General features: G+C 47.5%; 1 protein-coding gene across 1 annotated transcript; it reads left to right on the top strand.

Moving 5' to 3' along the window:
* The first annotated feature begins 76115 nt into the window (after window positions 1-76115).
* On the top strand, window positions 76116-229806 carry ADORA2A (adenosine A2a receptor). The gene is made up of 3 exons (XM_078666241.1): window positions 76116-76241; window positions 174290-175185; window positions 227716-229806. The coding sequence occupies exons 2-3, from the start codon at window positions 174836-174838 to the stop codon at window positions 228629-228631; spliced, it is 1266 nt and encodes a 421-aa protein (XP_078522367.1). The 5' UTR covers window positions 76116-76241; window positions 174290-174835; the 3' UTR covers window positions 228632-229806.
* The last annotated feature ends 58552 nt before the right edge of the window (window positions 229807-288358 follow it).

Consider the following 288358-nt stretch of genomic DNA (forward strand, 5'->3'; position numbering starts at 1 on the left):
AAAACACACTCTTTAAAGGATTGCCCTTCCTCCTACAACGTGGCTCACCTAGCAGTTCTCAGTAGTGAGCAAAATGAGCATGCACATATCGATGTGTATGCTCTCACTGCAGTCCAATAAAAAAAAAGAAGAAAACTGACTACCTTTGCGAGGGCCGAAAAGAGCGCCCGTTAGAGACCCGTTTCGAGGCCCCTCAAAATAACTGCCGGTGCTGAGACCCGGCTCCCTTAAAGTCCTGGATCCATCCATCCTAAGTACTGCACCATACAAGCATCTTTCAAGTCATGTATACATTCCTACCTATATACATACATACATACATCTGCCCCTGCACTTATCCTAAGCATCTATCAGCGCACTCACCTATGGTAAGCACCGTGCCATCCATCCAGCCATATATTCATACATACATCTGTCCCAGAACCAATTCTAAGCATCTCTCAGTCCATCCGTCTATCCTAAGTACTGGTCCATGCATCCATTCATCCTTCCATCCATCCATCCATCCATCCATCCATCTATATAGCTATCCATTCATCCATCTGGCCATCTATCCACTCGCCCTTTATTTAACTATCCGTCTTTTTGTCATGCATCCTGCGCCCCGATCCTAAATACCGCGTATTATACTCATCCACCCAGCCTCTTAAGGGGCTGAAATGGCTGTCAATAAGCATTGACAGGCAGATGTTTCTGATAAAGAACAAGAAAGCTTTGAATTGCTCTTTGTGGACCATAGTACACCACCCTTCTTTGGTGGTGTTTTATACAAAGGTTGATCGAGCAAAAGAAATGTAAAGCAGCTTTTCAGTGTAAGATGTTAATTTAGAAACATAACGTTTTGTCCATTTCTATATAGGAACACTGATTTAAACTGGTCATGACTGACAGATAGTGAATAGTTGTAGTTCTTACATTTGAGAGAGTATACCAGACAGCTAATTTGGGGTGGTGAGAACATGCACTTCTATATTTCCATGTGTAGCACAGTAGAGGGATATAAATTTAATTCCAAAGCTACTATCTTCATATTAAAGAGGGGGTGTGAGAACTAAGTGAGCCAGGCAAAGCTTGTGTTTTCGTAGCCCTAAAACAACAGTGTGAAAGGTCAGAGCAGGGTCGTGCTGGAGTTGGCTGCCTGTGGTCGTCTCTAGAGGCACAATCAGAGCGAAATTTCGGGGAGGCTAATTCTTTCAGCAATAGGCAGAGTGTGGATGTAGGGGCTCTAAAAAGGGGTGAAAAAGAACAGAGCCTCATTTACAAGGAAATGGTCTTTTGAAGACCTGTGAAGTACTCTGGTGCGGTTCTGTGTGTGTGCCCGGGAAGCTGTGTCAGGGAGTCCGGGGCAATGGGCTTTGCGCGCCTGGTTGTCTCTCTGCTAATCACCCCATGATGATGTTGCTCCTGCGCTGCAAAAAGAGAAGGGATATCCTGAGAGAAAATGGTTCTCTTTTAAGGATATACCTTCTTCTACAATGCGACTCGCCTGGCATGATGTCTTCACTTCTCAGTAGTGAGCAATGTGCGTACTATCACAATCTCAGTGCCGTCCAATAAAAAAAAAATGAATGGACTACCTTTGCGAGGCCCGAAAATAGAGCCCCATAGAGAACCGTTTTGAGGACCCAAAAAATAAACTGCCGGTGCTCAGACCCCCACAGGAACCCCGCCCCCAAGTTAAAGCTTTGGGTGGAGTGTTATGTTTGCAAAGTTGTAGATAAAATTGTTAGGCTAATAATGGTAATTTTTGTGTGTGCCGTTTAGTTGATAATATCATCCTAAGTACATAGATTATAATTTTTAAAAATACTATCTATACAGTTGTCTGCGGTGGTTTGCAGAGTGAGTGCTGTGGGGTGGTGGGGTGTGGCGGAGAGGTGAAAAGTATGAGGTAGTGCAGTTACATATAATGTGTAAAGGTGAATGTAAATAATTAAATAAATACTAGCTGTAGGTTCTATGGTACTACTTGTCACGCTACTGCTCCTCTGCCGTGCTCCATCACGTTGCAGCAGTGGCTCTGGAAGCCATCAGTAGAATTTATGTAATTGTATGTTATTATTTTAACATATTGAACCAATGTAAAAAATAATTTAATCTATTTTTTGTCTTTCAGGAAATTATTTCGTTGGATTAAAATTTGAAAATGCCTAGAAGAACTGAAAAAAAAGGAAAGAGAAGAAAATATATATTTGACCACAAGGAAAGACTTTCAATTAGAAAAAAATGAGAGTAGTACACAAACAGTTTATTGTAACAAAAACAATAGACAATTTCTGAAAACAATATTACGAACATTTAATGAAAAAAACATCACACAAAGCAAAAAGAAGAATTTTTCAAGTAAGGAGAAGCAGAGTTCAGTTTCAAATACAAGGAAAAGGAAACATGATAAAGAAACAGTATCTGTTACTCGGAGACAAAAGCAATTTCAAGAAATTCGTCAGAGACTTTTTGTTAAAACCTGAGTCGGGTCGGGGACAATCGATATTTGCCCGGCGGTATTGCCTCTGTGACCCTCTAGTTATTTAATCAATGAAGAGGCAGGCGCTGGAGACTGGAAAGCAGGAAACAAGGTTTTTATTTTCTCCGGAGGAGAACACAACGAAACGGACAGAAGGTATCGTTCTGAGGTGCTCTAGATACATTTCTGAGGCCTGGCCTCTTATACACTGTTTTATGACTTTATTGTAGATTACACATTCATGTTAAAGCTTTGATGTATGGAAAAGACATTCCCGGAACTCCCCTTTGAGCCCGTTCCCACACACATTTACAGTTGAAGTCCCCACCCTAGTCACAACAGGTGATGAGTATCACGCAGCTGGATATTCCGCCGATTCACGGAATGTGGGGGGGTTTGATCGGATCTCATGGAGTGGGGGCTTTGATCAACCCGGGGATCCTTTGATGGGGGAAGCTTTCTATTGTACGGGGAGGGGCAAGGAATGGTATCGGCAGAGCTGGGTGTCGGCCTGGGAACGGGGAAGACAAAACGGGCACACGGGGAAAAAGGGGGTTTGCATCTAAGGGCCGGAGATCATGAAAGGGAAGCAGGGAGGTGTCGCGCTGGGAACAGGATGAGGGCCTGGGGCAGAGCAGCGCCGAAGAGGGGTTTATGACTCAAGGCAGGTGCAAGCAGGGGGTGGTCAGCGTGCAGGCTTAGTGAAGGCGAAGGGCTACGTCAGGGGCCAGCAGCATGCAAAAGGGTTCGTTCTGATCGGGGCATCTAAAAAAATGGCGGGCGCGCACGACAAAAGTGTGGCATCAGGGGAAGAGGCAAGATGGCGCAGATAATGTTCACCAAAACGTACTAATTTTCAACAGTCCTCCCTTTAACATATTCAAGACATCTTGCTGGTTCATTTTCTACTCGGTTCTATTGAGGTGGGCATGAGGAAGAAAACGGTAGGAACCCTAGATGAAAAGAGTCGTAAACAATACATTTTAACATTTCTAGTTTTTAGGAGGTGGGCCTATTTGATAAACTTTGATCAATTTGTTTAGCAGGAAAGTCATAGGAATGTAATACAAAAATGATTCTGTAGCGAGAGCAGCAAGTATATTCCATACTGGCAGGTTATTACATATATATCATGTTCGGATTGGAGCATGATCAATACAATGGCGGCTGGGAGAGAAATGAGGTCGAGCAGAAACGGCGATTGGGGATGTCAAATGTTCGAAGTTTAACGAGTTCTCATCATTCTTTGTTGCCTTTCGTTGGCGCTGTTGAGCACCGGCGGTGGAGCTACAAGTCCAGCTCTGTTCTAAGTTCTGCGTTGCAGGGCACGACCCTTTCCTCGCGTTTCTGGTCGGAAAGGTCCTTTTCGCCCTGTGTCCTTTGAGGTGTTTGTCAGAAAGTTCAGATGGAAGAAGAGCGTACAAAACAGTCCATAGGGTAGGTCAGAGGAAAAAGGGGGATGGAGCAAGGCCAAATTAGGAACAAACTAGGGGAACGAGAGACTTCAAATAGGCGGGCGTGTGACCGAATTCAGAGAGCGGGGACTTGTCGACAGACACTGGACATCGAGCAGGGGCATCAGGTCGACCCTTTCTTCTCATGTTGTCGAAAACAGTGCCTCGTCCTGCAGCTCTTTTCTGTCGTGGTCTCGCCTTGGCTAATGTCGCAGGTGTTCCTTAGTCTGCAGTCAGGCCTCGTGCTCCCACATCCGGTCCTTCTCTCCTCCAACAGCAGTACCCTTAAACAAGTTTGAAAAGACAGTCTTTAGAGAATTTGCAGATGAAGATAATCAAAAAGTCTATTTCTCTCCCAGCTCCAGGCAAAGAATGAAAAATGCCCGTTATATTAGTGTTCACAACTGGCATATGAATGACCGGTGACGGGCCTGTTGGATTTACTATGACTTTCCTTTACAATTATTTATTACAGTCACGACAGTTCATCTGATGGTGACCCACCTTCGTGAGACGAACCTGGCAAAGATATGCCGTTCTCTAGAGTTTTACATTTACAAAGGGTACTGTGAGTCGTCAACATGGTACTACACAGGTATTTTGCTGAGAGACGAACATGGCTAAACATTTCCTTTCTATCGATGCATCCTGCCTTTCAACTACTACGGGGTTCATTTCGATGATTTCTTTACCTTGGACTAGTCTGTTAACCTTGTAAAACATCACTCTGGATCCTACGTAACCTTTTACAGCCCGATTACTTAATTAGGAAGGACAGGGGTTTTATGGGGAACAACCAGGGACATAGGAAACTTGTGGTAAGGGCATAAATCGACCCATCTCTCACAACCGGAAATGAGGGGTAGTTTCATAATTCCAGTTTTTGGGCGGCTGATACAGGGGAGGTAACAGGGGTGATCATTTTTCCGGTTTGGGTATTGCGACAATTCGGGGAGGGGAGGGTCGCGTATCCTGAGGCCCTTGTTTTATACCATAGGAGCCGTCGACATGTAGTTCCCTTATTTCGGGCCAGATTAGGGAACCTCTGTCGTCTTACCTGTCCTTTCCCTTACGGCCCAACCTCGGTTCATTGACTTCTAGCGGAAAAGGAGAGGTAATGACGCGGCCTCAGGGTGATTGTATTAAAGACACGTTTTTGTGCAAATACTGACGGTATTTGAAGCCAATTAGGTGGTGTGCTAGGGGTGGCAGTCTGCCAATTTCGGGGCTAATCACTCGGAAGAGTGGGAGTGCAAAAATAGAGGGAGAGAGAGAGAGAGAGAGAGAGAGAGAGAGAGAGAGAGAGAGAGAGAGAGAGAGAGAGAGAGAGAGAGAGAGAGAGAGTGCAACGGCAGGCTAAATAGTACACGTGCAACAGAGAGGGTGGCAGTGTATTCAAGAAAGGCTATTTAGTGCATTACACAGTAAAGGGCATTCACGGGTCTGCGTTAGAATCTTGTAATCATGCAGTTTGAGCATTAGACAGGGTAGAGGGGACGTGCCTTGAGAAAAAGGAAAGAAGAAAGGAGGTACCATTTTGTCGCACTTCTCGCATTCTCGGTCCTTCGACCAGTTGGGTCGACGCCTCAGTCACACACACACATTCCCTCATAGTTTCGCATCATACGTGACATGGGTTCATTCGTCCGGTCTGGTTTAAGGGTGATCACTTTTTATCAGGTTGTGCTAATTTTCCGGGTTTGTTCGATACGTGAGTAGTTTGCAGGCGTGCGTAGACACCACCTTGCGGCGCTAGTCCGCTTCGTGTATTAGACATGGCAAGGCTTCAGATCTTCGCCACACCTCGGCTGTAATCTCTGATGTAACCTGCAGAGGGAGGAAAAAAGGGGGTGGGGGAGACAGCATTCGCGCATATTCAAACACATGGGTTCATAAGTCCTTTACTTACCTCTTACTCGTCTTTCCTCCTCGGGGCAGGGTCCCCGGGGATATGGTTTCTGGAGTCGAGGGGGGTAGTGTGTCCATATAGGTCGTGTGCGGGGAAACGTAAAAAGGAAACCAGAGGTGCTTAGTGCGAGGTATCTAGTCAAAGGATGTATCTCACTATCGGGATCCTTAAACCTCTTTCAACGCTGTGGCGTTCTAAGGTTCTTCGGTTCTTGGGTCAGCTCCGTTCCCTGATACTTTGGAACGTTGTACTTTATCACATTTACATTATTTCATTTCACCCTCCTTTTACATTCCCTCATTTACACCGTTCGTTTTACCCATCCTTGGAAGTCAAGGTCTTCCTCTACGCGAGAGTTCATGAGTCAGTCGCGTACTTTGAAGGCGGAGTGTCGTGTTGTCGATCCGATCCGTCCTCCAGGGCTGGGCAACCATCTTCTTTTAACCTTAAAGAGAGAGCAGAGTAGGGTGCACAGAAAAGAACTTTCCCACCGATCCCACATTTTTAAAATAAAGCATGCAATACCCGTCCATAGTTTCAAAAACTTTATTTTGCAAAATCATTTCAGCATGAGGATTATGAGGGTGCGGTCGTATTTGGCCGGTCGTGGCAATGGCTAAAGTGCGTACAGTGGGGGGTGTCGTTTGCAGCAATAAAAACATCGGAAAGTTTTACTCATTCATTTGTAAGAGACTAAAACGTCTATTAATTGGCTGGGGGTTCGGGGGCATTTATTTTCATAATTTAGAAGCATAATCATAATAGTGGTAATCAGATTTCCTATATGCATACCGTACGTGTGCGTCGTAAATGAGGTTTACATCAGTTATAAAAATATAATACATTGTACATTTGTAATCAACATTTGTAACGGGGATCCTTTCATACTGTTCGTCGAGTGAGTTCTCCTTGTCTTTTCTAGCCAAGTGTACAAAGGATCATATAAAATCTCAGAACATCAAGTTTATATTAGTGCGAAGGAACACCACGAGGTGTTCGTAAGTTCCGATTGATACCAGCGCCATTTTGGGCGGGGCCGGCTCAGTCCGGAAGCAGCATCAGGGGGAAATGTTTCCCATTACTGGCAGTTTGGACCAGAGTCCTTTTCGGCAGTTCTAGAATTCATGCTAACAGAAGGAGTGGCAATGTCATGTTTGTTTCGTTGGCGACCAAGGCAGCCGTCCCTTACCGGAAGCCTGCAAAGGCCGAAGGTTCCGCCGGGGACCTTTGTAGGATCTTCAAGGCTGCGGAGATGCTGTCGGAGATGGGGGCTCGTGCTCCAGGGGGCAAATGTTCGAGTTATATTGCTGGTCAAAGTTACTCTAGTGGCCGGGGCCCGCCTTCCAGCGGACCCAGACGCCATTTTGAGGCCCTACAGGGGCCACTCTCGTCGAGTTTGCAAGAGTGGGAGAGATCCTTCGGAGTGAAAGGAAGAGGTCCCTGTTGTGTGAAAGCGGGACGTTCAGCTGGGGTGCAGCTGTGATGCCCCCACCTGGGGGGGGGGCGAGGGAGACTCGTTCGCATCGTCTCCTTCTCCCGGTGCACTCCATGCCGCTCCTTTTCATCGCCCCGCATGAAGGTCTCTCCACATCCGGTGTTTCCCAAGTCCTGTGCTCAGTGCTGTGGGAGTATGGTCACCTGTGGCGCGCATTCGGCGCGGCACGAGTATCAGTGCAGTCATTGCAGGTTCGGTGTTCCAAAAATATGGCCACCATTGCACGTTCGGTGCTGCGCAAGTACTGGGGTGCCACCATGGTGTGTTCGGTGCTGTGGAAGTATTGGCACCATCGCCTGACTGGGGGTGTTCGGCGTCGGGCCGGGGGCTGGGAGACCTCCTATCGGTGGAGGTGGGAGAGGCTCGTCCGCGTCGCCTCTCCCTCCCAGCCCAACTTGGACAAATTGTTGTGGAGGTACGTGCAGGACATCCCGCCGTCCAGAGCTGCTGCGGCTGTTACGGAAGAGAAAAGGAAGAGGTGCCTCGTTCTTCTCTGGACATGTGGCGGGACTACTTAAGTCTATCCAGGCCCGTTGCGGCTGGCTGAGGAGACATGTGGCGGGACTACCTACAACTGCCCCGGCTGCTGGCTCCTGCCTCTCCTCCGGCTCCCCCATACGTTAAGATTTCCTGACCAAGAGTTGGCGGTCGGGCCCGCCTTATATGGGTATGCCGTTGGTTGGGCGTAGCCGTAACCCTGCCCTACTTTGGAAGGTTCCAGAATGGGGGGGGCGAATGTTCTGTTTGACTTTCATTTTCTACAGTTTACCGTTATCATTCCTTGTTTGTTGTGCTAAATTAAAAGTTCAAGTTCATTAATGGTCTACGGATTTTGTTTTACCATTTCTTTCTTTCCAGGTTGCTTTTATGCTAAGTTTCTGCTAACAGAGGTTGAGTAATACGGAAACATGTGTAGAGGGATGACGCAGATTTGTACATTACATACACACAAACTCAGACGGGGGACAGTACAAGTACGACATACAAAGACCCAAGACGAATATAAAACAGTTATTGGTCATAATTATCTCTTTCCGTCTGTGAATTTGAAACGAGACTGGGTTCCCGTCTTGACGTTGCCCGACCTAGGAGAACTTGAGCATGCCGCTGAAATTGTCCTGGCGAAATCTGTGCCATCGGGCATAATCAAACGTGGTGGTTCTGTCTAGTCTGTCTATGTAAGTCGGGTTCTTCTTTGTCTCGCGCTTTTTCTCGTACTGCCGGTCTGTCGTTCCTGTCGGCCCTTTGCCTTTACTCACGCTCAGTAGAGTCGGGCATTGGGCTTTCCAGTGTCCGACATACCTACAAAAAGCGCATTGGTCTGGCCCTAAGTCTGGTCGTCTTTTGCATAGTGTCGGGGGATAAGTTGTGGGTAGCGGTGTCCTGGGGTTGTCCTGTCGGTATATTTCTCTACTTGGTTTGTCCTCGTCTTTTCTCTGTCGTTGCATAGCCTCTCTGCGCCACATACCGAGACTGTCGAGCATAATTGGCGTTGTCTTATTATTTTGAAGGGCTATTTCTAACGTTTCTATTTTATCAAGGTCAAAGGATCCTGCCAGTGGCCACTGTTTGTCTTGACTCTCTTCGGTATACCTGTGCCACAATTTATTATAGGCTATGGTGACTAATCCATAGTTTATGAACATGTCCTTATTAGGGGTGCCTTCTAGTGGAGCTATATGGTCCACCTCTAATACACGGTCCGGGCTAAACAGGCTATTAATCAGTGGGGAGAAGACAGACATGACGGCTCGTAACGAGGGACTAAAAAGTCAGCACTGCCTATCTTATCACTAGGTGCAAAGACTGGACAGAATATTTCTATTCAACGTTGTTTGCAGGCAGTGAATACCTCATGGATCAAAAATAACAAAAAGACCAATAAATAACAATGGGGAGAATGAGTAGGTCCGCAAAGATCTGCGTTACCTACCCTTTTCACTATCTGCAAAAAGGGTGGTCTCTTCCCTGTTTGCAGACAGGGAATCTCCAGGAAACAATAGTTTTGCGAACAACAGTTCAGTTTCAAGTAATTATTGAGTGGGGGAGAAAAAATAAGCACGGCTGCTGCCCTACCTATCCTCCACTGCTTGCAAAGAGAGAGCCCGTTGTTTCTCCGTTTGTAGACAGTGAATCTCCAAATAAATAAAGAGCAATACTAGTATTTTTAAACAATCAAACAATCAAGCACTCATTTCGCAACTTGTCGTGATTACACGACCTTACCCGGACCATGTGGACAGTTTCTTGTCTTCCGAATCCAGCGCCCGATCGTCCTCTTTTTCTCGTATTTCTCACGGCACTCCTGATGGTCCCCAGTCAGGACCGTAGATCACTCGAGAGAGGTCTGTTCGGAACTAGTGAAGTTCGGATGATCGGCTGCCAGACGAGGGTCTATTGGGCAAGAGCTCTCCCGATCGTTGCAGTCGTTCACTCTGTCGTCGGGACCTCTCCCACTGGATCCACGAGTCGCTGATGGGCCCCACGCTTGGGACGCCAATTGTTAAAACCTGAGTCGGGTCGGGGACAATCGATATTTGCCCGGCGGTATTGCCTCTGTGACCCTCTAGTTATTTAATCAATGAAGAGGCAGGCGCTGGAGACTGGAAAGCAGGAAACAAGGTTTTTATTTTCTCCGGAGGAGAACACAACGAAACGGACAGAAGGTATCGTTCTGAGGTGCTCTAGATACATTTCTGAGGCCTGGCCTCTTATACACTGTTTTATGACTTTATTGTAGATTACACATTCATGTTAAAGCTTTGATGTATGGAAAAGACATTCCCGGAACTCCCCTTTGAGCCCGTTCCCACACACATTTACAGTTGAAGTCCCCACCCTAGTCACAACAGGTGATGAGTATCACGCAGCTGGATATTCCGCCGATTCACGGAATGTGGGGGGGTTTGATCGGATCTCATGGAGTGGGGGCTTTGATCAACCCGGGGATCCTTTGATGGGGGAAGCTTTCTATTGTACGGGGAGGGGCAAGGAATGGTATCGGCAGAGCTGGGTGTCGGCCTGGGAACGGGGAAGACAAAACGGGCACACGGGGAAAAAGGGGGTTTGCATCTAAGGGCCGGAGATCATGAAAGGGAAGCAGGGAGGTGTCGCGCTGGGAACAGGATGAGGGCCTGGGGCAGAGCAGCGCCGAAGAGGGGTTTATGACTCAAGGCAGGTGCAAGCAGGGGGTGGTCAGCGTGCAGGCTTAGTGAAGGCGAAGGGCTACGTCAGGGGCCAGCAGCATGCAAAAGGGTTCGTTCTGATCGGGGCATCTAAAAAAATGGCGGGCGCGCACGACAAAAGTGTGGCATCAGGGGAAGAGGCAAGATGGCGCAGATAATGTTCACCAAAACGTACTAATTTTCAACATTTTTCGATCTAGAGTGATTCAGAATTTAATGAAATCATGCTGCAAATATAAAAAGAAAGTGCTGCAATTCAAAGAGAAGCAGCGTATTGAAAGTATAGTGGATACTGCTTTCAATTTAAAACAGAAGTTATTCATTCTGATTTTGAAGAGAATCAAAGTGTTGGATAAAATAGTGAAAGTGTAGAAAGACAAAAGTAGAAGAAAAAGACTTGTGAACAAAACCAACTTTTGCAAAATCTTTAGTGGACATTGGAAACATACTTCTACAAGTGAGCCTTTTTTTTAATGAGGAAAGTTACTTCCAGGAAAATAGTTTACCATTTACAGTTGATACTGGAGGTCGTTGCTATGAAGTTCAGGATGGTTGTCCTCTTCCAAAAGAGGAAATGGTTGGTAAAAGTGCAGAAGAGTTACTAGCTGAAGAAGTGCAAGAGAAACATACACAAGCTCCTGTGTATAAGTGGGGTTGTAGCAGTATTTGTAGTATTCAACAGGAATCTATTGATATAATGTGAAATTTGCTACGAGAATATACACAGAAAAGTATTAAACAGAATATTAAGTTGTTACAAGGACTAGATCCATGTAATGTAAGAAAATATACTGAGAAGTATGGGCATTCTCTGGCTTGTCTTTCAAGAAAAGTGTGTAAAAGTGTTTTTTATCACTTGAGGATGTTAGCAGTATACCATTCAGAAATGCGGAAGTTTGTAAGGAAAATGTACTATGTAAAAAGTCCTGCATTATGTTTAAGTGAACTGATTACATGTCTTTTACATGGTTCTTTATCAGTTGTTCAAAAAAAGTGTGATGATATTGAAATGCGATATTTTGGTTCAGAAGCGCAGTCTTACATGGTTCTTTATCAGATGTTCAAAAAAAGTGTGATGATATTGAAATGCAATATTTTGGTTCAGAAGGGCAGTCCATAGAAAGTGAAAGTTTGACAATTACAGATGTTGGAGGAGATGGGAAAGTGATTACCACTGATCAGTTTGAAGAATAAATTGGAAAGTTTAATGTAGTGTGCTCTGAAATACCAAACTTAGGGGCCGATTATGATGGAGGATTTTCCGCATCCTCCGGGCTGGCGGAAGCCACCGCCGGCCCGGAGGATGCGGAAAATCCTCTGCGGACCCACCAAAGACCCACCGCCACATTAGGATGACTGGTGCGTCCTGGTTTCCGTCCGCAGCTTTTCCGCCACGGTTGGCTTACAAGCGGAAAAGCACTAATATGGTGACGGTGTCTCTTAGACACCGTCAGCCAAATTAGGATGCCCGAAAAGAACTGCTTTTCCACGGCGGGTTTTCCGCCAAGGAAAAGCATACGGAGCTTCACTGCGGCGGCCCGTTGTGGGCCCCCTGGGTGAAGGGGGGGTGGGGGGTGCACATGGGGGGTACCTATGGTACCCCCCTGCATTTGTATGCAGTAATCGGCAGGCACCGCGCGGTGCCTGCCGTTTGCTGCATACAAATGCAATGTATGCATTTTTAACATTGCGGCGGGTGCAGCTTGAAGCTGCACCCGCCGCAATGTTAAAGATTGAGGATGTGACCGCCACCCTGGCGGTCACATCCTAATCTGCACGGAGGGACCGCCGCAGCCCCTGCGGACGGTCCCTCCTACTCTATGGTGGCGGACGGACTCAGGTCCGTCCGCCATCATAATCGGCCCCTATGTTTGTGTTTGTGGAGAAGTGTGGCTCACTGGTTAGAGTGGCGGACTCTGAAGCAGAGATCAGGCCCTGGACCAGGGTTCAAATCCCGACGCGACAGGGTCTTGGGCTCAATGTCCGCGGACTGGATAATTCTCGCATCAGCGCCTACTCTAATCATGGGTTCCACGCTGCATCTCAGGGCAATAGCTTGCTTAATCTCCACAACGGCCCCTACAACACTGGGATGCCTGGCTGGGTGCCCAGGAGAGTGATCTCACAGGGAGAGCCAGGAAGGGTTCCACAGCGTTATACAGCACCGGGACGCCCCGTTGGGGCAGCTGTGCGCTTTACAAAATACACTACATTTACATTTACATTTGTTGTTGACATACTCATTCTAAAAGTCAAACTAGGAATCTTGATTTGTATTTGAAAAGTGAAAAGGAGAACAATGGTAAGTGGGAAGAGTTTGCAACTTACTTGTTGGTGGAGGGTCGATTTGAGTTAGGTAGTGATCAACATATATGTAAATATTGTTACAACAAATTAGAAGAGAACAAAATGCCTGCTAGAGCAGTACATAATAACTTAGACCTAGTAGCTATTCCGGAGGAACTGGCAGAATTGAATACATATGAGTCGGTTCTAATTCAATCTGTTCCTCATTTTCAAACTATAATTCGGATGGAGCCTAAAACAGGTAAACTGCACCAACAGACTTGCAAAAAGGGCTGAAAGGAAGAGTGGTGTACTTACCTTTGGATTTTAAGAAAAATATTGAAACTATTGCTGGAGAGAAAGAGGAAAATGAGGCAGTAGTCATTCTAGTAAATGTTGTACCAACAAAGAGTCGGAAAATTTGGCAAGAATTTGTGGATGTTAATAAAGTTGAAAAGGCTTCCTTATATCTTATAGAGAGCAATAATTATTATAAAACTGTAAATGTAGATGAACAGGTAATAGGTTTAGAAGATGAATCTGAAATTTCAAGTGGTCAAATAGAGAAAGTGGACAAGTCAAGGACTGAAGAGATTTATGAACATTACACAATATGTACTTTGCATTCAAAAGAAGTAATAGGAAGCAGTATTGAGTTATTTCAAATGAAAAAAAGCACAGGGAACTCCTATGAGTGTATGGGAGAAAAGTTTGGAAGGTCGTTGTTTTCCACTGCTGTTTCCTACTAGAGAAGGTGGACGATATGATGACCAACCAGTACGGGTTCCAGCTTCAGAATATCAGTCAACAAGATTATATTCTGAAGATCCTAGATTTCGACAGTGCATTCATACATATTTCACCTTTTGTTTGAAAGTGATCTGTCTTCTCTGTCGTATGCAGTGAACCACATATTTAAAACTGGAGTTCATCAGTCTCTTCTTTCTGCGAAAGAATTTGTGGAGAAAGTTCAAGAAACAGATGAAAATTTAGAAGCACAGTTAATCAATTTGATGGCATGTCAACATGGAACAAATGAGTATTGGTATCGTCGTCATGGAAACCTCAACTGTATGTAACGGAACTTAGGTACACCAACATGATTTGTCACACTTAGCTGTGCAGAGTATGCATGGGAAGATTTGCTTGAATTTCTAAGAGAAGCAAAATCCAATATAAAAAATGTTGAAATAGAGACCCCTGGTAAACTGTGTTCATTGGATCCTGTAAATGTGTGCAGATATTTTAATCATAGGTTTCAAGCTATGATGTGTTTTATCTGTAATAAAAAGAAACCACCTCTTTGAGAAGTTGCTGATTTCTTTTGGAGAAAGGTGTATCAAGCAAGAGGTCCACCTCATATACATATGCTACTATGGATCAAGGATGCACCTACATTTGGAAATGATTCTGATGAAACAGTATTGTCTTTCATCAAACAGTATGTGACATGTGAGATTCCAACAGAAGAAGGAGATAGAAGCTTGAGACAGCAAGTTTTACGTTTCCAAAGTCACCGTTGTGGAAAGTATTGCAGAAGAAAATACAAGTCTAAAGGAAAATTTTGCACCAAATGTCGGTTTGGTTTTCCCCGTCCAGTCATTTGTAAAGGTAGAGTAAATTCTTTTTTTTCTTCTGTAAGGCACACAATAACTCGGAAATCTCCAACGAATACCTACAATTTAAAAAGAACAGAAGTGTCAAAGTATATCAATGATTACAATCCAGTCATTTTAAAAATGTGGAATGCGAACATGTACATTCAGTATGTTGCAGATAACTCAATTGCTGTTGCACATTACTTTACATCGTACATAGCAAAATCAGAGAAAACAGAGATGAAACAAATGTGGGAAGAAATTGCATAAGAGAAAAGCCTTGGCAAAAAATTGTACAGTTTTACTTTGAAAATGCTTTCCCACCGAGAAATTGGATCCTATGAATGTTCAGACCGCTTGTGCTCTTCAAGTTTATATTCAAAGTTATGAGGAATAATTTGGGTAAGTTTAGGTCTTGCCTGTAAACGAAATAGAGTGTTGAAATCATTTAAAGAAATTTAAGAATTAGCGGCAAATGAACCAGACAGTACAGACATTCTTCAAACTAATATGTTGGACACATATTATCCAAAAAGGAGTCGATATCTGGAACAGCTATGTTTGTATGAAGGGTATACAACCGTTTCAACGCAACTTTTACAACGAACTACTTTTACAACGCAACTTTTACAACGCAGGATCCATTACAATGAATGTCTTTACAACGCATGTTTTTACATCGCAGGTGCCTTTACAACGCATGCCATTACAACGTAAGTATTGGTAAGTATATAATTATATTAAAAAATGTATTTACATATTTTTATAAAAAATAAATAAATATTAATTAATTATTATATTTAAAAATAAAATATTATTTATTTTTTTTAAAAATTTATGTAATTCTTTTATTAATTAATATTTTTACCTCTACACTATCCAGCACTTACCCTACTATTACACCCCCCCTGGAGTTAGAATAGTAATTTTTACCCCTACACTATCCAACACTTACCCTACTATTACACCCCCCTGGAGTTAGAATAGTAATTGTTACCCCTGCACTATCCAGCACTTACCCTATTATTTCACCCCCCGGTGTTAGAATAGTAATTTTTACCCCTACACTATCCAGCACTTACCCTTCTATTTCACCCCCCTGGAGTTAGAATAGTAATTTTTACCCCTACACTATCCAGCACTTACCCTACTATTTCACCCCCCTGGAGTTAGAATAGTAATGTTTACCCCTACACTATCCAGCACTTACCCTACTATTACACCCCCCTGGAGTTAGAATAGTAATTTTTACCACTACACTACCCAGCACTTACCCTACTATTACACCCATTATTTTAAAACACATAAATTATTTAACAAATATATATATATTTATTAAAAAAAATTTTTTTAAGTAAAATTAAAATTAAATTACATTAAATTATAATAATTTAAATTCATTACATTAAAAAAATTATATACTTACCAATACTTACGTTGTAATGGCATGCGTTGTAAAGGCACCTGCGATGTAAAAACATGCGTTGTAAAGACATTCGTTGTAATGGATCCTGCGTTGTAAAAATTGCGTTGTAAAGGTAGGCGTTGTAAAAGTATGCGTCGTAACGTCATACATCCGTATGAAGTACTTAAACATTACAGCTTCAAAAGAAATGTTAAACAGAATTTAAAAGAAGGAAAATATGCAGTAGTTGGATGTCATGGTTGTTTAGTAAAACAGGCAAAATGTAATCTTATAAACCACAAGAAACTTAGTTGTGAAACTCCAGGTAAGCGAGAATTTTACTATTTAGTACTTCTGCAACTGTTTAAACCATGGCATAGCGAGAGTGAATTACTTGGAGACTTAGGCTGCTACAAAGATTCTTTTGATGCATGTAAAGATAGCATTGCATGTACAAATTTCCCTACATATTTAAACATGTTGAATGATGAGGTTGAACAGGAAAAAACTATTACAGCTGAAATAGCTAAAGAATGTTCTCAAGATAGTCAAAGTAGTGGTCCATTTTAGTCAAGATCCTCTTGTACAACCAATGTTGGAAAATGAAGCAGCGATTGCTATGCATTAAGTTGAAATTGAGATGCAACAAGCACACAAGGAGAATATTACATTGGAAAAGTTAGAAGAACAAGTAAATGTTGAACAAAAAGAAATATATGTACAAGTGACAGAATGGATAGAACATGGTTTGTTGCATGAAAAAAATGAATGTGTGTGTTCATCTTTTAAACCTCATCTGCTGTACATCCGTGGTCAAGCTGGGACAGGTAAACATTTTTTAATTAAAGTTTTGACCAGTTATCTTAAAAAAACTCCTGGTTCACATTTATGTTGTGTGGTAACAGCTCCAACTGGATTAGCTGCACACAATGTTAAGGGAGTTACTTTGCATAGATTATTGATGTTACCAGTTGAGCATGATAATAAATTAGAATATCAGAAGTTGTCTGGAGAAGATTCTTATGAAGAGTTAAGAGTGCTGAAGAAAATGAAACTTTTAATTATTGATGAGGTGAGCATGGTCTCAAACTTAATGCTTGCTTTTGTACACTTAAGAATGCAACAGCTATTAAAAACAGATTACGATGTTCTCTTTGGAGGAAAACATTTAATTGCATTTGGAGATCTGCTACAACTAACCCCTGTAAAAGGAGAACCAGTGTTTAAAACTCTTCTACATGCTGACACTAAGAAATCTTTGGGAAGTATTGGAAATGTGAATCTCTGGTTACATTTTGAATATAAAGAACTCACTCAGAATATGCGAGAAGCAAGAGATGAAGATTATGCAAATATTCTAAAAGATGTAAGAATTGGTGTTCTAAGCAAACATGGTAAAGAAGCTTTTCAAAGTCGTCTATTGAAGAACTTGTTTACAAATGAAAACACACCAGCAGAAGTAACGTACAAGAAAATAAAAGAAAAAAAAGGCTATCATTTTTTTAATGCCTACAGTGGAAGAGTGTTATACATTTAATAGATAGAGAGCTTATGAAATTGGAAAATCAAGAAATAGTGCACATAGAAGCTATTGATAAAATCGAGCATCAAGGAATAACAATTGTTCTTTCAGAAAAACTACAGACTAAATTGGATTCTTTAGAAAAGTCTGTAACAAAAACTGCTGGCTTAGAATTTTTTTTAGCTTGTATGCTTAAACTGTCGGGTAATTTTGAAGAGTAATCTGAATGTAGAAGAAGGTTTAGTGAATGGAGCAATGGGAATAGTTGTTAATTTTGTGAAATATCAAAATAGAAATGGAATTGAATTCTTGAAAGTTAAATTTTAATCAGATTACAGAGGTAAGACAGATTGCCCGTTCTGCTGCACGTTTTATGCTTGTAAAAGACTTGTATGTTCGTAGAAAACAGTTTCCCTTCTGTTTAGCATATGCAATAACTCTTCATAAATCTCAAGGTTTAAGTGTAGATAATGCTTTGGTAAATGTAGGAAGAAGTGTGTTTAAAGAAGGAATGGTATATGTTGCTTATCTCGTGTTAGAACGTTATCTGGTTTGTATTTAATTGATTTTGATGAGAACAAGTTTAGTGCTGATGTTAATTGTGTAAGGGAATATAATCATTTGAGAAAGCTTTTTTGCTCCAAGTTTAGGTGAATATCCTATTTATGAGAAACGTGTCGTGTGTTCAAAATGCAAACATGATGAAGAATCAACTATGGGTGAAAAGCAGAAAGAAAATCAAGAGAAAAGAAAAATGTAAAGAAGCAGAAAATACAAACAAGTGATGATGTTGTTGGATACCAATTAGAAAATGCTTCTGGTGTCAACTGCTATGGTAATGTTATTCTAAACGTTATATTTTATCTTGAAGATGCTTATGGTGAAATTATGGAAAGTCAAGAAAAAAGATTATGTTCGGCACTTTATACTTTATTTCAAGAATTGAGAACAGATAGAAGTAAGATCCATTCTGCTTCTGGTTTTCGACAACTGTTGGATACATGTAATGGATCTTTACCTTTCATTGCTAATATACAACAAGAATTTCTGATGGTTATGCAAGGAGTACTAGAAGATGAAGAAATTCAGATTGAGAATTTATTTGGACTTAGTTACAAATGGGAACATAAATGTAAACAGTGTTCATTAACTTCAAGCACTATAGTTGACAGAGAACGATTTCTAAATTTAACAATACCTGACTGCAAATCTGTTCCATTTTCCAAATTAGTAAAAGAAGCTGATCACGAGACGATTTGTTCTCATTGTAAATCAACAATGCTATCTACATTATGCCTACAAAGAGATGGAAAATATTGAATTATAATGCTGCAACACTGTAGACCAAATGGAAGAAAAGTGGAAACCAAAATTAAAAATGTTGTTGCTAGTCAAGTTTCTATTTCTGGAAGAACTTTGCAACAGTTGCTATTGTTTTTCATGCTGGAAGTACTACTACAAGTGGACATTAGACAGTTTATTTAAAGTGTAATAATGGTTGGAGTCACTGCAATGATACACACTTAGAAATGAAACCGATTTGCCTTATGAATTACCCAATTAATACTTGATATTTCTGAAATAAAGATTTTAGATACACCATTCGGCTTTGTGGGAAGGTGTAAAGATACTTAAAGGAATTCATACTGGATGCTTTCAAAGCGAAATTTGTGATACATTATTTGGCGTATTGGGAACATGTGCACAGAAACTATGAAGTAAAGGTAAGATTTGAAGATTGAAAAAAGTATTGGATGTGTTATTCGTGTTGATTTTGTATTTTATCTGTGAGAATTAGGGGATTTGTTTTTTTGACAATCTAGTTGATTTATTTTTCCCCCTGCTGTTTATGATGAAACTACTCTGACATCACTGTGAATAGTGAAGTTAAGTAGTAGCTGATAACAGAAAAAAAGGAGAACATTTTTTATGAGTGTTAAATAATTTTGTATTCTTTAAAAAGTCATTGTAATTTGTGAAATGTATTACATTACATAGCACTTTTACAGTTTATTTTATGTAGTTGAAAGGTTACAAAAAACAGTACTAATGACCAATACACAGTAGTAGTTTGATATTTAAAAACCCTTAGAAATTCACTGAAAAACATTGAGGGGTCGATTAGGATCGCGGACGGACTTGAGTCCGTCCGCGACCCCTGAGGAGGAGGGAACGTCCGCATGGGCTGCGGCGTTCCCTCCGATCTGATTAGGATGTGACCGCCAGGGTGGCGGTCACATCCTCTATCTCTAACATTGCGGCGGGTGCAGCTTCAAGCTGCACCCGCCCCAACGTAAAAAATGCATGCACAGCATTTGCGTGCACAATGCGGCAGGCACCGCGCGGTGCCTGCTGCATTGTGCACGCAAATGCAGGGGGGTACCATAGGTACCCCCCATGTGCACCCCCCACCACCCCTTCACCCAGGGGGCCCGCAACGGGCCCCCGAAGTGAAGGTCCGTATGCTTTTTCACGGCGGCTTTTCCACCGTGGAAAAGCATAGAATTGCAGACATCCTAATATGCCTGGCGGTGTCTGCTAGACACCGCCAGCCATGTTAGTGCTTTTCCGCCGTGGTCGCCTTCCGACCGCGGCGGAAAAGCGGCGGACAGATTGTGAGACCCACCAGCCATCCTGATTTGGCGGTGGGTCTTTCAGGCCTCCTCGGCGGATTTCCCGCATACTCCGGGCCGGCGGTGGCTTCCGCCGGCCCGGAGTATGCGGAAAATCCGCCATCATAATGACCCCCTAAATATTTTCCATCTCTTGGTAGGCATAATGTAGATAGCATTGTTAATTACAATGACAACAAATCGTCTCGTGATCAGCTTCTTTTACTAATTTGGGAAATGGTACAGATTTGCAGTCAGGTATTGTTAAATTTAGAAATCGTTCTCTGTCAACTATAGTGCTTGAAGTTAATGAACACCGTTACAAATGGGAACATAAATGTAAACAAAGTCCAAATAAATTCTCAATCTGAATTCCTTCATCTTCTAGTACTCCTTGCATAGGTTTCAGAGACGTTATAGTTAGAAATTAGTATTTAAAAAACCTTTGAAATTCACTGAAAAAAACATAGGTTTCAGGGACATTATAGTTAGAAATTAGCATTTGAAAAACCTTAGAAATTCACTGAAAAAAACCATAGGTTTCAGAGACGTTATAGTTAGTTGGACATTTGACTCATATAAAACCAAAGAAATTTGCCTGTTATAGTTAGTTGAGCTAACTATAACTCACGCGCCCGCAATGCACTGTTGATGATGTCACATATTACATCACTCATGACATGGTCAGTGACATCACTCATGACATCTCTCATGACATCTCAAATGACATCACTGATGACATCATCCACGTGATAGTCTGACACGCCTCTTCACACTGTAATATAACCTTTGATAAATACCCTCTAAAATACAGACTACCGTTTTGAAAAGAATAGACATACCAATACCAGATACTATATAACCATCCACTGATTCCTATCTATATATTGTGAGCAAGATATACACTGATACAGTCACTCATACATGCTGTCACTCATCATTACATCAGTCTAATATCCACTCATACACCTATATATACATTTACACAGTGCTACTGATCCATAGAGTTACTCACACATCTACTCAGTCATGCCAAAAATCAATCATACATCCATGTTCTCACCTATGCAGATATTTACACAACACATGCCTTATTTATTCACACACCACTTTCCTTATTTATATAGATAGTATGACATACTTACTCTCTTATACAACCACTAATATAAGTACACATTTGTGTATGTAGACACTCTTGCAATCACTGTCTCTCACGTATAGTCAATTATACACCCCAACACTCACATATACTGTGTAAAAACATATATAGTTACTCACATATATACAACTGAGACATCATTTCACTAATCAACACACCTGTACACACAGTCAGCTACCCATACAGCCCTTCCTTCAGAGATACACTTTTGAATCTATAGAACCAGTGAATCAGCTATTCAGACATGTATGCACAGAGACAAACACCCACCACCCACATATACACTCAGACCCCAATACAGATACTCATACAATCAATGAAAAACACATATAGACACTGATGTAGCTACTCACCAACCCATGTTATGTTATGTTATGTTATGTTAAGTGGAATTTGTAGAGCGGTTTCCTGGCGCTGTAGGACAGGGGTGAGGCTGAGGACGGGAGAAACGGGGGATTTAGCTAGGTGGGGGAAACAGGAAAGTTTTGAGTACTTTTCTGAATTGAAAAAGGGAGCTGCTGGATTTGATGGTTGGCGTAAGGGGATTCCAGAATTTAGGGGCCAGGAGGGCGAAGCGACGGCCACCGAATTTGTTGGTTTTGGTTTTGGGAACAGCAAGCAGGTGGAGGTGAGCTGAGCGGAGGTTGCGAGTGGGGCGGTGTTGGTTGATGAGAGAGGTCAGGAAAGCGGGGCTGGTGCAGTGGAGGGTTTTGAACGTGAGGCAGCCTAGCTTGAAGGCCGCCCTTTGTTCAATGGGCAGCCAATGCAGTTTATGCAGTAGGGGTTTAGCCGACTGCCATTTGGGGGTTTTATAGATGAGACGGGCTGCTTGGTTCTGCACAACCTGGAGGCGGTGTAGTAGTGATTTTGGAAGTCCGTGATACAAGGAGTTGGAAAAGTCCAGGCGAGATAGCACCAGGGAGATGATAACCTGGATCAGCGCGGCTGGTGGGAGTAGATGACTAATTTTGCGAATTTTTCGAAGCTGTAACGTGCAAGCTGAGATGACAGTGCCGACTTGGGGTCAGAGGGAGAGTTCGGCATCAATGGTCACACCGAGACTCTTTACCGATTTCGCAGGAGTTGGGGGAGGGCCTAGATTGCTAGGCCAGAACTGCGGGCCCCAGTAAGAGGGGCTAGATCCGGGAAGAAGGAGCTCGGTTTTTCCCGGATTTAGTTTTAGTTGGTTGCAGTTTATCCACTCCTGAATGTGTATCATGGTGGAATGAAAGTTGGCCACAGCATTCGGAGAGTGGAGTGGGAAGATGATCTGCAGATCATCAGCGTAGTTGTACATTGTAATGTCCCATTTTTGAAGTGAGTGGATCAGGGGTCGAAGATAAAGGTTAAACGGTAGGGGTGACAGGGAGGAGCCCTGAGGGACTCCACAGGTAGTGGAAGTTTTGGAAGCTGTGTAAGGGCCCAAGCGGACGGCTTGCGTTCTGCCGGTCAAGAAGGATTGAATCCATTTGAGGGCAGAACCCTGGATGCCGGCCTGCCCGACACGGTGAAGAAGGATGTTGTGATCAACCGCGTTGAACGCGGCCGACAAATCCAGGAGTACGAGGGCCTGGAGGATTCCAGTGTCAGCGTTCCTCCTAAGCGTGTCAAGGACTGCCAGGATGACGGCCTCGGTGGAATGGGCTGGCCTGAAACCGGCCTGGTTAGGTTCAAAGTGGCAGGAGGACTCAATAAAGTTGGAGAGACACCGGGTGACATGAGCCTCCATTAGTTTAGAGAAGTATGGCAGGAGAGAAATGGGGCGGTAGTTGGCGAGTTCCGCCGGGTCGGCGCCAGGTTTCTTCAGGAGGGGCACTAGGATGGCCTCCTTAAAGGAGTTGGGGACAGTACTCGTGCTAAGGGAGCCGTTCAGCAGAGGTAGGATGCAGTCGGGCAGGTTGAGGCAGACGGACCGTAGGACCGAGGTAGGACCGCAGTCATTTGGAGAGCCTGATTTTACCTGGTTCGCGAGTTCAGCTAGTGAGTTGGGGTTGAGGTGGGGAAATGGGTAACGATCAGTGAATTAGGCAAAGGAGAGTCTAGGGGGGGGTCTGAGGGAGGTGGGGGATGGAGTCCTTGATTTTATTGATTTTCTCGACAAAGAAAAGGTTGAGAGCATCGCAAGTCTCTTGAGTGGGGGTCTGACCTGGGAGAGTTCTATCGTCTGAGGTGAGTTCATTCATAATTTTGAAGACCTCTTTTGATTTGTTGTCCGCAGACGAGATTCTTTTAGAGAAGTGTTCTGATTTAGCTAAAGAGATTGCTTTTTTGTATTCCCTGCGAGCTATGATATATTGTAGTCTGTTAGATACGGAATAGTTGTGTCTCCATGTCCATTCCAACTGGCGTACCTTCAGTTTGTGTTGCTTAAGGTCGTCAGAAAACCATCTGTGGGAGTTGGGGTGTCGGGTGTGGGGAAATTTGGTGAGGGGAGCGAATTGGTCGCTGGCAGATTTTAGCCAGGTGCCGATGTCGCTTTCCAGCCTATCGATGTTAGTTGGCGGGTTGATGGTTGGCCGGGTATCTGATAAGGTCGAGAGGAAGCCTTGGGAGTCATGGGAACTCCATTTGCATGAGAGGCCGCCGGCCATTAAAGGGCCAGGGGTTCTGCCGATGACGGTAAGGGTGGTATCGACTAGATGATGGTGTGACCAAACGCAAGGGGTGACAGATGGCTGGGAGAGTGTTAGATTCTGGGTCCAGATCTGGTCCAGGATATGGCCCTTGATGTGGGTGGGCAAGGAGATTTGTTGAGTCATATTGAGACTATTGGGGGCTTCAAAAAGTTCTGTGGCGTAGGGCCCAGCGTTAGCGTCGTTGTACCAGTAGTTGAGATCACCAAAGAGAGCTAGTCTGGGATGTGATGTAAGTAGGTCAGACAGCTGTTCGATCAGGGTGACGGTGAAGGATGGCATAGAGTGAGGGGGCCGATATAGGAGAAGGAGGGTTAGGGCTCCTACATCCATTTTTAGGCTGAAGATGAGATTGTCTACTTCCGGGAGGACAAGGGAAGAAGAGGAGGTAAAGTTGAGATGTTTTGATATTATGGTGGCCATCCCACCCCCAGGGCGATCTCCGGGGCAATCTGTGTGGAGGATGTAATAGTCTGGAGGGAGGGCCGCCAGGATGTCAGGGAGAGAATCTGTGGTCAGCCAGGTTTCTGTAAGCAGTAGGACGTCAGGCTTCTCGGTAGACAGGAGGACATGGATGTCGGCTTGGTGTTTTACTAGGGAACGGGTGTTCAGATACAGCACCCGGATGAGAGTGTTACTTCTATCCGGTATGCCGGGGGGGGGGTGCTCTATATATATATCACTATAGCGACTGGATATGATGCATCATTATTCACTATGGCCCTGAGATGCTGCAAAATTCTGACGTGCACCTGTAGCTTGGTACTACCCACGTAGCGTAATCCACAGGTGCACGTCAGAAGATAAACAGCATACTCAGTGTGGCACGCGTAACTCCCTTTTATGGCCACACTCCTATTAGAACAAGCATTTGCAATGCAATAGGTCTCGCATTATTTAAGTTTGAGCTACTAGTACTGTAAATGGCAATGTTTTTATTTTTATTTATGCGCTATTTTAATTTTCTTTGCATAAAAAGGTACATATAAAATATGTGTTGTAGAAAAGTCATTTATGCAGTATTTACATTTTCTTTGCATAAAAAAGTACATATACAATATTTCTTGTAGAAAAGTTAAACATTTTAATGATGTGCCCAAATAATTTTTATATGTACATTCTATTTGCAAACGGATGGGGTGGGGGGGGGGGGTCTGAAAACTGAAGGAGGTTCAAGTCTGGCAACCACGCTCAACACCCAGTGATTCCCAAAGTTATACCTTACTGATAATTCAAGTAAACAAAGACAGAAAGGTCAAGTTAAAAATCAATACAGACTTTTTCTGCTATAAATTCAATTTAATCGTAATGTCTTTGTAGACTCTTTAAAATATGAACAGAGGGCCGGTATTTTTTATTTGAGAATAGTAGCAACAACTCTGCCAGCTAGCGAGAGCAGGGGAGACAGGTTGCAAACAGAGAAAACAAACACACTTGGGTTCTCGATTCACTGTTATCTTTGCATACTAGCGGGGGGGGGGGGCGTCTACGTTGGGGGCGAGAGTTCCAGGCCCTGACTTCTGGGGGCGCTGCAAGTCTGTCACTGGGGCGAGCTTGGGGGTAGAGAGGACAGTGCAAGTAGCATAGGTCCTACACTGTGAGTTGGGGGGGGGGGCACAAATGAGTGACTGGTGACCCACTCTCCAGGCTGCAGGGGTGGGTGCTACAAACTCGTCACTGTGTTCATCCAGGGCACAGGGAATGGAAATGCAAGCCTGGAAAGTGGTTCCCTAAAGCAGCTGAAGAGAGGGACCTCGAAAAACTGGTACTGGGTATATCCTTTGGGCCGAAAGAGGGACATCCCATTCATACAAAGAGTAATCTCTGTGGCTCTGGGGGCTACTGGCACTGGGTCAACCCTGGGGGGAGGGGGGGGGGGGGCTGGAACGACACTGCACGCATGGCACTGGGCCAACCCTGGGTCTGGAGACGGGGAGAGCGCAAGAGTGACACATTCTTTTTTTGTTAAAATCTGCAAAGCATGCAGCAGATGTTGGATTATGTGGCAAATGCGGCACACCCGTTACTTTGCAAAAACAGACATCTCTGTCAGTCCATTTCCGAATGCGCAGCATAAGAATATTCATTCTATGTTAAGCCAAGTGATGGAACACACATGGCTATAACACGATCTATGCAAACCGAGACCTCGATGCTCATAGATTAGACATTCAGGATTCTAGGCGCAATGTTTTACTTGCGGCTACTTTCACTTTAAACCCTTGATTTGTTTCTTGGATATTTGATTGATATTACATAATTCTAGCGACATTCCAAAGTCCACCAATAAAAGCAGTTGTCGACTAATAGATAAACATTACAAAGAGCAGCTTTTTAAAATTCCCAATCTTGCAGATGAGCGCATTTTTAAAAAGGCTATTTGAAGACAAAAAAACGTTGGCACAAAATAATGCGCACCTACCCACAGAGATTCGTCACTCGTTTCCATTCAATTTACTGAAGGCGACATTCTACCGAACACTTTACTGCACCGTTCTGCATAATCTTTTCAACAACCATATCCAACTAAGTACATTTTCATTGATTGATGAGGTGTGCATAGAGGGCGTAGCTACAGCCGGGTATATGGGTTAGCGTGTGCCCTGTGCAAAAACTCACCGTCGCAGCCCGGCTCGAACAGGAAGCCAGGCAACCTGTGTTGGGACGGGGGCGGGGCCGCAAAAAGACAGGAAGCAGACGGGAGCCTACCCCGCGCTCCTGTGCCCGTCAGCCGGAAGATTGCCGGAAGATTTGCGTGTCAGCTAGCGGGGCTCCTGTGCTCGTGGAGAGCCCCGCCTGCTGCTGAGGATGACCCGCTGCCTGCCGCTGCCTGCCGAAGGAGAGAGGGAAGGAGAGAGGGACACACGAAAAGAACTCGGTGAGTGGGGTGTGAGGGGGGGGAGGGGACATGTGCGCGCGCGCGCGTGTGTGTCTGTGTGTGTGCCTGTGTGTGCGTGTGTGCCTGTGCGTGCGCGTGTGTCTGTGTGTGTGTATGCATGCATGCATGCGTGCGTGTGTAAAAAAATCCGATGACTGGTGGGGGGGTTGCAAAGTGAAAGTAAGCAGCGCGTGTGTATGTGCGCATGCGTGAGTGCTGTGTATGCGTGTGCCTGTGATGTGCGCATGCGTGAATGTTGGTGCGCGTGCAAGCAGCTGAATCCAGCCGGGGAGAAGCGCGTGACAGTTTTTTGTCCGTCATTCCCCCGTGTCAGCTCGCTATAAGTCTCCGACCCTGGACGCGAATTCCAGGGCGAGACCTAAAAAGGAGTAGTATAGTGATATATATATATATATATATACACCAAAAACCATCCCTCCGTTCACAGGAGCGGCTTTAGCAAGCGGAAACAAAGCATCCTATAGAAACATAATATAAGCACAGAAAATGCTGAAGCCAGATTCCAAGAGTTTACATCATGATTTATTCCAAAGTATATGTGGCAGCACAGACAATTTTCTGAGGCATTTAGGCTTGCTTAACGCCTTGTTCAGAGGTGCAAATAATTTCAAATGTGCCATGTGCTTTTAAAGGCATACCAGCCATGTTGCGTCGGTCCAGATCATACAAGTACCATCATAATGCACCTTCCTGGAATGTAACATGTTGATTCAAACTGCAGTCATTTATGAAATACTGGCATCATTGGCATCACATTACTGCAGTTGAAATACTTATAAAAACAGTCTGTGCATTTATAATATCAATTGGAAAACGACTTCTGCTTTAAAAGTCACAATGTTCAATTCATAAAGTGCTGTCATGTTCGAAGTCTCCCAATCATAGGGCTCTGGAATTCACAAGAGGGGAGACAATACCCACCTCGACTCCCTTGCTCAAGGCCCACATGTCGGTAATGGTTGGATAAGTCCTTTCCTTATGTGCAGGTGAGTGGGTCATGCTCCCCAAATAGCATCAAGCCCTACCTCTTCGTTGACAGGAGCCTCTGGCCCTGCAGGGCGGCTTCTGCAAGCGACAACAAAGCATCCTGTAGAAACATAATGTAAGCATTTGGCAAGCATGACCCGCGCTACTGCACACAAAGAACTTATCCTAACATTACTAACATGTGGGGCTATATATATATATATAAAAAATAAAATAAATATATATATATATATATATATATATATATATATATATATATATATATACATGTGTTTGTTTTTATATGGGTAATTGCTATATATTTATATTCAGTATTAAATGTTAGAGGAGTTTTTTTAATATCCATTATACTAATGTTATATTTTATAATATTTAGGATTTGCAACCTTGAATTGTATATATATTGAAAAATCTATGTTTTGTATGTTTTTGGATGATATTAGCTTCAACAATATATATTTTTGCAATATTTTTGTACCTACCATTATAAATATAGGAAGTACATAGGAAGTAAGGGGTGGGGTGAACTCACAGAGTTTCACTCAACAGAATTCCACGGAGTTACATGAAAACTCTGTGAGGTTCTGCAGATTTTCGTAAATGAGCAGAATTAGGCAAGTAGCACTGCTCGTGCTGATTTTTAGTGCCAGGAGCTCGTTACACGCTGAAAAATCAGCATGGATGGCACCACACAGCATGCCAGAGGATGCTGCTTCTCAAGTTGATTTTGCTGCCACTCGCAGCAGTTTTCTGACTGCGAATGGTTGTAATTGCCTGCGACCATCCATGTTGGGGATATTATTATTTATTTATCCAATTTATTAAGCGCACTACCACCTAACAGGCATCTTGGCGCTAGTAATTCTGAAACCATGACAGCACAGGAGGGAGTTGAAGCGCAGGCTAGCTCATAGGGAACAGCCAGGTTTTAAGGTTCTTTCTGAACGCAAGCAACTCCCCATGTTGCCGCAGTGCAAGAGGTAGAGTGTTCCACAGCCTAGCTGCCGCCACCCCAAATCTTCTACCCCCTGCCCTGACTTTGTTGAAGCGTGGTACTTTTACTAACATTCCTGTCGAAGAGCGAAGCTCTCTGCCCGGAACGTACCACTCAAACATTTGCTGAAGAGGGATTGGACCTTTTCCGTGAAGGACATTAAAGACTAGGCACAGAGACTTAAATTTAACTCTCTGTGCCACTGGCAACCAATGCAGCTCCGACAGTGCTCCAGAGGAAGAGGTCCGCCTTGACCAGCCCAGTACCAACTTAGCCGCAGCCGATTGAACCCGCTGGAGCCTGTCCAGCAGGAATTTGGGGGATCCCAGGAGTAGAGCATTACAATAGTCTACTCGACTGAGTATGGTACTGCGTGCAATTAGGGCACGGGCTTGATGCGGTAGGAGGGGAAAGATCTTCCTCAGAGAGCGCAGAATCCCCAGACAGCAGCTCACCACTTTCCCCACATGCACCTCCAGAGAGAGGTCACAATCAAATGTGACCCCTAGGTAGCGAACTGTTTTTACCGGCAGGCCGGGGTTGGGGAACTCTGGTGGCCACAGATTCATGGGCGGCCCTTCCCTGTTCTTATACGTTGTAACGTGCAGCAGTTCAGTCTTAACAATATTAAATTGAAGGGAATTCTCCTTCAGCCATTGTGTCATGTCTCCTAAACATCTGTGAAACTCTTCTGCTGAGATGGACTGCTCTCCCTCCAGGGAGAGAATGAGTTGAGTGTCATCAGCGTAATTGATGACTTTGATGTTATAACGCTTGATGACCTTCAGCAGGGGTCTCAAATAAACATTAAAGAGAATGGGGCTGATGGCCGAGCCCTGAGGTACCCCATGAGGATATCTTGCTGGGTGCGGTCTTAGTGACCAAATGTTGCATGAGGGGAAGTTAAATCTCGCTCGCCAACTTACCGTTAAGGAGCCACGCATGAGAAAAAGCTCCAGTACGCAACAGTTGGTGGAATTTGTCTGGAACTCTGCTTTACAAGCGTAGGACGGAGTTGCCAAAACTGCGCCAACTCTGCCGGCCGAGCGGAATTTATCGCCCACCCCTAATAGGAACTTGATCTTGTGGTAAACAATAATATATATATATATTTTTTTTTTGAAAACCTTTATTTGTACAAAAAGGATATACAGGTCAAGGCCTACAACCAAACTGGCCGGCCACAATACGAAAATCAGGCAAAAAATCCAAAGAGAGCAATACAGAATCAATCAGAAAGGAGCATGAGCAATACAATCTTAAAAAGGGGGAGAAGGAGAAAGGAAGTACGACATGGCCTGCAAACAGGAGCAAAGAAGGTTAATTTTATAATATAGGGATAAGGGGCATGACAGGCTCAGTGACAACATAGAAGGATCCGGAGTCCCCAAATAAACCATTGGCAAGAAAGAGGGGAAGGGGCCATAGTACAGGAGTGACAATACTGTATACATCGATATGAAAAACAGATGCAATAAATACAATCAATATGCAATGACTAACAACTTCGTCAGCCCACCACCCAAAAGTACAGCGGAACCAGAACAGAGGGGCCGGAGGAGCGACTTCACCAAACCTAGCCCATCATACGAACCTAAAAAGAGAAAGAGGGGGGTGGGGGGGAGGGGGGGAAGGGAAGGGAAAGGAAGAAAGAAGAAAGGAAATGAAAAACACAAACGAAAGAAGGAGTGCCGCGCAGAAAAGCATCTCGTAGCAAGGGATACAGAAGAGAGCAGGAATATTAACAACGAGGGGGTTACGGGAGTCGTGACAGGAAGCAGCAATTATAAGAAAAAGAACAGCGACAGGACAGACGCCACCTCAAACACGCCCCGGAAGGCAGAACAGACGCAGCACTCCAAGAAAGAAATACAAAAGGGCCATAGAACTGAGGAAAAAGAAACATCATAGAAAACCCATCCCACCCAACCCACCCTGCACCCCTGCAGAAGGCTACGGCCTACCCTCCAAACAGCGTGCCTGTCGCCCTAAACCTGAACCCGAAATACAGTAGAGAGAAGAGAGAAAAGGAATAAGGAGACAAAAAAGGGGAGAAAAAACAAAGAAATGAATGTGGGGGAGGAGCAAAAGGGCAGAAACAAATACGGTCGGCCACAGCCCTCCGCCCAACCATAAACATATTACGTGAAAACCAGAACGTCACGATCTCGAGCGCCATAAAGACGAACAGGGGGTCTCCCACAACGCCATGAATGTAAACAACTGCGCCATGAATCCGTACACCAATAATCCACCGGGAGCCACGCGTCTCACCCCAATCCTTTCTTAACACCAATTCCCACCCGCCACATGTCAAATTGAAATGAGCAACACAGTGCGAGGCAAGCACACAATTGGAAGAAAGTACGAGCAAAACGTAGACCAGTGAGGGCAGTTGATCTGCAAATAGACAAAAGTGCAGACAGGCAGTTCGAATGTCTCAGCAATAATAACACAAACAGCAAGAAATAGGAGGCCAGTCTCGTAGATCGGAAAAGCAGTGGTGTACTTGCAAAGGAAAAAAACAACTCCGTCAAGGCAGCAACAGGAAGCAGTCCACCATAGTTCTCCGGCATCCGGGGAGGAACGGGCCTCCGCTCCACATCCAGGTCCCCCAACTCCAACCACTGAAGAGCAGGAATTTCCAAAGCCACCGGCCCACAATCCCGTTGACAAACAGCGGCAGCAAGCTTCGCGGCGTCCGAGGGGGGCGAGGCAGCGGCATCACCGGGACAAGAAGAGGTCATGAAGAAGCGTCCACCCAAAATGGCGGCGGATCGCAACGAGTCTCCGGGGGCACCGGGGGCCAAGGACGCGCGCCAGGATCGCAAGGCACAAAGAACGTCTCCAATAGTAAAGTTTCGTGCACACGTCCCAGCCCCCGTGCAACACAATGACCCAAGTCCGCCATCACGAGGAGATCGACAGCTCAAATCTGCGGCAGCCATTTTATAAATTAAGACTCCTCACCACCCTCTGTAACTCTCGGGACAGTGCACAAATGCAGGGCTTTACAGATGTCCCGGGGGTCCCGGCAATAGCGGCCCTGGCACAAAGAGGAGCACCGCCCAACACGGGGGCCGTCTGTAGCACCACCGGCGCTCCCCGCGATTAGAGTCGGAGCGCGCAGGGCCAGGGCCCCGGATGGAGCAGCGGCGGGGGGCCCCCTGCACGCGATCAGTCCCCGGAGCACCGCGCCCCGCACAGCCTCATCGCCACCAGGGCAGGCCCGGATCAGGGCAACCGGGATGCTCGCACAATGGCTCTCACCAGCGGGTCTCTCTCTCGGCCGGGGCCAGTGGTCTCAACATCACCTGGCCGGATCTCATAGGCGAGGCCCCAGCCTCATCCCCACGGAGGCCACGGTCCCTTCGGAGGGGCACAACTTCGGATTCTCAGCTCGCCGGAGCTTCCAGATCAGATGGTAAGTGAGAGCGAAATGTCACAACCATAGTTCCTCGAAAACGTGTCGTCGTTGGACAGGATATGAATCAGGATCTACGGGTCAGGCCGGAGGGCTGACGGAGCCGAGCTAAAAGGCGACCATCACGCTCGCGAGCTTGGCTCCTCCCTTCCCGAACAATAATATTTTTGACACAATATTTTTATAAGCAATATTTTCTACCATGGTATTGTGTCAGTGATACCCTCATTTCTAGGTTCTGGGTTTTTTAACTTTGGGATGTGACAGACCCAGTTTAAGGGGCCACGGGGCAAGCAGGGGCTTCTGGGACTCAACATTGGGATCTGGTGTCATTTGCCTCCATTGCCCCACATCCACCCTAGTATGGCTTTACAAAACTGGGACAGGTCCAACTGCTTGGGAACACTTCTCTGGTACAGTGGCTTGGTCTGTTTGGGCACACTTCTCTGGCGTAGTGGCACTGTCCATTTAGCACACGTCTTGGCATGGTTCTCACCTGGAACTGTCCAGGTGGACATGCAGATTGCTGACCTCAGTCTTCCTTCAGCTGGCAGAATCTCTCCACTTAGGGTCAAATTGCTGTAATGCTACAATTCTGTCACACCTCTTCAGAAACTATAACTCGTGCCCTAAGGTAACTATAACTTACGCCCTCACCATGCAAAGTTTTCTCATCTATAATGTTATTGCAAATGTTGCAGTTATAAAATAAATTATGTAATTGAAGAAGTTACTACGGATGTAATATATTACTAAATTAAAGGGAGGGGGCGAATGGCTCCCCTCCCAGATTTTGGCCTCGGAGACCTCACCCCCAGGGCGTGCCCTTTGCTTTTTTCTTTTTAATGTAAAAGCTAATAAGAGGAGGGGGGCCGCGTAGCCCCCCTCCCGGGTTCATTTCAGCCCAGGAACCCCATCCCCCGGGGCCCATCCTCTACTGTGGGTGTACTGGTCCCAGCCAGTTTACCCACTTTCTAGTGTTGGGGACCGTGGGTGGAGCCTCAAGCCCCCGCGGTCCCTGCCGGCACCCCACTTCCTGAGGGAGCGGCATTGCTTTGACGAGAGGGAGCTGCTAAAATGAAGCTCCCTCTGTGTCAAAGCAATTGTGCTTGCTTTCAGCAAGTAACATTGCTCTGGATTTATTGTGAACAGCGCCAAGGACAAATGTTGGAATAATGGGCTCGCATATTGCCTCCAAATTTTGGTCCCTGAAGAAGTCCCTATGTTAAGGGACGAAACGCGTTGGCTGTGTCCATGTTTGTTTTTTCTATGGAAACAAGAGAAATAAAGAATGATTACTAAGAACACACACAGCCCATAACACATATTGTTAATTTGACTTCTGACTTATTGTGGGTATTGAACCTAATGTGACTGAATTCAATGTGACTGATTTCTCTTTGGGAATATGTTCTAATTAAGTGCTCCCCTAACCCCCATTTGTTCTAATGTTTCTTGTTTTTGGGGCTTTCTGTTCAGTGTGCCCTAGGAGTGAGCTTTGTTCTTCAGGAACTATACAGTGTGCTGCAATAATATACTATAACCGTTCGTTTTGTGCCTCTATTACATGATATTTAGTATTCGATTATGCACATTCTTTCTTCTCCCTAAACGTCCTTTTTGAAGAGTGATGCTCCTTCTAGCTGGGTAGTCTCTAATCTGAAGTACCCACAACAGAGGCACAAAGAGGGGGGAGGTTTCTGTGCCTGGCTATCAACAACCCCACTAAAGACTGATCTGAAAAGACCCGAAAGGCTGGCAGCACCTATATAGCCCTTCACACTGAACCACAGAGAAGGCACCCTTCACCCCCACCATCTACTAAACTGTAGTGCTTCGGAAGTCTAATCAACAGATCCTCTCAGCCAAAGTACAGAATTACATTTTGCAAGGAGTCTTGTTTCTTCTTTCCCTTTTCTTCTAAGGACCAGATGCACTAAGGCTTACTGCAATCGCAAAGGGTCTGATTTGCAAAATCGAGCCATTTGCAACTGCAAAAAAAGCATTTTTGTATGTACCAAACCCAAATTGTTACTGAATCGCAATTTGATTTTGCCACAGCGTGCTGAGCTGGTATTTGGAAAGGGTGTGCTTAAAGGTCCCTTCCACATGGCAATTCAGAATGGGATGTGTTAATGTTTTGTGACTGAAATCTGGTTGCAAAACATTAATATTTTACTGACTACTGAAAGATTGTGGTAAACTATTTGCAAACAGGAAGGGGTCCCAAAGGGACCACCTCCCCTTTGCGAATGTTGACACAAAATGTTTTTAATCTTTTAGCCTACCCCTAAAAAATTCTTGTTAAACTTTTCATTTTTTTAAAATGCATCCCATTTTTGTTTAAGAAAAGCAAGCTGCATTTAAAAAAAAAAATGACTTGTTTATTTAAAAGCAATCACAGATGGTGGTCTGCTGACCACAGCAGGCCAACAACCCTTTGATGGCAGCGATTCTGAGAGGGTCACAATTTGCACCCTACTTCATTAATATTTATGAGTTAGGTCAAATTGCGACACACTACGATTCGATATTTTGTAAACCAACCTACTAGTAGATAGATCCGTTCAGAAAATACCACACTGGTTGCAAAAATATTGATTGTAAATTGTGACCAATATTTTGCGACCAGTGTTTAATACATCTGGCCCTAAGTCTCCTCCATTCGGCTTTCCTCCAGTTTCAGAAATGTCAGCAATACACTTCCACTATCTAGTAAACTGTCTCGCCTCCTTCTCGGGCATAGGAACAGGCCAGGGGCTTCCAAAACGGAATCCACACTCTGCCATTACTCTGGTTTACTCATACATGTGTAGCATGTGCATTTACTGCACACGCTACAAACACGGACACACACACACACCATGCTTTCTGGATGTCAGCCCTGGGATACGGGTTAGTGCATAGCAGCAGAGCTTCACACGAGTGAGCCATTATGCCTCCACTCCATTGACACAGATAGAAGGTCTGGTCACAACTACGTATTCACAAACACGCTACTCTGCCACCACCACTCTACATGCTGAAACCATGACAGACAGTAGTCAACAGCCAGATACTAAGTGGCATGATAATGCCCTATGTGGTATTGGCGCTCACTAGTGACGGTTTGTGTATTTACACTGCGCGACTTTTTTGGTTATGGGGCTCAGGGTGGGGATAATCACCCAGTACCCCGCAGTCTAGATCCCTAACAGATCCTTTTCAAAATGCTAACAGGCCCTAGCACACATATATGACCTCTTTGTACACATTAATGGTGCAAGACAAATTTTAACACAAATGCATAGTAATATTGCTGTTGATTTAATATTCATTCCAGGTGCTCCAGCCAACACGTGTTTCGTTGCTACGGGGATATGGCCCGCGACTTCCTCAGGGCTTCCTGACGGTTGTACTTCCGTCCCGGCCATATTTGGGCTGGGATAATATTCACCATAGTCGTTTCTTGTAGAAACTTCATCTGACACACACATAATTCAGTGTTGTGTCAGTAATTCCATGGGTGCGGTGCTGTGATTAGCAACTTGTGGAAACGTGCTTATTTGCGCCCCCTACTCCATGTGGTATGTCCTCTGTTCCTTGCAAGACCGCAGTGTCTTGCACCATTAATGTGTACAAAGAGGTCATATATGTGTGCTAGGACCTGTTAGCAGTAGTCAACAGCCAGACAAGTGAGGGCGTGCTTGGTGTGCCGCTCCAGTTCAGAAGTGAGGTCCATGTCTAGGGAAGGCCTAGACCTCTGAGCTCACATTAAATTAGTGTGAGTCTAGGGCCGACGTAAAAAAACATGCTACAAGGCAAGGGAACTCAACTGTACACCATGCATGGGATATTTCTGTCCAAACATGTGGGATTTGTATTTCTCAGATACTTGGGCACAAACCTAATAAGTTGACCACACTCACACTCAGAGTAGTTGAGAATTGGAAGTCAACCAAGCACACCTCAAGGCTACTGCGGCAGTGCTGCATTCTCACCACCAGTGCCATCTTAACGCATGGGCATGCTGGGCTGTTGCCCAGGAGCCACCCAGGCATAGGGGTCCCATGCAGACCAGAATTTAGCACTAATTTTCCGTTAAACATTTTTATTGCTGTGAGTGGTTGTGCAGGCAGGGCCTAGTGCACTGCTTTGCCCGGGGGGCAATGCTGTTAAGTTGGCCCTGCTCACCACAGCCACCATTAGTTGATGATGACAATCAGCCTAATAGTCCCATCTCGGGGCCAGTTGGGAGGCCATGACAGCAGCGTGTTCCAGTGCATGCTGCAGTCTGCACCATGAGGCCAAACATGCCAAGCAACCATTGCTGCTGGCTGATCCTGAATCAAATGGGCAGATATTAGGAGGCCTTGAGGCATCCATGCTCCAAATTCAGTGCCTGAAACACAAGCAGATGAAACTAATGAATACATAAATACAGAATATGCAGAAATGCATGCCATTTGGATCCGCAATATTGGTACTCAGTTGACTGAAAATCAGGCTAGCATGAACACTAATGTGGGTAGCCTCACTACTGCAATAGAAGAAAATATGCAAAAAAATGACTTTGAGACAAAATCACTGCAATGGAGGGATTAACTTGTTCTATTGGTGGAAAATTAACTGTAGCTGGGGGCAACAATCATCACGTAATGTCTGCAAGTGTCCATAGAGCTAAAGCTGTAATCACTTGTAAACAGATACTCATAAGCCAAAGTCTATTTTTGGCACAAATAATTTGTTTTTCAAGTTTTCCAATTTTGGACAGACCCAGCCAATGCGTTTCATCAGGGTCTAAAAAATACATATCTACAATAATCAACCTATAAACAAATATTTAAAAATATTTTGCTTGTAGTTCCGAATTTTTTTTGTTTTTTAGTTTTTATATAAAATTAAGTGTCTACCTTCAGTACACACATACACCAAATCCAAATGCTTGTGCATTGCATCAAGTGAAAAATGTGTGAAAGATTATGTACAAAGAAGAACAACAAGCATTTACATTGCAATAGGTTTCGCATTTAGGCGTATTTGAGCTATTGGCATTGGAAATGAAAATGCCTTTTATTTATGTGTTGGTTTTTAAAACATAAATAAAAGACATTGTCATTTACAATGCCAGTAGGTTAAACTCGTGTAAATGCTAGACCTCTTGCATTGCAAATGATTGGTTTTTTTTTTTTACGTCGAAGGTTGCCTGGGGCCCTTTGTCGAGATCAACTTATAATTGCCCCGGAGGAGAGGAGGGCAATTCAAAGCCCTGTGTATCGCCCACTAGGCCTTCTGGGACATAGGCCCCATTATCACCCACGACCTAATCTCTCACTACCATCCTAGCAGAAACCTACGGTCAACCCAGACCTTCACCGCCACCGTACCCAGAATAAAAAGAGCCAGATCAGGTGGTAGGACCTTCGCCCATAACGCCTCCAAGTTGTGGAACGCCCTTCCCCTTCATCTGAGAGCTAACTCCAATCTTACCTCATTCCGGAAACAGCTCAAGACTCTTCTTTTCAACTCCCCACAGTAACTTCCTGCTACTATCCCCGCCTCTGCCTAACCATCTGTTGGTCCCTTAGCGCTTGGACGCCCCCGGGCATCAATCGCGCTCTATAAATCCACTTACAATTACAATTACAATTACAAGGGCGGAGTTATTGTGTGGAGGTGGTTTGCTCTGGGATCTTAGTTATAAAAATAATCAAACGGGCACCATCAGTCATAAACTCTGTATACATAGATACTTGCATCAATAACCTCTAATAAAATGATACTTGTTGCAAATGATCCCCAGAATCCATTCAAGGCAGTACATATTTCAGAGAGGTGCATGTATTTGCCTCATTTCCTTAAATTCTGATGAAATTTGCACTCACATTGGACGTCCCAGATGGGCCCTTAACGTTTTACCTGGGAGGCCGCCATGTTCTCTTTCAGAGACCCTGCAGAATCATCGACATCAATGTAGTTTTATGGCAAAATCAGCATAACCTGTCAAAACTGTGTTCACCCTGATCATTAAAATCAATGCCATCTAAATCAAGGTGATGCCTGAAGCTGTCATTGGAGGTGGGCGCATAACACTGATTTGAAAAACCATCAACTGTCAATAGTGACAGCCAAAATCAAGGAAGACCTGTTATTTGAACCTCTGTGTATGCATGACATTTTTATAACATGTCCACTGTACCAACATAGCTCAAATGAGATCAAACACCATTCCTCCATATTGTTAACAACAGATTTAGTATTGTCACGGAAAACACGTCACTGAAATGGCCTTTTACCTGAATGCCTCCTATTTCAACTCGGCCGTCGCAATTGAATTTATGAGCAGCGCCCTTCCAAATGTCGTAGGACATTGCTGCTTCCAGGACCCGCCAAGGACTTCAATATACAACTTCCCTCGAAATGCAGGTCGGGCTGAAGCAGCAGTTTTTTGTTTTAAATAAAGTATTTGCTTGGTCTCATGCCATACGAAGCAATTAAAGGACACTGGATAACGCCGTGAGTCAAAGATCCAGTCTGGGTGGGCTGGGCCAAAAGGAGACATGGCTGTAACAAGAAGGGACTAAAAAGCCTCCTTTTCAAAGGGAAGCCAGCGTTTAGCATAAACGCTGACACAACCCAATCAGAATGATGGGCGGGCTTAAACTCAACTTCCCAAAAATCCTGATGACAAGATGCCTTGCAGAGCGTACAGCGCATGCGTGCTGCAATGCTAGACGAGACCTAAAATTTTGACTTCAAAGAGTCAGTTAGCCTGTACATACGAATCAAGTTTGCAAGTCTTGGTTGTCAAGGGCAGTGGGCTACAACTTCTCTGTTGTGTGTCAGACCTTGTATTAGGTACAGGCAATCTAATTTGATCCTCAATGGTCCAACCTCAAATGTTGTGGTTCATATTTTGGAGCAAGGTATCTATAAATCTCCTGTAAAAACGTGAGAGCGCTCTTTGGGACTCCTCACCAGCAACAACAATCACATCCTGGTAACTGCCAGAGGCCAAAGGTGTAAAGAACACACCTCCTGCACATGGAGAGGGGAGATGAAACTTCTGTGCAGAGTGCTCCTTTCTAGTTGTGGTTACAGAAATTGAATTAAATCTATGCTACTTAGCCTGAATTTGTCATATTCCCTCCTCTGTTGAAAAATGGGGAGCCTGGTTCTAAAGATCCTCTCCTGTCTCCTCCTCTGTTGAGCAGCCTGTAGTCACATTCTCCTCACAATCACATACAGAGCAGCCACTCTGGAAACTCCTGATGCATTCTGAGCCAGCTTTTATAGTTTGCACTCAGTTATCACCGGAAGCGAATTGGTGTTATTTATATGTGCAAACGGACGTTTTTGGGACTAGTCGCTAGTTGCAACAGGCTGGAACATGAGGTTTTTGAGTTGAAAATATAGACTTGGTAATTGCGACTTGCAAATTTGGGTCGCAAAAAGTATTGAGTTGCAAAACGCTGGCATCGCTAAAAATACGATGGGCCCGATTCACAGAACTAAGTTAAGACAAAATCCTAAACTTAATACTTTTGGTATTCACAGAAGTTAGGATTTGACAAACTTAAGACAGATTTAAGTTGGGATTTTGTCTTAAGTCAAAATCCTAACTTCTGTGAATACCAAAAGTAGTAAGTTTAGGATTTTGTCTTAAGTTAGTTCTGTGAATCGGGCCCATTGTGAATGCCTTCTGTTCATCTCAAAACACCCCTTTTACTGTTGCAAGCCAATTTGCGACTGATTTGAGAGTCATAAATGCTTAGCACAACTTGCCCTAAATGTCTTCTTTTCCTGTATGAAACTTCAGTGACTAAAGTTAGTGTGTTTTCTATGTCAAGCGGGAGAAGTCTGTCAGGAGGAGCTGGGCCCATGCACCACGGGTGGAACTGTTAATATGAAGAATGTTTTGGAGAATGAATGGCTTGGGGTTACTGGAAACTAGATAAGAATCCTTGCTGCTCCCACCTCTGACATGATGGAAGGGTGTGGTAATAGGTGGCTGGTGGAGAAGTCAGAGAGGGGATGTGCTAGAGAGACAAGGGCATCAGTACATATGGGAGATGGCGGGTGAGGGCAGGAGCCAACATAGTTGGGGCTGGACCGTCATTTATGTGAAGAGGCAGTTCTGAAGCAATGGGATAGGACAGGATAGGGGGAGGGGCATGTAAATGGGTAAATGGGCGAAACACTGCTTAATTTGAGCCTGTGGTTTCCGGTGCTCGGCTCCCACACTTAATTGGCACTTAATTGTCTACAGGGACACTTGTGATAGTTTGCCACAAGGTGGTGCTGTCTGGCTAATTTAGGGATGACCACAACAACAGTTAATTATTAAATCAATATACATTAGAAACGACTATTACCTGCCCCCCAGGACATTCTTACAGCTTTGGAGGCCTAAAATAGTCTGAATTGTTACACTTGTCTGAGTGTGTTGGTTAGTAGTTGTGTTGTTACTATCATTGGCAGCTTGGTGGGGGCAATGGGTGTTGTAAGCTGAAGTGGCTTCCTGACCAGAGCCCTGACACTTAATTTTTTTTTTTTTTTACAAATTAAGCACTGGCAGGAAATGGAGGAAGGTGGGAAGGGCAGTGTGCACCCAGAGTGGAGAAAGAGTGGGAAGTACTGGAGACAGGACGAGGGGAAGGCAGGCAAGCTAGTAGAGAAGGACGGGAGGAGAGCAAGGGATGGTGAGGGTGTTATGGAGAAGGGCTGTGAGGGTAGGGAGCTCAGATGTGAGGGAGAGAGAGGGAGATTAGAAGAATAAAGGAAGATCAGGGGATACATTGTCAAGAGGCAGGGGGCGTGCAACATTTTTGGTGCCCATGGCAAAGCCATGTTTGGCGCCTATCTCGACATATGGTAGAAACATTTTAATATGCAAAAAGTGACATACCGGCGGGAAGCGCAAGGGGCTTGTAAATAAGGCCCTACATTTCATGCTTCTGTGTGCTTGTGGACGCCCTCTGGTGGAGCCGCCCTGGGCGGCTGGCAAGCATTGCCCCTCCATAGAACCGAAGCTGTTGGAAAGTAGGAAGGGAAAGAGGGTGGGGGCTAGAAGTTTAGGTGGAAGAGAGCAAGGCAGGTCGAAGGGGGGAGAACTGAAGTGGAGGGGAGAGCAGAGGCGTTGGGATATTTGTTAAGTGGGAGCAAGGGGAAACTGAAGCAGCTGCGGAAGAGGGAAGGCATATATATCACCAGATTGGAGTCAAGTGAGGGGAGGAAAATGGAAAAAATATGGAGAAAGGGAAAGGATGAGGAAGAAAAGGATAGGAGGGGAAGAGGGGAAGAGAACGAGGGTAGATGAACGTGAGATGGAAAGGGGGAAATAAATAAAACATGGGAGACTGGGAGCGAAGGGAAGGATTGAAATGTGTAGGAGAGAAGGAGCATAGATGAGAGAGAGATGGAGAAGGAGAGGGGGCGTGAGGGGTGGGAGTGAAAGGGAACGGGGTGTGAAGGGATCGATCCGTCCAAGGGAACTCAGCACATGAGCCGGCGTCTGGTGAAGACATGAAACAAATCCTAGGTGCAGCCCTGAGTAGTCTTGCATTGTATGCTAATGGCGCGAGGAGTGGGTGTGAGAGGGGAGGGGCGTGGGCGGGGGAGAGCGCGTGGGGCGGGAGTGGGCGGGGGAGGTGTGCGCGAGATTCGAGGCAAGAGGCAGACAGGCACTGCCACAACAGCGGCCGCGAGGGGCTGAGAATACAGACCGGACCTGGGAGAGTACAGACCCGGGAGAATACAGACCTGGAAGAATACAGACCCGGGAGATACAGACCGGACCCAGGAAAGTACATACCGGACCCGGGAGAATACAGACCGGACCTGGGAGAATACAGACCCGGGAGAATACAGACCCGCGAGATACAGACCGGACCCGGGAGAATACAGACCCGGGAGATACAGACCAGACTCAGCAGAATACAGGCCTGGAAGAATACAGACCTAGGAGATACATACCGGACCCAGGAAAGTATAGACCGGACCCGGGAGAATACAGACCGGACCTGGGAGAATACAGACCCGGGAGAATACATAATTGGGATAATATAGACCCGGGAGATACAGACCGGACCCGGGAGAATACAAACCTGGGAGAATACAGACCAGACCTGGGAGAATACAGACCTGGGAGAATATAGACCCGGGAGATACAGACCGGACCCGGGAGAATACAGACCAGGAATAATATTCGTCCTTGATAATACGGATCAGAGTACAGACTAGACCCAGGAGAATACAGGCTACTAGACCAGACCAGTGAGAATACAGACCAGGGAGAATACAAACCGGGGAGAAAACAGACCGGACCAGGGACAATACAGACCATCCTACGGAAAAACAGACCTGAACACAGACCCGGGAGACTACAGATCAGAATAAAGGCAATACAGACCAGACCCGGAGAATACAAACCAGACTGGGAAGAATAGGAGCAGGTGTAATACAGACTAATACAGACCAAACCCGGGAGAAAGAACCCTGACCAGAACCGGGAGAATACTACACACCTGCCATACCCGGGAGAAAGCAGATCAGACCCGGGAGAAAAAAGACCAAATAACGGAGAAATCCAGACCAGAAGTGGTAGGACCCGAACCAAACCCAGGAGATCACTGAACCCTGACCAGACACGCGAAAATCCAAGGCCAGGATCGAGTCGGTTCGGTGAGATTCACGGGAGATCGCAGATAGGTCTCAAGAGATCACAGGCTGGCCTGGGGCAAGACCCGGGAGAAAACAAGTCACACCCCGGAGATACCAGCCCCGGGAGGGTCCGCGCTAACCCCGGGAGATCCCTGACAAGATTCCAGGGAATCTACACTGGTGACGTGGAAAGTCACCCTGACCCGAGCGTTTCACATGAAAGATCCTGCAGAGCCGAGGCCGGGCCGGGTGGAGCCTGAGAGGGGGGCTGGGATCCACTGGATCCTTGATCGAGCTGGGACTTCTTGAATAATTTCATTGATCTTTCCACCGTTTCCAGCCTTCGACACGGGACCCCTCCACCGACCCCTGCCCCAGGACAGCCCTCCCGGGGCCCGCACCTGGACGGGGAGGTGTGCGGGATCCCGCTAGGAGGCAGTGCCTAAAGGATCCGCCTTTGGGTCGCCTCCGGAGTGGATTCCTCACCGTGATCCCTCCGTCTGACTTGTAACAGGACAACTTTCCAGGCCGCCCCCCAGCGATCTTTACTCCGAAAGAATTCCTTGATTTGATCCGTACCTGGAGGGGATCGACCCAGGACAACAGCAGTGGGATCCACCCACTAAATCACCACAACAGGTCGACACTCCAGGAGATCCCTGCATGAGATCCCACCGGCTCAGAAACATCTGTCGGCTGTGTGAACATTCCAGGAGATCCCGACACAAGATCAACCAAGGAGATCACGGAGCACGATCTACCCAGAGGGATCCCTTCGCTACACTCTACCTATGAAAGATCCCGGCATCATCTGAGGAGATTACCGTACGGGGCGAATTCACAGGATCCCGTCTCTAATGCGCACCCGGGGACGGGCCCTTCAAATGGTCATCGCCTAGGTAGGATCTGGATTCTGTGGTGCGATCGACTTAAGAAGAGCCTCTTTCAGAGACCGGATCAGTAGGAAGGATCCATCGGGGGCGACCCACGCCGGATCCACGCCCTCCAGGGAGGAGGCATCAGAGAGCGGTAAGGAGGGAGAGGTGGAGGGGGAGAGGAGAGAGAAGGTGCCCAGGAGGAGTACGAATGTGTCCAGGGGGAGGAGAATGTGTACAGGGAAAGGAGAAGGTGCCCAGGGGGGTGAGAGGGTGCCCAGGGGGTGAGAAGGTGCCCAGGAGAGTGATAAGGTGCCCAGGGGGTGAGAAGATGCCCAGGGGGTGAGGAGGTGCCCAGGGGGACGAGAAGGGGCCCAGGGGGGTGAGAAGGTGCCCAGGAGGGTGATAAGGTGCTCAGGGGGACGAGAAGGTGCCCAGGGGATGAGAAGGTGCCCAGGGGGTGAGGAGGTGCCCGGGGGGGGGGGGGTAAGAAGGTGCCCAGGAGGGTGAGAAGGTGCCCAGGGGGTGAGAAGGTGCCCAGGGGGACGAGAAGGTGCCCAGGAGGGCGAGAAGGTGCCCAGAGGGTGAGAAGGTGCCCAGGGGGTGAGAAGGTACCCAAGAGGACGAGAAGGTGTCCAGGGGGACGAGAAGGTGCCCTGGAGGGTGAGAAGGTGCCCAGGAGGGTGAGAAGGTGCCCAGGGGGAGTAAGAAGGTGCACAGGAGGGTGATAAGGTGCCCAGGGGGTAAGAAGATGCCCAGGGGGGTGAGAAGGTGCCCAGGAGAGTGATAAGGTGCCCAGGGGGGGTGAGAGGGTGCCCAGGGGGTGAGAAGGTGCCCAGGAGAGTGATAAGGTGCCCAGGGGGTGAGAAGATGCCCAGGGGGTGAGGAGGTGCCCAGGGGGACGAGAAGGGGCCCAGGGGGGTGAGAAGGTGCCCAGGAGGGTGATAAGGTGCCCAGGGGGACGAGAAGGTGCCCAGGGGATGAGAAGGTGCCCAGGGGGATGAGAAGGTGCCGGGGGGGGGGGGGGGGGTAAGAAGGTGCCCAGGAGGGTGAGAAGGTGCCCAGGGGGTGAGAAGGTGCCCAGGGGGACGAGAAGGTGCCCAGGGGGGCGAGAAGGTGCCCAGAGGGTGAGAAGGTGCCCAGGGGGTGAGAAGGTACCCAAGAGGACGAGAAGGTGTCCAGGGGGACGAGAAGGTGCCCTGGAGGGTGAGAAGGTGCCCAGGAGGGTGAGAAGGTGCCCAGGGGGAGTAAGAAGGTGCACAGGAGGGTGATAAGGTGCCCAGGGGGTAAGAAGATGCCCAGGGGGGTGAGAAGGTGCCCAGGAGAGTGATAAGGTGCCCAGGGGGGGTGAGAGGGTGCCCAGGGGGTGAGAAGGTGCCCAGGAGAGTGATAAGGTGCCCAGGGGGTGAGAAGGTGCCCAGGGGGGTGAGAAGGTACCCAGGGGGACGAGAAGGTGCCCGGGGGATGAGAAGGTGCCCGGGGGGGGGGTAAGAAGGTGCCCAGGAGGGTGAGAAGGTGCCCAGGAGGGTGAGAAGGTGCCCAGGGGGAGTAAGAAGGTGGCATCAGAGAGCGGTAAGGAGGGAGAGGTGGAGGGGGAGAGGAGAGAGAAGGTGCCCAGGAGGAGTACGAATGTGTCCAGGGGGAGGAGAATGTGTACAGGGAAAGGAGAAGGTGCCCAGGGGGGGTGAGAGGGTGCCCAGGGGGTGAGAAGGTGCCCAGGAGAGTGAGAAGGTGCCCAGGGGGTGAGAAGATGCCCAGGGGGTGAGGAGGTGCACAGGGGGACGAGAAGGGGCCCAGGGCAGTAAGAAGGTGCCCAGGAGGGTGAGAAGGTGCCCAGGGGGAGTAAGAAGGTGCCCAGGGGGTGAGAAGGTACCCAAGAGGACGAGAAGGTGCCCGGGGGGGGTAAGAAGGTGCCCAGGAGGGTGAGAAGGTGCCCAGGAGGGTGAGAAGGTGCCCAGGAGGGTGAGAAGGTGCCCAGGGGGAGTAAGAAGGTGCCCAGGGGGACGAGAAGGTGCCCAGGGGGAGTAAGAAGGTGCCCAGGAGGGTGAGAAGGTGCCCAGGGGGACGAGAAGGTGCCCAGGGGGAGTAAGAATGTGCCCAGGGGGACGAGAAGGTGCCCAGGGGGACGAGAAGGTGCCCAGGGGGACAAGAAGGTGCCCAGGGGGACGAGAAGGTGCCCAGGGGGACAAGAAGGTTCTCGCGGGTAGGGGAAATGCGCCTGGGGGGGAGGGGGGGGCACAAGTAGGTGGTCAGGGGTCGAAGAAGGTACCTAGGGGTCGGAGAAGGTGGCCAGGGTTATGGGAAGGTGTTCGGGGGCACACAAATGTGCCTATGTGTAGAAGAAGGTGCTAGGGGGCGCAAGAAGGTGCCTCGGTGGGAGAAGGTGCTGGGAGGTGTAGGAAGGGGTATAGGGGTAGGAGAAGGCGCTAGAGGGCTTAAGTAGGTGCCCAGAGTTAGAGGAAGGTGCTACGGGCACAAGAACGTGCCCAGGGGAAGGTTAAGGTTCTAAGGGGGGTAAGAAGGTGCCTAGGGGTAAGAGAAGGTGACGGTGCTGATTTTGAGCCGGTGGTTGCAGGTGGGCTCCACCTGCACTCATTTGTTTGGACCGGCCCTCATTTTACGTCATCAGACTTTGACCCAGAATAAGAGAGAGAAAAACACCGACGGGGGATAAAGAGGAATAGAAAGAAAGAAAACTGTGACTAAGTGCGAAAGCAGCAGGAGCCTGCAAGAGTGAGACGCAGGGGCAGCGAGTGCCTGGTGCAAGTGAAAGGGGCAGGAGGTGGGGTCACGAGGAGGCAGCCTGGGGTTCGGCAATCCTGACTTTGGATGGCACCCGGTTTAGTCTCCTGAGCCAACATTTGTGCCCAGAACATATGTTTCATTACACATCAGGATTTTGAAGGGTGTAAGAATGTGCCCGGGAAGGAGGAGGTGCTGAGGGGGGTAAGAACTGGTGCCCTAGAGGAGAAGGTGCTGAGACGCTGGAGGCAGAGGAAGAGGAGAAGGTAGTGAGGGGTGCAGGATCGTGCCCAGAGGAAGGAGAAGGCAGTGAGAGGCCTAACAAAGTACCCAGGATGAGGAGAAGGTAGTGAGGGGCCTAAGAAAGTACCCAGGAGCAGGAAAAGGTAGTGAGGGGCCTAAGAAAGTACCCAGGAGGAGGAGAAGGTAGTGAGGGACCTAAGAAAGTACCCAGGAGGAGGAGAAGGTAGTGAGGGGCCTAAGAAAGTACCCAGGAGAAGGAGAAGGTAGTGAGGGGCCTAAGAAAGTACCCAGGAGGAGGAGAAGGTAGCGAGGGGCCTAAGAAAGTACCCAGGAGGAGGAGAGGGTAGCGAGGGGCCTAAGAAAGTACCCAGGAGGAGGAGAAGGTAGCGAGGAGCCTAAGAAAGTACCCAGGAGGAGGAGAAGGTAGTGAGGGACCTAAGAAAGTACCCAGGAGGAGGAGAGGGTAGCGAGGGGCCTAAGAAAGTACCCAAGAGGAGGAGAAGGTAGCGAGGGGCCTAAAAAAGTACCCAAGAGGAGGAGAAGGTAGTGAGGGGCCTAAGAAAGTACCCAGGAGGAGGAGAAGGTAGTGAGGGACCTAAGAAAGTACCCAGGAGGAGGAGAAGGTAGGGAGGGGCCTAAGAAAGTACCCAGGAGGAGGAGAAGGTAGCGAGGGGCCTAAGAAAGTACCCAGGAGGAGGAGAAGGTAGGGAGGGGCCTAAGAAAGTACCCAGGAGGAGGAGAAGGTAGCGAGGGGCCTAAGAAAGTACCAAGGAGGAGGAGAAGGTAGGGAGGGGCCTAAGAAAGTACCCAGGAGGAGGAGAAGGTAGCGAGGGGCCTAAGAAAGTACCCAGGAGGAGGAGAAGGTAGTGAGAAGCCTAAGAAAGTACCCAGGAGGAGGAGAAGGTAGTGAGAAGCCTAAGAAAGTACCCAGGAGGAGGATAAGGTAATGAGGGGCCTAAGAAAGTACCCAGGAGAAGGAGAAGGTAGTGAGGGGCCTAAGAAAGTACCCAGGAGGAGGAGAATGCAGTGAGGGGCCTAAGAAAGTACCCAGGAGGAGGAGAAGGTAGTGAGAAGCCTAAGAAAGTACCCATGAGGAGAAGAAGGTAGCGAGGGGCCTAAGAAAGTACCCAGGAGGACGGAGGAGAAGGTAGTGAGACGCCTAAGAAAGTATCCAGGAGAAGGTAGTGAGGGGCCTAATAAAGTACACAGGAGAAGGAGAAGGTAGTGAGAAGCCTAAGAAAATACCTAGGAGAAGGAGAAGGTAGTGAGAAGCCTAAGAAAGTACCCAGGAGGAGGAGAGGGTAGTGAGGGGCCTAAAAAAGTACCCAGGAGAAGGAGAAGGAGTGAGAGGCCTAAGAAAGTACCCAGGAGGAGGAGAAGGTAGTGAGGGGCCTAAAAAAGTACCCAGGAGAAGGTAGTGAGAGGCCTAAGAAAGTACCCAGGAGGAGGAGAAGAAGGTAGTGAGAGGCCTAAGAAAGTACCCAGGAGGAGGAGGAGAAGGTAGTGAGAATTCTAAGAAAGTACCCAGGAGGAGGAGAAGGTAGTGAGAAGCCTAAGAAAGTACCCAGGAGAAGGAGAAGGTAGTGAGAATTCTAAGAAAGTACCCAGGAGGAGGAGAGGGTAGTGAGGGGCCTAAGAAAGTACCCAGGAGAAGTATCCAGGAGGAGGAGAAGGTAGCGAGGGGCCTAAGAAAGTACCCTGGAGGAGGAGAAGGTAGTGAGAAGCCTAAGAAAGTACCCTGGAGGAGGAGAAGGTAGCGAGAGGCCTAAGAAAGTGTCCAGGGGGAGGAGAAGGTAGTGAGGGGCCTAAGAAAGTACCCAGGAGTGGAGAAGGTAGTGAGGGGCCTAAGAAAGTACCCATGAGGTGGAGAAGGTAGCGAGGGGCCTAAGAAAGTGTCCAGGGGGAGGAGAAGGTAGTGAGGGGCCTAAGAAAGTACCCATGAGGTGGAGAAGGTAGCGAGGGGCCTAAGAAAGTGTCCAGGGGGAGGAGAAGGTAGTGAGGGGCCTAAGAAAGTACCCAGGAGGAGGAGAAGGTAGTGAGAAGCCTAAGAAAGTACCCAGGAGAAGGAGAAGATGCTGAGGGGCATACGAAAATGCCCAGTGTGATGTGAAGGTAGTGAGGGGCGTAAGCAGGTGCCTGGTGAAGGTAAGGGGTGGACGTGTGGGGGGAGGTGTCTAGGCGGAGGGAGGTGTTGAGGGGCGTAATAAGGAGGCCAGGAGGAGACGTAGGTAGGGCAACAGAGAAGTACATGAAAGGAAGTGGAGTGTACTGGGAGGAACAAGAGGGTACTGAGCGTGATGGGGATGATTTTTTAGAAGGAACAAGAGGTTGCTGGACGTGAGGAGGGGAAGGGGAGTGTACTGGGAGGAAGAGGGTACTGAGTGTGGAGGGAGAAGGGGTAAGTACTAGGAGGAACAAGATGGTTCTGAGTATGGAGGGGGAAGGAGAGTGTACTGGGAGGAACAAGAGGGCGCTGAGCGTGGCGGGGTGTAAGAAGAACTGCATGAAAGGAAGGGAAGTGTACTGGGAGGAACAAGAGAGTAGGGGGGGTTGAGGATATAAGAACTAGATGAGAGGAGGGGGTACACTGGGAGGACCCAAAAGGTACTAAGAGGAAGGAGAACACGTTGAGAGCAATACAGGGTACGGGGGAAAGCAAAGGGTACAGAGGTGAGTGAAAGCAAGCAGAATGTACTGGGTCAAATGAGAAGGTGGCGAGGGGTGGGAGAGGTAAAGGGGTGGGGGTAGTGGGAGGGCCGAGATGTTACAGAGTGGAAAAGGTAATGAGCGGGAGAGATGCTAAGAGGAGTAAGAAGGTACCGAGACTGGAGGGGAGTAAGCAGAGCTCAAGGAGTGAAAGGGGCGGAACTGTGACGAATCAAATGGTGCCAAGAGGAAGGAAGATGCCCTCGGGCACGCGAAGGGTACTGGCACTAAACTTAAAGTACAGATGGAAGAAAAAGTAAAGTATGGTATGGGGAAGGTGTCACGGATGGGGGCGGAGCAGTTAGCAGGAAGAAGGTACTGGGGGGAAGGGTACGGTGCTAGATATAGAGAGAAGGTACTGAGAGGAAGGGTACACTGCAGGGTACAGAGAGAAGGTAATGGGAGGAAGGGTACAGAGAGAAGGTACTTGGAGGAAGTGTACAGAGAGAAGGTACTTGGAGGAAGGGTACTGTAGGAAGGGGGAGTCTCTAGTTGGCGCAGTGCAGCACTGGCGACAAGCAGGGACTCTCTCTTCCCCGTCAGGGCTGAGGGTTACCTTCAAGACAACCTCTGCTTACCCTCTAGGTAGTGTGGCTTAAGCAGTCTTAGGCTAATCTCTGGGGCAGCTAGGGTTAAACATTTGCAACATTACACCATCACCACCAACCCACCACACAATGACACCAAACTGTATTTGTAAAAATATAGTTCTTTATATAAATCTCAAGCAGGCTTGTAAATACAGTTGTCAAACTTTCAATAGCGGTTCCAGTTTACTTAGTTTCAAGTTGCCACAGTTCTTTCTTAGCAATAAGCAATCTTTAGGGCCTTCTGCCCAGGTTCCAGCAAGGTTCAGTGTCTTGTAGCGCCTCAATGCGCGTTCCGCTGTCTCCGCTCGCTTCAGAGAGGAGAACGGGCCCGGCCGGCTAAAGCTAACGCTTCCCGCGTGGGCCTCGCGGACCCGGCACAGTGCGAGCCTCGGTTTCAGGGGCGGCTCACGCTGGGAAGCAGGTAGCGCGGTGCGAGCTCAGGACGTAGGACGCTCGCACCGCAAGGACAAAGAACACAGTACCTTGGTTTTCTTGTAGGTCTTGGAGCGGACGGCTGTCCGTGGATCTGTCCCACGTCGCGTTGTCTTCCTGGAGGGTGCGGCGGCCTGCGAGTCTCAGCGCAGGTCACAGGGCACCCGGGCTGACGGTGCAGATGCGGGGCAGGATTCTCCGGAGTCCGGTTCACTCGTACTGAAGGGGGAAGCTGCAGGCAGGCGGGGCTGAGGGGGGTGCACTCCACGGAGCGCGGGGCACAATTCAGGCACGGCTCAGCAGCGAGTCACTTCCAGCTGCGGGGGCCAGGGGGTCTCAGCGCCCAAGTCACGAGGGGCACAATCTTGGCAGTGCCGGTCTTTGCGGAGCAGCCTGTACCTCGGGGGTCACACAGGCGGCGATGCTTGGACCGGGCAGGTCCTCCCTTTCCGTTGCAAGGGCGGCTCAGCGCGGACAGTCACGGTGCTCGAACCAGCGCGAGGCTGATCCTTACTTTGCGGCTGGCACACGAGCAGGCCACAGTCACGGTGGTCGGGGCAGGGGCACAGCTGCACAAATTGTCAGAGAGCGTGGCGGCAGGCACAGCGCTCTCAACTCTCCTTTCCTTGGCGCGGTAGAGACACACAGCACACGCCAGCAGCAGCTTTTCTTCAGAAGGGTAGCGCCCACTGTTCCTGGGGCGCTGGTCAGGGGGCAAGTTCACAGGCAAGCCCTTGGAGATCTTTCAGCAGAGTTTGGCACAAAGTTCAAATAAGCAAAAGTCTTTGGTAGTCTTTTCTTTCCTCTCCTTTGGCAGCAAGGCACCAGACACAGGCCAGAGACAGCACTCCTCCTTGTCCTTCCAGGTCCTTCTCTTCGGGCAGAGTTTCTTCTGTAGCACAAACAGGATCTGATTTACAAGGAGCAGGGCTCCTACTTTTATACCCAGTTTCTTTTGTTCTAGCAAGCCAGGGGGGGCCTCTGCATAACTGCTCCAGTCTCTGAGCACTTGTTGTGGGTACTTCTGGCTTCTGCAGTCAGTGTGAGGGCAGGCACATCAGCCGCTCCCCAGGGGGGCGGAGCCGGCATTGTGAGGACAGGAGTGGCCTGAGCACTTTGTTGACAAGCTTCGGTCCTTCCTGGGCCAGGTGCAGGCTGAGTCATCAGTCGCTCCCCAGGAGGGCGGAGCCAGTATTGTGGTGGCAGAGCACAGCCTGATGCATCATTCAGGGGAAACTCCCACCACCCACTAAGGTGTCATCTGGCTATTCACTACCTGTCAACTCCCAGCCCTGTCACTCACACACACCAGACAGTCAGATCCACATCCAAGCAGAGGCGGGCTGAAATGGTTAGGCAAGCAAATGCTAACTTTCTAAAAGTAGCATTTGCAAACACAGGATATTAAAATAAACTTTACTAAAAGAAGTATTTTATTATTCTGAGTTCAGGCATACTAAACATGAATTTCTACCAGGTTCCCTGAGCCTGCTGGGATTATAGAGTGTAATAATTCCAGCAGCCCATCTGGCCTAGAAGGGAACAGGTAGCCTTACAATAGTGAAAAACGAATTTGGTAGTAATTCACTATTAGAACATGCCACACACATCAGGGCATGTTCTACCTTACACTTACAATGCACCCTGCCCTCAGGCCTACCATAGGGGTGACTAATATGAAGTTTAAGGGAAGGTTTAGGGGCTGGCAAGTGTGTGCACTTGCCCAGCCAGGGTGACAGTACCAGACTGTACGTAGGTTCTGCAATGGCAGACCCTAGACACATTTTAAGGCTGCTTCTGTGGGTGGCGCAACCAGCGCTGCAGGCCCACTAGCAGTGTTGGCATTCACAAGCCCTGGCACTCCTGGTGCACTTTACTAGGGACTAACAGTAAATCCAATGAACCAATCATGGACATCAATCACATGTACACTTTACAGTAGGGAGCACTTGCACTGCGGCACGGGTTGGCCGTGGCGCAGTGCCCTGAGTAGCAGACACCAGCAAAACATTTGAGGCACACCAGCAAAAAGTGGAAGGGAAACTCACGCCAAGGTGCCAGGTCTAACACGTGTCCCCTCCAGCTGAAATGTGGGGAGAACTACCCTTCCCCAGGGAGTTCCTCATCACTAAGGCAGAAAAATCTGGACAGACCATCAGCGTTGGCGTGATCTGTGCCAGGGCGGTGTTCCACCGTGAAGTCCATACCCTGTAGGGAGATGGACCACCTCAACAGTTTTGGGTTTTCACCCCTCATTTGCATCAACCATCTGAGGGGCCTGTGGTCCGTCTGAACCCGGAAGTGAGACCCAAACAAGTAGGGTCTTAGCTTCTTCAGCGCCCAGACCACAGCAAATGCTTCTCGCTCTATTGCACTCCACCTACTTTCCCGTGGAAGTAACCTCCTACTGATGAAGGCTACGGGTTGGTCCCAGCCCTCCTCAGTCATCTGTGAGAGAACAGCCCCTACACCATGCTCTGAAGCGTCTGTTTGCACTATGAATTCCTTGGAGAAATCAGGAGCCAGGAGCACGGGCGCCGTGCACATGGCAGTCTTCAGGGTGTCAAAAGCCTTCTGACAGGTGTCAGTCCAAATCACATTCCTGGGCTGCTTCTTAGAAGTCAGTTCTGTCAAGGGGGTCACAATAGTGCCATAGCCCTTGACAAACCTCCTGTAATACCCAGTGAGCCCCAGGAAGGCTCTCACTGCAGTCTGGGTCTTGGGGGGTTCCCAAGCCAGGATGGTCTCAATTTTGGGTTGCAAGGGTGCCACCTTGCCACTCCCCACTTGGTGTCCCAAGTACACCACTGAACCCTGCCCAATCTGGCACTTGCTTGCCTTGATTGTGAGGCCTGCCTTGCGCAGCGCCATCAACACTTCCCAGAGGTGTCGCAGGTGTTCTGGCCAGGTGCCACTGAACACTGCGATGTCATCCAGGTAGGCGGCACTGAACTCATCCAGCCCAACCAACACCTGGTTGACCAACCTCTGAAAGGTGGCAGGGGCATTCTTCATCCCAAATGGCATAACCCGGAACTGGAAATGCCCATCTGGTGTGGAGAATGCTGACCTCTCCTTTGCCCCATCGGTCAAGGCGATCTGCCAGTACCCAGACGTTAAATCAAACGTGCTGAGGAACCGGGCAGCCCCTAGCCGATCAATGAGCTCATCAGCTCTGGGGATAGGGTGCGCGTCAGTCTTGGTGACTGAATTGAGTCCTCTGTAGTCCACACAGAACCGGAGTTCAGGTGCGGCTCCCGGCGCAGCAGCCTTTGGGACCAAGACCACGGGGCTGGACCAAGGACTGCTGGAAGACTCAACCACCCTAAGAGCAAGCATCTTGGAGACCTCCTCCTTGATGCAGGCCCTGACCCTGTCAGTTACCCTGTAAGCCTTATGCTTCACAGGTAAGCTGTCTCCGGTGTCCACATCATGGACGCACCAATCTGTGACACTAGGAACCAGGGAGAACAGGTCTGGAAACTGCCCCAGCAATTGGCGGCAGTCTTCCTGTTGCTCAGGGGTCAGGGTGGGTGAGAGGTTAACTCCATCCACTGACCCATCTTTCTCACAGGCCACTAAGAGGTCAGGAAGAGGTTCAGACTCCTCTTCCATTCCATCATCAGTGGCCAACAGCATGCCCACTTCGGACCTTTTCAAGTGGGGCTTGAGGCGGTTGACATGTAAGACCCTTAACGGATTCCTGGGCGTCTTCATGTCCACCAAGTATGTCACTGAGCTCTTGCGCTCCACAACCTCAAATGGGCCTGTCCACTTATCCTGAAGTGCACAGGGTTCCACTGGGGCCAAGACATACACCTCTTGTCCAGGCTGAAGCTCTACCAGAGTGGCATTCTGGTCGTACCACCGCTTCATCTCCTCCTGGCTAGCTTCCAGATTTGCCTCAGCAAGTTGTCTGAAGCGCCTGGTTTGGTTTCTGAAGGCCAGCATGTAGCTATATACATTCTGGGGAGGTTTCCTGGGAGATTGCTCCCAGCCTTCCTTTACCAAACTCAGTGGTCCTCTCACGGGGTGACCATACAGCAGCTCAAAGGGGCTGAACCCTAGAGACTTCTGTGGCACCTCGCGGTATGCAAAGAGCAGGCATGGTAAGAGGACGTCCCACTTACGCCTCATTGGACCTTCCAGGCCCATGATCATGCCCTTCAGGGTTCGGTTAAATCTTTCAACCAACCCATTTCCTTGGGGATGGTAAGGTGTGGTGAACTTGTAGGTTACACCACACTCTTGCCAAAGGGACTTCATATACTTGGAGATGAAGTTGGTCCCCCTGTCGCTCACCACCTCTAGAGGGAATCCCACTCTGGAGAAAATTCCCATCAGGGCACGCCCCACCACGGGGGCCGTCACTGTCCTCAGAGGGATGGCTTCAGGGTACCGGGTGGCATGATCCACCAAGACCAGGATGAACCTGTTGCCCATGGCTGTCTTGGGGTCCAGAGGCCCAACAATGTCAATACCCACTCGTTGGAATGGCGTACTGACCACAGGGAAGGGTTGGAGGGGAGCCTTGTTCTTCCCTCCGCTCTTCCCACTTGCCTGGCAAGTTGGACAGGTCCTACAATGAGCATCTGAGCTCTTGTGCATTTGGGGCCAGTAGAAGTGGGTGACAAGCCTGTCATAGGTCTTGTCCATCCCCAAATGTCCTGCTAAAGGCACATCATGAGCCAGTCCCAGTAGGAAGGCTCTGAACTTCTGGGGTACCACCAGCACACGGGCTGACCCAGGTTCAGCAGCCTTAGGCTCTGAGTACAGGAGGTCATTCTCCCAGTACACATAATGTGTTTTGGCCGGAACACCATTGGCCTGGTCTGCAGCCTGCTGCCGCATACCCACGAGAGAAGGGCATTCTTTCTGCTCCCTGCAGAATTCCTCCCTGGAGGGGCCTCCTTCTTGCTGCCAATGGGTCAGCTCAGGCAGGTCCCCCAGTTCGGCAATCTGTTCCCCAGTAGGCTCCAGGGCATCCCCCTCAAGGTCTGCTTCCTCCTGGACCGTGGGAACTTCAGGGGCCGGTTTCCCGCGCACCCTGCGCCTTCTCCCTAAGGCCGGTTCCTGGGCCTCTCCATCAGGCCCCAGGACCTCTTGATCACCCCTACTGGCTGCCATTGACCGGGTGGTCACGCACGCCCAGTCAGGTAGACCCACCATCTTCAGGTGAGTCGTTTTCTCCACCTTTTCCCAAGGGGAGTCCTCCAAGTCATTCCCTAGCAAACAGTCAACAGGCATGGCTTTCCTCACACAGACCTGCAGAGTACCAGAGACCCCCCCCACTCGAAGGGAACTTGAGCCATCGGACACTGACTCTCTGAATTGTCAGCGTTGACAACCCTACAGTAGGCATGGGGTACAACCTGCTCTTGAGACACCAGGTGATGCCTCACTGCAGTCACGCTGGCTCCTGTGTCTCTAAGAGCCTCAGCTTTCTTACCATTGATGGTAACCACCTGCCCATATTTTTTAGTGTTAGAGGGCAGGTAGCTTGTAGGGACCATCTCACTGTCTCCTAGTGAGACTAGGGTCATCTGAACAGGATCTCCACCCCCCGGGACCATCACTTCTTCTCCTAAGTGAACACTGGTCACTTGTCGGGGCGGAGCACCAGTGGGTGCTGGTTTTCCAAACAGGCGACACTTGGGGTCACTGGCTATGTGCCCCGGGTCACCACATTTGTAACAATTGAAGGGCCCCTTTGGAACAGGTCTACCTGTCGGGGCCCCATTCTGCTTTGGGGGTGGGGGAGGCTGAGAACCTTTCTGCGGGTCCCCTTGGGGATTACTTTGGGGGCCTTTTTGGAACCCTTTCTGTTTTCCCTTGTTCCCCCCACTCTTCTGCTGGGGACCCTGCCCACCCTTGGCGGAGTCTCCCACTGGACCCTTGTGGACCCTGGTGCTGAGCCAGCGGTCCGCCTCCTCGGCAAGTTTCCTCGGGTTGGACAACTTGCTATCAATCAGGTGCTGGCGTAACTCAGGAAAACATTGATCAGACAAGTGCTCCCATGCAATTAAATCAAAGAGACCTTGAAAATCATTCACTTTGTTACCCTTCACCCAACCATCCAGTGCTCTGCAAAAAAAAGTCACAAACTCCACATACGTATTCCCAGGCCGCTTATTACACCCCCTAAACTTCTGTCTATACATTTCAGGGGTAAGCCCATACCTGGTCATTAAAGCTTCTTTCATATGGGGATAGGATCTCTGGTCTTCAGTGGGCAAATCTAGCAGGGTGTCCCGCCCTTCGCTAAGGAACCTTCCCCATAACCCCGCTCCCCAATCCCTCTCAGGGACCCGGTGGGAAAGCATGGCTACCTCATATGCCCTAAACCACTGTCCTATGTCATCCCCCTTAAAGAACTCTTTAACTACATCTTTGGGGATGTGCACTCTTGACTCTACCTGCACCGGCATTGCGCTGCCACCAGAGGGAGGATGATCCAAGGTTTTCTCTTTTAGACTCATCTCCCTCATCTTCACATCATACTCCAACTGGAGTTTTCGCTCTTCCAGAGCCATCCTTTTGCTTTCAAGCTCCATTTGGCCCTTTAAATTCAATTCTGCCAGCTTTATCTCATGCTCCCTGGTTGCCTGTCTGTCTGCCAGCTCCTCTGGCGACAGGCCTCTGCCAAAGCTAATGACGCTGTCTGGTTTTTCCAGACCCACAGGATCCACAGGTGCACCCTGATCCTCAGGTGCCTTCCTAGATTCAATCCAGGCTCTCATGGCCTTGTAGAACTCGGGTTTGTTCTTGCATCCTGCGTGTGGAACCTTGAGTTTCCTGCAAAAATAACTCAACTGCTTCTTTGTGTAGTCATCCAGCTTTGATGCATCCCATTCTAGCTCCTGTGCACCAGAGGCTATGGACTCTCCTCCATCAATGCTGTTTGTGCCAGGCATGCTTGCAACACTAGGGATCTTCTTCTTTAGCAAAATTAAAAATCAAAAAAGTCTGTGGCTAAGATACTGGACTGTAATCACTATGCAATGGTCAGTAGCTAAGGTAAAACACTGCAAATGTAAATTCGCGAATCCTCACCGCTGCGTCCAATGTAGGAAGGGGGAGTCTCTAGTTGGCGCAGTGCAGCACTGGCGACAAGCAGGGACTCTCTCTTCCCCGTCAGGGCTGAGGGTTACCTTCAAGACAACCTCTGCTTACCCTCTAGGTAGTGTGGCTTAAGCAGTCTTAGGCTAATCTCTGGGGCATCTAGGGTTAAACATTTGCAACATTACACCATCACCACCAACCCACCACACAATGACACCAAACTGTATTTGTAAAAATATAGTTCTTTATATAAATCTCAAGCAGGCTTGTAAATACAGTTGTCAAACTTTCAATAGCGGTTCCAGTTTACTTAGTTTCAAGTTGCCACAGTTCTTTCTTAGCAATAAGCAATCTTTAGGGCCTTCTGCCCAGGTTCCAGCAAGGTTCAGTGTCTTGTAGCGCCTCAATGCGCGTTCCGCTGTCTCCGCTCGCTTCAGAGAGGAGAACGGGCCCGGCCGGCTAAAGCTCACGCTTCCCGCGTGGGCCTCGCGGACCCGGCACAGTGCGAGCCTCGGTTTCAGGGGCGGCTCACGCTGGGAAGCAGGTAGCGCGGTGCGAGCTCAGGACGTAGGACGCTCGCACCGCAAGGACAAAGAACACAGTACCTTGGTTTTCTTGTAGGTCTTGGAGCGGACGGCTGTCCGTGGATCTGTCCCACGTCGCGTTGTCTTCCTGGAGGGTGCGGCGGCCTGCGAGTCTCAGCGCAGGTCACAGGGCACCCGGGCTGACGGTGCAGATGCGGGGCAGGATTCTCCGGAGTCCGGTTCACTCGTACTGAAGGGGGAAGCTGCAGGCAGGCGGGGCTGAGGGGGGTGCACTCCACGGAGCGCGGGGCACAATTCAGGCACGGCTCAGCAGCGAGTCACTTCCAGCTGCGGGGGCCAGGGGGTCTCAGCGCCCAAGTCACGAGGGGCACAATCTTGGCAGTGCCGGTCTTTGCGGAGCAGCCTGTACCTCGGGGGTCACACAGGCGGCGATGCTTGGACCGGGCAGGTCCTCCCTTTCCGTTGCAAGGGCGGCTCAGCGCGGACAGTCACGGTGCTCGAACCAGCGCGAGGCTGATCCTTACTTTGCGGCTGGCACACGAGCAGGCCACAGTCACGGTGGTCGGGGCAGGGGCACAGCTGCACAAATTGTCAGAGAGCGTGGCGGCAGGCACAGCGCTCTCAACTCTCCTTTCCTTGGCGCGGTAGAGACACACAGCACACGCCAGCAGCAGCTTTTCTTCAGAAGGGTAGCGCCCACTGTTCCTGGGGCGCTGGTCAGGGGGCAAGTTCACAGGCAAGCCCTTGGAGATCTTTCAGCAGAGTTTGGCACAAAGTTCAAATAAGCAAAAGTCTTTGGTAGTCTTTTCTTTCCTCTCCTTTGGCAGCAAGGCACCAGACACAGGCCAGAGACAGCACTCCTCCTTGTCCTTCCAGGTCCTTCTCTTCGGGCAGAGTTTCTTCTGTAGCACAAACAGGATCTGATTTACAAGGAGCAGGGCTCCTACTTTTATACCCAGTTTCTTTTGTTCTAGCAAGCCAGGGGGGGCCTCTGCATAACTGCTCCAGTCTCTGAGCACTTGTTGTGGGTACTTCTGGCTTCTGCAGTCAGTGTGAGGGCAGGCACATCAGCCGCTCCCCAGGGGGGCGGAGCCGGCATTGTGAGGACAGGAGTGGCCTGAGCACTTTGTTGACAAGCTTCGGTCCTTCCTGGGCCAGGTGCAGGCTGAGTCATCAGTCGCTCCCCAGGAGGGCGGAGCCAGTATTGTGGTGGCAGAGCACAGCCTGATGCATCATTCAGGGGAAACTCCCACCACCCACTAAGGTGTCATCTGGCTATTCACTACCTGTCAACTCCCAGCCCTGTCACTCACACACACCAGACAGTCAGATCCACATCCAAGCAGAGGCGGGCTGAAATGGTTAGGCAAGCAAATGCTAACTTTCTAAAAGTAGCATTTACAAACACAGGATATTAAAATAAACTTTACTAAAAGAAGTATTTTATTATTCTGAGTTCAGGCATACTAAACATGAATTTCTACCAGGTTCCCTGAGCCTGCTGGGATTATAGAGTGTAATAATTCCAGCAGCCCATCTGGCCTAGAAGGGAACAGGTAGCCTTACAATAGTGAAAAACGAATTTGGTAGTAATTCACTATTAGAACATGCCACACACATCAGGGCATGTTCTACCTTACACTTACAATGCACCCTGCCCTCAGGCCTACCATAGGGGTGACTAATATGAAGTTTAAGGGAAGGTTTAGGGGCTGGCAAGTGTGTGCACTTGCCCAGCCAGGGTGACAGTACCAGACTGTACGTAGGTTCTGCAATGGCAGACCCTAGACACATTTTAAGGCTGCTTCTGTGGGTGGCGCAACCAGCGCTGCAGGCCCACTAGCAGTGTTGGCATTCACAAGCCCTGGCACTCCTGGTGCACTTTACTAGGGACTAACAGTAAATCCAATGAACCAATCATGGACATCAATCACATGTACACTTTACAGTAGGGAGCACTTGCACTGCGGCACGGGTTGGCCGTGGCGCAGTGCCCTGAGTAGCAGACACCAGCAAAACATTTGAGGCACACCAGCAAAAAGTGGAAGGGAAACTCACGCCAAGGTGCCAGGTCTAACAGGTACGGAGAGAAGGTACTTGGAGGAAGTGTACAGAGAGAAGGTACTTGGAGGAAGGGTACAGAGAGAAGGTAATGGGAGGAAGGGTACAGAGAGAAGGTAATGGGAGGAAGGGTACAGAGAGAAGGTACTTGGAGGAAGTGTACAGAGAGAAGGTACTTGGAGGAAGGGTACGGAGAGAAGGTAATGGGAGGAAGGGTACAGAGAGAAGGTACTTGGAGGAAGTGTACAGAGAGAAGGTAATGGGAGGAAGGGTACAGAGAGAAGGTACTTGGAGGAAGTGTACAGAGAGAAGGTACTTGGAGGAAGGGTACGGAGAGAAGGTACTGGGAGGAAGGGTACAGAGAGAAGGTACAGGGAGGAAGGGTACAGAGAGAAGGTACTGGGAGGAAGGGTACGGAGAGAAGGTCCTGAGAGGAAGGGTACGGAGAGAAGGTACTTGGAGGAAGGGTACAGAGAGAAGGTACTTGGAGGAAGGGTACAGAGAGAAGGTACTTGGAGGAAGGGTACATTGGTGGGTATGGAGAGAAGGTACTGAGAGAAAGGGTACAGTGCGGGTACTGAGAGAAGGTACAGGGAGGAAGGGTACTGAGAGAAGGTACAGGGAGGAAGGGTACGGAGAGAAGGTACAGGGAGGAAGGATACAGAGAGAAGGTCCTGAGAGGAAGGGTACAGAGAGAAGGTACTGGGAGGAAGGGTACAGAGAGAAGGTACTGGGAGGAAGGGTACAGAGAGAAGGTACTGGGAGGAAGGGTACAGAGAGAAGGTACTGGGAGGAAGGGTACAGAGAGAAGGTACAGGGAGGAAGGATACAGAGAGAAGGTACTGGGAGGAAGGGTACTGAGAGAAAGGGTACAGTGCGGGTACTGAGAGAAGGTACAGGGAGGAAGGGTACGGAGAGAAGGTACAGGGAGGAAGGATACAGAGAGAAGGTCCTGAGAGGAAGGGTTTCAGAGAGAAGGTACTGGGAGGAAGGGTACAGAGAGAAGGTACTGGGAGGAAGGGTACAGAGAGAAGGTACTGGGAGGAAGGATACAGAGAGAAGGTACTGGGAGGAAGGATACAGAGAGAAGGTACTGGGAGGAAGGATACAGAGAGAAGGTACTGGCAGGAAGGGTACAGAGAGAAGGTACTGGGAGGAAGGGTACAGAGAGAAGGTACTGGGAGGAAGGGTACAGAGAGAAGGTACAGGGAGGAAGGGTACGGAGAGAAGGTACAGGGAGGAAGGATACAGAGAGAAGGTCCTGAGAGGAAGGGTACAGAGAGAAGGTACTGGGAGGAAGGGTACAGAGAGAAGGTACTGGGAGGAAGGGTACAGAGAGAAGGTACAGGGAGGAAGGATACAGAGAGAAGGTACTGGGAGGAAGGGTACTGAGAGAAGGTACTGGGAGGAAGGCTATGAAAGAACAGGCGATACAGGGGAAAACAGGGTACGAGGATGATAAGAATATGCCCAGAGCAAGAAACAGTGTCCGAGGGAGAAAGGCACAGTACTGATGGCAAGGAGTCGATCCAGAGGGGAGTACACTGCCCGCAGGAAGCGAGAGTCATGGGGGCGCGAGGGTGTCTGCCACAAATAGAAGAATGCCTAAGGATTGGATGAAAAGATGCAGAGTGCAAGGAAAGGTACTGAGGAAGGGCAAGCTGCTGGTTAAAAGGGAAGGGGAAAGGAGGGTGTGAAGGAGAAGGTACTGAGTGCAAAGATGAGACACTGAGAGGAAAGGGAAGGTGCTCATTAGAAGGTGAAGGTACTGGCAGGAAGGACATGTAGGCGCTTATTGTAGGGGGAAGTCTGTAAGAGGAAGGGTACGGTGCTGTTTATGGGGAGAAAGTATTGGGAGCTATCAGAAGGTGCTGATTATTAAGAGAAAGAAATGGGATGAAAGATTACGTGCTGATTATAGGGAGAAGATCCAGAGTGCAAAGATAATACACTGGGAGAAAAGATAAGATGCTGATTGTTAAAAGAAGGTACTGGGATAAAAGATACAGTGCTTTCAATAAGAAGCACACAGTGAGTACTAAGATTAGCTACTAGGAGGAAACATAAAGTGTTGATTATTGTAATTTGCATTTATATATAGCGCTTACTACTCCTGAAGAGGCGTTGAAGCGGTTTCCCGGCGAGTAGCACGCTACTCCGGAACCCAAAAAAGATTAGTGGTGTATTAGTTTAGGGAGATATGAAATCAATTTGAACGTGAGTTTGTTATTTGGATTGAAAAAGGATAGTGGAGGGATAGAAGAGGGAATATTTTGCATTTATGTAGCTCTTGCTACCTATGATGAGGTGTCGAGGCACTTTGTGATAGTTTGGTAGCCTAGAGGAACGGCTTCGTAGAACACTGGAGCCATGTCATCTCCCAACCATGATTCAGTTATGAAGAGTAAGTCAGGTTGTGTGCCAGTGAGTATGTGGTAGATGAGATGCTTGTTTTTAGAGAGTGATCGAGCATTTAATAGTAGGCAGTTTACAGAATGCACTTTGGTGATGGTGTGACTGTTTTATAGAAGAGTGAGCAGTATTTTTTATGGGCTTGTAGAAGGTGTGTCCTTAGTGTGGGTATTAGCTATATGGCAATAGACAATGGTGTAGCTGTTCTGTATTGTGGTCCTCGTCCAGCAGGCTGAGAAGGCATTATGATGGGTCTGCGTGCGTAGGTGGTGGAGATGGTGGTTGAGAGTGAGTTGGTGAGTTGTGTTGTTTTTGTAGAGTAGCCTTGTGCAGTAGACATAGATAAGCAACGTTGTGGAGAGCGGCATGTTGCTTATTTTGTTTCCTTCTGTTTAGGGTGGAAGGTGTATGAGTAAGGGGTGGTGGTGCAGCATGTGGGTCATCTTGTAAGGTTATACATTGTCTAATAGATGAGAGGTGGTTAAAACGGAATTGCTGTATATGTGTTAGGTGTGGGAGAAGAGAAAAAGCTTGTCAGTGGAGTTTGTATATTATTTGTGTAGTCAGGGAGGTGGAAGTGGGTTTATGTTTCTAGTTTATGACAGAAAGTATGAGTTGTTGTGTGTGAGAGATTTTGTTGTGCTGGCCTGTGTGTAATGTATTGTTTTTGAGGAGTAGTGAGAGGAGGTGATGATGTATTTTGTTTTCTGAGAATTATTTGTATGTAACGTATTGTTGGTGAGTGGAAGCTGAAAGGTAAAGGGGGAACTGTAAGCTTTACGAAGGTGCTGATGGTTAAGAGAAGGTACTGGGATAACATATAAGGTAAGAATGATAAGAAGGTACTGGATAAAAGATAAGATGCTAATTAGAAGGAAATATACAGATTATGAGGCGATGGTGCTAAGTGCAAAGATGAGACTATCAGAGGGGAGATAAGATGCTGAGTACGAGGCGAAGGCTCTGGGGTATAAGAAAATGTGCTGATTACAGGCAGAAGGGACTGAGTGCGAAGATGAGGTACTGGGAAAGATACACTGCTGATCATAAGGAGAAAGTACTGGGACCAGCGAGAAGGTGCTGATTATTAAGAGAAGGTACTACGGCAAAGGATAATGTGCTCTTTATAAGGAGAAGATACTGGGAGTAAATGAGTCACAGTGAGGAAGGATACACTGCTGATTAAAGGAAGAAGTTCAGAGGTTAAGGCTATGTTGCTGATTATAGAGAGCAGATATTGGGAGAAGCAAATGTGTTCAATGCAGGGAGCTGGTACTTTGAGGTAGAGAAGATGGTGATTATAATAGGAAGGTACTGAACCGAAGTGCTGATTATAAGGAGAAGGTACCGGCAGGAATTGATATATGCTGGTTACAAGGGAAGGATATTGAGTGCAAAGTTGAGGCATGGGAAGGGAGGATACGGTGCTGATTATATGGATAAGGTACTGGGGAGGAAAAGGTGCTGATTTTAAAGGCGAAGCTTTTGAGTACAAAGATAAGGCCCTGGGCGGGAGAATATGGAGCTAATTATAAGGCAAGGGTACTGAACAGAAAACCAAGGTACTGGGAGGAAGAATCTAGAACTAATTATATAGAGAGGGTACTGAAAGGAGGAACACTGGTTGATAAAAGTACTGAGAAGAATGATAAGGGGCTGATTATACAGGATGGTACTGGGAGGGAGGATACAGTGCTGATTATAAGGCAAAGGTACTGAGTACAAGGAAGAGGCACGAGGAGGAGGATAATGTGTTGATTATAGGGATAAGGTACTGGCGAAGAAAAGGTGCTACTTATAGGTAGAAGCTCGTGGGAGGAAAGAGAAGTGAAGCTTGATCTTGCTAGTTTGTCCACTTGGGCATTCATTTATTTTTATTTATTTTTTATTTCATTTATTCATTGATGGCTTGGAGTCCATGGTCATTCTGAGGTTTCTTACTTACTTGGATACTTTAGTCGGTGTTTCCAGATCGTCAGGCCAGGCTGAATCTAAGAAAGTACTGGGAGGAAGGGCGCGGTGCTGATTATAAGACCAGTGTACTGGGAGGAAAGATGCGAGTCACTGATTGTAAGAGGGTACTGGGAAAAAGAATACTGTGCTGATTATGAGAAGAGGGTACTGGGAGGAAAGACATGGTGTTGATCACAAGTAGGTACTGGGAGGAAGGATATGAGGTGCTGGTAATAAGAAGGTACTGGGTGAAAGGGCATGGTGCTGATTATGAGAAGAGGATACTGGTAGGAAGGGTACCGCGCTGATCCTCAGAGGGTCCCGGGAGGAAGGGTGTGGTGCTATCCTGAGAGTGAACTAGGAGGGAAGGTACGGTGCTGACTAAAAGAAGGTACTGGGAGGAAGCGTGAAGTGCTGATTATAAGAGTGTACTGGCAGGAAGGGAACAATGCTGATGATAAGAGAGTCCTGGTGGAGACTGTACTGAGAGGAAACCTCTATTCTTAAAGTGTGGTGGAGGGGGGGGGTGAAGGCAGGTTGTGGTGGAGGGGGGGGGGGCAGGGTTCCCAGTGAGATGAAGCTGCTCTCGAGGGGGAGGGGCGCAGGGTGTTGAGGGAGAAGGAACAGTCGGTGGCATGAACTGATAAGGGAGAGGGGCAGAGAGTGAGACGGGCACGGAGGAGGGCGGTGGATGGACAGAGACGGGCGGGGGCACCTGAACACATTTCTGCCAAGAGCTTAGTATGCGGCAGCTTTGTGCCAAGGCGCCATGCCAGCAGAGGGTAGAGTGAAGCTGAGTCTGGGCGCTGGTAGACAGGGGTACATACTGGCCCCAGGACTGTGTTGCTGCTCCCGGGGGCAGTTGGGCTGGGGAGATAGCTTCCACAGTGGTGTTTGTGGCGTGTGGGAGTGTGGAGGCGGTGGTGGGTGGTTAGGGGGTGTTGCTGTCAATAAAGATGTAGGTGGGGGCTACCTTCTCCCCGCGTTCGCAGCTTAAGTGAGGGAGGGGCGAGTGTCACGGACTGTCCTTTGCCTCACAGCGCCTTCACATTAATAATTCACGTGACACTTGTCTCCAAAGAGCAGCTCATAAACAGCTCTGCGCGAGAGCAGCGCGAGGGAGCTGTGCTGTAAAGTGACGCAAGAGATGCTGCAGGAACAAGGGAGAGAGGGATGGACAGAAGGATGGACGGAGGGGGACAAGGGTGGAGGAAAGGAGGGATGGCGAGGAGGATTGGTGGGTGATAGAAAGATGGGTGGGTGGGTGGAAGGAGAGGTGGATGGGTGGAGGAATGAAAGAGATAAGGAACGTACTGAAATAATGACACAGAGAAGGAATGAAGGAACAACAACAAAAAGACAGAAACAAAGATGGAGAGAAGCAAAGAAACATGAAAGAAAGTTAGGAATAAGAAAAGAAAGCAGAAGCGAGACGATGAGAAGGGCAGAAAAGGGATGAAGAGATGGAAAACAAAGACGAAATTAAGTGAAGGCAAACAGTGAGGTTTAAACAGAGGGAAAGAAGTAATAAATGGCACACAAAAAAGGAAGATGCAAAGAAAGAATAGACTGGGTGGGGGGGGGGGCAGGGGCGCCTCGAAGGCCCCCCCTCACACCTGCCTGTAAAACCGATACATTTTTTAGCAAAGTTACTTAAAAATGTTCTGCAAAATGGCCACCTGGGATCCATTTTTCAAAGTTTTCTTTGTAAGGAGTGGTCTTTTCAAGTTCCCCGAGGCAGGTCAGCCAACGCTTGATGAATCTAAATATTTGATGACTGTCCATAGAGAATTTCCTAGAAACCTTCTACCTTTTGGTTAAATTGAGAATTGTAGTGTAAAATGTATCGTTCAGACACCTTGGTTTCAGAATCCCCTTGGAGGAGGGGGCTCTGCGTCTCTGAACACGGGCCAGGCTCGGTCGCCGCTCCAACTAGCCCAGTGCCACCTGGTATGTGGTTCAAAGTGGGGAGCATTTTATTTTTCTGGCTATCTGCTCGGGATGCAAGTGCCCCGAGGCGTACGTGCGGCTGAGGTTGTTGCTGGACAGAGTTGTTGGTACGGAAGGGGAAGTTTATACACCAGGGACAGATGTACAAGTTCTGGCGCATCTCTGCAAATCAGCAGGGATGCGCCAGAACACTTGCGACACGCAAAACCACCTATGCGCCACCACTGATGCGCCGCATTTACAATGCGGCGTGCCGTGGCACACGGATGGGCAGATGCGTGTCGCATCCCCTGGTGGAAATGTGGCGCATTGCTGTAGTCGCGTCTCAAGCGTGACGCGGCTCCAGCAAGGCTCCGGGGTGCCCTATGCCTAACATGCTGCGTCACTCCTTACGCCTGCTTCAAGCAGGCGCAGGGTTTTGACGCAACATGGCCGTAAAAGCGACTCAGTGAAATCTTGTAGATTTCACTGCGTCACTTTTACGAGGCGTACCTGCGAGGGAACGCCCACCCTGCGTCGGAATGACCACATGAAACCTGACGCAGGTTCCATGTGGCGCAGGGGTGTACAACGTGACTCATCTCCCTAGATGCGTCACATTGTAAATACGGCATAACATGGTGCATGGTTTACGCCACTGCTGCGTCACAGAAGTGATGCAACCGCGGGCATAAATGTGTCGCAAGGGGCTTGTAAATCTGCCCCCAGGTGTGTAGGTGGGGCTGTGGATATTGGTGCCCCATCGTGCATAGTTCATGTATTGCACTATGCTGCCCTGGGTTGGTAGATGTGCCTGCCAGCGCTACTTTCCTTCCAGTGTAGGCGATGCAAGGAATGTGCAGGTCACAGAGGGGTGCAGGTGGGTGTGGCGATGTTGGGTCCCCAGAGGTGCAGGCGCAACTTGTGATGTTTCTGCCACAGAAGGAGTAGTTGGAGGCTGGGCATGTTGCCACCAATGTATTTTGTAGAGACAGAGGATGTTGCGGTTCTGGTGGTGGTTGTGGGCATGGGTTTGTTTATACCCCGGGCTTTGCCATCAGGGTCGGCTTTGGCCCTGTGGCGCCTGGTGTGACAATCTTTTTTGGTACACCAGCCCGAATGACCTCCTCCTCAGATTCCCTCACTACCACCCGGCAAAAGTGTCCCTCATCTCTCCTTAGCCCGTCTTCTAACATACATTCCATTTGTTTTGAAGCGCTGTAAAGGCTGGTCTAACCAATCCACTCAGCTATCCACATAAGATACAGATCTGTTCCTTTGCAGCAGGTATATTAACCCTCTGCGCTACTTTATGACGAGCCAAAACTGCCACTAGAGCATTAATCACAAGAGTTATCTTGAAATTTTTATTGCTGCCTGAAAGCTGGAAGCAAAAGGAGCTCTCATTTTAAATCATAAGTTATTGCTAAATGCATCAACCCTCTGACTTCAGTGCCCCCCTCCCCAAGGCAGCGCCCTGTGCGGCCACACCGGTCGCCCAGCCCTAAAGCCGGCCCTGATTGCCATCACATAAGGAGGAGGTGAGGCTGATGCCACTGCAGTCCCAGGGATGTTGCTATCATATAAGGTGTAGAGGAGGCTGGAAAAGTTGTTGTCACATAAGGTGTAGGTGGGGCTGGCATTGTTGCTGTCCCGGTGGTGTTTGTGGTCCGGGTGTGATACTCATGCCCCCAGGGTGTCGGTGGGAATGTGGAGTTGTCATCACATAAGGTGTAGGTGAGGCTAGTGGCATTGCAGTCCCGGGGATGTTGCTGTCACATAAAGAGTAGGCTTGGCTGTCAAATAATGAGTAGGTGATGTTTGAGATGTTGCTCTCACAGAGGGTGTAGGAAGGGCTGGGATGTTCCTGTCCCAGGCTTGAGGGTTGTCCCAGTGGTGGCCACAGAACTGGTATGTTTGTACGTCAGTAGTGTAGGTTATGATGTTGATGTTGCTGCCACATACGGTGTAGTGTAGGTGTAGTGGTGTAGCCTGGGTTGCCAGCACCCGGGGCAAGGCAAGTATTGCGCCCCCTAACCCGTGGACCGTAAGCACTTCCTGGCGCAAAATTTTAAAAGAAGAAAAATTAGTAGTATGATTTATTTTTACATTTTACACCCCCTAAAAACTTTGTGCGCCGGGAAGCACCCCTGTCTCCGCCCACGCTACGCCACTGTGAAGGTGTACGTGGGAGTGTTTCTTTTCCAGTATAGTAGGTGGGGCAGGTTATTAGTAGGTGGGGCAGGTTATGTTGCCTCGCAAGAGATGGAAGTGGGAGCTTGCCACCACATAGGGTTTGCGTGGTCTTGGGTGTGATGCTGCCTCAGGTGTGCAAATGGGGCTGGATAAGTTGTTGCCCCGCGTGTGGGTGTGGGTGGCAGGGATTGTACTGCCCAAGGGTGTAGGTGGGACTGAGGGGCTCAAGTAGATTCTCTGCTAACCACTAGCAGGTGGGAGTCCAAGCCACACTTTCAGTGCATGACTAACTGGCTAGTTATAGGGTGAGATGAGTCCCTACTGGCAGTGCTTTAAATTTTCAGGTACTATCAGGGGCTCAGTGCTTGCTCATCTGGAAGGGATAGTATCGGCACATCTCAGCACTGCTCCAGTGCTCTTAATGGAAGAGAACCAGCACTTCTCAGCAGCACATAGGTACTCTAGGACCAGGAGTACCCTGCACTCCAGCCTCCCCAGCACCCTCCTAGAACATTTCAGAGATGAGAGACACCTACAGAAACTTTGCAGGGACTTAAAGACATGTCTCTTCTGTCCATTTATCAGATGGGGCTGCTGCTTTCCCACACATAATTCAGTGTCAGTGACTCTGATTGTCCCACAGACAGTGCTTGAAATGGGAAAATGGAAGGGACAGTGAGGACTAAGGCGGCTTACACATGGAGCTGGACTTTGTCAATGTTGCCTATGTGTTGGAATGCACTCTTGGGGGTTGCATTTATCTTATTGTTATTGCTTGATGGGTCTTCCTTGGTTAGCACACACAGTGCCATTAATATGCCATCACAGTGCTTTCGGTAGTCTGGGGATGACATTTGCACACTCTTGGTAGGTTTGGAATGTCCACCGGCATCTTACTCGATTTTGTAGAGCTGTGCGGTCACTAGAGTGAATGGGGGTGTCTCCCTGTTGGGTGACTGTATTAAGCCTAAGCAGAGTTCGAGTGCAAAAAAAACTCCACTGCTCTACACTGAGCTCTGCAGTTGGCGGAGTGTGTTTGATAAATGCTGTTCGCTTTGATTTTCAGTGCCAGGTGCTTGTCCGCACTGTGCAGTCATTGCGAACTGCACCATGCCCAGCACAAGCAGGCGCTGCTTCCTTTCTGCCGCTCGAGTAGATTTTTTACTCAAGTGGCAGCTTTCTCAACGCGAACAGAGGGTTTCACAACTAGAGCGGTCACGAGCATACGGGACCACTCGCAATGAGAAATCTGAACGACTGCATTGAGAAATCTTGCCGTGAGCTTGATTTTCCAAGCTCGTGCTCACCAACTTGATGTTGTCGATCGCGAACAAGGAAAAATCTCATCGGGAGGTGGATTTTCCTCGGTCATCAACTTGATTTTGACGAACACAAGTGAGGGAAAAAACTCTGCAAGCTCCACGTAACGCGGAATGCAGAAAAAATCCACAAACTCCACAAACGGAGCACAGTTCACCGCCCAGACTTAGACTGTATGAACTTTTCATGAGTTTTCATTTTCTGGCAGATGGGGCTTGAGGCATCTATCAGTCACTATTGAGTGTTTGAAGTTAGAAGTAGATTGGCTTCCCTAGTTGAAAGCAAGGTGTCAAATGGGCTAGAAGTTTTGGTGGCTAGCGGGGAGAGACACTCAGTCCCAAACTCTGCATCGAGATGGCTGTGAGAGGGCACTTATATTTTAAAGATGATTTTTGTAATGGCAGTGTCCTGAGGTTCAACCATTGTCTTCCCAAGGATGGTTGCTTATGCCATCTGCTCTGTAGGACGGGTGCCGATGAATGGTGTAGCCACTGGCAAGATGTTGCCCCAATACTGATTTTTGTTTTGGGACAATTACATGAGATTGTTGCAGAGATCTTCTGAGCTGGTAGGAGTCCTGGAAGTGAGATTGCCATTTCCATTTTCATAAGGATTCCATCTTTGATGGAGTTTGATTCTTCAATCGTTGTAAGGTGAAATAGAACCTTTTTGCCTTCATGCTTGAAGACTTGTCGTTGATTAGGAAGTCACGCCCCACCTTTCATGCATGGTGCCTCTTTCTTCCAGTAGGGAGGGCTGTGGTGAGCCAGCTGTTGCCCTTGACGTTGCAACGTTTCGTCTGTGACAGCCTGAGGAAGGCCTGGTGTTCAAGGGTTGTCATGAACTTACTCAACACAAGTTGGGCTTTGACTTCAGTGGGGCGAGGACCTTAGGTTCTCTATAACCCAGAGACGTATAGCCAGAGACCTCACAGTGATCTTTCCATCAATTCTTGGGCGAGCCATTCCCTGTTAGGAAGTTGATTGTGTGTGGGTCACATCACCTCCTTGTTGAGGAAGCTGAGCATGGAGTGGTCAGAACTGGAAAGAACCTAAAAGTCTGTCAACTGGAAAGATGTGCAATCCCAGCTGTGGTCCACAGAGTTTGTAATTTCAGTGACAAGTTGATGGCATTCCAGGCTAACCTTGGCCTTTGTGTTACTTTAGATGGGACAGTTTTCATCTTAGATTTTGATGTTTACTAATAATGAAATCCCTATTCATGTGTGTGGGTGAGAGTTGTTAAAGATGTTTGATAAATGCCAAGACACATTTCAGGGATATATATGGCCAAGCTCCATGTTATATTAGCATGTGTTTAACTCAGGCGTGCAGGGACACATGCATTTTCTTACAGACAGACGAATCCTGGTAGATCAAGCCCGGGTCTGCGTCGCTGCCATTTTGTTACTTAATGAACTGGATGCACGAGCTGGCTGGTGGGGTAGCATGCTCTGTAGGCCAAGGCCTCTCAGAGGACACCGAGGAGGCTTTAGGGATGTAGCTGTTCCTATTTTCTTGCCGTCATGAATGCTGCTGGATTTTGGGGGCTGACCTGGACTTTGAACTTACCTGTCCACTCTATTAGTATAAACCCTTGTAGCTGGTCAGACCATTTTAGTATAGTCTTCTCTTTTCATATGGAGAAAGTCACTCAATTCAGGCTACAAACAAGCAGGACCATTCGGAAATGGAAAACAGCAGACATGCCTGCATTCCTAAACTCACTGAGAACATCTCTCCCTTCGCAGAGCACTGATGTGGAGGTTGCAGATTCTAGGCTTAAACAATGGCTGAACAAAGCTGCTGATGATTATGCTCCCTCTATCAGCTTTGGCAATTCGAGAAGCATTGATGCCTATAAGTGGTTTACACCAGATCTAAAAAAATTAAAATTGGAAGTACGACAGAAAGAGAGAGCATGGAGATCCAATTATCACCCACAAGACAGGGTAGCTTATTGCTCGGCTAAGAAAGTTTATCAAGAAATTCTTCTTCACCACAAGGCCGAATATTTCTCGACAAAAATTTTAAACTCTACAAACAGGTCGAAGGAGATATTTAGCATTGTGAACGAGCTGTGCAACGATGACAGAACTTCCCCCCCCCCCGGTAGTCCCCACACAAACACTCTGTGACTCCTTGAATAACTTCTTCAGTGAAAAAATAGCCGCCATAAAACAAAATATATCTCAATCCCCTGTCTGTGCCATCCTGGACGACTGTTTTTACAACCCCTCTACATTACACTCCTTCCCCCTTATTGACCTAAAAACTTTCTCAGCCTTGTTGACACGAGTAAAATCAGGATCCCCTGAGGATATATGCCCACCTCACATTATGAGGGAAATTGGACGTGCCATCCCTCATGGCATGATACCACTGCTTAACGAATCCCTTATTTCTGGCACGGTCCCTCGCAGTTTTATACAGGCTTTACTAATTCCACTCACAAAAAAGCCCGGTATAGACCCTCTCGACCTCACAAATTATCGGCCTATTTCTCTCCTGCCCTACCTCTCAAAAATTTGGGAGGCTCATGTTACCAACTGCCTCTCGAAATTTATTGAAAACACTAAGTACCTGCAACCTAATCAGGCAGGCTTTCGGCCTTGTCACTCCACCGAGGCAGTGATACTTGCCGTCCAGAACACCCTAAGGTCCAATGCCGCCAAAAATCTCCATCAGGCTTTGGTGCTTCTCGATTTGTCTGCAGCGTTCGACACGGTTGACTATTCCATTCTGGTCAACCGTGTCGAACAGGGCGGCCTTAGAGATTCTGCTTTGAGCTGGCTGCAATCTTTCATATCGGAGCGCACCCAGTCTGTCCGGCTAGGGTCTTTTACAGCCCCCAAAATTAATTCTTTCTGCGGAGTCCCTCAAGGCTCCTCTTTGTCCCCATTATTATTTAATTTGTATATGCGGCCCCTATTGTTTTCCTTGAGAGATTATAAAGTCACCGCATATAATTATGCTGATGACACACAGCTCGTTTTCACCCTGAACTCCTCCGATGCTGTTGGTGACTTCCAGGCTACTATGACCCATATCCAGAGGTGGATGACCTTGAACCATCTCAAGCTGAACCCGGGCAAGACCGAGTTGATCTTGCCCGGGAAGAGTGAGATCAGCTGGGGCCCCCATTTCTGGCCCCTGGATATGGGCCTTCCTCCTAAAAAATCTCACTCAGTAAAAAGCTTGGGAGTGACCATCAGCGAGGATCTCTCTCTGAAAACACAGATTGGAACAGTAGTCTCCTCGGGGTTCTTCCAACTGAGAAAAATTAAGAAAATTGCTCACCTTCTTACCCATTCTGCCCTGATCCAAGCAGTTATCGCCTTAGTTCTGTCCCGCATTGATTTCTCCAACAGTCTATACTTGGGCCTGCCTGCAGGTCAACTTAAAAGACAGCAATATCTTCAAAATCAAGCAGCCAGGCTGATTTGCAAGTTACCCAAGTGGGAATCCATCAAATTAGGACTAGAGAGACTACACTGGCTACCTGTGGCCCAGAGAGCCGCATTTAAAGCCGGTTGCATTATTTTTAAGGCCTCACAAGGCAAGGGCCCCCTGTTTATAAGACAGCTGATAGGGAGATACACCCCCTCGCGTAGTCTGCGCTCAGCCCATAAAGATCTATTGGTGGTGCCCCGGTTTAAGAAGAAGCGACAAGGAGGCAGCTGTTTCCACTTTTTGGCAGCCTCCTTATGGAACTCCTTGCCTCTGACTCTTAGACAGAGTAAGGATCTCCTTACCTTCAGACGGGCATTTAAAACCTTGCTCTTCACACAGGCTTTCGCTGTATAGATTGTTGTTAACACTTTTTCCTTGTTATGTTGTTTATCTGATCTTTCCAATAGCGCCATGAAGCCCATGGGCGTACGTGCGCTGTACAAATAATAATTAACATAACATAACCTGTCATTGAGTTGGGCATACATAGGGGTTCTTGTGGACACATGATGAACTGACCTGGGATTGATGCTGGGTGAGGCAAGGGGAAGGCTTGCTGGTTTGTTGGGAAGTTTGGTCTCGGTAGACTGGAGGAGGACAGGACAGGCCGAGCTGAGAAATGCTCAGAACTGGGATGTCTGGGAAGACACCTGATTCTGACTCGGAAGACTGATATGTTTTGAGAGTGTTTCTTTTGGTATTGGTGCTGTCCCCTCAGAAAGTGAAATCAGTGGTTGAAAGCTGTCAGCGTAGCCTCCTTTGCTTTTACCATCATCTTCCTTATCAATATTTTTGGTGGTGAAAACTTGGTCATGTCTTGTGCTGGTAGCCATCTTGTGACCTCCAGGGATCATTGGACAAAAGGGTCTGATGGTTTGGGTCCACGTGGAGGTGTACAGCGCATAGCACAGAAAGTCAACATTTGCTGTGCCTCATACAATAGTAGAATGCAATAGTAGGATTGCACTGTACAAGCCTTGGGTTTCTATTAGTCATGCTTGCACTTGAACTTCTGTTTTCCAATTTTCAAGGTTTCTAATAGAGGATTGTAGATTTTTGCAGCCAACAGGACTTGCTCCGAGGAGGCACATGACTTGTATGTTTTGCAAAGCTGTATGCTGGGTGGCAAACAAGAAAGCTGGTAAAGTAGCTGTTGATGGCAGAGGTGAGGGTAGAGCAGTGGAAGGTACAGTGGGGGTTGACAGAGGTTAATTTGTTAGGCATAGTGACCTGGGAAGAAGGAAGACCAGCTCTGAAGAATGCTTATACATTTAAGTCAGTAGTTATCCCAGGGTCCCATCTTATGGCACAATGGGATGGGATATGTATGGGGGTATGCAGAGTGAGGGTGGGGTATGGACAATAGTAGGGATGTTACTACCCAGGTGTAAGTACAGCTGGGGAAGTTGCTGCCCCAGTTGTGTAGGTGGAACTTGGTTCCTTGCTGCTTTCTAGATGTGAATATTACTTTGGTTGATGCTCCCATAGAGGTGTATGTGTGGCTGGAGATATTGTTGCCTAATTGGTGAAGGTAGGACTAGGCATTTTACGGCCCCCAATGACCGTGGTCGGTCAAGGGGTGTTGCTGCTCAAGAGCTGCAGGAGTACCTGTGGATGTTGCTTTGTACACTACACAGGCGAGGGTGGAGATGTTGATGCCTTTGGGTGTAGGTTGATGGCTGTAGATTTTGATGACGTATGGGTATAGGTGGAATGGCTGGGGATTTCAATGCCATAAGGGTCTACATAGAACAGCAGGAGATGATGATGCTCTAGGGATATAGGTGGAGTGGCTAGATGTGTTGCTGCCCTCGATGTAGGTGGAATGATTAGTGATTGTCATGGGGATGAGGATGGAATGTCTGGAGATGATGATGTCCTAAGGGTGTAGGTAGAATGGCTAGGGATGTTGATGCCATAGGGGTGTGAATGGAATGGGTGGAGGTGATGATAACCTAAAGATGTAGATGTAATGGCTGGTGATGTTGATGCCCTAAGGGTGTAAGTGGGATGGGTGGTGATGTTGATATCTTCGGGGTGCAGATGGAATTGCTTGAGATCTTGATGCCATGGGGTGTAAATGGAATGGCTGGAGATGCTGATGCAGCAGAGTTGTAGATGGAATGGTTGGAGATGCTGATGCTATGTGGGTGCGGGTGGAATAGCTGAGGTCATGATGACCTGAGATGTAGGATAAATATAGCTAAAGGGTGTGTTTGGAATGTCTGGAGATGTTGATGCTACTGGCGTGTGTTTAGACTGCCTCGAGATGTTGATGCCCTAAGGGTGTAAGTGGAATGGGTGGTGATGTTGATGTCTTAGGGGTGTGGGTGGAATGGCTAGAGATGCTGGTGCCCTGGGATTTAGGTGGAAAGGCTAGAGATAGCTATAGGGGTGTGCATGGAATGGCTGGAAATGTTGATGCTATTGGTGAATGTGTGGAATGTCTGGATATGTTGATGCTATTGGTGAATGTGTGGAATGTCTGGATATGTTGATGCTATTGGTGAATGTGTGGAATGTCTGGATATGTTGATGCTATTGGTGAATGTGTGGAGTGTCTGGAGAAGTTGATGCTATTGGTGAATGTGTGGAATGTCTGGATATGTTGATGCTATTGGTGAATGTGTGGAATGTTCGGCGATGTTGATGCCCAAAAGACGTAGATGGAATGGTGGAGATGCCGAAGCCAAAGTACCTAGGGATACTGGAAATGTTACTCTCCCAGGAAAATACTTGATCTGGAAGTGCTGGTGTTACTGTCCCAGGCATGTAGGTGGGCTGGGTATGTTACTGTTTCAGGGCTGGAAGTGGTTTATCTGGTGACCTTGTATCTCACAGCCTGAGACGCATCATCTTCAGTATTATCTTCTGCTGGTTTCTCCTTTCCTTGAGAATTAATTGATCGTGTTTAATCCCAGGTGGTGCTAAAAAGAGAAAGGCTCACACCTGACCAAAACAGTGGATGATATTCTGAGGGTGACATCCGGAAACCCACAAAAAAACCAGAAAATCCACCACATTCCATGAGGACGGCTGAGATCCACAGCGAGGAGGTAAGGTGGAGGAAAGATCAGATCTGAGAGAAGTGGGTGGTGTAAGTGGTCTGGAAATTGGGCAAGCGTGTGGGGGCGGGTAGGAAGTCTGATAAAGGGCAAGGGTAGGGCTTAAAGAAGGTAAACACCAAGTACACCTGAGGTCCACGGGGAGAAGGCGGGGTGGCCAAAGCAAAGCTCTGCGGTGGTGGCAGTGGTAGGGGCAATGCAGAAGGAATTTTGAAATGGGGCATGCAAATGGCATTGAACTGGGCATCAGAAGGGCTCCTAGGGCAAGGTCCACGTTGAAGGCCATCTGTAAGGTCTTTTCGTAAAGTGACAATAAGGGATGCTGATAGGGAACCGTTAACACGGCTTTTAGTACGCGAAAGATGTTCTGAACCCCAGATCAGGTTTGATCTCAACTCCGCGGACAGAAGTGGTGCACGAAGAGGAAAAACATTGACTACAAAAGTTTACGATTTGTATAAGTTGGAGATAGTCACTGCTGAGGATGACAAAAACAGCACAACTGGACAAAGGGAGGGAGCCATGGATGAAGCCAAGACTTCAAAAGGCAAGGTAAAAATATTATATATGTATAAACAAATAAGCACTGGCAAAGCCAATAGGTCAGAATTTTTGTTAGGAGAAACTTTTAGTAAGATATGGGTGACGTGTCACTGCCAGATGTCCTAGAAAAAAAGTCTCATAATGAAGCAATATTCTGTGCTACAACAACATGAAAGCTGGCAGGAGCGCCCTTTCCTTAACAGACTGCATTAGCAGAGATAGGCTGTGCCATCAAAGAACAGTGTTATGAAAATGAGTCAGAAAGTGCAGTTTGAGTTCTGGAGAGCTCAAAGGCATACACAGCAAACTACCACACAGGAGATGCTTTTGATTGAGGATATGTACATCTAACAACATGTTATCATGAGTGCAAAGTAGAACATGAACACCTAAGTATACTTAGTGAGTCTCACTATCTCTTTATGACAATCTAGGCCATCCCCATCGCATTTACTTCCTAAACAAAAATACATAAATCTGTGATAAGAATCTCATCTCTTCACTCCCTCCTGCTCACCTTCACTCCCTTCTCCTTCCTCCTCCTCTCCTTCCTTCCTTCCCTTCATTCTCCTCCTCTCTTCTCCTCCTATCCCTCACTCCTTCTCCTCTCCCTCACTCCTTCTCCTCTCCCGCCTTCCTCCCTCCATTCTCCTCCTCTCCTCCCTTCCCTCCCTCGGCGTCCTCTGCGGTGTCAGGGCAGCGGTGGGCCCTGCGGTGTTTCTCTGAGCTCCCTCCCCAGTGGGAGACACTACAGCCCGCGAGAGCCGTCCGTGAACTCTCTTTAGAGCGGACAGAAAAATAACTTCTTCCCTTGAAAACAATATCCATGCCTGCACCCGCCCTTCCGGCGAAGGGGCTTTGGGAAAGGCGGAAACAGACTAAAGACGCAGGGAAGTAAGTGTTTGACCGCCTCCTGTTAGCGCCCAGAAAGTATGGAATTTTTATCAGCGCTCTACAGAAGCGATAACTTATAAATAGATGAACAAAGAAGGACAGCGCTGCTGACGGATTTCCTCATCAGAAGTTGCCTGGTGCTGGTGGGGGGCACACTTCGCATGGGTACCACGCAGAAATACAGCACCTGGGTTACTGGTGGTAAAACCATACAGACATTGGCGCTAGAAATAAGAGTGTGTAGGTGCTGCAGCACCCCGGAAATAACAATGCCGGGGTTCAGAAGGTGAATAAGCAATAAAGATGTAGGTACATTGGGGCAGATTTACAATAACTGGCGCATCCCTGCATATTAGCAGGGATGCGCCAGTTATTTTGCGTGATGTTAGAAACCCCTTGCGCCACCACGGATGCTCCGCATTTACAATGCAGCGCACCGTGGTGCAAGGATAGACAGATGCGTGACGCATCTGTCAGCGTAAAGGTGACGCAGTGCTGGAGTCGTGTCACAAGCGTGACCCAACTCCAGCTCTGCTCAGGGGCGGCCTATACTTGCTGTGCTACAAGCAGGCATAAGGTTTTGACGCAGCGGGGTTGTAAAAATGACTCAGTGAAATCTTGTAGATTTCACTGCGTCACTTTTACGAGGCTTCCTTGCGACGGAACGCCCACCCTGCATACATTATACCTGACGCAGTTTTAATGTAGCGCAGGGCTTTACAACGTGACGCATCTCACTAGATGCGTCACGTTGTAAATATGTCACATGGTGGCGCATTGTTTACGGAGCCGCTGCTTCACAGAAGTGACGCAACGGTGTCGTAAAGATGTCGCAAGGGGCTTTTAAATCTGCCCCCTGTGTTTATCTTGTCACATAAGTGGTGTCTCAAAGACAGAGGTCAAATGTCAAGTATGTTTGACAGGCTTCTGCTTATTCTTTTAGCATGGAGATTGGGGTTCACTTTTCATGGGCTGTAAAGTGAGGGGATTTTTTAAAGCAATGTTGCTGCGGTACAGGGAGTATGAAAGGAAAGGCTGCAGGATGTCGTTTTTTCCTAACACAACAAAATTGGACTGTACAAATATTTCAAAATAGATCAACAGTTAGGAAAGTACAAACGAAACACATTTTTAATTCCGAACTGTGATGGAAACAAAGATTTTAATAGGATCAAATTAAACCAAGAAAATTAGTTGGTGATGCTCATAATTGATAAACGTGGTACAAAAGGGGGTGGTGGCGATAGACGCAGCATCTGAACCAATCAAACACTCACCCCCAGTCAACAGATCTGGGTATAATGCATCACCGTTCTTTAGCCCACTCTGCCACCCCAGTTCAGACATGGCCATGTGCAAATCAGTCTGACCCTGTGCCTCATGGGAACAGTCCAGCCCGAACTGCCAAGCCATGCCTTCCCTGGACCGGAAACAAGCTTCCTTGGACCGGTTTCTGGCATTACAGCCGTCTTCAGCCCGGCTTGCTTGAATCCAGTGGCAAAGGGAGCAAGGGACTCACGTCTGAGCATACCCTGACACACTTATGGCGGCCAAAGCGGTACAAAAGGGGGTGGTGATGGACAGAGCATCTGACCCAATCAAACACTCACACCCATGATTTGCACGCTGTCATTTCATAAACGCAGGGATGCGCCATATTGACAACAATACAACACATCCATGTGTTTTCTCTTGCACCGGCGGTAAAAAAGCTGTCTAGCACCAGCGCAGGCACCTGCGTTGCAGGGATGATAGTGTTTGTGCAGGAAGGGAGACCTTCCTGCACAAACACAATCATTAATGGCATTTTTCTCCTGCAACACACATAGAAAAAGCAAAAAACAGGGAGAAATAAAAGTTTTTCTCCTCGTTGTGCCACTCTAATGCCTCCTTTTAAAAGGTGCTAGTTTTTTGGCGCTGCCTCAGATTTACAGATCCTAGTGAATCTGGGGCAGTGCCAAAAAGCAATGGGTGTTGCCTGGGTACACCCACAGCAACGCCCATTGCACGCCCTTTTGCTGCAGAAAACTGTGTTGAGGACCATATTTACAAGGCGCTGTTAGGCCGTGCAAAGTGGCTTAGTGCCACCTTGTAAGCATGGAGCAGGGCACAGTGCCACCGGAGTGTCGGAAAAGTGACGCTTCCATGGTGCAATGCCCTTGTAAATATGCCCCACAGAATGGGAAATATTCTGGTGCAAACAGCAGGTGCCACGGTCCACTGAGCTACAGAACGCAGGTGGTGCTTGGTATGACTTACCCTGGAAATGGACACGGCGCAGCGTCAGAGCGCTGCTCTGTAAGGTGCAGAGTTTTGGGGCTCATCGAATCTGGAAGAGTGCTCCACTTCCTTTGTGCTTAGAGATGGGAAGTATATGGTTTCCCGCACTAAACTCAGAGCTGTTGTGCATTGGTGAACATTCTGGGGCACAAAGGAGCTTTGCAACCACTGCGCTGCTCTCAGCGATGTTCTGGGTTAAACAGACAGCTCAGCTATGGGGTGGTTTTAGTATGTCAAGAATACATTGGGGGAAGTAGGTATTTCACAACTTTGGGACCATCCTAACACAATCATGCGTGACTGTGCCTTATATGCATAATTAACATATAATCGGTGGGCCCGGGAAGACATTGGTCAAACACACATCATGGTAGCTTGACCAAGGCTTCTCACTGCCCAAACAAGTGTCCAGTTACAGCCTTATTTAGATGATGTAAACTTGGGTTTTAGCTAAAACTCTTTTTTTTAAAATTCAGGACTGGATCTTGCCACCAAACTATTTATCTCAAAATGGGTCACTTCCCGTTCTCAATCCCCTTGTTGTCCATTTTGTACATGTGTTATTGAAAACAAGGCCCATTGTAATTCTTTGTGCAGCATATACTGCCCCAAGATGTAAATGGCTGCTGCCCCAATGAAGGGGCACAGGAGTCCGAATGATAAAAATTGCCCTGGAGTCACTAAAATTCTCTGCACATGGTGAGATGGTGACCGCTGTGGCCTGTTCTCTTCTCACTGCTTGGCTAACCAGGAGAGAGGTCACTGCCTTGTGATGATCATTACTGTTTATTTTTCTAAACTTTGTGATTTTTAGGTCTCGCCTGTCAATGCGCTTGCGCATTGAGCTTGCGAGAATATAGGGGCTTAACGAGAGCTTAACCATTGGGCGATTTGATGCCGTGCCCGTGAAAAGCAAGCTCAATGCGCAAGCGCATTGACCGCAAAGCACGTGCACATCAAAGCCATCTGCCTCCCTCCCACAGGCATCCCCCAGCGTGCGCTCTGCCTCAGGCATTTCTCCTCCCCTAATTATTCACGGCCGGCCGGCCGTACTTTCACTTTCACGGCCGCCAGGCCTTGTCTCTCGTTTCTCCTCCCCCTTCCCCCCTCCCCACAGCAATGCCAAGAGCTTGTTTGCTGAGCGGTTGTGCTTTCTTTTAGTTATCCAGCTGATTGAGGGTTCCGCTAAATTGTTAGGGTTTTACTAGGGAGTGAGCATATGCCGGCTTTGTCTAATAATGGGGCGCGTGGGATACTTTGATGTACTGGTTGGCGTGAGCTGGATTCTTGCCTGCTATGCACTGCCCATGTGTTCGTGTCAACTCACATTCCAGCCCCTGCACCGCTCCCTTCCCACCAAAATTTTTCAGGTACACTGTGCCCCATCGACCATTCCCAGCACTCCCTAAGCCTTTAATACTCCACTTTCAGCCATAGGGTAGCGAATAACCAACAAAACACACTGCCATTCTCAGGCATTGAAGCTATTTCATTGCTGTTTAACCGGGTGATATCATTAACATAAGGTATGTCGGATCAAATTGAAGCTATTTCATTGCTGTTTAACTGGGTGATATCATTAACATAAGGTATGTCGGATCAAATGTACTTGTAAAGAAATAGGATACTTTGTTTTAGCTTCAGATTAATCATCAGACATACTTTTTCTAATTATTTAATACAAAGTAAGCGCCCACTACAGACATTACTTTGTTTTTACACTAACGCGTATGCTTAATAACACTGCATGCCAACCTTTAGATTAATAGCAGCGCGCCTTTCCCAATGTTTTTAAATTTTATAAACACAGCCACCACATTTATATAGCATAGACAAAGCATATCGTGTACAATGTTTATATTACATTCTTTCTTACAAGCAGCACATATGAGGGCCATGCTTCTTTATTTTATGCGTAACACTAAAATGCGTTTGTTTTCAAGTGTATCAGCTTTCAAAAAATGCTGAGCTCAAAGCTTCATAGTCATGGCGGCATCATACTAATTTGCCTCATCTTTTTAGGTCGAGCTTGCTCGACATTTTGTACAGGGGCTTTTGAAATTGCTACCCCTGTTTTCCCTGGCTGCAAGCTTGAACGCGCGCAGTGCCAGCTTGCTCCATGTCACCATGTTGTGCCCCTTTCCCCCACGCATCTCCAGCCCTTTGATGCTTTCGCCACACTCCAATTGCTCCCCTCTCCCGTGGCGTTTGTAATCCTGCCCCCTGCTTTGCCCCCTCACCCTCACACTGTGCTTGCATCTTTGTTTGACTAATAAACCCCAATGCTTGTTTTTTGTGGATTTACTTTAAGCTAGTGCCTTTATAAATTACAATAACTTTCATTTAAGAATTAATTACTCGAAAAAAAATTAAAAGCCATTGTTATTTGTAAAATCAATTAATATTTCACCTCTGTTCTTGCATTTTCGTCACAATAAAATACACTGAACATATTCTTCACAAAAGTTATTTACAATAGTTTAAGCTATTGCTAATATAAATTACAAGAACTTTTATTTAAGTATTAATTATTTAAAAAAATTAAAAGCCATTTTTATTTGTTATATGAATACATGTAAGTCACGTACATACAAAACATGTTGCATTACAAATGCTATAGGTGTCACATTTGAAAAAGTCAAAAGTATTGGCATTGTAAATGACAAAGTTATTAATTTTGCCATTTTCAAGACCAACACATTAAAAAAAATTGTCATTTGCAAAACCAATAGCTCCAACTTTTCTAATGCGAGACCTATTGCATTTCCAATGCTTGTTATTATTGTATTGCTGTTTTAATGTCTTATGGGTTGTACGTGAAATACACTTTTGGCTGGTTGGTTGGATATCAATTTGCCCCCACATGCTAGAGCATTCAAAGACCTGAAGTTGCCCAGGAGAAATCTGGGTAGCCTATCCAGTTCTGTTGCAGAACCACATGCTGCAAAATGCAATGAAAATACATGGAAGCATGGGAACTGACTGGGCTGGCCACACCTGGCATGGGACATCTTGAGACCTCTCTTTGTGTCTCTAGTTCCCAACAGGATGCACCTCTGGAGAGGTTAATAGGACTCCACTTGCCATGTGACTGACTCTCAATCAATCATCAGTAATTATGCGCGGCAAGTCACCCGTGAGGGTCTCAAGGCTCTGGAGTTGCTGACTGCTATGTGGTGCTCTGTTCATTTGAACAGCCAGATCTTGAGTCATTTCCTGAATTCCCAGAAGGATGACATGGTCCTGAGGTACTGGGGAAGGTCGTTCCACGCTTCGGCGACCTTGGTGTTAGGAGCATCCTCCGCTGTGACTTCAGCAGATCTGGGGTGTCTGTGTGGAAGAGCTCTAACAACACCTGAGTCATCAGCCTTTCAAAACCTTGACAAATGTCTCCGTAGCATTGCTCACCTCTGACCCCATACCGTACCACTGCTAAAATCCAATTAGTTTGAATTGTCAGGTGTTTGTTTAGTGACCTCAATGCTCTGCCTGCCGCTCACCTGACCCTATTCAAAGCTCCTCTCAAAGGCACCTGTCTTCTTGAAAGGTGCATAGAGTTCATGTGGAAGTTCCAGGCAATCGTGTCACACCTCGGCTAGTGTCCTGCCAATGTCATCACCCGAACCCTGTCATTATTTCAATACACTTCCAGAAACTGACTCGGCCACAGGGAAAGAGAGGTGGTGGTGAGCAGAGGAGGTCACCTCTCAGCTGAGACTTGTCAGTATTCTCAGCAGAGAAACAAAGGACTGAATGGGTATGGAGTCTTAACTCCAACCCCACTAACCTCATGGCTCTGTTGCAGAATGGCTAGTGCTGGGCAAGGTCACGAGACAGCCATGTTACTCCAGCCCCCAGCGATGTTGCATTCTGTAAATATCATGTGCTCATTTTATATAGTATAGCATTTGCCAACTCCTTTGCCTCTTGGTTCCCCTGGGCAGATATTTGTCTGCAGCTGTTTGTTCCCCAATGGGTGGTCTCTGTGAGACTTGGTAGGTAGCATTCAGCCGAGAGCTGTGGTACGGGGTCAGCAGGACCCTCTTGAGGTGGACAATTTACGTGCCGGGCAGTGTGCCGAACCCTCATGCATGGCCTTATGGACATCACAGGCCATCTTGAACAAACCTCTGACCACCTTAGGAAGCCAGTTTACACTGATCAGGATTGGGATGTATGTGATCTGATCTTCTGGAGCGTGAAACAAGAAAAGGTGCAGCAGTCTCACATTTTGGAACAAGGATCAGTGGAGGCGGTCACATGTCCCTTAGTCACACAGCTTTCAAGAGCAAAACATTTTGTCTATGATGCTCATTTGATGTAGCGGCATAGTCCCTTGACCTCCCACCTTTCAAGAGATAGACAGTGCATCTTTGATTGCTGTGATCCTTGCACAGTGAGGAGTCCCCCCCCCCCACCCCATTCAGCCCACTCCAGTGTCTGCATGATGGTGGTCACTCAGCAAGATGTTCTATGTGCTGGCCAGCTGGCAGGATGGATGCCCAAAGGGTGTCAAAAATGTTTTCTTTTTCCTTCTCCTGACTTTTCCTCGAAATGCTAGTCTCCTCTAGGGGTAGGTGCAACCAGCCTTATATCTCTGCCTATCCAAGATGGTCGCATCTCCAGTGCTTGTTTCCAGAAATGCCCAATCCAAGAGGGTGGTAATAGTTTTCCACTGATGTCATTTTCTGCTTAGAGCACATATAAGGATGCTTTTGTCAGCGAAGGGTGCATCGCAAAGCCTTACATCCCCCTAATTTTGACACGTTCATTGCCCATTCTAATAAACGTGTTGCCCCCTCAATGCTTTCTCTCCTTTTCTTCAGCAGGGTTCTTTTTGGTTCTTTCTTCTGGAAGACCTTACCCTGGGCTGTTTCTCAAGTCTGATTCAGGGTGCTTTTGGCACCTTGCTTTTGGACCAGTGCATTAACTACCAACTATAATAAAGAATTACCAATAATGCCCAGGAGTTTTTTTCTGCTCTTTGAAGCCTACCCCTCCTGAAAGGTTATCCTCCTAAAGAGACACTTGACAGCTTTGACATGTATACCTTTGACATGTATATTAAATGCAGCGCAGCCACATGGCTACTTGGAGGACTTTCCAATTGGATGAGTTTCCAGGCAATAACAAAGGACATTTGAGAGACCTTCACTGGGTCTAGTCCTTGACAAACATTGAGAGATGCATTTAAAGGGCACAGTTATTTAGAGGTTGCTAGTTAGTAAGGGTTATGAAACTCAAGTTTTGAGAGGATGAGCAATTGAGCCAAAGTTCTGAAGCCATCCACTGGGGAAAGGGACTTTATTCCTCGGAGTAGCACGAGTGGGGATCCAGCTCCTTTTGCTTGGGTGTTAACGTAGGAGTCTAGATTCGTGCTTTTGTTAGCGATGGGTCCCAAAAATGTGGCGACTTCAACATTGGGTAGTTTGCGGTTGACCAGATTTGTAGCATGAAACCAGGAGTGCATTGGAGTGGAGCAATGCGAGGGAAGCACTGGTGGAACACGGGGGCATATTATCAAGGACCGGTGTTAAAATTATCGCCGTTTTATCAGCAGGAAACTGCAGATAAAACGGCGATAATGGGCTTGATAATACGCCCTTGTTAATTCCCATAGAAGCTCATGTTCTTGTGTTAACATGGGCTTCTATGGGAATTAACAAGGGCGTATTATCAAGCCCATTATCGTCGTTTTATTGGCAGTTTACTGCTGATAAAACAGCGATAATTTTAACACCGGTCCTTGATAATATGCCCCACAGTGTTTAGTGGGTTCAGCTGGAGATGGTGTAGTGGCATCGAGTACTGTAGTACAGCTCAGGGCCATCAACGTAGAGATGAGAATAGAATTCCCGTCCATGCCCCATCAGTAACCTGCAGGACCACGCTGTCTTTCGAAAAGCCCTGAAGACCTGGATTTTCACCCTTTTATTGTTCTTCAGTTCTTCTCCCTTTCTCTAATTCTAGAATATTTCTTTCTCGCTACCCTACTCGCTTTCGGAGCTCTCCCTCTTTAGCACCTTGACGCCTTGTAGGTATTTGTTGCGCTCTTATAAATATAAAAATAAATGAAAATCGATATATTGTCTGAGAAGGCAATTGAGGGCGCCTTATAAAGTCTACAAGCATATGGGACAGTATCCATCCTGGAGGAACCTGTTTGTGAAGAGAGGAGGTGCTAAAGGGGCGGGGGGTTTGAATATTTTGTGTGCTGGGCGCAACTTATCAAATCATGCTCAAGCCACCTGAATCACTTATTCCCATTCGTTCTTGCAGGATTTTTTATAAAGAAGGAGCAAGCGTGTTAACCTTTGCTGATATCCAGACGCACTTTCTTACTACCACAAAATACCCATAACTAATAATGTGTGTAATTATTGGATAGGAAGCAAATGGTTAGATAGTGGCAAAAATAGCAAATGCATTTTATTTGCCTTTGATTATTCAAACCACACAGCAAAATACATAGTACAGGTTTAAAAGCTATCCACCAGGCCTCCCTTACAGAAACTATGAAAATAATTCCTGAACACACATGGAACAACTTATATCTAAGTAGCACAATAATTCATGTATCCTAAAAATAGTTTTCTAGCCATGAAACCTGTTTCCATTTAAAAGACAGAGGAAAGCACAACAAACCCAAAACAATTACAGTCAAAATGGTATTTCATACCTGAAAACATTAGTAACATTGGAAATCGGATTGTTTGCCTCGCTTATGTGGGTTTAATACACATGGAGAATTCGTTATCACAAAAAGCTGCCACGAGGTCTTCACGTGAATTGCGTCAAGCTTTTGTCTGCCAGGGAGGTGGCATTTTTGAATCTCCATCAGATGCCATCAGCACGAGCCTCCGGGCACATATGTACGTCCTTGGATGCCCCATGCTCCATAAACCAACTGCTTTCAACATATCTCGTGATATTGTGCAAATGTGGGAAATTACTAACACATTTGAGTTTCTTCGCAAGGTTACAGGGTTCGCCACATGCAGCTTTATGGAGAATATTAAACCACAGCTTTATTATCTCAAGAATTTAAATTTGATGAGACCCAATCTTCGAGAAGCAATTTCTCAATATGCTACTCAATGAGGCTTAAGGGACCAGGTGGTCTCAGTTCTGTGCAACACTCTTGACCATATGGTGTAGATTTATTTTCAATTAGAGTTTGGTGGAAATCCTACATTTTCTGGAGGAAATGATGAATTAAGAGGAATGGTGAGGGGCTGAATTTTCTCCCCAATAGGTTAGAAAGGCCGGGTCAGATTCACAGAACTAACTTAAGACAAAATCCGAAACTTACTACCATTTTGGTATTCACAGAAGGCACTTACTCAATTTGGTATTCACAGAAGGCACTTACTCATTTTGGTATTCACAGAAGTTAGGAGTCCTAACTTTAGGACTCCTAAATGCCTTCTGTGAATACCGAAAGTATTAAAGTTTGGATTTTCTCAGTTTAGGAGTAGTAAAGTTAGGACTCCTAACTTTAGGACTCCTAAATGCCTTCTGTGAATACCGAAAGTCTTAAAGTTAGGATTTTTCTCAGTTTAGGAGTAGTAAAGTTAGGACTCCTAACTTCTGTGAATACCGAAATGAGAAAGTGCCTTCTGTGAATACCAAAATGAGTAAGTGCCTTCTGTGAATACCAAAATGGTAGTAAGTTTAAGATTTTGTCTTAAGTTAGTTCTGTGAATCGGGCCCGCCTTTTCAGCAACACCTATTGATTGATGAAGTCTAGTGACTTCAGACCACCACCAATCTTTTTATTTTATTCTTGCCTATAATTTTAAGATTTTTATCACAGTGGTGTTTCTTTGAGCTATGTCTGACCGTCTGAGCACCTCTCTAGAGGTGAGTGTTAGCTGTTTGACCAAGCAACCCTTGAACGTTAGGAGGTTTTCAAGGCCTCTTAAAATGAAGACAGAGGATTCACCTTCAGATTGTTTTGCTCCAGAAACTGATATAATTTCCATTTCCACCCAACTGTAAATCAGAACAATAACTTATAACCGTGGCTCATCCATTTTATTGATCTTTAAGTATAAGCATTCACAGCTGTTTGTGTTAATCAGTATTGATTCAAAGGGTATTCAACCTATAAAAATTATATAATGTGTTTACTGTTGGGCTCCTGCGGTAATGAATGAATGAGTTCTTTTATTTGTGTGGTTACTTAAAACAATTACACTATAGAACATTAAAAACATATAGCAAAAAAGTGCAGGATGTGGTAAAATCTTTTTATTTTTTTTTAAATAGACTTCGTAATGTTAGAGACTGAACCGTCAAAGTGATGTATGCACGGATGATGTAATCATAATGTTTATTTTTTTTTTATTTAAAACATAGAGCGTCGGGACAGGCTTAAGGCTCGAAAAGCCCCGTGATGTGTCACTTGTTTAGTAGTGGCCGGACCTCTGGGGTGGTGACCCTGATGATGAAGGGCACCTGGCCTGTTCGTCACACTCTACCTGTGAAAACTTGTCCTTCAATAGTGTGCGAGTGTGGTATACAAATTTCCCAAAGTTGGCCATGTACTTCACGATGTCCAAAGAATAGAGCTGTTGGACGGCCTCCTTTGCTGTACGCGTGCCCAGTTGAAGAAGAATAGGTCTAAGGTGTATTCTGGGAACTTGCCGCATGGTAGGACAGCAAAATAAAATGTGTGCCAGGGACTCTCTTTTGTAATTGCAAAGATGACACTCCGTAATGCCCAGCCGTGCTTTCCAGGATGGATATAATTCTAGTAACGGGAGCGGGTGTAGTCTTACTGCTAAAATCCGATGTAATGCTGGTCTTCCCACGGGCTGCGTGAGGTGGGGCTTGTGACTAAGCAGACTATGAGGGAGACATTGGGTTTCATGAAAGTCTCTTGCTGCCAGGGATTCCATGTCCAGACTGCGAGAGCGTAATTGTAGTTGCCTTGTTATTGGTATTTTAATGATAGCGTAGTTGATTGTGCTGGGGGTCCCAGTTCTCTGTCGCTAATTGCGGAAGATCTTTGGCTGTGGCAAGGCTGGCACACCAAAGGTTACTCGGTTCTAGAAAGATGGATTTTATGGCGGCCTTCATGGTGTTATCCGGAGCCACAGTTGTTAGATAGAAATATTTTGTCATGGCGGCCAGCTCTTCTAATTTTTGTTGGTTGAGGTCAAATTCAAGGTGAATCAAGGTGTTTGTAGTGCAGGCTGGTAAGCGAAATTTATTTTTATATGCTGTTCAATGTATTTTTTCCAAGTCCTGTGAAAACCTCCCTGGAAATGTCTGTTGTGTGTAATTGGGAGACGGTAGTAGTTTAGCCCTCAATAATCTTTGAATAGCCGTGGTTGTTGGGCTATCTAAGGTGGCATATAGTTTGCAGAGGGCATGTGTGACCATTTTTCCTTTCTGCCGCAATTTTTGGAGATGAACCCGAGGGCGGCCCGTCTCGCTAAGCCAGGCCCCAAGATAGTTATAGGTTTGTACGCAGTCCAAAATCAGGGGACCCAGCTTCCACTTAGCAAGTTTTTTCTTCTGTTTTTGGCAAAAAATCACTATTTTGGACTTACTTGGGTTGGCGACCAGCTTGTTTTCGGCATTGTATTCAGACAAGGAGGTTAGTGCTTTCTGGAGGCCTATTTTGGTATGGTCCAGAAGAACAAGGGCTCCTGGGAGTATGCTTCCACTCTCATGCATTAGATGATAAAAGAGAAGCGAAGATATCCTGGTCAGCAAACTGTATATGGAGTAAATATAATAAGGCCCACCCTTCCTGCACAGCTCTGGTAATTCTTCCCAACCGGACTCGTAATACCATGTTTGCACTAGTATTCCATAGAGTTGTATGACGTTACAACGCATACTTTTACAGCGCATACCTTTACAATGCATTTTTTACAACGCAACATCCATTACAACGCATTCCATTACAACGCATGCCATTACAACGAATTTTTAAATCTACCTTTACAACGCATTCCATTACAACGCATACTACCTTTACAACGCATACCATTACAACGCATACCATTACATTGCATGTATGGTAAGTATTGGATAGTGTAGGGGTAAAAATTACTATTCTAACTTCAGGGGGTGCAACAATAGGGTAAGTGTTGGATAGTGTAGGGGTAAAATTTACTATTCTAACTCCAGGGGTGCAACAATAGGGTAAGTGTTGGATAGTGTAGGGGTAAAATGTACTATTCTAACTCCAGGGAGTGCAACCGTAGGGTAAGTGTTGGATAGTGTAAGGGTACTCTGCGTTGTAATGGTATTCATTGTAATGGTATGCGTTGTAAAGACTGCGTTGTAATGACATGAGTTGTAATTGTATGCGTTGTAGTGTCATGCATGGTAATGGTTGCGTTGTAATAGCGTGCGTTGTAAGGGATGTTGCGTTGTAATGACTGCATTGTAATGGTAGTGTGTTGTAAAAGTTGCGTTGTAAAGGTTGTTTTCCATTCCAAAGCTTTGGTAATTTCTGAAGTTGAGTGCAATTGAGTCTAAGAAAGTATTGGATTCATTATCTAAGGCTACCACTGAACATAACAAGATTGAAAAAACCTTACTGTAGTAGGCTTCCATTAGTTCTTCGTAGGAAAAGTACACAGACAGAATATAAAAACAGAATATAAAAGTGTCTTAGTCCTAAAATAGCCTTCCCAGTCTCTTCATCAATGGCTTTCTTTTAAATCGTCCAGTTAAGACTCGAATGGAGCTGCATTCCTAGCTGGTGGAACAAACTCAATGTTCCAAGTGAACAGGGTTTTCCTTCATCCAAGAAATCAGGATCTCTGTTTACTAATAATTTTTCTGTAATTCATTTCTGTGCCTGATCTAACAGAGCCAAATTGGTAGCATACATTAGCAGTGACATTGGCTGAACTCTTAGTAAAAAGAACTAACAATTTATCTTTGAAAGATTTGAAACAAAATCCACAAAGTGAAGGTTGAATGGAATCGGACCAGGACACTATCCTGATTTAATTATTTCTCAGTCTTAATGTTTTTGTAATCCCTCGTCGCCCTGCCCTATGGCAATCCTAACTCAGAAACCTATTTCTTCAGGAATTTGTAACTATTTTTGTAAAAAACATTTTCCAGTTTTGTGAAATTATTGAAGTTGGTGAAGCTTAATAAAAATGTTTTCAAGAAACTGGGTGGGTGGGGCCAGACAGTCCTCTGTTGACAGAGCAGGTACTAGGAGGAGTAGTGGTGGGCACTTGTAAATGCGCATGTCTGTTTGGCAAGGCATCTTAGGCCAGCCAAAGAGGCATGAGCATGTACGTTTCTCCATCCCAGCTGTCTTCCACAGCCGGGTGGAGAAACGGCACAGACTCCCTGTGCCTGAGCAAGCATCAAACCAGCACGCTCAGGCCAATCCCCATGCTGCTCTCATAGTATGAGAGCAGCTTCTGGGTTGGATGGGGAGTCCGTGATGGGACTGCTGGGAGCAGGTAGAGCAGAAGAGCGACAAGGAGCGAGGTGGCTGGCCAGTCGGCATAAAATAAGGTTTTTAGGTTTCGCCTAGGCAGCCCTTGCGCGGTCCCTTCGAGACATGCAGTATCTAGTTTTTGTATTGTTAATTCCTCCTCCCCCCACCCCCCCCCGCTGCTGCAGCCTCACCGCCCTGCCACTGTAGCACATTTATCAATAACCAGCAGCAGTCCTGCAACAGTCCTGTTTTTCTACCCCAGACCCACTCGACAGCATCCTCAGCTAGGGACCTGAGGATAACGTTTGTGGTCCCAGCTGGAGCAGAAGCAATGAGTATTACACCCACGAATACATAATAACTTATAAAGCACATACGGTCAGGAGGGTGTCCTGGCGCTAGGTAAACGTAACCTCTACGGCACACAGTGTCAGACAGCAGAGAAAACTTTTCTCATTTCCATAGGAAAGCCTAGCTCAGAAGAGGCACTATTAAGTTGTGTTTTAGCCATGGCTGCTATGTACTGCCCTTAGAGAGAGAGATCATTGTTTGGCACCATCATTTCTCCTCAATAGCCGAGGATTCTGTCCCAATGGATGTCCAGGACTTTCTTAGTTTCCTTGATTCTCCAGCGGGAGCTGTGGTCCTACAGTAGAGGATTACTCCAGGTGATGGTTTGGGTTCAGATACAAAATAACCAGGACCACGGGAGGATGTATGTCAGACTATCGCAGAAATATATCTAGAAAAAAATATTGTGCAACCAAAATATCATAGCCAAACTATCAACTACTGAAATATCGTATAATTAAAAACATATAGGTGATTATAGATTAACTCTTCTTATCTCCACCTCCATATCAAGGTACATAGCTTTGGAGTTAAGTATAGTAAATGCATACTTACCTATATGTACTTACCTTTATGATTCTTTGGTTGTCCATAGTCTGGCTCTGATATTTTAGTATATTTAATACTGGACATTCAGCAAGTATACCCCACGAAATACACAACTGCACCGCTGTATATTCTGCTTAAATATGAATTTGCCACCCTTGCCACATCATACATCATTTGTTGCACAAATTCAGCTCCTCACCAAACAGCTCACACTCTCTTCTCAGCTGTCGATTGCTATGTCCAGTTTTTTTTTAAAAAGGCCATACATTTGCTGGAACAGAATGAACATTTCAGGCTGACAAATTAGAATAGCAAAAACATCCTCCCCTTAATTGACTGGGAAAGGAAGAGGAAACAAAAACTATAAACATTTCCAGGTAATCCAAACAGGGTGTAAAGAGGGACACCTTCTTTGTCCTCAACATGTTTGGATTCCCTTCGCTTAGACTCCGGGGGCCTCATTTATGAGAAATGACACATCGCTGCGTGAAAGCAGCGATGCGTCACTTCTCAGTGCGCACTCCTTGCTACATGATTGATGCGTCATATTTACAGTATGACGCATCATGTCGCAAGGCGTTACAGATACGTCAGTATTTCTGACGTATCTGTAAGCGCAAAAGTCATGCATTGCTGAGGTGTGTCACAAAAGTGACGCAACTCCAGCAATGCGTCCTTTCACATGGGGCAAGCCCCATGTGAAAGGGCTTGCGTCAGTCTTACGCCTGCTGTGAGGCAGGCGCAAGATTTTGACGCAACGGCGTCCTAAAAGTGACGCAGTGAAATCTCATAGATTTCACTGCATCACTATTACGAGGATTTTTGCGGGGGAACGCCCCCTCTGCATACATTATACCTGACGCAGGTATAATGTAGCGCAGGGGTTTACAAAGTGACGTATCTGCTTAGATGCGTCACTTTGTAAATAGTGCGCAACAGGAGGCATGTTTTACGCCACCGATGCGTCACAAAAAGTGACGCATCGGAAGCGCAAAACTGACGCAAGGCCTCATAAATGAGGCCCCGGTTTGCTACAAAGATAATCTACTCAAGCAGGAGCCGGGTGGTCAAGAGGGCTCTCGGGGTTTAAAAGAATCCCAAACACAGCGCATCTCTTTTGTAAAGTACCTCTCTGTGAGTAACATACATAACAAATATGGATGTACAATACTGTCCTGCAGGGCTGCTTCTTCATGGAGGCCAGAAGGTGTGCACACAGGGCAAACCTGTCAGTCAAAATAAGGTTTAGAATTTAATACATTGAGTGACTGTCGCTCATTTGTTTTTTTAATTTTATATAGCACGAACTTGACCCGAAGGTATCAGAGCGCTTTACATGAGCACCGGTAGCGTTCCTGACGAACACATTCATTTTGTTGGGCACGGGGAGATAAAGTGATTTGCCCAGAATCACAGGATGTTGAGCATCCCTGCCGAGATTCGAGCCCGGTTCCCCAGCTTCAAGGTCGACCGCTCTATCCATTAGGCTACATCCTCTCATGCAAGAATCCAAAAGAGGAACCAATTCCAGTTCAGCATCCTCTCTTATTCTCCATTATCCTTGCATAAAGTGACAGCAAACTCCAACGTGAGAAAGCAAAAAAAGATGATAATTCATTTCCTTTTTACAATTGTATACCATATAGAATCAGGGTGGTGCAATTTTATCGGCCGGTGATATGGTGGGGGGCAACCTCTGCCCTTGCTTTGAAGACATAGCATAGAGTCTTAGATTGGATGCGTTTCTCCACCCTTAGCCAGTGAAGCCCACGGAGGAGAGATGTAACCGATGCATGTTTTGGCAGTCTGTAAATGAACCTGGTGGCCGCGTTCTGCACCACCTGCGTATGTCTCATGAAGGCTTTATCAACCTCTAGGTAAAGGATGCTGCCACAATCCAGTTCGGCCAAAATAAGTGCCTGGATGACTATTCTTTGGGCAGATACGGATAGAATCTAGATACATTTCCATTGCCATTTCAGAGTTGCAAAGCAGGTCGCAGATACCTTTGCCACCTGAGGCTTCATAGTCTCCACTAAAAATGCAAGATTCTTGACTTTGTGGGCAGGGACAGGAATATTGCCCAGAGCTTCTATGCACTGCTGTGGTGCCCAAAGGGACGGGTGCTTTCCAAGCATCAGCACCTCTGTTTTCTCTCCACTCAATTTCAACAAGTTGCTGTTCATCTACGAGGCAACATGAGCCAGGCAGGAGTTCAGCGACACAGATTTGTGATCCTGCGTGGATGAGAGAGAGAAGACGATTTGAGTATCATCCTCGTAGGAGAATGAGGTGAGACCACAGCATTCCACCAGGTCGACCAGAGGACAGACATAGATGGTAAAAAGTGCTGGGCTTAGAGCAGATCCTTGCGGGATCCTGGAGGTCAATGCTTGACAAGTGGCGGAGGCGCTGCCTGAGGAGGCTTGGAAGGATTGTCCCTTTAAGAGGACAGCCAAGCAAATGCCGTTCCCTGGACCCCCAGTTGTGCCAGCCTCAAGGTGAGCGTATCATGGGACACAGTATTGAAGGCAGCGCTTAGATCAAGTAAAATCAGTGCTGCTGTAGCACATTCATCCAGGGGCCATCGAAGATGTTTTGAGACCCAGCGGAGGGCGGACTCGGTGCTGCACCATGCTCTAAACCCTGTCTGGGAGTCAAGTAGAAAGCTTTGTTACTCCACAAAAGCGGAAAGTTGTTTACAGACATGTTATTCTATGATTCTGGACAGGATAGGGAGCAGGGAAATAGGTCTGTATTTAGACCAAATGGAAGGATCCATATTGGTTTTCTTCATAAGAGCAAGGACCTTGGCATGCTCCCAGGGCTAAGGAATAAACCCCTACTGTAATGAATGGTTAACATGTCTAACCAAGGGAAGCATCACGTCAGGATCCAGGAGGCAGTGTTTGGCTTGGGGGAGAGGGTCTTTGGGATGAAATCTAGCCGACAAATGTATAATATATGGAATAAAGCACCCCCTGCTATACATTATAAGGATATTGGAAGCCACTGAGGATTTACATAACCATATAATGGAATGAGGCTGAAGGCCGACTTCCTTGATATGGTCATGGAACTCTGAGGTGACCTGTAATATCCTTATCATGTACGGTAGGGGGTACTTTATCCCTTACAATACATTGTCACACCATCACCTTTGCCACAAATCACTTAAATCCTTGGTATGTTGGTCTTTCATATAAAAGAGAGAGCATGTTTGCAAACATGAAGAATAAAAATCGAATCTCTAGTGCCAAAATTAACACATCAAAAATGCTGTGAGATATTTGCTGTGAGAAAATATCAAAATCAGTTTAATTCAAGTCAGTTTAAAAAAAATAGGTGCAGTAGCTTAGTATGTGTAGAAACATGCAGAAAGATTCTAATTTTTTTATAATTACCCATGGCGTGCAAGAATAAACATTGCCTTAAGCATCCCCTTTCTGGTTGTCTCTGTGCAACTAGAAAAACTGCGATGAAGCAAGAAAATACATTTTCGTTCTATAAACAACTTCTTTGATTATGCTGACCTGACTTGCCTTTCCCCTTGGCTCTGGCAGCAGGCATTGTGACATCAGAACTAAACTGTAATAAGTTATTACAGTTAATTGGCAATGTCATTCCTTTATAATTGGCGACTGGGTGCATCACAAGTCACCAATTATAAAGAAATGAGAGAGAGGCTTTTATAAAGGAATTGCAAAATCCCATGTATAATAATATTCAGCTCTGATTTTAATTTTTTCTCATTCATAACTCTATTTCCATGTCGACAGTGTTCTGAGATATGCTTGCAAATTTCAACAAGGGTGGATCACTGTTGTGTTAATCTCGAAAATTTATTGTGATTGGATACCAGAATATGCTTTTTGTTCCTCCCCTACGATCAGAGAAAATACCTTCACAAATCAGATCATACCGCTAATTTACATCATATTACATAAACATTGCAAGATATTGATTACTTATTTCGTCTTACAATTCATCAATTACCTAATTTCAAAGATCTTTCTGTTGCAACCCTAAAACCAATTTGTCCTATTCAATACATAAATACACATTCGACTGATGCTACATTTATAAAATCCGGCGAGCTACGACTATATTTTCGATACAGACTCGAGCTCAGTTTATCTTTCAGACTTGGTGCTATCCTGTGTGTTACATTTACCTTTTCAGACAACTTTTCGGACAGCCAAGGGTCACCCTTCAACAAAGGGCAATAATTGTTAATAACTAGATTTAATTTATGAGTTTTATTGTTACATTCTGTGAGTCGTCTAAGTTAATCAGTATTTTCTTTTTTGTGGATCTTTTTTATGGATATCTAGTGAAAGTTGATTTTGAAACTTATGATCTCATTTGTATTGCACTAACTCCAAAGTAGAATATTTGCACACCCTACCCATAAATCTTGAGATACCTGTATGCACTCTTTCTGGTGTGTACAATTATATTTCCCTCTCAAAAAAATCTCTATGTGAAGTACTAAGCAGAGGGTGGCATTTTCAGGAGAATACAATCAAATGTAATTTTTATGTTTTTCAAAAGAATAAAGTTTGAAGTTCTCCTTTCTCTGTCGAGACTTTTACATCCAAATATTCAACTTCCAAAATAATATATGTAGACAATAGCTCAACTGAATGGTGTTCTGATTAAGATAATCCATACATTTTAAGAGCTCTGAATAAGCAGAGCTCCTAATTAAAAATGATCCATTGATATATTTTAATTAAGGCTGATCATGCATCACAAATATCTCTGCTTCTAGACCCGAGAAATTGTGTTTCTCTTAATACCCTACGATAAGATTTGCATACGATGGTGCAAAAGCAGAGCCCATTGTAGATCTCATTGTTGAAAAATAAAATAGGTATTTTCCAATGTGCGTTTGGCCATTGCTATAAATATTATAATGTGCTCAGAATATGATTCAGACCTGTCTAAAAGAAAATACTGTAAACCCCCAGACTGCCCTGATGATTTACTGAGGTTAAGTCCAATAACATCTAAACAAGCAACTAACCTTTATAACCTAAATATAATAATTTTTCAGAAAATTACTCTCCGCTCATAATAAATGAGTCACACTTTTTATAAAAAGAAATATGCACTTTAAGGCATCTTTTCTGCAAAATACAATGCAGGTTGTTTTGGACAATATAATTTACTGTTAGTAATAGAAAGGCCAACATTAATGCAACATTCCTTTGTTATATGTTTGATATAAAATGTTTAATTTGTTAGCGATCAAAATATTTTTCCATTGTATTTGCTTAGAGTGTCGTTTTCTCTATTATGAAACATATGCTATATAGAACTAAGATTCCTTTTGCATTAGGGTACTAAAATATGAAAATAGTTACATACTATTGCCACAGGATATGTTACATAATTTAAGTCAAATTGCATAATATGCCACATAATTTGCCTTCTCTTGCTGTTTAGTTAACTTTGCAGATTATTTGGTCCTCTATTGCTACAAAATTGTTGTGGCCCTGAATATGTCACAGAAGTTATTACAGCTAATAAAGGTCCATGTCCAGGCATGGATATTTTTATTAGTTAAAACATTTTTAAAACAACAGCAGGAAAATAGTGCAGTAAAAGCAGAACAATGGCAAAAACCTAATGTACACAATTAAAGTTTCCAGCCTTATCTTACTTTATGTGGCTAACAATACATAGCAATGTCTGGTTTTGCAGTTGCTTGCATCTTCTACTTCATGACAAATGTCAGCTTTCAGCATACAGTCAACAGAGGGCTTCACAATAGAATGAGGCGCATGAGTAGTGTAGACCAACAATCTTCCTTTCTTTTGTTGAAGCAAGCTCGGGAGGTTCGGCTGCTACTGCTGAACATACAGACCACCTAAATACAGCAGCCTGGAAAGCCAAAGTTGGTAAAGTACTGGGGCTTGTACAAAGATCTGTGCCAATCTGCTTTTTTCGGGGATTCGCCTGTGTCTTGGAACGTGCGGTGAACCACTGGTCAGGGCAAATGGTTCATCTTCTGGAGGTAGTAGGTGGAAACCTTCCAGTCATGGTTGGCCTTTCTCTTCCTGAGCCTCCAGGGTACTGGGGTCTTTGCAAGGCATTGTGGTAGTATTTTGGATCAATGGCTCTACCAGGGAAACTTCAAACTGCGATATCTTGGGAATCGCCGGTGGTTGTTAAAAATTATTTTGTCAGAGGACCCTTTTGGGGCTGGGGTGCAGGCCAGCATAGGTATGGAGCTTCCGGGACAAGGGAACCTGGGATATTCAGTGGCCAAGAGAAGCCTTTAGCCTAGGGTCCAGTGGGGGGGGGGGACCTACACCTCTTAGAGGTCTTTGTGAAGCCCTCTTCTATATACATCGTCACAGCCCACCATCAAGATGATCTTGACCCTGGTACCCAAAGATATTGGTGGAGAATGTGAGAAGTAATGGGGAAGTGGCAAGAGACAAATGACCTGACCCCTACACCAGCCCCTGAGACTTTGATCAGTTTAATATTTCTGGTAGTAGCCAGCCATGGACAAAGCTGGGTATGCCAGATTTTCCCCGAGCGGAAATGCCGTAACCCCATTCCTGCTTAGAAGGGGGTTGAGTCTAGTTCTGAGCCAGACAGTGGCACCACGGGCTCTTTTTGAAGTAGAATACGTAAGAAGGGCTCAAATAGAGTCCTTACTGTGGTGTGAGGAAGGCCACAGGCTCCAGTGAGTTCTCTGCGGGGAACCGTAGTGACTGAGTCACAGAACATATAAACACACACACACACAGAGGGCAAGAATTGAGAGAATATGGTTAGTTACAGACATTCATCCTTGCCAGGCAGGCACGTGTATTTGTGACACATTTCCCCAATATTCAAGTACAGAGGCTACGGGGGGGGGGGGGGTGGAATTATTCCAAGAGGAGAACTTTCAAGGAGGAACAAGCCAAATGCCACAGGATTGTAAATCAAGGTTGCTCAGGTTTACTAGAGGGATCCATGTCGCCAAGGAAACAGTGTTCCAGACCTGGACATTCCTTCTATAAACCATATCCTGAGGATGTGATCCTTGGACCGGATCAACTAAAGCGAATCTGGACTTCAACTCCCAGAATGTATTATGTTGTTAACTAAATCCCCAGAGCAGGACTGCTACTTCCTTCTTGACATGGAGAGAACCTTGGGGGAGATTTACAAGCCCCTTACGCCTCTTTTACGCTGCTGTTGCGTCACTTTTGTGATGCAGCGGCGGCGCAAATCCAGCGCCATGTTGCGGGGTATTTACAACGTGACGCATCTGGGAAATGCGTCATGTTGTAAAGCCCTGCGCCACAAGAAGGCGTTCCTGCGCAGGGTGGGGCGTTCCGGTGTAGGAACGCCTCCTAAAAGTGGCTGAGTGAAATGATTTCACTCAGTCACTCTTAGGGCCATGCTGCGTCAAAACCCTGCGCCTGCTTGAAGCAGGCGTAAGGATTGACGCAGCATGTTAGGCTTAGGGGCACTCCGAGCCTTGCTGGAGCTGCGTCACGCTTGCGACGCAACTCCAGCAATGTGCCGCATTTCTGCCGGGGATGTGTCACGCATCTGCCCATCCGAGCGCCACGGTGCACCGCATTGTAAATGTGGCGCATCAGTGGTGGTGCGCGAGTGGGCAGATGTGTCGCAACTCTTCTTGCGCTTCTCTGCTAATCTGCCCCCTTATTTTTAGTTCACCAATTCTGCTCCCTGTGATCAAGATTTACCAGATACATCTGTCATTCAGTGAAGCTTAGGGGAAGAAACCAAAGGTGCATTATTTTTTATATAAAATGTAAAGGGCCTTGGAGCCAGCTGCCAGCTTTCGGTGAACATGGTCACTTTTGCCAGGCATGCCCCCCTGCGCTTGCTTTTATCTTCTTTGTGCACTTAGGGACTATGAAGCCCGCACTTACGAAGGGCAAAGTGTAATTAGTTTACAAGTTCCAGAATGCAGAGTGCTGTTGGCTGAAGGTACCAGACACGAGCCGCTGTGCAGGAAAGTACAAACATTTTCAAAGTAACCTGCCCGCAGCCCTAAGAAGCACTTGCTCCAAACAGGAAATCATCCACCTATGCAATTATGTCAGCCCGAAAGAAGGTGCGTCCGTCAGCAGTCCATCCACGTGTCAGCGCACAGGGCCGTTCATTCAGGGCTGTAAAAGCCCGCACGCACCTTTGCCACGCTCCAGCTCAGGCTCAAACCGCCCTCAGCTGCTGACAGGGTAACAGCAGGCCCGCTGGAATTATGCGGCAGGGGAGGGCCAAATTATGTGTTAGGGTTCAGGAAAATATGCGGCAAGACAAGGCAAATTATGCAGCGTAATGCGGCATATTTTGTGAAAGTATTTACTTCATTGTTTGGTCATTTCTTCACTTGTGAGAACTGTCTGGCCATTAGTTGCAACTCATTAGTCTAAGTTTAATACCCAAATATAGTAATAAACAGCAGAAAGGTGGCTAGCCAAACTTTGCAAAGGTCCTTTCACTGCGTGGCAACACGTGTTACCTGCGTTTTTATTTCGTTTTTTAAATTTTTTTTATTGCAGTAATTTTTTATTGAAAAAAGTGGTTTATATATACAAGGTATATACAGGGGGTGCAGTCAAAGATCGCCGGGGGGGGGGGGGGGGGTTGGGGGGTGGAGAGCAAAAGATATAGTAGTTTCTACAACGTTTTAGGCCGGTGGGGTTACATACGGCCCTCAGCCCCTGTCCGTATCCCCGGCGGCGAGAAAAGAAAAGTGGGAAAGGAGAAAAGAACGGTTCTGGTGTTGGGTGGAAACACAATGTGTATGGGTTCGATTGGGTTGGTCAGGTCTAACCACCTACGGCCTGGGTGGTTGTGGAGGCCTCATGGTCAGCGACCTAGGGTGGCTTGTGTGAGGACAGGTAGTTGTCTAGGGAGAGCCACATTTCGCTCTTTGTGTGGGTTTTTGGTGTATGGTTGGAGGTTATGGTGTCAGCTCCCCGTAGGAAGGTGATCCAGTTAAACCAGACCTTGAATGACGCTTTCCCTGTGTCCTTCCAGTTGTTTAGGACCGTCTTGACCTCCGCTGTGAGTAGGAGGTCTATCAGGTCTCTGTCTTCTTTAGGTTGGATTGTCGGTGCCGTGAAGGCCAAGCTATGGAAATCTAGCTGTAGGGAGATGCCTAGTATGTTGTTTATGAATTCGCTTATTCTGTTGCAGAATCTTTTTACTTTGGGGCAGTGGAATATTAGGTGGGCCAGGTCCCCTTTTTGTTTGTTACAGTTCCAACATACGTCGCTGTCTTGAACCTTTGAACTAGACTCAATTTTTTTGTTAAAATCTCCAAATTGGATTATGTGGCAAATCTATGTGTATGCGTAAAACGCAGCGGCCGCACAATCGCATAATTCCAGTGGCCCTGGGTAGCAGTGAACGCCTCCAGCATGTACTTAGCTGCCAAGTTTCCCAGGTCCATGCGTGCTGTGCTGATCTAGTCCAGGTTTTAATTCTGGGACTTGTAGTCCTGCTTTATAATGAAATAAAGAAGGCTACAAGTTTCACCATTGAAAGAAAAAACCCTGCACTGGAGCATAACATCATGCATGGACATCAGTGGCGCAACACAAAAAGTAACCTTCCCTCCACCCCCCAGCAGAATGTGATGAGGGGCCTCCGAGTCTCCATATCTCACAGATATTCATTGAACTTGGGCTGGATGGGCACCCATGAAGGGTTGGGGACCCCCTGGAGAGTTGTCCCCACCCCAGGGTCTTCAGGGGCCTGTATTATGCCTCTGATAGACCTGGGAACCTCGACAGGGCTGCATGTCTACTAATATCTCTGGCCCATAGAATGTTCTGTTAAGTGGTTATTCATGTACAGTACATACTGAGTATGGATGACTTCTAAGTACTTGAGTACATTTATTGTTTAATGATTTCAAAGATGCCAGCTGGCTCCTTCTCATAAGTGTCCCATTTAGACAGAATTGAAGCACTGTGCATTCTGGGATTTGTAGTTTCGGTGTTCCCACTGTAAGGATTGTCAAACATGTCTCAAATTGCAAAGTGCTGTTTGATAAAACAAGAAAAGCAAGCTTTGAGCAAGCCAATTGGTATGTCATTGAAAAGCTGGTATTTGTTTCTATTTTTTTTTAAACATATGCAATAGAATTTGGAATCTGGAAAGTAAAATAAAATCAAACTCATGCAGGGAGTTGCTAAACCCTTGTCTTAAAGCATGGGCAAAGGTAAAAACAGTAAATAAAACTAAAGAAATGAGGGGATAGATTACCGAACCAGCCGTAGCACTACGATGACCTTTTATGGGGAAGTGTATATGTGATTAGAAAATACACAATGACATTCATACTTACAGGGGCCTTGGATTTATTTATTTATTTATTTATTTTACCATTTGTAAAGCGCGACACGAAGGCCCATGGGCATCTCGGCGCTAAGTAACTGCAATGTTTGACCATCGAGGGGGCCAGAAGATCACTGATTAAAAAGCCAAGTTTTGAGGTTTTTTCGGAAAGACCATAATGAAGTGCTGGACTTGATCGAGTGGGGCAGAGAGTTCCACAGTTTTGGAGCAGCAACGAGGAATCTTCTGTCACCCCAGTTGACAGACTTAGTTCGGGGGATCACCAAGTCCAGGGAGCTGGAAGAACGCAGTGCTCTAGATGGACAGTAGAGGGTGAGGTTCTGAGTGAAGAACGATGGAGCAGCGTTATGTAGAGCCTTATATACCAGGCATAAGGTTTTAAACTTAATCCTCTTCCTCACCGGAAGCCAGTGAAGTTGTTTTATGTGGGGTGACACCGGGTGGAATTTAGGGATTCGTCCTAAGAGCCTGGCGGCCGCGTTCTGTATAGACTGCATTTTTGTTAACACTCTCTCCTGGGCCCCTAGAAACAAAGCGTTACAATAATCTAGGGTGGAGAGCACCAGGGAGCTTACCAGCGTTTTCGCCATGTTTTCAGGTATGAAGGGCAACATTTTTTTGATGAGCCTAAGTTTATGAAAGGCTGAGGAGGATATCTGGTTGGCGTGTGGAAGGAAGTTCAGGCGGTTGTCAAGCATGACTCCCAGGTTCCTCACTTTGTCGACCGGGACTGGAGCCTGGCCCATGGATGATGGCCACCAAAAGGGGGACCACTCCGGAGAGAGATTACCAAAAAGTACCACCTCCGATTTATCGCAATTTAACTTCAGACAATTGTGTGACATCCAGTTCCCGATAGCCGACATACCCTGGTTGAACATATTGGCTTTCTGAAGCCCATCATTTTTGACGGCTAGGACCAATTGAGTGTCATCGGCGTATGAAGTGAGGCTCATCCCGTGTGCCCTGATGACATTGGCAAGGTCCGACACATAAATGTTAAATAGTGTCGGACTGAGGGATGAGCCTTGGGGCACTCCACACGGTAGTGACAGGGGAGAAGATTCAAAAGGTCCCACAGTAACGACCTGGGTCCTATTGGCCAAAAAAGAGGCCAAAAGATTTTTGGCGTTACCTTGAATGCCTATGCTCTCGACACGGTCGACCAAGGTGGTGTGGTCGACCGTGTCAAAGGCAGCCGACAAGTCTAATAATATCAGGACGGCAGTGCCTCCTGCATCCCGGATGGATCTGATGTCGTCCGCCGCTTTGACCAAGGCCGTCTCGGTTCCGTGGAAGCGACGGAAGCCAAACTGAGATTCATCTAGGCATTTATTATCCTCAATGAAGGAGGAAAGTTGAGCATTCATAATTTTTTCCACTATTTTAGCTAGTAGTGGGAGACTGGCGATTGGGCGGTAGCTTTTGATTTCATCTCTATCGAGGGTGGGTTTTTTGAGCAGCGGTTTTATTAGGGTTTTCTTTAGTGACTCAGGGTAGATGCCGGTGTTGAACATGGAGTTGCAGATGTTGGTTATGGAGGGTAAGACTGCATCCATGATAGGTCTCAAGACCTTCAAGGGACATGGGTCGAGAGCCGATCCCGATTTGATGGTGGAGATTGTTTTTAGCACCTCCGGACACGTGACCTCGCAAAACTGCGAGAGAATGGGTCCTTCAGGTTGAATGGATGGCCTGTGGGGGAGAGTGACATTATTGGCGAAAACCCTGTAAATATCATCAACTTTGCTGAAGAAGAATTCCGATAAAGCGTCGCAAAGGGTTTGAGACGAGGGAGGTGTGAGATCCACAGAGAAACCCGCTAGTTGTTTGGTGGTCTCATATAGGCATTTATTGGAATTTTGGGCGGTCTCAATTTTATTGCAGTAGTACTTTTTTTTTGCGTCCAGGATAAGCTGTTTGTATATAGCTACCGACCCTTTATATAAGAGTTTGGCTTCGGGTGCGTAGTCCTTCCGCCAGTGTCTCTCTCTATTTCGGCACTGTTGCTTTTGGGTACGCAGTGCCTCTGAGTACCATGGGGCCGAGGGGGTAGATCTATTGCGTGACCGTTGTTTAACTGGGACCAGATCTTTGGCTGCTGAGCTCACCCAGTTGTAAAATTGGGACGTGGCATTGTTAGGGTTCGGAGATAGCGTTGGGAGGGTGTCATTAAGCAAGGTTTCCAGCCTGCAAACATCTAGATCATCCCATGCCAAGTAGGGGAGACAGGGGTTAGAGTGGGGTTTGTCGACCAGAGGGTCGATTACTGGAAGTGAGGCCAGGATGAGATGGTGATCCGACCAAATTAATGGGAGTATTGCTGTGAGTTTAAGGCCCGGGGCATTAGAAAAGATGCCGTCCAATGTGTGACCTCCTTCATGCGTAGGGGAATGAACCAAAGGGGATAAACCAAAAGTAGACATGTCAGCTAAAAACGTAGCAGTGTCGGGATTGTCGGGCACATCAAAATGAATATTAAAATCACCTAAAATGGTGAAGGAGTTCTCCAGCGCTGATGTTTCCAGCAGGGATCTGTGAGCCCCCAGGAAATCACCCCTGGGTCCTGGTGGTCGGTAAAGAAGGATCCCTTTAAAGGTGTAGGAGGGGGTCAATTTTATTGCGAATTCTAGTGCTTCGCAGGAGGTCAGGGGAATTAACATATGCCTTACGATATAGGTGTCACGGGCAATGATTGCAATGCCGCCGCCTTTTTTCTTGGTTTGCCTGTCCAATCTGTAGGTGGTGAACCCCGCTGGGACGGCTATGACAAGATCCGGGTCAGATGCTTGTCCCATCCACGTTTCCGTCATGAACAGGATATCTATTTTATGGTCCTGTATTAAATCATGGATGTCCTGGCTGTGTTTGCCAAGCGAGCGGACATTTGTAAGCGCAATTGTGTAGGATTCCGTGGGATGGTGCTTACCAGTCTGAATAGATTTACGAATGGATGGTAACATTACGTGACAGCCAGTGCAGTGGGCTGCAGGCTTTATGGGCAGCGACATAGGGTGGTATATGCAACATGACTGGCTGGTCGTGGGGCGTAGGGACCGTAGCTGAGCTGCTGTATAACCAATACGGGGGATAGGGTGGGATGGACCAGGGGGGCTGGCCCTAGGCCCGGGCCAGGCGCGGACGGGCGCAGACGGGCTTGCCTTTGGCGCACCTTCGGCGCGCCGCCGGCGCGCCCGCTGCGCCCGCCCGCTGCGCGGTCGGGCGGCTCTGTTATTAATATACATAGTGCGGTGGGGCCGGAGGAGGGCGGGAGGGGCGCCGAGCAAACCGGGCAGCCTTCCCAACACAAGATGGCGCCCAAAGTCGACCTGATTGCTTCCCAGCACGTAATGAAGAACCCTAGCCTCGGCAAAGTAGTCTTGCCTGGGTGGGGGGGCGTCTTATATAAAACTGGAGCAATTTAAAATATTTACAGAGGTTAAAACGAGATGAAAAACGAATATAATATCAGTCGTTTTTTAAATTTCTAAAGTACACAGAACAGACCTCCGGCTTCCGCCTCAGAGGGAAAACATTGTCAATTACTTTGCAGTGCAAGTAAAACGCCTTTTAAATACCCTGGGAGGGCGGGAGGGGCGCCGAGCAAACCGGGCAGCCTTCCCAACACAAGATGGCGCCCAAAGTCGACCTGATTGCTTCCCAGCACGTAATGAAGAACCCTAGCCTCGGCAAAGTAGTCTTGCCTGGGTGGGGGGGCGTCTTATATAAAACTGGAGCAATTTAAAATATTTACAGAGGTTAAAACGAGATGAAAAACGAATATAATATCAGTCGTTTTTTAAATTTCTAAAGTACACAGAACAGACCTCCGGCTTCCGCCTCAGAGGGAAAACATTGTCAATTACTTTGCAGTGCAAGTAAAACGCCTTTTAAATACCCTGGGAGGGCGGGAGGGGCGCCGAGCAAACCGGGCAGCCTTCCCAACACAAGATGGCGCCCAAAGTCGACCTGATTGCTTCCCAGCACGTAATGAAGAACCCTAGCCTCGGCAAAGTAGTCTTGCCTGGGTGGGGGGGCGTCTTATATAAAACTGGAGCAATTTAAAATATTTACAGAGGTTAAAACGAGATGAAAAACTAATATAATATCAGTTGTTTTTTAAATTTCTAAAGTACACAGAACAGACCTCCGGCTTCCGCCTCAGAGGGAAAACATTGTCAATTATCAACCCTCTGCATCCATTGGTCCGTTAAATTATCATTCACATTTTACTTCCAATCACCACAGTGTGGGTCAATGGGTCAGCACCCTTCCACATTCAATGACATTTTTCCTTCTGAATTTTTTGACTATATGAGGTTGGTAATCCAGAAAATGCTATCACTAGGACCTAAAAACAGGACTGCCTCATTAAATGGACCTTTTAGCAACTATGGCCCTAATTACGATGTAAGCCAGACACCGTTGCGGAATAGGAACCAACCAACAGCGTCAGCTATTCCGACCGCATCATTTGGATGCAACTGCACAGATCCTCCATTTTTCTATGGGAGCTTGTGCTGTGGCCATAAAATGCCTGCAGCATAAACAGATGTTTTCAAACATCCCTGCACCGTGTGGCAGGCACAGATGTTGAGGGCGGAGCACCATGGATGCCCCCCAATACAGTATACCAAAGCCGTGGAGGGATGGGGGGCAAGCTTGGGGCCGTAAAAGACACTTTCTGACAGCAGTTCCATGTCAGAAAGGCTGACATTGAACTGCTGTCGGAAAGTGCCATCATAATGCCGACGGCGGAAACGCCATCCATAAGGGATTATGAGGCCTTTCCGACTGGCCAATGGGCCTGTCAGAACCGCGTTGGAGTCCCTGGACGGTTTAAACTCTAATCGCCATCATTGTAATATGGCGGTCAGACTTTAAACCTACAATGTCGGTCGAAGTCTTACCGACCGACATTGTAATTAGGCCCTATGTGCTTTTGAAAGTCGTCATTTCGCTAAAACTGATTTCCAGCACAACAAGGCCGGCCGTTTGCCTTTCTGAATAATTACCTGTGAAGATTAATGCCAGCTAAGACGATGTTGCAGTTTCAGTACTCTTAATCTGAATGCACAGTTATTACACAGCGCTCAACTCTCCCATTTAGCCAAGTTCGAAGCTCTCCTACTTATTGGCAGATGAGGAAGTTGAAGTGACTTGTGCAGGATCACACAGCTTGGTAAATTGATGGGAAGACATGGTTCAGGGTCAGTTTTCTTCATTCAACTGTGAACAGCTTAGTGGGGAATAGTGTGGGGTGGTCGTGCACATACAAAGTGCTGCGTGGGATACGGTGTGTTCAGTCATGTTCTGGGTGAACTGACAAGGGAAGGCAGGCTTGGTCATATAATCAGGAATTCTCAAATATCCTGCTTGCTTTGTAGTATTCAGGCTGTAATACTTATAACAAAGAAAATGCAATGATAAGTTTCAAAATGTAATGTGCTGTTGCTGAAAAAAGCGTGGACTAGGTGTAGGTGTCATACATGGTAAGGAGACTGTTGGAAGGTGCACACAGGGTGATGCACCATTTAAGTGGGGGGAGGGGCAGTGAATGCTAGTCTATAGAAGGGGAATGCCCTGTGCTTAATTTGAGCCAGTGGTTACAGGTGGGGCCCACTAGCACTCATTTATGGGGATCAACACTCACCTTTCCTCGTTAGAGTTTGACCCAGGGCAAGAGAAAGAAAAAAAACACAAAAGAAGGAAAGGAGGAGGAAGCTAAAGATGGTAAAGCAGCGAAAAAGAGAGAAAGCAGGTATGACAGATCTTGCGACAGTGATATAAAGGGGCCTTTAGTATCTGGTGCTGGAAGAAAGAGGCATGAGGTCGAATCAAGACTTCGCAGCCTTGGTACGTAACATGAAGGGCTACTTCAGTTCATTTGCTTTTCTTTGAATTCTGGAACTTGTTGTCCTGCTTTATAATGGAATAAACAAGACTTCAAGTCCCAGAATTCAAAGAACATAAAACTGGATTGAATAACACATCAGGCATGGAGTTGGGAAACTTGGCAGGGCTGTAGGTGTTTCGGAAATCCTGACATTCGCGACAGCCGCAGGCTTCTGATAAATCTTGGGGCACTGGAACTCACCATTTTGAAAATTAGGCAAGGGGAATGCCACACTTTAAGATGCTTTTAAGAGTGTCAGGTTTCCCAGTTCTATGCATGAGTATCTTGTCCAGTTCAGGGTGTTGCTTTGCAATCTAGGAACTGTAGTCTATTTATGATGAGATATGCGGGGCAAAACAAAATGCCAGAATACAAAAACAAAAAAACAAAAAAAACCTGGCCAGGGTGAGCTCTTCCTACATGGCTATGGAACACTTAGAGCACTGTAAGAGCATTTTTTGTATACATGGGTTTGTCATGCAGAACCTTGGCAAAGAATTGTCCTGTCCTGAAATGATCCCAATTTCCTCTAAGCTGTTGTTTAATATTTATCCAAAGCTCGTCCAAGATGTTCTGCATCGCGAGGCACAATATTTCGCACCTAAGGAGACGAGCTCCAGATGGCCCCTGGTTTGGTGGTCCATGGCCAAGCACCGGCCCAGTCGGGTTTACAGTTACTCATGGGTAGTAGCCAAGGAGGAGATCCGGATCATTTTTCAGCCCGAAAGGGCAGTCTGCAGCTCCCTGAGATATTCTGATTCTGTTCATGTTCAGAGCATCCAGTTCAGGCTTTTCTTTGCATTCTGGGGCTTGTAGTTTTTTGTATTTTTAATGGGTTAAACATGACTACATGAAAAGATAACAAAACAAATACAAATAAAAGCCCACTTTGGATATATATTCTCTTGATTTCACCATCTATTAATCTGCATTAATTTAGCGTTCTCTTGTCTGTCTCTAAAAGGAAACACACATCATCCAGCGAATGAGACAGTTGACAAAGCGCCGACCAATGAGCTAAACTTTGCTTGGTCCTGGGATTGCCCCTCCAACATTCAAATTACTCTAAAATAATTACCACTCATGACGTCGTTTCAGCAGGGCTCGGGCAGCACTCTTCACTGTCTTTTTTTTTTTTTTTTTCTTTTTTTTTTTCCTCTTGAACTTTTATTTGTACTTTCCAAACATTGAAACAGCACTTTGAATCATTAGGCTATTAACAACACCATGTTCCCCATTTTTTTTCATTAACGGTTGTTTTAATATTGTACAAGTAAGTCTTTTCCGATACATTTTAAAACAATGTTGCATTCTATTTTGTAACGGTTTTCATTAACTACACTTTTTTTTTTTTTAATTGAAAGTTCATAGCAATACAATGTACACTAGACAAGATAATATATATAAAGATAGGAAAAATACGCATGATATATAGTCAAGAACAATTAATGTAGCAAAAAATATTATAAAAAACTGTACAAAGGGGAGGAGCTTGGCGGGCATCCGAGATGGCCGCGTGAGCACAGCGCTCCCCGGACCCCCGCCGCTCCCGGCTTAATATCCTGATTTAATCCTGATTTTTGCGAGGATTCATATAGAGGACGTTGGGCTGATCTACCTGGACTTTTCATAAACGAATTTGGACATTGGGTGTCTGAATTATGTTCACTTGAACTTTTGGGCTCCGCCCTCGAAGTGCGCCCGGGACTGGGTGAGGTTTGGTGGCCGTCTTGGAGTTGAACAACAACGGCAGGGGGATTGGCCGTGTGAGACCCCCTCTTAAGTTTCGGTTTCGTTTCTGCCTCGGACTGGGACATTGGTGAGAGGGCTGGGCCAGAGCTGCGGCCGCTCTCCACGTAGGTTGTTTGGCCCTTGGCTGCACTGTTGCTGGAGTGGGCTGCATCTATCCTGGTGCTACATCTCTTGTAGTCCTTTGGTCCAGGGGCCTCCGTTTCTGGTGCTCGGCCTGTCGACCCTGGTGACACTGCTTGTGACGCATCTTCAAAATGGCGGGCAGAGGGGACCGAGAGACACGCAAGACGAAGGCACCTCTGCGCGGGGGTCCGGTTCAATCTAATGTCATGGATCGTTATACCCACTCTAAGGGGTCCCCCGGAGCTGCCCTGCCCGGTCCCACTGCGTCGGACCAAGTACTAGATGCGTCGCCGGAGCCCTCCTTGCAAGACATCATGGGCGCCATTTCTGGCATGAGGGAATCCATCGGCCACCAGTATGAAACTTTGGCACACAAACTGGACACTGTGGCGATTGAGGTCAATTTGATTCGAGCCGATCTCTCCAAGACGAACGAAAAGGTGAAATCGTTGGATATCAAATCTTCCAGCCTCACGACGGACGTCTCTGATATTCAGACGGAGATTGGCAATCTCCGCAGGGTGAACGATTTCATGACCCGGCGCTTGGAGGATTTTGAGAACAGGGCGCGTCGCTGTAATGTTCGCGTGGTTGGTGTGCCGGAGAATCCAGAACCTCACTCGGTTGATCTCCTGGTTGAAGATCTTATCCAGAATCACCTTTCACCGTCTGGCCTTAGTAAATTTTTCGCAGTGGAGCACGCACATCGTGTTCCGGGGGGCCAGGGCAAGCCTGGCGCCCCGCCGAGACCTATTGTTGCCAAGCTTTTCCACTACAGAGATCGGGACGCTATCCTGCAGGCCTCGCGGGCGAAGGGCCCAGTAGCCTTTGAAAATGCCACGGTGAACTTTTATCCGGACTTTTCCCAACAGGTCCAGAAGCAGCGGATGGGATTTCGTGGTGCCAAGAAACGTCTTAGGGACTTGGGGATGCGTTACGCAATGCTCTTTCCGACCAGGCTGCAGGTGGAGCATAATGATCGAACTTTCTTTTTTGATCGGCCAGAGGCTGTGAATGACTGGCTGGACTCCCTGCCTAATCGACCTCCTGAGACTGAGTCCGAAGCCCACCCGGGCGGTGCTGAAGGTGGTGTTGAGAGCTAAACGTTTCGTTTTTGACGGATGCCTTGTTTTGTACGACTTTTCCAGGGATGTAAGCCTATGTTCCTCTACCTCATATGTGTTTTGATGTATGGTCTTATTCTCGTTATTTCTTGATCGGGGGGCGGGTGGGCCGGAGCCTTTCCTCCTCCGGGGTCTTCGTGTAGAATAGGGGTTCTTGGGCGACAGGCACACTGCAGGTTGGGGTGGCTTTTTAGCTTTTTGCAGGGGTGCAGGGTGGGGGGTGTTTTCCTGTTATTTGGGGGGTGGGTGGTTGGGAAGTTCATTGTTTGTATGTTCTGTGTTCAAGGCGACTTTATTCTGTATTTGAATTGCTTTTTGTGGTCGTGCTCATTGATGGGGGGTTTGGGCTTTGTCGGGTGGGATGGGGGGTAGTGGGTTGAGATTTGTTTCGTGGAACGTTAATGGTCTGGGTGATCGTATCAAACGCAGTGTGGTGTTGAAATGTATACGACGTTTATCTCCTGACGTTGTTTTCCTGCAGGAGACTCATTTGATAGGCAATGTCTGTCATGCAATGAACAGGTGGGGCTATCGCCTCGTAGCACATTCGGGGTTCACCTCGGGTTCCAGGGGTGTGGGTATCCTTATTCGGGCTTCCCTCCCCCTGGCTATTGATGATGTTATACAGGATGACCGGGGGCGGTATGCTGTCCTTGTAGGTCGGTATGAAGGCCGTACCCTTTCCTTATTAACTGTTTATGTGCCCCCCGGCTTGCAGACTTCCACCTTTTCAGATTTGGGCCGTGTCTTGTTGGACCTTCCTGATAGTACTCTCTTTCTGGCTGGTGACTTCAATTCGGTAGTCTCTGGCATTCATGATCGCCACCCTCCTAGGGATACCCCGGTGGCTCAGCAGTGGTTGGGTGGCTTTTTGGATACCTTCGGCCTAGTGGACTGCTGGAGGCTTTTGCATCCTACGCAGCTGCAGTACACCTTTCACTCCGGGGCCCATGGGAGTTTGTCTCGGCTGGATTATTTCCTGATGCCTGCGGCTCAGTCCCCGGCTGTGCGTGAGATTGTGCACTTGCCCAGGGGTATCTCTGACCACTCTCCGCTCTGGCTTCGTTTTGAGGTTGGGGTGGAAGCAGCGGGCAGGGTGGCTCCCATTAATCCGTGGTATCTTACCTCCCCTGAGACCCGCACCCTTTTACTTAAGTCCCTCGACTCGTATTTTCTGGATAACGAGGGGTCGGTTTCATCTGCTGTGTCCCTGTGGGAGGCCTTTAAGACTGTGATTTGTGGGCAGGCCCTCTCCCTTATTGCTGAGGCTAAGAGAGCGAAGAATAGAGAAGTGGTTGATCTTGAGGGGTAAATTTCTGTACTGGAGGAGGGCTTGGAATCTGGTGTCACGCCTGAGAAGCTCCATGCCCTGGGTCTGAAACAATTTGATTATAAGTCCTTGGTCATGGATGCCGCCAAAGTGATGTTTCGGGAGCAACAGGGACGTTTGTATGATGTGGGTGATAAAGCGGGTAAATTGCTGGCGTGGCTGGATAAGAAGGAGAGAGCTAATCGTGTGGTACCCGTGATTCAGTCTGCCTGTGGTGTGAGTGTAACGGACCCGATTGGGGTAGTTGACCGGTTTGCCGAGTACTTCCGTGTGGTGTATACCCCTGTGTCTGTGAGAGATGTGGTTGACTCTCGCCTTCTGTTGCGTGATATAGCCTTGCCCATTGTTTCTGATTCGGACCGTGTGGCGTTGGACTCCCCCTTTACGGTTGATGAGATAGCTACCGCCATCCGTTCCCTCCGTTCTGGCAAAGCATTGGGCCCGAACGGGTTGCCAATCGAATTGTACAAATTGCATCCGGATAGGCTTGCTCCGTATCTCCGCGCCATGTTTCTGGAGTCCCGGGAACGGGGTATTCTCCCTTATGATCAGAGACTAGCCATGATAGTCGTCATCCCCAAGGAGGGCAAACCACGTGATCTTTGTTCCTCCTATAGACCCATATCCCTACTAAATGTTGAACCCAAGGTGTTGGCGAAACTCCTGGCCACCCGTCTCTTGACGGTCATTAGTGACTTGGTCCATCCGGATCAATCTGGATTTATCCCACATCGCAACACGGCTCTGAACCTACGTCGTCTTCATGGCGCGATCGCGAGGGCGGGGCTTCTGACGGAGCCGGCCATTTTGGCATCGTTGGATGCATCCATGGCCTTCGACACGGTGGAGTGGCCCTATCTTTGGGCGGCTCTCGAGAAATTTGGTTTTGGGCCTGATTTTATTGGTTGGGTCAAGTTGCTGTACGCGGCACCTCTGGCGCAAGTGGTGGTGAATGGTAGGGTCTCGGCTCCTTTCACCCTCGGCAGGGGTACCCGTCAGGGATGCCCCTTGTCTCCATTACTGTTTGCTCTCGCCTTGGAACCGTTGGCTGCCTGGCTCCGGTGGGAACCGTCTCTCAAGGGGATTCGCTGGTCTCCGGACTTTGAGGACCGCGTTTCGCTTTACGCGGACGATATCCTTTTATACCTTACCTCCCCGCGTAAATCTCTGTCTGTTCTGTTTGATGTTCTTGCTTCTTTTGGGGCCAACTCGAGCCTCGTTATTAATTGGGCCAAGTCCTGTGTATATGTTCTTTCGGGGGTTTTGCCCCCCTTGCCGAGTAGACTTCCCATTCAAGTGGTCCATTCGGGCTTCAAGTACTTAGGGATTTTTATTACGTTGGACCCGACGCTCCGCTTTGAGCATAATCTCCTCCCACCGTTGCTTAGACTGCGACTGGATGTGGCCCGTTGGCGCAAGCTTCCTTTATCACCGCTGGGCAGGGCGGCCCTGTTTAAAATGATGTCCTTGCCGCGATTCCTTTACGCGCTTCACAACTCTTATGACGCTATCCCTAAGACCTATTTCCAAGAGATTGAGAGTCTTCAACGGCAGTTGATATGGGATGGGCGACCCCGTATCGCACTCGCAAAGCTCACCATCCCCTGGTATGACGGGGGCATGGCGCTCCCCGATATCAAGCGATATTATTGGGCTTCCCAGTTGTCTGCCATTAATCATGTGATGTTTTCCCCGGGTCGTAATCCTGCATTCGAGATGGACAGACTCCAGCTTCCAGGTGGGGACTTTACTAGAGCGCTTTATTCCCGATCGGCTGGGCGCCATCTTGTGGGCCCATCCAGGATTGCAGTAACGGTGTGGCGGGCTGCGAGTGTGAGTTTGGGGTGGGAGGATCGATTGACGTTAGCGACACCGCTTTATGCATCCGAACGTTTGGGCGGACTCTGGTCTACCAAGGGTTTCGACCGCTGGGATGTGATTGGGATCTGTAAGGTGGGTGACGTGTACTCGAATGGTTGTGTGAAGTCGTTCCAGGCCCTCCAGGCGGAATATGGTTTGAGTGGTAGGGAATTTTTTCGCTACCTGCAGGTCCGACATGCCCTCGTCTCAGTCCTGGTTCCTGATGAGGCCTTGCCTGACTCTTCCCCCCTCGAGGACCGTATCCTTGATGGGCATCTTCCCGATAGCACTATTTCTCTGATTTACAAGAAGTTGATTAATAATCGGGTGGACTTACTGATCCGACTTCGGGAGGCTTGGGTTCGCGATGGGTTGGAACTGGATGACGAGGATTGGCAATCGGCGCTCTCTTCTCCCAAGGAGGTGGCCATTCCTGCCCGTCTCCGTTTGATTCAGCTTAAGATTCTTCATCGAGTCTATGTCACTGGTCCGCGTCTGGTTACGATGGGCTTTTCCTAGGATGGGCTATGCAAGCGTGGATGTGGCTTGAGTGCGACTTTTTTGCATATCCTTTGGGAGTGCCCGGTTATAGCTGCTTATTGGACTGCTGTGCTTGAGGTGATGACTGCTGTTACGGAGGTGGCCCTGCGACCGGAGCCTCGCAGATGTCTGTTGAATGTATGGGAACCCACTGACTACTCTGTGGCCCAGACCAGATGGGCTACCCTTGGTTACATGATTGCGAAGCGAGATGTCGCGCAACTCTGGGGCGCTTCCAGGCCCCCTGAGGTCTCGAGGTGGGAGGACAATATGGACTGGTCCATGTTTCGTGAAAAGACGGTTTATGTGGCCAGGGGCAGACCCAGGGCGTGGACGAAGGTTTGGGCCCAGTGGAATGATTATCGTGGGGGTATTTGCACCCCTCCCCTTGAAAACGCTGCTGAGATTGTCCTTTCTCCCTAGACTAGAGTTCCCGGAACCTTTCCGTAAGGGTTTTTTTTATACTTCCGGTTCTCCCTGCTGCTCCCCTCCCCCCCCTCCCCGACTTGATTGGAGCCTCCGGGCTCTGGGTGTGTTCTCCTGATCGTGGAACCGTCCCCTCCGCTCTTTGGGCTGACCTTAATTATCGTACATTCGCCTTTAGTGTTTATGTTTTCTTTTTGTAAAAAATAAAAATACAAATTGTTCTGTGATGTCTATAGAGTAACGCTCTGTACTTGAGCTGTACCTATCCATGGGTGTATATTTTCTTACATGCATTTTGTCTTGTTATTAGCGGCCAGCCCGTGTGGTTGTAGGCCCATTCTTGTACTTTTCTATGCTTACTCCAATAAAGGTTTTGGAAAAAAAAAAAAAACTGTACAAAGATTAAGAGAATGGCAATCATATCGGAATCTGGCTCCTGAAAACATTATGAGACCCCACTCCTCGACAACCTCCATGTAGCCACTGGTGCCCAAATCCGTAGCCCCATTTCTCTAGATTTAACACCCTTTAATGCATACAGTTCTGACTCGATATTGTGGATCCCTAGAATCCTACAGATCCACATTTGGAAGGTTGGGGCCTCGACATCCTTCCAGGCAGCAGCAATTAATATTCTAAAAACAGCAACTGATATAACAAGCATTTGCAATGCAATAGGTCTCGCATTATTTAAGTTTAAGCTACTAGTACTGTAAATGGCAATGTTTTTATTTTTATTTATGCGCTATTTTAATTTTCTTTGCATAAAAAAGTACATATAAAATATGTGTTGTAGAAAAGTCATTTATGCAGTATTTACATTTTCTTTGCATAAAAAAGTACATATACAATATTTCTTGTAGAAAAGTTAAACATTTTAATGATGTGCCCAAATAATTTTTATATGTACATTCTATTTGCAAACGGATGGGGTGGGGGGGGGGGGGGGGTCTGAAAACTGAAGGAGGTTCAAGTCTGGCAACCACGCTCAACACCCAGTGATTCCCAAAGTTATACCTTACTGATAATTCAAGTAAACAAAGACAGAAAGGTCAAGTTAAAAATCAATACAGACTTTTTCTGCTATAAATTCAATTTAATCGTAATGTCTTTGTAGACTCTTTAAAATATGAACAGAGGGCCGGTATTTTTTATTTGAGAATAGTAGCAACAACTCTGCCAGCTAGCGAGAGCAGGGGAGACAGGTTGCAAACAGAGAAAACAAACACACTTGGGTTCTCGATTCACTGTTATCTTTGCATACTAGCGGGGGGGGGCGTCTACGTTGGGGGCGAGAGTGCCAGGCCCTGACTTCTGGGGGCGCTGCAAGTCTGTCACTGGGGCGAGCTTGGGGGTAGAGAGGACAGTGCAAGTAGCATAGGTCCTACACTGTGAGTTGGGGGGGGGGGGCACAAATGAGTGACTGGTGACCCACTCTCCAGGCTGCAGGGGTGGGTGCTACAAACTCGTCACTGTGTTCATCCAGGACACAGGGAATGGAAATGCAAGCCTGGAAAGTGGTTCCCTAAAGCAGCTGAAGAGAGGGACCTCGAAAAACTGGTACTGGGTATATCCTTTGGGCCGAAAGAGGGACATCCCATTCATACAAAGAGTAATCTCTGTGGCTCTGGGGGCTACTGGCACTGGGTCAACCCTGGGGGGAGGGGGGGCTGGAACGACACTGCACGCATGGCACTGGGCCAACCCTGGGTCTGGAGACGGGGAGAGCGCAAGAGTGACACATTCTTTTTTTGTTAAAATCTGCAAAGCATGCAGCAGATGTTGGATTATGTGGCAAATGCGGCACACCCGTTACTTTGCAAAAACAGACATCTCTGTCAGTCCATTTCCGAATGCGCAGCATAAGAATATTCATTCTATGTTAAGCCAAGTGATGGAACACACATGGCTATAACACGATCTATGCAAACCGAGACCTCGATGCTCATAGATTAGACATTCAGGATTCTAGGCGCAATGTTTTACTTGCGGTTACTTTCACTTTAAACCCTTGATTTGTTTCTTGGATATTTGATTGATATTACATAATTCTAGCGACATTCCAAAGTCCACAAATAAAAGCAGTTGTCGACTAATAGATAAACATTACAAAGAGCAGCTTTTTAAAATTCCCAATCTTGCAGATGAGCGCATTTTTAAAAAGGCTATTTGAAGACAAAAAAACGTTGGCACAAAATAATGCGCACTTACCCACAGAGATTCGTCACTCGTTTCCATTCAATTTACTGAAGGCGACATTCTACCGAACACTTTACTGCACCGTTCTGCATAATCTTTTCAACAACCATATCCAACTAAGTACATTTTCATTGATTGATGAGGTGTGCAAAGAGGGCGTAGCTACAGCCGGGTATATGGGTTAGCGTGTGCCCTGTGCAAAAACTCACCGCCGCAGCCCGGCTCGAACAGGAAGCCAGGCAACCTGTGTTGGGACGGGGGCGGGGCCGCAAAAAGACAGGAAGCAGACGGGAGCCTACCCCGCGCTCCTGTGCCCGTCAGCCGGAAGATTGCCGGAAGATTTGCGTGTCAGCTAGCGGGGCTCCTGTGCTCGTGGAGAGCCCCGCCTGCTGCTGAGGATGACCTGCTGCCTGCCGCTGCCTGCCGAAGGAGAGAGGGAAGGAGAGAGGGACACACGAAAAGAACTCGGTGAGTGGGGTGTGAGGGGGGGGAGGGGACATGTGCGCGCGCGCGCGTGTGTGTCTGTGTGTGTGCCTGTGTGTGCGTGTGTGCCTGTGCGTGCGCGTGTGTCTGTGTGTGTGTATGCATGCATGCGTGCGTGTGTAAAAAAATCCGATGACTGGTGGGGGGGTTGCAAAGTGAAAGTAAGCAGCGCGTGTGTATGTGCGCATGCGTGAGTGCTGTGTATGCGTGTGCCTGTGATGTGCGCATGCGTGAATGTTGGTGCGCGTGCAAGCAGCTGAATCCAGCCGGGGAGAAGCGCGTGACAGTTTTTTGTCCGTCATTCCCCCGTGTCAGCTCGCTATAAGTCTCCGACCCTGGACGCATCCTTCGGATGCGAATTCCAGGGCGAGACCTAAAAACGAGCGCCTCCATCTCTGTACTTAGACCCAGTTTGGCATCACAACCTATTATTAAAATTGTCGGGGATAGATCTATTCTGGCATCTAGCAGCCCCTCTAAAAACGCTTCAATCTCCTTTTTAATGGGCCCTAGTTTTTCACAACTACAAAACATGTGCATAACATCGGCTGGCCCATTCCCACACCTAGGGCAGTTGTTATCAGCCCTCTTACCCCAATCGAATAATTTCGCCGGTGTGTAATATAAATTAAATAGGGTCTTAAAGTGCTGCGCTCTTAGGTTTGAAGATCGCAGGAACCGTTTATCCATTAAAATGGCTCTATCCAAGTAAATATCTGGATCCCCCAGTTTTGAGGCCCAAGCTGACTCTGTCTTAACCATATCGTCGGGGAGCACTTCCAAAAATAGCCTGTATATTTCCCTGATTCTACAGCCACCCCCCTTCATGTAATCCAGTAATGCACATCCTTTGGACACATTTATGCAGGGCCTTTTTGATTTAATTGTATTTACCAGCTGTATATACTTGAGCTCTTGACTCCCTTGTAGTGAATACCGTGACCTCAAAAGTTCCAGGGGCCTGCATACATCCTTTACCATTACTTGACCCAGTGTAGTAATCCCCTGTCTTTCCCAGTGTCTCCAAGGGCCATCGCTACTTAAATACGGGAATAGCCCTGAATTCCAGAGTAAAGTATGTTGATTGTACCTTGGAATATCCAGATTTTTCTGAACAGATGACCATAACCCCCAGATGTCTTCCAATATTTTGTACCCTGATGCCTTAAAGTATCGTTTGTCGAATTTCCTCAGTAGTACCCCATGTACTTCACTCCCAAGGGCCAACTGGAAAATAGAAGGGATGTCTCCCTGGCTGTACGTGGAGTCCTCTGGAAAAAAGAGTATAGCCATTTCTGTGAGAAGACAAGACCAGTTATAAAACCTAAGGTTTGGTATTCCCAACCCACCCCTTTCCTGGGGAAGAGACATGAATTTTCTTGATCTCCTCACCTTGCCGTACTGCCAGACAAAATTCATGAAAATAGCTTCCATTTCCTTAATCAATATATCGTCTATTTTAAAGGGGATAGACCTAAATGTATATAAAATCTTCGGAAACATCGTCATTTTAATAACATTGGGTTGTTGGATCAGAGACTCTGCATTGCTTTGTGACAATGCTCACCTTGTCCTTTGGCACTATACCTCTACTTGAGGGAGACACTACTACGCTACTTTCTTACTTCCAACCAATATATGATACACGTTGGGTCACTGTTTCACCCTCCCGGTGCCCCCACTCAGTGCTCTCTCTATACTAAAAACACGGCTATAAGCCTTCCACACACCCAAAGTGTACCTAAACACCTCTGTAGTGGGATCAATGACTTGTACCGTCTTATATTACTTGTTTACCTGACTGTATTTTGATATGTTTTATATATGTTATTATTATCCTTTCATGTTAGTGACTACTACATTGCTCCCATTACCTCTGTTCATTCCTACTGCCCCTACCCCTTTCATTGTGAAGCGCTCTGATATCTGTAAGGATCTTGTTCGCGCTATATAAAACTTTGGTTAAATAAATAAATAAATTGGCCCTGCCTATGATTGACAAGTGGAGTGTATCTATTCTTTTTAGATCCTGTTCCATCGTTTTCAATAGCGGTGCAAAGTTATCTTTAATAATATCCCTTGGCTGAGCATTGATTGTTATCCCTAAGTACACAACTGAATCCACATATCTGTCATCCTGTTTAGCTATATTTCTAGAACATAGTACCTGCGTCTTCGCCACATTTAAACGGTATCCAGATAGCCTCCCAAAGTCAGTAGTGATACTAACTATTCCCCTCATAGCACTGTCGGGATCCGTGGTGGTTATGGCTAGGTCATCCGCGTATGCGAGGACCTTGGTATGGAATCCATTAGTGACAGCTGGCTTGATACTGGTGCTATTCATTATGAGAGTTATTAGGGGATCTATATATAGCGCGAAAAGGATGGGTGAACACGGGCACCCCTGTCTCGTGCCCCTCGTTATATGAATCTGCCCAGAACTCTCACCCATAAGCTGAATACTCGCAGAAGGATTGAGATACATGGCCTGAATTGCCTGCCGGAATCTGGGACCAAATCCTCTATCTTCCATCACTCTCCACAGAAAGCTCCACCTTACGCGGTCAAAAGCTTTTTCCGCATCGAGGAGGACCATTGCGACCCCCCCCCCCGGCAGCATGGATGTGGAACGGTGTAATAGCTCTTCTTATATGGTCAGTCGTACCTCTGCCCGGGACAAAACCATGCTGCCAGGGAGAAACCAGAGTCCCACTGATCCTCCCCAACCACGTCGCCATGATCTTTGCATATAGTTTATTATAGCTGTTTATTAACGATATTGGCCTGTAAGAGCCTGGGCTTTCCTTAGGTTTGCCTTTTTTGTGGAATACCACAATATTGGTTTTAGTCCAAGATTCCGGAATAACTCCTGTATTCATGACCCCATTAAATAGATCCAAGAGTAGAGGTGACGTTTCTTCCCTCAAGCATTTATAAACCTCCAGGGGTATGGCATCGGGCCCTGCTGCCTTGCCAGCTGCTAAATCCTGTAGTGCCTCGAATAATTCATCCATAGTAATACCCTGTTCCAAGACTTCCCTCTCACTGGAGGCGAGTTTAATACCCATTTCTGGGAAATTTATACTCAGATCGTCAATACCCGACTCTTCCTTATATAGATCTTGATAGAATCTCCTGAAGACATCGAGGATTTCCGTTGGTTTGTTAAAGGTTCGGCCCCCTTCTTTAATTTCAGTAATGATATTCTTGGATGTGGCCTGCCTTATCCGTAAAGCCAATGCCCTGCCTGCCTGTTCCCCTGTTTCGTATAGCCTGGTTCTCTGGGTTTGGTATTCTGCCGCAGCTTTTTTAGCCAATTGCCTCTGAATTTCAGCCTTCATAATATTCAGCCGTTCTAAACTCGAAATACCCTGCCTCCCTTGGTATACATCCCTCCTATGTTGTTCCTCTGCCTCTGCCAGATTTCCCAAGAGGCGTTCTCTCTCTTCCTTAGCCCTCTTCCACATTCGGCCCGTATAGCTGATGGTCTCCCCCCTCAGACCTGCTTTAAAACTATCCCAGACAGCGACACGGGAGGCGCTGTACCTATTCGCATCAAAGAATGACTGAGACCAGTCCTTCACGTGTGCTATATAATTGCTATCCACTAGCAGCTTTCTGTCGAAGGTCCAGGGTCTGGCTTTTTTTAATTGTTTGTTAATGACCATCGTTAGAGCAAGGGGGTTATGATCTGATATTATCATAGGGAGCATTACAATTTCCACATTGGAAAGGTGGGTAGCCGATATCATAAAATAATCCAATTTTGTATACTTATTAAATGGGTGTGAGAAGTATGTGAACCCGAGATCATCTTTCTTTAAACTTCCCCACACATCCCTCAACCCATGAGATTGCATTATGGAAGACACTGCTCTGAATACCCGAGGCTTCCGACCTGTGTATGGGGTGCCACTTTCAAAATTTGCTGAAATGTTGAGATCGCCACAGATTACTATAGGGGCTGGCCAGTTAATTAATTCCCTCTCTATGTGATCCATCACCCCGGGTCATCCAGATTAGAACCGTATATTGAGCATACAGTAATACCGAGATTCATTTCACATATTGCCCATCTTCCCAGTGCATCGGCCTTACATCTTTTTGCTCCCCCCAGGCCCACCCTGCCGATGATTGCTACCCCCCTTATCATTGATGTCTGCGAGGAACAGGACAGAACTTCATACCCCTTTAAGTTTAGCCAATGTTTCTTTTTCCAGGGTAGGTGAGTCTCTTGTAGGCATAAAATATCAGCCCCTATTGTTTTGATATACTCCTCGAACCTGCCCCTCTTTTTCCAATTGTTCAAACTGCCTATATTCAGGCTTACTACCCTAAGCCTAGACATAACCCTGCAAAGAACATAACCACCATTCTAACCAATCAAGAGTCCTCCTGAACCAGCACTCTTCGCTGTCATTGGAGCCAGAGAGGAATGGTGCAATGCGGACAGTCCATCTTTACTTTTAGGGTTCGATTTTATAAACTTTGCACTGGGGCTAAAATGGAACAAAAGCTCTTTTTACTGTTTTTGTGCTGCCCCATTCAGGAGGGAATTGACCACACAGAATTTTGCTCCAGCCCACATTAAACAAACATTTGAAGTAAACAGATTTTGCCTCATTTGTAATAGGAAACTTAGCAAGCAGGCATTGCACTATGTTAAATAAAGATTATATGATCACCTGAGTGAAAGTTACATTCACGTTCAGTTTGACTAGTCTTCTTTTGGCAACTTGCTGGAAGCAAGCACTGGCAAAGCCAATATGTCTTGCTACTTTATTAGAAACATTACTTCATATTTACAAGGGTATAACACCACCAAAACATAATTGCACCATATTTACAAAGTAATGGTAAGCCACTTTTTGTGGCCTAACGCTGCTATGTAAATATGGTGCCCTTTCACACTTGTATCTGCGTGATAGGGGCCTGCAATGGGTGTAGCTTCCACCGCAACACCCATTGCTTTTTAGCTCTGCCCCAGATATACAAGGAGGTGTAAATCTGAGGCAGAGACAAAAACTAACATCTTGCAATAGCAGGCTTTAGAACAGTGCAACGTGGAGGAATACTTGTATTTCTCTACCTTTTTGCTTTTTCTATGTGTGCTGCAGTCTGCAGCACACACGGAAAGAGTGAAATACCTTTAATGAGTGTTATGTGCAAGCAGGTGTCCCTTCCTGCACATAAACACTCATTAAATAATGGTGATTTGCTACTTCAATGTGCGCTGCAGAATGCAGCACACATAGAAGTAACACAGCGCCATTATTGATTGTTTATGTGCAGGAAGGGACACCTGCTTGCACATAACACTCATTAAAGGTATTTATTAAGGAAACAACTTTTTCATTTTTATTTCTCCCAGCTCTTTCCCTCATGCGCTGCTTCCCACCCCACCCTCTCTCTCTTAGTGTCACTCCCTCATACCGCCCCCAAAGCTTGTTCATATTTTTACCCACCCCATCGTGGCATTTTTTTTTTTAATTATGTGATTAGCCTCCACCGGGCAAAGCCTCAAGCATCTCCTTCTACCCCCCCCCCCCCCCCCCTCCAACCTCCAACCCCTATTACTCCCCCACCATTTCTCCCACCTGGTCCTGCTTATTTCCCCAATCCCGTGGTGGATTTCACATTGTATTTATTTTGTCATTCATGGGGAGGGCCCGGCAGCTGTAGTTTGCTGTTCAGCTAGTGCTGAAAGTGCTGAAAACACCCATTTTTTAAATTTTATTTACCTATCCATGTGGCATTCTCCCTCTTGGACTGGTAAATACTAAGAAAAAACCCCCAAATAAAATGGTGCTGTGTCCTATCGCTGGTGCATGCATGTCTGGGGCAGCACGCGCGACCAGCAGAATGACATTATCACCAGCAGTGGTCTCTTTTTTTTGCCGATGATGTACAGCATCGGAAAAAGCATTGGTAAAGACAATGAGTCAGAAAGGCGAGACCTACTGGCTATGCAAATGCTGGATGCTTCTTATGTGACAGTTAGCTGCTTGGTGCATGATGAGTTGACTGAGACATGGGGGCATGTCCACATAGACTGAAGAGAGCCCTTGTGCGGAAATTGATAGCTTGAGCCAGTGGGATGAGGGACTATGAAAGGAGTCCTACTAGCAGACTGGTGCAGTGTAGTGTTTGCAGAGGTGTAGTGAGCAGATCAATGGCCGACCCTTTTGGAAAGAAATCTGTGAACTTATTTTTCAGATGTTAAATCTTACTTTTGTGTGAGTGTTGCTGCTGCACTTCCGCATGTTCTTCGATAGGTGGATGTGAACCCCAGGGTTTCTGGCTGAAGATGCTGTGGGCAGGATGTCTGGGAGGAAATGGATAGGGTGGGGGGAGCGGGGACCGAGGCTGCAGGAAAGTAGATGCTGCAAAACAAGAGATGCGCTCCCTCAGGAGTCATCCTGCAGCCCCAGCTCCAGCTATTTTAAAGAGCTCGGGTCACGTGGGCAGAATCCAGTCTGTTGATTCAATAATAAAACAAACATTGTTCTATGGGGAGAAAACAGATGACCTTATATTGAACTGATTTGATAAGGTTATTAGCTTGATTATATTAGGTATTTACTGGGTCCTTTGAAGGACAAGATTTAGCACAACAAATGTGAACAGTGATGAACAATTCTATGCATATTTTCTAAGGTGGAAGCAGCGAGCTGCTAGGTGCATTGTGCAGGGTGCAGATAGTACAATGTACAAGTGTTTGACCCCTAAATAAGCAGCACACACTAACCATAACTCTACTAAAATTGTGTAAAAAAACGACGAGACAACCAGCGAGCAATTAACTGTTGATGTTTCAACCCCTTGGCATACTTCAGAAGGGGTTTTCTCAGTTGTAAAATAAGCAAGAAACTGGAAAAATAGTGCAAGCTTCAGAAATACATTAAGCAAAGTGCTATCATCTTGTAAGACCACCTCCCCCCCCCACACACACCAGGGTGTGGGCGGTGGGGGGAGATTTTGTTGTGCGTGCCACCACGCTAAATGCTGGCATGGTACCAGTGTGGCACAGTTTTGCTTATTGCTTGCACTATTGAGGGTGTAGTTGTATTTCCTACACTCAACGCATAGTTGTATTTGTGAGGGTGTGAATGTGCTGCTAACACAACACACACACTATTTATATTAAGGTGTGTTGTGTGTGTGCTCAGTTAATTTTTGGAAGAAAATATCATAACATCCCATACCTAGCTCTTTGGAAGTACTTGAACCTTCAGATTTCTAAATATTCCAGGCAAACAAATTAGTAAGTGAACGACTTTCAGGGCAAATTAATAAAAGCACGTTTTTACAAGTGGTGTAGAATCCTTATGGCTCATACTTTTCATATCTGGGTGCAGGATGGAACCCAGAGCAGCCTATTAGATTTGTAGAAATCCCAAACCAGCAGACCGTGACGGTCCCACCAAGCATATTGGGGCCACTGACCTCTGTCCCTACGCCAGGGAACGGCAGTTAGCTGGTGGAGCCGATGGTCCGACTGCCCGAGTCATAATCGGGTGGTCGGACCGCCGGTGCAGTGGTGGCTGGATCAATCACCACCAGTCTGGCTGTCCGAGGACCACCAGACTTGTAATCTGACCCTAAGTGGAAAATTGCTTCGGCCCAATTTTTTTTTAAAGGAATCTCCTCTCTCAGATGAACATATGCACAGTTGACAACATTTGTCAACTTTAGGATGTTCCAATTTTCCAAGTTTGCAAACCTGTGTGGTGCGATTTAAATTGTGTGTACTTTTACGGGGAGCCACATGTAAATGTAAATGTATTTCGATTTATATAGCGCACAAATCACCCAGGGGTCTCAAGGCGCTTGCTTAGGGAACCCGTCCTGGTATTCCCCTGTGAGATACCCCGGCAGGGTATCCGCAAGGTGAAAGCCAGGCATCCCGCCGCGAGGGGCCGTAGTGGAGATTAAGCAAGCTATTGCCCAGAGTCGCAGAGTGTGACCCCGTGAGTTGAGTAGGCACCGGAGCGAGAATTGTCGAGTCCGTGGAATTTTGAGCCCGAGACCCGCCGAGGCGGGGAATCGAACCCTGGTCCACGGCCGATCTCAGCTTCCGGGTCTGCCGCCTCTAACCACTGAGCCACGCTTCTCCACATCCTGCTTGTAGGCCATGTTATGCACACTGCTCAATACATTGAAGTTTACCCCGTCTTCAAGTGGGTGCAATTGGAACACTAAGTTGTGTATGTAAATATTTCTTGTATTTATAGACGTTAGTTAAAACACCAGCTTGTCACCCTGTGGACTTTGTGTAAAACACTTAAGCAAATGATATGGTGCTGGTGTTTTTTTGGAGGGACAGGCTAAAAGTGCAGTCCAGGACAGTTACATCAGCTTTTGTGATTATAATAACCCCAGACCCTCAGGGGAAGATTGTGGGAATTGTATCAAGTCGACACAATGGTCTTCTGTGAATATTTGTGCAAAACGATGCCCACCAACAAATAATGGAGTTCTATGTATCTGATTCAATCTTAAGATGTCCACCATCCATCTATTGACTTCCATCTATCTGCGTCAATCTTAGGATGCCTGCCATTCATATATAGAGTTCTATGTATCTGATTCGATCTTAAGATGTCCACCATCCATCTATAGACTTCCATCTATCTACTTCAATCTTAGAATGTCCACCGTCCATCTATTCAATTCAATTCAACGAAATTTGTATAGCGCGCTACTCACCCGTAAGGGTCTGAAGGCGCTAAGGGGGGGTGGGGGGGAGGGGAGTTGCTACCGCTCAAACAGCCAGGTCTTGAGTTGTTTCCTGAAGGAGAGATGGTCCAGGGTCAGCCGCAGGTGAGTGGGGAGGGAGTTCCATGTCTTGGCTGCCATGTAGGAGAAGGATCTTCCTCCGACGGTGGATTTCCGAAATCGTGGGACGGAGGCGAGGGCGAGGCTGGCGGATCGGAGCTGGCGAGTGGGTGTGTAGAATGTGAGGCGGCTGTTGAGGTACTTGGGGCCCGTGTCGTGGAGAGCCTTGTGTGCGTGGGTGAGGAGTCTGAATGTGATCCTTTTGTTGATGGGGAGCCAGTGCAGGTCTTTCAGGTGGGCAGAGATATGGCTGTGGCGAGGGATGTCCAGGATGAGTCATGCAGAGGCGTTCTGTATGCGCTGGAGTCTTTTTTGGAGTTTGGCTTTGGTTCCAGCGGAGAGGGTGTTCCCGTAGTCCAGACGGCTGGTGACGAGGGCCTGGGTGACCGTCTTCCTGGTTTCGGTGGGGATCCATCGGAAGATCTTTCGGAGCGTGCGCAGGGTGTTGAAGCAGGATGATGAGACGGCGTTGACTTGCTTGGTCATCGTGAGGGAGGAGTCCAGGATGAAGCCCAGGTTGCGTGCGTGGTCCGTTGGCTTGGGTGCGGTGCCCAGGGCAGGGGGCCACCAGGAGTCCTCCCAGGCCGAGGGAGATGGTCCGAGGATGAGGACTTCCGTCTTATCAGAGTTCAGTTTCAGACGGCTGATCTTCATCCATTCTGTGATGTCTTTCATTCCTTCCTGGAGGTTGGCTTTGGCGGTGGCGGGTTCGTTGGTGAGGGAGAGGATCAGCTGGGTGTCGTCGGCGTAGGAGATGATGTTGAGGTTGTGTTGGCAAGCGATGGCTGCGAGAGGGCTCATGTAGATGTTGAAGAGGGTGGGGCTGAGTGAGGATCCTTGCGGAACGCCGCAGATGACTTCGGTGGCCGCGGATCGGAACGGGGGAGGCGGACTCTCTGGGTTCTTCCGGCGAGGAACGAGGTGATCCACTCCAATGCCGCTCCTTGGATTCCGGTTTTGCTGAGGCGCTGTATCAGGGTGCGGTGGCATACGGTGTCGAAGGCTGCTGAGAGGTCCAGGAGGATGAGGGCAGCAGTTTCCCCGTTGTCGAGCAGCGACCTGATGTCATCGGTGGCTGCGATGAGGGCGGTCTCGGTGCTGTGGTTTGCTCGGCAACCGGACTGTGAGGGGTCGAGGGATCCGTTGGTCTCGAGGAAGGTGGAGAGTTGTCTGTTGACGGTCTTCTCGGTGACTTTAGCTGGGAAGGGGAGGAGCGAGATGGGGCGGAAGTTCTTGAAGTACGTGGGGTCCGCTGTGGGTTTCTTCAGTAGGGCGCTCAGCTCGGCATGTTTCTAGCTCTCCGGGAAGGTGACGGATGCGAAGGAGCTGTTGATGATGTTCCGGAGTTGGGGTGTGATGATGGAGTCGGCTTTGTTGAGGATGTGGTGTGGACAGGGGTCGGTAGGGGAGCCGGAGTGGATGGTGTACATCAGGCATCTATAGACTTCCATCTATCTGATTCAATCTTAAGATGTCCACCATCCATCTATAGACTTCCATCTATCTACTTCAATCTTAAGATGTCCACCATCCATCTACAGACTTCCATCTAACTACTTCAATCTTAAGATGTCCACCATTTATATATAGAGTTCTATGTATCTGATTCAATTTTAAGATGTCCACCATCCATCTATAGACTTCCATCTAACTACTTCAATCTTAGGATGTCCACCATCCATCTACAGACTTTCATCTATCTACTTCAATCTTAGGATGTCCACCATCCATCTACAGACTTTCATCTATCTACTTCAATCTTAGGATGTCCACCATCCATCTATAGACTTCCATCTTTCTGATTCAATCTTAAGATGCTCACCATCCATCTACAGACTTCCATCTAACTACTTCAATCTTAAGATGTCCACCATTTATATATAGAGTTCTATGTATCTGATTCAATTTTAAGATGTCCACCATCCATCTATAGACTTCCATCTAACTACTTCAATCTTAGGATGTCCACCATCCATCTATAGACTTCCATCTAACTACTTCAATCTTAGGATGTCCACCATCCATCTACAGACTTTCATCTATCTACTTCAATCTTAGGATGTCCACCATCCATCTATAGACTTCCATCTTTCTGATTCAATCTTAAGATGCCCACCATCCATCTATGTACTACCATCTATCTACTTCAATCTTAAGATGTCCACCATCCATCTACAGACTTCCATCTATCTACTTCAATCTTAGGATGTCCACCATCCATCTATAGACTTCCATCTTTCTGATTCAATCTTAAGATGTCCACCATACATCCATAGACTACCATCTATCTACTTCGATCTTAAGATGTCCACCATTCATATATAGAGTTCTATGTATCTGATTCAATCTTACGATGTCCACCATCCATCTATAGACTTCCATCTATCTACTTCAATCTTAGGATGTCAATCATTCATATATAGAGTTCTATGTATCTGATTCAATCTTAAAATGTCCATTATCCATTAGTAGAGTTCTATGAATCTGCTTCAATCTTAAGATGTCCGCTATCCATTAATAAAGTTATATGCATCTGCTTCAATCTTAAGATGCCCGCCATCAATGTACAGAGTTCTATGTATCTGCTTCAATCTTAAGATGTCCACCATCCATGTATAAAGTTTCATATATGTGGTTCAATAACTCATCAATACTTATTTCCCTAAAGGAAGGTAAAGAAGGGTGGAGACGGTACATTGTCTTCCAAGACCTTACTGCTTAACTCTTTGCTATCAGTCCCTAGTTACACTTGTCAAGAGTGGATTCCTCTACTAGCAGCGACAAACATAAATAACCAAATTCATTCTTTGCTTGCCTACATTAATGTAAAGGCAAAGAGGGCGGAGGACCTGACATTTAACGGGAAATTTCTGCCAAACACCTTTTTCAGGCACTAAATTACCCACCACAATACAAAATGTAGTTTCTGCCGCTTCTCTCCAACTTTAATAGCGGAATGGTAACAGTTGGAAGCCACCTTCTTTCTCCCTCCTTGCTATTCCCTCATATTTTTAATGCAGAAAAGAGACAAAGTATACTTTATTATTTTAAGTGGAGTACTCATTCCAATGCGCCCATGTAGCTCACGGTGGAAAGCGGAAACTCACTTACCTTGCTCGCCCCTCTGTTTTTTGTTTGCAAACATCTGGGCGATAAAATAATAGCTGTTTGAAGGGAGTTTGGACTGTGCCTCTCACCGTAGCCAAGGGCGAGCAGGGCATTTAGGCACTTTCCTGGGGTCTGCACCCTGTTTGCATTTTGAAAAAGTGTGGGAAACCGTCACTTAAAAATGTGACAAGTTTCGAGACCCCCACGTACATCTTTTTAACTGTGTGACAAATCAGCATCTAATTTGGAATGGTCCCGGCTAGCTAAATGCTATTTCGTCAACATTTGATGCATGTTAGGTAGGCGGTGACAAGCTTAATAAAGGTACGAAAATTCCACTCCTTGTAGAGTAAGGTGTCAATGTTACCTACGATATATTTATGGTGAAGAGGTGCCAATAACTGGACTGTTTTAGTGATTTTTTTGTTGCAGTTTTATATAGTGCAAACTTGACCCGAAAGTACTGGAGCACTTTACATGAGCACCAGTTACGTTACACAAGGATACATTCTTTTTTTGGTAGGCACGGGGAGATTTAGGGGCAGATTTATGAGGCCCTTGCGCCACGTTTACGCCGCTGTTGCGTCACGCAAGGCGGCGTAAACGTGGCGCATCCCTACGAACGATTTACAACGTGACGCATCTAGGCAGATGCGTCAGGTTGTAAAGCCCTGCGCCGCTTGTGGGCGTTCCGGCGCAGGGTGGGCGTTCCGGGCAGGTGTGCCTCGCAAAAGTGGCTGAGTGAAATCTATAAGTTTTCACTCAGTCACTTTCAGGCCAATGCTGCGTCAAAAGCCTGCGCCTGCTTGAAGCAGGCGTAGGTCTTGACGCAGCATTGTTAAGATGGGGCACCCTCGAGCCTTGCTGGAGCTGCGTCGCGCTTGCGACGCAACTGCAGCAATGCGCCACCTTAACGGCACAGATGCGTGACGCATCTGTGCCGTTTTTTCCCCATGGTGCGCCGCATTGTAAATGCGGCGCACCATGGGTGGCGGAGCTGTGGCGCACTGGGGCGCACAATAACTGGCGCATCCCTGGGGATGCGCCAGTTAACATAAATCTGCCCCTAAGTGATTTGCCCAGAAACACAGGATGTTGAGCTGACGCCGAGACTCGAAATTGGTTCCACAGTTCCAAAATCTTCAGCTTTGACCGTTACACCACATGACTTCAACTTTTTTCGCCCAAACACACATTAATAGCTTATTTTCAAGATATGTAGGTATACTTTATATTGTATATACCATACGAAACAAGCATGATGTATACAGGCTTGCGCGACAGAAATGCTACATCACTTTGGTGTCTCCCTTTTGATTGCTCCTAGTTTTACACATACATAATTAAAGTGGCCTTTGGTGCTGAACAAGCACTGTTTGTGCGTGGGGGAGGTGTGGGTGCCTAATAGGGACTCTGACCTTCCACAGTCTCTGTTTCACTTGCTGAGACTGAGGTGAAAGGGTTAACGGGAGGGTGGATGGGGAGTTCAGGTAGATTGTGAGGGGGTGAGTCACTCTCCGGTCAGCACATCCAGGCAAGGGAGGTACATTTGTAATGCTAAATTAGATCTGGCTAGGAATGCCTCGGAAGCCCCATTAGGAGGCTGGGAGCTGCTCGGGTTATGCAGGCTCCATGGTGTCCTGCTCACACAGTTCTCTCCCTCTCTCTCTCTCTCTATATATATATATATATATATTTCCAACCAACTGTGATCCGTTAGCGGCGGGCGCAACTGCTGGTTCGGCGTTGGGGGGTATGACCGCGCACCCCCAGCATTATTGATCAACAAGGAGAATGCGCCGCACTCCCAGAAGTGTAAATAATCAGTTCTTTATAGTTTCCATCACAGCACGCTGTTAATCTTAAAATGCCACGATGCGTTTCATCCTCCGTCTTCATCAGGTGGCAATGATTCATTGCTTGCTTTTGTTTCGCCGTTCCTTAAGTCTAGGGCTAGGCATGTTGGGAAATGTAGTCCCAATATTGACACATGTAGGAGTTGGTGTTAAGAACAATATTAGTTATACACGGACACACACACAGACACACATATATACACAAACATTTATATATATATATATATATATATATATATATATATATATATATATATATATATATATATATATATATATCATTCCAAGCCCCCAAGCTTTAGAGATGCACTCCACGAGAGATTGCTTCAACAGAGCCTTTATTGTATAAAACAGCGTTTTGAGCCCAGTCAATTGGTATCCCTACGCGTTTCGGTGCTCCTGCACCTTAATCATGGGATGGGCGACGTTGAAGCACGAAGAAATGAACTGCCGCATTTATTACCCATGAGGCATGTGTTCCCAGGTGAACAGCATGCCGGGAGCAGTAGTCCTGATTTTTCCCCTTTGGTGGGGTCCGTCTTTCAGCGAATTTAAAACTGCCCAGTTTAGTGTCTCTGCAATTCTTACGACCCTCCAGTGGGTCCCAGGCTCAACCCGCTGCTTTGAATTGTCCCTCTCTCGTGCTGGAACAGGCTGTAATCCAGTTTACAGCCACACAGAACTTCTTCCGGTGTTGTAGGCGGTGCAAACTCCCACGGCTGGAGCAACCGTGTACAAATATCATTCCAAGCCCCCAAGCTTTAGAGATGCACTCCACGAGAGATTGCTTCAACAGAGCCTTTATTGTATAAAACAGCGTTTTGAGCCCAGTCAATTGGTATCCCTACGCGTTTCGGTGCTCCTGCACCTTAATCATGGGATGGGCGACGTTGAAGCAATTCTAGTGTCTCTGCAATTCTAAACTGGATTCAACGTCGCCCATCCCATGATTAAGGTGCAGGAGCACCGAAACGCGTAGGGATACCAATTGACTGGGCTCAAAACGCTGTTTTATACAATAAAGGCTCTGTTGAAGCAATCTCTCGTGGAGTGCATCTCTAAAGCTTGGGGGCTTGGAATGATATTTGTACACGGTTGCTCCAGCCGTGGGAGTTTGCACCGCCTACAACACCGGAAGAAGTTCTGTGTGGCTGTAAACTGGATTACAGCCTGTTCCAGCACGAGAGAGGGACAATTCAAAGCAGCGGGTTGAGCCTGGGACCCACTGGAGGGTCGTAAGAATTGCAGAGACACTAAACTGGGCAGTTTTAAATTCGCTGAAAGACGGACCCCACCAAAGGGGAAAAATCAGGACTACTGCTCCCGGCATGCTGTTCACCTGGGAACACATGCCTCATGGGTAATAAATGCGGCAGTTCATTTCTTCGTGCTTCAACGTCGCCCATCCCATGATTAAGGTGCAGGAGCACCGAAACGCGTAGGGATACCAATTGACTGGGCTCAAAACGCTGTTTTATACAATAAAGGCTCTGTTGAAGCAATCTCTCGTGGAGTGCATCTCTAAAGCTTGGGGGCTTGGAATGATATTTGTACACGGTTGCTCCAGCCGTGGGAGTTTGCACCGCCTACAACACCGGAAGAAGTTCTGTGTGGCTGTAAACTGGATTACAGCCTGTTCCAGCACGAGAGAGGGACAATTCAAAGCAGCGGGTTGAGCCTGGGACCCACTGGAGGGTCGTAAGAATTGCAGAGACACTAAACTGGGCAGTTTTAAATTCGCTGAAAGACGGACCCCACCAAAGGGGAAAAATCAGGACTACTGCTCCCGGCATGCTGTTCACCTGGGAACACATGCCTCATGGGTAATAAATGCGGCAGTTCATTTCTTCGTGCTTCAACGTCGCCCATCCCATGATTAAGGTGCAGGAGCACCGAAACGCGTAGGGATACCAATTGACTGGGCTCAAAACGCTGTTTTATACAATAAAGGCTCTGTTGAAGCAATCTCTCGTGGAGTGCATCTCTAAAGCTTGGGGGCTTGGAATGATATATATATATATATATATATATATATATATATATATATATATATATATATCCATTCGAATGCTCCCACCACTTCCGATTTCCACGCTGCGGTGGCTATGGCGAAGAAGGAGGCACAGACCCCACAGAACTTCAAGCAAGATCTTTTAATTTATTACGACCCAACATATATATATATATGCAAATTGCCTCTTGCAACTGCCTCACCTAGGCAGAAAATGACAAAGAGAGGACCCAAAGGTGGATGTATGACGTTACAACGCACACTTTTACAAAGCATACCTTTACAACGCATTTTATACACCGCAAAATCCATTACAACACACACCATTACAACGCATACCATTACAACGAATTCTTAGAAACTACCTTTACAACGCATTCCACTACAACGCATACTACATTTACAACGCATACCATTACAACGCATTACATTACATTGCATATAAGGTAAGTGTTTGATAGTGTAGGGGTTAAAATTACTATTCTAACTCCAGGGGGTGCAACAGTAGGGAAAGTGTTGGATAGTGTAGGGGTTAAAATTACTATTCTAACTCCAGGGGGTGCAACAGTAGGGTAAGTGTTGGATGGTAAGTTTTGCGTTGTAATGGTATGCGTTGTAATTACTGCGTTGTAATGGTATGCGTTGTAGTAGTGTGCGTTGTAGTGTCGTGCGTTGTAATGACTGCGTTGTAAATGCATGCGTTGTAATAGATTTTGCGTTGTAAAAGTTTCGTTGTAATGGTAGTGCGTTGTAAAAGTTGCGTTGTAAAGGTTGTTTCCCCCCAAAGGTTAGTGCCAATCAAAGTGCTTTATTAATTCACCCAGCCAGCCCGCCATTACACGTTTCGACCCCCACTCGGGTGTTGATCACATGATGCGTTGCAGTAGGAAGAGGCGGCATATAAAGTTCTTAAACAGGAAATGACATCGTCATGGTGCAAATTTCAGCATAGAAAGCAACAAGTTACTGATAGCAGCTTCAAAGTGCGAATTGTGCAAAATATCATGCAAAATCATTTTAAGCGTCATTCAAATAAATATATAAATATAAATACATAAATATATAAAATTGAATAAACAATATTTCCTTAAAAATATGAAACGGTAATAATTTTTCCTTTAGACACTCACAATATTTGTATGTACAAGCTATCAAACCCTTTGAAATTCTAAGATATAATTTGTCAATGAACACCTTCATTCGTGTTAAGGGTGATAATTCATAAATCAACTGTTCAATCATTGCGCACAAAAAGTCAAATAGATAGCTTTCTTTTTGCTATTGCTTAAACTTATGCACTTAACTAAGCCCAAGTGGGCAATATTTCCTCCTATGACAGTCATAGGACTTATCCTGTATTTATCATACACTCTGCCGTTACCCAAAATTGTGTGCAAAACAGTGCAAATTATAAAATCCTAGTAAACACGGACACCCATTATAGGTGCTCCTGTTTACACATACTATTCCACAAAAAGAGTTTATCAAAATCTAAAACAATATTTGTTTATGCATTTCAAACATTCTTTTTCATTAAAAATACAATGAACAAATTCATGTGTTTAACCAGACCATTTACATAGCAGCTGTTATTCTCATATTTCAAATAATGTGAGCCCACATTTTTTTTTTTTTACCAATGATCTTAAATGATTGGAGACTATAAACAGGTGTAAAAATCTCCGCTAGCATTTAATCCAGCCGGATTTTTTGTATCGAGCTCTAGTATGTATCGGGTTTCAAGGAGGTGCAATTTTGCCTCCTGATTACCTCCTCGTTTCATGGGTAACACTGTGTCTATCACATAGTATTGAAGGAAATTCAGGTTACTATTGTGGGTCTGCTCGAAATGCCTAGCGTACGCTCGATCTTTTCCTGTGATGGCCCTTATGTGCTGGAGTATCCTTTTGTGGCCCGGTAGCTTGGTTCTACCCACGTACCTAAGCCCACAATGATACTCCAGCACGTAGATGGCAAACTTGGTCTTACAAGTTAATCTTTAATTAATCACGATTGGTTCTGATTTGAAGGTACTGGAAAAATGGGTCTTGCTACATCCAAATCTACACGCCTTGCAACTTGGGCATTTTCCGAAACCCTTGACCTGGGCCATCTAAGTAATTGGAATGGCCACTTCGGGGCTACTACTAACCAGGCTATTGCTCAATGAAAATGACTTCCTGAATGTAAGTCCTGGTTTTTTAGACATAGAGTCTCCAATAACCGGATCCCCCAGTACCAGGTTCCAGTTACGGTTAAAGATTTTCCTGAGCTCCTGATGTTGCATGCTAAAAGTAAGAATGATCCTGGACTGAGTGCTAGACCTAATATTGCTCTGCACATGTTGCTTTACTTTAGGGATCAGAGCATCACTTCTAGACATGTTTTTAGTCTTATTAATGCCAATATCAATCATGTTTGCGGAATAGCCCCTGGCCAAAAAAACGATATTTGCTGGCTTCCTGTGCAATCTCACACTCCACGTCGGAGCTGCATATACGCCTGATACGCAGCATCTCGCCATATGGGATGCTGCGTATCAGGTGCTGCGGGTGGTGACTCGATGTATATAAATCGTGAGCAAGGGAGCGTGACTCCCGAAACGCGTAGATGTAATTCGTCATTTTAAATTAAATAAAAGGACTTTCACAACCTACCTCGGAGTGCCGGATGATTTACTACTGTTGGAGATAAATCTTATAGTCAATATATATATATATACACACACACATACATATATATTTTCTCTCTCTCTCTTTTCTCCTCCTCCCCAGCTGCCAGAGGGGAAGGTATCTGCCAGGTTTGAATGATCTAATATGCTATAAAATGGCTCAGCCAGTTAACCCTTGCTTCTGCCATCTACTGTGTAAATGATGGGAAGTACAGAGAGTCCAGCAGTGCGAGACACTCACATGGCCGGCACGTAGGACTGCCAGATCACTACATGTCGGCCGAAGACTTCTTTCTTTTTGGACCTTTTCAGTAGGGTATACACCCGTTACGACGCAACTTTTACTCCGCACTACCATTACAACGCGGGCATTACAACGCATGACATTACAACGCATTGCGCTGGGGGGCGCTCTAGGATAAGAGGTAAGTTTAATTTACTATCCAACACCTTCCCTAGGGTCCACGGGGACTGGAGTTAGAATAGTAAATTATACTTACCACTATCCAGCACCCCAAAGCGCTATGCGTTGTAACGGTATTCGTTGTAAATACCGCGTTGTAATGGTATGCGGAGTAAAAGTATGCGTTGTAACGTCATACATCCTTTCAGTAGTGTTGGTCCAGTTGGTCCAACTCCATGAATAAAGACCTTGTTTACTCCATGAAAGCCTGAGGCTGGAAGGACTGTCCTGCCAACATTGGGGCAACCCCATTTCTGATGCATTTATTTATAGGACAGCACAAAAACAGAGCACAAGGGCCTTCTGTTTGCCCTTTGGGTCTTCTGAGGTTTACTCCCTGATTTCCAGTTTAGTGTAAAAAAAAAAAAAGTTGGAATAACGTACAGAAACCGTATTTATAACCATTTTGCACATGTCATTTTTAGGTTCGGGGTTTGTCCTCACAATCACCGCCAGTTACAAGCTGGTGCAGGCACCATTCCCGCTGAGCTATCAATATTAGTAGAACAATCATCAGGGTCTCAATGAGGCGCCAAGTTCGCATCAAGAGAAGGGCATGCAAACATCTGTGCATTCTGCCCGGTCTATAGCACTTATTTCATAATCTGTGTTTATTCTTGGTTTACTTGTACAAGCGATGTAAACCACGCCCATATCATAACTTAGGAGACATCAGATCAAAGTTTAAATAAGTTTCTTATTTCCACAATTCTCTACTTCAAAGATTGGCTGTTGGACCGCTTGAATTTTCTCTTTATCTATTAAAATGTCTTGCTCACAGAGAAATGTGTTCCATTTATATAGTGGCGAAATCTTACAGGCATCCAGGCGCTGTATGCTTACAATTGCGGCAGGGGCAGCTCTTCTGCTAAAGCGGAGGAGCGTCGCCCCACTGCTCTCAGAGCAGGAAAAAAAAATAACCTTGTTATTATCATTTTATTTTTCGCTACGGGCTGGGTTAGGGCGGGGCAGGACTGGGGTCTTAGGGGGAGGAGTAGCGGCACACACTAAGCACGCATCACAGTTTGCCCGGCCGTCTTGGGCCGGCCAAACAGTCATATACTTTGCATGTTCCCCACCCAACAGCCCAGGGGGGAACATGTACAGGCTCCGAGTCCCAGTATGAGCACCGAACCTCGGCGCTCAGACCAATCACAGCGTTACATTGCAGTGTTGTGATTGGCTTAGAGGAGCCTGTCTGCTTCTGGGACTGAAGCAGAGGAGAAGGCAGCCGCGTGAAGGGACCGAAGCTGAAGAGACGGCGACCGTGAAAAGATAAGTGTTTTTTTTTCTTTTGTCCCTCCCACCTTACCCCCCCCCCCCGCCTCCCCCCCCCGCTCCCTCCTCCCCGGTTCCTGCTAGCTGCCAAAGAATGGATAATCTAGTCTTTGGGCTCATCTTGAAACAGATGAAATCCCTTATCTTTTTTTAGCTCCGCACGGAGGTTGTGTACAGTCTGACTTTTTCTGTTAGTAGCATTTTACCTACTAGTGGTCTTCTTCTGGGTCCTCAACTTTGAGGGTTCTACCAGGCTTAAAGAGTCCTGGTTGATGGCCTATACCCCAGGAGGGTATAGGCCTTTGGAATGAATGGGAAGATATTCTCAATTTGCGATTAGCAATTAGAGAATCACAAATTGAGAATGCAATTTCAAGGGTGCAAGGGTGTCAAAAGGACACCCTGTTGCACCCCTGAAATAAGCATGGGTGCACATGTGGCGCACATACATGCCCTAAGGGTGTATGTGCTTCACATTGCACTTTGAAAAATGCAAAAAAGTGCATTTTTCAAAGAAATTGCAAATTACCACCAACTTGATGTTGGTGGTAATTTGCGATTCCTTCAGGCCAAATTGCACTTTTTTATTGCTTCTTACATTGCATTTAAGGAATCGCTAAATTTGCGAGTCCTTAAATGCAATCGCAAAATAAGGAATCGCAAAAGGAGCAGGAGTTTCTAATGGAGAATAAAAAACTTCTGACATGCACTTGTTCCAGTACTACAATACTAATGTTTTCAGATGAGTGTAGTTTTTAATTTCAAGTCACTGCTTCACACACTGAACCCTATAGACTTCGAAGCATGAGTGTACATTTCTTCACACGTGGAAGAGGTGTGGCGCAGCGGCCAGGGCGACTGACGCTGGACTCTGGGGCTCACGGCTCGATCCCAGGCACCAGCGACAGGTCAGCCCAGCACCATGTGACTCTGGGCAATAGCTTGCTTAATCTTCCCGAGGGCCCCTAGCACCGGGACACCACTTCGGAGGTAGCTGTGCGTTTTACAAATACTGGTATTTCATTTCATATGTTAGCCTCTGGGTAATTTCTTTCAAGGGTTTAGCTTTCAACATGTAGGAAGTGCAGTGGCACCAAGGCACGGGGAAGTCAGAGGCTCGCTTCAACACAATCATTGGCTGCTTTTTGCGACAACCCTAGTGGATGGGGCCCAATGTTCCTCCTTGTATTAGGGCCTATAAAGCCCTTGATACGCCGCTGATTTCAACAGCGGCGTCTGGCACAGGTAAGCGCGGTGGGGCGGAGCAGGGCACAGCAGGGGGAAGCTGACAGATGACGGAATAGGTTTTATTTATTTAATGATACTTATTTCCTCGTCCGTCTGCGTAACCCCTTCCCACCTCGCCTGGACACCACCTGACCTCACCGTGCTTACCTGCGCCAGCCGCCAATGAATTTCATTTACCGGACCAAAATATGGACACCAATAAGATGAGAAAAAAAATATTAAGAATAAATAGAGACAGAAATGTCTAAAAAAACATACCTTAATGACAAAGGACATAAACAAAATCACCCCTAATTTAGCAATTGCTGACTAATCTAAGCCCCCGCCCCGAAGATCTTCCCTAGACACTCTGCAACTTATGATTGCTCTTTGGGGTTAGTTCTCCTGAAGAAGTGTTCATTATGGGATGAGCTTTAACTCATTTGGACAAGGTTGCACCTCCTTGATAGCTCCTAGGCTGTCCAGCTGGAAAAGGCACCCTGGTCTCTTTTCTTGGCATAACAAGCATTGGGAATGCCAAAAGGTCTGGCTTTAAAAGAATGTTATGTGGCAATGTGAAACATTACAAGCAAATAGTAATGGAATTAATTTTTATTTGAGTGGAAGCAAAGAGCTGTAGAATAATATTGGGAACAGTTGCACTGTCACTTCAGACCTAAAAATCAATTTTCTTTAATGACTGCCCTCCCCCCATTCGTGCTGCTGCCAGAGAAAGACAAGCACCAAAAATTATCTAGTTATCTAAGGCACTTTTACAGCATTACAATGTCACGTGTGTGCCCCAGAAAGTTCAAGCTAACCCAGCTGGATATATAAAATGATCCCAGCTATGTGGAGGGCAAGCACTATTCTCCTGGGTCCCAACATGTGGGCGGAGCCTAAGCCCCTCTCTAGTGATGCTCAAATAATTGTCTGGTGACAGCTGCACTGTAAAGCCAGACCATAAAAAGGAGAGCTGTGTAGAATTTTGCTGTGAAAATATGTTACGTACCATCATTAGTTTATTTCAGGACACAAGGGACCCATCAATGCACAATAAAACAGACAATACTTTTCCATCATAAATAATCACAACAGTTAAAAACAAAAATGAGAAAACTATAAAATACAAATTTAAAAAGCATAGACATCATCTTGGTACATATTATGCTAAAAATTTGATGGAAGACTCAATAAACTAGCTTAAAATCCAATTCACAAAAAGACGTTACATTGCTATTCTGTCGGAACAAAAAGTGTGAGTACTTAGTGGAGATTGGATGATAACTTCTTAAAGAGGGTTCCAGAGTGCTCTAATGATCATAACCTTAGAAATGTGGCCCTCCCGTCATTGCAGCATGCCTGTGTCTACAAGCTCCCCTCTTAAACGTTTCCTTCGGAGCTGTATGAGCCATGCTGTACAAGTGTCTTTAGATACTGCAATAACAAATGCTTCTCTAGTGCCTGTGCGCAAGACTCCGAGTATGGTGGAATACCCCCAGTGAGTGGGAGTCTACGTAAGAGAGAGAAAGAGAGCGAGAGAGAGAGAGGGAGAGAGAAAAAGAACGAGAGAAAGAGAGAGAGCGAGAAGAGAAAAAGAGAGAGAGAAAGAGAGGGAGAGAGAGGGAGGGAGAGAGAGTGAGAAAAAGAAAGAAAGAACAAGCATTCACAATGCAACGGTTTCGCCTCAGTGTCGATCCGCGCGAGACTAGCGCACCCCGGGGTGCACTAGTGCACCATTGCAGCTCCAGTGCTTCAATGCACCAGCTCACCGACAGGGGTGGGAACGGACAGCGGGAGGGGGGGGCGGGAACGGGCACACCTGGACAGCGGGAGGGGGGGGGCGGGAACGGGCACACATGGACACTGTTCACTATCATATTCAAATTCTGATCCGCATCTCTTCCTTATGTTATGAAGCATCACTTTTCACGATCACAGTCACACTCAGTCCCTTCTCTCTCCCTTATGTGCTAGTCGGAGTTTACCAGCATAAAACACCCCTGCCCCCATAATATCCTTTAACCTCTGGCACACAGTCACTCGCATGCCCCTTCAACTCTACCTTGTGACCCCACTACTCACCTGTATGACCTCGTTCACCTCCCGGATACACTCCACCATGTGCTGAAGGATCTGTTCAGCCGTCAACACTTCGTAGCGATAATCCTCCTCATCGTGGCCTGGACCCAGTGCACTGCCCCCAACGCCACTGACTCCGCCAGGTTCTAGTCCGTCCCTCTCACCACTGCCCAAGCCAGGCTCAACTAACCCCAAATCAAGGTGTTCGTCCACCGGCTCCTCCTCTGCGCTGTCCTCGCTACACTCCTTGTCCTCGTCGAACTCGTAGTTGTAGCCCTCGTCCGAGTCCATGGCGACTGCGGGCCGGGGAGAGGCCTGTGACAGCGCGCCCTCCGAGGCCCGCGGGTTGCTCCTCGCGGCGCCGGCCACACTACCCGCGCCTGGTCACCGTGAGCGATATGTCAAGTCCGGACACTTGCACCGGCCACCCCCCGTCTCTTTCCGGGGCTCGCGCGCAGTATCGCGTGTCAGCTGATTACGCGCCCTGGCTCTCCCTTACTGCTCAAACTCTTGTGATGTTTCCAGCACCCCTCGCTGTGTAGAGCTCGTTTGGGGATGTTCTGCGGATGAGGAAAGTATAGAGACTCCCCCTCCTTCACCTCACGGGTCTCTAATATGGCGCATGCGCACAAGGAAGTGGCAGACGCTATTCACCGCTAAATGTTCTTCCAGCCTCGCGCGCTTGTACACATACTGTCTGAAGCATACAGTACAAAGCGAAACATTCTTAACACGGGCCATGTTGCAAGGGTCGCAGACGTAAAACAAACAGGGAGACAACATAAGACGGGGTACACAAACAAACACGGGGCATGTGGGAAGAGTGTCGCACTTACCTTTATCTCGAGGAAAAAGATACCTGAAGCCACAAGCCGTAGACGAGCCAAAGAAAATCGGAAATGAAGACAAAAAAAACATAAGTAACAAGCATACCGTGCAAAGCAAAACATTCTCAACACGGGGCAGCAACGAGACACCAATCCGGAGCCAAAGAAAATTGGTAATGAAGAAAAAAAAACATAAGTAACAAGCATACCGTGCAAAGCAAAACATTCACAACACGGGGCAGCAACGAGACACCAATCCGGCTGAAGGCACTCCTGAAAATACGAAAACAACACGGAAAGAAAAAAAAAATAAACCCCGCCCACCGCCGCACTGACGTGACAAAAGGGGCCGGATGAGAAAAATTCTCCAGAAACGCCCACGAGTCGCCTCCGTCCATTTATGGAGCTAGCCAATGGGAAACAGAGGCGGGACGAACATCCATACTGTAACTCAAAAGCTTTCGCCCTGGGCGGGGCACTGCTTTGCAGTGCCCTCGCCAGGTCGAAACCTAAAAAAGAAAGAAAGAAAGAAAAAGAGAGGGAGCGAGAAAGAGAACGAGAGAAAAAGAAAGAGAGAGACAGAGAAAGATAAAGAGCAAGAAAGTAAAAGAGAGGGAAAGGGAAAGAGAGAGACTGAAACAGAGAAAGAGAGAGAGAGCAAGAAAGAAAGAGACAGAGCAAGAGAGAGAGAGACAGAGCAAGAGAGAGAGAGAGAACGAGAGAGAAAGAAAGAGAGAGACAGCGAAAGAGCAAGAAAGTGAAAGAGAGAGAGAGAGAGAGAAAGAGGAATAGAGAGAGACAGGGAAAAAGAGGGAGAAAGGGGAAGAGAGGTAGAGAGGGAGAGAAAGAGAGAGGGGGAGACAGAAAAAGAGAGAGAAAGAGAGAGAGGAGAGAAAGAGAAAGAGAGAGAACGAGAGGGAAAGAAAGAGACAGAGAAAGAGAGAGAGAACGAGAGAGAAAGAAAGAAAGAGAGACAGAGCAAGAGAGAGAACGAGAGAGAAAGAAAGAGTGCGACAGCGAAAGAGCTAGAAAGAGAAAGAGAGAGGGACAGGGAAAGAGAGGGAGAAAGGGGAGAGAGAGAGAGAAAGAGAGAGAGGGGGAGAAAGAAAAAGAGAGAGAAAGAGAGGGAGCGAGAGAGAGAGAGAGAGAGAGAGAACAAGAGGGAAAGAAAGAGAGAGACAGAGGAAGAGGAAAAAAGCGAAAGAGAGTAAGAGAGAGAGAGAGAGAGAGAGAGAGAGAGAGAGAAAGGTAAAGAGAGACAGAGAGAAAGAAAAAGAGGGAGGAGAGAGATATATAGAGACGGAGAAAGAGAGAGAAAAAGAAAGAGCGAGAAAGAAAGAAAGAAAGAGGAAGAATTTCAGCAAGCGTTCGTAGAATTAAAATCTATGCAGTATTTACAGATATACATCAAAATTCCATCTAATACCGTCCATCAATGCATATCGTCTTACAATCGACACATGACAATGCTCGCACCAGCTGACCAATCTATACATTCGGTATTGATTACTTCCGGCTGCCTCTGCGGGTTCAGCTGCAGGTAAAGCGGTCCTTTGTGGCGTGCTAGTCAAGCTCCATCCTTCCAAGGCCCCGCCCTGCACCTTCCTCAATAGAATTTTGAGAAGACGGTGCTACTGCGAGCCTTCGTCAGCACAATTGTTCTAATAAATGTCCTAAATGCATAAGTGAAACAAACAGAAAAGAAAACGTAATCTTGACTTCTGTCTATACATGCGCGTTCTTTCCCCTTCTTTTTATCATCTTCCCTCTCCCAGGTAGATTCTCAGTCACATCTTAAGGCTGAGAATCCTTCTCGGGAGGGCAGGATACATTTTTTAAAAAACTTATATCTAGAGCCATACTTATAATAGAAAAAAAGTGAAACTCCCAAGTTCCAATGTACATAGTGCTGTTGGCCGAAAAAACAGGCGTGGCTGAAAGTCACCCTCGTGACATGGCGCCAATTCACATCCGGGGTGGGAGCCGCCAGAGCAAACAACCTTGTTCCACCGCTTGTTAGAGCGAGGGAATGTTCCAAACAAACACATGTCCCAATAGACAAAGTAGAACCTGGGATGAACCTGGCAGTTAGAAGGGTAGGAACTCCTGGAGTTACCAACTGGACCAAGGTCATTACAAGGCATTGGGAGCACCGCTGTAAGTTTTAGGGCCTGGCTTTTTGGTATAAAATACTTTGGGGGATATTCTCAAGAACGTGCGATATTCATTGCCAAAATAGGTTAACGCGATTTTCCATATCGCGATCCATCGCGGGAAAATAACGCTGTGTTAACCTAACATTCTCAACACGGCGGTAACAGGTGATAGTTTCCTGATAACGCGTCAAATGTCCGCGATAAAATCACCGGGACGGCGATGAAAATCTAAAGCTCAATGTGAAAAAAGTGGTGATGGGCCCAACCGTGATACAAAAATGAGTGATAAGCTGCGCCAGGCCTGCAATTCACACACATCTGGTGGGAAAAATCACCATAAAAGCAGAAAAAATCCCACAAACAAAACCTCAAAACCTAAACAAAACAACTGCGAAGCACAATGAAGGTAGCCCAAGCAAGTACAGAGGACAACCAGAACCTACAAGCCCCACAGAGAACCAGCCTGGGACCTAGGGGTCAGGGAAGGGAAAGGAGAAGAAGAGGAAGACGCAGTTTAGTCCGCAGGTAAACAGGTCTTAGGAACATCCGCTGTCTTGTTCTGCGCTGCCTAGGTGGTAGTCCGGGGGTGGTGGTCTGGGGGTGGGGGGGTGGCGATGGGTGTTGTGGCACACTTGGGTCTCCAACCTGCATGATCATTGGCTCAATGGCATCTGTTGGTCTTCAGATGTGGCTCTGGGCTGGGCTCCCTTTCTACTGCAGGTTGTCGTCCTGCTTAACACCAGCAATAGGCAGGTGTTAAATCCCTGCTGCTAACGCGCCTTGTCGCCTATTTTTGGATCGCTTCGCCGATTTGGCTGGTCGTTAAGAATTTCGTGAAGTGGTGTTTTCGTGTTTTTGCACGGGAACGCCTACTCTGCATATCATTAGCATTAGTAGTCACTCTCACCCGTGACGATGTTTTCTGCAGCAGCTGTCGCTGGAAAACTGGCGATATCGGCAGTTTTCACCAGCTTGGGAATAGGGCGATAAATCTATTGCCTCTTTTGCGGCGCTAAAAGTACCGATAAATCGGCGATAAGTCTTTGAGAATATGCCCCCTTGAATGCTGGGAATGACAGTGATGCCTTATCCCCTGAATTTTGGGTCACTGGAATTATGTGACTAGGCAGCACCTTAATATGGGGTGTGATTAACTAAATTATGAGGGCAGAAAAAGCAAATTATGTTGTGAAATTCAGCACATTTTGGGATTACGTCTGTATTTTGTCATTACTCACTAGCACTGTCTGGGAGAACGTTTCACCACATTAGTACCAGTTTAAGAGCGAAATACAGCAGTAAGCAACTGAAAATTTCACCAGTCATCCTTTATAAAAAAGGCCTTGTATATATACATATATGTGTGACAGCATATGTCGCTGCATTTTTGAGTTAGAAAATGTTTTTGTTAGAAAAATCTGCAAATTATGCAGCAGATGATGAGTATGTGGCAAATGCGGCAGAGCCATAGTATACAGAAAGTGTGGGGCAGATTTATGAGGCCCTTGCGCCACGTTTACGCCGCTGTTGCGTCACGAAAGGCGGCGTAAACGTGGCGCATCCCTACGAACGATTTACAACGTGACGCATCTAGGCAGATGCGTCACGTTGTAAAGCCCTGCGCCGCTTGTGGGCGTTCCGGCGCAGGGTGGGCGTTCCGGGGCAGGTGCGCCTCGCAAAAGTGACTGAGTGAAATCTATGAGATTTCACTCAGTCACTTTCAGGCCAATGCTGCGTCAAAAGCCTGCGCCTGCTTGAAGCAGGCGTAAGGCTTGACGCAGCATTGTTAAGATGGGCACCCCCGAGCCTTGCTGGAGCTGCGTCGCGCTTGCGACGCAACTCCAGCATTGCGCCACCTTTACGGCACAGATGCGTCACGCATCTGTGCCGTTGTTGCCCCATGGTGCGCCGCATCATAAATGCGGCGCACCATGGGTGGCGGAGCTGTGGCGCACTGTGGCGCATGTTAACTGGCGCATCCCTGGGGATGCGCCAGTTAACATTAATCTGCCCCACAGTGTCTGCAGAATCACTTAAATCCAGTGGCCCTGAGTATATGTTTGGGCCTACAGAGCACGTGCTGCTGTTGGCAACTCTGGGACCGGCTAGCTGTGAGCTTCAAGCACTTCAGGAGATGCCCTTATGTTTGTAAAACAGGCTGTCGGATTCTGGACCGGTTTATGGGATAAAGAAAGAGCATCCGCAGGGGAAGGCCTCTCATCCTTACTTACCTAGTGCTTTCAAGCCCCCCAAGAGGCCTCCAGGAGCTAACTGCTGTAATCTCTTAATGCCCAACGTCCCCTCCCCTGTCCTCTCGCACCACACACACAAACACACTTTAGATTTGACTGCTTTCATCAAACAGAAGCAATCACATGGGAAATACATCCTGATTAATATTTCATTTCCTGTCGGCGGAGGAGATGGCAGCAAGAATTACTTAAAACCAAATTATTTCTGTCTGATGAGCCGATGAGGGAGCAGGAAATGTAATTGGATGCCCCCTGACAGCCCCCTGACAGACAGTGGTGGGAGCGGGTGGGGGAAAGAAATAGAATGACCACATGGGAGGTTTCCAGATAGGCCAGGACCCCTGGAAGGCTAGAAGGGCTGGGGCTGGATCAGTCACTTCTTAGGCCGGATCTCCGAAGGGCCAGATTCCTGCGTTCCCCCTACACAACGTACAGCTTTTTATTTTTAGCAATATGTATATGAAAATGGTGCTATAAATGTCTCTTTTAGCCCCTCCCGTCAACTCAAGATGGGTGTGTACGCCATCCTCTTCCTCCACCACTGCAAAAGAGCACGAGCCACTGTCAGACTATAGGCAGGACCACTGGAATTATGCAGCAGGAGAAGGCGAAATTATGCGGCAGGGTTGAGTAAATTATGTGACAAGAAAAGGCAAATTATGCGCCACATTTTGTAATAGTATTACTTCATTATTTTGCCATTGTTAAACTTGGTAACACTGACTGGGCATTGGTTGCACTTCATTAGTACCATTTTAATACCCAAATATAGCAATAAGCATCAAAAAGGTGACAAGTTCAGCTTTGCAAAGGGCCATTCACTGCTAGCAACACGTGTCGCTGCATTTTTTGTAATGTTTGAACCATTTAAGCTAGAAATAAAATAAATTTTTGTTAAAATCTGCAGATCATGCAGCATATGATGGATTATGTTTCAAATGCGGCAAATCTATACTTGTGCAGAAATCGCTCGGCCGCACAGTCGCATAATCCAGTGGCCCCGCCTATAGGGCAATCAGGCAGTGCCTGAGGGCTGGTCCGATAGGATAGTGTGTGGGATTGTTTTTTAAAGGTTTACGTGCCTCTTTTTTGGCCTTGTGGGCGGTTTTTACTGTTGATTTCACTGATATTACCACAAATATTGCTTGTAGCAAACACAAATGCATGCATACATTGCAAAACACCTATACAACGTGTCTTCACTAGTTCAAAACTGCCATATTTGCAAATGTGGGCCACTTCTATTTAGCTATCTGATGCGCTAATGGGCGTTTTTTTATTTATTTTGGTGTCCAAGCCTATTTCCTGTCCCAGTCCGACCCTGTGCAGTTCAGTGTTACCTGGCTCGTTACTCCAATTGGTTCAACCGATTCAAACAGAGGCTGCATCTTAAATGAAAGCTCAAAGCTGAAAGCGGTCTCCTGCTGACACTTAGGGGCACATGCATCAACCAAAATACTGGTCTCAGCAGCCGTGGCCCGTAGAGGGAGTTCCGGTGGGGCAGAAAGGCGGGGCGGGGCAGGGGCAGGGTGAGGGGTGCTAAAAACCGGAATATGGATAATTGGAGGTAAGTAAACAATTTAATAAATAAAACAGATTTCGTAGCGCGCCCTGCATCGCAAAATGTGCTGCCAACCCCTCCTTGGTAAGTATTCCAATGACATACGAACTATGGATGAGCTGGTCCCTGGATCTGACTCAGCAATATTGCCAGGATCGATACACCAATATGTATGACACGACCAGTCCATCCTACAGGTTTGGAGTACAGAAGCCTGGTCTGGGGACGGGGCAGGCAGGGGGGCACCATGCCATGTGGGCAGTCGAGTCTGCTACCTGTAAGCAGCAGTGGGGCGGGTGGGAGCGATGGGGGGGTTGAGTGAATCGGGTTAAAAAAAATCACTTACCTCCCGGCAGGCCGACCGGCCGCCACGGCTCTCCTGCGCTCCGTCCTGTTCCTGGCTTCTTGGGAGAAACAGGAAGCACCTGGGCTCTCACGCTCCCCGCAGTCAATCACAATGCTGCAATACAGCATTGTGATTAGTCTGAGAGCGTTGTGACTCAGCTCTCAGCCAGGGGTTGGAGGGGTGGACATGTTTTCCACTCAGGCTGTATTGCAGGTAGTTACGGTACGTATCCAGTGCGGCAGGTTGAGGTGCATAACTTTACGTGCACCTCTGGGGACATTGTTGAAAATTGGAAAAGGCAGTGGGGCATGGAGTGGCCACCTCACTCCATGTCATTATTCGCATTATTTCTATTCCTGGGCGTTCATGTGGTCATGCAGTGCATTCTGGGAGTGGTAGTCCTGCTTTACTTCCATTCTGCTGAGACTTGCACACCAGATAGCAATGATATGTAAAACCTCGGACTGGAAATAATGTCTGTGATGACACTGAGTGAGGGGGTCACCATAGGAGGGCAGGTGAATGAAAGAAAGGGGGTGGGTAGGTGTAAGGGGGAGAATGATTGACAGAATAGATGTAAACAAAATAAACATATGGATCCATTTTGAGATAGGAATGGTTCTTACTGTTTAAAAAGCTCTGCTCTCTTCATAAAGTGGGTCTATCCGCCAGAGACCATCTATGCCACAATTATGGGAACTCACCACAGCTCTCAGAAAACCTGCCTCTGGCTGCCAGGAGCACCCCTACTCCTGGACCCTCTTCAGTAACCTGCCCCAGCCCACCAGGAGCCTGTCACAGACTGCCAAGAACCCTCAATGCCAACCCGCCTTTGCCAGCAGTGCATTGTATCCTGTGGGATCCCTCTAGTATCTGCCACAACCAGTACCCAGCCTGTCAAGACCCCTCACTCACCTGGCAGACCTTCACCACAGAATGCCATGGCCCCTCCTTGCCCACTTGGAGCTATTTCCAGGTCACCGGGCATCGGCTGGTGTACCAGAAGCCTGACACAGGCTATCTGCCCCAACCTGCTTCAAAAGCAGTACCAGAGGGAGCCCACACCGGCCCGTCAGGAGACCCCTCCACCAGCCCAACAAATCCCCTGAGACCATGTAAAGACGTCAGGAGACCCCCTCCACCAGCCCAACAAATCCCCAGAGACCCTCTAAAGCTGTCAGGAGACTCCTCCACCAGCCCAACAAATCACCAGAGACCATCTAAAGCTGTCAGGAGACCCCGCCACCAGCCCAACAAATCCCTAGAGACCCTCTAAAGCTGTCAGGAGACTCCTCCACCAGCCCAACAAATCACCAGAGACCATCTAAAGCTGTCAGGAGACCCCGCCACCAGTCCAACAAATCACCAGAGACCATCTAAAGCCGTCAGGAGACTCCTCCACCAGCCCAACAAATCCCCAGAGACCCTCTAAAGCCGTCAGGAGACTCCTCCACCAGCCCAACAAATCCCCAGAGACCATCTAAAGTTGTCAGGAGACCCCTCCACCAGCCCAACAAATCCCCAGAGACCCTCTAAAGCTGTCAAAAGACTCCTCCACCAGCCCAACAAATCACCAGAGACCATCTTAAGTTGTCAGGAGACCCCTCCACCAGCCCAACAAATCCCCAGAGACCCTCTAAAGCTGTCAGGAGACTCCTCCAACAGCCCAACAAATCACCAGAGACCATCTAAAGTTGTCAGGAGACCCCTCCACCAGCCCAACAAATCCCCAGAGACCCTCTAAAGCTGTCAGGAGACTCCTCCACCAGCCCAACAAATCCTCAGAGACCCTCTAAAGCTGTCAGGAGACCCCTCCACCAGCCCAACAAATCACCAGAGACCATCTAAAGCTGTCAGGAGACCCCGCCACCAGCCCAACAAATCACCAGAGACCCTCTAAAGCTGTCAGGAGACTCCTCCACCAGCCCAACAAATCACAAGAGACCATCTAAAGACGTCAGGAGACCCCTCCACCAGTCAAACAAATCACCAGAGACCATCTAAAGCCGTCAGGAGACTCCTCCACCAGCCCAACAAATCACCAGAGACCCTCTAAAGCCGTCAGGAGACTCCTCGACCAGCCCAACAAATCCCCAGAGACCATCTAAAGCCGTCAGGAGACTCCTCCAACAACCCAACAAATCCCCAGAGACCATCTAAAGCTGTCAGGAGACTCCTCCAACAGCCCAACAAATCCCCAGAGACCATCTAAAGCCGTCAGGAGACCCCTCAACCAGCCCAACAAATCCCCAGAGACCATCTAAAGCCGTCAGGAGACTCCTCCACCAGCCCAACAAATCACCAGAGACCATCTAAAGCTGTCAGGAGACCCCGCCACCAGCCCAACAAATCACCAGAGACCCTCTAAAGCTGTCAGGAGACTCCTCCACCAGCCCAACAAATCACCAGAGACCATCTAAAGCCGTCAGGAGACTCCTCCACCAGCCCAACAAATCCCCAGAGACCCTCTAAAGCCGTCAGGAGACTCCTCCACCAGCCCAACAAATCCCCAGAGACCATCTAAAGTTGTCAGGAGGCCCCTCCACCAGCCCAACAAATCACCAGAGACCATCTAAAGACGTCAGGAGACCCCTCCACCAGTGAAACAAATCACCAGAGACCATCTAAAGACGTCAGGAGACCCCTCCACCAGTCAAACAAATCACCAGAGACCATCTAAAGACGTCAGGAGACCCCTCCACCAGTCCAACAAATCACCAGAGACCATCTAAAGACGTCAGGAGACCCCTCCACCAGTCAAACAAATCACCAGAGACCATCTAAAGCGCACCCTTGCCCTGTCCTGCCTGCCAGAGTCTCTCTTCGAGCCTGCTGGGACCCTGTCCATCTTCCCTGATGTAATCATTGGTGCACCAGGAGGCTGACCCAGGCTAGCAGCAGTCCAGCCTATCTAACAGGAGCCAACAGCAGATTACAAGTGCCCAACAGGAACAGGAATCTTCCAGGCCCACCTAAGCTCTTGCTCAAGTACCACAGACCATCACCAGCCTCTCGTGGGTCTGCCAGCCTACCAGAAACCCCAACCAGCCTACGGTGACCTCAAAGATACACGCACAAGCCAACGCAAGGTCTGCCAGAAGCCCACCCGTAATCCACAGAAGCCTGATCCACGCTACCCGGTATCTTTCAAAAGCTGCACCCGCCTACCGGATGTCTGTCAAAAAACTGCACCAGAAGTCTGACAAAGAACTGCACTGGGCTAGCGGATGTCTGTCAAACAACTGCACAAACCTACCAGATGTCAGTTGAAAAACTGCACCATGCTACCGGATGTCTGTCAAAAAGCTGCACCAGGCTACCGGATGTCTGTCAAAAAGCTGCACCATGCTACCGGATGTCTGTCAAAAAGCTGCACCATGCTACCGGATGTCTGTCAAAAAGCTGCACCAGCTTACCGGATGTTTGTCAAAAAGCTGCATTACACAAAAGTGTCAAAGGGTCTAGAAAGAAGTAAATGTATACGCAAAAAGTGAAATAAACAAGAACACCTTCCACGTGTATCTCTATCTTGGGTCACCCGTCTAAAACCCGTATAAAGGTCAAATGAGGGTGACCCAAGATAGAGATACATGTGGGAGGTGTTCTTGTTTATTTCACTTTTTGCGTATACATTTACTTCTTTCTAGACCCTTTGACACTTTTGTGTAGTTAAGTTTGATTAGGGAACGTGTCAGAGACTGGTCTTAAAAAGTCTCTTTGGCCCCAATAAATCGGTGTTGTGTTTGTCAAAAATCTGCACCCGCCTACCGGGTGTCTGTCAAAAAACTGCACCAGCGTACCAGATGTCCGTCAAACAACTGCACTATACTGCCGGATGTCTGTGAAAGAGCTGCACCTCTCTACTGGATGTCAGTCAAAAAACTGCACCAGGCTACTGAATGTCTGTCAAAAAGCATCACCAGCCCACTGATTGTCTCTCAAGAAACTGCACCAGGCTAACAGATGTCTGTCAAAAAGCTGCACCAACCTACCAAACACCTGTCAAAAAACTGCACCAGGCTACTAGTTGTCTTTCAAAAAACTGTGCCTGCCAGACCACTGGATGTTTGTCAAAAAGCTGCACCAGCCTACCGGATGTCTGTCAAAAAACTGCACCAGGCTACCATATGTCTGTCAAAAAACTTCACCAGCCTACCGGATGTATATCTAAAACTGCGCCATGCTACCAGATGTCTGTCAAAAAACTGCACCTGGCTATCGGATGTCTATCAAAAAGCTGCACCTGCCTACTGGATGTCTGTCAAAAAACTACACTAGGCTACCGGATGTCTGTCAAACAGTAGCACCAGCATGAGAGAACACGCCTCCCTCATTCAATTTAGAACTTGTCCTAAGCCTCTTGTAGAACTTTAAAGCTGCTTCACCATCATTTTGGCTGGACTTGCTCTTCCGAGCTGGGGAAGAAGGGGCGTCTGGGTCGCCAATTTTCCCCAAGGCACTCCTGTAATTATGTGGCCATCACCTGTCCCTGAATGATCTGACTCCACGCCTCACTGAGCGATGCCTGGCACCTTGCTTTGGCTCCATGCCCATTGCTCACCCAAGCCCACACTCACTGTTCCAGCCTCGGCGACAGGTCTTGAGCAGAACCTATCTAACCCTTCAAAAAGCTGCCATATAGCCTAGGGACGCGAGGAAATAATCACCACATTAACAGCGCGCGAGACAGGAGCGCGCAGAAAGTGGTTCGGACAGCTGCGGCCCCGGCAGACGCTGGACGCTAGGCGAGACTGGCGGTGCTCTCTGCAGCCCATTCTCAGGAGCATAAATGGATTGTTCACCTCAGATGTGATTAGGAGGCAAATGCAATTGCTATGGATCTTCATTAGAGGCCCAGAGATGCATCACCTCCCGCTCCTGGAGATGGCGGCGGCGGCGGTGAGGGGACGCTTGGGAACATATGTTCAGGCAGGGTTAGTAGAGACCGCCCTACTAGAAGTGACAGACCACCCATGTAGACGTCCCACAGGGAATATTTAACCAACATGACCACAGGCTACAGGAGTAATGAACATCATTGACCATCCAACAGATGTTTATTATACCTGTCAAACAAGAGAGTCTTTCCTGGGATATCTGATGTTATCTACCAGGATAGGACCCTTGAGTCAATACTCAGTGTCATTAGCCCCACATACCAAACTGTAAAAAAAGTTCAATCGGGTCGGGGACAATCGATATTTGCCCGGCGGTATTGCCTCTGTGACCCTCTAGTTATTTAAATCAATGAAGAGGCAGGCGCTGGAGACTGGAAAGCAGGAAACAAGGTTTTTTTATTCTCTCCGGAGGAGAACACAACGAAACGGACAGAAGGTATCGTTCTGAGGTGCTCTAACTGTATTTCTGAGGCCTGGCCTCTTATACCCACATTTATGACTTTATTGCAGATTACACATACATGTTTAAAGCTTTGATGTATGGAAAAGACATTCTCGGAACTCCCCTTTGGGCCCGTTCCCACACACATTTACAGTTTGAAGTCCCCACCCTAGTCACAACAGGTGATGAGCATCGCGCAGCTGGATAATCCGCCGATTCACGGAATGTGGGGAGTTTGATCGGATCTCATGGGGTGGGGGCTTTGATCAACCCGGGGATTCTTTGATGGGGGAAGCTTTCTATTGTACGGGGAGGGGCAAGGATGGTATCGGCAGAGCTGGGTGTCGGCTTGGGAACGGGGAGGACAAAACGGGCACACGGGGAAAAAGGGGTTTGCATCTAAGGGCCGGAGATCATGAAAGGAAAGCAGGGAGGCGTCGCGCTGGGAACAGGATGAGGGCCTGGGGCAGAGCAGCGCCGGAGAGGGGTTTATGACTCAAGGCAGGTGCAAGCAGGGGGTGGTCAGCGTGCGGGCTTAGCGAAGGCAAAGGGCTATGTCAGGGGCCAGCGGCATGCAAAAGGGTTTGTTCTGATCGGGGCATCTTAAAATGGCGGGCGCGCACGACAAAAGTGTGGCATCAGGGAAGAGGCAAGATGGCGCAGATAATGTTCACCAAAACGCACTAATTTTCCACAGTCCTCCCTTTAACATATTCAAGACATCTTGCTGGTTCATTTTCTATTCGGTTCTACTGTGGTGAGCATGAGAAAGAAAACGGTAGGAACCCTAGATGGAAAAGAGTTGTAAACAATACATTTTGAGGTTTCTAGTTTTTTTTTAGGAGGTGCACCTATTTGATAAAGCAGGAAAGTCATAGGAATGAAATACAAAAACGGCGAGCAGCAAGTACATATCATAACGTGAACTGGCAGGTTAATACATGTTTCAGATTCGGATTGGAGCAGGATCAATACAATGGCGGCTGGGAGAGAAATGAGGCGTAGCAAAACGGTGGTTGAGGATGTCGAATGTTCGAAGTTTTATGAGTTCTCATTGTTCTTTGTGGTCTTTCGTTGGCGCTGTTGAGCACCGGCGGTGGAGCTACAAGTCCAGCTCTGTTCTAAGTTCTGCGTTGCAGGGCACGACCCTTTCCTCGCGTTTCTGGTCGGAAAGGTCCTTTTCGCCCTGTGTCCTTTGAGGTGATTGTCAGAAAGTTCCGATGGAAGAAGAGCGTTCAAAACAGTCCATAGGGTAGGTCAGAGGAAAAAGGGGGATGGAGCAAGGCCAAATTGGGAACAAACTAGGGGAACGAGAGACTTCAAATGGGCGGGCGTGCGACGGAATTCAGAGAGCGGGGACTTGTCGAAAGGCACTGGACGTCGAGCAGGGGCATCAGGTCGACCCTTTCTTTTCATGCTGTCGAAAACAGTGCCTCGTCCTGCAGCTCCTTTCAGTCGTGGTCTCGCCTTGGCTAATGTCGCAGGTGTCCCTTAGTCTGCAGTCGGGCCTCGTGCTCCCACATCCGGTCCTTCTCTCCTCCAACAGCAGTACCCTTAAACAAGTTTGAAAAGACAGTTTTTAGAAAATTTGCAGATGAAGATAATCAAAAAGTCTATTTCTCTCCCAGCTCCAGGCAAAGAATGAAAATGTCCGTTATATTTAACGTTCACAACTGGCATATGAATGACCGGTGGCGGACCTGTTGGATTTACTATGACTTTCCTTCATAATCATTTATTACAGGCATGACAGTTCATCTGATGGTAACCCACCTTCGGGAGACAAATCTGGCAAAGATATGCCGTTCTCTAGAGTTTCACATTTACAAAAGGGTACAGTGAGTCGTCAACATGGTACTACACAGGTATTTTGCTGAGAGACGAACATGGCTAAACATTTCCTTTCTATCGGTGCATCCTGTTTTTCAACTACTGCGGGGTTCATTTTGATGATTTCTTTACCTTGGTCTAGTCTGTTAACCTTGTAAAACATCATTCTGGGTCCTACGTAACCTTTTACAGCCCGGTTACTTAACTAGGAAGGACAGGGGTTTTATGGGAAACAACCAGGGACATAGACAGGGGAGGTAACGGGGGTGATCGTTTTTCTGGTTTGGGTATTGCGACGATTCGGGGAGGGGAGGGTCGCGTATTCTGAGGTCCTTGTTTTATACTATAGGAGCCGTTGACATGTAGTTCCCTTATTTCGGGCCAGATTAGGGAACCTCTGTCGTCTTACCTGTCCTTTCCCTTACGGCCCAACCTGGGTTCATTGACTTCTAGCGGAAAAGGAGAGGTAATGACGCGGCCTCAGGGTGATTGTATTAAAGACAAGCGTTTGTGCAAATACTGACGGTATTTGAAGCCAATTAGGTGGTGTGCTAGGGGTGGCAGTCTGCCAATTTCGGGGCTAACCAATCGGAAGAGTGGTAGTGCAAAAATAGAGAGAGAGAGAGAGAGAGAGAGTGAGAGAGAGAGAGAGAGAGAGAGAGAGAGAGAGGGAGAGAGAGAGAGAGAGAGAGAGAGAGAGAGAGAGAGAGAGAGAGAGAGAGAGAGAGTGCAACGGCAGGCTAAATAGTACACGTGCAACAGAGAGGGCGGCAGTGCATTCAAGAAAGGCTATTTAGTGCATTACACAGTAAAGGGTATTCACGAGTCCGCGTTAGAATCTTGTAATCATGCAGTTTGAGCATTAGACAGGGTAGAGGGGACGTGCTTTGAGAAAAGGAAAGAAGAAAAAAGGAGGTACCATTTTGTCGCACTTTCTCGCATTCTCGGTCCTTCGACCAGTTGGGTAAACGCCTCAGTCACACACACACACATTCCCTCACAGTTTCGCATCATACGTGACATGGGTTCATTCGTCCGGTCTGGTTTAAGGGTGATCACTTTTTATCAGGTTGTGCTAATTTTTCGGGTTTGTTCGATACGTGAGTAGTTTGCAGGCGTGCTTAGACACCACCCTGCGGCGCTAGTCCGTTTCGTGTATTCAGACATGGCAAGGTCTCAGATCTTCGCCACACCTTGGCTGTAATCTCTGATGTAACCTGCAGAGGGAGGAAAAAAGGGGGGGGGGGTGGGGGAGACAGCATTCGCGCGCATTCAAATACATGGATTCATAAGTCCTTTACTTACCTCTTACTCGTCTTTCCTCCTTGGGGCAGGGTCCCCGGGGATATAGTTTTCGGAGTCGAGGGGGGGGTAGTGTGTTCATGTAGGGCGTGTGCGGGGAAACATAAAAAGGAAACCAGAGGTGCCTAGTGCGAGGTATCTAGTCAAAGGATATATCTCACTATCGGGATCCTTAAACCTCTTTCAACGCCGTGGCGTTCTAAAGTTCTTCGGTTCTTGGGTCCCTGCTACTTTGGAACGTTGTACTTTACAATATTTACATTATTTCATTTCACCCTCCTTTTACATTCCCTCATTTACACCATTCGTTTTACCCATCCTTGGAAGTCACGGTCTTCCTCTACGCGAGAGTTCATGAGTCAGTCGCGTACTTTTAAGACGGAGTGTCGTGTTGTCGATCCGATCCGTCCTCCAGGGCTGGGCAACCATCTTCCTTTAACCTTAAAGAGAGAGCAGAGTAGGGTGCACAGAAAAAGAACTTTCCTACCCATCCCATATTGTTTTAAAATAAAGCATGCAATACCCGTCCATAGTTTCAAAGACTTTATTTTGCAAATTCATTTCAGCATATGGATTAGGAGGGTGTGGTCGTATTTGGTCGGTCGTGGCAATGGCTAAAGTGCGTACAGTGGGGGGTGTCGTTTGCAACAATAAAAACATCGGAAAGTTTTACTCATTCATTTGTAAGAGACTAAAACGTCTATTAATTGGCTGGGGGTTCGGGGGCATATATTTTCATAATTTAGAAGCATAATCATAACAGTTGTAATCAGATTTCCTATATGCATACCGTACGTGTGCGTCGTAAATGAGGTTTACATCAGTTATAAAAATATAATACATTGTACATTCGTAATCAACATTTGTAACGGGGATCTTTTCACACTATTCGTCGAGTGAGTTCTCTTCGTCTTTTCTAGCCAAGTGTACAAAGGATCATATAAAATCTCAGAACATCAAGTTTATATTAGTGCGAAGGAACACCACGAGGTGTTCGTAAGTTCCGATTGATACCAGCGCCATTTTGGGCGGGGCCGGCACAGTCCGGAAGCAGCATCAGGGGGAAATGTTTCCATTACTGGCAGTTTGGACCAGAGTCCTTTTCGGCAGTTCTAGAATTCACGCTAACAGAAGGTGTGGCAATGTCATGTTTGTTTCGTTGGCGATCAAGGCAGCCGTCCCTTACCGGAAACCTGCAAAGGCCGAAGGTTCCGCCGGGGACCTTTGTATGATCCTCAAGGCTGCGGAGATGCTGTCGGAGATGGGGGCTCGCGCTCCATGGGACAAATGCTCGAGTTGTATGGCTGGCCAAAGTCACTCTAGTGGCCGGGGCCCGCCTTCCAGCGGATCCAGACGCCACTTTGAGGCCCTACAGGGGCCACTCTCGTCGAGTTTGCAAGAATGGAAGAGACCCCCCGGAGTGAAAGGAAGAGGTCCCTGCCCCGTGAGAGCGGGACGCTCAGCTGGGGTGCAGCCGTGATGCCCCCACCTGGGGGGCGAGGGAGACTCGTCCACATCGTCTCCTTCTCCCGGTGCACTCCATGCCGCTCCTTTTCATCGCCCCGCATGAAGGCCTCTCCACATCCGGTGTTCCCCAAGCGCCACCATTGTACGTTCGGTGCTGCGCAAATACTGGGGTGCCACCATTGTACGTTCGGTGCTGCGCAAGTACTGGGGTACCACCATGGTGTGTTCGGTGCTGTGGAAGTATGGGCACCATCGCCTGACTGGGGATGTTCGGCGTCGGGCTGGGGGCTGGGAAACCTCCTACCGGTGGAGGTGGGAGAGGCTCGTCCGCGTCGCCTCTCCCTCCCAGCCCAACTTGGACAAATTGTTGTGGAGGTACGTGCAGGACATCCCGCCGTCCAGGACTGCTGCGGCTGTGACGGAAGAGAAAAGGAAGAGGTGCCTTGTTCTCCTCTTGGACATGTGGCGGGACTACCTTAGTCTTTCCAGGCCCGTTGCGGCCGGCCAAGGAGACATGTGGCGGGACTACCTGCAAATGCCCAGGCTGCGGGCTCCTGCCTCTCCTCCGGCTCCCCCATACGTTAAGATTTCCTGACCAAGAGTTGGCGGCGGGGCTCGCCTTATATGGGTTGCCGTTGGTTGGGCGTAGCCGTAACCCTGCCCTACTTTGGAAGGTTCCAGAATGGGGGGGGGGGCGAATGTTCTGTTTGACTTTCATTTTCTACAGTTTATCGTTATTATTCCTTGTTTGTTGTGTTAAATTAAAAGTTCAAGTTTATTAATGGTCTACGGATTTTGTTTTACCATTTCTTTCTTTCCAGGTTGCTTTGATGCTAGGTTTCTGCTAACAGAGGTCGAGTAACACGGAAACACGTGTAGAGGGATGACGCAGATTTGTACATTACATACACACAAACTCAGACGGGGGACAGTACAAGTACGACATACAAAGACCCAAGACAAATATAAAAACAGTTATTGGTCATAATTATCTCTTTCCGTCTGTGAATTTTAAACGAGGCTGGGTTCCCGTCTTGACATTGCCCGACCTAGGAGAACTTGATCATGCCGCTGAGATTTTCCTGGCGAAATCTGTGCCATCGGGCATAATCAAACGCGGTGGTTCTGTCTGGTCTGTCTATGTAAGTCGGGTTCTTCTCTGTCTCGCGCCTTTTCTCGTACTGTCGGCCTGTCGTTCTTGTCGGCCCTTTGCCTTTACTCACGCTCAGTAGAGTCGGGCATTGGGCTTTCCAGTGTCCGACATACCTACAAAAAGCGCATTGGTCTGACCCTAAGTCTGGTCGTCCTTTGCATAGTGTCGGGGGATAAGTTGTGGGTAGCGGTGTCCTGGGGTTGTCCTGTCGGTATATTTCCCTACTTGGTTTATCCTCGTCTTTTCTCTGTCGTTTCGTAGCCTCTCTGCGCCACATACCGAGACTGTCGAGCATAATTGGCGTCGTCTTATTATTTCGAAAGGCTATTTCTAACGTTTCTATTTTATCAAGGTCAAAGGATCCTGCCAGTGGCCACTGTTTGTCTTGGCTATCTTCGGTATACCTGTGCCATAGTTTATTATAAGCTATGGTGACTAACCCATAGTTTATGAACATGTCCTTATTAGGGGTGCCTTCTAGTGGAGCTATATGGTCCACCTCTAACACCCGGTCCGGGCTAAACAGGCTATTTATCAGTGGGGAGAAGACAGACATGACGGCTCGTAACGAGGGACTAAAAAGTCAGCACTGCCTATCTTATCACTAGGTGCAAAGACTAGACAGAATATTTCTATTCTACGTTGTTTGCAGGTAGTGAATACCTCATGGATCAAAAAAAAAATATAAAACCAAACGACCAATAAATAACAATGGGGAGAATGAGTAGGTCCGCAAAGATCTGCGTTACCTACCCTTTTCACTATCTGCAAAAAGGGTGGTCTCTTCCCTGCTTGCAGACAGGGAATCTCCAGGAAACAATAGTTTTGTGAACAACAGTTCAGTTTCAAGCAATTATCGAGTGGGGGAGAAAAAAGAACAAGCACGGCTGCTACCCTACCTATCCTCCACTGCTTGCAAAGGGAGAGAGAGCCTGTTGTTTCTCCGTTTGCAGACAGTGAATCTCCAAATAAAAATAATCAGAGCAATACTAGTATTTTGAACAATCAAGCAATCAAAACAAATTTTTTTTTTTTGCAACTTGTCGTGGCAACACGACCTTACCCGGACCATGTGGACAGTTTCTTGTCTTCCGAATCCAGCGCCCGATCGTCCTCTTTTTCTCTTATTTCTCACGGCACTCCTGATGGTTCCCAGTCAGGACCGTAGATCACTCGAGAGAGGTCTGTTCGGAACTAGTGAAGTTCGGATGATCGGCTGCCAGACGAGGGTCTATTGGGCAAGAGCTCTCCCGATCGTTGCAGTCGTTCACTCTGTCGTCGGGACCTCTCCCACTGGATCCACGAGTCGCTGATGGGCCCCACGCTTGGGACGCCAATTGTAAAAAAAGTTCAATCGGGTCGGGGACAATCGATATTTGCCCGGCGGTATTGCCTCTGTGACCCTCTAGTTATTTAAATCAATGAAGAGGCAGGCGCTGGAGACTGGAAAGCAGGAAACAAGGTTTTTTTATTCTCTCCGGAGGAGAACACAACGAAACGGACAGAAGGTATCGTTCTGAGGTGCTCTAACTGTATTTCTGAGGCCTGGCCTCTTATACCCACATTTATGACTTTATTGCAGATTACACATACATGTTTAAAGCTTTGATGTATGGAAAAGACATTCTCGGAACTCCCCTTTGGGCCCGTTCCCACACACATTTACAGTTTGAAGTCCCCACCCTAGTCACAACAGGTGATGAGCATCGCGCAGCTGGATAATCCGCCGATTCACGGAATGTGGGGAGTTTGATCGGATCTCATGGGGTGGGGGCTTTGATCAACCCGGGGATTCTTTGATGGGGGAAGCTTTCTATTGTACGGGGAGGGGCAAGGATGGTATCGGCAGAGCTGGGTGTCGGCTTGGGAACGGGGAGGACAAAACGGGCACACGGGGAAAAAGGGGTTTGCATCTAAGGGCCGGAGATCATGAAAGGAAAGCAGGGAGGCGTCGCGCTGGGAACAGGATGAGGGCCTGGGGCAGAGCAGCGCCGGAGAGGGGTTTATGACTCAAGGCAGGTGCAAGCAGGGGGTGGTCAGCGTGCGGGCTTAGCGAAGGCAAAGGGCTATGTCAGGGGCCAGCGGCATGCAAAAGGGTTTGTTCTGATCGGGGCATCTTAAAATGGCGGGCGCGCACGACAAAAGTGTGGCATCAGGGAAGAGGCAAGATGGCGCAGATAATGTTCACCAAAACGCACTAATTTTCCACAAAACCCTACAAGGATACTCTTTGATGGGTGCATCGCACATTAGGGAGCTTCTTCTGATCATATTGGATCATAGCACCCTGTAGGTAGCTCCATCTGCTACTTAAAGGCATTTAACTTGCAATCCAGATGTGCATCTGATGGCATTAATCACACTGTCCACCCACCAGAGAACTTACTGCAGAATATTAGATGACTTCTGATGCCAATAGAGTTCTTCCTATGAGGACCCTTGATGAAATTGACCACCTAATGGAGAGTTTCCAGTATCTACATTTTATAACACAGACCCACCAATGGATTCCTGTAAAGATATTGGATGGTTCTAACTATCCAATCAAAAGGTTCCCTGTATGATATTAGCCAATACAACAGAGGTCTTCGTTAGATATTTGATTACATGTTACAACCAGTAGAGGGTTTCTATAGATGCCTTCTAATGGCATTGACGACCTATGTAAATTCTTCTGGGAATGGTACTTGCTAACACTGATCTCCAGTGCCTGGTACTAGATAGTTTCAGTGGATAATATCTGACAATATAGACCATCCACAGAGAGTTGTAGTGGGTGATATTTTATGATGCCGGCTTCCAAGCAAAGGATTTCATTGGATTTTTTAAAAATGATAATGAAATTCAAAAAGAGCATCACTAGATGGTAATTGATGACAGCAACCACCCACCAGAGAAGTACAAGAATGATATTTGATGATGTTGATCACTGGTTAGACAAAATCAGTGGGTGATATCTGATAGCTTATTTATTCTGTAGTTTAAAAGGATATTTGATGATACTCAAAACCAAATAAAGAGGTTCCTGGGAGGATATTTGATAACATCGACCATCCATTACCGAATTTCCCGTAATGATATGTGATGCCATTTATTACAAAATCGCAAGTTTCAGTGAATAATATACTGTCCGACCTTTAGAGGATGACATCTGATGGCATTTATCATCCATCCTCCTGAAGTGACAGTTTAATAAAAAATCATAATACAGCGTCAGAGAATTAAACTGATGATATTTAGAATTCAAGAAATGTGATGTTGTTTGAAGACAGGAATCGTTGAATCTAGTGGATTTCTCTTTCCTTTGTTGGACACCCAACAGAGAGCTTGAATGGATTACTTTTGATGACATCGATCATCCGATGATGAGCTTAGTGAATGATATTTAATTATATTGACTGTCCAAAGAATGTCTTCAGTGAAAGATATTGAGTAGCATTGATTACTCATGGTGACAATTAATTGATGAAATTCAGTGATTTTAGCCATGCATCTGGGATCTTCTGTGGATGATATTAGCTCACGTGACCATCAATGAACAAGCTTCCTGAGAATATATTTACTGGGGTGGAAGGTATTCAAAATGTAAGTGTGAGCTTTGAGTGATGGTATTTGATGATACTGATCACCCAGCAGAGAACTTCCTGGAGCAATATTTCGTGATCATAGAAAATCACCCAGAGTCCAGCTACAAAGCGCTAAACCTACACTAAGTAGGCCATATAAGTATTATTGGACTAGCTGCTGTAAGGCTGTGCCTCCACCAACCCAGACTCGATCGACTTGTAGTATACGTTTCGGTCCATTGAAATTGCTTGATAATACGCTCCAAAGATCAGCGGCAGGGCCAACATCATTGGAATTGAAAAAGTCTTGGATCATAAAGTTAGTGGTCCTGGTGAAGGTGGAGAAGGCCCAGATTATGCGTGATCTTTACTTTTGCTTTAGACAAAGCAGACTTTCTTTGTCTTTACCTTCTGTGTCTATGTCCAGTACATAATACTGGGCTGATATAGCTTAAGGGATGTTTAATAAGTATGACGAAGGAATGGCCCGTGGGTGATATCAGATGCATATATTCTCCTACAGAACGGGCTGCTGGGCTGATGTGTGATAATAACAATAAATCAGTGTGAGTGAGTCTGAAAGGAAGGGAGAGCTTGGGGCAGACTTTGCAAAGGGACAGTGGGCCTGACATGCTACAGATTGCATGCCATTGTCTTCTGGCCTTTTGCAGCCTGTACCTCTACACAGCAGGGCACAGCCTGAAACTTCCGGACCGTAAAGTGTGCAGCAGATGGACTGGCCCTGGAGCATCTCTCTGTTGCTGAAAAGCAGGTACATTTGAGTGTGTTACTTGCCTTCTTGTTGCTTAGACACCATTTTTCTAGCCCTGGCCTTTTTTGTCACAAATCGTTGCTATCAGTCATGTTAATACAATTGTTTCTATGGAAGCTAACACTATAATTCCCATAATGCATCTTGTTTCACTTGGAAGCCCAGGCCTGGAATGAAGGTGTCCTGCGAGATGTAAGCACATGGAACTGCTTTGCTACAGTCCTCTTGTGAGACAGGTCAGGGCGGTGCGACCGGTGCCACTGCACCGGGTGCTGACTTGGGGGCGTCGAGTTTGCAAGTTATTTTCGTTTTATAAGCACCTGCTGTCACATTCCTTGTCTCCAGCAATTTCCAGACAACAATAAAAATGTCACGATAACTCTAGTGATTAATGTTCTTCCTGGAGAGAGATCAGAATTGTGTCCAGCTGAGGTTTTGACTGATCATAAAATAGCACAGAGTATTAATATGCCTGCTGCAAAGAACGTGTACAAATGCAGATCACAAAGTGCATATAATGTAAGAAGCTCAGTGGGTCACTGCTTTTCTAAGAGGCATCTAATTGTTACTTTCAGTTTATAAATTAAAATCTCAATATAGAACAGTGAATGATTAACTGGCATCAAAGAACTGCATGCACACTGCAAAGTATAGATTAGAGCATAGATTAATGTTGTAAAAAGGGTTCATTTGGGTAGAAAACGATTCTTATTATTAAGGAGAACCCCCAACTATAGTGTTCCGTTTTCAATTCTGAGTTTGTGCCTTTCCAGACCAAACACTCTTTCACTATGCTGTCTACCAGTATGGATGACATGTGACTCCTACACCTTGTAGTCCTATGTCTTATGTAGCATTCCACTGATTTACACACGTATGATTGATTGTGTCTGTGTAATGTGTGTGTGACCCAGGGCTCGAGTCGGGGAACCACGCGGGTGGACGGTGTCCCCCCACTTATTTTACCGGGAGCTCTAAAACTGGAGCAAATGGAGCCACACATTCACTCTTTGGCCTCTCTGGGGCGAGATTGGAGCCCATTCAGAACGCTGCTCACGCGCTTGCTTCTCTGATGCAATCGCATCTAAGGGGTGAGCGAGGGGAGGCAATGAGTCTGATGGTGCAGGCCACCTTTCGTGACGTCACTTTCTATCGTGACGTCAGCTTCCCCCACTTCTGTTTTTTAGGACTCGTGCCCTGGTGTGACCCAAAATGCTATAACACCTAACACTGGTATGAGTGGCGCTATATAACTAAATAAATGCATCTGAAAGAGAGTGCTCATTGAGACTTGAGGGGCACGGTTAAAAGGTGGTGGTGAGGGAATCCCTGGAGGAGGGGGTCACCACCTCCACCATGTCTGGGGGAGGGTGGCACCAACAAGCTAAAGCCGGCCCTGGGGCAGGTGGCAGGGTCAGAGCTGGTCGATGGGGTAGGATTTTCCCGGCTCACTTTGCCAGACTTTGGTCCGTCCTGCGTCCAACAGGAGGCTGGCGCGGCCCCAGCACTTCGGTGGTTGCGGCCATTGTTTTATTGGAACTATTTTTATGGCGCTGTTGCCCGTCAGAGCGCAGTTTTTGATCTGCATGCCTCATATTGATGTCTTCAAGCACGAAAGTTGATCATTTTTTGTTTTTGGTCCAAACTGAATGGATTTTATCCCAGAAATAAAGGGGCTGCGCTGCAGCTCGCGGCCGTATAAGGGCATTTCTCGAGGCCTCTGCGTTGGTAAGTGTTCGGTTTCTGTCCACGTGTGACTGTCTCCTGTGAACTTTCGAGGCCGATGCCCCCTCGCCTGCCTTCCTCCCCCACCGTGGAGCCGGCAGCCTGCGTGCACCTGTGCCCTGGTACCCTTCCCCTATGTACGGATGCCCCCTCGCCTGCCTGCCTCGCCCACCCACCCACCGTGGAGCCGGCCGCCTGCGTGCACCTGTGCCCTGGTACCCTTCCCCTATGTACGGATGTCCCCTCGCCTGCCTGCCTCACCCACCCACCCACTGTGGAGCCGGCCGCCTGCGTGCACCTGTGCCCTGGTACCCTTCCCCTATGTACGGATGCCCCCAACCTTCCCTCTGGCCACCAGGCTGGCGTCCTTGCCTATATTATCCTGTGTACCCCCCATCAAGATGCCCTCGCTCGCCCCCTTGCCTGAAATCTAGAGCTCACACCTTTAGGTGTCTCCCCCTTTCCAAGGTCGCAACCCCCTAGTCCTGGGCCTTTTATTTGTGCACCTTTGCTTGCAGGTGCGACAGCTCATCTATTTTAGCTGAAGTGAAGCAGGACTGCAAGACCCAGAATGCAGTTTGGTGTTGAATGAAAACCAGAATTTGAGCACGGCGCGCTTGCTGGCAGGCGTCATCTTGTGACCTTGTTCTATAATATCCTATGTCCTGTGAACAGGACGTGCCCCCGTCTCCTCTGTGAGCCTGCCATGTCCCCCCAGGCTCCGTTTTGACCCCTGGAGCCGACACCCTCTCCCGCACCGGCTCTGTACCCCGGCTCTGTACCCCGGCTCTGTACTCCGGCTCTGTACCCCGGCTCTGTACCCCGGCTCTGTACTCCGGCTCTGTACCCCGGCTCTGTACCCCGGCTCTGTACCCCGGCTCTGTACCCCGGCTCTGTACCCAGGCTCTGTACTCCGGCTCTGTACCCCGGCTCTGTACCCCGGCTCTGTACCCCGGCTCTGCCCCATCCTGTCTGGAGCTGCTGTGTTATCAGTCTCTCTCATGATTGCCCCTTCTGTCTCGGGAGCGGGTGATGTCTCCTGTTTTCCTGTCTTTCGTGTGGAGATCTCTCCCTTTGTTTGTGTTTCTGGCGTTTCCTCGTTTTATTGACCCTTTTATCCCCGGAACACCTGGTCCTTCCTCCGGAGCGGGGTCTCTTTTCTCTGTGATGTTTGGCCTCCCCTCTGGTGTGAGCGATCTCCCCGGTTTTCCTGTCACTAGAGTTATTCATCTCTCCTGTCTCTGGAGCTGGTGATCTCTCCTGTCTCTGGAGCTGGTGATCTCTCCTGTCTCTGGAGCTGGTGATCTCTCCTGTCTCTGGAGCTGGTGATCTCTCCTGTCTCTGGAGCTGGTGATCTCTCCTGTCTCTGGAGCTGGTGATCTCTCCTGTCTCTGGAGCTGGTGATCTCTCTTGTCTCTGGAGCTGGTGATCTCTCCTGTCTCTGGGGTTGGTGATCTCTCCTGTCTCTGGAGCTGGTGATCTCTGCTGTCTCTGGGGTTGGTGATCTCTCCTGTCTCTGGAGCTGGTGATCTCTGCTGTCTCTGGGGTTGGTGATCTCTCTTGTCTCTGGAGCTGGTGATCTCTCCTGTCTCTGGAGCTGGTGATCTCTCCTGTCTCTGGGGTTGGTGTTCTCTCCTGTCTCTGGAGTTGGTGATCTCACGTGTCTCCAGAGTTGGTAATCTCTTCTATCTCTGGAGCTGGTGATCTCTCCTGTCTCTGGATCTGGTGATCTCTCCCATCTCGGGGTTTGGTGATCTCTCCTGTCTCTGGGGTTGGTGATCTCTCCTGTTTCTAGAGTTGGTGATCTCTCCTGTCTCTGGAGCTAGTGATCTCTCCTGTCTCTAACATTTGCTCTCTGTACTGTTTCTGGGGTTGGTGATCTCTTCTGTTTCTGGAGTCAGAGATTTCTCCTGTCTCTGGGGTTGGTGATCTCTCCTGTCTCTGGATCTGGGGATCTCACCCGTCTCTGGAGCTGGTGATCTCTCCTGTCTCTGACATTTGCTCTCTGTACTATCTCTGGGGTTGATGATCTCTTCTGTCTCTGGAGCTGGTGATCTCTCCTGTCTCTGGAGTTGGTGATCTCTCCGGCCTCCGGGGTCGGTGACCTCTCCCGTCTCCAGAGTTGGTGATCTCTCCTGTCTCTGGAGTTGATGGTTTCTCCTGGGTATGGAGTTTGTGGTCTCTCCTTTCTCTGGAGCGCGTGATCAATCCCGCCTCCAGAGTTGGTGATCTCTCCTGTCTCTGGAGCTAGCGATCTCTCCTATCTCTGGAGCTGGTGATCTCTCCCGCCTCCAGAGTTGGTGATCTCTCCTGTCTCTGGAGCTGGCGATCTCTCCTATCTCTGGAGCTGGTGATCTCTCCCGCCTCCAGAGTTGGTGATCTCTCCTGTCTCTGGAGCTGGCGATCTCTCCTATCTCTGGAGCTGGTGATCTCTCCTGTCTCTGGAGCTGGTGATCTCTCCTGTCTCTGGGGTTGGTGATCTCTCCTGTCTCTGGATCTGGTGATCTCTCCCGTCTCGGGGGTTGGTGATCTCTCCTGTCTCTGGAGCTAGTGATCTCGCCTGTCTCTAACATTTGCTCTCTGTACTGTCTCTGGGGTTGGTGATCTCTTCTGTTTCTGGAGTCAGAGATCTCTCCTGTCTCTGGGGTTGGTGATCTCTCCTGTCTCTGGATCTGGTGATCTCGCCCGTCTCTGGAGCTGGTGATCTCTCCTGTCTCTGACATTTGCTCTCTGTACTGTCTTTGGGGTTGATGATCTCTTCTGTCTCTAGAGCTGGTGATCTCTCTTGTCTCTGGAGTTGGTGATCTCTCCCGCCTCTGGGGTCGGTGATCTCTCCCGTCTCCAGAGTTGGTGATCTCTCCTGTCTCTGGAGTTGATGGTTTCTCCTGGGTCTGGAGTTTGTGGTCTCTCCTTTCTCTGGAGCGCGGGATCAATCCCGCCTCCAGAGTTGGTGATCTCTCCTGTCTCTGGAGCTGGCGATCTTTCCTATCTCTGGAGCTGGTGATCTCTCCCGCCTCCAGAGTTGGTGATCTCTCCTGTCTCTGCAGCTGGCGATCTCTCCTATCTCTGGAGCTGGTGATCTCTCCTGTCTCTGGGGTTGATGATCTCTCCTGTCTCTGGAGCGGGTGATCTCTCCTGTCTCTGGAGCTGGTGATCTCTCCTGTCTCTGGAGCGGGCGATCTCTCCTGTCTCTGGAGCTGGCGATCTCTCCTGTCTCTGGAGCTGGCGATCTCTCTTGTCTCTGGAGCGGGTGATCTCTCCTGTCTCTGGAGCGGGTGATCTCTCCTGTCTCTGAGCTGGTGATCTCTCCTGTCTCTGGTGATCTCTCCTGTCTCTGGTGATCTCTCCTGTCTCTGGAGCTGGTGATCTCTCCTGTCTCTAGAGTTGGTGATCTCTCCTGTCTCTGGAGCTGGTGATCTCTCCTATCTCTGGAGCGGGTGATCTCTCCTGTCTCTGGAGCTGGTGATCTCTCCTGTCTCTGGAGCGGGCGATCTCTCCTGTCTCTGGAGCTGGCAATCTCTCCTGTCTCTGGAGCTGGCGATCTCTCTTGTCTCTGGAGCGGGTGATCTCTCCTGTCTCTGGAGCGGGTGATCTCTCCTGTCTCTGAGCTGGTGATCTCTCCTGTCTCTGGTGATCTCTCCTGTCTCTGGTGATCTCTCCTGTCTCTGGAGCTGGTGATCTCTCCTGTCTCTAGAGTTGGTGATCTCTCCTGTCTCTGGAGCTGGTGATCTCTCTTGTCTCTGGAGCTGGTGATCTCTCTTGTCTCTGGAGCTGGTGATCTCTCCTGTCTCTGGAGCTGGTGATCTCTCCTGTCTCTGGAGCTCTGGCTCCCTCCACTTTCTTATAATAATCGTTGCATCTTGATGTCTGTCAGGAATGATGAAGATGAAGAGGATGATGATAAAAGCAGCAACAATAATGACAGTAGTTATTTGATTACAATAATGATTGTTTCATTTCAATAATTAGACCTTGCAAGGCGCACCACAGAGGGGCTTGGAGATTCCTGAACGAGTCCATAGACAGACACCGGGTGGAGGCAGACTGAGCCCCTGGATGGACAGCGTCGTCTCCACTAACGATGATAACAATAATAACAATAAAAGTAATTTTAATAATAACAACACTAATAATAGTAATAATAATAATGACAACAATAATATCCATAATAATAATAATAATTTCTATAACAATGGTAATATATACAATATCGTAGCGCAATGTTACCGCAGGTTTAATTCCTCCAAGGCGCTGTAGAGAGCGTGCGTTGCTATTAGTGTACGGAAAACCGTACGATGGGCCCGATTCACAGAACTAACTTAAGACAAAATCCTAAACTTACTACCATTTTGGTATTCACAGAAGGCACTTACTCATTTCGATATTCACAGAAGGCACTTACTCATTTCGGTATTCACAGAAGGCACTTACTCATTTCGGTATTCACAGAAGTTAGGAGTCCTAACTTTAGGACTCCTAAATGCCTTCTGTGAATACCAAAAGTCTTAAAATTAGGATTTTTCTCAATTTAGTAGTAGTAAAGTTAGGACTCCTAACTTTAGGACTCCTAAATGCCTTCTGTGAATACCAAAAGTCTTAAAATTAGGATTTTTCTCAACTTTACTACTACTAAATTGAGAAAATTCCTAATTTTAAGACTTTCGGTATTCACAGAAGGCATTTAGGAGTCCTAAAGTTAGGACTCCTAACTTCTGTGAATACCGAAATGAGTAAGTGTCTTCTGTGAATACCAAAATGAGTAAGTGCCTTCTGTGAATACCAAAATGAGTAAGTGCCTTCTGTGAATACGAAAATAGTAGTAAGTTTAGGATTTTGTCTTCAGTTAGTTCTGTGAATCGGGCCCCATATGTCCTTTGGGCAGGTCATGTAGCCTGGACCTGGCTCTCCTCATGAAGGCGACGAGAGATTGACAACAGGGACTATCTGATGGGTACCAGGGATTAGATGGACCCCGGACAGGGTGGAGAAGGAGCTTCCCCCGGGGCTTTGGGCAGCCTCCATCCAGTGTGTTTGTATGGGCGTGTCGGGAAATGTCCACACAAACTAGTCTGGTACGGGGCATGCCCTGCCTAATTTGTTATACATTGATTAATAATTAAATACACAAATAAATAAATAAGTGTCAGTTCCCAAATTGTTTTTTTCTGGGTGCTGAGTCTGCAGAGGGTGTGAGCCGGGGAGGCGGAGGGTGGCCCTACACCCTCTCCCAATACCCGTCGGCCTGGCCTCATAGGATTACGCACAACATTGAGGAGGGAAATCTTACAGCCCTTTTTAGGTCTCACCTACCAGATACCAAAAGCTGCCTGGTTGCGAAACACCTATTGTGTGCTTACCAAGGACTTATAGTGGGCTTACAGCCCACCCATTGATTACCATTTGTTGATTTTTTTTTCACTCTCATTTGCTTGTTTCTTATTCGATGACTTGCCTTCCTCTTCTTGCGTGTGTCCTTCCTTGGAGCATAGCCTCTTTACCATCCTTTTAATTGGTTGTTTTGTACCCTTACACCGCCCAATTTTAAAGATCTACATTTTGGATGAGTATACCATGTGAGGGCATGTGTTTTCCAGCTCTGCCAAATACCCGCCTGTAGTTTCTGTTGCTCTCTCCCTTGTGTGTTGCTTCCTCGTTTTTGTGTGCTTCTTCTCCCCAGCAAACCTCCCCTGTTTCGCACTCTGTGTTGCTCTCTGTGCTTTTCTCACATCCCGTTTTGCTGTCTCCTATGCATGTTGCTCTCTATGGGCCCGATTCACAGAACTAACTTCAGACAAAACCCTAAACTTACTACTTTTGGTATTCACAGAAGTTAGGATTTTGTCTTAAGTTTGTCTTAAGACAGACTTAAGACAGACTTAAGATAGATTTAAGTTCGGATTTTGTCTTAAGTCTGTTTTAAGACAAATGTAAGACAAAATCCTAACTTCTGTGAATACCAAATGTAGTAAGTTTAGGATTTTGTCTTAAGTTAATTCTGTGAATCGGGCCCTAACTCTCTCTCTCTCTCTCTCTCTCTGATGTGCTTCTTCCCACTAAACTCCCGTGTCCCCGCTCTCTGTATTGTCCTCTCTTTTCTGTGCTTCAACCCTGCATTTCTCCCCTTTGTTTGCTGCTCTTACCCTCTTCTTCATGTGCTTCCCCAACCAGCACCTCTGTTGCCCCCGCAACAGCAGTTGGGTCATTGTGCCTTTTGTTCTTCTTTTTGCTCATACTGTCCAGCATTGTTAAAACGCACTTTTCTTTTTGCCGATGCTGTACATCATCAGCACCCTACATTGGCAAAGCCAATAGACCCAAAAGGTAAAACGTGTTGCCTTTGCCAATGCTTGTTTTTCCCCACCATGCCCATGGAAATAGAAGAGAGACTGCTATTATTTTCGTGAATTAGTATGGAAATAAAGCAATCCAACGGTTCGACTGCCATTAACTTCTCTCTAAATACAGGTAGCTGCAGATAGGGATGGGCACAGTGGGAGATCGCCCCTGTAATAAGTGCCTGTTCCACTTTCAGCAAGCAGCATAGATTCAATACTGGGGGCATGGATGTGAGTTAGGTGTCGCGAGGGGTATCAGCACTTCCAGCTTTCCATGTGCTGCTCCTGGCATTGCCCTTGCCGCTCTTTGCCTCAGGAATTACAAAGGCAGCAACAGAGACTAAACAGAGCTCTGGCAGCCATGTTCCTGTTCTGTAGTTTCCTCTCCTTGTGCCTCCTCCAGCCCCTCAGCAGCAGATAGGAAGTTGTTTAGGTGCTGAGGTATGGGACAAAGGCCTACTCTCTAATGTCATTGTGGTGCAAAAGTTACTTAATGCCGCTCCTGCTTCCCCCTGCGTGCTGGTGAGTCGGTGTCCAGGGGTCACTGGCTCAGGTGGGCTTCTGCAGTGATGCCAGTCCTCATCGCCAACAGCATCCCTTTTAGAATCTTGTTAAAAGACCCTGGGGAACATTTGGACTCTGAAGAATATGGGTAAATAGTGACTTGGAGCCATGGAAACGCAAGAGACTGTTCTCCATCTACATAGACAAGATGCTAATGCACATCCATGAACAACATCCTTACTAGCCCAGTTCCATTAAACGCATGTATCCCAGGCTCCACACAGAAGAAATCAGAGAAGAACACACACCCTCCAGTGCAGCCCTGACTTGTCTCCTGACACACAATGTGCTCAACTTTCCACCACCCACTATAAGCTGAGTAGAATAGATGTGTGGGGGGGTACATGGGACAGCAGAGAGGCAGGCGTGGGGGCTGTAGTTGCAGTTTAAGAAAGATCATAGCTGGAGAAGCACGGTTGTACCATCCATGTGTTATTCATGAGTGTCATCTTCACTCTGGGAATACAAACAACATCTGCTTTCTCTTTCTGCTTCCGTCTTCTTGATCTTCTCCCTCTGAACTGTTTGCTCTTTCTGTCCAATCCTGCCTGTGCATTTAAAGCTATGCTGTCCTCCCACCTCTTCCTTAGAGCACTCATGATGCAGCAGGGCCTAATTTAAGGGAGAAGCCTCACTGCTTGTTGATGCCACACGCAGTGCTGCTGAACATACATTAAATAGCCAAAAATAAGCTGACAGGGATGAATCCGGGTAACACTGTGTCAGTAAGGACATAAAATAGGTCCAAATCTAAAGAAAGTCCAGTGTCATCCATCAATAGTCTGAATATTCAAAGTGGGGATTTCCTAATGCCTCTTCCTAAGCTGTGTGAGAGCTCAGGCTTTCGTTTCCCACCACTTTGAGCTCGAAGAGCTAAGATTGTGTATTCTTTGCTCCTCCATCTGTTTTCACCTATTCTTCTCTTCTACTACCCTCAAACCAAATTTTCTCTCTTGTTGTTCCCTTCTACTATTTTCAAGCCTTATGTTTGCCTCGTGCACCCCTATCTCCGAACTTTAAAAACTTGATGTCTGTCCCTGCACTGCCTCCTCTTTGACATGTACAATTCAGGCCTCTATTCCCAAAGCCTGTGAGGGATGAAAGCTGGTTCCCTCCTTGCATCCCTTCCCCTGAACTTGGTCACCCACCCAGATCATCTTTTTGTTATTTCTTCCTAGGAAGAATTTATGGGAAGGCGTCTGGAAAGAATAACAGCTGGATGTTTTTCGAGCCAGCTGGCGCTGTGGTGAACAGAGAGGCAAGACCATCGAGGCTGTGACTTCAGGAGCTGGAAAGACCTACATGGTGCCGGAATTGAGGCCTCTTGGTTCATGACCTGGAAGTCGTCCATCTTGACCCTGCCCGGATCCCACCTTAGTGGCACCATAGTAGATTCTGCATTTTTTCAAATTTGCAACTGTCGCTCATTACCACACTCCTGCTTGTCGGTCTCCTTAACTTCCTCCTTCCAGCTCACCCATCATGAACAAATTTGCTCAACTGCAAACCAAGAGTTTGGCTTGATTTTTGATTTGAATCATTCAGTTGCTATTTGAAGACCATCTGATATTGGCGAACGAGGAATCAGTTAACATCACGATTGTTGGACCACAACATCCTCTTACGTACTCACCACAATTTGGAAGTAGGAAGTTTGAGCACGTTGCCGCTATGGACGGTGAGATTTCTGCCCACGCACTTATGTCGATCTGGCCGCTCTCACCATGATAACGGATGAGGATGGGAATTTGACCTGGAACCTGCTTTACATTGTGTTGGAGCTGCTCATTGCTGTGCTGGCCATTCTGGGCAACGTGCTGGTCTGCTGGGCTGTCTACATCAACAGCAATCTGCAGAACGCCACCAACTACTTCGTGGTGTCCCTGGCTGCAGCGGACATCGCGGTCGGCGTGCTGGCCATCCCCTTTGCCATCACCATCAGCATTGGTTTCTGTGCTGCTTTCCACGGCTGCCTCTTCATTGCCTGCTTTGTCCTGGTGCTGACGCAGAGCTCCATCTTCAGCCTCCTGGCCATCGCCATGGACCGCTACATTGCCATCCGCATCCCGCTCAGGTGAGGGACTGGGGAGTGTGGGGATTGAGGCAGAGTGGGGTTGTTTAAAGACAGGAAGGGGTAGCTAGTAAAAGATGGTCTGGTTAATTTGCTGATTACATGGGAAGTGGGTTCTCCTGGATGTGGATGAGTGGGCAAGTGTGGGCATGGAAAAGAGGGTTGCTTGGGGTCTGTGTTCGAGAGCTTGACCATGGGATGGGCAACTTTGGGATATTATGTCAACAAAAGGTCTATTAAGAAAAGGCTATGATCACAGACTCATTCAGGATTGAGGGTGGGCATTGATCATTCAGGCATAGGATGCTGGCTTGGATCATTCAGATATAGGATGTGGGCAGGGGTCGTTCAGGTATAGGATGTGGGCACGGGTCACCTGGGTATAGGATGTGCACATGGGCCACTAGGGAATTAGATGTGGGCACATGATGTTTTTGGGTAGGACCTGGGCATGATCATTCAGGTATAGTATGTGGGCATGGGTCAATGGGGTATAGGATGTGGACATGGGTCACTGGGGTATAGGATTTGGGCAAGGGCCATTCAGGTATAGGATGTGCACATGGGCCACTAGGGAATTAGATGTGGGCATTTATAGGATAAGATCTGGGCATGATCATTCAGGTATAGTATGTGGACATGGGTCACTGGGGTTTAGGATGTGGAAATGGGTCACTGGGGTATACAATGCAGACACAGGTCACAGAGGTATAGGGTTCGTACATTGGTCACTCGGGTATAGGATGTGGACACACATCATTCGGGTATAGGATGTGGACAGGATTACTTGAGAATGGGATGTGGACACTTACTCTGGGATAGTGTGTGCGAGGTATAGGATGTGAGCTTAGGGTCCCTCTAGGATAGCATGTGGGTATGAGGCATAGGGTCATCCAGGGAAAGTATGAAGGCACTGACTCTGGCATAGGATGTGGGCAAAGGGTCACATCAGTGTAGACTGTAAGTGTGAGAAAAAGGATGACTCTTGGATAGGTTGTGGTTTTGAAGCAAGGGGTCCCTAGGACGGGATGTGGGTGTCAGCTATAGGGTCACTCTAGTGGAGAATGTGTGTGAGGCGTGGGGTCACTCGGAGAAAGGGTGGGGGCATGAGGTGCAGGGTCACTCTAGCAAAGGATGTGATATGTCTCACTTAGGTGCAGGATGTGGGTACAGAATCACTCAAACATAAGATGCGGGTACAGAGGGGTAGGATGTAGTCATGGGGACACACCAGCATGGGATAGGATGTGAATGTGAGGCATGGGGTTCCTCTGGGATATAATGGGAATGTGAGATGCAGAGTCACACTAGGACAGGAAGTAGGTGAGAGGCATGGGGTCACTCAAGCACATAGGATATGAACATATGATCTCTAGGAAAGGATGTGTGTGCGGGCCAGGGGGTCACTGTATGTTATGATGTCACTCTAGGTAAGGATACAGGTGTGAAGCATGGGATTGCTGTAGATAAGGTTGTAGGTGTGAGGTGCAGGATTGCTCAGGCTTAGGGTGTGAGTTGTGGGGTCACTCAGGCATAGGGTTTGGCTGTGTGGTCAGTCAGGGACTGGATGCAGCCCCAGGGTCATTTAAGAATATGATAACGTTCAGGCTTAGGATCAGATATAGGGGTGAGGTTGGGTTGAATACAGAATAGTGTTGGTTATTTGCTTTTTCTGCAGGGTTTCCCCAGATTTGTTTTGCCTTTTTGCTGAATCCTATTTTTGCTAGCTGTAGATCTCTGTGTAGTTTACCCCTGCTAACCAGGGTTGGAGTGCTTGTGCTCCTCCTTCCAAAATGGTAACATTGGTATACTTCTGATTAGCATATTTAACTTATCTATAAATTGGTGTCCTAATGATTAGTATATTTAACTTACCTATAAATCCCATCCACTAGAATGTGGTACCAAAGTGTAGCCAGGGCTTGTAAATATCAGACCTGTGCTCCATCGCAGTCAGTGTCAAATTGCACCTAGGTCGTATTCTACCACGACCATTGATTTTCATTAGCACTTACAGCCTGATTCATGAAGCAAAATTGCACTCGCAAAGGGCAAGATTCTCAGAATCTTGCCTTTTGCGAGTGCAATTTTGGCATTTGGGATTCACAATCCCAAATGCAAAAATCGCTAATGAGGAATTAGCAAATATGCGAGGATTAGCATTTAAGGAATCTCTATTAGAGATTCCTTAAATGCTATTCATGACACTTGCAAAAATTGCGATTTAGCAAAATTGGGCCGCTATTTACCGAGAGGTCAGACCTCTCGGTAAATAGCAAAAACATAGAAAAATGCTTTTAAAAGCATTTTTCTAAGTTGCATGTTGCACACACACATGTCCTTTGGACATGTGTGTGCGCAACACCTGTTCAAATGTGCATTTTAGGGGTGCTACAGGGTGTCCTTTGGACACCCCTGGCACCCTTAAAATCGCTATCTGATTTGCGAGTAGCAAATTGCTACTCGCAAATAAGGGATACTCCCCATTCATTCCTATGGGCCTTTTGGCCCATAGGAATGAATGGGGAGTTATTCCTTTTTTTTAGAGAACATGTAGGAATCGCTATTGATTTTGCAATTCCTACATGAATGCCGTTTTGCGTGTCCTCAATAGCGAGTCGCTATGATTCGCTATTAGGGCCACGCAAAACGGCCCGTACATGAATCAGGCTGCAAGTGCTTCTTAGCACTATTGCTACTTAACATTATAAAATAATTCATATCTCCGTGTCTCATTATTCAATTTTTGTCATGTTGGTGTCATTTTGTTTATTACGCCTTACTGTATTTTTCTAATTCAGTTTGGGATTTTTATTGTTTTCTGTTTCGACTTTATTACTGTTTTAGTACTACATGAGTATTTTACACACTGCCTCTATGTTAAGCCTGTCTGCTCTGTGCCATAGCTACCAGGGGAGGGTTCTCAGGTTTATTTATTGACATTAGTGGTACACTCTGTGAAGGATTTTGGTTATTAATTGAGGGGGGTAAGCACCCTCTCAACCTATACACCGATTTCTTACAAATAGGATGTCGGCCCTAGGTCACTCTGGGTATGAGGTGGACACTTAATAATAGGAACTGAGTGCGGGATCACTTACGATAATTGGCATGATTTGAATTAAGAATAGGGTGTAGGTTTGGGATTATTCAGGAACAGAATATGGGTGCAGGATCACAGGTGGAAATAATGTAGTGTGTCACACGGGGTTTGTATGTAAGCTCACTTAGGGATAGGATGTGGGCACAGGGCACATTGACTGGAATATTAACCCGTTCCATGCTCGTGACGGAACCGCTCCGTCACGAGCCTCGGGTGGGCTGTGCTGGTGACGGAGCGGTTCCATCACGCCCCGCTCGCCGTGCGGCGCTGATTTCGTGCCTGCGCGGAGTGTTCTATTGAGCGGGCGGGGCCATGACGGACCGCTCCGTCACAAGCACAGCCCTCCCGAGGCTCGTGACGGAGCCGTTCCGTCACGAGTACGGGAGCGCCGCGCGCCCCTCTAGCGCTGTGGCGGAACAACCGCCGCAGCTAAGGGGTTAAGGGCTGCTGAGGGTTAGGATGTGTGTACAAACACTCAGGGATTGGATATACATGTTTGCTACTCAAAGGTGGCTGCCAGGCATTGGCCTCTGAGAGAAGCCTGACTAGGATGAAGATGAAGATGGGCCTTCTTCAAAGTAATATCTGGGGTCCCATGAATATAGGTGGACTTAAGGTCTTCCTCTTGCCCCCTGAATAATGCACTAATGTTGTACATCATTGTGGTCCGCGGGACAGATGGAGCAGCAGAAAAACTGCTTTTGAGCACAGCCAGAGCTTTCTAATTATGGTTCATGTTAGCATCCCCACCTGCTGAAATCAAAGGCAAACTGTCTTCATTTGCTTCACAAACTCTGCAGAATATCAACAAGTTGTATTTATGGCACACAGAAAATGCACAAAAGTTAATTATGGTTCAGCAAACGCAAAACGTTAACAGCCCTGAAATGTCCCAGTTATGGTGTGCCATATAATGTACATTATGACTTATGATGGTGCCGTAAATAGGCAGGAACTCTCAGGTAATCACTACCTGCACTTAACCTTTAATGAGAGAATACTGGCACTTCTCAAAAGCAGACATGTACTCTGCGATAGTGAGGACCTGCACTTTTATTTCAGCGACTGTGGTCCCCAGCATGTTTTGTAAATTGTAGATAGCCTGTTTTTAGGTCTTGCGTACCAGACAGCTTTAAATGAAAGCCTTTTGGGGCTAGTGGACCATACCAAAAACGTACACTGTGCGTAGGACCTGCCTATTGCTCACCATAAGTTCTCTTTATTTTCACTCTCATGTCCTTGGTTCTTATTCAATGACTTGGCTTCCTCATCTTGTGTTTGTCCCTCCAAGAAGCATGCCCTCTTTACCATCGTTTTGATTCGTTTTGATTGGCTGACTCGTATCCTTCCACTGCACACATTGGAATTACTTTTTTCTTTTTCGTTCAGCATTCAATGAGAGTGCATGTGTTCTATTAGCTCTTTCAATCGTGGGCTTCTTCCGTCCCCAGCCTCCTGCTCCCCACACGCTCCCTTTTGCTCCCCTATCCCTCACCCCAAACTCGGCCATTGCTTTACCCAGCCCTCAGGAGCTTTATTATCCTATATATGGCACCCTTCCAGTCCAGCCTCAAGCACCTCTCTTGCTTCTTTGCCCAGCGCCCTTCCATGTTGCTTACCCCCAACTTGCTCCCCCATCTGCTCTTCTGTTGCACTCTGAACCCTGCGCTGTCTGTAACACTTTTTTTAATCTATTTTTTTTAATTCACAGATCCATATAGCACCTGCCATCTTTGAAATGTAAATAAAAAATACACGTAGGTCATTTCCAATGTCCGTGCACAGGGAATCATGCAGCCGTCAGCGACGGCCACGCACTTATGGTGCATTTTGTGCTGAGGCTAAATAGCATCTGCGAAAAAGCATTTTTATTTTTTATTGATGCTGCGAAGCATCCACAAAAAGCATGAGCTAAGCCAATAGGTCACAAGACAAGAGCTATTGGATTTTCAAATGCTTGTTTTACATACCCTCGCCTAAGGCGTGTATTGAGCATGGAGAGGGTCCTTAGCTATGTTTTGCATTTTGCATGGCGGACCATAAATGTGAATTTCATAGATAGATAGATAGATAGATAGATAGATAGATAGATAGATAGATAGATAGATAGATATTAGCCTCTCTCTGGCCTCTACCCCCTCTCTCTAGCTAGCCATCTTACTCTGTATCTATCACCCCGCCTCTGTTCCCCTCCTTCTCTGCCCGTCTTTCTCAGTCTCTTTCACGGTCTTACTCTCGCAGTCACTCACTCTATCTTTCACACATACAATTAAGGAATAGTTAATTGTCGTGCATAATGTCATTCTTTCTCAGTCTCAGTGAGAGCTGGTGACTGCAGGCACTGGCGTTAAGCCACAGTGAGAGCTGGAGACTGCAGTCACTGGTGTTAAGTCACTGGGTGCAGTCACTGGGGCCACAGTGAGAGCTAGAGACTGCAGGCACTGGTGTTTAGTCTCAGTGAGAGCTGGAGACTGCAGTCACTGGTGTTAAGTCACTGGTTGCAGTCACTGGGGCCACAGTGAGAGCTGGAGACTGCAGTCACGGGTGTTAAGTCACTGGTTGCAGTCCCTGGGGCCACAGTGAGAGCTGGAGACTGCAGGCACTGGTGTTAAGTCACTGGTTGCAGTCACTGGGGCCACAGTGAGAGCTGGATACTACAGTCACTGGTGTTAAGTCACTGGTTGCAGTCACTGGGGCCACTGGTGTTAAGTCACTGGTTGCAGTCACTGGGGCCTCAGTGAGAGCTGGAGACTGCAGTCACTGGGGCCTCAGTGAGAGCTGGAGACTGCAGTCACTGGTGTGAAGTCACTGCTTGCAGTCACTGGGGTCACAGTGAGAGCTGGAGACTGCAGTCACGGGTGTTAAGTCACTGGTTGCAGTCACTGGGGCCACAGTGAGAGCTGGAGACTGCAGTCATGGGTGTTAAGTCACTGGTTGCAGTCACTGGGGCCACAGTGAGAGCTGGAGACTGCAGGCACTGGGGCCACAGTGAGAGCTCGAGACTGCAGTCACTGGGCCCACAGTGAGAGCTGGAGACTGCAGTCACTGGTGTTGAGTCACAGTGAGAGCTGGAGACTGCAGTCACGGGTGTTAAGTCACTGGTTGCAGTCACTGGGGCCACAGTGAGAGCTGGAGACTGCAGTCACGGGTGTTAAGTCACTGGTTGCAGTCACTGGGGCCACAGTGAGAGCTGGAGACTGCAGGCACTGGTGTTAAGTCACTAGTTGCAGTCACTGGGGCCACAGTGAGAGCTGGAGACTGCAGTCACGGGTGTTAAGTCACTGGTTGCAGTCACTGGGGCCACAGTGAGAGCTGGAGACTGCAGGCACTGGGGCCACAGTGAGAGCTCGAGACTGCAGTCACTGGGCCCACAGTGAGAGCTGGAGACTGCAGTCACTGGTGTTGAGTCACAGTGAGAGCTGGAGACTGCAGTCACGGGTGTTAAGTCACTGGTTGCAGTCACTGGGGCCACAGTGAGAGCTGGAGACTGCAGTCACGGGTGTTAAGTCACTGGTTGCAGTCACTGGGGCCACAGTGAGAGCTGGAGACTGCAGGCACTGGTGTTAAGTCACTGGTTGCAGTCACTGGGGCCACAGTGAGAGCTGGAGACTGCAGTCGCTGGTGTTAAGTCACTGGTTGCAGTCACTGGGGCCACAGTGAGAGCTGGAGACTGCAGTCACGGGTGTTAAGACACAGTGAGAGCTGGAGACTGCAGTCACTGGTGTTAAGTCACTGGTTGCAGTCACTGGGGCCACAGTGAGAGCTGGAGACTGCAGTCACTGGGGCCACAGTGAGAGCTCGAGACTGCAGTCACTGGGCCCACAGTGAGAGCTGGAGACTGCAGTCACTGGTGTTGAGTCACAGTGAGAGCTGGAGACTGCAGTCACGGGTGTTAAGTCACTGGTTGCAGTCACTGGGGCCACAGTGAGAGCTGGAGACTGCAGTCACGGGTGTTAAGACACAGTGAGAGCTGGAGACTGCAGTCACTGGTGTTAAGTCACTGGTTGCAGTCACTGGGGCCACAGTGAGAGCTGGAGACTGCAGTCACTGGGGCCACAGTGAGAGCTCGAGACTGCAGTCACTGGGCCCACAGTGAGAGCTGGAGACTGCAGTCACTGGTGTTAAGTCACTGGTTGCAGTCACTGGGGCCACAGTGAGAGCTGGAGACTGCAGTCACTGGGGCCACAGTGAGAGCTCGAGACTGCAGTCACTGGGCCCACAGTGAGAGCTGGAGACTGCAGTCACTGGTGTTAAGTCACTGGTTGCAGTCACTGGGGCCACAGTGAGAGCTCGAGACTGCAGTCACTGGGCCCACAGTGAGAGCTGGAGACTGCAGTCACTGGTTTTAAGTCACTGGTTGCAGTCACTGGGGCCACAGTGAGAGCTGGAGACTGCAGTCACTGGGGCCACAGTGAGAGCTCGAGACTGCAGTCACTGGGCCCAAAGTGAGAGCTGGAGACTGCAGTCACTGGTGTTAAGTCACTGGTTGCAGTCACTGGGGCCACAGTGAGAGCTCGAGACTGCAGTCACTGGGCCCACAGTGAGAGCTGGAGACTGCAGTCACTGGTGTTGAGTCACAGTGAGAGCTGGAGACTGCAGTCACGGGTGTTAAGTCACTGGTTGTAGTCACTGGGGCCACAGTGAGAGCTGGAGACTGCAGTCACGGGTGTTAAGACACAGTGAGAGCTGGAGACTGCAGTCACTGGTGTTAAGTCACTGGTTGCAGTCACTGGGGCCACAGTGAGAGCTGGAGACTGCAGTCACTGGGGCCACAGTGAGAGCTGGAGACTGCAGTCACTGGGGCCACAGTGAGAGCTGGAGACTGCAGTCACTGGCGTTAAGTCACTGGTTGCAGTCACTGGGGCCACAGTGAGAGCTGGAGACTGCAGTCGTCAATGGGGCCACAGTAAGAGCTGGAGACTGCAGTCACTGGCGTTAAGTCACTGGTTGCAGTCACAGGGGCCACAGTGAGAGCTGGAGACTGCAGTCACTGGGGCCACAGTGAGAGCTGGATACTGCAGTCACTGGGGCCACAGTGAGAGCTGGAGACTGCAGTCACTGGGGCCACAGTGAGACCTGGATACTGCAGTCACTGGGGCCACAGTGAGAGCTGGAGACTGCAGTCACTGGGGTCACAGTGAGAGCTGGAGACTGCAGGACCTGGTGTTAAGTCACTGGTTGCAGTCACTGGTGCCACAGTGAGAGCTGGATACTGCAGTCACTGGGGCCACAGTGAGAGCTGGATACTGCAGTCACTGGGGCCACAGTGAGAGCTGGAGACTGCAGTCACTGGGGCCACAGTGAGAGCTGGAGACTGCAGGACCTGGTGTTAAGTCACTGGTTGCAGTCACTGGGGCCACAGTGAGAGCTGGAGACTGCAGTCACTGGGGCCACAGTGAGAGCTGGATACTACAGTCACTGGGGCCACAGTGAGAGCTGGAGACTGCAGTCACTGGGGCCACAGTGAGAGCTGGATACTTCAGTCACTGGGGCCACAGTGAGAGCTGGAGACTGCAGCCACTGGTGTTAAGTCACTGGTTGCAGTCACTGGGGCCGCAGTGAGAGCTGGAGACTGCAGTCACTGGGGCCACAGTGAGAGCTCGAGACTGCAGTCACTGGGGCCACAGTGAGAGATGGAGACTGCAGTCACTGGGGCCACAGTGAGAGCTGGAGACTGCAGGACCTGGTGTTAAGTCACTGGTTGCAGTCACTGGGGCCACAGTGAGAGCTGGAGACTGCAGTCACTGGGGCCACAGTGAGAGCTGGATACTACAGTCACTGGGGCCACAGTGAGAGCTGGAGACTGCAGCCACTGGTGTTAAGTCACTGGTTGCAGTCACTGGGGCCGCAGTGAGAGCTGGAGACTGCAGTCACTGGGGCCACAGTGAGAGCTGGAGACTGCAGTCGCTGGTGTTAAGTCACTGGTTGCAGTCACTGGGGCCGCAGTGAGAGCTGGAGACTGCAGTCACTGGGGCCACAGTGAGAGCTGGAGACTGCAGTCACTGGGGCCACAGTGAGAGCTGGAGACTGCAGTCGCTGGTGTTAAGTCACTGGTTGCAGTCACTGGGGCCGCAGTGAGAGCTGGAGACTGCAGTCACTGGGGCCACAGTGAGAGCTGGAGACTGCAGTCACTGGGGCCACAGTGAGAGCTGGAGACTGCAGTCGCTGGTGTTAAGTCACTGGTTGCAGTCACTGGGGCCACAGTGAGAGCTGGAGACTGCAGGCACTGGTGTTAAGTCACTGGTTGCAGTCACTGGGGCCACAGTGAGAGCTGGATACTACAGTCACTGGTGTTAAGTCACTGGTTGCAGTCACTGGGGCCACTGGTGTTAAGTCACTGGTTGCAGTCACTGGGGCCTCAGTGAGAGCTGGAGACTGCAGTCACTGGGGCCTCAGTGAGAGCTGGAGACTGCAGTCACTGGTGTGAAGTCACTGCTTGCAGTCACTGGGGTCACAGTGAGAGCTGGAGACTGCAGTCATGGGTGTTAAGTCACTGGTTGCAGTCACTGGGGCCACAGTGAGAGCTGGAGACTGCAGGCACTGGGGCCACAGTGAGAGCTCGAGACTGCAGTCACTGGGCCCACAGTGAGAGCTGGAGACTGCAGTCACTGGTGTTGAGTCACAGTGAGAGCTGGAGACTGCAGTCACGGGTGTTAAGTCACTGGTTGCAGTCACTGGGGCCACAGTGAGAGCTGGAGACTGCAGTCACGGGTGTTAAGTCACTGGTTGCAGTCACTGGGGCCACAGTGAGAGCTGGAGACTGCAGTCACGGGTGTTAAGTCACTGGTTGCAGTCACTGGGGCCACAGTGAGAGCTGGAGACTGCAGGCACTGGGGCCACAGTGAGAGCTCGAGACTGCAGTCACTGGGCCCACAGTGAGAGCTGGAGACTGCAGTCACTGGTGTTGAGTCACAGTGAGAGCTGGAGACTGCAGTCACGGGTGTTAAGTCACTGGTTGCAGTCACTGGGGCCACAGTGAGAGCTGGAGACTGCAGTCACGGGTGTTAAGTCACTGGTTGCAGTCACTGGGGCCACAGTGAGAGCTGGAGACTGCAGGCACTGGTGTTAAGTCACTGGTTGCAGTCACTGGGGCCACAGTGAGAGCTGGAGACTGCAGTCACGGGTGTTAAGTCACTGGTTGCAGTCACTGGGGCCACAGTGAGAGCTGGAGACTGCAGTCACGGGTGTTAAGTCACTGGTTGCAGTCACTGGGGCCACAGTGAGAGCTGGAGACTGCAGGCACTGGTGTTAAGTCACTGGTTGCAGGCACTGGGGCCGCAGTGAGAGCTGGAGACTGCAGTCACGGGTGTTAAGTCACTGGTTGCAGTCACTGGGGCCACAGTGAGAGCTGGAGGCTGCAGTCGCTGGTGTTAAGTCACTGGTTGCAGTCACTGGGGCCGCAGTGAGAGCTGGAGACTGCAGTCACTGGTGTTAAGTCACTGGTTGCAGTCACTGGGCCCACAGTGAGAGCTGGCTGCAGTCACTGGCGTTAAGTCACTGGTTGCGGTCACTGGGGCCGCAGTGAGAGCTGGAGACTGCAGGCACTGGGGCCACAGTGAGAGCTGGAGACTGCAGTCGCTGGTGTTAAGTCACTGGTTGCAGTCACTGGGGCCACAGTGAGAGCTGGAGACTGCAGGCACTGGTGTTAAGTCACTGGTTGCAGTCACTGGGGCCACAGTGAGAGCTGGATACTACAGTCACTGGTGTTAAGTCACTGGTTGCAGTCACTGGGGCCACTGGTGTTAAGTCACTGGTTGCAGTCACTGGGGCCTCAGTGAGAGCTGGAGACTGCAGTCACTGGGGCCTCAGTGAGAGCTGGAGACTGCAGTCACTGGTGTGAAGTCACTGCTTGCAGTCACTGGGGTCACAGTGAGAGCTGGAGACTGCAGTCACGGGTGTTAAGTCACTGGTTGCAGTCACTGGGGCCACAGTGAGAGCTGGAGACTGCAGTCATGGGTGTTAAGTCACTGGTTGCAGTCACTGGGGCCACAGTGAGAGCTGGAGACTGCAGGCACTGGGGCCACAGTGAGAGCTCGAGACTGCAGTCACTGGGCCCACAGTGAGAGCTGGAGACTGCAGTCACTGGTGTTGAGTCACAGTGAGAGCTGGAGACTGCAGTCACGGGTGTTAAGTCACTGGTTGCAGTCACTGGGGCCACAGTGAGAGCTGGAGACTGCAGTCACGGGTGTTAAGTCACTGGTTGCAGTCACTGGGGCCACAGTGAGAGCTGGAGACTGCAGTCACGGGTGTTAAGTCACTGGTTGCAGTCACTGGGGCCACAGTGAGAGCTGGAGACTGCAGGCACTGGGGCCACAGTGAGAGCTCGAGACTGCAGTCACTGGGCCCACAGTGAGAGCTGGAGACTGCAGTCACTGGTGTTGAGTCACAGTGAGAGCTGGAGACTGCAGTCACGGGTGTTAAGTCACTGGTTGCAGTCACTGGGGCCACAGTGAGAGCTGGAGACTGCAGTCACGGGTGTTAAGTCACTGGTTGCAGTCACTGGGGCCACAGTGAGAGCTGGAGACTGCAGGCACTGGTGTTAAGTCACTGGTTGCAGTCACTGGGGCCACAGTGAGAGCTGGAGACTGCAGTCACGGGTGTTAAGTCACTGGTTGCAGTCACTGGGGCCACAGTGAGAGCTGGAGACTGCAGTCACGGGTGTTAAGTCACTGGTTGCAGTCACTGGGGCCACAGTGAGAGCTGGAGACTGCAGGCACTGGTGTTAAGTCACTGGTTGCAGGCACTGGGGCCGCAGTGAGAGCTGGAGACTGCAGTCACGGGTGTTAAGTCACTGGTTGCAGTCACTGGGGCCACAGTGAGAGCTGGAGGCTGCAGTCGCTGGTGTTAAGTCACTGGTTGCAGTCACTGGGGCCGCAGTGAGAGCTGGAGACTGCAGTCACTGGTGTTAAGTCACTGGTTGCAGTCACTGGGCCCACAGTGAGAGCTGGCTGCAGTCACTGGCGTTAAGTCACTGGTTGCGGTCACTGGGGCCGCAGTGAGAGCTGGAGACTGCAGGCACTGGGGCCACAGTGAGAGCTGGAGACTGCAGTCGCTGGTGTTAAGTCACTGGTTGCAGTCACTGGGGCCACAGTGAGAGCTGGAGACTGCAGGCACTGGTGTTAAGTCACTGGTTGCAGTCACTGGGGCCACAGTGAGAGCTGGATACTACAGTCACTGGTGTTAAGTCACTGGTTGCAGTCACTGGGGCCACTGGTGTTAAGTCACTGGTTGCAGTCACTGGGGCCTCAGTGAGAGCTGGAGACTGCAGTCACTGGGGCCTCAGTGAGAGCTGGAGACTGCAGTCACTGGTGTGAAGTCACTGCTTGCAGTCACTGGGGTCACAGTGAGAGCTGGAGACTGCAGTCACGGGTGTTAAGTCACTGGTTGCAGTCACTGGGGCCACAGTGAGAGCTGGAGACTGCAGTCATGGGTGTTAAGTCACTGGTTGCAGTCACTGGGGCCACAGTGAGAGCTGGAGACTGCAGGCACTGGGGCCACAGTGAGAGCTCGAGACTGCAGTCACTGGGCCCACAGTGAGAGCTGGAGACTGCAGTCACTGGTGTTGAGTCACAGTGAGAGCTGGAGACTGCAGTCACGGGTGTTAAGTCACTGGTTGCAGTCACTGGGGCCACAGTGAGAGCTGGAGACTGCAGTCACGGGTGTTAAGTCACTGGTTGCAGTCACTGGGGCCACAGTGAGAGCTGGAGACTGCAGTCACGGGTGTTAAGTCACTGGTTGCAGTCACTGGGGCCACAGTGAGAGCTGGAGACTGCAGGCACTGGGGCCACAGTGAGAGCTCGAGACTGCAGTCACTGGGCCCACAGTGAGAGCTGGAGACTGCAGTCACTGGTGTTGAGTCACAGTGAGAGCTGGAGACTGCAGTCACGGGTGTTAAGTCACTGGTTGCAGTCACTGGGGCCACAGTGAGAGCTGGAGACTGCAGTCACGGGTGTTAAGTCACTGGTTGCAGTCACTGGGGCCACAGTGAGAGCTGGAGACTGCAGGCACTGGTGTTAAGTCACTGGTTGCAGTCACTGGGGCCACAGTGAGAGCTGGAGACTGCAGTCACGGGTGTTAAGTCACTGGTTGCAGTCACTGGGGCCACAGTGAGAGCTGGAGACTGCAGTCACGGGTGTTAAGTCACTGGTTGCAGTCACTGGGGCCACAGTGAGAGCTGGAGACTGCAGGCACTGGTGTTAAGTCACTGGTTGCAGGCACTGGGGCCGCAGTGAGAGCTGGAGACTGCAGTCACGGGTGTTAAGTCACTGGTTGCAGTCACTGGGGCCACAGTGAGAGCTGGAGGCTGCAGTCGCTGGTGTTAAGTCACTGGTTGCAGTCACTGGGGCCGCAGTGAGAGCTGGAGACTGCAGTCACTGGTGTTAAGTCACTGGTTGCAGTCACTGGGCCCACAGTGAGAGCTGGCTGCAGTCACTGGCGTTAAGTCACTGGTTGCGGTCACTGGGGCCGCAGTGAGAGCTGGAGACTGCAGTCACTGGTGCCACAGTGAGAGCTGGAGACTGCAGTCACTGGTGCCACAGTGAGAGCTGGAGACTGCAGTCACTGGGGCCACAGTGAGAGCTGGAGACTGCAGTCACTGGGGCCACAGTGAGAGCTGGAGACTGCAGTCACTGGCGTTAAGTCACTGGTTGCAGTCACTGGGGCCACAGTGAGAGCTGGAGACTGCAGTCACTGGGGCCACAGTGAGAGCTCGAGACTGCAGTCGCTGGTGTTAAGTCACTGGTTGCGGTCACTGGGGCCACAGTGAGAGCTGGAGACTGCAGTCACTGGCGTTAAGTCACTGGTTGCAGTCACTGGGGTCACAGTGAGAGCTGCAGGGCTGGACATTGATATCAGACACTGAATGGTGATAGAGCTTCTGGCCTGGCCAGTGGGAGACATTATAAACATTATAATCTCATTGACCTTTGACCCCCTAAACCTCAGGATCTATTTGGAGTCTGTACTATCTCTGCGGGAAGAGCCCAGCTCTGTTGACTTGGCCCAGAGTTTAAGTCGCAGCTGCTCTCCCACGGCTGCCGCCCCCCATCCCGCTGTGGAGCCGGCGTGCAGGGGCTGGAGGCCCGGGACTTCCGTCTCTACCGACCCCACCCGGCATCCCTGCGTCCGATCCATCCCTGTGTGCTGCTCCCCGCCCTCCCTCTCTCCTGCTACGGATCTTTCTCACTCCTGCTTCCCACCCACCCTCCCTCTCTCCTGCGTCCGCCCTCCTTTCTCCTGCTGTGGATCCTTCTCTCTCCTCCCTCCTTCTCCCCACCCTCCTCTCTCCTGCTCTTTTTCCTCTCTCTCCTGCTCCCTTTCCTCCCATCTCCTGCTCCCTACCCTCCTCTCTCCTGCTCTTTTTCCTCTCTCTCCTGCTCCCTTTCCTCCCATCTCCTGCTCCCTTTCCTCTCTCTCCTGCTCCCTTTCCTCTCTCTCCTGCTCCCTTTCCTCCCATCTCCTGCTCCCTTTCCTCTCTCTCCTGCTCCCTTTCCTCTCTCTCCTGCTCCCTTTCCTCTCTCTCCTGCTCCCTTTCCTCCCATCTCCTGCTCCCTTTCCTCTCTCTCCTGCTCCCTTTCCTCTCTCTCCTGCTCCCTTTCCTCTCTCTCCTGCTCCCTTTCCTCTCTCTCCTGCTCCCTTTCCTCCCATCTCCTGCTCCCTTTCCTCTCTCTCCTGCTCCCTTTCCTCTCTCTCCTGCTCCCTTTCCTCTCTCTCCTGCTCCCTTTCCTCTCTCTCCTGCTCCCTTTCCTCTCTCTCCTGCTCCCTTTCCTCTCTCTTCTGCTCCCTATCCTCGTCTCTCCTGCTCAGGCCCGGCTCCAGGAATTTTTAATTGGGTGGGCCAAGGACGCATTTGGGTGGGCCACTGCGGGCTCAATGTGTCGCATATATGTCTAGGCAGGCCTGCTTCAGGGCCCTCCTTTATCTCTTCTTAGTTTTACAAGGCCCAGTAAAACTCACTCTTTTCCAAATCTCTTTTTAATGTTATTTACTCACAAAAAGTATTTTTTCTATGTAATGTTCCTTTGATGGGAAGAGGAGGTTTCTGAGGTGGGAGTATCAGGCAAGTGACACTTCTCGGGCTCCCTCTGTGTGAGCCTTCAGGGAGAATCCCTCTTCATTACTACCTCCACCTGACCACGGACTCTGATAAGAGCGGAGTATCACGAGGCACGCCCTTAGGACCCGGCACCTCCGGGCCCCGCCCAGCAGTTGTGGTGGTTGGACGGCCGGGCAGCCAATCGGCGACCGCCCGCCCCTATTACTTCCGGGTCAGGGGGCAGGGACACGCGTCCTGAGTGGCGGGGGGGCGGAGACCTTTGGCCTGTTTAGGGTCAAGGACCTGTGACCCGGGTCTCTGTTCCCCCCACCACTTCAGGACTGCACAGGCCCCCGTCGTTGGCGCCATCTAACAGGAGAAGCCATCTTTCAAGTAACATGGCCTTTTTTACCCCACATGAATCTTTGGTTATTGCAAATGTGGGGAACATTGTTTGGGTAATCATGTGGAGGGCGGGGGCAGAACTGGAGGGTACGGGTCCTATTCAACGCACTCCCTTACAAGCTTGATTAGCCACTATTCCTCTCCAGTGCACCTTATCTCACAGATGACCTTGGGCCCCGCCCCATGTCAGGCACCATCTCCTGGTAAAAACATTAGTAAAATCCCCTTCATACTTAAAACATTGAATAGAGCAATAAATATAATTAGCACGCACTTTTAAGTATGTTCCACAGTGGCCCTTATGGCCCGACTGCTAATTAAATAAACAAAAACAGAAAGGCCATGACCGGGCCGGCTTCAGCGCTGATGCAAAAGTCTTTTTTGGCGCTGCACCAAAAACCTCTTTCTCCATAAATACCTTTACTACCACCTTCCAACAGTGTACCTCATCCATCCATGCCCCCCCTATTGACCTCTTCCTCGGATTCCCTCACTGCCACACGCCACAAGTGCCCCTCATCTCCCCATAGCCCCTCCCCTTTATGACCTCCTCCTCGGATTCCCTCACTGCCACCCTCCCCCAGTGCCCCTCATCTCTCTGTAGCCCCTCTCCCTCATGACCTCCTCATCAGACTCCCGCAATACCACCATCCACCGGTGCCCCTCATCTCTCCCTAGCTCCCCCTCCACCCCATGACCTCCTCTTCGGATTCCCTCACTGCCACCCTCCACCAGCGCCCCTCATCTCTCTGTAGCCCATCCCCCTCACGACCTCCTCCTTAGACTCCCTCACTACCACCCTCTACCAGTGCCCCTCATCTCTCCCTAGCTTCCCCCTCCACCCCATGACCTCTTCCTTGGATTCCCTCACTGTCATCCTCCAACAGTGCCCCTCATCGCTCCATAGCCCCTCCCACTATCTCCTCCTCGGATTCCCTCACTGGCACCCTCCACCAGCGCCCCTCATGTTTACATATCCCCTCTCTCATATGCATTTAATTTGTTGTATAACGCTGCTCATATCAATGTAGTGTATGTCAGTACTTTACACCACGCACACACTTACAGAGACAATGAATCATGCAAGTATGTAAATCAGTCTACAGGGAATGTCACATAAGTCAATGAGGATTACAAGGTGTAGGAATCATAGGTCATCCATTCTGGTGGGTAGTATATTTTAAGAGCGTTTGGTCTGGGGAAACACAACCTTAGGATTTAAAGAGTATTCCATGGGGGTCAGCTTTACTGATAAAAATGTATATCTGCCCAAACATACTCATTTTAGCAACATTAGAATAATGAAAAGACTAGGGAAGTTCTAACTATATCACAAAACAAAAAAAGCGAAGTTCTAATTATACCATTCATGTTTGTTTACAGCTCTTTGGTGGCAGTTCATTGTTCACTGCCTTTTTTAGGATTGTAACTTCTGAAGTAACACAAGGATCTCTGTGACAAAGGCAGTAACCCACTGAGCTATCCACATAAAATACAGTGCGTCTGCATTTAAAAAATACTAACAGACAAACGATTGCTCTAAAGCAGGATCATTAATCACCAACTTTATCTGGGCATTGCCATTTTGTATTGTTTTATTGTTGACCAGCATCGGCTATGATGAAATGATAAAAACTGTTTAAATGAAGCACATACGAAGTATGTGTCCTGCTGGGCCTGTGCAGATTTTAAAAAGATTTTTTTTTGTAACACATTCTCTTACCTACTCCATTAGTCATACTTTGTGTCACCGCCTTATGCATAAGCAGCTGCAGGGGTCAGGGGGTGACTAGGAATAAACAGACCACTTTTCCCCTGTGCCGCATAGAAAAAGAAATATCAACGCAGCAGGACAGTAGGCAAAGGTTACCAAAGGTTACCGTTGTCAAAGAAAGGATTTGTCCCCTTTCACCATGCAGAGATGAAGGGGTGAAAAAAGTAAACAAAGCTTAGTTAACATGTTAATGGTCTTTTAAAGACCTGTTAAATACTTTGGTGCGGCTGCAATAATCTTAAACTGTCTGTGTGTGTGTGCGCCCAGGGAGCTGTCTCCCTGGGCTGACACGCACGACCTGTGCGTCGCACGCCTGCCTTCAAGCCCTCACTGCGAGGGCCAAGGCTCCTGTTTGGGTGGGCCAGGCTCATCTTTGGGTGGCGGGCCCACCCGGCCCACCCGCTAGAACCGGGCCTGCTCCTGCTCCCTTTCCTCCCATCTCCTGCTCCCTTTCCTCCTCTCTCCTGCTCCCCACCCTCCTCTCTCCTGTCCCCCACCCTCCTCTCTCCTGCCTCCCGCTCCCTTTTCTTCGCTCTCCTTATTCCTCTGTCTCCTGCTCCCCATCCTCCTCTCTCCTGTTCCCCACCCTCCTGATCACTTGCCCTCCTCTCTCCTGCTCCCTTTCCTCCTCTCTCCTGTTCCCTATCTTCCTCTCTCCTGCTCCCCACCTTTCTCTCTCCTGCTCCCCACCCTCCTTTCTCCTGCTCCCCACCCTCGTCTCTCCTGCTCCTTATCCTCCTCTCCTCCTCTCTCCTGCTCCCCACCCTCCTCTCTCCTGCTCCCTATTCTCCTCTCTCCTGTTCAGCTATCCTCCTCCCTCTTACTAAGGGCCGGACTGGAAACCACAACCGGCGCTGGCAAAGTGCTTGGCCGCCCCCTCCCCACTGAGGGGGTTTGGGGGGTTGGAGGTGCGGCCGAGCTCTTTGCCGGGGCCGGTTTTCGGCTGATTTTGGTGCAGGGCTGATTTTTCCACTATGTTGCAAAAATGGCCCAAAACCGGCTCCCACCTGTGTGGCGCACCGGGGATTTGCCCGGTGCCCGCTATGGCCAGTCCGGCCCTGCTCCTACTCCCCACCCTCCTCTCTCCTGCTCCCTATCTTCCTCTCTCCTGCTCCCCACCCTTCTCTCTCCTGCTCCCTATCCTCTGCAAACTCCGCCTAGGCTTAGCTATGACCTAAAAACATTCTCTGAAATGTCTAGAATGTGATTTTCTTCTAAGAAGTTGGTTAGAATGGCTATAACATGTGTCTCTGTTACTTTTGCAAGGAATGGCAGAAGAGAACTAGGCCAGACATTTTCTGGGTTTGACGCATCCAAAGAAGTTTTTTTCAAAAGAGGAATAACTTTGGCATGCTTCCAGAAACTAGGTACAAATGCCAATATCAATGAAAGGTTCATCAATTCAAGACGGTGTGCAGAGAGGCCGTCCTGGATTTCAGAAAAAGGTCCGGCCTGAGAGGGTCAGCAGGTGAGCCTGATTTATGAGCTTGATTTAACCTTTTTCCATAGAATATGCAATTCTTTTTTTTAATTTCAAAATATTTTATTGAAAATAAATTTTACAAAACAAAACAGTTGTATACTTTGGGCAGCTCAATTCTGACAGGGCCATCAGAGTTAGGGAGTGTAGTTGTGGCAAGATGGTGCCATTTGACCCGGCTGGACTGGAGTCAATAATGTTAGGGATTGAGCTGGAGTAGATGTTTTCTACTTTCTTAATAAAATATCTTGCCAACTTCTCACAGTGGTCATTAGAGACTTCCATATGCTCCACAGCAAGTACAGGTTCAGTTAGACTGTTAAGGAGAGAAAAGATAACTTTAGTGGGATTATTGCTAATCTTTATTTTGTTGGCAAAATATTCCTCTTTGGATCTCTTAATCAATTTATGATATGATTTTTCTTGAATAGTCATATGATTCCCTTCAAGAGCGTTACAGAACCTTACAGCTCATTTTTCCAATACCAGAGATTCAGTAAACTAGGTGCAGCCTGCTTTTTACTGCTCCTGACCGATCTAGTGGGCACAAAATTGCCTACCGCAGAGGAGAGCCAGCCCTGGACATTGCTGTAAGCATCTTCCACATTGGGTTCCAGCAGCGGGCATCACTTCTGGAGAAAGTCTTCCAATTTTTGGAGGTAAAGCTTATGCCAAGGCCTTCTGAAACTAAGGACTGAACAAGAAGACTGGTTCTGGCATACTAGACATATGGACTTAGGGAACAAAAATGGTCCGTCCACGCCATAGAGAGAGGGGTAAGTACCTTCAAAAGATTAGGATTCAACAAGACTGGATCCAGGAGGTGCCCAGCGACATTAGTGGCACCATCAACACATCGCGTGAGCTGACAAGCAGCAAGGCCATCTAATAAATTAACAATGTCGCCATCCTGCCTGACGTCCAAATGGAGATTCAAGTCGCCTACTATATTAAAATTGGCTGGTTTAATAGTCAGAAAGGCCATCAGGTTTACCAGTGCCTCGTTAAACATATTGGATGGGCCTGGAGGGCGGTAAATTAACAGCACAGCTAGCGTGAAGTTGCTTTTCAATTCAATATTAAAAAGGCCACTTTCACAAACTGGATATTGCCTGGTGATAGCCTGCAGGTATATTGTTATTTAAAAATGAAAGCAATTGCCCCGCCCCTTCCACTAACTCTATTGAAGTTTTGCATGAAATAGCCCTGAGGGAGAGCAAGGGCTGGCTCCACCACAGAGTCCTGGGTAAGCCAGGTCTCCGTCAGGAACAGAATGTCTGGATTTTGATCTTGGACCAAGTCACAACACCTCAGCATAATGTTTGACCAAGGAATGGCATTTCAAACGCAAACATTTAAATTCTGTAGCCAGGCGGGGTAATTTAAAGTGCGGTACCACAGAGCCAATCTCAGAGCCACACCGCTTACATAGGAAGGGAAGTCCATCTTGAAAGTTGTCATGCCCATTGCAAGATGCTAAGGATGGCCTGAGGGTGCGAAGTTCTAGAGGAGAATAGACTATCCTGTGGGAGCCTTGAAGGCAAATAGTTTGTGAGGTGCTGTTGCCCTAGGTTCGAGAAACCCTCCACAAAGTTCCTCGACCTGGCTCTTCTTCTAGAAAAATGCAATATTACACTGCTCTGGAATGATTCACTTCCTCCAGTTATTGAAAGTTGGGCCAAGGTCTCATTCTCTTTGTTTCGATCTGAGAGCACCCTGTTACACAGGGAGGAATGAGTCGGTCTGATACAATATTTTATTGCACAGGCGTGGGATATTTTGGTGGATGGCTTTAAAGACTGCACCAAGGATGATACTATCCCCCATAATTCAACTCAACACATGTACTCTCAAGGGCAGATTTACATGAACTGACGCATCTCTGCATATCAGCAGAGATGTGTCAGTTAAGATGCGTCACGTAAAAAAAACCTTGCGCCACCATGGATGCATCGCATTTACAATGCAGCGAACAGTGGCACAAGGATTGACAGATGTGTGAAGCAGTGCTGGAGTCGTCTCGCAACCACAACGCAACTCCTGCACTGCTCAGGGGCGGCCTATACTTGCTGTGCTGCGTCACTCCTTACGCCTGCTGCAAACAGGCGTAAGGTTTTGACGCAGCAGCATCGTAAAAGTACTCAGTGAAATCTTGTAGATTTCCCTGCGTCACTTTTATGAGGCTTTCTTACGTGGGAACGCCAATCCTGCACACATTATACCTGATGAAGGTATAATGTGACGCAGGGCTTTACGTGACGCATCTCCATAGATGTGTCACGTTGTACATTTGTCGCAACGTGGCACATTGCTTACGACGCTGCTGCGTCACAGAAGTGATGCAACGACGGCGCAAATGTGTTGCAAGGGGCTTGTAAATCTGCCCCTCTGTTTCTATATAGTAGTTGTTCTTACCACATCTAGGCAACTACTCAAGTCAATGGTTTAAGGGCACCTACCTTCGACACACTGTCATGATTTCCCCTCTAGAACATTTTCTTCTAAGAACTGCCTGGTTCATTGCTCTGCTTCCCTATGCTGATAGTTAAAGCAGCGGCAACTGGGTAGGGGGATGGGGAGGGGCAGTTTATTATGAATCTGTATGTTACATAGAAAAGTTTAACAATGGTATGCTAACTCTTCAGGAAAAGCCCAGCACTGTTCTTCTGTAGTGGTACGATGGAATCTATTGCTAAATACCTGGCTACTCTGAAGCTATGTAACCTCTTTTGGCATGCAACAATAAATCTTTTTTTCAGACATATGGTAGTGTTTCAGTTTAGTGCATTAGATCACAACATTGCGTTGACATTTATTTGAAGGGAACATTTTTACACATGAACTTTAAAGCATTCATTAACCCTCCCTCTTAACATCAACGGGAGTGAACAAAGTGAACTAATTATCCGCTGTCCCTTACATCATGGCCGATATCCAATATTATCATTATGGATAGAGGAACATTCTAGTCTCATAAAATATACAAGCAATTTTTTTGTACACAGTCCATCTTAAACTGAATTACTTGATTGAATTAAAAATATGAAGTAAATTGATTAGACTAAAATCACGCAATTTAGCCATGCAGGAAATCTGGGATTGGAAGCCAGGCTTCATTGTCACACATATTGCACTTTAACCACTGACTAGATTAATGTATTTCTCTCAATCCCCTTTAAAACCAGAAGACCGTGTTTTTGCACAACCCTGTAAAATGAATAGAATACTGTGTTAAATAAATACAGATCACAGGCTAATTTGTTACAATATCTAAAAAGAAAAGGTTCATAATGAAGGTACTAAAGGCAGGACACTATGTGCGAATATTGCCAATTTTGTAGACATTACATAGGGGTGAGCGAACCGCTGAAAGCTTGAGGCTTAGAGGTCCTTGATCCCATAACGAGCCGAGATTTCATGTGGCTTTTGCCTGCCTCCTTACCTCTACCCAGGATGTGGCGTTAGGGAGAGGGCTGATGACTTTGGAACTGGGGAACCAGGTTTGAGTTTCGGCAACGACTAAATATGCTATGATTCTGTGCAAACCACTTAATCTCCACATGCCTATAAACCATGAATGTGACCTTGTGTAATGAAAGTGGTACTCATGTAATGTGCTTGAGTCGAGTTCACACTATAAAAAATTGCAGAAAAATGCATAAAGAAGTTAAAACAAAGTCTTTAATATAAGGATAACACAAATACCCATTTCCTGGCTGATTTGTGCAAACTTATATTAGAAAACCAGGATAAATTGCAGGTTGTGTGATCTTAGGCAAACGCTTTACTTCACCAAAACTCTTTTTTCTTCATGAATGTGTATGAAAGCACTTTTCCAATATGTGAGTTTAAATACCAATTATACAAAAACGTATTGCATTTGATTTACTAGACTTTGATGTGACTTAACTTCATACTTCAAATACACTTCTCTTGAATTATATCATATTTTACATAATGTTTGTTATATGATTTACACTGCAAACATATCAGCACTTGTCTTCTGCACGGGCTCTAAGATCAGAGCCACACCCGTGGCTCGCTCTCTTTGTTAATCTGTTGGCCTGCCCACCTCTTAGCTATTCAGTGCAGTGGTTGAAGTGAATTAAAAAAAAGTATGGATACTACCTTGGGGACGGGGCCAGTGAGCATGGAGGAAGAATGAAAGAGACAAATATTCTGTAACTATTTTGTTGATCTTTCACCGTCAGGTTACATATAAAATAATGTACTGAAAAACTAATAAAAGTTAAACTAATTGGTGGGAAATGCACTATTTTATGTTTTGAAACCTCTGTTGGTTAATGTGATCACTACAGATCTATATGTGTGCAACCAGAAGCCCACAGAATGTAATCCTGTTTGGTGCAGCAGGGAAAAGTAACATGTATTGTTAGTGCTAGGATCCCTGAAAACACTGTGGGGCAGATTTACAAGAAAGTGACGCATCTATAGAGATGCGTCACTTTCCTTGCGCCACCCTAAAAAATGCTTGCGCCACCATGGATGCGCCATATTTACAATACAGCGCACCATGGCGAAGGATTGACAAATGCGTCAGAAATTCTGACGCATCTGTTGGGGCAAAAGTCAGGCATTGCTGGAGTTGTGTCGCAAGCACGACGCAACTCCAGCAATGCATTTTGTGGCCTATTCCCAGTACACTGCATCACTCATTACGCCTGCTTCAAGCAGGCGTAAGGTTTTGACGCAGTGCCGTCCTAAAAGTGACGCAGTGAAATCTTGTAGATTTCACTGCGTCACTTTTACCAAGCTTTCCTGCATAGGAACGTCCCCCTGCATACATTATACTTGACGCAGGTATAATGTGACGCAGGGCTTTACAACGGGACGCATCTCCCTACATGCGTAATGTTGTAAATAGCGCACATTGTTTGCGCCGCCGTTGCATCACAAAAAGTGACGCAATGGCGGCGCAAAGAGGCGCAAGGGGCTTGTAAATCTGCCCCTGTGAATTTTTAAGTCATTATTTTAAACGTGCATAATACACAGTATGATAATAAATTTAGGTGAAAGATAAAAAGTGCTTCTAGAGGATAGCTTTCATTAATAGTCAGACTAAACCTATTGCATCCATTTTTTATAACTGTTCTTTAAAAGGACACACTCCACAGCTCAGCTTGGAATACCCTTACAGTACCTCACAAAAAGAAAATATCTTGTCATCAGGAAGCTTCAAGTGATTCCATCAATCAACGCCTCAAAGCAGCCTTTACATTTGCCAAGTAACTAATTGCACACATTTGCATTTCTTTAGGGAAGCAGACACCCTGGCAAGAAGGCTTGTTTTATTTTTTAGCCGTCTGCCCCTCCTTCCGGGATACAGCACAGGGGACTCCCACCCTTGCACGTCAGCTGGGGAATCTCAATGGTGGAAATGAACTCTTGTTCTTTAGCCGAGAGACTAAAAATACACACATTCATCACGTACAACGGACTTTAGGGCTAATTTATGACAGTCTGTGAAAATTACGGACTGTTGGTCACCCTACAAGAGATTGAAATTTTCTCCTACCTCTAAGTATTCAAGTGGACCAATTTCAAATTGACATTTTTCACGGACCCGAAACATAGGTCGAAGTGGACATGATCAGAGGGCCACGGCGTGCCCATACTGTTTTGATTGATGAAAAACCGTTTTCCTACTTTTTGTAAAAAGACAACAGTCCCAGGAGAGTTAATTCAATGCTTCAGCTGAAGTGTCACTCAGTGAAGTTCCTATGAAAACCAAAGCCAGGCAGACAGCTAAACAAGCCTTCCTGCCAGGGTGCCTGCTTCCCTCAAAGAAATGCGCATGTGCGCAACAAATTAATTTGCAAATGTAAAGGGTAATCCTCATTTCTAAAGGTTGCTTAGGATCCTGTACTGGCTTTTTATTTTTTGTAGTTTTATATAGCGTAAACTCGACCGAAGGTATCATAGCGCTTTACATGAGCACCCTATGCGTTACAGACGTGAAAATTAATTTTTGTTTTAGGCACAGGAAGATTAAGTGATTTGTCCAGAATCGCAGGACGTTGAGGTTCCCTGCCGAGACTCAACCCCGGTTCCCCAGCATCGAGATCGACCGCTCTCGCACTAGCCATTAGACCATATCCCCTCCCCGGCTTTAATTGATCGAATCATTCAAAGCTGGCTTATTCTCTTTGAGTGGTAGTGCAAAAGGTTAACAACTGAGCAGTGAAGTGCATGCTTTTAGTTGTAATTGTGTTTACATAGCGCCTGCTACCCTTGACAAGGTGTTTCAAAGGACAGTTAAGTAAAAATAAAAATTGCATTATGCACACTAATGGGTATCACTAAACTCTTTATTTTAGAAACACCTTTTTATCTTAAACTTTTTGCACATTTTGCAGCAGTCTATCTTATACTATGTGTAAGTTTAAAATAATGACTTACTTATTCACAGTGCTTTCTGTTTCAGGCAGTGAACTCGCAGCATTAAAAATACGCAAGTCACTATTCTCCACTGCACCAACGAAGCAGTGCTTAATTTGAGCTGGTGGTTTCTGGTGATGCACCGGCACTTAATTGTCAACACCATGGTTTGTTACAGTCTGCCACAAAGTGCTCTGTCTGGCTGATTTATAGATGACCACAACAACAGTCATTTATTAATTCAATATACATTAAAAATGACTACTACATCCCATTCTCATAGTTTGGGAGCCTGAAATAGCCTAAATTGTCACACTTGTGGGAGTGCGATGGTTGGTAGTTGTGTTGTTACTATCATTGCAGTATGGCAGGGGCAGGTGTGTTGTGCAAGCTGCAGTGGCCTTCTGACGAGAGCCCTAGCACTTATGTTGTTTTACAATTACGCACTGCAGCAAAGATTTGATTCTGTGGCTCCCTGGTTACACACAGACCGCTGTAGTGTATTCACTAACAGAGGTTTAATAACATACTATCATGCATTACCCACTGAGTAACACGTTTTTCTTTTTTTTTTTAACTCAGCGCGTTATTTTATTTGTAGGTCCATGACGGAGAAATACCAAAAAAAGTACAGAATATTTTGTGTTTTAGCCACACCTTTCACCCCCTCCCATGCTCACTGACTCTGCCCCCATTGCATGCAGCGTCACAGTTCCCATACTTCCCATACATTTCTATATGCACTTCAACAGCTGACCTGAAAGCAGAGTTGTGGGAACTCCTGCAGGTGGATAAGTAGACCAACGAATAAGGAGAAACTCCTGAACATTTGAGGACTATTCTTAAAGATAATAAAGCTTGCAGGATGTGTCCAAAAGTTTTGGACCTAGAAATAATTTAATTCTTGTAGGACAGGGACAACCATGCAGGCATCTCAAGAATGCAGAGGAACTGCGTAATCAATGTCCCCAACTTCCTTAAGCCCTTTCTGCTACAGCTTCTAAGCTTGCTTCTTTGAAGATATTCAACCACCTGAAAAGCTTCGAAGTCAAAAAGTAACAATTATTGGCAAAGCCAATAGGTCTCACCTATACAAGAGTTATTGGCTTTGCCAATGTGTTTTAGCTATGTTGTACATCAGCGTGGTTGCTTTTCAGCATGGCTAAAAGTTAGTGGCGTAGAGGAGAGTGGCGTGGAGTGTCATGCAGTGGAATGGAAAAGAGTGGAATGGCATAGAGTGGAGTAGAGTGTTGTAGAGTGGAGTGGCAGAGAGTGTCGTGTATTGGAGTGGCATACTGTGCATTTGCGTACAGTGGCATACACTGGAGTGGCATAGAGTAGAGTGGACTGGTGAAGAGTGCATTGGTGTCAAGTATTGCAGAGTATGGTGGTGCAGAGTGCAGTGGCATTGAATTCAGTTTTGTACAATGCAGCATCGTAGAATGCAGTGGCTTAGATTAGAGTGGTGCAGAGTGCAGTGGTGCAGAGCGGAATGTTGCAGTGTAGAATAGAGTGCCATAGGGTGCAGTGGCATAGAGTAGAGTGACGTAGAGTGGTGCAGAGTGGAGTAGCGTAGAGTTGAGTGATACAGAGGGCAGTGGCGCAGAGTAGAGTTGAGTGGCATAGAGTGCAGTGGCGTAGAGTGCAGAGCAGAGTCGAGTGGCTGAGAGCACAGTGGCATAGAATGGTGCACAGCAGAGTAGAATAGAGTGGTGCAGAGTATAGTATTATGCTGTAGACTGCAGAGGCATAGAGTGCCGTGGTGTAGAGTGGAGTAGTGCAGAGTACCTTGGCGTAGAGTTCAGTGGCAGAGAGTGCAGTGTTGCAGAGTAGAGTGTCAGAGTGCAGTGGTAGAGTGGAGTAGAGTGGCTTAGAGAGCAGTGGAGTAGATTATAGGGATGCAGGTCCAAACTCAAGCTGGACAGCCTAAAACAAATATAGCCAGCAAATGGAAAGCAAGAAAACATGAGTTACAAACCACAAAGAGTTACAAAACCGTTCCAAGATGCATCCTTTCACAATGTGTCTTTTCTGCTCACTTGAGGTGGGGAGCAGCATCACAAATTAGGACGTGTTTTGTAGGTTGTAATGAGGTTACAGAGCTGTTTATTTATCTTTTACTTGACTTCACATCATACTCACCTTGTATTCTTTTGTATGGTCCTCGCGTTCTGGAATGGAGTGGGGGTGTTGCGTTCCCGCAGCGACTGACGGCCCGCAGCTGTTGGGACCTGAGGCTCGCTCGTCGATTCCTGTTGTGGGCAATTGTTTTGGAATAAACTTTGTTGAAACTCATTTTGGCTGAAGAGATTCATTTACCACATATTTGGCGATGAGTGAACCACTTTACCGTACATTGCCCACTGACCCGGAGACTTTTATTATTATATTCTCAATTTTTCCTCAGTTGGACTTATTTCAGTTCTTTTCAATGATACTCATCGGATTGCTGCAAACTCCTTCTTCAACTAGAAAAGCCCTTGAGTGCTGATTGGTAACTGTTCATATTTATTTTACCTTTATTGTAACATCTGCCAGTGCAAGCATATGGCGTGAGCTGTGCGTGAGACATACCGCTTCTACTCCACACCCAGCGCAAACATATGGTGTAAGCTGTGCATGAGACTCACTGCTTCACTTCCACACCCAGCTACTTTCAGCACCAGCATTTATTTACAGCACGAAGGCCATCATTTAAAATACGCTGCATTGCGCAAGCTGAGCCTCGGAGAATGCCAAGCAAGAAGTTTCGACCTGCTTATTCCTGTGAGTCGTGCATAGCGTTTACGTCGCTTATGCTCACGTCACTACGTCGCACCTTAGTGGCCATTTTGGGCCATATCAAAGTAGACGGATGTGCGATCCTTATCGACAAGTTGAATTTATACATACAGATCATTAATACACTGGATTTAGCAAGGATTTTCAAATTACAAGGTATTTATTTTGAAACTCTTGTCCGGCATGCTGTTGGATTTATTTATTTCACATCATATATATCTAAAGCTCTTAGGGGCAGATGTACGACCGTTTCTTGCAGCCACAAATGGGAATTCGGCACGTTTGCGAGCGCAAAATTGGTCAGCCCCATGTACAAACCATATTTTGCGAGTCACTAACCAATTAGCGACTCACAAAATATGGTTTGCTATTCGCTATTAAGAAGGGGCATGCCAAGGGCATCCCTTCCTAATAGCCAGTCTGACTGCATTGTATGACTGTTTTGCAATTGCATTTATGGTCCCAAAACACTCTCAGTTTCCTACCCTTTTCAAAAGGGTGGTAAACCACTCGCAAACAGGAAGGGGTCCCCAGGGGACCCCGTCTCCTTTGTGAATAGGTGCGAAAATATTTTTTAAGAGCAGGCAGTGGTCCAAGGGACCACTGCCTGCTCTTAAAAATTGAAACTGAAAAGTTTAATTTTTCTTTTTTAAATGCATCCCGTTTTCCAGTAAGGAAAATGGGATGCATTTAAACAAATAAAAACTGCTTAAATAAAATAGCAGTCCCAGACATGGTGGTCTGCTGACCTCAGCAGGCCACCATCCCTATGAGTGCTAGCCATCCCCAATGGGGTCGCAAATTGCGACTGCCTCATGAATAATAATGAAGCATGCCATTTGCGACCCCATTGGGAATCGCAAATAGTGTCTGAGACACTGTTGTACATTCACTTTTGTGACTCGCAAATTGCGATTCGCAATTTGCCGCAATTTGCGACTCGCAAATGTAAATGTTCATACATCTAGCCCTACATCTTTGAAGAAAGTCTCTGAATCTTTACTCTGGCACCCTTGGCACAACAGTCTCTATCACTGGAAGTTATAGAGAATTCTAGCACACCAACTTTTAAACATTTTCCGCAACCAGCTCTGTTTCTTTTACATCCTGGAAAATCTCAAATCAAATAGAAACAATGGTTAAGGTTATTCGAAGATTATCTTGTTGCTATAGATGCAGCAGACTACAGTCCTGCTCGAGAGCAAGCATTATTGTTTCGCAGTCCGGGTCAAGCTGCTCAAGAAGTTTTTGATTATTTGCCAGTTGCACCTTTGGCACAGGGAGAGGCAGGTAATGCTGCGTGGAATTTTTACACGGTCGTTATTGAAAGGTAAAGCAAACAGTAGTCAGATGAACCACGTATCATGCTTGAGAAACATGCATAAGCAGCACATTGAGGAGAGTGTTGTGGGATATGTCTCAGTAAGAGTTTTAGCTGCAACTTGCGATTTTGGCATTAATGTTGTGATATATCTGTGACCAATTTGTTTTCAATTGTCATTCAAGAAAGATTCAGGAAAGATTACTAAGTTGTAGGTACCCAACGCTGCAGGAAGTCATTGACTTAGCTAGAGGCATAGAGAGATTCATGGTTTCTTTCAAAGCATTAAATCCAGGAGATTTTGTTAGCTCTCTATTGTCACTAGTGAATATAACATGACATTGATCGTGTATGTTTCTTCAGTTAATGCACGTGGCGAAGGTGAGAAAATTGCTGCAAATAAACTGACTTATAATTGCTATAGGTGCAGATCTAAGAGTCACCTTAGCAATAATCCCACATGTCCAGCTGTTGGAAAATGTTACATGTTATGTAAAATAAAACTGGTCATTTTTAAGCTGTATGTAGAAGCAACAAGAATGTGGTAAAGAATAAGGTCAGTAGCGTAGATGTAAAAGAGGACCTTTGTACAGAAAGACTCAGTGTGGTGTTAACTATGGAATGCAATTCCTAAACAAGTGCAAGGTCTGTTAAAGGACCTTTATGTAAAGGTATCATTGATGACATCTCTTTGCAGGTTGTGGCGGATTTGGGATTCCCAATCACCATTCCAAGAGATACAACCTCTTATGATAAAGAGAAAGATAAAGTAACACTTTTGCCAACAAATGTAAACCCAATAGCTATTGGCGAAAAAAACATTGACATGCTGGGCTATTTTATGTCAAAATTAGAATTTTTTAGGAAGAGTTACAACTTCGAAGATTTACATTGCAGTTAAGGGCAAATGCATCATTGGGTGGTTGGATTTGGCAAACATGGGATTGTATCTTAACTCAGGTGCTGAAAATCCTGTGGTTGTTGGAGACATGCCTTTAGCATATGTATCTGGTAATTCGTGTGGCACTACTACTAAAAATATTGTATTTGAGTTTAATGATATTTTCTTTGAACAGGTTTGAGAATCACATCAAATTCAAACCAAAGACACAACCTATAGTTCACAAAGTAAGCAAGTCATAAAAAAATTATTAAGGAAGGATTAGTGAAGCATGTGGTTCATCATATTGAGTGTCTCCTTTGGTAGTAGCACTAAAAATCAGGTAAGATCAGGTTATGCGCTGACCTTTAGTGCTTAAGAAAAATAAACTTGTTGATTGCCATCCTCTTCCTAAATTATATGAGCTCCTAGCCAATTTAAGAGGAGCTAAATATTTTTCAGTTATTGATCTATGATCAGCATATCATCAGATTGCCCTGACACCTGAGTCACAACAATTGACAATTTGTGTTACACCATTCGGTGCTTACAGTTATCGAAGGATGCCATTTGGGCTTGCTTCAGGAGCCAGCGTTTTCCAGAAATTGATGGACAGTTAGTTTTTTTATACATGAAAGGTGTGCAGGCCCATCATTTTTGCAGAAAGCATGGAACATCATAATCTGATTTTAAGGAATGTGCTGTTTATTGTATTCCAAACTAGCCTGACCACCAGGCGCAGTAAATGCAAATATTTTGTACACAAGAGTTATACTATTTGGGTCACATGATCTCTTCATTAGGTATTAAACCTACGTTTTGTTTAATCAAAGCCATCCAGGAGGCAGTTCTGCCTGAAGATAGAGATTCCCTTCATTTATTTTTGGGCTTGGCTGAGTATTATGCTTGCATTGTGCAAGGATTTGCCACAGATAATGGAGCCATTGAGAGTTTTACTGAGAAAAGGCGAAAAGTTCTTGTGATCTAGTGAACTGGATGCAGCCTTTGCTATAGTTAAGAATGTGACTGAAGAAGCACTAGACTTGAGAGCATTTTAAGAAGGAAGGAAGTGCATGATTACTGGTGATGCAAATCTGATGGGTTTAGGTGCTGTTCTTAGTCAATGGATGTCAGGCAAGGAGCAAACTGTGGCTTTTGCTTCCAGAACATTAAGGCAAAGAGAGAGATATTACAGCAGCATCCAGCAGGAGGCATTAGCTTGTACACTGTTCAAAAGTTCAGAATGTATATATAGGGTTGTGAATTTGAACGTTTTACTGACCATAAACCTTTGGTTCACATTTTGAGTGGCAGTAGAACGAGTAATGTGTCTGCAAGGTTAGTTAGACTGGTGTCGAAGCTCCAAGAATACAGGCTTGTGAAGAAACATTTGGCTGGCGGTAAGAAATTTTGGGCTGATTGTTTGTCACATATGCCACTAGATGATGCTGATGAGAAACATTTAAGTGATGACAAGAGTGTGTTGTACCTGCAGTGGATGCTGTGAGTCAGTGTGCGAGTAAGGTGACAGAAAAGAAATGATGGAGGCATGATGGTGATTTGCAAAAAAAGTCAAACAATTCATATCCAATGGCTGGCCTGAAAAGAGGCCCTTTTATTAGGTGATTTAAAAACATTCTAGTTTCTGATAATGTGTCCATTGTCATTGATATGATCAAGAGAGGTGAGCTATTTGTACCACCTGAACTTTTATGAAAGGACATCATTTCTCTAACTCACCAAGGCCATTCGGATGTCAACAAGACATGTAAAAGATAGAAACTATTTTATTGGTGTCCTGCTATGGATAATCAACCCATATTTTTTTTATTGATATTTGCGCTAAATGTCTTCTTTCTGATAAGCATTGGAAAGCCAATGAAAGGCTGTTGCATCCTGTCACATTTCATGATGCTGCATGGGATAACGTGGGATTGGATGTTTCAGGTCCATATCTGATTTTTCAAAACAACATGAGATATTTAATTTTGCTAATTGATTATTACTCAAAGTGGACTTCAGACAGTTGTGACATCAGTGCATGATGTTTGCAAGTTCTAGAAAAACATATTTTTGGAGTTACAACGTGGCACTTCATTGTCCCCGTTCAAATTACTTAGGGGAAGAAAAGCACATACTAATTTATTTCCAGGTTGGTTAGAAAGAAAAAGATGTAATAATGTTTCACACAATGTGAGTGACAATAGTGAGATTGCGTCTAATGACGAAACACGTTTTGTAGAAGAAATATTTTGATGAGAAACACAAGTCTCAAAATGTAAGTTTTTGCGCAGGTCATTGGGTATCAAGAGACCCATCAGAGACAAAACAGGGGAGTCAAAATTGTCTATATAAGTTTCAAATGGTAAACAAGGAGTTGTGTTACTGGAAAGCAGAGGGTGGAGAAATAGAAGAAACTTGGTTAAGATTACTCATCAACAAGCAGACACAGGAAAAATAGGAACATATAGGGTGAATCTGTTGGTGCGAATTCTAACTGGGAAAATTGGTTACCATTTTATATATGCCGGTTATCATGCCGAGTCTTGTACATCATGCTCCGTAAAGGTCAAACACCAGGAACCATTTATTATGAAGCTCTTGGGAGAAGGAGCCACTTTTGGACTCGTGTTGTGATCTGAGATCTCACTATATTTGCCCACTTCTGATTTGAAAGTTATCGCATTTTGGAATTGTATAACTTCTCATTACGCACTATATACTGATTCCTAAACAGGAGGTCTCTGAGCCCTGACGAAGTTCCCTCTGGCAACTGGGAACGAAACGCGTTGGCTGTGTGCCAGGTTTTATGACTAAAGTAATAAAAGTAGTAATTTTGGAACGAATATTGGCCTGATTAATTGACTCCGCATCGAGTGCACCTTCCTTACTCTTGAACAAGTCAGTTATTGAGAAATGGTCTTTGTTTCTATAACTAATAATCTGGATATCAAGAACTTAACAATAATTTCAATATCTTAGATAAAATTGTGTGGGCCCGATTCACAAAAACAAACTGAGACGAAAGTGTAACTTTACGACCTTCGGTATTCACAAAGGGCATTTACGAATGGTAAAGTTAGACTTTTGTCTCAGTTAAACTTAAGTTTTGGTCATAAGTTTAACTGAGATAAAAACTGAGACAAAAGTCTAACTTTACTACTTGTAAATGCCCTTTCTGAATAGCAAAGGTCGTAAAGTTAGAATTTCGTCTCAGTTTACCTTTGTGAATTGGGCCCTGTGTCTCTCGCCTCCATACATTCTCTCTCTTTTTGTTCATATGTAAATAGGTGTGGTTTGATGGTTGTTTGGCAACTAGATCTAATTTCCCTGTTTTCTAGAACAAGAGTTTTAAATAGGTGACATATTTGATGTTACTTATGGGAATTTATTTTTCAGCTATTTGGTGATTGTATGGGCTGGACTGTTCCCATGAGGAGCAAGGTCAAGACTGATTTGAATATGCCTGGTCCAAACTAAGGTGGCATGGTGGGTGAAAAACATTGGATTGGGATGAGGCCTGGGCAATTGCCTGTGGCTGAGATTAATTCAAGCATTCCATCCATCACCTTGTTGTTTTTGCATGATTCTACAAGCAGCATCTCTAAACTTCCCTTCCTAATCTCAAGTGTCTTGTCTAAGAGCAATACCTGGTTTCTTGTCCCCTGATAATCCATTGTGGCATGTCCGTCCTATCCTGCAAGTCTTGTCCCCCTTTTAACACTGCTATCTAGACCCCTCCTATACCCACTGATCATGATGCCTTCTAATCCCCGGTTTCTTGTCCACTCCAAAACCTTGTTGTATATGCCTTCCAAATGCCGGCTGTCTTGTCGTCTCCTAACGATAGCTGCCATTCTCCTCTGAATCTCTGGTTGTGTGCCCTCTTTTAAACATTAGTGGCTGGTTACTTGTCCCCTCATAATTCCTTGTGTAATGTGCCCTCTATTCCTAGAGTCTTGTCAACGCCTTATCTCTGGAAATTTTCCACTCCTACCCCAAGGTCTCATATCACTTCTAACTCCTGATCTCCGGTCGTATGTCCCTTCTATCCTTAGTGTAGTGTTCATTCATTGCCCCTAGTGTTTTGTACCACTCCTAATCTTGGTGCTGTGCCCCACTAATGCCTGTTTTTGGTGACATGCCCCACTCCTATTCCTAGTGTGTTGTCCAATCTTATCCCAGTTGTTTCGACCTCCATCTATCCAGTGTACCGTGACAGATTCTATCTACAGTGTCTTGTCCCCTCTTTACTAATTTTTCTCTGAATCCAATTCATGTCCCCTCCTTATACTTAGTGTTTCTCCTCACCTTACCCTTGTTGTCTTGTCCCCTCTTGATCTCTGGTGTTTTGTGCCCTCCTGATCCCAGGTGTCCCCACCCCCTCCTAATCACAAGTGTTTTCTACATTTATGATCACTGGTGTATTGATCCCTGGAGTCTTGTTCCCTTCTGAACCTTAGTATCATGCCCCATTCTGGTTACATCTCCCCTCTTGATCCCTCCAGATCCCTTGTCCCTTATAGATCCCTGATTCCTTGTCCCCTTCTGTTCTCTGGTTTCTTGTCCCCTTCTGATCTTTGGGTCCTTGTCCTCTTCTGATCTCTGGTTCCTTGTCCCTTCCTGATCCCAGGTGCCTTGTCGCCTCCTGATGCCAGGTTCCTTGTCCCCTTCTGCTCTCGGGTTCCTTTTCCCCTCCTGATCCCTGGTTCAATGTCCCCTCCTGATCCTTGGCTCCTTGTCCCCTCCTCATCCTTAGCTCCTTGTCCCCTTCTGATCCCTGGTTCCTTGTCCCCTCCTGGCCCTTGCTGTATTCTCCCCTCCTGATCCCGGATTCTTTGTCCCCTACTAATCCATGGTTCTTCGTCTCCTCCTGATGCCTGGTTCTTGTCCCCTCTTGATCCCTGGTTCCTTGTCATCTCTTTATCCCTGGTTCATTGTCCCCTCCTGATGCCTGGTTCCTTGTCCCCTCCTGATCTCTGGTTCCTTGTCCCCTTCTGATCTCTGGTTCCTTGCCTCCTCCTGATCCCTGGTTTCTGGCTCCCTCCTGATCCCTGGTTCCTTGTCTCCTCCTGGTCCTTGTTGTCTTGTCCCCTATTGATCTCTGGTGTTTTGTGCCCTCCTGATCTCTGGTGTCCTCACCCCCTCCTGATCACAAGTGTTTTGTACATTTTTGATCACTGGTGTATTGATCCCTGGAGTCTTGTTCCCTTCTGAACCTTGGTGTCATGCCCCATCCTGATCCCAGGTTTCTTGTCCCCTCTTGATCCCTCCTGATACCTGATTCCTTGTCCATTCCTGATCCATGGTTCCTTGTCCCCTCTGGATCTCTGGTAACTTGTCTCCTTCTGATTTCTAATTCCTTGTTCTTTCCTGATCTCTGGTTCCTTGTCCTCTCCTGATCTCTGGTTCCTTGTCCCCTCCTGATCTCTGGTTCCTTGTCCCCACCCTCTCCTGATCCCTGGTTCCTTGTCCCCACCCCCTCCTGATCCCTGGTCCCTTGTCCCCTCCTGATCCCTGGTTCTTCGTCACCTCCTGATCCATGTTTCCTTGTCCCCTCCTGATCCCTGGTTCCTTGTCCCCACCCTTTCCTGATCCCTGGTTCCTTGTCCCCACCCCTTCTGATCCCTGTTTCCTTGTCCCCTTCCCCTTCTGATCCCTGGTTCCTTGCCCCGCCCCCTTCTGATCCCTGGTTCCTTGTCCCCACCTGATCCTTGGTTCCTTGTACCCGCCCTCTCCTGATCCCTGCTGTCTTGGCACCGCCTGTTCCTTGGTGTCATTTGCCCTTCTGATCAAGGGTGCTGTGGTGCCCTCCCAAGTCCTGCCCCTCTTACAACCCCCTGCCCATGCCCCTCCTATCCTTGAAGTAAGAGGCCCTCTCCCTGCCCACCAGTACCTGTGCTTGCCGCTCCAGTGCTACCCTACATTCACAGGCACCTGGTTCATACCAATAATTAATCCAGTTTACAGAATGTAAATGTAAAATCACTAAAGACAATGGAGAGAACATTACCTTCCTTTGTACAGCTGAACAGACATGAGCTAAAGCTGAGTCACCTCAACGACTGTCCAATTCCACTCTACTAGAGGTAGCAAATTTGACAATTCAGGCTATTCCAGGTCCCAAAAGCAATAAGAATGGCTTGGGCCGCGGGCTGCAGGTAAGAGTCATATTTATTGTATATTCAACTAATGAACAACTGTTGTTGTGCTCATCTCTAAATTAGACAAACTGGGCCACCTTGTGGCAGACTGTCTTAAGTGGCGGTGTTGTCAATTAAGTACCGGGGCTGAGCACCAGAAACCACAGGCTCAAATTAAGCACTGATCGCTGACAATCTCTATTGCTCTGTTTCTACAGAAACAAAAGGAAGGTTTGTGCAGGTTCACTGTGACTTCAGAATTCTCTTCTACCTCTTATTACAGTCAAGCTCTGCCATTGTAACCTGCCTGATGTGTGCCTTCAACATTTTCTTTAGCTTTTTTTCTTCATATCATGATTTCATTTGTTATGCCATGCATTATTTTCCATTAGATATCGCCTTCATAGCAATTGCAAAAAAATACAGCAAAAATTAATTAAATGTTTTTTTCAAAATGGCTTTATTTCGACAAAAACATGTCTTAAAAAGCAATACATATACACACATTATTTTAAAAAGATAAAAGGAGCCAATTCATAACAAAAGTACATATAATTCATGGTAGGAAGGCGCCAATAAATTACATAAAAGGATAGCAATCTACAACCAGAATTAAACAAAATACAAAAGCCTATTTGATCTGATCAGCCATGCCCAGCTTAAAAACTTCGCCATGCCCAGGCAAAGAGGGGCCGTGGGTCTGTTTTCAGAATTCGTAAGGCCTCCCTATGGTGTCTGGTTCCTAACTCTCTACAGAGAGGTTTCAACCACCTGCAACGGGGAGCTTCATAAGCGGGGCATACAAATAGGAGGTGGGGAACTGACTCTATCCTTGTCGTACAATGCGGGCAGAAGGGAATTGTCTGACCCGGGGCCTTCCACCTAGCTGTCAGTTCGCCCACAGGAAGTGTTCCTATTCTAAATTTAAAATAAAGTGCCCTATCTCTAGGTTTTAATATAATATCGAGATAGGGCTCGCAAAATGGGACTTCCTTCACTAAAATAAATTTGGCAGTAGACCTACATTGGTTAGGATTATTGTTTCGCACATCTTTCACCCAGCTCCAATACAGTTTTTTCAGGACAGACTTAGGAGGAGCAGTCCTTGACTGCCAAGCTTCTTCTAGACCCAATTCTACCAATAATCGCTTGACTTCCTTCAACCAGCTGATTTTGACCAACCTGGCCTTGATAAGACATCTTTCAAACCATCTGCGTAGCTGGCCAGTTCTGGAACTCTCCAAATGTGAGCCCACAGAAGGAGAGGACGCAGCTGTGCCTGATCTCTAATGGGACAACTACCCGTATCTAGAAGTAATGGCAAGGTTGGAGTGCTGTGTGGAAGCCCCATTAGGTCCTTAAAGAATTTATTTTCTGAGCAAGACAGCTGGTCCACATTCTGTGCACCCCAAAGTTCCGCCCCATAGAGTGCCGCACTCACACCTCTTGCCCTATAAATATCAAGTACCGGAGCAATCAGTTTAAGGGAGGAGGCCCTTTGTTCTTTGAGTAATGCCCCCACCACCCTCTTATGACTCAACAGCATCTTTTGGAGGTGACAATTCCATCTCATGGTGTCACAAAGGCGAATTCCTAAGTAGTCAAAAACTTTGACCCTTTCTAGGGGGACTGATTTTAATGTAGGTGGCCTGTCAATCTTCTTCGGGGGATTTAGAACCAGATACTTTGTCTTCCCAGTATTAATTTCTAGTCCCCTCGAGTTGCAGAAAGACTGAAAACTAGTTAAGAGGCTCTGCAGCCCTGCCGGGGTCTTGGAAATCAGGAGGGTATCGTCTGCAAACAGAAGAGTGGGTATTCTCCTGCCCGCCAGCGATGGAGCGTCTGAAGGGATTTGTAAGAGGTGGTCCACCACTCCGTTAACATACAGTGAAAACAGAGTGGGGGCCAGAACACATCTCTGACGGACACCTCTGTTTACAGGTATTCGTGATGTCTTTTGACCCTGGTTGCCCCCCCTGATTTGCGCAAAATTTTCTGCATGCAGCTTGATTAGCAGGGACAATAAATATGGGGGTAAACCTAACCCAGATAGCACCCTCCAGAGATGACTACGGGGGACCAAGTCAAAGGCAGTCCGCAAATCTATAAATGCAAGGTACAGACTGCCTTTGCCTAGTACCACCACTTTCCAATATAGCATCATCAACCGGAATGTTTGCTCGATTGTCCCAGTACCTGATCTAAAACCTGCCTGGAAATCGGAAAGGATACCCTTTTCCTCTACCCACTGCAGAACCCTCGCCAAGACCACCTTTCCTGCCACCTTCTGTATAGAATCCAATAGGCTTATAGGGCGATAATTTGCTGGGTCGTCCCGATTTCCTTTCTTGAAGATCCGGACGACCTCAGCACCCCTCCAGGATTCTGGGAGAGCTGCATCAGCAAAACTAGCATTCAGTAGTGCGGCAATAAGTTTCCCCCATTCTAACGGGTTAATACGTAACAAATCCCCTAGTAGGCCATCCGGCCCCGCAGCTTTGTTAGGGACAAGACACTTAATTGCACCCTCTACTTCCATGGCCGTGAACAAAGAGTCTATGCTCAGCTCAAAGTGGTCTAGTGAAGGGGCATCAATGGAATCTCCCCCATTGCCCGTTACCACATTATAGAGATGGGAAAAGTGATCGAACCACAGGGCCTCTGGGATATTGCAGGTTATAAGCAAGTCCACAGGCTTGTCTCTAGCTCTAATCAATTCCCAAAAGCCCTTCGAGTCCCTAGCAGAGCTTGCCAGTTTCAGATCACACCAAAACTGGTTCTCCCACTCTGACTTTGCCCTGGAGATGGCACCTCTATAGCTTTTCCTAGCATTACTAATCAAGCCACCGTCCTTAAGTTTAACTGCATTGATTAGGTCCCTTTTGGCGTTACGACAGGCAGGGGAATACCAACCATGATTGCCCTTAGGGCGACATCTGTTGATGGGCCTTGTACTTGCATTACGAACTGAAAAAAGGTCGCCTAGGGCTTTAGTAGTTTGGCCAAACAACGTGGAGATCTCGTGGGCGCTAATTGTGTCAAGTTCCAAACTGGACAGAACATTGGCCATAATTGATCTAACTTCTACAATCTTACCCTCGTTGCCAACAATATTCCTCCATTTTAACAGTCTCCCACAATTTGAAGGGCAAACTTCGCGTGACGATTTCCAATCATGGGGAGTTTGTTCATTAGTCCCAGCCGTCCACAAGGGGGACAGTGACAAGGATAAGGAGTTGTGGTCACTATCGGTGGAGGGGAGAACCACCATATCCAACACATGGCTCCAAAGATTATAGTTCAACAGGATATAGTCAATTCTGGAGGATTGACCTACCCTGTTGAACGTGTGTACCCCGCAAGGATCTGATTTGTCCTGCCATTTACTGCCCTTACACCATGTTCCAAGCAAAGGGCATTAAGATCAATGGCACTTTGGGTCCATCTCTTAATTAGTGACAAAGAAAGGGGGGGGATACCTCTCCTAGCATCATCCTCCTGAGTGCCCAGTATGTCTTCCACTGCTAGGGGTTCGAAGGTACAATTAAAGTCCCCAGCCAGCATGACAAACGAGTCAGCTCCACAGGATCTAAGCTCGTCGTCAACGCCCGTAAGGGACAGTGTAGACGTGCCACCCCTGGTACCTCTAACATAAATGTTAAGAATCTCAAGCACCCTCCCCCCACGTGGCCCTCTAGCTGTTAGTCTCTGTAAGTCGAGGGACTTAGTATCTATACACCGAATGAAAAACCCAAGGAAATGTTTACCCAGATTAGAAGGCCGCCAGAGGGGCGATCTCTTCCTCCGGGGGATCGAACGGCCGGTACAAAGTAGCTAGTATAACCCACTTTGTGTCGAGGCTCCAAGCACCAGGTTTCCTGGAACATACATATCTCGAAGGATTCGATAAATGAGTTCCATTCGGGAATGTCAATGTTGCGTGCCAAACCAGCTATGTTCCAGCTAACAACCTTCAAGACCCTTTCGCCATCTGCTGCCAGCCCCAGCGAAGAACCTTCCACAGAAGAGATATCGCAAGGGTCGGAAACAGACGTCACACCCGTGGCTAGGCCCTCCCCGCTAGGGACCGCCAAGATGGGCAAAGCAGGTTCAAGATGTTCAAATCTCTCCCATGCTAGGGAACCAGCATTAGAACCAGAAAGTGAGAGATGGCAGGTAGACGGCCTCACACCTTCCCCTCTTATGCCTGAACTACCACAACCAACATCCCTATGTGCTGCGGATGAATTTGCAGGTGGTTGGAAGGCAACATGTCAATAGCCATGCCATGACCAATTGGGCGATGGACATGGGTTGTTACAAAACGGGTTTATTTGTGACGGATTTTGGTAAACTTGTCTACCAGCCCATCCCTCCCAAATGGGGGTTCTGACTGGCGTAGCAGAAGCTTTTCTGGGATTAAAGTAGCTGAGGTCGTGCGTGCCAATACCTCCACTACCTCCGATTGTACTGCCCTCTCTGGTGGGAAAACTGCACACATAGCTAGCAACCGTGGGATTATCAAAATTGATTATGATGCAGTCTCCCCTTATATCTTTTGGCCTAGTGCCAATCCAACTAACCCTCCTCACATGGATGACCCGACCTCCCATGAAATTAGGCAGAGGTCTATTTTCCTTTAGCAAGAATACTGTTTTGTTCTTAAGTTCGGCGTAGGTCTCATGTTTGCCTGGCTTAAGCACGGGCACCCCGGTAAGCACTGCCACAAAGGGCTGACAGTCAGGGGGTAAATTGACAGTAAGGGCCGACCCAGCATCAAAGTCCATTCCCGGCTGTGACGTAGCGACTTCGTCGTTTTGCCTATTCTAGTATCATTTGTCTCAGGGCCATTGCCAATTCCAGAATTTTTTGAATTGGCAGGACAACTGCTACCAGAATCCTTTGGCCGTACAATCCTTTTAGTTGGAATAGTGCTAGCCTTAGGTGCCTTAGGTCGCACTATACCGTCCTCTGTGGCCAACCCTGTTTTCCGGGCGGCCCCAGAGGAAACCACAGGTTGTAAAACAGGAGCATTTGCCACGGCCACCCCGGGTGCTGGCCCGACTACATTGGTAGGGCCTTGTGGGGATGTTAGTGTCACCCGGGTTGCAGATTCCCCCCCTAGACCATCTTCCCTAATTCTTGAATGTAGTTTGATAAGGGATTTTAGGGAAAAAAAGTTGTCCAGGGTTGCCTGCTCAAACCTATCCAACCGCTCTGTGAGTCCTTTGACTCTCTCCAAAACCGGAGACAACAATGAATTCATCATTTTCTCTAAGTTGGCAATGGAGAGGGGTTCGTGTGATAGGGCCTCAGCGGGAGCAACCGTCAGGTCAACGCAAGTTTTTGCTACTAAAACACCATGGTCTTCATCCCCCTTGTCACCCTGGGGACAACCAGCACCCTGCCCTGATCTCTTGTAGGTCCCACCCACCCTAGAACTACATTTCCTGAGTTTCTTGTAGGGTTTGGCATGACTTCCTTTACGCGGGCTAGCAGTTCTTTTCCTTTTGCTAAGGTTTGGATTATTTACTGCCAGCGATGCTAATACTGGCGAAGGGGGGGACCCCATGGCTAATAGAGATAATAGGAGGAGACATAGGGGCTGGGGTCTCACTAGCCAGTGGATCTAATACAGCGTTATCTTCATCAAGCTGAACTGTGGCTGTCAGGCTCTCCAGCCTGTCCAAACTGGCCCTTAGAGCTGCAACCCGTGGGAGGTCTGAAGGGGGTAAAGCAGCCACCAAGGGATCGATTGGGCGTACTGGGGATGGAACTAGAGCCAATTGACCCAATGATGACCGTTTGCCAATAAGAAGTTCCCGAGAAAGACGCCGCTCAGTCATGGCGATTTCCTTCTCGATAACTGTGACAACACGGGTGATAAACTGGTCCATTGTACCCGTTACACAACTAGAACCTCCCCCACCACCCCCTCTCAAACTCTTGCCCGAGCGGGTTGACATTGGCATGGACACTCAAAACTGAATATAGAAACTGTGCCTATTACAAAAACCTCCTTACTAGGAAACACCGCGGCACAGAAATTAGCTACCTGAACATACAACCACAGCCAACCTGTCAGGGGGGTGGCCCAGCCCAGCCTTGGCCAGCCCCGGACGGCCACAGACGGTCCCGCCCTTGTCCCGGGCTTCTCCCGGCGCGACCCACACGCGACCTCGCGAGGCGTGGTTATATGCGCCTCCTGGCGCGCGATGAAGGGTCTTCCTGGCGCAAAGGATCCTGGGTGATGCAGTCCCCAGCGGGGCCGGTGGAGCCAAGCCCGGCCGGATACCAGCAGGGAGTCAGAGGTAGGAGGCGGGAGGGGGGGCGGAGCAAAGCCCAGCCGCGACGGCAGCAGCAGCGGGAGAGTCACCAGCTCGCTTCAAGCCCCAAGCCCCAGCCACAGGTCACGAAGCTCCAAGCAGCGTTTCCCCCCACAAGTCACGAAGCAACAAGCAGCGTTTCTCACCGGGCTGAGCACCAGGCGTGGTTATATGCGCCTCCTGGCGCGCGATGAAGGGTCGTCCTGGCGCAAAGAATCCTGGGTGATGCAGTCCCCAGCGGGGCCGGCGGAGCCAAGCCCGGCCGGACACCAGCAGGGAGTCAGAGGTAGGATGCGGGAGGGGGGGCGGAGCAAAGCCCAGCCGCGACGGCAGCAGCAGCGGGAGAGTCACCAGCTCGCTTCAAGCCCCAAGCCCCAGCCACAGATCACGAAGCTCCAAGCAGCGTTTCCCCCCACAAGTCACAAAGCTCCAAGCAGCGTTTCCCACCGGACTGAGCACCAGGCGTGGTTATATGCGCCTCCTGGTGAAAAAATGCTACAGACATTCCAGTACTCCATGTATTATATATGATCAAGTACTTACAGCATTACCTCACCAAGGAGTTCTTTGACATCACAACAGTGAGATCACATGCAGAGCTCTGCTAATACTCTTTGACAGAGCTTTAAGTGAGGTAAAAACAACTAGGGGTGCTCTAAAAGGGGCGTGACCAACCTCTTAAAGAGATGTTGCCAGTCAAATTAGGGTTGTGGCCTAAATCAATGGAACTAACATTGTGCGCCACTCCAATATAATGGTGCAATTGTTGACGCACAGTTTGGCTAGCCCTAGAGGGTACGGGCTCCCTTCCTCAAGAATGTATTGTTTACCGCATGATAACATAAGGACTTTTTTTCATTTGTGCATTGACTACAACCAACTAAAATAGCAACAAATCAAATAAGGTAAAATATGTCACTGCCATTAATAAACATGCACACAGTAGGGATGTAGAGTTCAACAGTATTTACGCATGCCACTATTCCCCACGGCCCCAACCAGGATTCAGTTTTGTGATTTTCTGGGAGGACCACTGAAATGATGCGATTTTGCGGCACTTTCCGCATAGTTATGGATTTGTTGCATTTGCTACTTAGTCATCTGCTGTATAATCTGTGGATTTTAACAAAAAAAATCTTTCTAGTTCAAAAGGATTAAAAGGTATTAAAGATGTAGTCACACGTGTTGGCATGCACTGGAGAGCCCTTCGCAAAAGGTGACTACTCATCTTTCATTTCCTTGTTGGTATATTTCGGTGGTAAACTGGATGAAGTGAAATCTTTGCCCAGACAGTAATCACAAGTGTAACAAGCATTTACAATGCAACGGTTTCGCCTTTGTAAAAGTTAGAGCTATTGGCATTGTAAATGACAAATTTTGTATTTATGTGTTGGTTTTGAAAACGGATAAATAAATGCCATTGTCATTTACAATGCCAATAGCTTAATCTCTCGAAAATGCGAGACCTATTGCATTTGCACCCACACGCACACACACAGAGCCACACACACACACAGAGCCACCCACACAGAGCCACCCACACACAGAGCCACCCACACACAGCCACCTAAAAAAAAAGCTAGCCACACAGACAGAGCCCCAACACACACAGAGCCCAGCCCTTTCACAACCTGATACCCATACCCACCCCTAAATCCGAAAACTCCCATAGCGCCTAATACCCCTATCCAACCCTAAATATACCATTACCTCCCTATACCCCTACCCATAATATCCAATGCCCTTACTAACCCCTAAACCCCAAAAAACACCTTTCCTACCCAAGACCCCCACCCACCACTGAACCCTAAAAACTCCCTTACCACCCAATACCCCTACCCACCCCTAAACCCTAAAAATACCATTACCTCCCTACATCTCTACCCAACACCCTTACTCATCCAGAAAAAAAACCTTATGCCACAAGACCCTTACCCACCCCTAAAAATACCTGCACCACCGAAGACCCATAAAAATACCATTACCTCTCTATACCTCTGCCAAATACACTTACCCACCCCTAACCTACCCTTACCTAACCCTAGAAATACCCGTACCACACAAGACCCCTACCCCTCTCTAAACCTTAATTGGAGAGAGATATAAATATATATTTTCACACACACATACATTTATCTTTACCTTATATGCGTGATATACATTACAAATACATTTGTGATAAAAAAATGCGTGGTAAATGTCCTGTGTTGTAAAAAATAAGTGTTGTAAAGACTGGTTCCCGCAATGGTGTACTTAACTGCACCTCTTAAAAAAAATTAGGTTTAAGGCCCATATAATCGATTGAATTTCCAAAATAGCGATTTCCTAACAGTGATTGCAACTCTGTGGGTATCACTATTAGGAAATCGCAATTTTAGTACATTCCATTTTGTATTTCCTAAAGCGATTTCTTAGAATTTGCTATTTTTTAAATGTAAAATAGACCCATGGGCCCACGCCCTTACTGCATGTCAGTCTAAAAGTGATAAAAAGTAGTGTAAGCCGCAGAATTTGTTAGTTGATGGAGTGTATCTGTAGAGCACGGACTGCGCTAGAGAGCAGTGGAGCGCAGAACCAGGAGCGCGCACCTTGAGGTAGGACTCGTGGGCACTACATTGAGACACCCAGAGAAGGGGGAGGCAAGGCTCCACCTGGGAGGTAGAATGTTTGCGGAAGAGTTGCGTCATCAGTTTCTCTTTCTGAACCCTAGCAGGGTGGAGACAGCTCGGATACGGATGAGAATATGGGTCCTTATCCGGGGTGTACGGCCTGTCATTTCCATGCTCCCCTCCCCCCGAATAAGGAAGACATGCACAGGGAACCCCAAAGTACACATGTACCTCCTTCCAGACATGCATTGGCAGCCTCTGTACACCAGAGAACCCACAGCCACAAATCTCATAGCGCTGCGAAGAAACCAAAAAGCTCCCATCACGAAATAAAAGTCTGACAGACAGTGATGCCCCTCTTCATGCCCCACCACCCCCCCTCCCCGGCGAGCATGATGACATGGGCCGGACTGGGAACCCAAAGTAGCCCTGGCAAATTTTGTTAGACCAGCCTCTAAATGGTGCATAGCGAGCGAGTCGGACCACTACAAAGGGTTTTAGGGTGCTCTGCCACCCCCACCTCCCCCCCAAAAAATTGGGGCAAATAATGGCAAAAACGATGCATTCTACTACACATTCTTCATTAAATATTCAATTGTAATTAAAGCATAGTAATACTTTACAGTGCACCAGGATACAACAATCCTTGTTGGGACTCTTCAATGTTCCCTCCCTGTCACCCTCTAACAGTGCCCCTCATCACTCCATAAGCCCTCTCACATGAATTTCATTTGTATTATAGCGCCTTTCATGACAGCGTAGGGTGTCGAGGCACTTTACATCACAAACAACAGAGACAATGACGCAAACGTGTGTAAATCAGTCCATAGAAAAGGTTAATAAGACAAAGGGGACAGGACTCCCCTGCCATGCAGACTGGCAGGCATTGCTGCTTGTTCTGGGGAAATCACAACCTCAGCATTCAGAATGAAACAGAGCGGTTAGGGTGGCCTTTACCAGGAGAGGGTGCGGCTAGCGGCCAGAGCTGCCGACTTCGGAGACGGGTGATCCAGGTTCGAGTCTCGGCTTTTTGGCGCAACTTCCTGTGATTCTGGGCAAATCATTTAATCCCCTCGTGCCTATGGACAGCGCCTGGATACCTTCTAGTCCGATTAGCAGCACTATACAAATCCAGGTATATACATGCATTCATTCACACACAAACTAACAAGAATACATTTTACTCAAGTAAACCCTTCTATCAAAATTAGGATAATAAAAACACTGGGGGAAAAAAACAACTTTTGTAACCAATATTACGATTATAACACAAGTACTGCACAGTAACAAAAGGACCTCTCTGACAACAGCAGTGACCCACTAAGCTGTGCACATCAAATACTGCTCTGTGGTCTGTATTGTACAGGCTCTTAGCAGCAGGGATATTAACCCTCTGTGCTACCTTAGAGGAGTCAACGCTGCCAGGAGACAAAACTCTGCTCGCTCCAGCAGGAACATTCCTCACGGAGTTATCTTGACACTTTTCTTGTTGCCTGGAAACTGTTGAATCTACGAGGAACTCTGTGGCGCTTTAAAACCTGCTGCAGTGCTACAAAACCACCCCCCAGTAACAAGCGCGCCCCCCACCCTTCCAGGCCCCACGGGAACGCCCGATGCCCGGCACAGGACGGCCAGTCCAGCCTTGAACCTTCGAGCTGCTCTCCCTGCGACCACCTACAAACATGTATGTTATCTTATTCCTGACACAGCGCCAGCCGTGGCCGCATAAGGGGCGTCTGTGCGCTAGACGCGGCACGAACAATCATATTTTCAAAAGAAAGGGCAAAGAAACGTGACGGGTTCAGGAAAGCGGATGCAGGCGAGAGAAGGGGAGATGAAAAGCGTCACAGAGATATGTGAGGAATAGAGAGAGAGGGTGAGAGGGTAGGAGGAGAAATAGACTAGAGAGTGCTAAAGTAGTAGGGTCGGAGTGAGGGCACAGAGCGCCTGAGGTTACACACTGCAGGGCATCCCCGGGAAGGGGATGCAAAGCATGAGTTTTATTAAAGAAAATTACAACATACAGAGGCAGCTAGAAGCTGATGGCCGCAGGCCATGCCGCCCTGGGCAGAGGCGCGGGGTCCGGGCACCCCTCATCAAGACCTGTGCCAGCCTCCCCCTCTGATCGTCGACAGCTCGAGTGCCTGGCACGTAGCGCACACACAGCCCGTTCACGCTGTGATTGGGCGCGTAGTGCCAGCCTGTTTTGCAGCTATGCCCGTCACACCAGCTGCGGGCACCCCTCCAGGAAGCAGAACGGGGAAGCAAAACATGCTGGGAAAGCAACATTTAAGCAATAGTTAAACCTACTGGCACACGGACAGCGGGAGGGGGGGGAGGGGGCGGGATCACGAACAGCGGGAGGGGGGGCAGGAACGGACAGCGGGAGGGGGGGGACAGCAAACGGCACCAAAAAAAGCACTCACCTGGACTTCTTCCGGCGGCGGTCGGCCGCGGAATGGGAAGAAAACAAACGAACAACAAAAAAAATAAACCCCGCCCACCGCCGCGATGACGACATCGCAGAGGCGGAGAGCGAAAAAATCGCGGGAACGCCCCCGAATCTGGTCCGGCCTTGACGGACAGATCAGGCTTCCAATGGCTAGCCTCCATTTATGGAGCTAGCCAATGGGAGCCGGGGGACGTTTCCATATCCCATATAGTAAACATTAGATTTCGCCGGCGCGAACTGCTTGCGCAGTAACGCCAGGTCGAAACCTAAAAATGGAAACATAATTAAATAGTATCTTAAAAAATGCAAAATTAAGCTGTGCTATCTGTCTTTTCTTGTAACAGAATTTATTCAACCCTACCGCATAACTTTAGGCCTTTCCTGCTGCATAATTCTAGTGGTCCTGCTTTGTGGTTACACCTAGTTATCTGCCTTGCTCGCATTAGGTAACCGAGGTTTCATAGTAAAATTGACTCGTTTTACTTGCATTTATTTACCCATTTAATATGTGCACATTTTGTAAGCAATTACCTGAAGGTTAAAAAAATAACTAACCTGTTAAAGAATATTTTGTTCTTTTTAGCCACATCCTGGACCCTCCCACCCCACTCATTGTCCTCCATCCCAGGGAATCCAGGATCACAGTTCATACTCTGTTTTGAAGCCCTTCAACTGCTGTATGTAAATCAAGATTGTCTGGAAACGCACCAAATGCACACACTGGTGCTGCCAGGGCTGTTTCATTTACAAATACTTCAAAAGTCATTTGTGCCCCCCTAGGGATGCAGCCACGGACGCCCAGGGGAGCACCCCACAGTTTTATTCCATATACACAGGGCCAGTGTTTTTCATAAACATAGAATTTAAATGTGGTTTATAAAATCCTCATAAACTGTACTTATCAATGCAATCGGTATGTGGCATTGTTCAGAAAAGGTTATTTTATCTTTGGAAACTATGGAGTGTGATTAATGTGCACTCTGCCTATTTTTAAGTCTTGGCTAGACACCTCATGCGCTGTCTCTTCAAGACATGTTGTTTATACACTGTGGGCTAACAGCCCGCCCACAGCTTTTCATTTGTTTGCTGCAGCTTCTCTTTCATTTCCTTCATTCCACTCTACGAAGGAATACCTACGTCATGTCCTCTCCCTGTGCTTGGCCCGGCCCTGGAGCATGGACAAAGTACTGGTGTCCATCCGTTGCTCCTGTTTTTGGAGAAACTTTTCTCCTTGTATTCCAGCACTCCATGTTGTGTTTGTGTTTTCCCCTCTGCTCCAGTCCATTTCTTTTATGTTCTAGCACTCCACAGGAGGGCTCATGTTTTCCCCCTCTGCCGCAGACTGTTATTCTTCACCCCCACCCGCCCACTCCATTTCATAAACTCCCCCACCCTCCTCCTAACCTCACATCCCACCCACCCTTGTTCGTGTTGTGCCTGTGAAACTAGAAGAAGTTTTAAGTTGAACAACGGGCTCCTGCAACCCTCTGTTGCTGGGAGCTGTTTGGTGAGCGATTCTCGTTTTATTTCTTTTACTTTAGGCATCTTTGGTGTGTTTTGCAAGCATCCCCTTTCAGGCAGGGGGGAGAGTGGGGAGGGGGCAGTGCTGGTCGTGAGGTGGCTCCAGTGCTTAATTTGTAAACAAATAAGTGTCAGGAGCTCTCTGCAACTTGCACTACCCATTGCCCCTGCCATCTTTACCAATCACAGTACCAATACAACTACTAAGCATCACACTCCTACAAGTGTGACAATTCAGACTATTACAGGCCCCCAAAGCTATAAGAATGGCTTGGGTGGCAGGTTTTTGCCATTGTTAATGTATATTGAATTAATAAACAATCTGTAAATTAGCTAGACAGCGACACCATGTGGCAGACTGTCATAAGCACCAATGTTGACAATTAAATGATGGTGCTGAGCACTGGAAAACACCAGCTCAAAATAAGCACTGGCTGGCTCATTTGTATACAGCAGTGATTAGCTGCTCCTGAATTGAATTGCTTTCGATGTTGTAATGTTTCTTTGCTACATTACTGCTGGGTTTCCACACCGAAGCTGGCCTCTACTTCAACTGTGAATGAAAACAGATGGTCCCGGAGGTCTCCCGAGGACACCTAAAATGTATTGATTTCCCGTGGAATGTCATTTTTTGCAGAAATATGATCTACTTCGTTCCCATGTCTACCAACCCGCCACCAACCCTCTAAGGCATCTGCTCAACATCCTGTGATTCTGGGCACATCGCTTAATCTCCCCATGACTATCAACAGTGCTTGTGGGCTTGCTTATGTAAAGCACTCAGCTTTCGGTCGAGTTTACTATTTTCAAAAACTACAGAAAAATTAACTTACATCTAAAAACAAAGTCTTAACATGAGGAAAGACAAATAGATACCTATTTCCTGGCTGAGTTATACAAAGTGAAACCAGAAAACCTGGATAAATCACTGCTTAAACAATTATAATGTGTTCTTGTCCGAATATTTTATTCCACCCCCAAAACAATTCTTCATTACCGTACGTGAATGTGCTTTCAAATATGTGAGTTCAGAATACCAGCTAAAGAAAGTTATCACTTTTAATAAGTACTTCTCAGGGCAGTACTGTAATGTGCCTTATTAATGTCACAGCTCATCTACACTCTACGGACTGTTCTGCCCGCTCATCTGATTTTAGGTGAGTGAGTTGAGGGTACCACGGTGTGGATGTCGTACACAAACTGCCAGCAAAAGGTTGCAACACAAGCACTGTGGTAGGAGGGAAAACGTGTACAGAGACGAGGCTTGCTTTAGCTAAGGACTGGGCTAGTGACTACACACAACAGGCAGGGATCCTAGGCCGGTGGTCACAAAGCAGCATTGCCTTTTTTAATTTGGTGTATTGCTGATCTGTTTGCCCTTAGTGTTTATAGTAATTCAGTGGCACCCTTAGCAAAGAAATACCTCTTTTTGTATTCCCAAACTCCATGTAAATTACAATGGCTTCTAGCAATGGCAGTATTAATGTGCACAGCATTCGAACTTCATGCGACCCTATTTTATCAGAGTACTAAATTAAGTCACTGAATTATTTCATGTCTGCTGCATTTTTTCTACTTCCTATAAGTGCTGTACATATCTAGGCAAGTAAATTGTATGTTCCACATGATAAAAACAAAGACACTTTTGTGAATTTTGAAGAAACTTTTCATATTTCACGTGGTGTGTATTGCATAATTTACATAGCAAGTATTTTCAGGGCTGGGGTGGTGCACAGACTATAAGATCCCAACTGCATTCAACCCCCTCCTGTGATGCGGGGCGTGACTTGCCCTCCTCCATTATTTTGCTTGTTTACCTTCTCCCCAACTGCCCTCCACTCCATACTATGTTGTGTGGCTTGACTCACCCCCACCCCCCTGCTTGTTGCTTGACTCGCCCCCTTGCCCCGGTTGTGTTGCTCGACTTGCTGCTATTCAACGTGGCTAAAAGTCATTGACAACAACAATAGCGCTTGGATTGCCGAGATCTACTGGCTTTGCTGATGCTTGTTTTCTTTTGAAAGGAGGATGATCTGCATTTCATTTTGAGGTCTGCTATTGTTACCAGTTCTTTCAAATGTACATAATATGGGTCTTAGCTCCACCCAGAGAAGAATTTCCCATTCCCTGTGTGCTATTGGCTGTTTGGTGTATCATTCCAGTCCCTATTGAGTGTTTGCATTGCAATGCATGCTGGACCACGTCTGTATATATGTGTGCAGTATTTCTTTAGCACGAACCTAGCCAAACGCGGTGGAGTGCTGTACTGGGTCAAAAGCATGGATGCACTCAACACGTGATAGGATAGGTAACTGGTGTGCGGAATGTTACTGAATTGTGACGTAGTGATCTTCAAAGAGATGTGTCTTCAACTCCTTCCTTAATGAGACCAGTGTGGGTATATGGGGATGTTTTTCCAGATCCTGGGTGCATAGATGGAAACAGCCTCCTGCTTATTTTTTTTTATTTTTTACACTTCTTAGTCTGCAGTCTAATGGTGTCCTGGATTCAGGTGTGCAGAGAGCCACCAGCAACGGTGGCTTATCAGCAAGATAAGCAGTGGTTCTAGCCATGATGGCTTTGTAAATGATGCCGCTGGGTTTGACGATGGTGCAGGCTGGCAAGGGCAGCCAACGGAGTGCCATCATCTCTACACCTACATCACCTGTACTCAACACAATCACTTACAACACCACCTGCATGCCAAACCACAAACCACATTCTACATCACCACCGTACACATATATCAACACCACGATTTATTCTTTACCACCACCTACACTCTACCATTCCCACATGCTACACAAACACTTACGCCACAAACCTACACCTTAGCTGCCACCTACATCCCAAACCACCACCTCCATCATAAACTCTACACTCGCATATACATGCTAGAACAGGTTCAGCATTTTCAACATTGCCAATATGAACACCTTCACTCTATATTATTAGCTACACCCTACAACACCATCTACAGTAGCATCCACAGCCTACTCCTACACTTGCGTGTTTGGGTGGTTGGTGATGGTAAAATGCACTGTGGGGCAGTTGCGTTTTGGTCCTGGCTGTTTTTTTTGGGACAAAGTGTCTCTAGGGCTCTTTTGAACTAATAGTATATGGACAGTTGCGACATCAAGACGAAACTGCTACAAAGGTTTTGCCCTGAGTGGTTTATGATACTGGCAAGTCACTACAGACAAACATTGCAAAAATCAATGAATTAATATGTATATAAGTAAATGGCGCCTCGGTGCTCTCTTGAAGTTTCTAGTGGGTTCTAATGTATCTTTCTGTCTTCCTAGGTACAACGGTTTGGTGACCAGCCAGCGCGCCAACGGGATCATTGCCATCTGCTGGGTGCTCTCCTTCATCATCGGCCTCACGCCCATGTTGGGTTGGCATGCCGAGATCCAGGACGCTTCGGGCGGCGGCAACTGTAGCGAGTCCATGGTGGTGTGCCTCTTCGAGAAGGTGGTGACCATGGACTACATGGTCTACTACAACTTCTTTGCCTGCGTGCTGGTCCCTCTTCTGCTCATGCTGGGAATCTACCTGAAGATCTTCATGGCCGCTCGCCGACAGCTCAAGCAGATGGAGAACAAGATGATGCACAGTGGGCGCGCGCGCTCCACGCTCCAGAAGGAGGTGCACGCGGCCAAGTCGCTGGCCATCATAGTGGGCCTCTTCGCCGTCTGCTGGCTTCCCTTGCACATCATCAACTGCTTCACGCTCTTCTGCGAGCAGTGCCCCCGCCCTCCTGCCCTGGTCATGTATGTGGCCATCATCCTGTCCCACTTCAACTCTGTGGTCAACCCGCTCATTTACGCCTACCGCATCCGGGAGTTCCGCCTGACCTTCCGCAAGATCATCAAGCAGCACATTCTAGGAAGCAAGGAATCGTTCAGGACTAGTACGCCCAGCACGCGCGCCTCCATCCATTGCGGGGAGGATGGGACATCAGTGAGGGACAGCGGCTACTCGTTGAACTTCTATGTCAATGGCCACGTTGGCGCCTCTATTAGGAGTGGAGGCACTCCTGATCAAACCCAACGGAGGGGGCACCCAGAGAGGCCTCATAATGGGCTAGCTGAGGGCGCAGGGACAAACGGGCACATCCTGGAAGCTGCCCTCCGAGACGATGGTTCTGGAAGTTTGGTGCAGGGTGGTGCCACCTGCATGGAGAATGGCTCCAGTTGGCAGGCGGCAGACATTTCCTGATGACCTCAGTATAAGCTCATTGGTGCAACAGTACATCTGGTTTTCCATTGGATGCCTCGATGGAAGGCGGGGAACTTGAAGGATGGGAGTATGGCTCCGTGCCGGTCTGTCAACAAACACAGAACACTTGGGTGCAAAAAACAGCAATGACGTTGTTTTCCTAGGCACGCCGCAGAGGGCAGTTGCAGATAGGTGGCATCAAGGCACACATTCCGCTGTCTATCTTTTCACTCCACGTGAACTCTGAGTAAGTCCTTGCCACCCACCTTCTCACTCGGCCAGCAGTGGCAGTGGCACCCTCGGTGGCACAACTACGGAATGCCCATGTGAAGGACTAACAATGACTGTCACTGCTGTGGGTGAAGAACTAAGTGTTCAGCAGTCCAAGGACTGATAAAGGAGGCTGAGTACCAGAGAAACTTGCACATCACATGCACGACACCTGTTCACCTCTAGGCGCTTTCATCCCGTGCAGGATACCGCTAGTTGTGAGAACAGAAGGGACGTGGGGTGACACAAATTCTGCATCGCCTGTCATGTTAGTTTTGTTCCATGTTTGCTCTCTCAGAGACACCCCTCCCCCACCCCCTACCCACACACACACTTCTGCACACACTTTCCCACACTTCTTCTGCACAATGCACACCACCTGGAGACTGGTAAGATGTAGTTCACAATATAGTGTGTCAAATGAACTCAAGCAGCCAAGATGGCGGCCCCGTTCTTAAATGCCCCGGGGCTGCCGGCCCTCTCCGCCCTAGCTGCTGATTGGCAGAGGGCAGCCTAGAAATCCAGGGACCAACGCTGAGGTTGCAATCTCAGTGGATGACGTGCCACAGAAGCCAGCCTTCCGCCGATGACGTACTCAGGAGGGGTGGCGTTGTGTCACGTGTCCACGCAGATAGATGGCAGACCGAATTAGTAACGTGCCAGGAACAACTGACAGGCTCAGGTGGTAACATGCCAGTTCAGGTGGCGGTCTGAAATGAAAAGGTGCCTGCAGGTGTGACAGCAAGTTAAATGCCAGCAGCAGGGCCAGCCCGGTATGGAAGATGGCGAGGGTATGCCACGCCAGCTGGTAGCGGTGTTTTTTAATTTTTTTTATTTATTTTAAAAGTTATATATAGGGCTAGCTTAACCAATAGGTATCAGAGCGCTGTACATACACACTGTAAAAACAGAAGGAAATTGCATTACATAGTAGGAAGTCCGTAAGGAAGCAAAACAGAGATAAAAAAAATACAGCATGAAAAATAAGTAAACAGTGCAGGGGAGGGAGAGAAAACAGACGAAGGTGGCTAACACAGTCCGGTCACCAACTATCTTTGAATGTCAAGAGAGAGAGGAGTCAACTCGGATATTGAAGTCTAGGTTAGTTGACATCGGTCAGGGAAGTATTTGTTAAAGAGATGGAGTTTCAGGTCTCTTTTGAAACAGGAAAAGGAGGGGTTGCATCTGAGGACTCCAGGGAGAGCGTTCCACAGCCTGGTGTGAGTCGGGGTTATGCCAGCAGTGGTGACAGCTCATTTGCGACAGAGGAGGAGGCAGAAATAGGAAGGCAGCACATTGATAGCAGTGCCAACACTGCCACCGTGTTAGCGCCTGCCCCCTCCTCCACAGGGTGAGGCAACCCCCCTTGCTGTTGTTATGTGTAGTATGTTGTGGTGACCTTATCTGAAAGGTCACGCGGGAGGGTCCTGGGCCGCTGCAGCCGGGACAAGCACCTGTACGCCTCTGGTTATCAAGGTTACAATGATTGAAGCCTTGAGGAGAATGTGTGTGTGTGTGTGTGGGGGGGGGGGGTTATTGTTCTTTTTTCCAAAAGGGCACCAAAGTATGGGAGTGTTGGGGGTCAAAGGTCAGGCTAGTGTATTGAATTATGGATTCACGTTCACGTTTTGGTAAACAGGGCCCTTCCCCGACAGCTGGCAATCCATGGATGCATGTCACCTCTGGGGGGGGGGGGGGGGGGGAGGTTGCGTGCTTTCCGAGGCCCTTTCCTCCGAGTCTACCGTCTCTCCCTGTCTCTCTCTATCTTCCTCTCTCTCCCTCTCTCTCCCTCTCTCTCTCTCTCTCTCTCTGCCTTACTCTCTCCAGCTCGTTATCAATGTCTCCACGTCATCTTGTGGCACGGGGCTGGCACCCAGCGCAGAGACAGGGCCATCTGCGCCAGTGCCGACTGTACCCAAGTGCGGCTGCTTCGGCAGAAGGCGCCCACTGAGGTGCAGACCTCGGCCAGCCCTGCTCTCTCAAGGCGGCCTGCACGCACGCGCAGAGCAGACCTCCTTCAGCGACGCTACCTCGTAAAAGGTTCAAGGCGCTCTGCCACCCGTGGCCTGGGAGAACAGGTGCGCATTACAAGCCAGGGCCATGGCTCCCGTCTGCCGGGGGGCAGCGTTCAGGCACAGTGCACAATATGATTGCAACAGGCTTCTGATAGCAGAGATGCCCCTCACTGACTCTCTGCATGTGCAGGGCGCACGAACATATAACATCACGGGCCTTGGGCTGGAGTCTTCTCCCCAGAAGGGGTATTTGCAGGTGCAGTGTACAACATCATTAAACATGTGCGGGAGAGCCCCCCTCCTCGCCCCCCTCACGAGGCCTGCTTGGACATGCTGAAGACAGGAGGTGAGAAGGAGGGCGAAGGCTCTTTCCACAGGCGCTGGAGAGGGTGAAAGGGAGGGAGCGGAATGCGCCTTTATTTTCTAGTGCTTGGAAGCAGGAGTGATGCTGGACCCCAGGGGTCGAGTGAGATGGCGCTTGTAGTTGTATGGCCGGAAGAGCCCTCCATGCGGCCTCAGTCTGGCGCGGGTTCGCGTGTGTACCTGTCGCGTGCGCCCTGAGGTGTTAACAGACAGGAATGGCCCGGGCGGTGGCGTGATGCCTGTTATTTCAATCATGTTATTAGCTTTCCTGGAAGGCGCTCATTCGTTTGTTCTGGCTGGCGGTGAAGGTGCACTGATGCGTTTGAGCCCTTGTGCTGCTTAGGTGTTTGCCAGTTGTAGTGTGAGATGCAGAGGTAGCGGCCTACTCGGACCTGAGGGTGATTTCCAGAACTGATTCTGCCCCCGTCCCACCCGCCTTGGGCACCTAATTATGGGCGAAACCGCCCTTTCCGGTAACGTTTCTTGGCGCATAGCTCCTCGCTCGAGCACTTCCCGTGTCACTTTTGTGGTTAGAGTCAGGCTGAGTGGTTTCCAGGAGCCTCTCTCTATGACTGACCCCAAGGGTTCTCTTCCAAAGGCGGGAATACTCTGTGCCAGGGCTGCCCCAATGGGGCCACCTGCCAGATCCGCCCGCCTCAGCCTTCTCATGAATACTGCATTAATAATCTTACCCAGGGCGGCCCCAAAATCATAATTTCTAACACATTCCCTGCCTCAGTACTCTCACTGGTACTGCAGTAATACTCTACTCCAGGGGTGTCCCTAAGTCGTCATTTCCAATATCTGTCCTCTTATGTACTCTCATTAATACTGCAGTAATACTCTCCTCCATGGGTGTCCCCAAATTATCATTTACAACACATGTCACACCTCAGTACTGTCATTAATACTACAGTAATACTCTTCCCAGGTTTGTCCCAAAGTTATTACACATGCCCTTCATCAGTACCATCATTGGTACTGAAATAATACTCACCTGGACTGTCCTAAGTGATCCATTGACCTGCAGGAATACTCTTTCCCAGGCTGGCCCATCGACTTATCAGCGCTCTACCCATTCCTCCCCTGTCCTTGGAGCTGCAGGCATACCCATCTCTGCCCTGGCCTTGGAGCTGCAGGATTACCCATCTCTCCCCTGTCCTTGGAGCTGCAGGGATACCCATTCCTCCCCTGGCCTTGGAGCTGCAGGAATACCCATTCCTCCCCTGGCCTTGGACCTGCAGGAATACCCATTTCTCCCCTGTCCTTGGAGCTGCAGGAATACTCTCTGGCCTTGGAGCTGTAGGAATACCCATCTCTCCCCTGGCCTTGGAGCTGCAGGAATACCCATCTCTCCCCTGGCCTTGGAGCTGTAGGAATACCCATCTCTGCCCTGGCATTGGAGCTGCAGGAATACCCATCTCTCCCCTTGCCTTGGAGCTGCAGGAATACCCATCTCTCCCCTGGCCTTGGAGCTGTAGGAATACCCATCTCTGCCCTGGCCTTGGAGCTGTAGGAATACCCATCTCTCCCCTGGCCTTGGAGCTGTAGGAATACCCATCTCTCCCCTTGCCTTGGAGCTGCAGGAATACCCATCTCTCCCCTGGCCTTGGAGCTGTAGGAATACCCATCTCTGCCCTGGCCTTGGAGCTGCAGGAATACCCATCTCTCCCCTTGCCTTGGAGCTGCAGGAATACCCATCTCTCCCCTGGCCTTGGAGCTGTAGGAATACCCATCTCTCCCCTGGCCTTGGAGCTGCAGCAATAACCATCTCTGCCCTGTCCTTGGAGCTGCAGCAATACCCATCTCTGCCCTGGCCTTGGAGCTGCAGGAATACCCATCTCTCCCCTGGCCTTGGAGCTGTAGGAATACCCATCTCTCCCCTGGCCTTGGAGCTGTAGGAATACCCATCTCTCCCCTGGCCTTGGAGCTGTAGGAATACCCATCTCTGCCCTGGCCTTGGAGCTGCAGGAATACCCATCTCTCCCCTTGCCTTGGAGCTGTAGGAATACCCATCTCTCCCCTGGCCTTGGAGCTGTAGGAATACCCATCTCTCCCCTGGCCTTGGAGCTGAAGGAATACCCATCTCTCCCCTGGCCTTGGAGCTGCAGGAATACCCATTACTCTCCTGGCCTTGGAGCTGCAGGAATACCCATCTCTCCCCTGGCCTTGGAGCTGCAGGAATACTCTCTGTCAGGGCTGTCCCAAGGGTTCTTTACTCAGATCTCTGCTGTCTCACTGCTGCCCTTACATTGCAGGGTGCGCTCTACCAGGCTGTCACATGGCACTTATCAAAGATCTAGGAACTGTCCTTGGCATTGCAAGAATACCCTCTGGCAGGGTTGCCACTGGGGACTCAGTAAAGACCTGTCCAGTTTGCCACTGTCCTTGCACTGCAGAAATACTCCCTGGCAGTGCTGTCCCACGGGGTCTACTTGTTGCTCTGTCCTATCTTACTGCTGTCCTTTTCTTTGCAGGAATACTCTCTACCAGACCTGTCAACGTGACTAATCAAAGATCTCTCAGTCTTTCCACTGTCCCTGACACTGCAGGGATTATCTGTACCAGGGAAGTCCCAAAGGTTTCTTTTTTGTTGATCTGTCCTATCTCAATGAGGGGCATATTAGCAAGGGCGTTATCGCCGCTTTAGCGGCACTTTTTGCAGATAAAGCGGCAATTTTTTTATCTCCCAATTACCAAGCTGTTGCTAACAGCAGTTACTGACAGCTTCCATGCGAAAGCGACCGGTTTGGGGCCCGCTTTGCATGTCAGCGATATTTATCGCTAATGACATGCAAAGTGCGTGTACCCAAACTGGTAGCGACTGAAAGCAGTTGCTTACACGGCTATGACCTACTAGCAATACCCACGACGCGATAAAAAAACGCGCGCTAACCGCGATTTGCGCCAGGATTTTACACCTGGTAAAAACCTGACATAGCCATAATAGTCAATGGGAGGTGGATTCTATGGCTAAGTCTTCACCTGCCTATTAGCAAGAATTTCCTTAGCGATAGGATTTTTACCACTGGAAATCTCACGTTATAGATGGGATTCACCGCCATCGCTGGATTTTTTATCGCTGTGGAGATAAACGTTGGTAATACTGCATTATCTCAGCGAAAAAATCCAGCAATACGAGGCGATAAAAAAAAATCACGCTAAGCATGGTTTGCGATAATTATTGCAAGTTATTGCTAATATGCTCCTGAGTTCCTTCACACTGCAGGAATACTCTCTACCAGGACTGTCACAGGGATTTTTTAACGATCCGTCCAGCTTGTCTCTGTCCTCCTCACTGCAGAAATACTCCCTGCTGGGTATAGCCCAATGGGTATCTATTGTGTCACTGCTTCCCTTTGCTGTACTTCATATTGCAGGGATACTCTCTACCAGGGCTGACACCGGTGACTCAGCAAAGATCCCTCCACCTCACTGCTGTACTTAGCACTGCAGGAATACCCTCTACCAGCCAGGGCTGAAACAGGTGACTCAGCACAGGGCCCTCCACCTCACTGCTGCCCTTCGCACCCCAGGAATACTCTCTACCAGGGCTGACACAGATGATTTAGCAAAGATCCGTCCACCTCACTGCTTTCCTTCGCACCCCAGGAATACTCTCTACCAGGGCTGACACAGGTGACTCAGCAAAGATCCCTAAACCTCACTGCTGTACTTCGCTCTGCAGGGATACTCTCTAACAGGGCTGACACAGGTGATTTAGCAAAGATCCGTCCACCTCACTGCTGTCCTTCGCACCCCAGGAATACTCTCTACCAGGGCTGACACAGGTGACTCAGCAAAGATCCCTAAATCTCACTGCTGTCCTTCGCTCTGCAGGGATACTCTCTAACAGGGCTGACAAAGGTGACTCAGCAAAGATCCCTAAACCTCACTGCTGTCCTTCACTCTGCAGGGATACTCTCTACCAGGGCTGACACAGGTGATTCAGTAAAGATCCCTCCACCTCACAGCTGTCCTTCACACTGCAGGAATACTCTCTACAAGAGCTGATAATGTTGACTCAGCAAAGATCCCTCCACCTCACTGCTATCATTAGCACTGCAGGAATACTCTCTACCAGGGCTGATAATGGTGACTCAGCAAAGATCCCTCCACATCACTGCTGTCCTTCATGCTGCAGAAATACTCTCTATCAAGGCGGATACAGATGACTCAACAAAAATCCGTCCACCTCACTGCTGTCCTTCGCTCTGCAGAAATACTCTTTACCAAGGCTGACACAGACACTTATCAACATATCTCTCTCCACCTCACAGCTGTCCTTCACACTGCAGGAATACTCTCTACCAGCCAGGGCTAACACAGGTGACTCAGCAAAGATCCGTCCCCCTCACTGATGTCCTTCGCACTCCAGGAATACTCTCTACCAGGGCTGACACAGGCACGTATTAACATATATCCCTCCACCTCATAGCTGACCATCACACTGCAGGAATACTCTCTACCAGGGCAGACAAAGGTGATTCAGCAAAGATCCGTCCACCTCAGTGCTGTCCTTAGCACTGCAGGAATACTCTCTACCAGGGCTGATAATGGTGACTCAGCAAAGATCCGTCCACCTCACTGCTGCCCTTCACATTGCAGGAATACTCTCTACCAGGGCTGACATAGGCACTTATTAACATATATCCCTGCACCTCATAGCTGACCTTCACACTGCAGAAATACTCTCTACCACGGCTGACACAGGTGACTCAGCAAAAATCCATCCACCTGAGTGCTGTCCTTCATGCTGCAGGAATACTCTCTACCAGGGCTGATAATGGTGACTCAGCAAAGATCCCTCCACCTCACTGCTGTCTTTCACGCTTCAGGAATACTCTCTACCACTGATAATGTTGACTCAGCAAAGATCCCTCCACCTCACAGCTGTCCTTCACACTGCAGGAATACTCTCTACAGGAGCTGATAATGTTGACTCAGCAAAGATCCCTCCACCTCACTGCTATCATTAGCATACTCTCTACCAGGGCTGATAATGGTGACTCAGCAAAGATCCCTCCACATCACTGCTGTCCTTCATGCTGCAGAAATACTCTCTATCAAGGCGGATACAGATGACTCAGCAAACATCCGTCCACCTCACTGATGTCCTTCGCACTGCAGGAATACTCTCTACCAGGGCTGACACAGGCACGTATTAACATATATCCCTCCACCTCATAGCTGACCGTCACACTGCAGGAATACTCTCTACAAGGGCTGACAAAGGTGATTCAGCAAAAATCCGTCCACCTCAGTGCTGTCCTTAGCACTGCAGGAATACTCTCTACCAGGGCTGATAATGGTGACTCAGCAAAGATCCGTCCACCTCACTGCTGCCCTTCACATTGCAGGAATACTCTCTACCAGGGCTAACATAGGCACTTATTAACATATATCCCTGCACCTTATAGCTGACCTTCACACTGCAGAAATACTCTCTACCAGGGCTGACACAGGTGACTCAGCAAAAATCCGTCCACCTGAGTGCTGTCCTTCATGCTGCAGGAATACTCTCTACCAGGGCTGATAATGGTGACTCAGCAAAGATCCCTTCACCTCACTGCTGTCTTTCACGCTTCAGGAATACTCTCTACCAGGGCTGATAATGTTGACTCAGCAAAGATCCCTCCATCTCACTGCTGTCCTTCGCTCTGGAGGAATACTCTTTACCAAGGCTGACACAGGCACTTATCAACATATATCCCTCCATCCCACAGCTGTCCTTCACACTGAAGAAATACTCTCTACCAGGTCTGGCACAGGTGTCTCAGCAAAGATCCGTCCACCTCATTGCTGTCCTTCACACTGCACAAACACTCTCTACCAGGGCTGACACATGACTCAGCAAAGACCCGTCTGTTTCGTCACTCACAGCAGGAATAATGCTGTGCTATTTTAATTCTGTCCTTCGCACAGCAGGAATACTCTCTACCAGGGCCCTACACATGATTGTCACAGGACAAGAATCCAGGTTTACAATCACTGACCTGCACACTGTATGTACAAAGTACTACCTTTTTAATTTAAAGTTCGTTTTTTTAAATTATAAGTTATATAGAGATTGTCTTCTATCGTTTTTACCTGTAAATAGCAGAGTCGACATGTTTCCTGTTTTTATTGGGGTGCCGGGCAAATTCTGCGCGCAATTCTCTATGAACTGAACAAAGTATTAAAGATTGTGTTGTTTGTGACCTGCACTGATACCGAGCCAAGGCCTTGATAAAATGTGTTTTTTTCATAACAGATATTAAAATGTATTCACAAATGAAATCACTGGCGGCAGTCTGGCCTCATTGGGGAGAGGGAACAGACAGTTTCATTTACACCTCACCGTCTTTTTTGAGCGAGTTTGATGCCTCTGGAAGTTTGCCCGGGCGTAGCTACCATTGGTGCTGCAGGTGCAGTAGCACCGGGGCCTATCGAACCATGATAATAGCTGTGTTTCACTTCCCAAACAGCAATCGAAGGGGCCATTTTCCTTGCTTGCATCAGAGCCCATGGAATCCTTGCTACACTACTGGAAGTTTGGCATGGATGAAGGTGTTAATGTGTCAAGGAAGCTGGGCCAACTAACTAACGTTCATTCACGCCTGCCTCATGTCATGGGGTCCTATGGGCATGCGCGTCATGATGCTGAGAAGGAAGCGCTTTCTAGCCGGGCCCGCCTGATGGTAGTATTTCATCAAAATCACAGTGAATTTGGAAGTGATACCTAACTTTTAACTCCAGTGACGTCACAGAGTGACATCACAAACCTCATTACCTTCTTGTCTTGTTCTTGGTATGTTTTTCAAACTATTTTGATAATTTGAGGCAACATCTTGTTAATAAGCCGTTGAATGATAACAGGCACAAAGAAGCACGGGCAAAGACCAGGGGACTGTCTTTAATACGCTGGAGCAAACAAACACAGGCCTGAACAAATGCTATTTGCATGTGTTAGTATGTTAAAGTCAAAGCTGCTAGCTCTGCTAATGCTGGGCACCCCAAAAGTGAGCAGCATAAGTCATTTGTACACAGGCAATTACAGGGTGTATCAACAGTGAGTACACAAGCCAGTAATACCACAGGCTGTTACTAGGTGTCCCCAGAGTCAGCAGTACAAGCCTGCTTTACCACTAGCTGTTACTAGATGTCACTAGAGAGACCAGCACAAGCCTGCAGTACCACAAGCGGTTACTAGGTGTCACTAGAGACAGCAGCACAAGTCTGCAGTACCACAGGCTGTTACTTGGTGTCACTAGAGAGACCAGCACACGCCTGCAGTATCACAAGCGGATACTAGGTGTCACTAGAGACAGCAGCACAAGCCTGCAGTACCACAAGCTGTTACTAGGTGTCACTAGAGACAGCAGCACAAGTCGGCAGTACTACAGGCTGTTACTAGGTGTCACTAGAGACAGCAGCACAAGTCTGCAGTACCACAAGATGTTACTAGGTGTCACTAGAGACAGCAGCTCAAGCCTGCAGTACCACAAGCTGTTACTAGGTGTCACTAGAGACAGCAGCACAAGGCGGCAGTACCACAGGCTGTTACTTGGTGTCACTAGAGGCAGCAGCACAAGTCTGCAGTACCACAAGATGTTACTAGGTGTCACTAGAGACAGCAGCACAAGCCTGCAGTACTACAGGCTGTTACTAGGTGTCACTAGAGACAGCAGCACAAGTCAGCAGTACCACAGGCTGTTACTTGGTGTCACTAGAGGCAGCAGCACAAGTATGCAGTACCACAAGATGTTACTAGGTGTCACTAGAGACAGCAGCTCAAGCCTGCAGTACCACAAGCTGTTACTAGGTGTCACTAGAGAGACCAGCACAAGTCTGCAGTACCACAAGCTGTTACTAGGTGTCACTAGAGACAGCAGCACAAACCTGCAGTCCCACAAACTGTTACTAGGTGTCATTAGAGACAGCAGCACAAGCCTGCAGTACCACAAGCTGTTACTAGGTGTCACCAGAGAGACCAGCACAAGTTTGCAGTACTACAGGCTGTTACTAGGTGTCACTAGAGACAGCAGCACAAGTCAGCAGTACCGCAGGCTGTTACTAGGCATCACTGGAGAGAGCAGCACAGGTCTGCAGCGCCACAGGCTGTTACTAGGTGTACCGGGGGTCAGGAGCACAAGCCTGAAGTACCACAAGCTGTTACTAGGTGTCACTAGAGCGAGCAGCACAAACCTGCAGTACCACACGCTGTTACTAGGTGTCACTATAGGCAGCAGCACAAGTCTGCAGTACCACAAGATGTTACTAGGTGTCACTAGAGACAGCAGCACAAGCCTGCAGTACCACAAGCTGTTACTAGGTGTCACTAGAGAGACCAGCCCAAGTTTGCAGTACTACAGGCTGTTACTAGGTGTCACTAGAGACAGCAGCACAAGTCAGCAGTACCGCAGGCTGTTACTAGGCATCACTGGAGAGAGCAGCACAGGTCTGCAGCGCCACAGGCTGTTACTAGGTGTACCGGGGGTCAGGAGCACAAGCCTGAAGTACCACAAGCTGTTACTAGGTGTCACTAGAGCGAGCAGCACAAACCTGCAGTACCACACGCTGTTACTAGGTGTCACTATAGGCAGCAGCACAAGTCTGCAGTACCACAAGATGTTACTAGGTGTCACTAGAGACAGCAGCACAAGCCTGCAGTACCACAAGCTGTTACTAGGTGTCACTAGAGAGACCAGCACAAGTTTGCAGTACTACAGGCTGTTACTAGGTGTCACTAGAGAGACCAGCACAAGTCTGCAGTACCACAAGCTGTTACTAGGTGTCACTAGAGAGACCAGCACACGTCTGTAGTACCACAAGCAGTTACTAGGTGTCACTAGAGACAGCAGTACAAGCCTGCAGTACCACAAGCTGTTACTAGGTGTCACTAGAGAGACCAGCAAAAGCCTGTAGTGCTATAGGCTGTTACTAAGTGTCCTGGAAGCGAGCAGCACTAGCCATCATTACAGAGGCTGTTACTAGGTGTCCAGAGAGTCAGCAGCACAAGCCTCTGTACCACAGGCTATTACTAGGCATCAGTGCGGTTCCACAGGCTATTGCTAGGTGTCCAGAGAGCGAGCATCACTAGCCATCAGTAAAGAGACTGCTATGTGTGGGCTTTGGAATTATTGGGCTAAACCTTCTCAAGTATCAGGTGTTCAGTGAAAGATATGTTTTTTAAAAAAAAAACTTCTCCCTCCAGTGTGCTAGTAAGATAAGGTTGATTATGCAAAAAAAACATGGGGTCAAGACCAGAAATGTTTTTCTTCAGAGTCGCAGCGTCTCCAATAACAAAGGTCTTACGGATGATATTAAAACTACACATAAAATACAAAAACCTAATTCCAGGGAGTATTACAGCTAAAAGTACATCCATTCTTTAGTTTTTCTTAAAGCAGATATCCCTTGAGAGAACCTGGAGATGGCATCAGATCAAGAATCATACCATGTTCGTTGACTACATCAGGTCTAATGTTCCATAGATGTTATACCTGAGCTGCCCAAAACTAACGCCGCATGTCTGGTAGAGAAAAGCTCCCTTAAAGAGAGACCATCTCACTTTCTGAAGGCTGAGCTGTACTTGAGATGTAAGTGATAAGTAGGTTCGGCCATGTTTTTAAGAATGTTGCATTTACATGCACTCGGAAGGCCTCAGACAAGAAATTATCTTTAAGGAAACCCTTCTGCTTCCAGGCATTCACTCTTGTAATTAACGTTAATGGTAAATCTTGCCAGGGATTCAGCAGCTGACGAATATTGTTACATAAGGTCTCACTTTTCACCATAAACACAATATTGGGGACATGGTACATTTGTACTTCAATATATCTGATTTGTTTTTCTTAACCACTGGAGGCTTCCACAACATTCTGGACCATTATTTTAGTCTTATTGGAGTTCACCAAAGACCCTGAAGTTTGCCAAACATACACTTTTGTGTGTTTTCTCTAGAATTAGACATGGTGGCAAATTATATCTCAAGAGTTGGTAACACCGTGTCACTTGGAACACCTTGGAGTTATGATGATGCTTTGAAATACAATGTGGAACCTTTGCAATGTGATTTGTTTAATTTTTCATGCAGAGTTTAAACTGGCTTCTTAGAGACGTTTTGGCCCAATTCACAAAGGTAAACTGAGAAGAAAGTCTAACTTTTTGACTTTTATTATTCACAAAGGGCATTTCTGAGTAGTAAAGTTAGACTTTTGTCTCAGTTAAGCTTAAGTTTTGGTCTTAAGTTTAACTGAGACCAAAAGTCTAAGGACTTTCAGTATTCACAAAGGGCATTTCTGAGTAGTAAAGTTAGACTTTTGTATTAGTGAAACTTACGTTTTGGTCTTAAGTTTAACTAAGACCAAAAGTCAACATTGAAACTTAAGTTTTGGTCTTTAGTTTAACTGAAACCAAAAGTCCAACAACTTTTGGCCTCAGTTAAACTAAACACCAAAACTTAAGTTTCACTGAGACAAAAGTCTATCATTACTACTCGTAAATGCCCTTTGTGAATACCGAAAGTCGCAAAATTAGACTTTGGTCTCAGGATACCTTTGTGAATCAGGCCCTTTGTGTTAAGAACAGCACCAGATAAAACTCAAACAATGTGTGTGAGTCCTGAGGAAGGATTAAAGATCATCAACAACGGAGTACAATATTAGGGGGTGGTTGGTCAGGTCATGTAGGGGGTCATGCCTTTCTGAATTGTCTGAGGGTAGGGGAAGTTCTGATGTTGATAAGGGGGTGCTGTTCCAGATCATGTGAGCCTAGAAGCAGAAGGTTGAGTTTTGTTTCAAGGCTTGCAATGCCCTGGCTTCTGGCAACCTCTCGAAACCAGTCCTAGGATGCTTGTTTCCAGTCCAGGGAGGACCTGGCCTGGCAGTTCGGGCTGGACTTTTCCCATTGGGCGCAGGGACAAGACAGATGTGCATATGGCTGGGTCCAAAATGGAATGGCATGGTGAGCAACAAATCAATGGATTTAGGACCAGATCTCTGTACTGGGGTGAATGTATGACATTTTTCTGCATTCTGTCCATCAATTGTTCTTTTTGCAACTGGCTTCTGGCAAGGCATCCAAGTGGTTATTTTCTGAACCAGGTACACAGGGATGCAGTTCTAGTTTCTGGTTCTGAATCCCAGTTGAAGATTTCACCACAGGCCTTCTTTGTCAAGAGAGGAAACCGGAAAGAGTCACAAACAAACCACAAGAAAGCGACACCCAATAAATAAAATAAATGAAATTTAAAAAGCCAACCACAGAGCTGCTCTGTGACAAGAGAAGGCACCACAGAAAGGACAAAAGGAGTGAATACATATGGGAAAAATTATATACAGAAGAAACTGGCGTCCATTCACATAATTTCTGAGAAAATGAGCTTGGATCATGGCCCCAAAAGCTTGAGAAAATGAAAATTGAGCCGTGCAGGAAGCCACATTGTGCAAGAGAAAAAAAATAGACTCACGCCATAAGAGGGGGAACGTGCCGGAAAGAAAAGTGGTTCATGTGAAAAGAAAGATGCAAGAAAGTGTGGGGGAGGGACGCATGCTGCGGGGATCTGCATAAAGTGTGAGCAAGGCGTGTGATTGTTTGTGATTATGCACAAGATGTCACTTTATTGGGACAAGCTTAGATAAGTACTTAGCTGGTAACACCAGCCATAAGCTTGTTCATTGCCAAAAGCTCCACCCTCGGTTCTATCGGGCAGCCCAAGAAAGAAGGAGCAAGAGAAAGAACACAAGGCAAGGACGTGAAAAGCAACATATTTGGAGTGCTTTAAAGTTTAAAAATCTCCGGTGGAAGAGTGGCTTCGGAAAGAATTCCCGAGGGAAAATTGTAAAATAAACTATTTGGAAAGGGAATGGCCCAGACTGCCCCTTCATCACATTTCTGTGGGATCTGCTATTCAAAATTTTAAAAATCACATTTCACCTCCCTTTCCGGGAACGCCCCCTCCTGTCAAGGTCATTAGATGCTTCTCTCCCCCAGAAAATGGTATAAAAATTATGTAGAATAAATGGGTTTACCTTTTCATTTCAGGGATAAAGAGTAGAGAACGTGTGTCCCAAAGCCCGCGACCGAATCATTTTTATCTCGTTTGCTGAATGAGATTTCAGAAGTTCGATAGGAACGTCGAACTTCAGATTTAATGATAGGGTAGGGTAGGGTATTCCACGTTAGGCGGTCTTTATTGCACAAAAAGGAATGGCTTTAAATCTCGCGTTTCTCAGGGATTTGATGTTATTCAAGAGACATGACATCATTCCTGCGAATTGCGGATATCATCCAATAGGAGGGCTAGCCTTAGTCTGATTTCTTTCCCTCTAGCCAATAAGCTTCTAAGCATGACAGTGCGTTTAGATTTTGACAACCCCCAAACCACTCCACTAAGCCTTACCATTGTCCTTTGTTTAACTATCATCCTCTTCAGGAATGTAAGCCGAATCCAAGCATAGCAATCAGGGCCATTCTTAGAGGAATCTTCCAGACACCAGCTTCAATAACCCCTCTCAGCTATAGATGGATGTTTTTAACAAAGTACTAAACCTTTTGACTAAAACCACAACTTCTGAAGTTTACAGTGAAACCATTTCTCTTCTTTTTACAACATATGGGGAAACACCATAAAATAGGGCTCACCTGATGTTTTTTTCAATACACATGTTCCTATTTTGAAAAAGCACCCTTTTTCATGCTAACTGCACTGAAACAAGCAATGGTAAAGTCAATAGTTCTCGCCTATGCAAGAGCTATTGGCTTTACCAATGTTTTTTAGTCGTGTTGTACATCAGTGTGGCTGCTGTTCAGCATGGCTAAAGGTAAGTGGCGTAGAGGAGAAGGGTGTAGAGTGGAGTGGTGAAGTGTGGCGAAGACTGGAGTCCCGTGGAGTGTTGGGGAGTGTCGAGGAATGGAGTAGAGTGGAGGGGCGATAGTGAAGGAGCATAGAGTGGAGTAAAGATTTGTAGAGTGGAGGGGTATAGCGTAGTAAAGAGTAGAGTGCTGTGGAGTGACGTTGAATGGAGTAGAGTAGAGTACAGTTGTAGAGGGAGTGGCGTAGAGTGGACAGGAGTAGAGTGGCTCTCCCCCAGTCAACTCCATGTCCGAACAAACACCTGTTTGAACAACATCAACATGATGTGAATGTCCAGACTCCAACCAAAACACATAAGTGCATGCCTAAACCTTCAGCTGCTTGCTACTCTAAAGACCTCACTGACAGTAAACACTATATCAGCAGACAGAAAGAAAATGGAAGAAAAACAGAACTCTTTATTACCTCAGGAAAATGAAGTCCTTCCGCCCAACACACAAACTGCTCATCACATCAGCCAAAGCAAAATACTATATTAAAATCAACAATGAGGCTACCAACAAAAGCAGAACACTGTTCAAAGCACTCGAGCACTGTATCAACCCACTGCCTGACTCTCCTATGCCACACTCCATAGACTATTGCACTGCCATCAACTGCTTCTTCATTGAAAATATATAGAAGATCAAACAGCACATCGAAACATCAAGCCTGCTTCCTCTCTTTGGACAACCCCTTCACATAGAATTTGGCAATGGTCATCCTTCAAAGCTCTATCTCTTGCAGATCTCACTGACTGTCTCAACTCCCTTGAAACCATTTGGTGGGAAGATAATGTCTTACCTCTTCCTTCATCAAAGTTCTTTCCGTGGAAGCTCTCTTACCCCAACTCACCATTGTCAATGACACTCAAGGCATCTTCCCAGAAGCTCGTAAAACAGGCCATGTCTTCCCACTCCTAAAGCAATCCACACTAGGCAGCAATGACCCCCCACTACCAACCCATCCTTCATTTAACGTGCATCGTCAAGATCATTGAAAAATCAGTCTATGCTGAACACCAAGATCACATGAATGCTGAGCATCTTCTGTACATCTAGCAATCTGGCTTCAGATCAGATTGCAGCACAGAGACATCATATTATACATAATAAATGACCCCCTCCTGACTGCAGATGAAGATGACGCTTGCATTCTGATATTGCAGGGCCTTTCAACCGCCTGTGACACAGTTGACCATCCCATCTTCATCTTCACCATGGGGTCTCGAATATGATTTACTACCATTGTCCTTTACTGGTTACCCGCTACCTTTCTAACCAAAACCAGCTTGTTCACATTGGCATCTCCAGATCGCAAAAGATAGCTATTACCTGCGGAGTACCCCAGGTTTCCGTACTGTCCCCTGTCATCTTCAACCTCTACATGGAGGCCCTTGGGGTTCTACTGAGACATGAAAATAAACCATTCTCATTAGCTTCCCTTAAGTGCTAGCCCTATTGGATATGTACGGGCTCTTCCTCGTTGACACAGACAGGACAATGACTTGCGAAGGGTGGTGGATGCAGTGAGAAGTGAAGAGGTTGGTTGGGGTTGCAGATAGAGTTGCGCTCTGAAAGCTACTTCCTATTCCGCTGCCTCAGCCATTGGAAATGAGACGGCTCTCCTACGTGGACATGGATGGGGAGTCGAACTGTGAGTTAATGGGAAGAACAGGGATCTTTTTCTGACAACCTCAACTGAGTACATTGTGTGTTTCTGGACAGATGAACCCATCCACCTGTCCCTGGGTTCCAGTATCTGGGAGCTCTTGAAACTGGCTAATCACTGGCAATAATGCCTTTATAAATATCTGACCGAGCTCTAACCCTGGATCCCAGCCATGGGTGCTGGGATGGAGCACACTCCATGGGGAAGAGAGGGCAGTCACACCGGCCAAGTTCCCATCCTCGGCTCAGCACAGAAGCCTCCACAGCTGCTGGGGTCACCGCCACTCTCTTTCAGTAAACGGTAGGATATTTGAGGAAGATTTAATAATAGAGAAATTCAATATGAGGGTAAGATTAATGGATATCTCACATTTTTGGATTGAACATAACTAGAGACACACAAGCCACATAGTTTATCCTTGCAAAGTGCCTGTAATTCATGCAAAAACTATAACAAACACACTAAGTGCTCATAGTTTGTTGCAAGGGAGTCCCTTTGTAAAAATCTGGACTTTCACAAGCATGTTGCATGCAATTTATTTCTGTGGAGTCACTCATAAGGAGAAACTAAGCAGGGTATTCACTTGCATACAGAACGCGTTCATGTTAACAGCATGACACGGTTTCAGAGTAGTCGTGTGAGAAGACAATGGAGGAAATCAGATCTTCTTCTGATCACACATCAGTCATGTGCACTTAGTGTGCCCACCACTCCTCCCCCTGCTCTGTGAGAAGAGCAGGCCCGCCCACCCCCTCAAAGCTGCTGCAGCAGGGAAAAATCAAATGATAAGAATATGAAGTTATCATTTTATTTTTCCTTTATTTCACTGCTGCAAAGCAGTGGGGCAACGCTCCTTTGCCTTAGTGGAGGATCTGCCACTGGTCAGGGTTTAGATAAGGAAGGTTTATGTCGTGGGCATTCAGTTTCTTCTACCACTAGCGGCCGGCAACATTAAAATATGGTGGGTGCGATGCCCAAAAAACTCACCATACTTGTGCTGCCACGCAGGGTCTCTTTCCGGTCTCTCTGCTCTCCTAGGCAGTGACTAGGGGCAGTCTGGCGGAAAAGGAAGCACTTCCTCTCTTGTGGAAAATGAAAACAACCAAACCAGGAGCTTCATACCTGATAAAATGGTACTTATTATTATTTTATTACTCAGTTTCAACAACTTTTATTCGATTATAAAAATTTACATAATCATAAAAAGTACATTTGAGAAAAATTTTACACACAAATAACAATTTTAAAATAAAATGAAATTCTGTAAGTATGAGATCAATACAAAAGAGATATTTTGGGGTTGTAAAATCATCTTTACAGTTCTTTGGCAAGACATGTTCATTTAGCTAACAATATTTCGACGAACTCTTACAGTTGCTTTAAGAAAAGACGCTATGAATTTGGCTTCATGTGGAGATTTTGGTGATTGTAAGTAGAAGAGAGCTGGATAAGAATGTCTAAGTCCGCTGTCCCGGAGGATCGGAATGATCCATCTTTTCCTTGCGAGATTATAGTACTTGCAGAAAAGGACAACGTGAATCGTGGACTGTGTAGAGACTCCATCACAGGGGCATTTCATCATATTAGAGGACCAGTTCTGTATTTCCGGGAATGTAACCAAACGGAAAAAAACATCAAAACGCAGCCTGGTAATTAAAAACTTTTCATAGTTTGATAAAAAGAATGTCAGATAAGGCTGGATTACTTTTCCTGTCTGTAATGAACAGATTTTCTCGTTTTTTGGTTTAATGATCTCGGCCTGGTTTCGAAGATCTCTCAGATGGGCTAACGCCATCTGCTTTAGTTGTTTTCTTGAGATGTCTTCGACTGAAGGGGGATCAAGGAAGTATTGTTCACGGTCCAGATCTTTAAAGAAATTGTATATGAATTTCAGCCACGGGATTTTTCGCCAATTTGTTAGTTTCAGACAATCAAGGATTAGGGAGCGGGTTAAATGGCTTTCAGGGTTACACCAAACTCGGTGCCACAATAAAATGGGCTGACATCGGATGGTATCGATGATGTACTCGATCCCAAGCTCCCTGTGTGAGGCCAATATCGGGGAGCTTTGGGGAAGACCCAAAATGTACTTGATGAACACATTTTCCGTGATCTGGAGCTGGTCAATGCGGCTGTAACCCCAGATTTCCGCTCCATAGGTAGCCACACTGTGGCATTTAGCGTAGTATATGGATAGCAGGTCAGACGGGGCAGGTTTGCCAAGTTTCCTCGAAAAAGATTTTAAAGCTGAGGTAGCTCGGCGAAAATGGAGATTCCTCGCCTCCACTGCCTTATTCCAATTCATCTTGTCATCTACTAAAATGCCCAGGTATGGGTACACTGAAGTTTTGTCTAGTCTATGGTTGCTGATGGAAATGGTTTTAGAAACTTTCATCCTGGGGCCAATATTCATTGTGAACGTCTTTTTGGTGTTAACTTTAAGGCCAAGTGAGTCCATGAAAAATACATACTTATCAAGCTGAAGCTGGAGTTCGTTCAAAGTCCGTGCTATGATGACTGAATCGTCAGCATATAAGAGAGTAGGAATCGGGCGATGGTTTATCTGTGGTAGGTCCTGGCTCCCTCCCAACATCACCTGTTCAAGCCCGTTTGTGTAAAGGTTGAACAGGAAGGGAGCCAGTACACAGCCCTGCCTAACTCCTCTCGTTATCTGAAAAGAGCGCGAAAGTTCTCCACTGGTGCCAAATCGCACTCGACCTTCTGCATTTGTATACAGTTCTCTTAAAAACGTTAGTATTGGGGGGTCCACACCAAGGTCCGCTAAGATTTCCCAAAGCTTCGCGTGCTGAACACAGTCGAATGCCGCGCTTAAATCTACGTATACAAGGAAGATGTTTCCACCCTTGGCACGGACATATTTGTCAGTCAGGAGTACAAGATTGAGGGCCTGCTCCACAGTCCCAAGCCCCTTCTGGAACCCATATTGCAAGTCAGTTATGATTTTGTTCGCCCGGGCCCAAGATTGTAATCGGTCCAGGAGTAAGCGACCCGCAATTTTCCCCATGGAGTCCAGGAGGGAGATGGGTCTGTAACAAGATGGATCGTTACGGTCACCTTTCTTAAAAATGGGTAACAGTATTGAGGTGGACCATGAGTGGAAGAGGCCCGTAGATGCTACTGCTGACATAACCCGCGTGATTATTTTAGACCAGTAATCTACGTCATATAGAAACAGATCCATTGGGACTCCGTCCGGGCCAGGGGCCTTTCCACTTTTGGAGGCCTTGACTGCTTTTATGACTTCGTTGAGAGAAAAGTGAATATTGATAGGATAAGTAGTGATTTTCGCCGGATCAGCTTCTTGACCTTGGTTGTTTGGTATGACAGTTTTTGGCGTTCCAAATATTTTTGAAAAATGGGAGACCCAATCCTCTTCTGAGATCGCTACATCGAGGTGGTTTGGGTCATTACTGTTGGCCAAGAAGGGTGATCTAACAGTCTGCCAGAATACGGTGCTGTTTTTGCTTAGAGCACTTTCACGTAGGCGCAGCCATAGATCGTGTTTGATCTGCTTCTTACGATCCTGGCGGACGGTGTTGTAGTGTTTCCTCAGTTGGGAGACTTCCTGTGGATCCCTTGGTTGATTGCGAAGGGCTTCTTTAAGGGCGGTGAGAGCTTTTCGGCAAGAGATGTCAAACCATCTCTCCGAGGGGAGCTTGGGCTTGTTGTTTGGCTTGACGAATAGGTTGTCTCTAACCACTTGCTGTATGTTTTGAAAGGAATCAATAAGTGACTCTGGTGAGGTCTCAGAAGACATACATTTTTGAAGCCAAGGTTGAGCGCTTTCAAGGATTCTCTGCGTTGTCTCTACTGGATCAATTTTAGCCCATTTGATTGAATACCCATTCTGTTTGTGCATGGAAATCAGGTGTTGGTCAAGGGTGCCGGACTTAGTAGGGTGCAGGCCGGTTTGTTTCATGATAATTGACACAGAAAGTGGGTAATGATCGCTTATTGGGTTAAGTCCGATCTCGTATTTCATTATTTCCCCTTTGTAACAATTCGAGGCCATTATGTAGTCAATGGTTGTGGAGCAGCCTCGCCCATGGAAGGTGGGTAGAAAGTCCTGCTGTGGGACAACTAATTCGTTAACGAAATCCATGTCTAGCGAGAAAAGCAGTTCATTTAGCTTATTGCCGCATAGTGTATGCACAAAGTGGGGTATCGAGTTCCCTGAGTCATCTAGTAGCCCGCATGTCCCATTTTTGTGCTTGGGGCACAGCGCAAGATTGAAGTCACCCCCCCAGATCAAATAGATTGAAATTTTACTATTCTCATTTTGAATAGTGGTTAAGTATGCGCCTATTTCCTCTAAGTGTAGGCAACACTCCAGGGTGCCTGAGTTATTATAATAGTTAATAATTATGTGACTTCTTTCCTTGGTTGATATTAACTGGATAATTTGGTAAGTGGGTGACTCCTTTAGTAGCTTGACTCTGACGGGGAGAATGTTGGCAATGTAGGTCGTAAGCCCCCCCTTTGGCCTACCCATGTTTCCTGGTACTGCTGTAGTGAAAAGAGTTTTATATCCCGCCAGATGTAATGGGGCGGTGCACCAGGTTTCTTGCAAGCACAGTATTTGGTGAGGCTTCACTGTGTCTAGCCATGGGGAAGATGTTAGTTTTGACGTCAGGCCGGCAATGTTCCAAAAAATGATGGAAACGGTCGAGTTTTCGGAGTCCGTCGTGGGACAAGATAATTCTGCCCGGTGGACATTGGCCTCAGATGTTAATGGTTGTCGTAGACTGGCCTGCGGGGATCTGACTGGGGCGCTGATAGGAGCAGTTGATCGATAGCACTGACCGTAGGGATTTATTGCTTCTGATAACGGAATAAAGGGAGAAAGTGTTTTTGTAGCATTAAATGGGGAATGTGACATTTCTCGATGTGTCTCTTTGCGATTATCAGTGGGGGACTCTGGAAGTAATGAGTTTTGTGTGAAATTGACTGGTTGTGTTATTGTGTCGAGTCTTATATCTCTCGAGCTACTCTCTGGTGGTCAATCGACCATCTCCAAACAGTCGAATCGATTTTGCATTGGAATTCCCTGCCAGCTCTCATAGGTTGGGCAGGGTCTTTCGTGCCAGTAGTGTCTTGGTCGTTCTCTCGGACGTTCCCTCGGGCCGCTCCAGGCTGAGCGATCTCGTGAATACTCCACGTGGTTCCATGGTATTTGGTTCCATGGTTCTGTAGGGAATTGATGCCAAGACCATGGTGGAGTGTTGCGGTTCTGTCTCACTGGAGGGTAGAAGTAGGAGAGATGCCGAGCATCAATCCCCCCTTTCTTTTCCAGTGAGGGCCACGCGCAGATGTAGTCCACCACAGTGGGATCTTTACATGTTACTACAATACAGTCTCCTCGTAATGATTTAGTTGTTTTACCTACCCAGGCTACCCTACGGACTGTATTGATACCCCCAGATAGATGGGACTCAAGGGGTCTATTGACACTTAGCCACTGCATGACCTTGTTTTTAAGCGACCATGCAGTTTCCGGGGTGTCGTCAGTTAGTTCTGGGACGCCTGTAAGAACTATCGTGTAGGGGGTAGCCTCCGGCGGCAAGTGAACCGGACGGCCAGTTGATGGCGTTTTTTGTTTATCGGTGTTTTTAGAAGGAGGTTGAGAGGTCATGGGTTTCACGACGGTGGGTGCTGGATTTTTTTCCGGGTGAACTCTGGAAGTATCATTAGTTGGAAATAAACCTGGAGTATTGTTAGTAGACATTGGAGTATTGTCCCGCTGCTGCCTGGAGACAGCCGGGGTTTTATTCGACTGGATTTGGGGCACTTTGGTTGGAGGGTTCTGGTTTGGGACATTTTGCGTGCAATTTTTTTGAGCTACGGGTACTGGATTAGTGCGTGCATCAACTTTTTGGGGTTTTACTTGAGGTCGTTGTTTTGACGGCTGTGGTGGATTTCGTTGGCCCCTTGTTTCGATGCGCGTACCGGTATCGAGGAGAGTAGCAGAGATTATGTTGAGCTGAGCTTCTAAGTTTCTGATGGTAAGTTGAATGGGTTTTAGATGTTGGAACAAAAGATCTTTAATGGTAGTGAGAACCTGCGATGTGATTTTACAGGTTTTGCAAAGGTGGTCGCTAGGCTCATTTAGTGTTGTCTGGTGCGATATGGATACTATGGGGAGTAAAGTAGTTTGTGAAGTTGTGTTAGTCAGTTGAATTATGTCATTGTCAACGGGCTGGGCCGTGATTATTTCCCCAGCTGGCGGGATAAATCGTTTAGGGATTGCTCCTTCCCTTATGCCTTGCTGGGACGGGTTAGCGGTCGTCAGCGATTCATCCTGTGTGTGACAAATCGCCAAATCAGGGGTTACTTCCAGATCCTCCGAGTTGAAAGATGGATCTGACTCAGACTGGGTTACAGAGAGATTTACTGTAGATGGCACAGTAATTGTGTCTGACGTTAGTAGAGACAGTGGGAGAGAACAGTTATGAGTGGTAGGGTGAATGGGAGAGGTGGCGTTTGCAATAGGACCTAGTGAGGAGCGTTTAGCGTTCGCAATCATGAGGTCTAGAGACACTCTCTTTTCCATTAGTGCAATGCTCTGGTTTATTTTTTCGTGAGCCCGCGAGATAAAAAGGTCAATTGGACCCGTTATTTGGGCTACCTCTTGTGCGTGCTTAGATTTGGCCTTAGTATTGCTCCTAGTTTTAGCTGGCATGCTGGCAACTTACTTTAGTACCGTAGATGGAAGAGGGATGGCCCGGTCCGGTCCCTATCGGGCACTAACGGGCAACAACGGGCCCGCCCTTTGGCCCGGGCTTCGACCCGGGCTCCGACCCGCGCGCGTCCCGCGATGCGCGTGGTGGGTAAAAGTTATGTAGTTCCGGGTGGAGGGAGGGCGTGGCACTGGGAGGGGGCGCGGCACTCACGGGAAGAGGACCAGCTGCAGGTGGTGAATGCTGGTCCTCGCAGTCCCGGGGCCGGCGCCTCTCCCTCCTCTGCGGCCACAGCAGCAACCGAGTCCTTGGTGATTACAAGAGCTGCAACAGCGCTGGGTACAGGCTACTCCAGTAGCGCGGTCAGGGGGAAAAACACTTCTCAGGGTTTGCGAGCGGCGCCCGCGAAGCGGGAGCCGCGAGTAGTTGAGCACTTTCTTGCAGGGCGTGGCACTGGGAGGGGGCGCGGCACTCACGGGAAGAGGACCAGCTGCAGGTGGTGAATGCTGGTCCTCGCAGTCCCGGGGCCGGCGCCTCTCCCTCCTCTGCGGCCACAGCAGCAACCGAGTCCTTGGTGATTACAAGAGCTGCAACAGCGCTGGGTACAGGCTACTCCAGTAGCGCGGTCAGGGGGAAAAACACTTCTCAGGGTTTGCGAGCGGTTTTATTACTCTGTTTGCCTGCTGCACTTGCAGCATGCGGGGTGACGCTCCTCCGCCATAATGGAGGAGTCGCTGCTGACTTCTACATAGGAGAGAAGCCTGGGCCAAATGACACTCACTAGAAACTTAGGGGCCGATTAGGTTGGCGGACGGATCGCCACCGCCATGCAGGCGGTGGCGATCCATCGCCATCTGTGCCCCCCGCCATATTACAATGGCGGGGGGGGACCGTGGTGGACAGAAACACCATCTGCCGCTTTTCCGCCCCGGTCACCTTGCGGCTGGGACGGAAAAGGGTTCATATGGCTGGCGGTGTCTTCCAGACACCGCCAGCCATATCATGATGGCCAGTTGCAGATGCCTTTCCTTGGCGGCAATGCCGCCATGGAAAGGCATACGGGCTTTGCTTTGGGGGCCCATTGTGGGCCCCCGGGGTGAAGGGGGGGTGGGGTGCACATGGGGGGTACCTATGGTACCCCCCTGCGTTTCACAGTACAACATGGCAGGCACCGCGCGTTGCCTGTCATGTTGTGCTGTGAAACGCACAACATGCATTTTTGACATTGTGGCAGACGGTGCTTTCCGCACCGTCCGCCGCAATATTAAAAATGCGGGATGCACCCGCCACTTTGGCGGGTGCATCCTAATTTGGGGCACGGTACCTCCGCCCTTGTGGCGCACGGTCCCTGCCCCAGACACCATCCGCTATCCTAATCGACCCCTAAGTTTATATTCCTTTCTCATATACATTCCACATGGAGATTCCAGCCAGAGTGCCATGCATTCCTCTCTATTATCAGTCACAATACTTCTAGGGAATCCCTCCTTTTCAAAAACGTCTTTCATAAATTCCCTAACATTTTTAGAGGTAACCTAATTCATAATTTTCAACTTAGACCATTATATCATTTGATGAATTCAAACTATGTAAAACACTTGACTCTTCAATACACACAGGACCTGCAGTATCAATGGATATAATTTCCCATCCTCTATCAGGGCCAGACATGGGTAATTTCATGTAGTTCACAATTTTTGGTGATTTATCACTAGGGTCACATTCTACACATGATCTTACCTTCCTTTCTTCTCATCTATCTACACTAGGCTACCAAAAATCACATCTCACTTTCCTCTTCATGCTACTCATACTAGGATGTCCATCATGACCGATATCTAATACGGTTTGACTCAAACTCTCAGAAACTATCAATTGTTTACCTTGCAGTAGCAAACCTTCCTGTTCAGAAAGAACTCTTGCAATGTGAAAATGCCACAATAAATTCTTATCTAGCAGTTTCTTGTTGGGCCCCTTCGTTCTTGTGTGCTTTTCTCCACTGTGTCTCTGCAAGGCAACTACCTGACACTTCTCAAATAAATACTGCCTTATCCACATCAACATCATCAATATAAGTTTCATCAGTTTCTTTAATGGGAAGTCTAGATAAACAACCCGCCAAAACATATCAAGCCCTCAGAACATGCTCCACATGGAAGTGAAACTCATGTACTTTGTACTGCAATCTTTCCACTCTGGGTGTCACTCTCCTACAACCCTTTGTTGTGAAAATATCCTCTAATGGGAGATGATGTGTTCCCACCCTGAACTTTGCACCATAAACATATTTCTTAAAGTATTCTATAACCCTCCAACATGCCAAAGTTTTTTTTGTAATAGAGTAGTTCTGCCACTCCCAATGGTCTTGAAGCAAATACTAAGGTTGCCCATTTACCATCACAATCTTATAACTAAACAGCACCAATGCCCACATTGCTAGCATCAGCCATTATAATGGTATCACAACTGGTGTCAAAAGAAGCCAAAACTGGTGTATCCACAATGGCTTTTTTCAAATCACAAAGGGACGCATTTATATGTTGGTGGTATGTATACTCCAAGGTTCCCCCACCTGATTTAAATGCAGGCAGACCTTTGCTTTGGCTGCAACGGAGTAACAGCCATCTGAGAAATAGCTACATATCCGCCTACCCAATCAGGATGGGCAGACATGTAACCATTCTTTACCGTCCATCACCGCCAGGAGGGACAGTAAGAATCAAATAATGCTCTCCCCGCCATGGGAGATGACTCCCATTGTGAGGTGAGAATTACTTTTTTATTAAAAAAAAATCCTGATTCGGAATTTTCCGTTTGAAAATAAAAAAAAAGACTTTTTGGTGTAGGGTTGCGTCATGCTGATACAGCCTTATACCAAACAGCGGATTGCATTGACAAGAACTGCCATATTGGCAGTTCCTGTCAGTGTTTTATAAATGACCACCGGCTTGGCGGTCATTTATAAATTTGGCAGTCGGGTTCTCCACCTGGGCAACAGAGGTATTTACTCCATCGGCCTAGCAGAACAACAGCATGACCGCCAACATATAGAGGAGGCCATATTTCTAGGTCTAGAGTGGAGAACACAGTGGCACCATTAATCAGAGAAAATATTTCTCCAGTATTAGGCAGTGGGTAGAGACTTACCCAAACACAGCCATTTATATCTCTCAAATTGATGCAAAGTCTAATCTTACCATTAGACTTATGTGCCACCACACCAGGTGACAACCACTCAGATGGCTCTTTCTTTTCTGTTCTATCTTGTTATTATGGTTTTTCTAACTCTTCGTTTAGTGCAGACCTCATACTTACAGGGACATTCTTGATCTTGTGATCTCTAGCCACAGCACCTACTTTTAGAAGGATTTTATAAACAAAATGCTTAGCAAGCCCAACTTGGATAAAACAGCCTTTCGAAAATAAGTTCTCCCATTCTAAAACTTGTTATTTTGACTTACAATATCAAATCTTTATAACCTAAAACTTCATCAGGATTATTGTGATTGAGAATTACCATGAGATCCAGTTGTTGTGGCCATCCTAATAGCCATGCACCTTCTCTGTCAACATATATCTTTGTTTCAATGGTTTTCCAATGTAAGCCAAAGTTGAAATGAAGTAATCAAGTACATCAATCAGCTTGTTAGCATAACCCACTGGCCTAATATCTGGCGGCAGATGTTCTACATTGGGGAACAAAGGAAACAAATCATCGCAAATTAGTGTGTCTTGCCCCTGATATCCACTACACAGAAAATCTTATCTTTCTTTTCTCATTAACTTTGTATATACCTAATATATACTCTTAAGGTGATGTGGCATCATCTTGTGTAACCTCTCTCACTTGACTTGAAGACTCCTTACTGGAATCTGCCTTAATATCTTTGCATCTGTTTCTGCACACTCTAGCATAATGGTCCTTTGTCTTTCAATATATGTATACTTAACCAATTGCTGAGCACGACCTAGCATTTGATAAATTACCTGATAAACCACATTTAAAACACACATATTATTTCACAGTTTTACCCCATAAAATAGTTTGAGGCTTTGTTTCAGTACCCATTCCTTTTTTTTCCAGTCCATTACGTCTTGATCAGTTGCACATCATCTGTACGGTTATGCGCTAATTGCCCTATTCCTAACAATAACTTTACTTGTCATTTTGCATCACACATTTTGTGTACTATTTATTCAAGTATCAATTGGTTGCAGGAGACACCATAATTGCATTTGGAAGCAAATGCTCCTAAGTCACTTACAAAAGCATCAGTTTATTCGTTAGGTAACTGACCCCTTCCTAAGCATTTATGTCTAGCAACCCTATCATGGATTCTTTTTTTTGTAGTATATGTCTAATTGTTTTATTGCAGATTGTACAAATCCGCTTCTTCTTCATCTTTATCCTCAAAGACTGACAGTGGTAGATGATTTAACACAGCTCCATTCAAAACGTAGACAATGCTTCAAAATTGCAAATTTTTGTTTGTCAGTGTAAACATCAACACTATTGGCTTCTAAATATGCTTTAAAACCATCTTTCCATTGTGCCCAATCCAGGGATAATTCACCTGGATTTACTAAAAAGGCTGCTGCTGCTGTGATTCCTTCCATGACAACGTGTGTAGAAGGGTCTTGATATTAAAATGAATGGACTTAACAAATCACACAGTTTTTTTAACCAATTTAGTGTGTGAATCATCAAATTAGACCATGCAATCTGCAATATTTGGCTATTTAAATATGGGTACAGCCAAAGTAATTTTAATTCAAAAGTATTAGTGGCAAAAGCAATTTTGTAAATCGCTGCAGCTGCTCTGGCATATAAACACTAAGATCACTGCTTGTAGCTTATTTGGTGAGCTGATCACCGATATGAATCCGCAATGGCACCATTAAGATGGCCCCTGCAACACGTTGACACATGGAGACATGCACATTATAGTGCAAGCATCCTCAATGCACACTTGCCTCTTGTGCCGTAGGCGAAGTTCTTCACGAGATGGGATCTCGCGTTGCCTCCACTTGTGCGGCACACCTGGTATGACTGATACAAGCATAAACCATGCATTGAACTTTTTGTTTCCTCCCGCTCTAGAATGATCCTCACAGTTGATCTTGCATTAGGTCTACCCTTGCTCCCACGACCACTATGCCAGGATTCACTTTTGTAGCACTGCCAATGTGTACTGGTGGGCCATGGCCTTTCACTGTTGATAAGAGAGAGCTCTCTCTCACAGCAGGGCTTCAGACTTCTCCCTGCATTACCCACTCGTCACCAGTATTGAGTCCACTTCTTCAATGACCACCAAGACACGTATGGTTTCAGAAAATGAAGGTTTATTCTGGGAGCATTATGTTACTTCTACACAGGTGGCAAGCCTGGAGAAGCCTGAGTGAAATGATTCTCAGTGTGTATTCCGCTCTCACTTTCCACACGGAGAGTCCAGCCAGAATGCCACACAGACACCTAAGACTGACCTCCTGAAACAGACTTCTTCTATTCAACAGAGACAAACATATTTGTAACATATCATTACATGCCCAAGGTTCCTCCCCCTGAAGCTTGCTTCTTCTTCTCAGTGCTGTCAACTATCTGTAATGTAGGAATTTCTTGGAGATGCATCTATTGCAAAAGACCCTTGGATATATCCTACTTGACCACAGAGACCTCTTACTTTATTGTGATTATTTTGTCTGCTGATTATCCTTTTCAACTGCCTCTTGCATCACCATTCCCTTGAAAGTGCCCAGAAACCTCTTTGGGGCAGCACTAACGGTAAGCAAAAATACACTTAAAAAACCCAGTTCCCGTCCAAAAATTTAATATGAACTCTCCCCTTTGTATCTTCCTATAGTTTGCCCAATTCTGTATATTTTAAGGGCGATATGCTGTGTAGAGAAACCAGTTCTCATTGCCCAGTTCTTCATTGATATCAATGACCTCAGATAATCTTTCCAGAAGTTTCCTTTGTTTGATGATCGCTGCTTGCGTTCCAGACCTATTCTGATCATTCGCTGGATGGTTCCTTTGAGGAGGATGATATTTAGCACTTCATTGTAATTTTAACATTGCCACAAACTTAGAAAACACAACCATCTGTGATGTTCTAAGCTGTCTCTCCAATTTAGCCATGAAGGACTCACAGGGTGGCTTTTCCTCAGCAAACTCATCCTGAAGCCCAAGGAGTTGCAATAAAGTTTATCTTTTAACTGCCCAAATCCCAAGCTAGACCAGATGTTTCAGTGCTAGTAATTCCACAAGTTGGGAGGTTTTCATTGTGTCAAACTCAAAGACAATTTGCCTCATGCACTGTTAGTTGGCACTTTCTAATAAGGTAAAAGTCCATGTTTTGTGTAAAATGATTGCTTTGCTGTTGACCACCGACACTGAAATCCCAAATCAACATTTCAGTGTGCCACTGACGATATAGATATCATCAAGGTGTGTAAATGTGGAGGTCAGAAGAGTAAATCTATACATGCCTCTATATATTCACCTTCCGGATATTGTCGTAGTCATTTTCTCGACACAATGGGCCCGATTCACAAAGGTAAACTGAGACGAAAGTCCAACTTTACGACTTTCGTTATTCACAAAGGGCATTTACGATTAGGATAGTTAGACTTTTGTAAAGTTTAGGTCTCAGTTAAATTTAAGACCAACATTAGCAATGAACAGGGTATAGCCTGCATCTGTTTAATATTAGATGGAGATTTACCTTGTGCACGGATAATCTGCTGGGTATTGAGTAACTGGTTCTGCTAAAGTCCACATGTACTTGCTCCACTGTCAACCATAGAGTGTTGAAAATGCCGGAAATATAACTATAGTTGCTGGAAAATACACTTTACAAAGGTTAACAATTACCCCTGGGTGCAGCTCTTCTCTGTTATTATTGACATGGAGATGTGTATTTATGAACAATGGTAATTGTATGTTATTTGTGAACCTTCAATACGTTTCCAGGAAGCTTCCCACTTATTGACGCTCCATCGCATTTTGACTAGCTGAAATATCCTTAATTGCAAATTAATGCTATTGTAACTGGCTACCCACTCTTCCGCCACCCTAAAAATTTTCCCTAATTGCTACAATCCAGTGTACATTTCATATCTCTTTATTTGTAAGGAGTCGATTGCTTCTCTCCTGGAACAATGAACAAGTATATCATTTCATATAGTCTGAAAAATCTTTATCATCCTTCCCTGAACAACACACACAGTAGGTAGCACCTCGGGGCACCAATTCATTGTGGGGTAGTTTGTTCACTATATATTTTTTTGTCCTGACGAAGCGCCACGGATCCTTACGACCACACCAGGCTTGAAACATGTTGACACATCTTTTTTTTTTTTTTCACAACCAATTTTATTGAGCAAAGGAGCATCAGGAATGTGGCATCTTCACACACCAAGAACACCACAACAGGGGAGGAGCCAAGATGGCGACCGGAGCGGACGTGTAGTCGCCCGGCTCCGCCGGCCCTTGCATTCCGCTTTGAAATCCTGATATTTTTCCTGGTTGCATCCAGCGGCGGAATGCGTCTGAGGATGTGCTGAGCGCACCGATCCCTTTTTTGACCTTTTAGCGCGCTCGGGTGCTGGGGAAGCTTGCGGTGCGACTCCCGCCCCGGACCCTCGCTTCAATGGCCGCTCGTCGTCGGCTCCTGGAGGCTCGGAGATGATCCGCTCAACTGGATAGCGCGGATGACTCAGTGGCGGCGCCTTTCCATCTACAGCTATCATCACCGCACTGACGCTGATGTCTGCTGCAGACTCCGCTTGTACTGTGACTGCCGACTTGGGCAACTCGTGGATGGTGTTTTTGCTCCGAAGGGGAGATGGGCGACACATGGTGCCGGGCGACCTAGCTTAGCGCAACCGATTGACCCTTCCTCCATTGCCCGGCCCGGTCCGAGACGGCTTGCGGGAGGTGTGCCTGATTTGCTCTCGGCGCTGGTGTCTCGAGGACATGCTCGCCCATTCTGCGCCCTCCCCAGATCCACTATCGTGTGACGGCGCCATGGCTCCCTTTGTTCTGCCGCGGCTGAGGAGGAATCCCTCATTCCTGTCTGTGGACAACCTTACCCTGCCAGTGCGGTACATCGACTTGCGAGCACCGGCGCTGGAGCCTACCTCGAGGGTCCTGCTACCTTCACTGTCCCATGGGTCTATCCTGGCCGCCCTTCGTGATCTCCGCTCGGAGATGATTGATGCCTTCCAGGCGCTGTGTGCTCGCCTGGACGCCATGAGGTTTGCCGAGACTCGTGAACGCAGCGCCTGCCTTCAGCCAAGTGTGAGTCTGCTTTTGCCAACCCACGGTGCTACACTGTTTTCCTTTGCCTGTGCTGATACTAAACTTGCGGATTCCTCGCCCGGGGCCGACGGCTGGCGGCCCTCTGATCCTGAGACTGCTACATTGTTTCCCCTTTCCTCCTGGCTTGACTTCTTGATGTCTGCACCACCGAGTTTACTTGGGGACACGACTGAGCGACTTTTACCCTACGTGTCGACTATTGCCTGTTGTCCTTCATCCCTCTCCCCGTGGACCTTTTGCCCTTCGGATGCCCTTATTGAACTGAGTTTGGCGGACAAAGGACCTTGTACAGATGGCCGGTGGCCATTTTGTGATCCTGCTTCGTCTTCTTCTTTTAGGCAGCCGTGTTATCCTGATGTGCGCGGGGGGAGGGGCTCTCCTGTTGTACTCTGCATTAAGCTACATCCACGATCGGGCCAGGGTTAAGCTGCTTTCTCGCTGCTGACTGCTTTTGTTAACTGAAGGGGATGGGGTTGGCCCTGGCTAATGTGTGTACTGGGCTCATGTCGCATGATGTTTTTATACAACTGCATTGTATGCTCACTTGACTCTGTATCGATGCTTGCCTTCTCTCTTTGTTTTATCTGGGGCGGTGTCTAATCCGGGTTAGAGTTTTGGGATGCGCTTGAGATCAGGCCGGGGATGTGATTGACCTCCTTTGTGTTCCTTCTGCTGGGAGATGGGTGGGGGCCCGGGAAGGGTCGCTTCCACGACGCGTGATGAAACGATTTTTGTGTCTCTCCCTACCTTTTTGTGCCTTTTTCTGTTTTAATGCTCTGTTTTGTTATCGTGGGTGGTGGGGAGTTTTCATGGCCGGGAGCTCGGGTGATTTCGGAGATATAATATGGCCCTCCTTCAATATTAGGGGATTCTTTTCCATTTCTTTCTTTCTTCTCTATATTTCGGGTTTTCATTGGGCGACAGACACGCTGGCGGGGGGGGTAGGCCGTGGCCTCCGCATTGTTGTAGGGTGGGGGGAGGGATTATTGTTTCATTCCTTCTTTCTATGGCCTTCTATTTTCTGCGCTTTTCTCTCCCTTTTTCTGTCCTGGGTCCGGTGCGCCGGTTAGTGGGAGTGGGTAGCACTGCGCGTGGCGTGTATTTCTCATTTGATGCTCCTATTGTTTTGTCTTGATCCGCCATGTTGTTTCTAGACTGACTTTTGGGGTTAATATCGTACTATGCTGTTACCTGCTCCTGATGCGAAGTGATGATTCGGACTCAGTGCTCCTTGATCTTTATTCTTCACTGTTTATGTTTACGTTATAGCATTTAAAATTAACCTTCACTGCTCCGGTTAGCCGAGCGGCGCGTATCGTTTTTGGAGTTGCTCCTTGATTATTACTGTTTCTTCTGGTGCCGCTGGGGCCTTGTATTGTTCGCTATGGTGCTGTAAGTATTGTGGCCGGCCTGATGGTTGTGGGCCCGTATTTGTTCTTGTTTTTTGCACCATTAAAGGTTTTAAAAAAAAAAAAAAAAAAAAAAAAAAAAAAAAGAACACCACAACAATATCAAAGCAGCAATGATATAGGCAGCAAGTGATAGAGCAGACTCAGTATAGGCTCAGCATAGACACTCCCCAGCAACTTACCCTAACCCACAACACTACCCCCCCCCGCACTGAACGCCCCCCCCAACCCCCCTTACCACACGTGTATAGAAGCAACAGAGAAAAAATAAAAAAAAAATTAAAAAATTAAAAATACATAAAGGTAGGTGCAATGCCACCAGGGCGTCGCTGCATCAGGCCAAAATTGTCACCGTAATCAAATGTCCTCCTCCTGCTCCGCCGGGGGGTCCAAGGACAGACCACGATAGTCGGCCCAACGCTTCCAGATTTTGTAGTGTTTGCGCGGGCAGCCCCTCGCTTCAAAGATCGGCCTCTCCAGACCCATAAAATAATCCAGCCCAGCCTTCCATGCAGACAGAGGGGGAGCCCTCACCGACTTCCACGCCCGGGCCAGGTCCCGCTTGGCCACGACCAGCCCCAAGAGCAACAAGTGGCGCTTATACACATTGCCCCCAATCCCTTCCATAATATGCAGTAGGCCCAGCCGGTGGGTACGAGGAAGGTCCCAGCCCAGGACCTCGGCCAGGCAACACCACACACCCCTCCAGAACCCAGTCAGCCGACCACACGACCACACTGTGTGCATCAAGGAGCCAGGCACCGCCCCACATCGCAGACACTCCGAGGATGCAATCAAACCAGCCTTCCACAACCGCTCACGCGTATAATAAGCACGATGTAAGTATTTGAATTGGATGAGCCGGAGCCGGACCGCAATGGCGGTTCCACGTGGGGATTCCAGCGCCTCCCTCCAATCGTCCTCATCCAGGGGGCCCACGTCCGCCTCCCACGCCTCCCGAAGAGAGTGAAGGGTGGAGGAGCAATGAATAACAAGAGTCTGGTAAATCCTGGAGACCTTCTTGTCCCCCAGGTCCCCCATAAACACTTTAGCCTCGACTGGGCTAAACTCCGGCAAAGAGTCAAGACCGGCGATGCTCGGAGTGAGGGCATGCCGCAGCTGGAGGTAGCGGAAGAACTGGGACTGAGGCATTTGGAACTCTGTGCGGAGCTCCTCGAAGGATTTGAGGGTGGCGCCGGACATGACCTGGCCCAGTTGTGTAATCCCAATGGCTTCCCAACCCTCAAACCCGGACAGGGCCGCCAGCTCCGGGAGCAGGCCGTTATGCCAAAGCGGCGTCTCAGCCGTCAATCTGCCCCACCATCCCATGCGGCGTAGGGACTGTCGCCACACCGCAAAGACCACCCCGGTGACCGATGGCAACCCACGGCGCAGGCGAGCCGAATAAAGAATGGTGTGGAGCGTGTGATCACCCATGAGCAGTCGTTCCAGAGCATACGCCGGGTCGCCCCTATCCCCATACCACCATTCATTAAGGACAAGTAGTTGGGAAGCTTGGTAGTAGGAGAGTAAATCCGAGGTGGCCAGGCCACCACAATATGTGGACAGAAAGCACGTCTTCAAGGCCACTCTGGCTGCACCGCCACCCCACAAGAAGCGGCCCAACACGGAATTCACCTGACGGAACCACTCCAGACCAATGGGGTGTGGGAAATTCTGGATTTGGTATAGGAGCCGCGGAAGCGCCACCATCTTGAATATAGCCGATCTCCCAAAAATAGTGAGCGGCATTCTGGACCAAGTTTTGACATCAGCCTGGACCCGTTCCCACACCGGCAAGACCCCACGTGCCCAGGCCACCGCCCGTGACTCTGAGAGAAAAACGCCTAGGTATTTGAGGCCATCCGACGCCACTCGCAACTCCGCAGCCCAGGGGTCGGTCACCACCCCGCCACCCAGCACCCACAGGGTCGACTTATTCAGGTTGAGATGAAGACCCGAGACCTCGCCGAACTCCCGCATGATCTCTAGGACCCGGGGACCCAATCGCCGCAGATCCGTAAGGAAGAGGAGGACATCGTCCGCATACAGTGCAATCCTATCCACCAGGTCCTCATTCCAGAAGAAACCACGCAACTGGGCATCCGCTCTTATTCGCGACGCCAGGGGTTCCATGGCGAGGGCAAACAGGTACGGGGACAGCGGGCAACCCTGCCGAGTACCGCGACCTATACAGAAGCGCCCAGAGGTAGCACCGGCCACACGGACCGAGGCCGTTACATTAGTGTAGAGGAGACGAACGTACGACAAGAAAACCGGCCCCAGGTTGAGTCGGGCCAACAGCGCGAACAGATATGCCCAACTCACCGAATCAAAGGCTCGGTCCATGTCCGCCAGAAGGAGTGCCGCCTGTTCATCTCTAGCACCCATGGCATCCACCGCTGCCTGCGCCCGCCGAATATTATGCCGGGTGGCCCTGCGAGGCATGAATCCAGCCTGGTCGGGGTGGACTAGATCAGCAATATGGGGCAAGAGGCGGTTCGCCAAGGCCTTAGCCAGAATCTTGGCCTCGATGTTAAGAAGGGAAATCGGCCTGTAGGAATCGTGCCTGTCCGGTGCCCTGCCCGGCTTCAAGAAGACCACAAGTTCGGCATGACGCCAATCCGGTGGCAGCTCTCCCCGAACCCGTGCCGCCTCCAGGGCGCGGCGATAGTGGGGCCCCAGCTGGACGTGAAACTTTTTATAGAATTCACTTGGGTAGCCACTCGGGCCGGGCGCCTTACCCGTATTCAATTGACCAAGGGCTTCCCCGAGTTCCTCGGCCGTAAGTGGGGCATCCAGGGCGGTCCTGGTCTCATCGGGGATGGTCTGCGGTAGCAGGTCATCAAGATACGTGGATATCTCGCACGTCTCCAAATGATCACGAGGAGCGTATTGTGCCTCGTAATAACGGGCAAAACTAGCCGCCAGCGAACCCGGGTCGGTCATGACCGAGCCGTCATCCGCCGTAAGGCCCGGCAACACTAGGGGCTGGAAGGTCGCCTGGCATAACCTATGCAGCATAGAACAGGACTTGTCGCCCCACTGATACACCCTGCTGCGCGTGGCGAGCCACGCCTGCCGGGCTTCCTCGTAGAGGACTGAGGCGTACGACTGTTGGGCCTGCAGGAGCTGCCTCACAATACCTTCGTCGCCCCCGAGCCGACCACGCTGTTCCAGCTCCTCAACGCGGGCCGCGGCGGTCACAATGGCCTCCCGATGTTTTCGCCGAGCAGCCACGCACCAAGCTATATCAATGCCCCGAAGCGTAGGTTTCAGCGCCTCCCACACCACCATCGCGTCCACGTCCCCCACCAGATTCTCGCGCCAGAAGTGATCGATCGCCTCGCGCAGGTGATGCACATACTCAGGCCGCTGCAGCTGCCATGAGGACATCCGCCACCGAAACGGCTGTTTTGTGGAGGGGAGGGACACAGTAGCTAGGACCGGGGAGTGGTCAGACAGGCCTCTGGGAAGTATCACAGCATCACTGACTCGACTCAGACAGGCACCCGGCACGAACAGATAATCTAGTCTCGAAAAGGACCCATGCACCGCCGACACATATGTGAATTCACGTGCAGCAGGATGAAAGTGTCGCCACACATCAACCCAGCCCAGACCACTCGCAGTCGCACACAGTTTGGTGGGAGCAGCAGCAGGGGGGGATCCGAAACAACAGGCACCCGCCTCAGGCGATCCAGGCCCACATCCATAACCTCGTTCCAATCGCCTCCCACCATGGTCAGTACCTCCGGAATCTCATCCCACAGCGCAAACAGCCGCTCAGACAAGGCCCACTGCAGAGGGGGGGGGGGGCGTATATGCTACCAAAAACCACCTGCTCGGTACCCAACAGGCCTTTGATGAAAATATACCGGCCCTGAGGATCAATCCATTGCTTTTCATGCACATAGGCCACCCTGCGGTGCACCAAGATAGCTACTCCCCGCGAGCCCCTCGTGAAGCCCGCATGGTACACTTGCTGAAATCCAAACCTCTGGAGGCTAAGGGCCTTAGAGCCCAGCATGTGGGTCTCCTGAAGCAGCAGCACATCTACCAATTCTCTTTTCCCCCAACGCAACACAGCCCCACGCTTGATTTTATCTAGCATACCCCTCACATTCCACGTCACAACCCGCAGGGACTTTTGAGGAGACAGAGTCGTATTATCAGCCATTATCAATACAGTGTCCAGTATCCGGCCCTCTGCCCCACCCTGGCGCACCCCACAAAGCAACAAAATCAAAAGCCACATACACGTGCGGTCCCACCCCCCCAGCCCAAACACTCAGTACCCCAACACCCACCAGGCTACCCCCAGCCCAAACTTCCCCAAACGCCAACAGCAAGGCAACCCCCCCCTGCGCCCCACTCCCCCAACCCCAATACCTCAGAAAACAGTGAAGTATCTGTCGCGGCATGGAGAGATCCGGGTCCAGAACAGAGAACCCAGGACTCGCCATACCAATGGATCCCAACACCCCCATTAGCACACACACACCACCCCCCCAACAACACCCACTACTCGTGTGGGTCTAAGGCCCATAGAAACCGCCACCCGAGCCCCGCAGTGGCTCAACCCAGAGCCTCAGAGTGGTTCAGGAGCATAGAGATAAGCACGACTAGAGTCATAAGGAACAGTCTCACCAGCCGATCCATTCCAGCACAGAGCAACACCAATGTCCAGGCTCCACCAGGGTTCAACTGCCAGCATCGGAGTGTTCAGAGTCCAGAGTTCCGGTCGTCCGCGTCGTACTAGCGGAGGCTGACCTTTTCTTAGATCTGGACCGTCGATGCCGTCCCCTCCGGTTAGGACGGTCCGTCCGCTCCGGTGATGACCTTTGGGACCCGCCAGGGTTCAGTCCCGGTTGGGCATGTGGCCGAAGCCGCACCGTCTCGTCGGTCCAGCGGAATACCTCCTCGGGAGTATCGAAGAAGTGTGTCCGGGATTGGTGTACCACCCGCAAGCGGGCCGGATACAGAAGAGAGTATTGGAGCTTCAGGCCGCGCAATTTAGCCTTGGCGGCCACAAAGGATTGTCGCTGCTGCTGAACCATTTTCGTGTAGTCCGGGAAGATCATTATGGTGTGATTTTCATAAGTAAGCGAACCCTTGTTCCTCGCCTCCCGCAATATGGCGTCGCGGTCATGATAGTTCAGCAGCCGGGCAATGACCGGCCGAGAACGCTCCCCCTCAGGCGGCCGTTGAGTCAGGGCCCTGTGTGCCCGTTCAATCACAAAGCACGCTGACAGTGTCTCCTCGGGGACCCAGCTCTCCAGCCAGCGGGTCAGGAACCGCTCCATACCATCCTTCTCACACCGCTCCGGAAAGCCGATAAAACGGAGGTTGTTTCTCCGTGCGCGCCCTTCAGCATCTTCCACACGGGCCGCAAGGGTCTTCTGGACACATTCCACCTCCGCCATTCTTTTCTTTAGGGCACCGATGTCCGTTTCAGTCACCGAGATGCGAGATTCAGTTTCAGCGATCCGCGCCACCGCGTTCCGGAGGTCCTGACGAAGCAGTGTAACATCCGCTCCCACTGCCCCAATCTTGGCATCAAGCATGTCCCGGGATTGGGTAATGGCCGCCAGGATAGCCGCGTTGTCAGGTCCCGATCCACCTCCGCCGCCAGATGCCCCGGCGCCGCCACTGGGCCCGGCAAACTTGTCCATGGGGCCCTGCTTAGGCGGGCCCCCTCCACCACCCCTGGTCATGGCCGCTCACGGACACCGCAGGTCCTCACACTGAACGGGACGGGCGCCGCCCGCGGCAGGTCCAGCAGGCCTTGGGCAGCAAGTCCACTGCAATGGGCACAGGAGGTCTCCGGCCCCGCCCCCGGACGCCGGGGCTAGTGACCGTGTAGGAAACTGTGGCAGGCCAATGCGCCCCCGGCGTGACGAAGCTCGAGGCCCCGGCTTCACAGGACCGGACAGGCCCCCACTACACCGTGACACCCACAAATGCTCTCAGGAACAGAGGAGGTAGGGCACCTCCGTAATCCTCCGGTAACCAATGCTGCCAGGCACGGCCAAGGTCTGCGCCGCCGACGCCACACGGCCGCCCCTCGGTGGTCCCAAAATCAAGGTCCCCAGCCTCCAGCCAGCCGCCAGGCCGCAGACCGCCGTCGGCGCCTCAGGGTCTCAGAGGGGACGGAGCCGCCAGATCCAGGCACCGGAGAAGACAGGGCCTACCTCAGGGCCGGCGGCGCTCGTCAGGCTCCACCCACGGGCCCGGGGTCCGATTGTTGCAAGGCCGTCCGGGGTCCGCACTGCTGACGTCACCCCCGGCAGCGCTCCGGCAGTTGCCACTCGGCGTCTCCAAAATCGAGGTCCGCGGCTCACGGCCAGTCGCTGGGCCGCAAACCGCTGTCGGCGCCACAGGGTCCCGGTGGAGCCAAACTTGCGGGATCGCAGCACCGGAGAGAGCAGGACACACTCCCGGATCGATGGCAAGAGCTAGGAATCCCCTGCGGGCTCGGGGGCCAGGATAAATGAAGAAGGTAAGTTCGGGCCGGCGGGAGCTCTACCAAGCTGCGACCGCCATCATCGCCCGCCAAGCCACGCCCCATGTTGACACATCTTTGACGGAGTAACCTGTGATAGGTTCCCCCTTCAATGACTATAGGATACTTCCCCTATCTAGTCTCATTATACTGACTACCAGGGTTCATTTCAAATCCCAAGGTAGCACTCACCGGTCATAGGATTTCTATCCCTGGAAGGGTGATCCCCTCATTAAATTATAGTGCAGGATCCCCCTTATCAGTTTTAACCTTCAATCACACATCACTTCTCCACATCACGGATCACCTGACTTGCACTCATCATACGCCAGCCTCTTTAAAAGATCTCCGCCAAAGTGACCCTTCGGGGGACTCGTAGGGCATTGCAGCACTGGCCCGACGAGGAAGACTGCCCCATGATGAATCCTCTAGAGGATGTGTGAGGGCACCATGAAACAGTCCTGTTGACTGTCCACATCCATGATCCTGGTCCGGGCATTCTTTGCCATTTGAGAGACCCTGACACCTTTTCATTTTGTTGAGTCTCACATGGTTTTTACCACATAAGTATGTATAAGTAAGTAAGTAATGTTTATCGTTTAGTTAATTAAAACCATAACAATTTTAAAACATGTAGCGAAAAGCAAATAAAAACAATAATATGACAAAAGATTAAAAAGAAGAATTTAAACATACAATCATTTCATCTCTGCATAGAGTTTCTAAAAAATGTCCATAGTTAATAAAAGTCAGTGCCGTCAATTAACCCTCTTTTGGCCACGCTTCCGACCCTTTTACCAAAGCTTTGTAAATGCTTTAAGAAATGTAATCAGTCTGCCATTCAATGGGGGGTCAGAGGGGTTTAGGCACACCATTATTGCAGTTCTGCAGGATCTAATGCCCCTTTCATTGAAGCATGTTTTTAGAAAGATCACTCGTTCATCCTGCAGCTTCTTACATATGCAAATTACGTGGATAAAATCTTCTTTATAGGAGTTGCACAGCCGACATGATTTAGGGCCTGTATGCAACCAAGCAGGCTGGTCAGCCAAGGATGGTAGAGTTCCAAAACGTAGTGCCATAAGTTGTGTTTTTACATTAATTGAAAATGTTTCGTTCAGGTATGCCGCCGGTGCAAGGGACTTATAGTGGTTTATCACCATCCAGGCGTGCGACCTTGATCTGAAGATATTTTTATCCAATAGAGATTAATGTATTTTTGAAACTTTATTTACAGCTTGTTTAAAAGATTGGTACGGCAAGTTTTTGTTCCATAGTTCCATTGTGCGTGTAATGGAGAGGGATTTGCAGAGGTATTGATTAAAAGGAGAAGTTTTGTCCTCATTTAATTCGCACCAAAGAGCTTCGTTGATTTTTGATGTGGCTGCATTTAGTTTCAAGCGTACATTCTTCCCTATATCTTCATTTATTAGGCCAAATTCAAGGCGAACCTGGGCTGGAAAGACCGACCTTTGTGTCTGGAATACTTTTTTGTAGATGGAGGCTATTAGTTTGTTTAGGAGCTCTCCATCCTCGCCATGGAATGCAGCGCTGGCGTAAGCTAGAGTTGGCAGGATTTTTGCCTTCATTACAGCGAGCAGGGGTTTATAGGAGGGGCCTTTCAGCTTTTTAGCCAGTAAACTGAAGGAAAAATGATAGGGCACTTGTTCTCTGAGACATGTACTTTTTTTGCTCAGTGAGGTTTTTAGAGTTGTCAATGTAGAGGCCTAGGTATTTATATTTTTTTACCTCCTCTAGATGGGTTCCATTAAGCCAGATTTTTCTGCGCTTTTTGCTCCCAATCACCATAGTTTTAGTTTTGGATATATTTATTTCAAGTTTGTTTTCTGAAATATAGGATGACATTTCGTTCAGACATCTTTGGAGACCGATCTTTGTGTGGCTCATTAACACCACGTCGTCCGCGTATGAAAGATGCGAAAGCCTCAATTCACCAAGCTTCGGTGGGTGGGAGTTAATACAGTCCAGCCTTTAAGAGACGTCTGATAGGAACAAATTAAAAAGGTGAGGGGCCAGGACACACCCTTGTTTTAAGCCTCTGGTGGTCGGCAGCTTCCTCGATAGCCTGGACCCATCACCTATCTTGATCCTTAACCAGGTGTTTGAATAAAATAGCAATATGCCTTTAAATACCCTTTCAGGGATGTCCCAAGCTCGCAGCTTCTTCCACAGGAGGTGACGATCGACGCTATCAAAGGCTGCTTTTAGGTCTATAAAGCAGAGGTAAAGATGTAGTTTCCTCTGCTTGCACTTGTTCGCAATTAGTGATAGACCTAAGATGTTTGTCGTCGTCTCTAAGCCTTGCCTGAAGCCCGTCTGGTTAGCCGGGATGAGGTTAAGATTGTCAGACCATGCCTTAAGATCTTCTAGCACCCGAGTGGCATAGTATTTGGCCTCTACATCCAGTAGGGCTATCAACCTATAGTGAGCTGGATTTGCACTATCTCCTCCTTTAAATATTGGAGTCAGAATCGAACCTTGCCAATTTACTGGAATTGTATTTAGATTCTCTATTTCTTGGTATAGGTTAGAAAGGTGATTGCCCCAAAACGAGATGTCATGTTTAAAAATTGCTTGGGGGATTCCGTTGGGGCCTGGTGCACCATCGTTTCTGCCTTTCATAATTATGCGTCTGACTCCTTCACTTGAGGGGGACATATAGCTTGTTGTTGGTGTCAGAGAGACATTTCCCTCCATTGGATTTGTATCGACGTCTAAGTGCTCTTTTTTTTGTGGAATTAGGGCGTCTTCTGGGCTGGTAGTTTCTATGGCCCGCCGTATGTATTTGCTGCATTTGCCACATAATCCTTCATCTCTTTGCTAAACAATCTGCAGATTTTAGCAAAAAGAACTATTGCCTCTAGCTCAAATGAACCAAAGATACTGAAAACATGGCAATATATATTCCTGCGAACCGGAAAGGCCTTTTCAAATGTTGATAGTCATCATTCAATTGCTTATTGTTGTATTTGGGTATTAAATTGGTACTAAAAGAATGTACTAATACTAGGACAAAAATGTGCAGCATTTTGCAGCATAATTTGCCTTTTCTTGCAGCATAATTGGTCAACTCTGTGGCATATTTTGGTCCTACCTTCCATATAATTGCAGTAGCCCTAACTATAAGTCTCCCTTTCCATGAAAAGCCAGGCCCAGAAGAAACGTCTGTTTCAGAGGTTGTAGACTTCTCGCCATCACTACCGTTAGACTCTGTGACCTTATGAGAGTGCGACCTCTAAAGCAGGGGTGGGCGGTAATTTTAGGAGGAATGGACGGATGGAACACACACATACACATACACACTCACTCACACCCATGCATTCACACACACATGCAAGCACACACAAACATCCATTCACAACACTCATTACCAAATATTCAAACATACAGGCATGCACCAAACATTCATTAAAAAAATATATCACACTTACTTGCAGCTCTACCTCAGAGGTCCGAGAAGGGCTGGGACTGCTGCCTTCCCTCATTGGTTGACCTCAGGTCAGCCAATGAGGGAATGCAGTAGTCCCAACCTCTTCAGAGAGTAGGATGGGGTTGGTGAGACTGCTGACCCCACCCCACTCTGTGACAAAGTGTCAAGGATTGAAAGTCGACCCTGGGCACTTAAGGGGCTTAAAACTGAAGTGCCCAGGTCTGAGGCAATGAGTGAGGCTACCCATTGTCACAGAGGGGAAGGACCTTTGCTGAGGAGGTCACGCCCACAGGAGCTGTGACATCCTCAACCCAGCAAAGTTCAGCTCAGGCAGCCGGTAACCTGCTCATCTAGCGCATGTCTAGCTCCTGGCTGCCTGACCTGAAAATGAAGAGAATCTGTCAGGCCGACCTTTGCTCAGCCTGACAGACACTGTACTTGAGTGGCAAAAGGTGATGGGGCGTGGCACCTCAGCCCCAATGGACCGACCACGGCTGCTCTAAAGTGTGGCCCACATTTACTCTGTGTGCCTCATTGGAAAAGTTTGCACGGTTACCCATCTGACACCGCACAATCTACTGATGGGCATGTGGGCTTTTAAAATGGTAAGAAAATAGACGTTATATTCTGCGTTGCAGTGTGTGGCGCAAGTGCCAATGCAAACCTTTATTTGCATTGGCCCTTATTAAAAAATAAAGGCCTTTCTCATCAGTAAAATAAAGTAGGCTGCACTAGCACCAACAGCAGTTTCAAAATAGAAATAACGGGTGTCCGACTCTACTGAAAAGTTTTCAATGGGTGGATGATTAACAGATTCTATAATGCTTGAATTCAGGTGGGCAACTAGAGCCAAATTTCGGGGGGGGGCTGAAAAATATTTCAGGGGGGCTAATTCTTCCAACCATACACAGAGTGACTGAAAGAAGGGGTAAAAACACAACAAAAGCCTAATTTACACGTAAATGGTCTTTTAAAGGCCTGTTAAGTACTCGGATGCAAAGCTGTCTCAGCCCGGGCTGACACACACAACGGGGGGGGGGGGTTCGGGGGGCTGAAGCCCCGTGAGGCCAATGGGTGTTGCGCGCCTGCTTGAATTCATATTTCCACCTCATGTTCTCCTTCCCAGAGAAACGGGGTGTACTCCCGGCTTCGCCAAGTGCTAGATCTTCCATTCAGGGCTGATGGATGCGGCGAGTTGCTGGACCACACAGTGAATTTATTTATTTCAGATTTTTAGTACAACCCGTACACACATGAAGAGTCCTTGGACTTGCATCTTTTCCCAAACATGACTTTAAAAGTGTGGCTTGGGTTCTGTTTCTTGGATTATCTGCCACTGCTGCGGTTTCCCTGTAGAAGCTTCAGAGCCATCCGTAGCCTTGCGGTTTGACATTGTCATTCATGGTTTCTTTCATATGGTTGCAGGACAGTGTTATGCTTCTTAGGTACATCCTGTAAAACTAATGGGGGACATATTTATAAGTGAGTTGCTCCCTCTTGAGCCACGCAAGAGGGTGCAAGGGTGATACAACTACTAAGTCAGGTTTATCAAGCCACATAAGGCCTGTGCATGGCTTGATAAATCTAGAGTATGCAAGGCAGCGCAAATCTCAGCGTTGCGCTGCCCTGTCCCACGGAGGCGTTCCATGGACGCTGTGTAGTTGTTCCCAGGCATCCACCCACTGATTTTGGCACATTCCCAGATTTTCCACTGCTGGTAGACCTGGGAATGCGTCAAAATGGTACGCCTCCCCAGGTGAGACGTAATGAGGAGAAATATCTTTATTTCTCCTCGTTACTTCCTCAGCACACATAGAGGGGCCGATTCACAGACTTAAGACAGACTTAAGACAAAATCCTAACTTAAGTCTGTCTTAAGTCTGTCTTAAGTCTGTCTTAAGTTTGTCTTAAGTTTGACTTAAGTCAAACTTAAGACAAAATCCTAACTTTACTACTACTAAATGCCTTATATGAATACCAAAAGTAGTAAGTTTAGGATTTTGTCTTAAGTTAGAGGAAAATGCTTCTCAGGGACACCTTCCTGCACAAAAACAATCCTGCTTACAACGCAGGCCCCCTTGAACCATGATGCAAGGGTACTGGCTTTGCTAGGCAGCAGACGGTGCGCCAGTGCGGGTAAAAGACAAATGCACAGTATAATGTAAAATACAGCGCATTCCTGGCTTTTCCCCTTACACGCAGGGCAGCGCAGCAAGGTGGCTTGCTGCATTTCGTGAATTCTTGAAAAATCTGCCCCTTGGTATCGTCCTAAAAACTTGCCGCTTCAGAACCACCATGATAAAAAAAATGCTAGTGAGGACAGGTGGAGCAGTATGGCTGAGGTACTAACCCTTTTGCCCATGATAAGGCACAATGAGTGCTGAAAGCGATGTCTCTCGTGGGATATCTTCTTAGCTGATAAGGCGTGTGTTGGCACAGTAGACCAGAGGTAGTGGAAGTGACCACACACACTCTTCTAGAACTCAGTGACATCACGGGAAGTGACGTCACATAGTCTTTGACGTGAATCCCAGGAAATTATGCCACAACACCTTGATGCTGATGGCATCATAATAATTGACGTCACTGAATCCTATTGGATACCTCAAAGAGAAAAAGCATTACTTAATCACTGGGAGCTGCACACAAAAAAGAGATTTTAAAAAAAATAGTGGTCAGGACCACTAGCACTTATTCATAAATTGCATCTGACCTATATTATTGGCTTGATTTACACAATTTCCTTGTTAATATGTTTTGACTTATCCTTTGCTTGAAGGGAACTATCACACAGTAGTGACGGTTCTGTTCAAAAACATATTTGTTCTCATATTCACAATAATCACCAGTGGCAACAATTCGAAAAGAATGGGGACTTTCTATTTTATTTTGTATTATAAAGTACGCATTCCACTTCTTAATTTATTTATAAAGCGTAATCTCCCAGTGGCATCTGCAGAACGAAAACAGTGTTCATCAGGGCATTGTTTACCCTCTGTGCTTGGCGCTGCTTTTGGATGTATGACATTACAACGCATGCTTTTATCACGCATGCTGTTACAACGCAGTTTTTACAAGGCATGCTGTTACAACGCATAGCGCTTAGGGGTGCTGGATAGTGAATAGTTTAATTAACTATTCCAACTCCAGTCCCCGTGGATAGTAGGGAAGGTGTTGGATAGTAAATTAAATCCATTCCCTATCCTAGAGCGCCCCCCAGCGCAATGCGTTGTAATGACATGCGTTGTAATAGTTGCGTCGTAAAGGCACTGCGTGGTAAAAGTTGCGTTGTAAAGGATGTTCCCCGCTGCTTTTGCCACCCCTGAGGCCAGGGGTCGCAAAATCAGTGCAAGGGGTCGCAAGCAGCAAGTCAGGGGTTGCAGCTGCGACCCCTGGCGACCCTTAAATGACATCCATGATGTTAGATCTGGAGACACTGGTCTCACGGACAGGCTTGTTAGGTTGTGTGAGGCCTGGGCCTAAAATGAGGAAGCCTTAAGGACACTTCTTTCATTTTTTTCCAGGGACCATAACCACCTTTTTTAAAGGATTAAAACAACAAATGGGACCCAGGGAAGGAGAAAGCATTGCACCTAACCCCATCTAGTGGTATAGCCAAGTAAGCTGGCTTATTAATATTGAAGAGGGTCAGTTTGGTTCGAATTAGAAAAAGTATAAATACAATTGGCTGAAAAAGTGCGGGACCCTGAAATAAGCGGGGCCTGGGGCATAATGTCCCCTATGCCGTCCAACACTCTTGTGATATATGTTACACACTGCTCTCTAACCTGTCTTTTACCCTTCTTCAATAACCTCTATATCTTCCTCTCTTTACATCTCACCTTTCTCTCTATCTATCTCACCTTTCTCTCTATCTCACCTCTCTACACCTCACCGTTCTCTTTTCTGACCTCTCTCCAGCCCACCTTTCTCCCCTCATCCCTCTCTCTCAGTCTCTCCTCCCCGTACTCCAGCGCCTCTCCCTCCTTCGCTTCTCTCTTTCTCCACCCAACCTCACATCTCTCTGCTTGTTCCCTCATACCTCTCCCTTTTCTCACCTCCCTTCTCTCAATGTACTCCTTTGGCTCTCTCGCTCTCTCTTTATATTTCTCTTCTCCTCTTTCCATTTCCTGACTTTGGCTGTGGGTGACAGGGAGGGGACACTAGAAAATATAGATAGTCCCTGCCATTGCACACCTGATATTGCTTTTATTCCTGCTAATGTAATGTTTTGTTTAAACTGATAAGTACATTTGAGTCCAGTCTCTTGAAAGCTGTTACTGCAGTGACCGGCTGGTCACCGTTTTAGCGTTTATTGTACCAGCCACCTCGAGGGCTGGCCTGCACTCCACCCCACACCCATCCATCACAGGTGTCACAGAACATGTGACCCTGCTGATAAAAGGGGCCGGGCGCACGTGCTCTGGGCAGGGCCGTTTCTAGGGGCCTTATTTATGAAGGCCTTACGCCGCCGGAGCGTCACTTTTTCCCATTTTAAAAGTGACGCACCGGCGGCGCAAGGCCTTCATAAATAAGGCCCTAGGTGTTTTGCTGCCCTAGGCGAGAATTGAAAAATGCCGCCCCCTTCCTTTTACTACTAATTATTCACAAGAGTAATATTACACCTACCTACCCTCACATGCCAACCCCGGAAGCCACTGAAGGCCTAAACAACTACGCAAGCAAACGAACCACCACAGGTGTGTGTCACATGCCTGCATCTGGCTGCCTACTGCACCTATAGCCGTATTAGAAGAACATTGATTCCCATAACATCCCTCAGTTTGATTGACAGCAGAAATGTCTTACACAAGCTTTGAACGGGAAAGTCTTGCTTATATTGCAAATTTGTTTTAAAGCACCCGCGCTCCTGCGAGGCCTACACAGATGCAGAATGGTTGCTCCCTATGGTGTAAGGTCTGATCAACCTCGCTCCTCCTACGGACCCCAGAGCATGGAAGAAGGGACGAGGCAGTGTCTCAACTACCCTTGGAAGCAGAGTCCCGCTGTGTGTGTTTTTAACCTCCTGGGCAATGACAGCCCCTGTCTGTTTGGTCCCGCTGGGAGGACCAGATAGACACCCACCCGCTCCACAGAAAGGGGCAGTTAGGAGGGTGGATGGATGAGAGCTGGGTCCATTTTGGTCTGAAGGAGGTGCCGCCGCTGGGAACCGTTCAGGGACACCCACATGACTGGGGCTGTTGGCATTGCAAATCAGTCCTTAAACTCCAGACAGTCGGAGTGATAATAATAATAATCCACATTTGTATAGCGCACAATCACCCGTTAGGGTCTCTAGGCGCTGGGGGGCCGTCGGGAAGATTAAGCGAGCTATTGCCCAGAGTCGCATGGTGCTGGGCTAACCTGCCGCCGGAGCCGGGGATCGAACCCTGATCCCCAGATTCAGCGTCAGTCGCCCTGGCCGCGGCGCCACACCTCTCCCTCGTGAGAGTGGGCGAGGAGATGATGCCCCATCCCGGTTTCCTTTCGACTCCCTCACAGGACATTTTCCCTTTCTCTTTGAAGAGGGCATCCCCACCCCAATCCCAGCGGAAGGAAAATACCTACAGGGCTGTATCCTGGTGAATGCAAAGTGATTTTAGACACTGACTACTCCCGGCCTGACCAGCCTGGTGCCACCACAGCCTCTTAAGCTTATAAAATGCGACGTTACAACAGCTAATCGCCTCACATGTTCGCGCCTATCTTCTCACATTTAGATCAGACTGCAGATGCGATTTTGGCACCCCCGCCCACCTGCCCAAGACATGCTCCTGCCGTTCTTTACACAGCTTTTAGGCCAGGAGTGTGAGAGCCACGGGGGTACAGACAGACCTCATTGCAGGGGAGGAGGAGACGTGAAATGAAACAACTGTTCAACTTTCCTTTTTGCCCTTATCCCGTTGGTGTAAAGACAGGGCCGGCACCTCGACCAACAAGGGTGGCATTTCACAACAATTGCTGTAGAGATAGGGAGTGAACAGAGAGCGGCTGTAGGCTTTGCACGTCTCACTACAGATTCCATGTCAAGAAAGTGCACCAAGAAAGGCCTCGCTCGTTAATATTTACAACGCCTGCACCTCCCTCACACACAGTGAGGAGCAGCGAGAGAGAAACAGAGGGAATAAGAGAAAGAGGAAGAGAGACGGGCGACTGACAGCGTCAGAGAAGGAAAAGTGGACATTATTTCGACCACTAAATGAATCCTACCAGGTCCGTAATACACCGGCTGGCACCTAAAGTCTCTCACACCACGTGCAACAGAAGCAGGCTGCAGGATCGGCCAACCAGTCCTTGCCTTGATGCTCCTGACCCCTCCTCTCAGCTCCACAGCACTCCGAGCATGCTGTGCGCCAAGAGGCTAATCGAAAGGTGACAGGCCTGCCCCTCGTAATTTCATTGGTCCAGTCTCTCTGGGGGCAGGCCAGCAACAAGAAGCAGGGCCGTTACAAGTAGCGCGTTCACGCTATGAATGATTAACAGCCCTGATTATCATAGATTATATGAAAAATGATTTCCCCCTTTTGCCGCCCTCCCCCTTTTGCCGCCCTAGGCGGCTGCCTAGTCTGGCCTAATGGTAGAAACGGCCCTGGCTCTGGGCCAGTTCCAGATACTAACTCCTCATGTCTGTGTGTTCATTCGTAGTGAGTGAGGGCCTAGGGCCCCAAAACTTTACAGTTACCAAACTTTAATAAAAAAATCTTTATTAACATTCCTTTGGTACATCATTCATTATTAATCACTCACTTTCATTCTTTAGATTATCACAAGATTCGTGGTTTATTTTCTTCAATTAACCATGGATTTTAATCTATTTCCATCCAAAGCCCCCATGCCTCAGGTCTTTATCGATAGCCTAATAAAGGCAGCAGTGGTACAATGCTTTCCTTGGACCACAACATCCTGGTAAAGCCACAAAGCCTTTGACTTTGCAGACCCCTTCCCTTTCTGCTTGAACTCTCTTGAACTCTTTCTCTACCTGTCTCTTTGCCTCATTCCTCTATCTTTACATCATTTCTGCCTCTTCTTCCCTCATCTTTGTTAGTTCTACCACAACAGTCTCTCTATCCCTTCTCTTCTCTCACTGCCTCTGCACTTCACCTCTTTCACTCTTTCTCTTTACCTCGCCTCTCTCTCTTTCTTACATCACACTTCTTTTCTGTTTCTCTTTGCCGCTCTACCTACCTATTCCCCTTTCTGTACATCTCATCCTCCTACACTTATTTTTCACAACCTGCACTCTCTTTTTGTCACTGCTCTTTACCTCTCTCTTGTCACTATCTCATCTTTTTTGTTCTACTTCATCTCTTCCTCTCTCTCTTGTTCTTCACTCGCCACTTCATTCGTTTCTCTCTACCACACATATCTCCATCTAAGTTACACCTTCCTGACTCACACCTGGCAGCTCTCACTACCTCACTTCTCTTTATCTCTCTCTTACCTTGCCTCCCTCCGTCTCACTTTACTCTCTCTAACTCACCTCTCTTTCTTTACCTTACTTCTCCTTCCACCTCACCTCTCATTCCACCTCTCTGTCAGTTTCACTCTGTCTCTACTTCCCTTTACCCCTCAGTTTACTTCAACTCTCTCTACCTCACTGTAAGGAATGCCTCTTTTTGCATGATGTGAGAATTTGGCCTGGCATATGATGTTCACTATTCTAGTGGGAACCTTGCACCAGTCCAAACGACCCTTATTGCTGGTAGGTTTTAGACAACTTTTATAGAAAGCTATCCTAGTGGTAGCTTTGGAGAGCAGCCTTCAGGCTAAGTCTTGAAGGAATGTAAAGCAGCTTGTTTTACCAGTCTATAATCCCTTGAATAATCAAATGAAAGGAGAACCACAACAGGTATATATCAAATATATATGTATTTATTCTAAACACAAACCCTCTAGTCTCTTTTTGAGGCTAGAGGCAAAAGTACAATACAAGAACTTAAATAGCACACAGTAAATTAGCACAGTATACGTTTTGCCCAAACCATATACTAAGTAAGTGGTATAAGAACCACGTGAGGGATAGAAGGTAGGCCTAGGGCCTGTAGAACCAGTGGGGCAACCAGGAACCACCCAAAGTAGGGACGCAGGAGACCCACGGGGGACGTGTGCAGTGTCTAAACACAGACGCGAATCACCTTTGAATTCTATGGCGAAAGTTTAAGTTACAAAGTTAAAGATTAAGGACACTTAGGAGTGGACTACAGTGGAACCCCTTCAGTACTGGACACTTCGAGAGTCAAGACCCACGTGAGCACCGAAGTACTCATGTTACCTCACCCAGGGAAGCCGGGTGCATATGTGTCTTTTCGTGTCGGGTTTCATCGTCGTTTCCAATGGAGAGCTGCAAAGAAGTGCTGCAGGTGACCAGGTGAAAAGTGTCCGGATGGATCCAAGGGTGGATCGGAGATCTTAAGAACCTGAAAGCAGAGGGGACAGAGTCTGGGTCGCTAGCCAGTGACCAGGATGGCGACAAGAGGATGCCAGCCGATGTTGGGTGCTTTCAAGTGAAGTAGGTGAAGCTTGACTCTTCAGCCACGAGGACCAGGAGGCGCCGACAACAACCAGGAACTGGATTCGAGCTGTCCCACGTCAGATGTCGAGTGCTGCAGTGTCGGTATCCAGATTGGACCCAACCAGCCTTGGCAATAGCAACCCACGCAAGATGACAAGATTGGCTTCGGTGCAAACCAGCAAGGTCTGAGGGACTCACCCTTTGGAGGGGAGTCAGGGAACATCTGGAGCAACCAGGAAAGCCCAAGAAACAAAGTAGATTCCTTCGTGGTGACCAACTATCCAACAGACTAGGGATCGCGAAGGTGCCTCATGTAGAAATGCTGAAAGCAGGCCCACGGAACACTCGTGGAGTGTAGGCCCACAATCTTCAATGCAAAAAGTGCTCAGGGCTTGGACTACAAGTAGCCCAATGCACAACTGTGGGAAAGCTCAGGAAGTCAATGCACTAGCAAATGTGCAGAATGTCCAGAAGTTCTGGTCCCACATCTCTCGTGATAGCTACAGGTCACAGCTTCAGAGATGTTTGGAAGTCCATGTCCTGTGTCACAGATTCTTCGGGATCCAGCAGGAGCCTCGAAAATGCAGACCAGCAAAATGCTTCTATGGTGCCTGTTTGAACAGGGGAGTCACTCCTTGATCCCAAGGGAGATTTCTTCCTTCTTCCAGTCGATGTGGAATGTCAAAGGTCCAAGATTTCTGTTTCAGAGTTTCGTCCAGGGTAATCTAAAGTCCTAGGGACTGGGTTCCTATACTTATACTAAGTTTAGGGGATGGACTAACTCTAGGGTCCCACCTATGGGAGGACCCGGGGAGGGGGTGGTTACACCCCTTCCCCTTTGTCCAGTTTTGTGCCAGAGCTGGGGCTGAGCTCTCCAGCAACCAGTTTGAACTGGGAAATGTATGGGACACCTCATGTGCCCCAGGCAATGTCTGAAAAGCGTTCACTGAATGCAACCACCCTGCCCCAAAACACTAAAGCCTGTCTGGGGAGGTGCTGGCACCTCCCTGGACAGGAAACCTATTGTCAAGGCCTCCCCTGTCGGTATTTTGTCCAGCAGCAGGAGGTCAGACTCGTGTCTGTGGCAGCAGCATTAATTTTGTGATGCTGGGGCTCTTTTAAACTATTACCGGGATAGTAAGTGTGTACATGTCTTCTCCCTCTAGAAGGGTGAAGACATGTACCGCCTGTACATGACAACCCCCCCCCCCGCCACCAGAACTGGTGGGGGGGGGGGGTTGTATTCCAAAGTGTTTGACACCAAACACAACATGTTGATAAAGCCAAATCAAAGTTAGCATTAACCGCGAGGAATATAATGCACTTAAGAGTATATGGTATGGCCATATCACAGAACAGCTATAAGGAAGGGATTCCGAAAGCTGCAGAGGGGCTCAGCTCATGCTAGGGCACCCTCTCACACAAAACCAAGCACTCTGCTTTCAGGATCATCAAGGCCTGCCATAGGAGTGACTTATAGGTTAATATGTGTCTGTTTTAAATGGTATTTATAGGTATACTATATCTAAGTAAGGGGTGCTTATACCACCTTAACCAGGCTGCAAGTGCAGACCTGTGGTGCCATTTTGGAAGGTTTCCCAGGGGTGGCATAATACATGCTTCAGCCCCTGGTAGGCCTCTGGGGTACCTATGCCCTTGGTACATAAGGTACCATATACTAGGGACTCACAAGGGTAAGCCAGTAACCAATCTGGAGTGTACCTAATGTACAGGTTATCAATTTAGAGAGGGAAACAGATAGGCTGGGACCCTGGATAGCAGAATCCAAGCCAAACTAAGTACAAAACCATCAAAACACCAGGGAAAAAGTGGGGGTAATCATATAGTCAGATTCCACCTTCCTACACATGACCAACCCCGCAATTGTGGACTCGTGCTGTGGTTTTTCGACTCTGAGTGTGCACTGAGGCCTGCTAACCAGACCTCAGTGCCAGTGTTCTAACCCATTACAAAAGATAAGTTGAATTGGCTACAACCAATTGCTATTGACTGACTTATTTATAGATCCCTTGTATATGGTACAGAGGGTATGTAAGGCAGAGTGTCCACTCAGGGTTGTAGCACTGGTTGTGCCATCCTGTATGTGGCAAAGTTCAAAATGGTTCCCAGCCTGCCACTGCAGCCTGGAAAAGCAGTTTTTAAAACTACCAGTTCGACTTTGCCATTTAAACCAATGGCAAACCCTCCACTTCCCTTAACAATATAAGAAAGTCCTACTGAACCCTAAGCCAGGGAGCTGTATATTAGTAAGCAGAACATATATTTTTAATATGCCCTAAGAGCAAAACATCCAAATTGTTTTTTTGTTGTTGTGGAGAGTTAGAAGCCCAATTGACTAACACAGAATTACCGGCTGACATACCTTCTGAATCGGACTACTGAAAGCGGGTACTTCGAAGTATCAAATTAATCATGGCAAGAAATCCTACTTGATGCCCAGGTCAAATTTTATGTCACTTATAAGGAAAGGCAACTTTTAGAAAGGTACCACTCTGGTGCCCAGTGGCCCCACCAGACAGCCTTCTGCCCTCCTGTGAGTAGACTGAACTCAGGAACAATAGAAGTCTGCTATAGGGAAAGGTGTTACCCCTGCCTTGCGTTTACTTAACATCTTGCAGAAAGCCGGACTGGGTGTTGGCCCAAAAGGTGAGCTTCAAAGGCTAAGCTGCTTTTGGTGGGCGAATGGTGATCACACTCTTGAAGGGTGCCCCTTTGTTCAGGTAGACAGGCTGGTGGCGGGAACAGAGAGGGGAGATCAGTGCCTAAATCCGTTTTCCTGTGGGCAAGTAGCCCTCGCGTAGCCACACCTCTATGTGTGGGCTACCAAGATCCTAACATCCGAGGAAAGGTTCACACATTTTGGGAGTGGGTAGAATAGCACTCTGGGATTGCTGGATGCCACACATATCCAAAGTCGTCAGAGGGCAAGAGACATACTTTTAGCCCACTGTCTAATGACCCCCCAGGGCACACTCTGGGCATAAATATGGTACCACTGGCATCCTGACCCTCAGATCGCGATGGAACTGGAGAAAGGATCGAAAAAGGACTGCCCCGCTGATCCTTGGACTTAGCAAAGAGAGGATGCACCATCAGCTGGAGTGCACCTGCAGCAGCTTGGGCTAGAGAAAAGAGGACTGCGTCAGTGGCTCCTGGCTTGAGGAAAAGTCACTCCCAAGTCCCGGACCAAAGAATTGACTCCAAGTGTCAGTAGGCTGACCCTCTGGAACCAGCATCATGGCCATTAAAGCTGAAGTAGCCCAAATCATCAAGTCAGTAGCAGCTTCTGTAGAATCACCGTTGACCGTCAATGGGCACCCCAAGAGACCTATCCTTGATGGCCAAAATTTGCACCCATACCTGCCAGACCATGGAGTGCCATCTGAGTCTTGATTGGTTGCCCAAGACGGACACTAGCCTCCACCAAAGGATTCCGCTGGACCTGCTGTGGATGGAGACCTGTAGACCAGAAGAAGCTGGCTTTTTATTGGCTTTTGGGTAAGTTTGAGGATCCCGACCTCTGTGGCCAAAGTTGCCCCACCTGTGGAGGAGTGTGGCTCACTGATTAGAGCGGCAGACCCTGATGCAGAGGTCTGGCCCGGGACCAGGGTTCAATTCCCGACGCTGCAGGGTCCTGAGCCCAAAATGTCCACGGACTCGATAATTCTCGCCTCGGTGCCTATTCTAATCATGGGGTCCCACGCTGCAACTTTGGGCAATAGTTGCTTAATCTCCACTACGGCGGCCCACCCGCTGCGGGATGCCTGGCTTTCACCCTGGGGATACCCAGTAGGGGTTATCTTACAGGGAAAAGCCAGAACGGGTTCCCAAGGCAAGCGCCTTGATGCCTTCGGGTGATACGTGCGCTATATAAGTCGCAATACCTGCCCCGTGGACCAAGGAGTAACCGCAAGGACACTCCGTTCACTGCACAGCACCCAAAGCATCATTGAGCATCCTCCATATTCTGCATCTCCAGCATCAGGACCACTCTGTTATAGTATATGGCGTTTGTGATGTAAAGTTCAGAACTGGACTGGAGAATGCTTAGGAGACCAAGTAACTGTCCAAATACTCCTAAGTAACCCCACTGAACATTTTTCTGGATTTGGTCGCCCCAATCGGGACAGAGTAACCAAACAAAACTCGTTCTAACTTTTATCAAGTTTTGAGCACTACAATTACCAATGCTTGTTTGCAGTTGTTCCTAAAAGTACTTAGATTCACCTTTACTTTAAAAATCTATAGATCCAGAATTCTCTGGTGGATTTTGTTCATCTTGGACTCGAAAAGATTATAAAAAGGTAATCTAATTTTATAATTGGTATCAGCTTCTTTCACATTGTCTACTTTCTTATTTTGTTGTTTGGTGTTTCTAAATGCTTTGCACTAGTTCCTGTGTTTAATCCTTGCTGCTCATAGTCACAGCTACCCAGGGTTGGGCTAAAGGTTTTCCAAACAAGCCTGACAGGACCAAAGACGTTTTTGTGAGTGTATTACACAGTAAGGTCACACAACCACATCAAAGAATATTACCACAACTCTCACTTTATGCTATTTCCTTTCCTTTCGATCTCATATACCTCACTCTCTACCTCACCTCACAATAGCTCTTTCCCTCTGTGTCCTATAACACCCTGCCACTGCCTCTTTCCCTTTTTCATACTCCAAAGAGCTGGAAAAGGCCAATCTTTGGCCAGAAAAGTGTTTGAGCCGGGTTTGGGCAGAGGTTAGAAATAGAGCTGGGAGAGATGGAGTGGAGAGTCTCAAGAGAACTGGAATAAACAATGCCAGGTTTGACTGACTCCCTTGAGGCGCTGAGAGATAAGTGGGCATAAGATGACATAGAGCTAGATGAGGGAGACTGGCAGACAGCTGTGTCCTCTCCTTAGACTGGTTCAACTCAAGATCTTACATAGGATCTACTGCCCGTAACTGGAAGCATGCCGACCTTACAGAGTTTCACACCATTCTGACTTCTACCTCCCCTGGGAAACAGAGCTTGCTAACCGATCAGGTTAGCTCCCTTGATCATTGGTTGACATCTGCAAGTGATATAGTAGCTCCACATAAAATCATTAAAAGTAAACGTCCTCACGACGCTCAGCGTTGGTTTACTGACAAACTAAAATCTGACAAGCTGTCCCTTCGCCAAGCTGAGCGTCGCTGGCGGCGTAATTACGACCCCCAAGCCAAGTCTGAATATATGGATCTACTGAAACATTATAAAAAATCTATCTTATCAGCTAAATCCTCCTATTTTTCCCAAAAAATTATCGATTCCGCTTCCAAGACTAAGGACATTTTTTCCATAGTCGAGGAGCTTACCCTGCCAGACTGTGTCACCGCACAACCCTTACCTTCCCAGGGTTTGTGTGATTGTTTGAACTCGTACTTTTTGGATAAAATTGTTACCATCAAAAAGAATATCCCTCCTTTCCCATCACCCACTCCCCCACCCCTGCCTCCTATGAACCCCTGCCGACTAGAGGCCTTCCCTCCCATCTCCCGGATGGATTTTATCTCACTTTACATTCTGTGAGTTCAGGATCTCCTAATGATCCATGTCCCCCTCAAATCCTCAGGGACATTTTTCTGGCTTGTCCAGACCCTCCATTGTCACTACTCAATAAATCGCTTGCCACTGGCATGGTCCCCGAATCCTTTAAACAGGCGGTGGTTGTTCCCATTCTAAAAAAAGCCAAGGGCCGATCCGCATGTCATGAGTAACTTTTGACCTATTTCTCTCCTCCCCTATTTGGGGAAAATCTTGGAGGCCAATGTCACCCGCTGTCTCATCTTATTCATCGAGAGCTCCTCCTTTTTGGAGAAGCATCAAGCTGGCTTTCGTCCAGCTCACTCCACCGAAACAGTCATCGTAGCGGTGATGGATGTGCTGACACAGGGAGCCGACAAGAACATCGCCCAGGCTCTTGTTTTACTGGACCTGTCGGCCGCATTTGACACGGTCGATCATGCTATCTTGATCGACCGTGTCAACAATGCCGGCATCCAGGGTATGGCTCTCGCTTGGATTAGATCTTTCCTCCATCAGCGCTCTCAGGCAGTTCACTTGTCCAACTTTTCTGCCCCCCTCACTCCTTTAGTTTGTGGTGTCCCTCAAGGTTCCGCTTTGTCCCCTCTTTTATTTAATCTTTATATGCAACCCCTCTTGGTCTCCCTCCGTCACACCCCTGTTACTATTTTGAACTACGCGGACTATCTTCAATTGATCTTTCCTGTGGATTCATCCCCTTCTTCCTGTTCCAACTTTCAATCAACCATGCTGGAGATTTCAGAGTGGATGCAGTATAGCCAGCTGAAGCTTAACCCTAATAAGACGGAGTTGGTATTGATGGGTGGGCCAGCCAATCCTTGGAATTCTAGCTTCTGGCCCCCCTCCCTTGGGCCTCCACCCTGCCCTGTCAAGTCGGTAAAGAGCCTTGGTGTCATCATTTCAAACGATTTGTCTATGAGACCCCAAATCAATGCTGTAACATCATCCTGCTTTTTCCATCTTCGCAGGATCTGTAAAATTCGCAGGTTCCTTACCATTGAAGCACTTATTTTGGTTATCATGGCCTTGGTGACTTCACGCATTGACTATGCCAACTCCCTCTACGTAGGTACCCCGGCCTGTCATCTTTACCGGCTACAGCTGGTGCAAAATCAGGCGGCTAGATTGGTATTCCATCTCCCGAAACACCAACACATTTCACCCTTGTTGAACAGATTGCATTGGCTCCCGGTGGCCTACCGCTGTCAGTTCAAACTTGGTTGTCTGGTGTTTAAAGCCCTCATCGGCCAAGCCCCTGCCTTCATTATCTCCAGCCTCCAGCGCTATAGTCCATCTAGAGCACTCCGATCCACCTCTCATAACTTGCTCACGATCCCTAGGTACAAAAGGAAAAAGCACGGTGGTTCATGTTTTTCCTTTCTGGCCCCCACCTTGTGGAACTCCCTTCCCTCTTGTTTTAGACTCTGTCCTCAGTACGATTGTTTTCGTAAACTACTTAAAACTCACCTTTTCAAGCTAGCCTATTGAGCCTTCTACAGTACTGTCTCTCCTGCATTTGTCTTGAGCGCCATGAAACCTTTGGTGACCGTGCGCGGTATAAATGCTTTTAACATAACATAACATAACATACCTTACAGGACACAGATTGGTACGTATGGGGCTATCAGGCTCGGGGCTGTGCAAGAGGCAATGTGGTCTAGTTGGTACATTCATGCATATTATCTGGGAGTGTGAGCACATCACCACTTACTGGTGCAGCATACATAACACTATGCACAGAGTACTTGGAGTCTCCGGAGGCAAGGAGATGTTTATTTAATATATGAAAACCTACTGACTTAAATACTTCGCAGACTCAATGGGTCACTCTATGTTATATGATCACCAAGCGGAATATCGCCTAAATGTGGGGAGCAGAGCAGACCCCCCTCCTTGGAAGGATGGGAAAACAATTTAGATTGGTGTATGTTTAGGGAGAAAACCACGTACCTTGCGAGGGGATGCCCTCGGAAACGGTCATTGATTTGGGGGCCTTGGAACAGTTACAGAGGGGAAACTTGTACACCACCCATAGACGCTGTCCCTGATCCCCCCTCTCCGTGAAGTTCCGATGTAATTTTGAGTATTGTATAT

Source organism: Lissotriton helveticus, chromosome 11, assembly GCF_964261635.1.
Source record: "Lissotriton helveticus chromosome 11, aLisHel1.1, whole genome shotgun sequence".
NCBI lineage: Eukaryota > Metazoa > Chordata > Amphibia > Caudata > Salamandridae > Lissotriton > Lissotriton helveticus.

Bases quoted from the DNA above. Each gene is read 5' to 3' on its own strand.
- ADORA2A (XM_078666241.1), top strand. From the start codon at position 174,836: ATGATAACGGATGAGGATGGGAATTTGACCTGGAACCTGCTTTACATT. The intron at 175,186-227,715 runs GTGAGGGACTGG...CTGTCTTCCTAG, and splicing joins GCCATCCGCATCCCGCTCAG to GTACAACGGTTTGGTGACCA.